This window comes from Rana temporaria, chromosome 4 (genome assembly GCF_905171775.1).
Source record: "Rana temporaria chromosome 4, aRanTem1.1, whole genome shotgun sequence".
Classification (NCBI taxonomy): Eukaryota; Metazoa; Chordata; class Amphibia; order Anura; family Ranidae; genus Rana; species Rana temporaria.
The window spans coordinates 414518182-414761974 of record NC_053492.1 but is presented as its reverse complement, the minus strand read 5'-3'; the positions used below and the strand labels follow the sequence as shown (position 1 = coordinate 414761974).

The 243793-nt window shown below is 44.3% G+C and overlaps 2 protein-coding genes across 5 annotated transcripts; one reads left to right on the top strand and one right to left on the bottom strand.

Moving 5' to 3' along the window:
• Positions 1–410: 410 nt before the first annotated feature.
• ESF1 (ESF1 nucleolar pre-rRNA processing protein homolog) lies at positions 411–88657 on the bottom strand. 2 transcript variants are annotated; one of them, XM_040351280.1, is made up of 14 exons: positions 88554–88657; positions 83384–83973; positions 81425–81789; positions 76648–76761; positions 70179–70279; positions 65460–65612; positions 58591–58705; positions 57150–57291; positions 47084–47236; positions 31254–31375; positions 22380–22491; positions 17617–17693; positions 11333–11479; positions 813–1106 (listed from the first exon to the last, which is right to left on the bottom strand). In XM_040351280.1, the coding sequence occupies exons 2-14, from the start codon at positions 83916–83918 to the stop codon at positions 813–815; spliced, it is 2430 nt and encodes an 809-aa protein (XP_040207214.1). In that variant the 5' UTR covers positions 83919–83973; positions 88554–88657. The 2 variants fall into 2 exon arrangements, with proteins under 2 accessions (XP_040207215.1, XP_040207214.1); XM_040351281.1 differs by lacking the exon at positions 88554–88657 and having other exon boundaries at positions 411–1106; positions 83384–83918.
• Positions 88645–137670, top strand: NDUFAF5 (NADH:ubiquinone oxidoreductase complex assembly factor 5). Of its 3 annotated transcripts, none has more exons than XM_040351283.1 (12): positions 88645–88682; positions 91442–91847; positions 94844–94884; positions 104940–105003; positions 120533–120580; positions 120681–120784; positions 123962–124001; positions 126465–126662; positions 131259–131319; positions 132591–132674; positions 135252–135334; positions 137488–137670. In XM_040351283.1, the coding sequence occupies exons 2-12, from the start codon at positions 91581–91583 to the stop codon at positions 137581–137583; spliced, it is 1086 nt and encodes a 361-aa protein (XP_040207217.1). In that variant the 5' UTR covers positions 88645–88682; positions 91442–91580; the 3' UTR covers positions 137584–137670. The 3 variants fall into 3 exon arrangements, with proteins under 3 accessions (XP_040207217.1, XP_040207218.1, XP_040207216.1); XM_040351284.1 differs by lacking the exon at positions 88645–88682 and adding an exon at positions 88689–88779 and having other exon boundaries at positions 91442–91515; XM_040351282.1 differs by lacking the exon at positions 88645–88682 and adding an exon at positions 88754–88779.
• Positions 137671–243793: the final 106123 nt, after the last annotated feature.

The window sequence follows — 243793 nt, the reverse complement described above, 5'->3', positions numbered from 1 at the left end:
CCTCTTAAGGGGGCGAGCAGGAGTGTCAGGACGCCCACTAACACACAGCTCCTTTCTCTATCTGCAAAGTAGAGTGTCCTGACCCTCCTCTCCCCCCTCAAGAGGCTTTCTCCACACCAGGGAGAAAGCCTCGCATTACTGTGTGGAGTTACAGACAGAAGAACAGGAAGTGAGGATTTTGCAGAAGAAATAAGAACATTTAAAAGCAAAATTGAAGGATGAGGTAAGTGAAGGAGGACTGCACTAAGGTAAAGGAAGCTATTTAGAGAAAAAAAAATTTTCCTTTACAACCCCTTAAGGGCATTTATGCACGCTCACTTCTGTGTCCTATTTTCAGAATGTACAGAATCAAAGTATGTTTGAATGAAAAACAGCCAATTTATAGTATAAATAGACTCAATAAACTAACAAAGCATCAGACGCATACGTTTTAGTAAACATTGTATATTTCATGTTTTAACAGTCTGTGGGGGAGATTTACAAATCACGCATAACACTTCTTTCATGATGTTTCTCTTCTATGTTCCTTAGCGATTATGAAAAATATACAGTTGCATTTGTACCTCAGATGCATATCATTTACATAAACAACTGCATAATTAAGCAGGTTGAACATATTTTGTGTTGGCATTCCATATGCAACCCACTGCAAATCTCTGAGGTGGCTCTTCCGTTATCGCTGTAATACTCTCTTTAATAAAAAAAGATTTATTTATGTGCTGCTATATACACAGGGAGGCCTGTTTGGACTGTCAGTCTAATCTGCAGCCCCACGCTGTTTGCAGACGCTGAGTGTTATGTATATTGCACAGCTATTTTGTTTTTTGCTTTTTTGAAGCCTGGAATTGCTGGGTTTTGCTCTTGACAGACTTCAGCAGTAAGGAAAGGGATGGGTCCTTTTTCGCAGCAGATGTTCCCGTTTTCTGTCCTGTCCATTGTGTCTTTACTGTCTCCGTGTGGTCTTTCTGCTCTTGCTCTCTTCTTCTAGCTTTTTCTTCCAAAACTCTTTCCGTTGCTTTTGTCTTCTTGAAGTTGGAATCTGAAGGATCCAAGTTGTATAGATGAGAGGTGTACATGGCGTTGAATCTTGAATCGTCAACATTGATCTGAAAAAAGAAAAGACAAAATGTTATCAAATGACCCTGTATAGGGTAGTGCAGTTTCACAAGGTAAAAAAAAAAAAAAAAATCATCCTTTTCAGTGAGGAGGCAATAGGCTCTGCAGGGGAATTCAAGACTTTTTTCACCAAATATTTCCACCGGAAATTCCAGGTATGAAGAACATACATATACGGGGGCCAGATTCAGATAGGTTAGCGGATCTTTAGATTTTTCTGATTTACGTTACGCCGCCGTAACGTAACGTTTTTGTGGCAAGTGCTTTATTCAGAAAGCACTTGCCTGTAAAGTTGCGGCGGCGTAGCGTAAATCCCCCGGCCGAATTCAAATTCGGCGGGTAGGGGGCGTGTAATATTTAAATCAGGCGCGCCCCCACGCCGAACGAACTGCGCACGCGCAGTCCGCAAAATTTCCCAGCGTGCATTGCTCCAAATGACGTCGCAAGGACGTCACTGGTTTCGACGTTAACGTAAATTACGTCCGGCCGTATTCGTGAACGACTTACGCAAACTTTGTAAAAATCGGCACGGGAACGACGGCCATACTTAACATAGGATACGCCGCACATACCCCTCATATAGCAGGGGTAACTTTCCGCCGGAAAAAGCAGAACGCAAACGACGTAAAAAAAATGCGCCGGGCGGTCGTTCGTTTCTGAATCGGCGTAACTCCTCATTTGCATATTCGACGCGTAAAAGATACGGAAGCTCCACCTAGCGGCTGGCCTGGAATTGCAGCCTAAGATCTGACGGTGTGACACAGTTGCACCTGTCGGATCTTAGGGATATCTATGCGTAACTGATTCTCTGAATCAGTCGCATTGATACGACCGGCCGGCCTTAGAGATACGACGGCGTATCAGGAGATACGCTGTCGTATCTTCTATCTGAATCTGGCCCACTAACTGTATATACTGCTGAACTGTGTTTGTGTTGGCCACAGAGCCTCAGCAAAGTTTTATGTGCGAAGAATGCCCAATTCAAATTAGTGACCTACATTTTATTAGCGGCAAAATTACCGTATTTATTGGCGTATACCGCGCACTTTTTTGCCCTTAAAATCAGGGCAAAATCGTGGGTGCGCGATATATGCCGATACCCGCATCCCGCGCCGTGTTTGAACCACTGCGCCGACTACTGCCAAAGTCTGGAAGCCTGGAAGTTCATGAGCAGATCGACAGGTTCTTAATCAATGAGAAACTGGCCAGCATCCTGCTGGACATGAAAAATAAATTCTCCCAGATATGGACCCTGTGGATACAATATGCCCATCCATCACTGTCCATAGAAAGCTAGAACTCATTATAGTAGTCCAGATTTGATTCTGGATCTCTCCTGGTGTGCTCTTCCACATAGCAGCTTATTGGGCACATGTAGGACGCAAAGTTTTATTCCCACTGCCGTATACATCCCGGTTTCCTGGTGCCAGACTTACTTTGCGGTTTTCAGATTTGTTTTGGGCATTCCCGACGCTCACTCCCCTACCCACCTCTCTTTCCCACCTTCCTACTGTGGACATCCTTCCTTCTTTCTTATTTCCTTCTTGAAGATCATGTTTATTCAGACTTGATGTCTTGATCTGCTTATTGTTCCGTGGCCTGTGACAAATTTACCTGGCTCATTGAAACCTACTCTAACTTGCAGGCTACAAATTTTGCTTAATTACATGCCATTTATGCTGTCGGATGTTTTTTCTCGGCAGCTACTTTCCAGCTGTCAAACATCTTCCTGGCAATTTCAAAAAGTTTTTACGCTATGTTTTGTACTTTCATTTTTATCAACAAAAACTTATTGAAAGTGAAAGTATCCCAGACAGCAGACTAGGGCCGAAACAACTAATCGATTATGAAATTAATCGATTACAATTTTCATAATTGATTAATCGGCCAGTAACATAATGGGGTTAAAAAAAAAAAATGAGCCCTTTATAGTACAAAAAAGCAAATTGCTACTGTAAATATTACTTTCACTGTCCCACAGTAAAAAAAATTAACCCCTTACAGTAGCAATTATTTGCTCTTTTTGTACTTATTTTGTTTTTTTTTAACCCCATTATGTTACTTAACATCTCAGGATGGGGTCACACCTTTTTTTTTTATGCTTTTTGCAGAAACACACTACAGTTCAGTTACATGTTTTCCTATGGGACACATTCACATCCATGATTTTTTTTTTCTGCTGCTGCGTATTTGCAAAGGGCAAGGACTTTTTAAACGCAAAACGATGCTATTTTTTTTTTTTTGTTCAATATACTTCAATGGAGAAGCTGCAGAAAAGCATGTAATGTGTTTTTGTGGCAATTTGTGTTTTGTAATCTGCCCAACAACAAATTGGCCCAAAAAAAATGTAAAAATGCATTTTTTTTTTTTTTTTAAGGCTATTATCCGATTAATCGAAACAATCGGCCAACTAATCGATTATGAAAATAATTGTTAGTTGCAGCCCTAACATTTTGCATGCAGAACAGATGCCCACACTGTGCAAGTCTTCTACATAGTCATGACAGGAGAGAGGCAAAACCACAGACAGCTATATTTAACCAAAAGGCACGAGGTGATCGTTTTCAGCCAGATCAGTCTTAGATCTGCCCTCTGTTGGAGAAATAGTCTATTGAGTACTACTGTTCCCACTTTGTAAATCACAGTGAAGAAAGGATAACACAGAAAGGGTCACACAGAGCGGATCCGTATTGATCCGCCCCGTGTGTGTCCGTCGGCTCAGCGGGGATCATCCGTAAATCCCCGCTGAGCTGTCGGCGGACAGGGCGCTCCCCGCACACTGTGCAGAGACCGCCCTGTCTCTCCTCCGCTCGCCCCTACAGGGAATCGGATGAATACGGACCGTGTGTCCATATTCACCCGATCCGTTCCGCCAGACGGAAGAAAAATAGGGTTTTCTTCCGTCTGAAAAAGCGGATCTTTGCGGAGGCGGATGTTTGCGGACGTTAGCAGATGCTCAATCCACTAACGTCTGCAATGCCATAGGGCTTCATTACAAGTCCGTTTACGGACTTGTAAAAAACGGACCGTTTGTCCGCCCGTGTGAAAGGGCCCATAGTCCAACTTTCAAAAAACAAAACAAAACAAACAAACAAAACAAATAATCATCTAGAGCAAGGATATGCAATTAGTGGACCTCCATCGAAACAATCGGCCAACTAATCGATTATGAAAATAATTGTTAGTTGCAGCCCTAACGATTATGAAAATAATTGTTAGTTGCAGCCCAAAAAACGGACCGTTTGTCCGCCCGTGTGAAAGGGCCCATAGTCCAACTTTCAAAAAACAAAACAAAACAAACAAACAAAACAAATAATCATCTAGAGCAAGGATATGCAATTAGTGGACCTCCAGCTGTTGCAAAACTATAAGTCCCATCATGCCTCTGGGTGTCATGCTTGTGGCTGTCAGAGTCTTGCTATGCCTCATAGGACTTGTAGTTCTGCAACAGCTGGAGGTCCACTAATTGCATATCCCTGATCTAGGGGGTTATTTACGAAAGGCAAATCCACTTTGCACTATAAGTGCAAAGTGCACTTGAAATTGCACTGAACGTGCAACTTGGAAGTGCAGTCGCTGTAAATATGAGGGGAAGCTCTGCTGCTTTTATTATCCAATCATATGCAAGCTAAAATGCTGTTTTTTATTGTCCTTGCATGTCCCCCTCGGATCTACAGCGACTGCACTTCCAGTACACTTTGTTTGCACCTGTAGTGCAAAGTGGATTTGCCTTTTGTAAATAACCCCCTAGTGATCACTAGCATATTGATTTCCTGACAAGCTCCTTTTGAAGGCCTTTGTGGACTGCTTTTTGTTTACATCAGAACTGCCTCTCTCCCCATACAAGTCTATATGAATGCAAAATGTATTTTAAAGCAGGTAAAATGCAGGGGTGAAGGAGTTTAACTGCAGATCAAATGCACCTGAGATTGCCAGTGTTTAAGAGCTAAGACAGTCAAAGAGCCTAAGATTTCTATAATAACCGATTACAAATAAGTAACAATTGGCTAGGTAAAATGATGCCGTCTGTCCCAAACTCCTGGCCTATATTTGGCCCATCAAGAACAAAAGTTGGCCTGACCTATTCTAGACTACATCTATGCTATAAAACCGGATCTGGATGGCGCACTTGTCGACCGGAGCATAAAGGAATGATTTACATGGATCTGCCTACTATCTTTATGATAACAAATCTTATCATAAAAGAATGACATTCTTTTTTAGAAAGGTAATGCTATACCTTGCCTTATATTGGATCAGAGTACTGGATGTGATTGGCTCACCTCGCCATACCCTAACCGATCATACTTTCATGAAGTGTCCTCTAAAAGGAGGCCTATTTTAGTGTTTTTCCTCGGACTGATGTTTGATGAGAGGAGTCCCCTAGTCATGAATAGCATCATGCTGACATTGTTTAACAACATCTTAAAAACAAATAAGTCCGTGGAATCTACTGGCTCAGGATCATACAGATTTTATTTTGAGAATAACGGGTTAGAGATGGAGAACTCTATTACTGGATAGGAGCAGACACAAACTGTGTTGGCACAATGTTTTATAGCGTACACAAGCGCCATTAACATTGTAAACCTCCCATAAATACATCTTTTAGGAACTGAACATAGTGATCTCATGTATTCTAATCAAAGACATACCCATTGAGTTCCATGTTCTGAATAAAATGCCTGGAGCCTTACTATGGTCTTGGGACACACTAGTGTTCCATTAACCGCTTAAGGACCGTCCCATGTAGATATACGTCGGCAGAATGACACGGACAGGCATTATCACGTACCTGTACGTGGCACTTTAAATGCCTGCCGTGTGGTCGCAAGTGCGCCGCCGGCGGAACGCTCGCGACCCTGCCGCCTTCCCCGTGAGTCAGACCGCGGGACCCGCGGACTCGATCGCCGCGTGGATCCCCGTGATCGTGTCACGGAGGTATAGAGCGTAAACAAGCATCTCCTTGCTCTGCCTAGTGGGAATGACACTAATCTCAGCTCAGTGTACTCGGAGCGGAGATCAGTGTCATCTGACATAGAGCCCATCCCCCCCTACAGTTAGAAAAAAAGGCAGGGAACATTTAACCCCTACAGCGCCACCTAGTGGTTAACCCATTCACTGCCAGTGTCATTTTCACAGTAATCAGTGCATTTTTATAGCACTGATCGCTGTATAAATGCCAATGGTCCCAAAAAAGTGTCAAAAGTCTCCGATGTGTCCGCCATAGTGTCGCAGTCACGAAAAAAAAAAATCACTCATCGCCGCCATTACTAAAAAAAAAAAAAAAAAACATTAACAAAAATGCCATAAAACTATCCCCTATTTTGGAAAAGCTATAACTTTTGCGCAAACCAATCAAACGCTTATTGCGATTTTTTTTTACCAAAAATATGTAGAAGAATACATATCGGCCTAAACTGAGGAAAAAATGTTTTTTTATATATTTTTGGGGGATATTTATTATTGCAAAAAGTAAAAAATATTGCATTTTTTTTTTAATTGTTGCTCTATTTTTGTTTATAGCGCAAAAAATAAAAAAACACAGAGGTGATCAAATATCACCAAAAGAAAGCTCTATTTGTGGGGAAAAAAAATACATCAATTTTGTTTGGGAGCCACGTCACACAGCCACGCAATTGTCAGTTAAATTGACGCAGTGCCGAATCGCAAAAAGTGGCCTGGTCTTTGACCGCCCAAATGGTCCGGGGCTGAAGTGGTTAATTAAGGTTATCGGAGAGCTAGTCTTTTGTCCCTCAGATTTATATTTTATTATATAAATGGTCAGTTGGTGCTAAAGTCATCCATCCAATTGTAAGATATCAAACTAAATCCCAGCTCTCAATCTGCAGTAGAAACTATCACTATCCCTACTGGGAATTTCATGCATTTAGCAATATGAAAGCCAAAGAAAGGGTAGCATGTGGCGCTTGAGAGGAGAGTATTTAGGCCTCTTTCACACGTGTGGACCAATCATTTTATCAGTTCAGTCAAAGAAAGAACAGATGAAGTTTACATCGGTTTGAATCAGTTGCTCATCAGCTGCTCATCAGTTTCTACATTTGTTTTTTTACATCCACTGCCAATGCAAAAATAGACCGTTTGTCAGTTTACATCCGTTTTTCGTCCATTAAATTTATTTATTTTTTAACAGAAAAAAACAAGAGCTTTGATCCGTTTAAAAAAACAGATGTTGACGGATGTAAACTGATGTAAATGGATACTAAGTTTACATCCGTTTTTCCATAGAGATGGATTGATGTCCGTTTTTCATCCTTCAACAGGATAGATGAAAAATGGACAAACGGTCAGCATGTGTGAAAGGAGCCTAAAACAAACCTGTTCAGCTCTGCATGGATAAAGCTCAAGTTTGATTTACAATTTCCCCCCCCTTTACATTAATTTTTACATACAAGGCCCCTTTCACACCTGTGGACAGTATGTCCATATTTCATCCATCCGTTTTTGGATGAAATACGGACATGCATGTATCCCTATGGGATAGCGGGTGTCAGCAGATATGAACATCCCCTGACACCCGATCTCATCGGTCCCAGCTATGGTCCGATTCTGCAGACGGAGAAAAATCCTATTTTCCACCCGTCTACGGATCGGGTGAACACGGACAGACGGTCCGTATTAATCCTGTCCCCCCATAGAGGAGAGCGGAGATCTGACAGGACGGTCCCTGCCCTGTCATCTGCAGGCATCAACGGAGCGATCCCTGCTGAGCAAGTGGATTTAAGAAACGGATTCTCACGGGATCCGATAGTGTTAAAGGGCCCTGTAACGGAATGACCCGTGACACCCAAAGTCTTTGTGAGGATGGAGGATACTCCTGTGTCAGCGTCACTGATAACTCTTGGGTCTGAGTCCACTCTGTGCCCTTTGGGCATGGAGTGGCAAGTGAATCATAATTCATGTATTACATGAGATTTGACATCACTGATAGTTCGTATTGCAGGATTTTGAGACACTGCAAGATGTTGGTTAATTGTGACCCCAACCAGTCAATAGTGACTCATCTCTCTCTGAAGACTGTTAATATGTTAAATAAGGCTAGCTTTTGAAAGGCCTTTAATTGTGTGATAACACTGTCTAAAACCTATTGATGCTCAGTGGTGTGAATATGTGTCAAGCTGCATGCGGAGACGAAACGTCTGCCTAGGAAACTCAGTGTGTGATGGGGTTGTTATGCTGTTTAAGGAATGTGCAGTGATTAGACATGATAATTATAGGCCGGTGCCGACCGGTCTAGAATGTTTAAGTAATTAGCCTTAGTGTGTGATTAGGGGGGTGGAGATCTCATTGTTGCTTTAATGCCTTGTACTGTATAAAAAGCTGAGAAGAAACCATTAAATTGTCATTACATTTGGAACAAGCACAGAGCTGTGTCTCGTCTTGATTCTGGGCAAATGAAATGGGATCGGGTCCTGTCGGTTGGAGTGTCGATAAGCTGTCTTGGATGTGATGGAAGGTCGTAAACGGTGGTGACCGTTACAGGCCCTTACACTTTTTTCCCCCTTGCATACATTTTTACATATAATGGCCCCTTTCACACTTGTGCAACTTCGGACATCAGAGCCGCATGAAAAATTGTACCCCTTGATTCTCAATGATAACCATTCATATCTGTGCGACTTCAAAGTAGTCCCTGTACTACTTTGGTCCAACTTTGATGCGAGTTGAGGTCCACAGACCTCAAGTTTACACAGACATTCCATGAAATCGCAGGCCACAAAATCGCGTGACTTTCAAGACGCGGCAGTGTGAAAGAGGCCCAAATCTGCAACAAAGTAGAATTGCAATACATGAAAAACATTGTTTTACATGGACTAGCTCTTGAACGGGAAAAAAATTGAAGCCATCTGGGCAAGAAAAGCACTAATACAATCTTAGAAGAAAAGAGATCAAAACATAATTATTACATTTCTATAGAAATAATGACAATGATGTCTGTAAGCGGTATTTTGTGGGCAGAGGAGAACAGAACTAAACTAGACAACAATAGCTGGGTTGTATTCTCTCTATTGAGGAACACCATCATAAAAACTTGTGTTGGAAGGATTTTCCCTAAACCTCAACATTGGAGACATGGATTCCATTACCACTTAGATTGAATGTGCTTTTTCGTTTTAAAGCCAAGGTAAAATGAAAGCAGCGAATAAAATAAGATCCCCTTAACTTTGACGCTTTTAATGTTCAGAAATATAAAGTTGCATATCTAGAAAACGATACATTAAAGAAGATTTCCAATAAAACAGTGGCCTGGATTCAAGAAGCAATTGCGCCTGTGTAACCATAGGTTACACAGCGCAATTGCTTACTTGCCCCGGCGTAACGAATGCTCCTGATTCAGGAACCTCGTTACGCCGACTGCAGCCTAAGATCTGCACGGCATAAGGCTCTTATGCCCGCATATCTTAGGCTGCCTTCTTGCGATGGCCGCTAGTAGGCGTTCCCGTTGTGCTCAGCGTATAGTATGCAAATTGCATACTAACGCCGATTCACAGCGTTGCGCGAGCCCTGCGTACGCAATTTACGTTGTTTACGTACGGCGTTTTTTTGCGTAAGGCTGCCCCTGCTATTAGCAGGGGCAGCCAATGTTGCGTGTTCCCGCGTCGCGAAATTAGAATTTTTTTTACGTATTTTGCGTAAGTGAATCGTGAATGGCGCTGGACACCATTCACGTTCACTTTGAAGCAAATGACGTCCTTGCGACGTCATTTGCCGCAATGCACGTCGGGAAAGTTTCCCGACGGAGCCTGCGCTCTACGATCGGCGTGGGAACGCGCCTAATTTAAATGATTCCCGCCCCCTACGGGATCATTTAAATTGCGAGCGCTTGCGCCGGGCATTTTGCCGACGCGTCCACGCAATTTACGGAGCTACTGCTCCGTGAATCAAGGGCAGCGCAGCAAATTTGCGGGGGCGCAGGGCAAAAACTTTGCCCTGCGCCTCCGTAAATAATGCGCAATTCTACCTGAATCCAGCCCAGTGTCTCTTATTATGATTTCTCTGCACAGTTATTAGTCCTCCCAGAGCACCTGAATGGTCCCAATTAGGCCCATTCAGAATCGCTTCTTCCAGGACAGCAAGGAATTTGTATAGATAAGGCCCATTTCACACTGCCGCCACTTAAAAGTTGGGCGATTTTGCAGCCGGATTTTGATGCGATTTCAAGGAATGTGTAAACTTGAGGTCTTTGGAACGCAACTCGCATCAAAGTTGGACCAAAGTAGTACAGGGACTACTTTGAAGTTGATGCGACTTGAAGTCGCACAGATATGAATGGTTATCATTGGGAAACATGAGGTACGACTTGTCATGTGACTCTGATGCCCAAAGTCGCACAAGTGTGAAAGGGGCCTTAAATGCAATACGCGATTTTGCTAGCCAGGGAGCAGTGAAATACATGTCTTGTAAAACAGAGGAGTGGTGGGTGGAGAGCTCCCTTATTTCACATTTGTGTAAACAGCAAAAGAGATTTCTAATTTAATTAACAGTTAGGCCCCTTTTACACTTGTGCGACTTTGGACATCAGAGTCGCATGACAAGTCGTACCCCATGATTCCCAAAGACAACTATTCATATCTGTGTGACTTCAAGTCACGCCAACTTCAAAGTAGTCCCTGTCCGACTGATGCAAGCTGAGGCCCATAGACCTCAAGTCATCAATCAAATGAAAAAAATAAATAAAAAAAATAGGCCTCCTTTTAGGAAGACACGTAATGAAAGTATGATCGGTTAGGGTATGGCGAGGTGAGCCAATCACACCCAGTACTCTGATCCAATATAAGGCAAAGTATAGCATTGCCTTTCTAAAAAAGAATGCGATTTCTTCTCATCATAAAAGTCGCTTTCCCCGGCTTGTTCATTCCCCGACTTAGTTGGGGTAGGCGGTACACTTTGGTGGGGGTGGGTCAGCAACACCCCGTGACCTTTGACCTCTGGGAACCCGCCTTCTAACCTTTGACCTCTGGGGGAGGTCCCTGTTCCAATTCCTTCAATGGGAAGAATAACCCTAACCCATGCAAATTATTCCTTTATGCTCTGGTCGGCAAGTGTACAATCCAGGGCCGGTTTTATAGCATAGATGTAGTCGAGAATAGACGGTAGTCGGTAGTTTACCACATTGCTCTAGAAAAAGAATTTTAGCAGAGCACCATAAACGTGTACTCGTATACACCATCACTACATGAAGAGGACAATATACCTGGAAGTTGTCTTCTACCAAGTCTTCCTTCTTCTTCAGCCTTTTCTTCTTGCTGCGGCTCAGATTCTGCTGCTCCACAATCTTATCATAGTTGAAATGCTTCCGATCATCTTCTACATCGTCCATCATGAGTAGTGCCATCTCTGCCTGCAATACACACAGAAATCATATCTCCATATCAGAACTGCACTATGAAAGCATCACAAACTCTCTGTAAAAGTAACTTGAGGTGTTACTGTATGTATACCAGTAGAATATGCACAGAATTAACTCTACACAATCCAAACTCCCTTTCAGGGTTGCCAACTTTTTTTACAGTTTGTAAAATCAATAATTGTTGCGTATGTCCATGAATGTCAGTTATGGACGTGCAGCCTACACGACCATATTGGAAATTCAAGGACAGACGCAAAAAGTACAGATTTTACAAACTGTTCGTAAATTTACTGAAAGTTGGCAACCCTGCTCCCTTTCATTATTGTTTATATGAAAGAGATTATTATTACATTACATTATTGATTATTCTTTAAAGTGGTTGTAAACCCACTTTTTTTACTTTTACCTACAGGTAAGCCTATAATAAGGCTTACCTGTAGGTATAAAGAATATCTCCTAAACCTGCACGGTTTAGGAGATATTCCCCTCGCAATGCGCCGCTGATTGCAGCGGCGCATGCGCAGGGGGGATCCTCGGCTAAAGGACCGGCAGCTGCCGGACCTTGCCGAATTTAAATCTCCCGCGTGCACGTGACGTCATCGCCGCTCCAGCCAATCACAGCGCTGGAGCGGCGATACCTGGAAGACACGCCGAGTCAAGATGATTTCTCGCTCGGCGTGAACCAGGTAAGTTCTACACACCTCGTTCCGAGGTAAGTATTTCATAATGAGCCAATATGCGGTGCTTATTAGCTCATTATGACTTTTGCCTTGCAGGAGAAATTTTTTTTAAAATTTTGATGCAGGTTTACAACCGCTTTAAGAGATTTTGGAGATAGGCATGCAGCGGGCTGTAAAGATGCTTCCATTGCGTTTAAACCCTACTAGGGTAGAGATCAAGCAAAACAAGGACGCTGGAATGCTCTGGAGCAAATGGTGGTACTTCAAAACAACCAATAAAAAAACCGAGTAAACCCTATTGGTCCGGGGAGCTAGTCTCTGCAGCACAGTACTTCCTAAAGGAGACCGGTAATAAAAGTATATGGAGGTACAGACTACTGACCGCGTTCTGAAAACACTGGTTGCCTGGCTTTCAAGCAATCAGTGTTTTGTCTCTGGCTAAAATATTTTATGAGTGATTTACCTAAAACTAGTAAGCAGATGAAACATTCAGACTTTGCTAAAAAAAAAAATGTACCCAGTCAGCAAAAAATATGAACCCAGAGTGTCAGAATGATAGCCATGGAATAAGCATTCCCAGTGAAAGGTCATAATGGCAGCCTCGGCATTTGCCATAAAAAAAAAAAAAATCCCTTTAATTCTAAGCTGTCAGTATGCAAACCTATAAATGACTACACTCTGCCCTCCAAATTAGAGTCTAGTTAGGTCAACGTGCTCCCTAACCTGACCACCAAAGACCCTTTTCAGCAGACACTTCCAATTTGTGGTTGAAATTACCACCTTTTATTTCAATATCTGTTAGTTGTCCAAAAAGAGAAAATGGCTATTTAAACTGATGTTAGACACCAATGGAGCTTGTTACTCATTATAAACTTTTTTATCTGTAGGCTCCAAACGGAAACATATAAAACTTGGGAACAGCAGTATGCCGGCGTTCCTCCTGAGCTAGAACGAAATGTCTCTCACACCTGCCCTGTGCTTTAGTTAAAGATGGTCTACAGCTAACGGCCATCTGAAACATACCTCTGCAAACACTAGCCAAGAGCTCAGTTTATGAGTGTTATGGCCCGTACACACGATCCGAAAATTGGACAAAAAATACAGCTTTCGACACGATCGTATGATATAGAGAGAAGATAGTCACCGCTCCAATAGGGTATGTGGATGAATCCGTATCCTCTCAGAGAAATCCAGGTGCCGGCAATGCACGAAGCAATAGTAGAAAGAAATGTTTGGACAGCCGCACTCTGGAAAAACCTTCTTGGTTGCCTTTTATTGATAAAAGTTTTCAAACGCCACACATCACAGCAAAGACAGGGGCATACAGCTGTATGCCCCTGTCTTTGCTGTGATGTGTGGTGTTTGAAAACTTTTATCAATAAAAGGCAACCAAGAAGGTTTTTCCAGAGTGCGGCTGTCCAAACATTTCTTTCTACTATTACGATCGTATGATAATCGGATCGTTCGTACAGAGCTTTTGAGAGCCGATCATGACAATTCATCTGATATTATTTGATCGGACAAGCACACAAATTTTCCTCATACGATACTAGATCGTACGATTTTTGTTTAGCCAGTAGTTGTCATCCGAAAAATACAATACAAATACACTACAACACATGACATCACTTCCGATATTTTTTTTCTGTCGTATGAGAAATTTTGTGACCTTAATAATCTATTTAATTTCTACTTGCGACTAGTAAACTAAAAAAGTCGAGCAATCTGTCGTCTGGTGTACAGGCCATAATAAGCTTTGCAAATTCTGCCTTTGCTACTCTTTCTAAAGGCAACTTTAATCAGAACCTGCCATGTATGAGCATTTATAGGAATCAAAATCTCTACCCATTCATTTTGTTATAACAGTATGCTTATCTCTTGGGGATTTGTATGTGTAAGCTGTTTCTTTTGTTGTATTCTTTCCTTTTCAGGGCAGAAACCTCATCTCAATGTAATGGCTGACCTTTCACCTGCCTGAGCTCAGGTTTGATAATTAATAGTTTGTCAGGACTACCAAGAAGAGAAGGTTTTCTTACAAATTATCAAGACATACTTCTGAGGGACCGTTATCCAGACCAGTCCAAGAAAGGGGAAGATTCATTCTATTAAAAATGTCTGGTTCTTTTTAAAGTGAATTTGCACTTAAAAACTAAAAATTTGCTATGTTATATGGAAATGTTTTAAATATTATATAAACCCAAGCAGTGCCCTGCAAACCCTTTTGCCCAGTACAAGCGATTGGTTTTCCTGGCGGTCAAAAGGCCACCGGGAAAACCAGACAACCGGCTAGGTCCCTTGTCCCCTGTGCACACGGCCGGATTTCCCAACAGGAAAACTGCCAGGAGAACTTTGGTCGGGAAAACTGGCCGTGTGTATGCTCCCTTGCAGGGAAAAAAACACTGCGATTTGCGGTGTTCTAATTTTTTAAACCATAGTTTTTCTGTCAGGAAAACTGCTAAGGAGCATACACAAGGCTGGTTTTCCTGGCCAAATGAAAAACACGTCAGTTTTCCCGACGGGAAAAACGATCGTGTGTACTAGACATAAGTTTGGATTTCCTCCTAAAAAAAAACGCAGTTCACATCCTAGTATGTGAGAAGGCCTAGGCTCTTCAATACCCCCAGCCTCATAGCTGTATGGTGTGCAGTGTAATATCTAAGGCACTGCTGTCTCTGATTGCTAGCCTTGGAAAATTTGAAGAAAGATTTGGTGATGTCACTACTGTGTGTCTGTGTGGAGGTGGCCATCTTGGTGGAGGCAGGGCTTTACTTCCTCATGTAAGAGCCTCCAGGAAGAGCAACAGTGTTCTCCCTGAAAGGCTCTAATATGAGGAAGTAAAGCCCCGTCCCTACCAAGATGGCCACCTCCACACAGAGCTATAGTGCAGAACAAGGCACTGTAAGTAACAGGGAAGGATCAGCTGCAGAGAGATCACAGGTAACATGGGTGGCTAGTCCTTCGCTCTCTACCTATTGTTTTTGGTATGGTCTGCAGAGTTCAGTCTGCTTCATCTAACCAAGTATTATATTAAAATACTTAGTAGAATAATTCAATATAATCCCCAAACAGACACGAATGGTGAGCATACACAATCCTGAAACTTCAATCTTTTACTACGTCTGGCAGGGTGTTTCTGCATCCTTCCACCCAAAGTGTCTTTGCAGTGAATTATTATGCATGTATTTTCTGACCCTCTATGGATAATAAAAGCTGACCCATGTATATGTCCACAACAAAACGTGTCCCTTTAACCAATGCAAGCAGAATGATCCACTAAGCTGTAAGCCTATCACATCTAGGGTGCTTAATTCAGCACTAACACACCATGGCTGATCACTGTCAAGAACAGGAGCACTTCTTCCAACCCAGTAATGTAATTAGCATTCAGTGTAAACGCTCCATGGCGAATGGGGAGACAAAAAAACGCAACCAGCACAGACACAAAAGGTGTCCGACAGAACAGAGAGAGAACATAGAAACCCTGAGTCACGTGTTAACCCGGATGAAATAAACCATGAAATGTATCATTACACACTGCGGTGGTTTTGTGATCCGCCTGCCAGTCCACAGGCATTTCACTTAACAATCTGAGGAAAAAGAACTTTCGTTTTTCTTTCCAGCATTACACAGCGGGGTGGTTTTTCCCCTTAACTAGCCATAAAATCCAACACAGTCCACTATTTCCAGTCTAGGTTTCACACCATTATACCCAAACAAAGAGCGGCACATTCAGAACACAAGTAATTCTGTAACTGGCGAGGTTCTGACCGAAGAAGATTGGAGCAAAGAAAATGGAAACCGTCACCTACAATAGTAAATGCGCCTAGGCCATGAAGGATGAAATCTTATTTGTTCCTATGGACTCCAGATTTGCTCTGGTTGTCTTTGATTTATAGATCTGCCCTGTTGTTGTAGATCGGATGGTACAAAGGTAGAAATCCCAAATTACAAATAATGAATAATTAGCATCGAAAACCGGGTGTCTACTAATTTATAAGAATCTTTGCCTATTCAGGGGGCAAGTGTCTCTTATGTCACCCAATCATACTCCCTTCCTATGCTTTGTCACTGCTCTGTCTGCCTGTCATAGGCCTAAATCTAATCCTTGTGTCCGTTAGTGATGGAGATTAAAGGGATTGTAAAGCTACTTTTTTTTTTAAAATAACAAACATGTCACACTTGCCTCCACTGTGCAGCTCATTTTGCACAGAGGGGCGGGCTATGCGGTTGCCGATTCGTTGGCGCCGCCCATGTGACGGCGCCGACCAATTAGAATGCTCCAAAACGTCCCTCCTGACGAAGGACGCTTTGGACATTCAGCTCAGGGGATTTCTGAGGTGATTATTTTGATAATAATCGGCAGCGGCTTTGGCAAGCATCGCGCTGAGTGTGTGAAACTTACGAGAGCGAGAGAGAGAGGGAGAGAGAGAGAGAGAGAGAGAGAGAGAAACTGAGCTTGATGTCGGGGGTGGGCGGGACCCAGCAGCCATCAAACACCAGCCAATGGGATGGTATCTGGGCGGGCAGCTACGTGTATGTGGCCCCGTCGCCTTTCTTAAGCAGCCCAATCATTGGCTGGTGTAATATATCTGCTGGGTCTTGGGTCTGCTGAGCTCAAGTCTGACAGCACTCTCTCTCTCTCTCTCCTCTCTGTTACTTGTCAGTTTCACACACAGTTACACTCGGCTCAGTGTGAAACCTGCCAGTGCCACCGCCAATCAATGCCACCAGCCAGTGCCAATCAGTGCCATATGTCAGTGCAAACCAGTGCCACCAGCCAGTGCCATCTATCAGTACCACCCGCCAGTGCCAGCCAGTGTCACCCGCCACTGTCAGCCAGTGCCACCCGCCACTGCCAACCAGTGCCACCTGCTAGTGCCCACTGTTGGTTCCAAATCAGTGCCACCTTCTAGTGCCAATCAGTGTCATCTGTCAGTGCCAACTGCCAGTGCCAATAAAGCCATCTGACAGTTCCAAACCAATGCCACCTGCCAATGCCAATCAGTACCACCTGCCAGTGCCAACTGTCATCTCCAAACCAGTGCCACCTGTACTGAGGACATCTAGTATGTGCTAGAGTGACAGTAGCAAGCAGAAAAGAGTGGAGTGTGTCAGTTTTCCCAATTTTTATATTGTGAAAGATATGGTTACGCTGAGTAAATCGATACCCAACATGTCACGTTTTTGTGCGCGAGCTTGGCGGGACGGGCGTGTTTTCTGGCTCCTAACTTTTTTAGCTGGCTCCTAGATTCCAAGCAAATTTGTCAAACCCTGGTTTGGATCCACTTTAAAATACAACGCAACACTTTGTTTAAAAAAAAAATTGAACATAGTGGGTTAAAGATTAGAACCTGGGTCTAGTCAGAAAATCTTGCCCCTACTTTCCTGAAAGTTCTACGCTAAATCTCTCTACTTTCATAGGAGAAAACGCTAAACCATTATACTCACTTTCCGCTTTTCTTTTTCTTCCTCATCATCAGAAGATGCCTGTTCATTCTTTCCAGCTGTAAATTTCTTCTTCATACCTATGATAGATTCCAAAATCAAACGTGTTGACATTTGTAGTTTTGTGCCATTTTTAATCCCCAAAACATCAGTTTATTAAAATGTAAAACATAAATCTCAATAAATTCACATGATTGACAAAGAAGTGGAGACTTAAAGTGGATGTAAATCCTCCATACACCCAGTGAAGTGAACAGCCCCAGATGATACACAGAGATGAACCAAATCTCCCTACATAAGTTTTACATCCATATATGCTGCCTTTACATTTATATACCGTTTAGAAAGTTCGGATCCTGTTAGGAAATGTTCTATTCCTGGATAATACAGTGTATATGTCTGGGCATACAGCCAAGATAGCTAAAATTGCTGATTGGAGGAAAGACACACACCCATTCTCTTCATAGGCAGAGACGTTTTGTAATAGGGCCAGCTCCCTGCTAATCTATTTTAGCAACCTCCCCTGACAGAAATTTCAGGCTGCTTTTATCTGATGTGTCCGAGAATTTGTCAGGAGTTATCAGGCTGATAACAGAGGAACGGGTCAGGAGACAGCTATGGGACTTTGCTCTTTAAAGAGGGATAACAAAATACTGCAGATACATGTCCTCAGCTCAAATTTCATGAATTGGGTTTACATCCACTTTAAACGGAGATCCAAAGTGGAACTTCCGCTCATCGAATCCCCCCCCTCTCCGGTGGCACCTTTGGGGGGGGGGGGGTGGATGACAGGTATCCTTTCCCACTTCCGGAAGTCCGGCCACGATGTCACCGCGGGGCTCCCTCCTCCTCCTCCCCTGGCCGCCGGGCTAATAGGAGAGGGGCCTCGTGCATACGCAGTAGGGTTCCCGGCGTGAAGCTGAAAGGCTACACTGCCGAGTTCCCTTACCCGCAATTGCAGCACCCGACAGCTGATGGAAACATCAGCTGTGGGTGCCGACATCGAGGGACAGCAGGACAGGTAAGTGTCCATTTATTAAAAGTCAGCAGCTGCAGTATGTGTAGCTGCTGGCTTTTAATTTTTTTTTACCCCGGACCTCCACTTTAATATGTAGTTGGTTTATATCATATCTGGCTTTAGAGGGCGCACTAAAATGAATATGTAGGTTTTTGGTCACATAACTGGCATTAGAAGGAATACTGAATGCATAGGTAGGCTTTTGTCAAAAGATTGGAATTGAAGGGAGCTTGGAGCAAAGCTTTCTCCATTAAAGTAGAAATAAAAGCAAAACATTTTTTTTTTTTGGATAGAGTAACGGAAGGTTGTAACCCATATCCATTTTTTTTGCCATTTGTGTCCTATTGGGGAGATTCCCTTTCACTTCCTGTCCCATAGTCAAAACAGGACAAGAGGAACCCCCCATGAAAGTGAGGGAATCATTGGTTGTCACTAGAACTAGTGTCCCCCTTGGAGAATTTTCCCTTTATTCCTGTTCTGGTGACAACTCAATTTCACATTCTCGCTTAGTGATAACAATACACAGAACAAATAGAAAAGGGTGATTTTCCCTAATGGGACACACTCTGCAAAAAAAGGCAGATGTTCTAACCCATCTCCACGCCATCCAAAACAAAGTTTTGCCTTTAGTTGTACCTTAAGTTTTATATTTCAGGTCTTCTGGCAAGTCATTTAAAAAAAATCCTCCCAGGAAGACTTTTAATATAGTGCTTTCCTCCAGACTATGAGTGTTGTGACGTCAGTATGCCCCTCAGTACGTCAAAACGCTCTTAGTCCGCAGGAAAGTGACTATACACAGATCACCGAGCTGTTACAGTGTCACGGATACAGGCGGGATTTATGAAATTATGGTGAAAATGTGGTGTGCTGCAAGCACCAATCCCATGTGAGTAGTTTTATTGGCGCGTAAATGAAGCTTTTTATAAACATATAAGCACTATTGTTGGCGATTTCTTCTTTTTCCCTTGGGCTATGCAGGAGCAATAAGGAAGGAGGAGGAGGACCCTGAGAATTCCATCTACAAGTCCTGGAAGGACAAAAAGCGTTTTTGCCCTCACTTAGTAGCAAGGTGAGAGCACATCTGATGTAGAGCTGCACCATTCTGGCTAAAATGAGAATCACGATTTATTTGCTTAGAATAAAGATCACGATTCTCACGGTGTAACATCTTCTTTCACATTATACGAAAAAAATTGGGCTAACTTTGCTGTTTATCTATTTTTTTCATTCATTAAAGTGTATTTTTTTTTTACCGAGTTTGAAAAACCGCTGCGCAAACACGGTTTTGACATAAAATAATGCAACAACCACCATTTTATTCTCTAGGGTCTCTGCAAAAAAAAAAAAAAAAAAAAAAATTATATATATATATATATATATATATATATATATATATATATATATATATATATATATATCTATCATGTTTGGGTGTTCCAAATAAATTTCTAGCAGAAAATAATGATTTTTTACTTGTAAGCAACAAATGTCAGAAAAGGTTTGGTCTTTAAATGGTTAAACTTCCTTCATTTACACGCCGAGTTCTTTCCTTTGATAAAAGAATGAAAAGATACTTTGTTTCCACTTATTCCTATTAAAACTTGGCAAGCTGCCTGGATTTTTTTTCCAGCTGTGAGAACTCTCTGCACTTGTTAGAAAGATTGTGACATGTTTTTTTGAAGATCGGGAAGGGGAAAAGATCGCAAATTTCGATTCTTCACGATGAATCGTGCTGCTCTAATCTGATGGTGAGGGAGCACGAGTGAAATTGCATATTAGCACTGCAAGAGGACACATACAAGGAAAAGTATTGCATGAAGAGAAATCACCATTTCAAAGACTGTTCTGCTATTTGTTTGGATCACAACTTGTATTGCACTAGATTGTTGAGGACTTTATTTTGGCATTGTACCATTCTGTTTAGAATTATATTCACCTTTTTGTGGCACAATAAAGGATGTTTTTTAGAATTATATTCACCTTTTTGTGGCACAATAAAGGATGTTTTAGTTTAAGTATGCCATGATAGTAATAGCGGTTATTTTTGCACAGGAGTTGTATACAGTGGAACCTCGGATTACAAACATATTCTGTTCCAGGAGAATGCTCGTAATCCAAAGCACTCGCATATCAAAGCGTGTTTCCCCATAGAAGTCAATGGAAACGTAAACAATTTGTTCCGCATTGACCTCAATGGCATGCAATACCACATGCGGCCGGTAAAACAAAGCTTGTTTAGCAAAACGCTTGTTAACAGCGTTACTCGCAACTCAAGGTTTCACTGTATTTAACACATGTGGAATTATACATAACAAAAAAGTGTGAAACAACTGAAAATATATTTCATATTCTAGGTTCTTCAAAGTAGCCACCTTTTGCAGCAGACACATCTCTAGAACTGGTAAGAGGAGACTGTGTGAATCAGGCCTTCATGGTAGAATATCTGCTAGGAAACCACTGCTAAAGAAAGGCAACAAGCAGAAGAGACTTGTTTGGGATAAAGAACACAAGGAATGGATATTAGACCAGTGGAAATCTGTGCTTTGGTCTGATGAGTCCAAACTTGAGATCTTTGGTTCCAACCCCCGTGTCTTTGTGCGACGCAGAAAAGGTGAACGGATGGACTCTACATGCCTGGTTCCCACTGTGAAGCATGGAGGAGGAGGTGTGATGGTGTGGGGGGGCTTTGCTGGTGACACTGGATTTATTCAAAATTGAAGGTATACTGAACCAGCATGGCTACCACAGCATCTTGCAGCGGCATGCTATTCCATCCGGTTTGCGTTTAGTTGGACCATCATTTATTTTTCAACAGGACAATGACCCCAAACACACCTCCAGGCTGTGTAAGGGCTATTTGACCAAGAAGGAGAGTGATGGGGTGCTGCGCCAGGTGACTACCTCTTGAAGCTCATCAAGAGAATGCCAAGAGTGTGCCAAGCAGTAATCAAAGCAAAAGGTGGCTACTTTGAAGAACCTAGAACATGAAATATATTTTATTTATTTTTATATTTATTTTTGATGCCTTCAGTGTGAATCTACAATTTTCATAGTCATGAAAATAAAGAAAACTCTTTGAATGAGAAGGTGTGTCAAAACTTTTGGTCTGTACTATATATATATATATATATATATATATATATATATATATATATATATATATATATATTTGTTGCTTGCAAGGCTTTGCTCATAAATGCAGAGAATAAGGTAAAATAAACTTCGATTTGAAAACCCTTTGCAATACTCCATAAATGCTGACCTCATACTAGTCATACTAGTTAGCCGTTTGCCTCTAATTTCTAAACTTTCTGAAACGAACATGCAGCAAGAAAGGCAAAATTCCTAATCGGTCACAGACAGATGGTATTGAAGACTTAGAAGTTGTCATGAAAGTCAAAACTTTTGAGAAAGGTGAGCGATTGCAGCTTTTCTCAGCAAACGTGTCCTTTAAGGCTCAGTTCACATATGAGCCGCATGTGGCTCACAGCAGGGGTCCGGTGCGTCCTGGTTCACCGTTTCAGGGCAGATTTCAGTCTGAATTTTGGGCTGAATTCAAACCTGAAATGGAAGAAAAGACGCACATCGTTTTTGTGTAAAACACATGGCACTCGCTGCGGAGATATGTGAACCGGCTCCACAGACTCCGTCAAAATCTTCTGCTATTGCGAATTGGATGCATTCGCAATGGTGTGAACCAAGCCTAAGACAATGCAGGACTTACGGATTGTTCTAATGCTCCGATTACCTGGTTTGTTCAATTCCTCAGAAAAGAAAGGATCACTGAAATCAACATCAGATGGTATCTCATCTTCTTTCTCATCATCATCATCATCTTCTTCTTTTTCTTCTATGCTCCCCTGCAAAACATATGATGGTAGACACGCTGCATGAGCACAGAGGAAGCTACAGGCTGGCTTTATTAAGAGGTGTAGAAGAAAAACTACAAAACTAAAACAGCATCTCAAGCACTCATGAAAGCTTTCATATATAATGAAGGAATTTGGAAAAATTGAAATATGAGCTACCTTTTTAAAATAATCAAATAACCAATGAACCTTCTTGCAATGAGAGATAACCTGAGATAATTCTGTCCCCCAAGTTAAATATGCTGTAAAGGAGCAAAGCTTGCCTACAGAACAGAAAACGTACTAAGGCATTGTGGAAGACAAGCTCTTCTTTGCCCCAATGCAGACATGCCAAGTTGTGCAGAGGACACACAAATCTAGTGCGATACAGGTACTAAATCATCAACCTGACCTGTGTAGATCCCGTGTGACTCATGTTTACATCCTCCCCACTGTACTTACCTCTAGGGCTGCCAAGCTGCCAGTGGTATAGGGGATTTGAAACCCCCGCTCCCTGCTCTTCCTCTTTTCTGTCATCACTTACAGAACAGACCAGACAGATTCTGATTCCAGGACCAAGTAGATGGATTCTGATTGGTCAGTGCTGTCACATTAATGTTGCTGACCAATCAGAAGCCCTCTGGTTCTTCGGGATAGCGCTGACAAAGAAAAGTGGGGAGTTCACTGAAAAGGGTGTGGGGGGTGCTGACAGCTTGGAAACCCCCGGAGATAAATACAGAGGGAGACCGGGGGGCTGAGGATAGTGTCCGGTGTTAGGTCACCCTTACATTTTTTTCTGTAAAGATGAACACATACACACACACACACACACGAGAAGTATTTGATTTTTTCTTTTTTATCTTACTTAACTAGGCATCTGTGCCCTGCTGGCTCTAAGGCTGAGAACTGAGTGATCAAACACTGCTGATCGTTCAATTCTCCCTGCCACTCTAAACAGAGAGCAATGAAGTTTCACCCCCAGTATTTGTAAAAATTTGTTGACTTTTAAAAAAAAAATTGTGGGTGCTTGGAGCTCCTTTTTTATAGCGAGGTTCCACCTGCGATTTTTTTTTTAAGTCAGCAGCTACAAACACTGTAGCTGCTGACTTTTAATGAGGACACTTAGCTGTCTAGGTGCCCGCGATGTCGCCCCCCCCCCCCGGAGGCCAATCCTTTCATCGTTGCAGGTCCCGGCGCCACCATGCTCACTAAGGGAAACAGGCAGTGGAGCCTTGCAGCTTCACGGCTCGTTTCCTACTGCACATACGCAAGTCTCGCGAGCTCTGTATGACTGGGCGTCTGCTCTCTGGGATACACACAGTTCCCAGAAGGCAACGCGCACCATTCCCCAGAAGACAATGCAAGGATGAAGACCAGCCGCGGACTAGGAAGAGGAAGATTAGGAAGATCCACATAGCAACCGCAATTTCTGGGAAGTAAAACTTTTTTTTTGTAGAATTTTGGTGACATTTTATTTTTTTAGGGTGGACCTCCACTTTAAGGCCAGGCCTGATTATAACATGCAGGTTGTGTAGGTTGATCAGTAAAACATCAATTATCATTTATTACATTTTCTGTTCTGTGGTAGCTGCGGTACTTAGTAAATACAGCACTTTTGCAAAGTTATTTTAGAGTCGGTTCACACTGGGGCGACACGACTTCCAGCGCGACTTTCAGAGGCGACTCCGACACGACTTGAGCATGAACCACAGGGCGATCTGGGGCGATTTACAACACGACTTGAAGTCGTCTCCAGGACAGGAGACTTTCCAGTGGCCAATCAAACAACAATCAGCTCCCCTAGGGGAGGGAGGGAGAGGTTTGCCTGAGAAATGTATGTTATCTTCCTGGAAAGTCGCTTCAGTTAAGACAGTGATCAGACTTGGAGGCGACTTCCATTGAAATCAATGGGTACAAATCGCCTACAAGTCGGATTGAAGTAGTACAGGAACTTCTTTTGAAGTCGGAGCAACTTGAGTCGTGTGTATTAAAAGCGCTCCCATTCACTTGCATTGTTTTTCTCGACAGCGCGACTTGGGACGATTTGAGGCGACTTCAAGTCGGATCCCAAGTCGCCCCAGTGTGAACCGGCTCTTAAGCGTGAACAGCAGCACGACTTACAACGCGACTCAAGTCACCTCCAGGACAGGCGACAAAGCCAGTGGCCAATTAAATAATAATCTGCTCTGTGGGAGGGATTTGCCCTTAAAAACTATTTTCACTTCCTGGAAAGTCGCTTCAGTCAAGACAGTGATCCGACTTCTATTGAAATCAATGGATACAAGTCGCCTAGAAGTCGGATTGAAGTAGTACAAGAAACCTTTTCTGAAGTCGGGGCGACTTCAGTAGTGCACATTAAGACGGCTCCCATTGAATTTCTAATGTTGGGCAACTTCAAGTCGGATCCCAAGTCGCCCCTGTGTGAACCGGCTCTTACTACTTGCCTGAATTAACAATTAGCTAATTAATAATGTACAGTAATTTGTAAAACAAAGTATTTTGTTTTTTTATAGCCGGAGGGAAGACATCTTAAAAAATTAAATAAAAATATAGTCACATTTCCAAATGTGGAATGCTGAAAAACTAACAGCATCTGTGATTCTCAAATTTATTTCTAAAAGTAAAAATAATTTTCTCAGGGGAATTTTTTTATCATGCACAATCTGTACTTTTTTTCCTACACGGCCAGGTAAACAGCAAACAAAACGACAGAGTTTTAATAAAGCGTTCAAGATGTCTAGTTTCTTGGTCTGCAGGTTATATAAAATGCTCTCCTATTTGATCAACAAAAGATTTATTTTTCTATATAGGGACCGGTTACATCTTATCTGCTGTACCACCCACAATCTAAGAGCTGAATAACTGAGCCATTTGAAAATATTACACAGCAAAGATAGAAGTATGTAGAAGGTAAATACTGTGAGACTTGGTGGGGATTGATACCATAACTGCTATCATGTTTGATATTTCTGGGAAAAGTAAAATAAATGATGAGGTCATTCAAAGTGATTGTGCAGGTCTTGTTGCGCAGTGCGTTCCTCAGAATGCCTCCGTGCGACGACGTTCTGAGATCTTTCGATATGTTCGCCGGCACGAATGAGCTTTCTGAGGCCTCTCCAACATTCCAAAACACAACGAAAACAAAGATCAAAGCCCATGCACAGCTACAGCAGTAACAAGCTTATTTTTCTCTCTGTCACACATGTTTGTGATTGATGTGCAAGGCGAGCGCCAGGCCGACATTAAAACACGTGGCAGGCGGTAGAAATATACACAGCTTCAGCAATATGGGTTATATCTCATGCTGGATGAGACTGGGACCTGGCAATACATAGTAACCTTTCCCAAACAGAGCCAAGTGTAAAAGAAAAAAAAACATCCCAATGGATTCTCACAAATGGACCACTTTTGTTGCATCCCAGAAGTAAAATATTTGCTAGTAAAATTGAAAGAGAAGTTCATATTTCTTAAAAAAATAATATGTGTGTGTATATATATGTGTATAAATAAATATATATATACATACACACATACTAAAACCTTGGTTTGAGAGTAACTTGGTTTGAGAGCATTTTGCAAGACAACCAACATTTTTAATAAGTTTTGACTTAATAAGTAGCGTTCAGTCACAACTGAGTATAAAGGTAGAAGAGAGACGCCTCAAAGTGTAGCAATATGGTTACATTTAATGAAGGTAAAACATTTGGAAACTCGCATGGTTGATGATTAAAACAGGCACATCTTAGGCTGCATTCACACCTGAGCGTTTTGTCGCCTGAAGCGCGACACTCAAAAAACGCTAGAGGGGAAAAAATACATTACTGTCTATGAAGATGATTCACATCTCCACTCCAAAACGCCTGAAGCCGAACGCCTGAAGCTCGTTTTGGGCGTATTTGAGCGTTTCTATTTCCCATAGAAAGTAATGAAAACGCTCGATTCAAGCGACTAGCGCGACAACGAGCATTTGCTACGGGCGTTTTGTCGCTTTAATCAATAGAACATTTCACCCAGGCAGAAGATAAAAAAAATCTACCAACATAGCAACAAGTGATGAAAAGATGATCATTTTTCCTATTGGCTAAAATAAAAAATGTCAAAGTACAAAAACGTCGGACGACGCTGTATGCAAACGCGCAAATACACATGAATACGCGCAACAAAACGCCGGAAAAAAACGTGGGAAAAAAATGACCGAACGATCTACGCTCAGGTGTGAATGCAGCCTAAGTATGCCGGCATGTCCATATAGACCGTCCTCCGCACTGCCGTTGATGTCATTCCTTCCACGAGCAGTTCAAGCCTCGCTTTCAGATCGCTCTACTGCAGGCTAGTTTTCCCGGTCACGATTGCAGCCCGACAGCGGAAAGAGCCGGCAGTGAGGACGACAGTCTATGTGAATGGCTTTACCCTGTATCCCTGCATACTTAGATGTGCCTCTTATAATTATCAACCATGTGAGTTGCTAGATGTTGTACCTTCATTAAATGTAACCATATTATTACACTTAGAGGCGCCTCTCTTTTTATATGAACTATAAACTGAAGGACCTATCAATAAATGGTTGTGGAATGAATTATTTGAGTTTTCGTTATTTCTTATGGGAAAATTTGCTTTGATATACAAGTGCTTTGGATTACAAGCATGCTTCTGGATCGAATTATGCTCGCAATCCAAGGTTTTACTAATATATATCTATCTATCTCTCACACACACACACACACACACACACACACACACACACATATATATATATATATATATATGAGATACTGTATGTTCCTTGCTAAAGAACATTATTTTTTTTATCATGTTGGGAAAGTAGCTCACACTTTTATCGAAAACTAAGGTTTATTCATCATTTTAGGGTACAGACTTACATGACCCCACCACACTATCTTAACAAGAGGAATAAACCCCTTAGATTTTGGATTTGTGAATGAAGGGAGGCCTGCAGATACCTTTTAGAAGACTTGACTATGAGTATAATAATAATAATAAAAAAAAAGTTTTAGAAAAAAACTATTTTGCAGGGAGGGTACAGAGTGGCAATACTACCACTGTACACAATATTTATACATTATAATAAAATAGAGAATAAGCAAAGGTTTTTTGACTTTGATGAAAGTCAGATACAAGTTCCAATGAACATTTTTTAATGGTTAAATAATGTCCTATCAGCAGTTTTGTGACCTTCACGTCATTCATGTTTGGCAACTCACAGGACTTTCCACCATCAACCATACCTGTTGCATCTCTACCGTCACACATGGGTGAAAAAGTAATGAGCTGAATCGTAAGGTAGCAGCTAATGGCTTGGTAATTTATCAGTTGCAAACTGATTTATATTAAAGAACTTCAAAGGCATTGAAATATTGAAATGTTTTACGATATCACTTAAAAGTGAAAACAATCCATACATGATATTGCTTGATGAATAGATAGATAGATCAGTTACAAAGCTGAATAAACTGCCACTGATAACTGAACTTTAATCTAGAGAGCTCAAAATACACAACCCATTGCAATGCAAAGGTGAAATGGACCTTGAAGCGATGCAGCCATGCTCATATTCCTTATAGTGCAGTTACAAATAGGACATCAGAAAAAACAAAACTTATAGGAAGGATCTCCTAAATGATTCCTATACCTCTTCAGATTAGCCTTCTGTTAGTTTGTTTGCAGTGTAAAGGAGGACAGCTAATCTGCCTACATCAATGCTGTTCTCTTAGTAACATAATGAGCTGTTCTGAGCACACTTAATAGCTTGGCTCTCATGTTTGTTAAAGAACAGCCTCATAAGCAAAATGGACACCCCCCTCAATTCCAGCTTTCTACGGAATTTTCAGCATAGATGTAAGCCTGCAGGGTTCATGTGAACCGATTGCGGAGAGTATGATAAGTTAACGACACGCCAAAATCTGTTTTCAAAATGCAGTGCGATTTGCAGAATCGGATTGCATGGGTGTGAATAGGATAGGATTTTAGTGCAGAAAAAAAAAAAAAAAAGGGTCCTGCATGAGTTTGGTGCGAATGCGGTGTGATTTGGGCCAGACAAATCAAGGACACTCTAAAGACACTGCATGTGATTTGCATAGGGATGTGCTGCAATTTCTGTGTGAATTACATGCAGTGCCCTGCACCGCATCAGTGTAAACCCAGGCTTAAGCATCCTTAAAGCGTTTGTAAGCCGCCGATGTTCAAAACAAAAAAAACCTGCAAGCCAATGGCATAATGTGCTAGTATGCATGGCATACATATGAAATACTCATCTTGGAACAAAGCCCTCCAGTGCTTTGTCTTCCGGATTCACAAGATCCAGCTATGTGATTGGCCATAGCCGTGATGACGTCAGCCCCAAGCGTTTCCGGCACTGGGTCTAAAGCAGTTGTCATCAACCCTGTCCTCACTCAGGGCCCACTAGCAGGCCAGATTTTATGTATTACATTGGGGAGATGCAGACTAGAATACTGCAATCACTGAGCAGCAAATTATATCACCTGTGATGTATTTCAGTTATCTTGCAAACCTGGCCTGTTAGTGGGCCCTGGGGACAGGGTTAATGACCACTGGTCTAAAGGTCCAGCACTGTAAGCCAGACCTGTGCAAGTTTAGGAAATATTCAAAGTACCTACAGCTTAGCATCAATATAGGCTTAGCTTTAGGTACAAGTGGTAGTACCGAGTTTACTACCATTTTAAAGTTGACCTTCACTCATAAAATGGACTTCCTCTCATCTGCTTCTCCCTTCCTCTTAAACAATAGTAAACCTTTTAATCTAATGTGGGCCATTACTTCCTTCTTCCCCTGAGTAGGGCTGACATAACAGGGAGCCCCCAAAACCTCCTGAAATACCCACATCTCACACCCCAGGAGGCAGTGCTTAACTCAGAAATGATGTATGGTGGTACCTGGTAGACCTCCATGTCTGTGAATGCACATAATCTTGCACATGCCAGGTCTGGTATGGTGCATGTCAGATCTGCTAAGTCCCAAGTACATGAAAGAGACCACGCATGTGCAGACACACAGCATGGCAGGTCATGACAGGTCCCAAACACATGTTCTCAGTGCTGCACCATGTCTCCAATAGATGCATGACCAGCTTTTCAATAGATGGCCAATTCACAGCTCATCTAGTTGTTCACAGATTCCCCTATTAAATAGGAACTTCAGTTTTTTGCTACAAACACTGTAACTGCTGACTAAAAAAATCAGATACACGCCAGTGCCTGGAGTCCAGCTCTTCTTTCTGCAGCTAGTTCTTGTTACTGTTGTGGGTCCCTCGCACCGTCACCTCGCATACTACTGCCAGTTGTGGCTTCCTGAGGAACCATAGCAGGGTCCCCACTGCACAAGTCGAATTGTGAATGGTCCTGCAGCCTCCTGAAACATGTGAACTGTCCCGGGAGGAGGTGAGGCACATCATCTTCGCCTAGAAGAGGATTGCGGAAGTGGGAGCAGTAATCACCCCCCCCCCCCCCATCCCCTAAAATTGTCTTTACCTCAGTTACAGGCTGGGGCGCTCCGCTTTAAAGGCAAAATATCTTGCTTTACTTCTATGTTAAAATGGGTTTATTTTCAGAATCCCCAGTTATGCGTTTTTATACATGTAGCACTACCCCTGCAGGAGCTGCTGAGTATTTCGGGCGGCATGTTACCTCTATTTTCTCGCTGTCCAGGGTAGTAGAAGAGAGTTGAAAAAGTTCAATGTCCACACTTTACACTTCTTTTTCTTAGATTCATTTGCAGGACTTGGTTAGAAAAGAAGAAATTGGTGGAGGGGTGGAAGGGTAAATAGGTAGGTTCAGGTGCACAATTTCAATTAGGAAACACTCCTGTTTCCAGCAAACAGTTATCATCGCCACTCTAGCCAAAGTGGGTATTGCTCATCCGGATAGGTCCCTCTCACTGGCCTAGCACCCGGAATGGCGGAATAAAGTACAGTCTCTGCCACAGACCTTCCCTTATGAGGAGACACTTTGGTCCAGAATCCTCTGACACAGAATTCAGCACCCGGATCTCTCCAAACTAACTTCTGTAGAACTCAGATCTGACAGCCGATCACCATCAAGCCTCTCAGTGTATGGTGCATCCTTTGATGAAGTTTCCAGACCTTCTCCCAAGATACCAGCCCCTTGCATGGACCTCTCCAAGACAGGTCCCCCCCTGGCTTCCTTCATCAAGTGGCTTCCTCCCGCAGGACAGACAGCACAGGATCACCTTGAAAGGGCAGACCCACTCCAACTACTGGGCCTGCTTTAGATGAACCACAACCCTGAACCAACGCGGACCCGGAGCCAGGATTCAGGAGCATGCACCCCCGGCCAGGTGGGCCATGAGGCGCTTGGGACAACAGACCAACAACCCCGGTCCAATGGCGTCTGTTCCTTAAGTACCCCTCCACAGCATGCACAGCAGGACGATCACACCCACTGATTGGCTGCCGAGGGGGACACCCAATACACCCTGACTCTGCTGCTGCCACCCTTGGCCTGGGATGGTAATAACACCCCCTGGCGAACAATGGTGGTTACTCCCAGCACAGCCATGGCTGGAACAGAGGCTAAATTGCCAATAATTACATCTGTTAATTAACACTCAGACCCCCTCTAAATTTAAAGCAGCGCCTTCCCAACAGGAGCAGGCACTACATACATTATAGGGCAAAACGCCAAGGAAGCGTGACACCATGATATGGCTTGTAATGGACGTGGCAGAACTGGGAATACTGGTAGAGACATCCCACCACCGATACAACAGCACATAATTACCTTTTTCCTCTTCTTTATTTTCCTTTTCTCTTTCTGTTTCTGCAAGTATTTTTCCCATGGCGTTAGCTGATCAGTGCCCTCTAGTTTGTTTTTAACCATCTGTTCAGCACTTTCCTTGAGGCCTAGGAAAAAAAATAAAAAATAATAATAATAAATCGGAAACCAAAATGTTAGCTTAGAGCTCAATAAAATGTCAGTTCCTTCACTAACAAACACTGTCACCTACCGCCTGTATCTCTTTCTGCAAATCAATTATGTCACTGAGGAGTTAATGTAGTCAAGTGTCAAATAAGAGGTCGCACTTAAAGGTCAACTCTAGACAGCCAGCTACACATATAGGAAAGCTACTTTACATGGCAAGCATTTGTCTTTCTATTCATCCAGTTCTGACACTTAAACAGCTCTGCAACAAAGCGCAGCCCTGTCTGGAAGGGAAGGAGGTTTTTATTCTGCTGCAGTAAAGCAATAAAAATAGGCAATATTCCTCCCCAAGCCTGTGACTAGACAAAGAAAAAGAATCATTAGCTCAACTCTTTCACACAGCAGCACACCCGACTGGCTGCTTTGCCCAGGCTAAGCTCTGCAATAGTCAAGACTGCAGAAGGCTAGTGAGTTAAAGGGATTGTAAAGTCTTGGTTTGTTTTCTATAAAAATAACAAACATGTTATACTTGCCTGCTATGTGTAGTGGTTTTGCACAGAGAAGCCCAGATTCTCCTCTTCTCGGGTCCCTCTTCGGTGTTCCTAGCCCCTCCTCTCTTGTTGAGTGCCCCCACAGCAATCAGCTTGCTATTGGGGCACCCGAGCTGAACTGCAACTCTGTGTATCCATTCAGACACAGAGCTGCAGTTTGGACCCACCCCCTCTCTCTCCTGATTAGCTAACTGACTCTGATTGACAGCAGCAGAAGCAAATGGCGCTGCTGCTGTGTCTCAGCCAATCATGAGGGAGAGTCTCAGATGAGAAACCAGGGAGAAAGCCTTGCATTACTGCGTGTAGTTACAGACAGAAGAACAGGAAGTGAGGATTTCTCAGAAGAACATTTAAAAGCAAAATGGAAGGATGAGGTAAGTGAAGGAGGACTGCACTAAGGTAAAGGAAGCTATTTAGGGGGAAGTTTTTTTTCCTTTACAACCCCTTTAATTTGTGTCCCCATTGGAAGATTCCCCCTCTATTACTTTTCTGGGGACAGCCCCAAATTTGGGGTTTTCTTTTACTTTCACTTTCAATGATAATGGTAAACAGAACAAAACAGAGAAGGTGAATCTCTTTAACGGGGGCACAGACCGCAATAAAACAGGGGTTCTAATCACTCTCCACGCTATCCAAAACCAACAAAAAAAATGTTGCCTTTATACATTAACCTCTTGCCGACCGAGGACGTCCCTGGGACGTCCTCGGTTTGTGCGGTGATATCGGAATGATACCGGCTACAGGCATCATTCAGATATCGCCGTCTTCAGCCGCCGATTCTGTTCACAATAAGAATGAATGATCAAAGCAGCGATCCCGCCGCTTAATCATTCTTATAGGCAGCGAGAGGGGACGTCCCCCCCCTCCCGCCGCCATCCGGTGCTTCTCCGGGCTCTCCCGTGCCATCGGGGGCCCGGAGAGCGAATCGGTCGGCGGTGCTGGAAAGCATAGAGATGACTGGTGACCAGATGGTCACCAGTCATCTCTATGACCGTCGGAGGCCCGAGCGCGACGTTATGACGTCACGCCCGGTACCCGGAAGTAAACAAAGCCGCAATCGCGGCTGTCGGCATGTGATCAGTGATTTTTTATTCACCGATTTCATGCTTGTAAGCCCGGAGGAGAGATGTGGGGTCTTATTGACCCCACATCTCTCCATAAAGAGGACCTGTCACACTGATTCCTATTACAAGGGATGTTTACATTCCTTTTAATAGGAATAAAAGTGATCAAAAATTTTTTTTTAAAAAAAGTGTAAAAATAAAAAGAATTAAGTAAAATAAAAAAAATATAGATCTCGCGCCCAGAAGCGAACACGCATGCAAGTCCCGCCCACATGTGTAAACGCCGGTCAAACCCCACATGTGAGGTATCGTGCGTTAGAGCGAGAGCAACAATTCTAGCACTAGACCTCCTCTGTAACTCGAAAATAGTAACCTGTAAAAAATGTTAAAGCATCACCTATGGAGATTTTTAAAGTACCGAAGTTTGGCGCCATTCCATAAGTGTGCGCAATTTTAAAGCGTGACATGTTAGGTATCTATTTACTCTGCGTAACATCATCTTTCACATTATACAAACAAATTGGGCTAACTTTACTGTTTTGTTATTTTTTAATTCATGAAACAGTTTTTTCCCCAAAAAAAGGCGTTTGAAAAATGATTGCGCAAATACCGTGCGAGGAAAAAAAGTTGCAATGACCGCCATTTTATTCCCTAGGGTGTCTGTTAAAAAAAAATATATATATATATATATATATATATATATATATATATATATATATATATATATATAAATGTTTGGGGGTTCTGATTAATTTTCTAGCAAAAAAAAATTGATTTTTACATGAAGGAGAGAGGTGCCAAAATTGGCCCGGTGGTAAATAGGTTAAAACCCCAGAGCAAACGGAAAATGCAACTAAATGGATTTGTAGGACAGAACTGAAAACTAAACCATATCACCAATTGGCTGCCCTGGGAAAGATCTACAAATTTCTCCATACATTTATTTTCCTACAAGACCCTAAACGAACTTCAGCAAGAACAGAAAGTTCCACCAACATCACAATAATACCATCATCAGCTTTACTATGACTGGGGGTTACCATGATTTATTATTGTAACTTGGAATGGTTTATGGGTCATTGAATAGGAATACACATCTCCTTTGCATCTGGTATCTTAAAAGAAACAATAAAAAAATCACCAGAACATAAATCAGAATTATTTATGCTATGTTGCAATATCATCTTAAATAGCCTTTGAAAAAAAGACGCTGATCATGTATTTAATTGCATGATCTTTCGCAATGCCTCATTTAGCATCAGAGCTGGGAACATGTAGCACCAGGCAAGGGAAATAAATTCTACTCTGATTACCTGCTTCAGACAGGGGAACTGGATGGAGCCAAGTGCTAGATTTAGTGTTAATGAACCAATTCTTGTAACTAACTATGGCAAAACAAGGAAAGGGGTCTGGCGAGTAACCTTTATGTACTGGATTATTATAATGACTGCTACTTAACTCAGCAATTCAAACTGAGCAAATGATGAGCGCACACAGTCTACCTTCATTGACAATTCCAAAACTAACAGAAGATGCATTCATCTGCTATTCTGTAAATTCCTAACCAGGCCCCATCTCCCTTCATCTTTTGAACCTCCATACTGACCCTTTAAAATTGATGGAAACCCAACTGAGCTATACCTGCATGTGTGTTGAAGTGGCCATTAGTCTAAACTGGACACCAAGACAGGCTGATTAATGACGGACGACAACTGGGAGACAGGCACAAAATGTTGTCACCCTATAACAAGAGAGGCTCAGGGCTGACATCAGGGGGGTACAGGCAGTACACCTGTAAGGGGCCCGGAGGTCCCCGAATGGCAACCCCCCTTTTTTTTTTTTATAAAAAAAAGTTGCTTAATTTTTTTTTACATTTTTTTAATTTTATTTAAAGGGCCTGGAGGTCCCCAGGGCCCCGGGTGGCAACCCCCCCCCTTTTTTAAGGGGCCCAGTGGTCCCCAGTGCAACTCCCCCTTTTTTTTTGTTTGTCAGCACCAAAAGCCCCCTGACCTCAATTCGCGGTGGAAGCACCCTTCTGCTTCTCAATTAGATGTGGGACCCCCCTGATCCTCTGCTCCAGGGGGCCAATGCCTGAAGCTGTGTAAGGGGCCCCATAATTCCTAATGGTGGCCCTGGAGAGGCTGCACAAGAAATCTCATGAGATATTCACCAGGTATTAGGTGATGCCCCCCAATCCTATTGTTGATTGCTGGGACGCTTGCACCAGGGCCACACAGCGTGACTGGCTGCAAGGAGGTCAGCTGGCACAGCATCATTAGTTGTTATGTTGCAGGTGGCCCCCGTCAAACCTAGGAGCTAAACATATGCAGGACTCAACATGCACAATTCTTTTTTTTTTCTGTACAGCCAACAGATTTTTCCATCCATACAACGGAGATAGATGGCGGCATCCCACCCGCCAGGACATTTTATCCTATTGACCTGGCCAAATTAGGGTCAGAGTATGGCCAACTTCAGGCCCCAGAGCCTTGCCATACTGTGCCTGCATGAGCGTTTCCCTAAAGTGGTAGTAAAAAATGTTCTTTTTTTTTGCTTTTAAAAAAATAAAAATAATCCTGCAAGGTAAAGCCATAATGTGTTAGTATGCATCGCATACTAGCACATTATGTGGAAACGTACCTTCTACCGAATCAAACGTACCTTCTACCGAATCCCTCCAGTGATGTGCTATTACCGCTGAAGACGCTTCCATCTTCACCCGGTCCTCCTTCCGGGTTTGCAGACTCCGACTGTGCGAGCGGTCGAAAGCCACAATGACGCCACTCCTGTGCATGTGTGCTGGAGCCGCCCTTTACGGCACAGGACTCTGAAGGAACGGTCGAGTATGCTGTCCTTCAGAGTGCATAGTGACGTCATCAGCTGCATCAAAAGTAAATATCTTCTAAACTGCACACGTTTAGGAGATATTTACTGTACCGGTGGGTAAGCCTTACTATAGGCTTACTTATAAGTAAAAGTCATGCACTGGAGTTTACACCCACATTAAAAGTGGTTTTAAACCAATACATATACCAATTGAAGGGACTAGCTTCAGGTGATGCACATAAATAAAATAAAAATCCACCTACATAAGTTGTACCTGTAAATCTATAGGGAACCCCCCCCCCCCCCCACCCCCTTACACAGTCCACAGGAACAGAGCTGAGGCTGTCAATCTGCTGGAGCTCCCTCCCCTTTTACCATTTTTTCTCTTGTGTGGTGTCTGGAAAACTTGTCAGAAGCCACTCATACCGATAGCAGAGGAACGAAGCAGCAGACAGAAAAGACACTTAGTGTTCTGGATAGCGACACACTATAGAGGGATATGCTTTCTTCATATTTCATATCCTAGGTTCACAACCAATTTAAATGGCCGCCTCAATTTTCCTTGTGGGCAGCACAGCCCTGATGGGGGTGATCTCATGACTGTTCAGGAGGAGCTAGAAAGTTTTGACTTAATGCATTTAGCATTAATGTACACTTATTCTTTAAAGAAGAAGTACGATTGATGTTTTAGTTTTTTATACTTACCTAGGTGGATGCAGCATCGGTTCGATGTGGCATATGGTTCCCCGATGCCTCTACACTGAGAACCGAGTAATCGAACACCGCTGATCACTCGGTTCTCACAGCTCCATGTGCAGAGAGCTGCTGACTGTCAGTCACTGCTCTCTGCTCCTTCCTCACTCACTGAAGCGCTGAGCTGTGGAGGGGGGGTTTGCTAAGAGGCTGAGCCGGGTGTCGGTACAGGGATCTGGTGAATCTCAACTCCGTGGTCGTGATGACGCGGAGCCTGGACCGACTTTTGTGACGTCAGTAGAGAGCGGACTTCAGCTAAAAACGGGTCACAGGATTGCAAATCTAATTGCACTCCTGTGATCCATAGGAGGAGTACGCCCAAACGGGCTTTGGCTGTACTTCTCCTTTAAGTGTTTTTCCACCATCTAAAATTGAATAGGGCTGTGTTACCTTATGGACATAATGTAAATACTGCCAATAGCAGATCTTCAGCGGCTTTTATGATGGGCTGACTATAATAAGGATGCTGTTATGGTCTTGTGACTGACTAGCCTTCTGCATGAGTACATCACAAATATGCTAGCAGCAATCCAGAAAATATGCAACAAGATCAAAGGACACACTTTCACTTTGTCTCTACAACCACCAATTAAAAAATAACTTCTATTGTAGTAATTTAATCCAGAGCCAGCTTTGCAAAGGGGAAGTGGTCTGTTTTTGTACACAAGATGATTAAAATCAGGCAACGTGTATTCTCTCTTTAGAAAGATGCACTTCTGTCGAATTTCACTTGGCTGCTCTCACATTGCAATGAAGTGCCCAAAAATATAAGCTTTGAGAAGAACCTGGATCTACTCAATTTAGTAGGTCAGTCAGTCTCTCTCAAATGGGGTTCCTCCAGACATTTGTGGGGGTTTCTTAAACAATGGAAATTTGTGGACTTGGATAATTTAGCACAATTTTTTTTATATTTTTAGCAATCTATAAGGAGGGCATCCTTCTCACTGGTCTCCAATGTTAAGGGGCATTCTTCCCACTAATCTCCAATGCTGGGGCTTCTTCACCACTGATCACTAGGGTAAGGGGGCAATTTTCCCACTGACCACCAGTGTAAGAGACCATCAATGTAAAAGGGGTGCCTTTAAATGACCGACAGTGTAAGGGCCCTTTCACATGGGGCGGATCAGTAATGATCCGCCCCGTGAACCTCCACTTGCTCAGTGGGGATCGCTCCGTTGATCCCCGCTGAGCCGACGGATGACAGGGCGGTCCCCGCACACTGTGCAGGGACCGCCCTGTCTGTTCTCCGCTCTCCCCTATGGGGGGGGATCGGATGAACACGGACCGTCTGTCCGTGTTCACCCGATCCGATAGACGGATAGAAAAGTAGGTTTTTCCTCCGTCACACTTTGGCGGATCGGAGCGGGTCCATAGAGGAGCACGGTTCAGGTTCAGGTTCAGGTTCAGGTCCGCCAAAAAAACTGGCAGGCGGACCTGAACGGGCCGCCAGTGTGAAAGAGCCCTAAGGAGGCACTTATCCACTAATCAATGTAAGCAATCACTCTGACCACCAGGGAACTTCACACTCGTCCTTTCTTTTCTGGCCATTATAGAATTCTTCCTAGACACTCCTCTGTTAAAAGGGAGCCGTTATTTGGATTGATCTACTAAAACCGTAAAGTGCTAAAAAAAATTGCAGCTGTGCATGGTAGTCAATCAGCTTCTAACTTCAGCTTGTTCAATTAAATTGTTGCTAAACCCACAAAAGTAAAATCAGTCTGTATATGCAATAAAACTGCTGAACCTAAGGGGTTAACCCTGTACATTGTGTAAAAGGGTTTGATCCTGACTTCTCCGATTCCCCCTTTCTTCCACTGTCCCCACTCCATCTGCTGATAGTACAGAGAACTACGAGGTGCTCTGCACATTCTCAGTTTGGTGTGTATTGCTAGAGAGGTGTTTTTTTTTATTTTGGAGGGTGCATGTGATCAGCACAGGGCCAATCAGCACTGTCCAGAGGGTCAAGGGTCATGCAGCCTCATAGGACAGTCAGAGGAGAATAAAAATAAAATCCTACAAGCTTGAACCAGTCCTGGCCTGACAATAATAGAAGTCATAAGATTGTTATTATATTTACTATAATAATTGTATTTCCATGTTCTGTGTACTGTGGGTGACGACATATAGTGAATTGCAGGGTCTGGGTTTAAAGCGGAGGTCCACCTGAATTTATTTTATTTTTTTTAAACACCAGCAGCTACAAATACTGCAGCTGCTGACTTTAAAAAAAAATGGACACTTACCCGTCCAGCGTGCCCGTGATGTCGGCAGCCAAGGCCGAGCAATCGCTCCTCTCTCGGCTGCCCCCGCCACCATCCTCAGTGAGGGAATCAGAAAGTGTAGCGTTGCGGCTTCACTGCCCGGTTCCCTAGTGCGCATGCGTGAGTAGTGCTGCGTGCCCTCACTGGTCCCTGCTCTCTCTTGGGACCAGTGTGTTTTCCAGGAGACGGCGGGGGGGAAGTGCGGGGCTCCCATGGGAGTCTATTCCCGGAAGTGGGTGCAAATACCTGTCTTAGACAGGTATCTGCACCCCCTCCCCCTGAAAGGTGCCAAATATGACACCGGAGGGGGGAAAGTTATGAAAAGCGTAAGTTCCATTTTTGGGTGGTACTCCACTTTAATAACAATTTAAGCTTTGTCAAAAACAAAACTGGAAGCCGATTGGTTTCTATGCAGAGCTGCACCAGATTTTGTACAGTTTTAGTAAATCAAACTCAATGTATGAGTATAAGACAAGCGCTTCTCTGCTCTTTATCTGTGTGTTGTAATCCTTTATGTAGGAAAGCTTGCATTTACTGGGCAATGTACCATCATGTTTTTGTATTACAAGCCATGCCAATATGAAGGTATCAAGGGCTGAGCGTGATGTTAAGTTTAAGGAAATGTAAAATATAACAATAGGGGAACTGCCTCTGTAACTGAAAATCCAGAACCTCCTATGTGCCTTGTCCCCAGGATTCATCTTTCAACAGACGGACAACACTTCAGCCAAATGGATCCCACCCATTACTTCAAATCAAGGGAGACTTAATAGCATGTTTGCAGAATATGTAAACTGAACAGTTTTCAACGTATTTGCTCAATCTTATCATATTACTTGGATTTTTTCATTTTACATTTAGCAGCGATGCACAGTGACAGATCAAAGTACTCAAGGGGACCTTTCATCCCCCCCACTGGGAGGTATAATTACCAGACCATGACTTAAACCTCCGTCCTTTTATCTGTGCACTAGGAAAAAAGTGATTAAATTAGCATTTCCTGCACTGTCAACAGTGGGGAAAGGTTTGATCGCGGGCAAGACGCAATGCAAAGAACAAAATAATACAGTTTTGCTTCTCTTGTAGATTTTCACAAAACACAACTCTCCAGGGACAATAAAGCAACCGAGGAGTCTACTAATAGATTTTAAATACGTATCGCATGTTAAAATAACTAGCTGGATGATCTACACATTCTGTTCAGGGAAATCAGAGAGAACCATTGTAAAGCTAAAACAACTTGTACCAAAGAAGTTCAATTCTCAGTATACATGGGATCCCTCCATGTGGGGACAAACGTTTCCCTGTACCATAGGTTTCTGGGCTTCATCAGAAGAGGCAACTAAAGATTTTACTTCTGCTGGTCACAACTGACACTGTATTTTGTCAGGCCTCATTCTAGAAGTAATTTAGTCAATGAAGGGTTACATTTTTGTTCAAAATCCACCTTAACACGGAGTTCCACCCAAAGTGGAACTTCCAGTCATTTGTCTCCTCCCCCCTCCGGACGAGAGGACATCCGTGATAGGCAGAACACTGAACAGAGGCCCTCACGGAACAGTCTGAAGAGGAAGCGCGGCTTTTGAATAATGGATGCCCGCAGCCTGAAACCCAAAATCTGAAAACAAAATAAGGTAGGGAGATTGTCTTGGCTGGCACAGTGAGGTCGGCAATGGCACAGTGGAGGCATGTGATGGTACAGTGGAGGCATGTGATGGCACAGTGGAGGCATGTGATGTAATATAATGGCACAGTGAGATTTGAAAAAAGCCTGTTTCTGTTAGCGGTTGTTCCCGTCAGCTGTTGTTCTGGCTACCCCTCAGCTTCCAGACAGACTAGTAAAAAGGGGGTGGTCTTATACGGCGAGTATATCCCAAAACCAACATTTTTCCTGGAGAAATAGGGGGTCGTCTTATACGCCGGCAAATACGGTAGTACAATTACCAACCTACAACTAGTATATTAATCTAAGGTTGGACCTTTGGTATTTGCTGAGCGATTCTTGAACCCAGCAGCTAGTAATCAGTGTTTCCCCTGCCTAAGTACCTGCTCGGGTCTATATGTTTTCAGACTCCAACCACTCCTGTATGCAAGAACGAGCGGCCTGTTGTTGGTGTCTGGGGTCACACATAAACCCCCCTATATGAAGGCATGTGCATTAAACCCTTTAATCAGGGCATGCAACAGAGTCAGGTTACTGGGAATTCAACAGTGTGAACATGCTTCGTTCAACTATAAGTACCCTTTCACACTGGGGCGCGATGTGCGGTAGAGGTATAGCGCCGCTGTTTTTAGCAGCGCTATACGGACACTAGCGTTGCAGTATAAACCCCTGCTACCGGCCATAAAAGGGTTAGGAGGCGCATTGCCGGCGGGATTATCACACCGTCCCATTGTTTTAAATGGGAAGGAGCGGTAAACACACGCTCCTCTCACCACTCCAAAGATGCTGCTGGCAGGAGATTTTTTGTCCTCCCGCCAGTGCATCGCCTCAGTGTGAAAGCCCTCGAGCTTTCACATTGAGACTGCAGGGCAGGAGTTTTTCAGGTGGTATTTAGGCGCTATTTTTAGCGCTAAACTGCCTGAAAAACTCCTTAGTGTGAAAGGGGCCTAAAACTAACTAATACAAGTTTAAAAAAATAAAAAAAGTTAAATTTACTAAAACTGGAGAGTGCAAAATCTGGTGCAGCTCTTCATAGAAACCAATCAGCTTCCACGTTTTATTGTCAAAGCTTAATTGAACAAGCTGAAGTTAGAAGCTGATTGGCTACTATGCACAGCTGCACCAGATTCAGCACTCTCCAGTTTTAGTAAATCAACCCCCTTGTCACTGTCATGCAATAAGCCATAGTATACAATGAGGTTGGTTAGCTTTCTGATGAAAGTGCCCTTATCATTTGGAATCATCCATGTAGATGTTTCTACATACTGTATGTTGTGAGTTTAAAATATTTGGCTTCCATTTGCCATTAAGATAAATGTATCATTTGGTTTTATACTATTAATCATTTTAGGTTATATAATTTTAACCAGATGGTGCCTTAAGATAATCATTAAAAGGGGATTACTGGACAGAAATCAGGTGTGTGTATGAAAATTTCTCCCTGTGCTATTTTTTAAATGATCTTCAATATTGATAATCTCTTAATACCATCATTAAGCCTTTACTTTTATTTAACTATGTGCACATGAAATATTTTTTTCAATTTACACTATTTAACAGTCAAGAATATCCAGAGGGTTTCAGGACAACTTCCTGTGTAATGCAACAGCGCCTCTCAGTGGTCATTCATTGTATTAGCGCTTTCAAAATAAATAAATCACATCATCTTTTAAACTCCTTATGAAAGGTAATGCCCTCTGTTCTGGCCTTTTGACCTCATCAGCATGATGGCTAGTTCTGGCCAGAACATATAGGAGGTACTAAAGTGCCAAGAAGGCCCAAGAGGTAGGAACATTACAATTAGCAGGTCAGTATTGCGGTTCAGCAAGGGTCAAGTGATGGTTTAAAAACTCCTTGGGTAGGAGGGCTTTCCCCTAGCAACACAGAAAATTGTCTTACTCCAAAATTTACATAGCTGTTAAGGTTGAAAAAAAAGAAACCGGTGTATGTGTGACTACTACTTTCTATATCCTTGTATACTGTGCCCGCTTTGTGAATATTGATGCCACCTTAGCCATTTGCCAATCAGCCTGTACCATTCTGGTCGGAAGCTGTCCTTAAAGTGGCGTTCCACCCAAAAGTGGAACTCCCGCTTTATTCACACCTCGCCCTTTGGCATGCAATCGTTTTTTTTTGGGGGGGGGGGGGGGGGTGTCCCTAATTGATAGGTACTTCCTGTCCCACTCTTCCTTCTTCCGTTGCCTCGCCTCCTAGGCGACTCCTCCTCACCGCCTCCCTCTCTGAAATCTTCTGTGACATACCACAGGTCCCAGAAGGTTGCCTGGCCACTAAGAGCGCAGTGCGAGTAGCGCATGTGCAGTGCGCCCCCCACTCTTAAACCACAAGCTGCCATAGCCGGGTGCCCACAGTTGCAATGATGGCACTGTGGAGAGGAGCGAGACTTCGGGCGGCCGCATCGCTGGACCGTGGGACAGGGGAGAGTCTGTTTATTAAAAATCCATCAGCTACACTTTTTGTAGCTGACTTTTCATAAAACGTACAAACGAGTGGAACTCCGCTTTAAGGATTTAAAATATCGGTCTGCCTATAACATGGCTACGTTTTTTGAGAACTCTCAGGTGTAAGCCATCTGGTCTTTAATTTCAATTTATTTCCTTTACATTTTTCTTCTTTGAACACTGGTTTCCAACAAGCACAAGGATACATTACACAGCTATTACATTACTGTCTTGTTTATTATGCCCCAACTTTTTCTTTGTATAAAGAGAGTAAAAAAAAATTAATACAGTTGCTTTCTCCCCGTCGCTTCCCAACTTCCCCTGATCATCTTTTACGGGGCCGATATGTTCTGACCTCAACTTTTTACTATTATTATAGAAAAAGCAAGTCATTTTTGTTTCTAATAAACATAAAACATATGGTTAACCACCAGTGAGAGGTGCCTGAAATTTCAGATATTCATTATGAAATTGGCTCGCAGTCTCTGCTCCAATTCATCCCAGAGGTGTTCTATTAGGTTGGAGGTCAGGACCCTGTGCAGGCCAGTCAAATTCCTCCACCTCAAACTCGCTCATCTATGTGTTTATGGACCTTGCTTTGTGCACTGGTGCGCAGTCATGTTGGAACAGGAAGGGGCCACCCACAAACTATTCCCATAAAGTTGAGAGCATGAAATTGTCCACAATGTCCTGGTATGCTGATGGCTTAAGAGCTCTCTTTACTGGAATTAAGGGGCCAAGCCCAACCCCTGAAAAACCAACCACACACCATAATCCCCCCTTCATCAAATGATTTGGACCAGTGCACACAGCAAGGTTCATAAAGACATGGATGAGTGAGTTTGGGGTGGAGAAACTTGACTGGCCTGCAAAGAGTCCTGACCTCAACCCCACAGAACGCCTTTGGGATGAATTAGAATGAAGACTGCGAGCCAGGCCTTCTCCTCCACATCAGTGTCCAACCTCACAAATGCGCTTCTAGAAGAATGGTCAAACATTCCCATAATAAGACTTATGTAAACCTTGTGGACAGCCTTCCCAGAAGAGTTGAAGTGGTTATGGATGCAAAGGGTGGGCCAACTCAACACCTACAGATAAAGACTGGGATGCCATTAACTACTTTAAGACCGCCCACCGCATACATACTGCCGCAGGGCGACTATTGCGGGAAAAGACTTACCTGTACATCGTTTCATGTAATGGATACAGGGAGCCGGCCACCTGCGACCGCTCCTCATAGAGGCAGAACGGTGATCTGTCTATGTAAACAAGGCGGATCCCTGTTCTGAAAGGGGAGGGGAGAGAGGGATCAGCTGTTCCTAGTGATCAGGAACAGCGATCTCTCTCTACTCCCAGTCAGGCCATCCCCCTGACAGTTAGAAAGCACCTCCCTAGGGAACACTTAAAGGGGAGTTCCAGCCATTTGTATGTTTATTAAAAGTCAGCAGCAACAAAAAGTGTAGCTGCTGGCTTTTAATAAACAGGCACTTACCTGCTCCAGCGCTCCAGCGACGCGCCGGCCGGGGCTCCGCTCCTCTCCCCCCCTCCCCGGCCGGCGTCTTCATCTTCAGTGTGGGCACCCGGCCGTGACAGCTTTCGGCTTCACGGCCGGGCACCCACTGCGCATGCGCGAGCGCGAGCTGCGTGGCACTGCGCATGCGCGAGCGGCACGGCGCCGCGCCCTGTAATTGGCCAGGAGATCGCCTAGGACCTGTGACGTGTCCTAGGCGATCGCCTACAGCAGCCACTTCCTGAAGGCGACTAAGCTTAGTCGCCTACAGGAAGGAGGAAGTGGGACAGGAAGTCCCACTCGTGCTGAAGCCCCCACTCCCCCCCCAAAAAAATTACATGCCAAATGTGGCATGTAAGGGGGAGAGGAGTGGGTTAAGAGGAAGTTCCAAATTTGGGTGGAACTCCTCTTTAACCCATTCCCTGCCAGTGCTATTTATACAGTGATCAGTGCATTTTTATAGCACTGATCACTGTATTGGTGTAAAAAAAAACTTCACTTCGGGTCAGATTTGTCCGCCACAATGTCACAGTCCCACTAAAAATCGCTGATCCCAGCCATTACTAGTAAAAAACAATAATAGAAAAAAAAAGTCCCTAAATCTTTTTTCTATTTTGTAGACGCCAACTTATGCGCAAACCAATCAATATACGCTTATTGGGATTTTTTTTTTACCAAAAAATATGTAGAATACATATTGGCTGATGAAGAAATGTTTTTTTTTATTGAATATGCATTATAGCAAAAAGTATTGTTTTTATTTTTCAAAATTGTCGCTAAAAACTGCAGAGGTAATCAAATGCCACCAAAAGAAAGCTCCATTCGTGAAAAAAAAACAAAAAACAACAGGGACATCAATTTTATTTGGGTACAGCGTCGCCCATCAGCGCAATTGACAGTTAAACTAATTTAGTGCCGTATTACAAAAATGGCCTGGTCATTAAGGGGGTAAATCCCTTTGGGGCTAAAGTTCATGTGCGTGTAAAGGCAGGTGTCCCAATACTTTTGACAATGTAGTGTATATACATGATTCTGCAACGGCCACCCTGTAGCAGTAAATCTGCTATGGGGCAGTCAGCAAGTGGTTAAGGTTTATGAAAACAATAGATGGCAGTGAAGATTCCTCCATCCATGCTGTTAGCATGAATGGGAAAATCAAGCCGTATATGGTGGCCTGCCACCTGTCCATTCATCTTAAAATAATAGTGCCTCCTGGTCACTCCACCCAGAAAAATATACTCACCCATCCCTAATCCCTTCTTGCTTCTCCGCTCCATTGGTGCACCCGCTCTATTACTATTACCAAGCAGGGCTTCCAGATGCAGAGGAGCACGTGACAGTGCTCAAGCCTGAGTGGCCGATCATCAGTCATACACCTGGGTAATCTTCAACACTATCTGATTGCAGCTTGCCAGGGTTTAATGTGAGGGAGCGGGTAGGGAAATGCACCTTGCTGAGGAGTGGACCATCAGGAGGCATTGTCACTGTGTCTTGAATGGGCAGAAAATTACAGTATGTCTCTTTAGCCGGATTTAAAACTAGGTTGTCACAAAGTAAAGTAAAGTCCCCTTTCTTGTACTATGTACTGCAGCGAAAAGATTGTTAAAATGGTTCTCAAGCCTCAAGGGTTTTTTTTTACATTAAAGTGATAGTAAAGTCTGTTTCTTCTCCTTTTGTAAAGTCCGTTTCTTCTCCTTTAAAAATAATAAACATGTTATACTTACCTGCTCTGTGAAGTGGTTTTTCCCAGATCCTCCTCTTCTGTGCTCCTGGATCCTCCCTCCTGCCGAGTGCCCCCTGCAGCAAGCAGCTTGCTATGGGGCACCCGAGCTGAGCTGCTGCTCTGTGTGTCCATTCAGACACAGAGCACTGGTTCGGCGCCACCCCCCTCTCTCTCCTTGTTGGCACACCGACGTGGACTGACAGCAGCGGGAGCCCATGGCACCACGCTGCTGTCTCAGCCAATGAGGAGGGAGAGTCCCGGGCAGCCGAGACTCTCCTGCACCATCGCTGGATCGAGATGGGCTCAAGTAAGTATTAAGGGGGCTGCTGCACAGTTTTTTTTTTATCTTAATGCATAGAATACATTAAGACAAAAAAAACTAACTTTACAACCTCTTTAAATGTATTTTATGCATTAAGGTAAAAAACCTTCAGTGCTGCAGGATCCCTCCCAGCCCCCATATACTTACCGGAGCCTGATCTCAATCCAGCGTTGTGCATGAGAGCACTGGCTTGCTCCCTCCTCACTGGGCAGATTGATAGCAGTGGGAGCCATTAACTGCTGTCAATCAAATCCTGTGAGGAGGGAGAGGGGGGGCAGGGCCGAGCTATCCAGTCTGTGTCTATAGACTCAGGTTGGTGTGGCTTAGGAGCAAGCCCGCATGAGTGCCCCCACTAGAAAGCAGCTTTCTATGGAGGCACTTACTGAAGAGGAGGAGCCAGAAGCGTGGGTGAGGGACCCCAGAGGAAGGCGGTAGGGGCTGCTCTGTGCAATAATTGCACAAAGCAAGCAAGGATAACATGCTTAGATTAAAAAAAAAAAAAACTCTAATATCTCATTAACTTTTTTGTTGGTAAAAGTGAAAACTTAAATAATTACCTGGGACCCATTTAACTTCCATTTCCACATCCTTGTCCTCCTGCTTCTTCTCTTTTTCCTGGATGTCCTTAAGCAGCTCCCTGTAACGAGCAATCTGGTCTTCATCATCCTTTGGCCCTTTTTTAGACTTCCCATCTTCTATCTCCACATTTTCTACAAAAGGTAAAACCAGATTTGCAATACAGTGTAAGAATAATACATTCAGATTTCTTGTGGAAAAAAAATAATAATAATACATTCATCGGTACCAAACGCAATACATTTTTCCTAAATGAAAAGCAAATATTAATGTTTATCTCTATATGGTTTAAAATGTAGTTGTGTTGGATGGCGCTTGCTACAGATAAAAGCAACACTGAAGACTTAAAACGGTATTAAAACCAAAACCAAAAATGTAATATCTTGCAGCTCAATCATTAAAATGTGGTGGTTGCATTTGTTTTCTTTTTTTTTTTTAGGATTGTTTCCCCTCTCAATTTTCACCTGGTGATCCTGCCAGTAACACACCTCCTGTATAAGGCCACTTTTACACTGTAGGCGCTTTACAGGCATTCTAGCGCTAAAAATAGCGCCTCCTCTGTCACTCCAGTGTGAGAGCCCGAGTGCTTTCACACTGGAGCGGTGCGCTTGCGGGAACGCACTGCCCATTGAAAGCAAAGGGAAGCTCTGCCGAAGCGCCTGCAAAGCGTTTCGGCAGCGTCGCTTTGCGGGTGCTATTTATTTACCCCTTCTTCGGCTGCTAGCGGGGGGTTAAAAGCGCCCTGCTAGCAGGCAAGAAGTGCAGCTAAAAAGATTGTAAAGCACTGCTAAAACTAAAACGGCGCTTTACCGTCGATGCTCTCACCGCCCCAGTGTAAAAGTGCCCTTAGCGTGCCTCCACTTTGAATGAATAAGCAACAGGGACACCTTTAGACAGCAGCACTGTCAGTCGCATTGTCAGTCTGGGGGGATGGGAGGGTTACATGCACAAGCAGATTTAGATAGACTAACAAACTGAAGCCAAACTCCAGCTAACACTTTATAAGCAATCACAGCAACAGTGTTTTTTCTTTTGGCTAAAGTTTTTAAAGAAATAAAAATGGATCATTGTAATCACCAATATTTTAAGGCTCCATGCACACTGGAAGCTAAAAAAAGCTATAAAAAAATGGCAGTAGCTTTGCAGGGAGCCTTTCAGCGTTTTTGCAATAGCTTTGATTAGCGTTTTTCAGTGTAGCTTGTTTTTTTTGTTTTTTTTCTCAATGGATAAAAAACGCTGACAAGCTACGTTTTTTAGCGTTTTTGAGCATTTATTAGCGCTTTTCCCCGCCGAAAAACAACAATTTGAACGCAAATTTCTGGCGTTCAGAAAAAAGCCCGTAAACTCCACTGCTCATTAACACTAAAAAACTTCCATGTGTGCATGGACACATACCGCTAGGCTAACAGAGTGCAGTTTATGGGCTTAAAAAAAAAAGCCAAAATGCCAATAAACTGCAGTTTATCAGATTCAGTGTGCATGGGGCCTAACAATTGAATGCATTCAATTGCTAAAATATTGGTATATGACTTGAAACTGATACATTGCAATGAAATGACAAAAATAGGAGGAGAAATGTTGTATCCGTACCAGCTATAGCACATTGCGACCAACAAGCATCCTCAATGGGTTTATTTTAGTAACTGAAGATGATCTAATGGGCTAGTAACTGTATCTGCCCGAGATATAAATCATAAACTTCAATAATATAAAAGCTTTGGTCTCTAAAATCTCAACAAACATGGCAGCGTGGCCAATTAAACAGTTATGTAGCAGACTTTGGTCTAAAAAATCTCATCAAAAATGGCCACTGTTATAACATTGCAGTTATTGCGGACTTCGGTCTCCAAATCACACCCAAAATGGCCGCCGTAATCATGTTGGTCACGATGTAAAAAGGAAGTGAAGCGGACGCTATGCATGCTCCAGATGACGTCAGTGTGACTAAACCAGTAGGGCGGAGTCAGCACACGTTCATGCATCACTTCCGGTCGGCATTATATGCTTTTTACGTTTTTTCGAATGCGAGTATCATTTCACAGTTTTAAATAATAAATAGTTTTTAAAACCATAATACACTATTGGGCTTCCCTTTCTCCTTCATATGGGATACAATTGAAGCATCATCACCTTCGCAGTGGGAACCGGCGAATCTCCAGGGTGCCACACAGTAGCAAACACTGAATGCCTCATACCCCAAGTGGTGAAGGAATATCTGGTGAGTGCAGCCATAATAAGAGCATTAATAAGCCACAATTGCTGTGATCACTCATTGGAATAGACCAACATTTTTACACTTGGCACGCAAAACAAATTTGAGATAAAGGAAAATACTTTATCATATATTTATTTATGCATTTTATTGCCCATTTTTTCACGATGGACTATTAAGGATTTTCAAAAGATTATTTTTATATTGGTTTATTGATTTGAAGCACATCTTGCTAAATTTGCACATATATTTAATTTAATGCCTATCTTGCATGCCGGGATTCTAAGGATTTGTATTTAAGGCCAAAGTTATTATTGAATTGTCTATTTAAAGCACTTTCACTGCTTATTTTGCACACACAGAGGCCTGGATTCACATACATCGGCGCATATTTATGCGGGCGTAGCGTATCTAATATACGCTACGGCGATGCAGCGCACAGATGCAAGCACTGGATTCACAAAGCACTCGCTCTTAACCACTTCCATACTGGGCACTTAAACACCCCTCCTGCCCAGAGTAATTTTCAGCTTTCAGCGCTGTCACACTTTGAATGACAATTACTCAGTCATGCAACACTGTACCCAAATTATTTTTTTGTCCTTTTTTTCCCACAAATAGAGCTTTCTTTTGGTGGTATTTGATCACCTCTGGGTTTTTTATTTTTTGCGCTATTAATGAAAAAATACCGAAAATTTGGAAAAAAAATGATTTTTTCTTAGTTTCTGTGATAACATTTTGCAAATTATTAATATTTCTTCATAAATTTTGGCCACAATTTATACTGCTACATGTCTTTGATAAAAATAACCCAAAATTTTTGGAAATTATTTGGTCTGTGTGAAAGTTTTAGAGTCTACAAGCTATAGTGCAAATCATAAAAAATTGTCACATCTGATCACACCTGATGTACTGAAGGCCTATCTCATTTCTTGGGACCCTAACAAGCCAGGAAAGTACAAATGCCCCCAAAATAACCCCTTTTTGGAAAGTAGACATTCCAAGGTATTTATTAAGAGGCATGGTGAGTTATTTGAAGTTGTGTTTTTTTCCCACAATTCTTTGCAAAATTAAGATTTTTATTTTTCATTTAAAAAATTTCTCAAAATTGTCATTGTAATAGCTTATTTCTCTCACATGGCATGTGCATACCACAAATGACACCCCAAAATACATTCTGCTACTCCTCCTGAGTAAAACGATACCCCATGTGTGAGACTTTTTCACTGCCTGGCCACATACGGAGGCCCAACATGCAGGAAGCGCCATCAGGGGTTTTAGGAGCATAAATTGCACATCTAACTAGTTGACTACCTATTACACTTTTGAAGGCCCTGGAACACCAGGACAATGGAATTACCCACAAAGTGACCCCATTTTGGAAAGCTAATACCCCAACGTATAATCTATGAGGCATAATGAGTCTTTTGAACGGTTTATTTTTTTCCAGCAGTTTTTGGAAAATGTGGAAAAAAAATGAAAACGCATTTTTTTTACACAAAGTTGTCCATTGATAAGATATTTCCAACACATAGCATGTACATACCACAAATGACACCCCAAAATACATTCTGCTACTCCTCCTGAGTAAAACGATACCCCATGTGTGAGACTTTTTCACTGCCTGGCCACATACGGAGGCCCAACATGCAGGAAGCGCCATCAGGGGTTTTAGGAGCATAAATTGCACATCTAACTAGTTGACTACCTATTACACTTTTGAAGGCCCTGGAACACCAGGACAATGGAATTACCCACAAAGTGACCCCATTTTGGAAAGCTAATACCCCAACGTATAATCTATGAGGCATAATGAGTCTTTTGAACGGTTTATTTTTTTCCAGCAGTTTTTGGAAAATGTGGAAAAAAAATGAAAACGCATTTTTTTTACACAAAGTTGTCCATTGATAAAATATTTCCAACACATAGCATGTACATACCACAAATGACACCCCAAAATACATTCTGCTACTCCTCCTGAGTAAAACGATACCCCATGTGTGAGACTTTTTCACTGCCTGGCCACATACGGAGGCCCAACATGCAGGAAGCGCCATCAGGGGTTTTAGGAGCATAAATTGCACATCTAACTAGTTGACTACCTATTACACTTTTGAAGGCCCTGGAACACCAGGACAATGGAATTACCCACAAAGTGACCCCATTTTGGAAAGCTAATACCCCAACGTATAATCTATGAGGCATAATGAGTCTTTTGAACGGTTTATTTTTTTCCAGCAGTTTTTGGAAAATGTGGAAAAAAAATGAAAACGGATTTTTTTTACACAAAGTTGTCCATTGATAAGATATTTCCAACACATAGCAAAAATTACACCCCAAAATACATTCTGCTACTCCTCCTGAGTAAAATGATACCCCATGTGTGAGACTTTTTCACTGCCTGGCCACATACGGAGGCCCAACATGCAGGAAGCGCCATCAGGGGTTTTAGGAGCATACATTGCACATCTAACTAGTTGACTACCTATTACACTTTTGAAGGCCCTGGAACACCAGGACAATGGAATTACCCACAAAATGACCCCATTTTGGAAAGCGAACACCCCAACGTATAATCTATGAGGCATAAGGAGTCTTTTGAATGGTTCATTTTTTTCCAGAAGTTTTTGGAACATGTGGAAGAAAAATGAAAACGCATTTTTTTTTACACAAAGTTGTATGTTTCTAAGATATTTCCAACACATAGCATTCAGATAGCAAAAATTACACCCCAAAATACATTCTGCTACTCCTCCTGAGTACAACAATACCACATGTGTGAGACTTCTACATAGCCTGACCACATACAGAGATCCAACATGCAAGGAACACCGTCAGGTGTTCCAGAGACACATAGTATGCACATACCAAGAATTACACCTCAAAATACATTATGCTGAGCAAAGCGTAAACAAAAGATTACCTGTGGTAATAGTAGCGCAGTTCTACAGCAGGATAGCACTGGTCCAGGCAGCAGGCAGGGACTTGGTCAGCAACGTCCAGGCAGGGATACTGTCCCGTCAGGGTTAGTGCAGGTGGTCAGTTCATGCAACAGGCAGAGGCATGATGGCATAGGTCCTACAGGCAGCAGGCAGAAGTAGGGCCTCGTTCAGGACAGAATGGGGACAGGGGTAGAGGCTTCTCCCACCCAAATCTCTTTGAAGCCTCCGGGCAACCAGACCCTAATCTAGGATGAGAAAACAAAAAAGTTTTCTTCATCCAGAAAAACTTTTCTGGCGCCCCTCACATATGTGAGACCCCTGTGTTCCCACTAGTTCTGTAGCAGGGTACAAGATCAGTCCATGAGGCAGGCAAAAACATGGTCAAACAGTCCGAGGTCAGTTCCAGATCAGGCAGAGGTAGTACAGAATCGTTAGGCAGAAGAATGGTCGAAAAAACAGTCCAGGGTCAATTCCAAATCGGGCAGAGGCATTACAAAATCGTTAGGCAGAATCGTGGTCAAAAAACAAGCCGGGGTCAGTTCCATATCGGGCAGAGGTATTACAAAATCATTAGGCAGAATCGTGGTCAAAAAACAAGCCGGGGTCAGTTACAGAGCAGGCGGTGGCATAAGGGGTGTGAAGGTGTGTGAAGGCAAAAACGGAGGATTAATACTTTAGTTTGGTGTGGTAACGGCGAAAACAGTTAATTATACAGAGGCCTGGTTGGGAAGGACAATCCACACAATGGAAAGATGTGTCTCGTCTGACTCCATCACTGGCGCATACCTTGCATTTTTTTTGACGTCGGCCTGTTTCTGTGGGAGGGATTTTATCGGGAAAATGACGTTCGGCGAGACGACTTAAAACATCAGATCGGATGGTTTGGGGTGGGCCGTTCGGGAAAATAAGGGCAGTGATAAGGTCCTCTTGGTAGCCAAGGAACTGTTTGGGGTTTTGGGTGGAGTTGCTGTAAATCACATAAGAATTGTATATGGCCAATTGAAAAAAATAAATGGCAACTTTTTTGTACCAATGGTACGTTCTTCTTGTAGCAAGATAGGGTTCAAGCATCTGGTCGTTGAAGTCGACCCCCCCCATAAACAAATTATAGTCCTGGATGCAAGTGGGCTTTCGGATGGTGGTGCCACGCCTTCTGCGGGTTTCAACGACGGTATCATTATGGATGGAAGATAGCATGTACACGTCTCTTCTGTCCTTCCACTTCACCGCCAGAACCGCATTGTTACGCAGACTTGCTGATTCTCCTCTTTTCAGCGTTGTGTTCACCAGGCTTTGAGGAAAGCCTTTCCTATTGTTTCTGACGGTGCCACATGCTGGCGTCTGCTTCCGGTGCAGGTTGTGGAACAGGGGAAGAGAGGTGTAGAAATTATCTACGTATAGATGATAGCCTTTTTCCAATAGGGGGTTAATGAGTTCCCAAACAATTTTGCCACTTGATCCCAAGTAGTCTGGGCAATTAGGGGGATTGAGCTGGGTGTCCTTGCCTTCGTATACTCTGTAGGCATACAGGTATCCTGTGACTCGGTCACACAATTTGTAGACCTTCACGCCATAGCGGGCTCTTTTGCTGGGGATGAATTGCTTTATTTGTAGTCTGCCACTAAATTTAACAAGCGATTCATCCACACAGATGTGTTGGTCCGGGGTATATAATTGGGGGAATTTTTCTGAAAAATAATTCAGTAAGGGCCGAATTTTGAAAAGTCTGTCATGTTCTGGATGATTTCGGGGATGGCTCTGGGTATTGTCGTTGAAATGTAGGAATCTCATTATGGCAAAGTATCGGGATCTGGGCATTACGCTGGAGAAGATGGGCATGTGGTAGATCGGGTTTTTGGACCAAAAGGCACGGTAAGTGTTTTTTGGGTTGAGTCCCATACAAAATGTTAGGCCTAAAAAAAATTTAAACTCCTCCACCGTAAGGTCTCTCCACTGGAAGGGACGGGCATGGTATGACGTGGGATTATTTTCAATAAATTGCTGTGCAAATCGGTTGCACTGGGCCACAATTTCGGATAGCATGTCCTCTGTAAACATGAGGTTAAAATAATTGATTGGTGAAAAATTCTCTGTGTCCACTTGGATTCCTGGCTGGGCCGTGAAAGGGGGAATGTTGGCTTCTCCTGAATTAGGAGGAAGCCACAAGGGGTTCTGAAGGGCATAGGGAAGGCTGGCATGGGTCCTGGAAGTTTGTTGCCGAGGCACTGCGGTGCTGGCGGATGGCCCTGCAGTGCTGGCGGATGGCCCTGCAGTGCTGGCGGATGGCCCTGCAGTGCTGGCGGATGGCCCTGCGGTGCTGGTGGATGGCACTGCCTCCTCACTAGAACGCCTTCGTTTAGCCGGCCGGCTATCTTCCTCCTCTGAGTCACTCAGTGTTCCGCTACTGAGGGCGGGCTCATAATTGACGTCCAACTCAGAATTTGAATTTGAAAGGGACTCTGAAAGAGAGAGCTCCCCGTTGCTCTCGTCGGGGGCAGAAATGATTTGGAATGCCTCCTGAAGGGAATAGGACCTTTTGGACATGGTTGCTGATGCAACTGCACAGGTGTGTGCTAAGCCTTCACTGATGGGCACTGATGAGGTGGAGAAGATCGGCACTGATGAGGTGGAGCAGATGGGCACTGATTGGCGGAGCAGATGGGCACTGATGAGACGGCACAGATGTGCACTGATAATGCTGCACAGATGTGCACTTATAATGCTACACAGATGGGCACTGAGGTGGCACTGATGTGGCGGCACAGGTGGGCACTGATGTGGCGGCACAGGTGGGCACTGATGTGGCGGAACAGGTGGGCACTGATTGGCAGCACAGGTAGGCACTGATAATGCTGCACAGATGTGCACTAATAATGCTGAACAAATGTGCACTGATAATGCTGCACAAATGGGCACTGATTGGCACAGGTGGGCACTGATGTGGCGGCACAGGTGGGCACTGATGTGGCGGCACAGGTGGGCACTGATGTGGCGGCACAGGTGGGCACTGATGTGGCGGCACAGGTGGGCACTGATGTGGCGGCACAGGTGGGCACTGATGTGGCGGCACAGATGTGCACTAATTGGCGGCACAGATGTGCACTGATTGGCGGCACAGGTAGGAACTGATTTGGCGGCACAGGTGGGCACTGATGTGACGGCACAGGTGGGCACTGATGTGGCGGCACAGGTGGGCACTGATGTGGCGGCACAGGTGGGCACTGATGTGGCGGCACAGGTGGGCACTGATGTGGCGGCACAGGTGGGCACTGATTGGCGGCACAGGTAGGAACTGATTGGCGGCACAGGTAGAAACTGATTGGCGGCACAGGTGGGCACTGATGTGGCGGCACAAGTGGGCACTGTTGTGGCGGCACAGGTGGGCACTGATGTGGCGGCACAGGTGGGCACTGATGTGGCGGCACAGGTGGGCACTGATGTGGCGGCACAGGTAGGAACTGATGTGGCGGCACAGGTGGGCACTGATGTGGCGGCACAGGTGGGCACTGATGTGGCGGCACAGATGGGAACTGATTGGCGGCACAGGTGGGAACTGATTGGCGGCACAGGTAGCAACTGATTGGCGGCACAGGTAGCAACTGATTGGCGGCACAGGTGGGCACTGATGAGGTGGCAAAGGGATGGCACTGTATGTTCAACACGGATGGCACTGGGATGGCACTGGGATGGCACAGGGATGGGCACTGGGATGGGCACTGTAAACGGGCACTTTTCACAGTAATCACAGTAATCAGACCTTCTCTCTCCTCACACGCGCTGTCTGTGTGAGGAGGGAGAGGCGGCAATGAGAGATGATCTCATATGTTTACATTTGAGATCATCTCTCATTGGCCACACAGATCGCATCGCAAACGGCCACTCTGATTGGCCGTTTGCGGCGATCTGTAATTGGCTGTGTCCAGGGGACACGGCCAACACAGAATTTCCCCGCAGCGCGCTCGGGAGCGCGCGCGGGGAACGAACAAACAGGAGGATGTCAAATGACGTCCTCTTGGATTTTGAGGTCCGCGCTGAAGCCGTCATTCGGCTATAGCGCGGGCCGGAAGAGGTTAAAGATATGCTGGGTTTCCTCGGCGTAAGCCAGCGTAGGTGGAAGTGGGCGTGAGCCATGCTAATGAGGCATGACCCCATACAAATGACGGATTGAGCGTCATAAAGATACGAATAACGTACGGCGCATGCGCCGACCCGTGGACGCATCCCAGTGCGCATGCGCAGAGTCACGTTGGAACTACTCCATAAGATACGACGGATCACTGCCTACAACGTGAACGTAACCTACGCCCAGCCCTACTCACGTACTACGTAAACGACGGGTCTGTTCCCTGGTCCATACCTTTGCATGAGTTGCGCCTCCTATATGTGGAATAACTTTATGCCGGACGTAAGTCTTACAGAAACCGCGTATATTATGCGCCGGGCGCAAGTACGTTCGTGAATCGGCGTATCTCCCTCATTTGCATAGAAAATCAATGGGAGCGGCAAATGCGCCCAGCGTAAATATGCGCCCACGATACGCCGGCGTAGGAAAGTTACGTCGGTCGGATGAAGCCTATTTTCAGGCGTATCTCAGTTTATGGGCACGGCGCATAGATACGACGGCGCATACTTATGCGGCGTATCTCGAGATACGTCGGTGTAAGTGCTTTGTGAATCTGGACCATAATCTGCACTTTATATAGGCCACAGGCACTTAGGATGGTTATACATAAATATAGGAATATGGATACATGCCACAGCCAGGAAAATAAAAATTTTAGTAACCTACTGTATTTTCTCAGTACAGGTTTGATCAAGGCCACAGACAAAGGCATTGGCTACACCTCTGCATGAGGTCTTTTATCATAAGAATTGTGTATTCAATTAACCAACCTGCTGAGAGTTCCTCTTCTTCTTCTTCACTAGAAGATGCCAAATATGCCTCAAAATCCATGTCAAGCATCTCATTCTTATTGAACGGTCTGTTTAAAGCCGTAACCCTTTCCTGATCAGTCTCGTCCCAAGTCAGGTCTACCTAAAATAAAAATAGGAGTTAAACAAACGTGACCCAAAACACTGAAAATTGTGCATACTTGTAAAAAGAATATAAATTAAAGCGATATTAAAACCCAATTTTTTTTTTTATATACTGCGTATAAGACGACTCGGCATATAAGACGACCCCCTAATAGTCTGCTGAAAACGGTTGTTTTATGGTCTACTCACCATCATAGACGACCCCCTTGTGCGGTTTTAATGCCTTTTAAAATAAACGAAGAGGCCGCAGCCGGGTGTTTTGTAAGGCTGTATGTAGTCTGTATATGCACCGATCAGCCAATCCCGATGCACTGTGTTGATGACAGAGCATGCCAAGTCTGCTTGGATTGGAGTAACAACCTCTGCCAATCCGAGCAGGCTACATAATGTAGCCTGCTTTGGATTGGCAGAGGTTATTACTCCAATCCGAGCAAACTTAGCATGCTCTGTCATCAACAGAGTGCATTGGCATTGGCTGAGCGGCGCAGAATACAGAATACATACAGCCTTACAGAGCACCCGGCGGGCTGATATCGATAGAGCAGCTTCTTCACCCGGCGTATAAAAGACGATACCCGTTTTTTGGCTGTGTAATTCCGGTGTAAAAGGTCGTCCTATACGCCGGAAAATAAGGTAATTGTATTATATTTGACCGTTTATTAATATCATAAAAATAACATTTGTCGGCACCTTTTGAAGCGGGTGTTAAAAACTCTTGCTGCATTTTTGGTCAGTTAAAAAACACACACACACACCAAAAAACGCACCTCCCCATTAAAATGTATTGAAAACGCAGCAAGAACGCATGATCTTAAAAAACACACCACGAGCACGGGCAAAATCACGGGCGTTTTCGGCAGCCACTATCGGCACCTTTTTTTCTTTCGGCAGATAATTTTCAGTGACCGAAATTTCGGTGCATCACTTGTTTTCACTCTGGCCAGTAACACACCTCCTGTATTAAAGTTCCCCTACTCTGGATGAAGGAGCAACAGAGACACCTTTGGAAAGCATTATTGTTAAATTGGGGGGAGCGGAGTATTAGATATGCTAGCAGATTTAGATACACTAACAGACTAAAGCCAAACTCCAGATTTACACTTTATAAGCAGTTACAACAGTTTTTTTTTTTTTTTTTTTTATCATTTTAGCATTAAGATTTTACATAAAGCACCCCTGTCAGTTGTGAATGTTTTTTCTCATCAATGTAACTGCTTCATCTGCAGGACAGCTTGTTCTTTTGAAAAAAAAGTGCCTGGCCAGATCATCCAGTGAAAAAAGGGGAAAGAAGGCATACCTTGGATGTTACATTGGCTACAGAGGTAAATAACTTGGGTTTGTAAGCAGAGAGATCCACATCTACAGCCGAGTCCTTGGGCTCATCATCAAATTGTACATCATCAGGAATAAACCTGTCAAGTGAAGCAGAGTCCAAAGAGACACATTTAATTATGCTGTATAAATATAAATTACGATGTGCACAGTAGTCAGACCTGTTAAGAGATCATTTCCGATAGGATGCTATGAGCTCCAGTTTGCAGTAAGCCTTGTGCACAGGAGGAGAATATCAGACTAACCACCATCAGTATTTTTTGCTATAATATCCCCAGAAAAAAAAAAATGTTGTTATATATATATATATATATATATATATATATATATCTCCTCTACAAAATAGGGGATAGTTTTATGGCATTTTTATTAATAATTTTTTACTGGCAATAGCAGCGATCAACGATTTTTATCATGACTGCGACATTATGGCGGACACTTTTGACGCCATTTTGGGACCATTCTCATTTATACAGCGGATGGGTGCTATAAAAATGCACCGATAAGTGTAAAAAGGACACTGGCAGTGAAGGGGTTAACCAGTAGGGAGCTCTGAAGGGATCAAGTGTGTCCTAGTGAGTGGTTCTAGCTGTAGGGGGGATAGGCTATGTGTGACACGACACTGATCACTGCTCCCGATTACAGGGAGCAGTGATCAGTGTCCTGTCACTAGGAAGAATGGGTAAATGCTCGTTTACATCAGCATTTGCCCGTTCTTCCTCTCCACGAGACTATCGCGGGGAGGGATCCCAGCGGATATCGAGTCCGCGGGTCCCGCAGTCGGACTCACGGAGCTTGCGGCGGGCGACAACAATGCTGCATCTTAAAAGGGGACGTACAGGTAAGTCCATCTGCCCACAGGAGCCATTGTGTCTCCGTATATAGTCATGCACTGGTCCTTAAGTAGTTAAAGTGGTTGTAAAGTCTAAACCTTTTTTACCTTCATGCATTCCTTGCATTAGGGTAAAAAAAATATTTAGGTGTCAGCATCCCCCCCCCCTCACCCCCTCTTTTACTTACCTGAGCCTTCATTCGATCCGGCGCTGTGCACACACACCTGCCGATCTTTTCTCCCCTCACTTCCAGGTTTCGCTGGCTTTGCTGGGGCACAAGGGGGCCATGGGCTCCCAGTGATGTCAATCAAAGTCAGTGATGAGCAAGTGGGGGACGGGGGAGCAGGTGCGGACAAGCACGAGTGCCCCAATGGGAGGTGGCTTCCCATGGGGGCCCTGGACAGAGGGGAGGGGCCAGGAGCGCAGAAAGGGGACACAAAAAGAGGAGGTTCCCGGACGCTCTGCGATTCCATTGCACAGAGTAAGTATAGACAAGTTTTTTTTTTAAAATAACAAAGTACCTTTACAATCACTTTAAGCCTGCAAATGGAAGAGTACTATACACAAAGGAGTTAACAGAACGTTGTCATGCAAAGAGTGTAGTACATAAGCACTTGTCTGCGATTTATCACTAGACCGCTTTAATTCAGGAGAATGGTTTTCATAGGCAATATTTACAGATAATAGCTGAACATTATATATAACTCCAGCACCAAACCCTAGGGCCCAATTCAAGCATGATAAATACTTTTGTTCACACCTCAGTTACCTTTTTTTACAAGAAAGGGTTTAGAAGACAAATACAATAATCTTATTTGTTCTGTGCTTTATACCCCCAAGGGCCTGTAACATTTACCTAGCAATATGACGGTGCAACTGCTCTGGAAGTGAAGCATATAATAAATACAATCCAAATAAAGGCTTGGCTCAGGAAGTATGCCGTGTAGAAAAGCTGCAAGCCATTTTCAGAGTACAGGATGGCTGCTATTACCTTTAAAAACCCTCCTTGGTGCATCTGTCTATTTGGCTTCCCTTGCTACTGGGGACCGGACTCCAGACTAAGCCTTGCCTATCTGTTATTCTCCTTTTTGACCTTCAGTGTTTATTTCTGCCCAATAAAGATAGCGCCGGATACGAAATTCAGGAGGCGATGTTGCCGTCTCTCGCATACCCTGCGGTTGGAGTCATGCTTTACCTGCCTCCAATCCCTACCTCCTTTAGCTGCTGAGGCAGCAGCCAAAAGGTTTTCACATGCTGCAGCAGGAATAAAGCCCCATGTTGCTTTTGGTGAGTGCTACCGCCTGCCAAGTATGTAAATGGGGCCACTCTGCAAGTGCCCTGCAACTACATGCTTCTGCAGGGTCCAAGGGGTTAAATCAGGTGGTGAAAAAGCAACAAAATGCTGCCCGCTTTAACCCCTTGTTCGCTGTACTGCACAAGGTTGCAGGGCACTTGCAGAGGGGCCTCATTGAATTAAATGGGTCACGTTTGGCAAGTGCTACATCCACCAACCATGACAGGGCATATAACTCATGATGCAGCTGCAACAAGTCACCGCTCCAGGTGGATCTTTAGCAGACAATTGGAGGAACCTCCCAGGAGTCCAAGGTGCTGGCAATGCACTAGGCAAACATGGAAATCGATGGACAGCCGCACTCCGGATAAACTTGAGAAAGTTGTCTTTATTGATAAAAGTAAGACATGTACATCCAAAGATACAGTCCCCTTATGTGATTGTATCTTTGGATGAACATGTCTTACTTTTATCACTAAAGACAACTTTCTCAAGTTTATACGGAGTGCGGCTGTCCATCGATTTCCATGTTTTCCATGTCTGCAGCTGCAACACATGTGCACTCCTGCACACTGCAGCTAAAAGGGTGTGTGGTTGGGACAGGGATCATAAAAAACCCCCCCCCAAACTGCAAACGTATAAGGCCTTCTTTCACACTGATGTGCTGAGGTTTACCTACACCGTGGGTGCAGCACAGTGCATCTACACTTTATCATATACTTCTATCATATTCTGCAGGTGTGTATCAGAAAGTGCACCAAATCCACAGGATATAACAGAAGTCTATGGCTGAGCACAGGAAAGCTGCAGGTACACTGCACCACCACGGGGTAGATACACCACAGCGCATCAGGGTGAAAGCAGTCTCATACTATTATACCCAGTGTATTGCTTCACAAAAACCCGAAAAAATCTCTTCTTTCCTGCTGCTGGCACCACCCTGTAGACCGCTAGCTGGAATAAGAGGTGGAGTGCAGTTGGTATTACTCCACATGGGACAGAAGCCAGCACTATAAAGGAGGCATCGGCTCATGTGGCTCTTGCACCATACTACAGCTCTAATTTTACAAGCAGTCCCTATGCATTGCACTCAGCTTGATGTTCTGGAATGGCGGGTCAGCAAGACTAGACCGCGATCTACCAGTTACCTGTTCACGATCTACTGATGGAGCATGATCTACAGGTTGCAGACCCCAGTTATACAGGCAGTTGGAAGTAAACAGACCGGCTGGCCATTTCCCTTTTTTGTTTGTTTTTGCCGGATCGGATTAGATCGGAGGTAGCCGGTTGTAAACAGACAATTTCATATACATTCGACTGCCTATAGAGGAAAATGGAGTGTCTGATCGGGTCAGCCTGAAAAACGGACAGGTGGACCAGATCAGACCCCTCGTGTGAAGGGGCCTTAAATACTGCAACAATGATGTTGTTTGATGGGCGATACTTGTAGTTTACATTTCTGGCAACATCAACAGGTACACTGTAAATGTGAGAATAGAGGAGCGAATATAAGAAGCCTACTGCATGCAATATGGCACTACTAGGATTTAACCTGCAAAGTTAGGAAACTCCCTGTATTCTCAAAGGAAAAAAATACTGCAGGCTGCCTCGAAGGAGAGAGGCAAAGGAAAGAGTGACATTCCAGTTGTTGGTGGAGCTGCTCATCTGTACTGGGTGAAATAGGACGTTTTCTATTTTTAGAGAGAATTAAATGGACCCCGGAAAAAAAAGTTTTCACCTTGTATAGAGAAAATTGATAATTAAGTGGATGCTTGTTTGAAGCTGGGACTTTGTTTCTTGGTTTACACTTTCTTGTACGTTGCACTGTGATTTCTCAAGTTGTTACAAGATAGTGATTTGTTCACACGCTGCATCATTGGTATATAAAGCATTTTTTGTTTGTCACCAGGGATTAATGTGGGGATGTATCAGGTCCTTTTGCAGTATACAATTCTCTCTTTTGGGGTATTTAGTGTAGATAGGGGATACAGATTACTTATTTGGATTTTAATAGTAATTTTAGGTTCGTTCACACCTTGGTGTTCCGGATCTCAGGCGGAAACAGTGCAATTCTACCCGCGATTCGAAACAGCAGCAAATTGCAGGATGCCCGTGCAATCCCTGTCACTTCCAATGGCATCCCGATGGCTGTGAGATTTTTCCACGACAAATTGGGCAACAGGCGCCCCCCGCGATTCTGTTTGTGAGATTTTACCGCGATTGTCGCCCAACAAATCACAGTAAAATCGTGTCACGATCGGGGTGCCATTGAAAGTGACAGGGATCACTTGGACAGGCCCACGTTTTGCTGCGATTCGAAATCGCTGGCAGAATCACTAATATTCCGCCTGAGATCCGGAAAACGCCAAGATGTGAACGGAACTTTAGACATAAGAGATCACAGAGAAGTACGTGGGACTGAAGCCCCCAATGTTCAAAATTAAAGTGGTTATAAAGTCAGAAGGTTATTTTATCTTATTGCATTAAGATAAAAAAAGCCTTCTGTGTGCAGCAGCCCCCCCCCCCCCTCACCCCCCCTAATACTTGCCAGAGGTCCCTCTAAATCCAGTGATGTTGAAGGAGTGTCACGGCTGCCTGGGACTTCCCTCCTCATTGGCTGAGACAGCAGCGTCAGTCAGCCAATGGAGGAGAGAAAGGGGGCAGAACAAGGCCACGACTGTGTCTGAATGGACACAGGGAGCTGTGGCTTGGCTCGGGTTCCCCCATAGCAAGCTGCTTGCTGTGGGGGCACTCAACAGAAGGGAGGGACCAGGAGAGCCGAAGAGGGACCGGAGAAGAGGAAGATCTGGGCTACTCTGTGCAAAACAACTACACAGAGCAGGCAAGTAGAACAGTTTTTTTTTTGGTAAAAATAACAAACAAGACTTTACAATCACTTTAACTAATCACTACATCTTGACAGCAAGCAGAAGATTCTGCCTGACACAAACATGGCCACCCCTGGTAATATAGTAATGAGGGAAGTGTGGTGCAGAGAGGTAAACACGCCCTGCCTGTTCTGTGATGCAGCAGTTCTGCCTGGAAAGGCAAAGGTTAGCCTTTAGGCTTCATTTCCATGGACGTTTTTACAGTCACTTTTCTGAGTGTTTTTTGCAGCTTAAAAACGTCTCTCCATGTTAGTCTATGGCCTCATGCCCACCATGACGTTTTTGAGCTGTAGATGGCTGAGCCGTTTTTAAGCTGCAAAAAAACAAAAAAAACAGGACCAGTGCGTTCTGAAGCTCCAGCGTTAGAGCTGTAAGCCTAGTCCTGCGTTTCTTTCTATTTTCAAAATCAATAGTTCCCTATGGGAGCCCATTGATTTGAATAGAGGTCGCACCAGAAGTCGGATCAAGATGATCTGACATTTGCGGGGCGACTGGTGTGCAGAGAATCTTGAAGGGGAACCCAGCGCAAATATAAAAAAAAAAAAAAAAAAAAAAAAAAAAATTGCGTGAGGTCCCCCCCCCCAGGATGATACCAGACCCTTCGGTCTGGTATGGATTTTAAGGGGAACACCTACGCCGAAACAAATCGGCGTGGGGGTTCCCCCAAAATTCATACCAGGCCCTTATCCGAGCATGCCGCCCGGCCGGTCAGGAATGGGAGTGGGGACGAGCGAGCGGGCCCCCCCCCCCTCCTGAGCCGTACCAGGCCGCATGCGCTCAACATGGGGGGGTGGGTGCGCCCCCCACCCCAAAGCACCTTGTCCATGTTGATGGGGACAAGGGTCTCTTCCCGACAACCCTGACCGTTGGTTGTCCGGTTCTGCGGGCGGGGGGCTCATCGGAATCTGGGAGCCCCTTTTAATGTCGTCACCACCCGGAGCATGCTGGGACTGTGACGTCATAAGAGGCCTATATAAATCATCATCGCGCACCGCACACCCGGCATTAAAGCGGGAGGGAGTGACGTGGCAACATCAGAAGAAGAAGGAAGAAGGCAACGAGGAATAGCGGGCTGGCCGCTGCTAGTAAAAGAGCTGCAAGAAGATAGCAGCGGCAAGCCCCAAAGATGGCACCGGAGAAGAACCCCGAAGGCAGAAGAAGACCCCGGAGAGCGGAGAACACCCCCGGAGCTGGCTAATAAATTATTTTAAAAACCGGTGTTGTGTTTTTATTTGACACTTTTCCTCCCGGTGAATGAGTAGGGCGCTCGCTCGTATCCACCCCCATTCCTGACCAGTCGGGCGGCATGCTCGGATAAGGGTCGTAGGTGTTCCCCTTAAAAGCCATACCAGACCGAAGGGTCTGGTATCGTCCTGGGGGGGGGGGGGGAAACCTCACGCAATTTTTTTTTAATTTGAGCGGAGTTCCCCTTCAAGATTCTCTGCACACCAGTCGCCCCGCAAGTCGGATCATCTTGATCCGACTTCTGATGCGACCTCTATTCAAATCAATGGGCTCCCTAAGGGAACAATTGATTTTGAATAGAAACAGAAAAACGCGGATAAAAACTAGCGCAGCAAAACGTGCATTGAATTCAATGCAAAACGTGGGAAAAATCGCAGTAAAAAGGCAGCTTTTTTCCCTGGCGTCTGTGCTAGCTTTACAGCCCGTTTTTTAAAACGTCCATGAAAATGAAGCCTTAAAGTTCAGCTTTGAGAGTGATAGCATGACACAATTAAAATATTAACAAGAAGTCCCTGGTTATGCAAGGACTCTAATAAGCAGCTACTGAAGCCGAGCCATTTTATCACCGTTTTACCTGAGATCCACAAAAGAGCAGCTACTTTCGAACTCCAAGCCATCGCAATCCGCGTAGATTTTATTGGCCGTCTCTGGGGAGTCACAGTCTACAACGGCATAGAAGTACTTCAGTCGATTGAATTGATATTCACGTAACTTCTCCTTATAAATGCTGAAATAAACAAAACAAAAACCATCAACCTACCAAAGATTGTGTAAATTCTGAATACAGAAACAAACAACTTTATTTATAATGCAACTGAAAATGACATAGGTCCATTAAAAAAAAAATACAGCCCTCCCCATTTCTGTCAGGTATATTCTTACAAAGGTGGAGGTAAAAGAAACCTCTATTGAGAGAGGTTGAGGAATTGCTATTACTAACCTAAAAATACTAGTTGTGACCTCGGAAATTCTGATCTGTGTGCCTGAACTGGGTCACCGGCTCAGAAAGTGCTAAAGCAAACTAGGGCTGCAACGAACGATTATTTCCATAATCGATTAGTTGGTTGATGATTGTTATGATTAATCGGTTAATAATGTTAAAAAAAAAAAGTAATTTTGCTGTGATTTGCATTTTTTTTTTTTGGCCAATTTGTTGTTGGACAGATTAAAGAACACAAATTGCCGCAAAAACACATTACATGCTTTTCTGCAGCTTCTCCATTGAAGTATATTGAACCAAAAAAACAAAATAGCACCGTTACCTCCTCCCTTCCTGGCAAATAATCACAAAAGAGAGCTGTGCATAATGTTATAAGCCTAGGCTTTTTACCAGACAAGAAACAGGAAGTGGCAATAAAAGAAAAATGTTTTACTATTAGATGAAAAGTAAAAAAAATAAAAATAACTGAAGTTCCGCTTTAACCACTTAAGGACCGCCTCCTGCACATATACATCGGCAGAATGGCACAGCTGGGCACATCCACGTACAGGTACGTCCTGTACTAGTACCCAGCCGTGGGTCACGGGCGCGCTCCCGCGACCCAGTCCGAAGCTCCGGGACTCGCGGACCCGATCGCCGCTGGAGTCCTGCAATCGGTCCCCGGAGCTGAAGAACGGGGAGAGCCATGTGTAAACACGGCTTCACTGTGGCAGCGTCATCAATCGTGTGATCCCTTTTATAGGGGGACACAATCGATGACGTCACACCTACAGCCACACCCCCCTACAGTTGTAAACACACTTCAGGTCACACATAACCCCATCAGCGCCCCCTTGTGGTTAACTCCCAAACTGCAACTGTCATTTTCACAATAAACAATGCATTTTAAATGCATGTTTTGCTGTGAAAATGCCAATGGTCCCAAAAATGTGTCAAAATTGTCCGAAGTGTCCGCCATAATGTCGCAGTCAGGAAAAAAAGAAAATCGCTGATCGCCGCCATTAGTAGTAAAAAAAAAAAAAAAATGTATAAAAATGCAATAAAACTAACCCCTATTTTGTAAACGCTATAAATTTTGCGCAAACCAACCGATAAACGCTTATTGCAATTTTTTTTTATATATTTTTGGTTGATATTTATTATAGCAACAAGTAAAAAATATTGAATTTTTTTCAAAATTGACGCTCTATTTTTGTTTATAGCGCAAAAAATAAAAAAAACGCAGAGGTGATCAAATACCACAAAAAGAAAGCTCTATTTGTGGGAAAAAAAGGACGGCAATTTTGTTTGGGAGGCAATTGTCAGTTAAAGCGACGCAGTGCCGAATCGCAAAAAGGGGCCTGGTCTTTTACCTGCATTTTGGTCCGGGTCTTAAGTGCTTAAGAACTTCTACAAAAGCAAGTTATGATTTAGTTCAGAACCTCAAGGGTTACTGGCTACCATTGCTCTCTTCCATACTATGCGGATGACTGAGCATTAAACTGGTTTTGGAGGCGGATGGTCAGCATCATTAAAAAGATGATTAATAGCTGGCTAGACAAATAGTACATAAAACGTGTTCATAAAACTTCATGTAATTTACAAGTCTTACAAAATACAGCAACATTAAGCTTCATATTTGTGTCGACAGCACCCCACTGTGTTAATTACCGGGGTACAGCTGCTTTCTATTACAGGCAGAATGTTTCCTCTGCATGCAGCTTGTACCTAAATGGCAAACAAATGCTATAAAGAAGGAGGCAGAGCAGCTATGGATCAGAATTGTTCTTTGCAGGACCAATGTTTTAGTCTTACCTATAGGCCCCTGTGTACTTGTCCTGTATGGCTCCATCTCCCTTACTATCATGGCAAAGCAACAAGATGTAAAAGTGTCGGCAAGTGTCTGAAGTGGCTGCAAGACACCAGCAACGGGTATAATGGCGAGGGGGAAGAAAACACTCGCTTTTTGCCATGGCATTGTTCCCTCACTGGCTGGACCAACAAAACTTTGCTCATGGTGACAGAAATTCTGAAGTTTCAGTCAGAAGCTGGTCAAGTCAAACGAGAATGCTGAAAGACCACCATCCGATCAGCCAATGGCTGCCAGCGCAGAGGAGTGTGTTCTGGTAGGGGGGGAGGGGACAGCACTGACATGACTTAGTACAGCAACCTCTCCTCTTTTTTTTTTTTCCCACTCTGTTAAACAAGAAAATAAAAAATTCCTGTGGATAACTAGCTTTTTTTTTTCATTTTGGATAGAGCAATAGAGGGTTATAACCGCTGTTGGATTTTTTTTCTTCGCTATCTGTGCCCCATTAACTAGTTGCAGACCGCGCACCGTCATTATTCGGCGGCAGGTCGGCTCTCCTGGGCGAGAGCCCGTAGCTATACGTCGGCTCTCTTTGCGGCCACTAGGGGCGCCTCCGGGGGCGCGCACGCGCCCCCGCTCGTCCGTGACTCCCGTACGGGTGCCCGGCGGGCGCGATCGCCGCCGGGCACTCGCGATTGTTCGTTACAGAGCGGGGACACACAGCTCCCGGTCCTGTCAGGGGGGGAAATGCTGATCCTCTGTTCATACAATGTATGAACAGAAGATCAGTGTTTCCCCTAGTGAGTCCACCCCCCCACAGTAAGAAAACACCCAGGGACATACTTAACCCCTTACCTGCCCACTAGTGTTAACCCCTTCACTGCCAGTGGCATTTTTATAGTAATCCAATGCATTTTTATAGCACTGATCGCTATAAAAATGCCAATGGTCCCAAAAATTTGTCAAAAGTGTCCGCCTAAAAAATGGTTAGCGTAAAGTCCTGTTTATTATAACCTGCTTTTGCTTTTCTTCAGCTTTACTTCAAAAATTATACCCCATGTAGCTTAAGTGGTGCAGAATCTTCAAAGCCTCCATAGAAATCTATGGCAAAGCTCGCTTGAAGCCCCCAGGGAAGCCTCACCGAAGCTCCACCAAAGCCCTACCTAAGCCTCATCGAAGCACCAAGCAAAAGCAGGTGTAAACAGGACTATAAGCGAACCATTTTATTTAGTGACAGGACCTTGGAATGGTGTTCAGAGAGCTTTAAGAAAGCCTGTCCGAAGCCATGTTTTGAAGCAAGTGTCAACTAGCCCTAAAAAAGTCAGCAATGGCAGCTCCCATATGCCTATCCTGACAAGTTTCTTTGAAAAGAAGATATCTGAACAAAGAGTTAGGCCGCGTACACACGATCGGTTAAACCGATGAGAGAGGTCTGATGGACCGTTTTCATCGGTCCAAACCGATCGTGTGTGGACGCCATCGGTTATTTATCCATCGGTTAAAAAAAAGCCAACTTGTTTTAAATTTAACCTATGGATTCCTAACCGATAGAAAAAAACGATCAGTTAAAAATCAACGCATGCTCAGAATCAAGTCGACGCATGCTTGGAAGCATTGGGCCTGATCCACAAAAACCCGGCGGAACGTAATTTTTCCTATTTAAGTTACACCGCCGCAAAATCTCTACCTGATCCACAAAGCACTTACCTAGAAATTTTGAGCGGTGTAACTTAAATCCGTCCGGCGTTCCTAATTTAATGGGGCGAGTCCCATTTAAATTAGGCGCGCTCCCGCGCCGGACGTACTGCGCATGCTCCCGACGTCATTTTCCCGATGTGCTTTGCGCAGTTTTACGTTGTGCCGTGTTTTGAGAATCGCGACGGGCGTAAAAAAAAAAAAAAAAAAAAACGAGTTGCGGCGAAAAAAAAAAAAAAAAAGACAGCGACGCGGGGTAGAAGGGTCTACTTTTACAAGGTGTAAACAGTTTAGGCCTTGTAAAAGCAGCCCTAATTTTGCGACAGCAAACTAATACTTACGGAGAAAAAACGAAGCGTAAAAGCTTTGTGGATCTCCGTAAGTGCTAATTTGCATACCCAAAGGGGCATTTCGACGAGAAATGCCCCCAGCGGCGACTGCGGTACTGCATCCTAAGATCCGACAGTGTAAGTCCCTTACACGTCGGATCTTCTGCCTATCTATGTGAAACTGATTCTGTGGATCAGTTCCATAGTTAGAAACAGGGATACGACGGCGTATCAGTAGATACGCCGGCGTATCCCTTTTGAGGATCAGGCCCATTGAACTTAATTTTTCTCAGCACGTCGTTGTGTTTTACGTCACCGCGTTGGACACAATCGTTTTTTTAACTGATGGTGTGTAGGCAAGACTGATGAAAGTCAGCTTCATCGGATATCTGATGAAAAAATTCATCAGACCGTTTTCATCGGATGAACCGATCGTGTGTACAGGGCATAAGTGTATTGTCTACTTTCCCTGGCCACTTTCTTTGTAGCATTTTGCTTTCCTTAGCTCTACAGGTGCCCTTTAAGAAGTAGATCACATACCCCTGATTTTCTGCAACGTCCTCTGAAACATTCTTCAATTCCGAGGGTCCGTGAAGTTCTTCTTCCTTCAGTTTTTTCTTTCCAAACTCTGAAGGATAAATCTGAGGGATTCAACAAACTGGTTACTGAAAATTGAAGTTCACTTTTTCATGTTATGCATGCGCATGTACAACATCAGTGCTATTTGTATGGCCAAAACCTTTTTTTCCCCAGTTCGGGGTAAAGCAAGTAACTATTACAAGCCTTGTTTTTTTTATTGCCGTCTGTATTCCCAATTAGAAGACATGACACCCTCTCTTTAGTGTGGTGATCCAAAATGTAACAGCTGGCAATGGAACAAAAGAATGAGGGGAAATCTTTCAATTAGGATACTTCTTCTGCATAGTACAGCTCACAGCAACCAAAGCAGCACACATAAAAAATCCTGACTAACAAAAAATTTCTATGTAGCGAAAATATATTATACCTGTACATTTTAGAATGTTCGCAAAGTAAAAAAAAAAAAAAAAAAAAAACCCTGGGAGACTACAACCCTCCAAATCAGGCAGAAATATTAAAAAAGAAAAAAAAAAAAAAGAAAAAAATAATATCACACACTGTGCCTGGCCAGGGTTGAATTATCAGTGAGGCAAATATGTAGGTGCCAAGGTAATCTTGCATTGTGAAACACTAGCAGCAAGACCACATGAATCGAAATGTTCCCAGCCCTGCCCATTTGAAGGACCTTACCATCCCTCATATAGAAACAATGAAAATACCTTAAAAACGGACCTACTGGTTAGATATTTTATTCCTAAACGTCCTATTGAAGGCAAAGGTCTCACTACAATGAATGTTTACTTTTCCCTGAATCTCTCCACTAGGGATTGTATGAATGAAATGACACTGCTTGCTTTGGAATTGACTCGGATTGAACGTTTGAGATAGTAGGCAAACCCAACGCCTGTCTCGTAGAATCTAATGGGATTGTGGAGATGGAAAAACCCCACAGCATCCTTTTCTCTGATTATTTTTATCACCTGGAAGATCACCTCTCCACCAACCCTAGCGGAGTGGAAACCGATATAGATCTCCCTCTTTATCAACTTATATACACTATTAGGGGGTCTCCAAAAAGCTTTGAAAAAAACAAATAAATAAATAAATAAATGTGAGGACCCCGGACAAATTCTCCTCTTACTATTTAAAGGGGTTGTAAAGTTAAATGTTTTTTCACCTTAATGCACCCTATGCATTAAGGTGAAAAAACATCCAACGGTACCAGCCCCCCCCGAACCCCCGTTTTACTTGCCTCACCCCTCGAAAGTGCCGTGCGCGTCCACGTGATCCTCTTCGGTTCCCAGCCTGGTCGTTGATTGGCTAGGCTGGACGGATTGATAGCAGCGCAGCCATCGGCTGGTGCTGCTGTCAATCACAGCGGATGATGCAGCGCGCCGGGGGGCGGGGCCGAGTGATACAGTCGGCGGCTTTGCCCGCCGCTGTATCACGGGAGCGCGCTCGTAAAAGCTTTCCACCATGCAAGCTTGCTCGCATGAAGGTGGAAAGCTTTTGCGAGGAGAAGCCGCTGAGGGACCCCAGAAGACAGTATTCGGGGACACTCTGTGCAAAACGAACTGCACAGTGGAGGTAAGTATAACAGGTTTGTTATTTTAAAAAAAAAAAAAAAATAATATTTTTTTAAATACTTTTTATTTCCTAAATCTGCATTTACAAAACATTAACAATATCACATTTCATCATTATCAATTCATTTGTTTCTTTCATATTTATAAATGCACACCATAAAAGAAAGAGAATAAGCCACCATACGTTTAATTTCACCCTGAAAAACAACACCACATTTTTTTTTTTTTATGAGAATGGAGACTGGAGGGAACAAAAGGAAAGAAAATAAGAAAAAACTTCCTCCTCCCCCTTCCCTCCATTCCCCCCTCAAGGAACAAGAGTTAAGAGTTACCCTTTCTGCAGCCTCCACTACCTCCGATTTTCCTAGGTTCCGTAAATCAAGGAAACCCATCTATGCCCCTCTAATGCCTCGTACACACTATCAGAATTTCCGATGGAAAAAGTCAGACGGACTTTTTCCATTGGAAATTCAGACCGTGTGTATGCCCATCAAAGTTTTTCGGATATTCCGATGAATTCCATCGGAGTTTAAATTAGAGAACATGTTCTCTTTTCCTCCGTCGGAATTCCGATGTGAATTTGGTCGGACAAATGTCCGATCGTGTGTACAGGGCTTTATACATTATTCATTACCGCTAAGAGTTAATAATGAGTTTAACCATCCATCCCAGATTCTATGATGTTTCCGAGGTGTTCCTCTATGCTCGTACATCAATTTCTCATATGGGAGTATTTGATTTATCGCTTTAAGCCATTGATCCTTTGAGGGGGTATTTGTTGCATCCCCCCCAAGGACGATTTGCTTGCGTGCCATAAATAACGTTTCTTGTAGACAGGTCTTGGCATATCCAGTCACCCTCTGGCTCTCCATCAGTCCCAGCAGGCAGACCACTGGAGTAAATGGGATACATTCTGACTTTATATTGTGTAACTGGGCTTTTTATGTGATGGATGTGCACTTTGAGCTACTCAAACCTAGTAAACTCAATAACAAAAAAAAACACATGACAGGCTTATGTGACAGATGATGTGGTCTGGTCCAAAACTCCAGCATAGCAAAACCGAAGACTTCTCTGCCTAGCATTAGTGCTCATTAGTTTTATGGACAACAGCTTTACAGGTTAAATCTAAGCTAAACAAATGTTGTTTAACCACTTCCCTACCGCGTCATTGTGAAATGACGGCGGCAGGAACCCCTCCTCGATCCAGGAGGACGTCATGTGACGTCCTGGGCTTTGCGGGTGGATATCTGAATGATGCCTGCAGCTAGAGACATCATTCAGATATCCTTCTCTTGTGCCGGCGATTCTGCACAACGTAAGAATGATCATAGCGGCGATTCCGCCGCTAGATCGTTCTTACAGGTGGCGGGAGGGGACATCCCCCCCCCCTCCCGCCGCCATCCGGTGCTTCTCCGGGCTCTCCCGTGCCATCGGGGGCCCGGAGAACGAATCGTCCGGCGCTGGCAGGAAGCATAGAGATGACTGGTGACCAGATGGTCACCAGTCATCTCTATGACCGTCGGAGGACCCGGGCGCGATGTGATGACGTCACGCCCGGGTCCCCGTACGTAAACAAAGCCGCAATTGCGGCTGCTAAGCAACAGCAAGCATGAGATCGGTAAAAAAAAATTTCAGCGATTTCATGCTTTCCAGCCTGGAGGAGAGATGTGGGGTCTTATTGACCCTGCATCTCTCCATAAAGAGTACCTGTCACACACATTCCTATTAGAAGGGATGTTTACATTCCTTGTAATAGGAATAAAATTGATAATAAAAAAAATAAAATAAAAAAAAAAAAGTGTAAAAAAAGAAATAAATATGTAAAAAAAAAAAGAAATAAAAAATATTTTTTTTAACGCCCCTGTCCCCAGTAGCTCACGCGCAGAAGCGAACGCACACGCAAGTCCCGCCGACATATGTAAACGCTGTTTAAACCACATATGTGAGGTATTGCCACGTGCGTTAGAGTGCCAGCAACAATTCTAGCACTAGATCTCCTCTGTAAATCTAAACTGGTAACCTGTAAAAAATTTCAAAGCGTTGCCTATGGAGATTTTTAAGTACCGAAGTTTGGCGCAATTCCATGAGTGTGCGCAATTTTAAAGCGTGACATGTTAGGTATCTATTTACTCGGTGTAACCTAATCTTTCATATTTTACAAAAAAATTGGGCTAACTTTACTGTTTTGTTATTTTTTTAATTCATGAAACAATTTTTTTCCAAAAAAAAGGCGTTTGAAAAATTATTGCGCAAATAGCGTGCAAGATAAAACGTTTCAATGACCGTCGTTTTATTCCCTAGGGTGTCTGCTAAAAAAACATATATAATGTTTGGGGGTTCTGCGTAATTTTCTAGCAAAAAAATTATGATTTGTACATGTAGGAGAGAAGTGCCAGAATAGGCCTGGTATGGATGTGTGTATAACTGCCCTGTATGGAAGAGGTTAAGTGCAAGGGGTCATATGTATTGGTATTTGAATATTGGTTTCCTTTGTGCATTTGTTTTAGATCACTGCAGCATTCCAGTTTTGTCAGCTTTAACAAACAATTCCATGCAGCAAGTGAAACCAATTAGTGCATTATTTATATATTGAACCATTATCCAGCATAAACAGTGTTAAAATCAAAAAGTTTGCTCAATTTACCCAGGCATTGTTGTGGTTCCCAGTTTGCCCAAGTTCTGTCAGTAATCTGGTGATCTGAAAACCCCTGCCCATTATGGTGGAGAGTTATTCTGACACACCCACATCTAAAGCATGGACTCTGTCATCCATCTTCAAATCCTATAAAATGTCATGCAGTTGAATCTTGAATTTGACACTAAGCCCTGGTTCACACTGGTGCGTTTTGACATGCGATTTGGCATGTCAAAACGGCGGTATTTGCCGCAAATTGCCGGCAATGGCACCGTCCTAATCGGTGCGACGCCGCATCTGCGGCGCTGCACCGGTTTCAAAAAGTAGTTTCTGTACTACTTTTTGCGATTTCGGCCCGCAATTTACATTGACATCTGTGCAGAAACCTGCACAGATGTCTCTATAATTGTGGCTGAAATCGGGACTGCCAGCGGGAGTAAAATCGTGCGAGTTCATCTGAACTCGCACCGCTTCACTCCCGCAGCCCAGTGTGAACCTGGGCTAAATGGAATAATTAACCAAGACAGATATATAAGCATCCATTTCGGACTTCCACATATGAAAATTACATATAAAACGGTGCCCTTTGTACTTCTTTTGAGGCTGGGTTCACACTGATACTACAGGACAGTAGTATGACTTTCATCCTACTTTGCTCTGCGACATCGGTCCTACATTGGTCCTACATTGGTCCTACATTGATCCTACATCCATCCGACTTTCATAAACAGGAACAGGATACTAATTTGATCCGACTTTGTGAGAGTCTGACTTGTTCTTTGACCAATCAAAACAATCCCAGTGCGAGAAATTCTTTTTACTGCTGCTGTAATCACATGTCGGATGTCAAAAGTCGGATGGTAAGGACAAGGGTCCTACTTTGATCCGACTTCAATGATATTCAATGGGCTGAAGTATGATCAAAGTCGGGCCAAAGTAGTACAGGGAGCATTTTCAAAGTCGGACCGATTTGTGTCGGACCAGTTAAGACAGCTCCCATAGGGAAACATTGATTTTCACACGTCATGTGACATGAGCTTCCAGTGTCGGAGCGTTTGTCGCACCAGTGTGAACCCAGGCTAATGTAGGTATTCCTAAATAGTTTGAAGCCTTTGCCAGTCTAGTAATCACAAAACCTAATTTGTTAAAGGGTACGTAAATCCCCAACAATGAACTTCTTTTATTTGCTCACTTTAGAAAAGTTGCTTTTAAACCTGACAGAAATCCAGTGAGCTGATGACTTTTGGCGCTGTCTGCCTGTGCTGCGCTCTTACATTTACATAGTAAGAGTTAAAAAAAAAAAGTCCATTGAGTTCAACCAATAATCGAAAACCTCAGTAAACAGATCCAAATACCCAAAGCCGTTCCAGGGGAAGTGTCAGGTAGATCCTGCCAGTAACAGGCGTTCTGGACTTGCTGGTGTGAGACCGCCAATGCGCATGCGCGGGAGTGCACCCACTAACACCAGGCGGGCTATTTAAACTGACTGACACACTGGGACTTTAATGTCTGCTCTACAGCGTTACGCATGTTCCCGATATCTGAAATCTGTTCCTGTACCTTACCCAGCTTGCCTCTGACCATCCTTGCCATATGCCTGCATCCGACCTCGTCCTGTCCGACTTCTCTTCTGCCTGCTCCTTTGGTCCCTCTACTGCCCGCCTGATAACTTACCCGGCTTGCCTGACCTTCCCGAGTTCTTGTCCAGTTCCAGTCTGCTGATCCAGCCTGTTCCAAGTTCCAGTCTACTGCACCTGTCTGCTGATCCAGCCCACTCCAGGTTCCAGTCTGCTGTTCTGGGTTCCAGTCTAATACCCAGTTGCAGCCTGCTGTCTCCCTGCACAGAGCCTCCAGACCTTCCTGTGCCTGTTGATCCTGCCAGGCACTCGTGCCACTCCTGACTCCTGTTCACTCTACCAGGGGCCTCGAGTCGGAGCCATAAGAAAGGCCCTTCCCTGCAGATCGGGCTCGCCCACTAGGTAAGTGACAGGAAGGAAAGAAAAGGAGAAGTGCTGAGGAGCATGTTCTGTAGTGCTAACACACCTCCTGTCTTAAGGTTGACGACACTGCTACTTAATAGAAACAGTACAGTGAGTGAACATTGTCACCCTAGAACACAAAGGGTGTTGCTGGCAGAATCAACAGCTGAAAACAAAAGGGTTTAGATGCACTGTAACCATAAACTATAAGATTCTTAATGCCTTACCTTTACAGAGAAAACAATTCCTCCTTTGGGCTTAAAGGAGTTAAAGAGTGCAAGTAGGTCTTTAGCCTTCAGCCTGTCCCAGTCCATATTGCACACAGCCAGCCTTCTGGTTACCTATTACATTGAATACAAATATGGATATTAATGATCAAGAGGGAATAAACAGTTAATACAAGATGTCAACTAACAGATCAAATGTAACACTGCCAGGCGCTCCTGAAAACACAAGAAACATTACTGTACACCATGACAATTAACCAGGGATATGGTGGATAATACTTCCTCTTCCCATGGGCTAGCATTTTAACTTCAGTGCTTTTCCAAAAGAGCAACAATCCATTCACATCTCCAAAGGAGCTTACCATCTGATGTCCCTGCCATCACTGTACATAGGAGCACATACTTGGAATAATTGGTGTGGAAGCCTATTAAAGTATTTGTATGTTTTTGGATTAGAAAAAAAAAGGAATTCATAGAAAAACTACACAAGTATAAAAAAAATTATTATATAATAATAATCATAATAATCAAGCTCCAAGCAAATAGGGTCCTTGGTGGGAACAGAACCTAGGACACAGTGCAACAAGCTAAGAGTGCCAAACGCTTAAAGCGGTAGTTCACCCTCACTGGCTTGATTTTACCATCGAGACAGGCATTGTAGCGCGAGCTACAGTATGCCTGTCCCAATTTTTTTAACCCCGGACTCACCTTGTAATCGGACATCGTAGATTTCGGCTCCCGCGGGGAATGGGCGTGCCTATGGAGAGGGAGGATGATTGACGGCCGGCCCTGGCACGTCACTCTCCCCGAAGACAGCCGGAGTAGGTCTCGGCTCTTCACGGCGCCTGCGCACAGGCTATGCGCAGGCGTCGTGAAGAGCCAAGCCTATTTCGGCTATTTCCGGAGAAGCGTGACGCGCCAGAGCCGGCCGTCAATCATCCTCCGTCTCCATAGGCACGCCCATTCCCCGGTATCTTCGATCTACGCGTACAAGGTGAGTACGGGGGTAAAAAATTCGGGACAGGCATACTGTAGCTCGCGCTACAATGCCTGATTTTATGGTAAAAGAAATTTTTTTTTTTTTTTTTTCGTTGATAGGGTGAACCCCCGCTTTAAAGCTGAACTCCAACTCTCTCTTCCATAGAACTGAATGGAATGGACAATCCCAGCATAGATCATACCTCTGTACCATATTTCTCTGTAGATCCCCTGATATTCTGGATTTAGTTGTGGCTCGGTACTTTGTGACACTCTGTATATCCTGCTGATAGACTCCCTGTTGATGGAGTCCCTTCCACAGCCACTTTCTGCAGCAGCTAGCACCTAAAACACACCACACTGTGTAGACTTTCAGATTCTGCAAATTATGCCATTTCTCTCACAGCTCTGATGGTGGGTGGGATTAAGTACATCCTAATTAGAATTCCGTCCCACCCAGTCACACCTACAAGAAGAGTTCAAAGCTCCCAAGTCCCACCTCACAGCATTATTCAAGATGGAAACTCCTTCATACACAGCCTGTTCTGAAAAACAGCTGTGCTACTGCTGGACAGGGTTGAATGGATCACAATTTTGGGCTAGTCAACATGGTTAAAAAAGTGAGTGCTGGTTTACTCCAGACCTTCCAAATTTTCGGTGTTTAACCACTTCCCGCCCGGCCTATGGCCGATTTACGTCCGGGAAGTGGTTACACAATCCTGACAGGACGTCCATGGACGTCCTGCAGGATTTCATGCCGCGCGCGCCCGTGGGGGCGCGCAGCGCGGCGATCGGTGATGCGGGGTGTCAATCTGACACCCTGCATCTCCGATCTCGGTAAAGAGTTTCCGGCGGAGACTCTTTACCACGTGATCAGCCGTGTCCAATCACGGCTGATCACGATGTAAACAGGAAGAGCCGTTGATGGCTCTTCCTCACTCGCGTCTGACAGACGCGAGTAAAGGAGAGCCGATCGGCGGCTCTCCTGACAGGGGGGTTCGCGCTGATTGTTTATCAGCGCAGCCCCCCCTCGGATCGCCACATGGACCACCAGGGTGGGCTAAAAAACAAAAACAAAAAAGCATGTAAGAAAAAAAAAAAAAAAAGCTTTTAAAAAAAAAAAAAAAAAAAGATGCCAATCAGTGCCCACAAATGGGCACTGACTGGCAACATGGGTAGATCTGTGCTGCCCCACAATGTCCATCAGTGCCACCCCAAGTGTCCATCAGTGCCACCCCACAGTGTCCATCAGTGCCACCCCACAGTGCCCATCCATGCCCAGTGCCCACCTATCAGTGCCCATCTGTGCCACCCATAAGTATCCATCAGTGCCGCCCATGAGGGCCCATCTGTGCCGCCTATGAGTGCCCAGTGCCGCCCATGAGTGCCCATCAGTGCCGCCCATGAGTGCCCATCAGTGCCGCCCATGAGTGCCCATCAGTGCCGCCCATGAGTGCCCATCAGTGCCGCCTATGTGTGCCCATCAGTGCCGCCTATGTGTGCCCATCAGTGCCGCATACCAGCGCCGCCAATTAGTGCCACCTCATCTGTGCCCGTCAGTACTACCTCATCGATGTCCATCAGTGGCATCTCATCGGTGCCCATTAGTGCCGCCATATCAGTGCCCGTAATTGAAAGAGAAAACGTACTTGTTTACAAAAATATTAACAGAAAAAAATAAAAACGTAATTTTTTTTCAAAATTTTCAGTCTTTTTTTAGTTGTTGCGCAAAAAAAAAAAAAAAAAAAAAAAAAAAAAAAAACCGCAGAGGTGATCAAATACCACCAAAAGAAAGCTCTATTTGTGGGGAAAAAAGGACGCCAATTTTGTTTGGGAGCCACGTCGCAGGACCGCGCAATTGTCATTCAAAGTGCGACAGTGCTGAAAGCTGAAAATTGGCTTGGGCGGGAAGGTGCGCAAGTGCCTGGTATGGAAGTGGTTAACCACCTGCTGACCAGCTGCTGTCATTATACTGCGGCAGGTCGGCACGATCACGTGAACCGTTGCAGCTGTATGTCGGTCCCTTTACGCGGAATAGCAGGTGCGCCACTGTCGGGGTGCAGATGCGCGTGGCTGAGATGATCGCCGGCCACGTGCGATCGCGGGCACAAGAGCCAGAACAGGGACGTGTGCGTAAACACACAAATCCCTGTTCTGTGAAAAGAGGAGAGAGAGATCACGAGTTCCTACTAGCTAGGAGCAACGATCTGTCATTTCCTCCAGTCGCTCCTACCCCCCTACAGTTAGAACACACACTAGGGAACACAGCTAGCCCTCTAGTGTTAACCCTTCCCTGCCAGTGACATTTATAGCACTGATCACTGTAGAATTATCAATGGTCCCAAAAAAATAATAACAATAAAAATGCCATGAATCTTTCCCCTATTTTGTAGACGCTATAAATTTTGCCCAAACCAATCAATGTACGCATATTGTGATTTTTATTACCAAAAATATATAGAAGAATACATATCGGCCTAAATTGAGGAAAAAAAATTGCGCTCCCCCTTTCTTTTTTTTTTTAATTGGGGATATTTATTATAGCAAACAGTACAAAATATCGTATTTTCAAAATTGTCTGTCTTTTTTGGTTTATAGCGCAAAAAAATAAAAACCGCAGAGATGATCAAAAGACCACCAAAAAAAAAGCTGTGAAAAAAAAAAAAAGGACGTCAATTTTGTTTAGGTACAACGTCGCACGACCGCACAATTGTCAGTTAAAGCGACGCAGTGCCGTATCGCAAAAAATGGCCTGGTCACTGAGCAGCCAAATCTTCCAGGGCTGAAGTGGTTAGGTGGACAATTTCTGTTATCAGAGATAATCTCATACATGATTATTTGGTTGACTGATGATATCCACTGGACCAGAGTAGGAGCAACTGACTGCATCCAACAGAATGCCAAAGAGACATATTTCTAGGGTACAGGGTTTTTAAAGTATAACTAAAGGCAAAACCCTTTTCTTTAGTTGTGGATGGAGTGGAGAGGGATTAGAACACCTGTTAGTTTTTTCGCTGCCTGTGAAAGTAGAAGAAAATATCCCATTTTGGGTTGTCCCCAGAAAAGTAATAAAGAGGAAATCTTCCAATGGGGACACTAGTTCTGGTGACCCCCAAGGGATTCCCTTAATTTTCAGGCTTTTCCTCACTTCTCTGTTTTGGCAATGGGACAGAAAGTGAAGTTAAAACTCCCCAATGGAGCAGAGATAGCAAAAAATAAACCAACAGCTTAGGCCGGCCATATACTAAGTAAATTTCTTTCCTGCAACCACAGGTTGCAGAAAAGAAATTAGCTTGCCCCCCCCCCCCCCCATCAACACACAGTGTTCCATGATTTGTTTAGTGTGCCTCTCAGGCTCGATCACTATGGGGAATAGTGTGAATAATGCCCCCATGACTAAGCTCTGAGGGGCGGAGTGAAATGAATTGGGGGAGTGGCCTGGTGGGAGCCCAGGCTGAGGTTGTCTCCCTCATACCACCATAGGACTCCGAGGATGTGCGGCACCAGGGATCTTTCCTCTCTTCCTTCCAATGAACACAGACAGTGCTGATGAGGGAATCCCTGCTGCCAGGCAATCGCCTTCTTCCAGCGGGGGAAGACAGTGATTATCACTAGCGGCTATAGCAGCCGACATCGATAATCGCAAGAGAACCCAGCAGACTGGTTGTACCCAAAGTGAGCGATCAACTTGGTACATTCAGCCTGCATATTAACGGTTCAAATCCCGGCCGGTTTAGCAGGAAAATACAGGATTAGACAAATAAGGTAATCTTTTAACAGCACGTCATGTGTCTTATACCTGGTCTCCCCGAGGTGCGTCTTTATCCATTTCTCTCCAGTCATGTTCAATTTCTGTATCCTTATTTGCTGTGTCAGCCATATCGACATCATCATCATCGTCATCCTCATCTTCAGAACTTGTTTCAATGTTCCCTTTCCCTCTGGCCAAATCTGGACCACTATCACTATCCTCTTCCTCGCCTGAGATAGCATCATCCTCTTTCTCCTCTTCAGAGTCGTCACCTTGTGAATCATCCTCCTCGTCATCATCTTCACTCTCCTCCTCATCTTCCTCATCTTTTAGGCCAACGTCACTTATTTCAGAATCCTCTTCACCAGAATGAATTTCAATTTTGTTGTCCTCATCACTCTCAACGTCAAGTCCTGCAAAACAAGGATTTTTTTTAAAACACGGGTAATAACAGACCAAGACACACAGACTCATATGATCATTAAACAGTATGTGAACCCAACATTTGACATTTCCCATATGTGCCTGCTGTACAATGTACTTGTATGAAATTGTATCCTGTTATTTTTGTATTGCTTCCTTTGTGTGTTCCTACCAGTCCCTCTGCGTTCCTATTAAAAACTGACCACATTAGGCAGGAGAACACACCATGGTCAGTTCCCTAGCTGTGCTGGGAACTCGGCCTGCCTACCTCCAACATTCAGACTAAAGCCTCGTACACATGATCAGATTTTCCGAGGGAAATTGTGTGTTGACAGCCTGTTGGCAGAAAATTCCACAGTTTGTATGCTCCATGGGACAATTGTCGGATTTTCCGCAAACAAATGTCAGATGGCAGGATTTTCTGATCGTGTGTACACAAGTCCGGACGACAAAAGTCCAAAGTACAAACACGCATGCTCGGAGGCAATGCCCAAACACTAACACTAACATTAGCAGAAGATGCCCAAAGGGTGGTGCTAAAGAGCTGAAAAAACACGTAGTACGCAACTACGTTTGTGTTTGTTGGTCGACAATTGTGTGCCGTTTGTATGCAAGACAAGTTCCTGGCCAATGCCCTTAGGACAAAAGTCCTATGCTTTGTCTGAGGAAAATCCAATCGGGTGTACAAGGCTTTATACTGACCACCCCCCCCCCCCCCCACCCACACATACAGCCTTTCACTGGCAGATCAGTGTGCTGCTGTTTCTCCCCCCTAGCTCAGTGTGCTGCTGTTTCTCCCCCCTAGCTCAGTGTGCTGCTGTTTCTCCCCCATAGCTCTTATGCAGCCGAGAACAGAGAGTATGAGATCACTTATAAAGAAACATTATAAATGTGTTTATCTCTCTCTATAGACCCAAGTTTTGCCTTTTTCTATTTTCAACTAAAAGTATATATAAACCCGAATCACTAAAATATCAAAATGTGTTATCATGTTGATGCCCAACTCAAAACTGAAGCACTGGGGTGCCAGACCAGTCTAGAGCGGGAAGGATTGGCGAATCATGCAAGCATATTTCTGCTTTCCTCAATGCTAGAATAAAATGAGCAGTTAACTCATGCAGTGTGGGCCCAATGCATATGAAGGGGGGGGGGGGGGATTCCCTGGGTTCAGCTTTATTGTAATCAGAGAATTCATTTTTAATATTTAAACCTGACATTTTCTGTTATAGGGTGACAACATCCCCTTCCACATGTTCTCCAAATGGAGACTACAAATGGTCACGTGGACACTGCACAGGCATGGCCCACTTTTGTCCCCATCAGAAAATCGTCCCTGAGAAATGCAATGCAGCAGTCACTGGAGTGCATTTAGACACTGTATGCAAAAAGACAGCAGGAGATCAACAGCGTTGATATACAAAGAATAACAAGAAGTGAAAACAGCATAGAAAATTGCAAAGAACTATCCCCCTAATCTATTCTAGACTGATGATCTTTCCCATTATATTAACAGTTTTAGTAAATCCAACCCCCCCCCCCCCGCAGTGAAACAAAGCTGCTGTCATTACAGATGTATAAATATACCTGATTCTTCAGATTCCTCCTGTTCCATCTCTTTAACAGATTTCTTGGCCGCTGCAATCTTCGTTGTGGTTTTCTTTTCGGTCTCAAGGCATTCAGGTTTTTTCTTGTTTTTTCCTTGGCATAACTTATTCTCTTTGACCATTTTACTGGCAGCACTGTTACCTGGCTCACTGCTTGCCTTAACCTTTTTCTTTTCTTTCTGGCCTTTTCCAGACGTCTTGCTGGGTTCTGCACTGGGTTTCTGTTTTAGCTTAGCCTTTTGTTTCCCTTTCTTGGTCTCGGCTTCTTCTTCAGAAAGTTCTTCATCACTCGAGAGATCATAGAAGCGCCTTAGGTCGTCTTTGGTATTGTGGTTTATAGGCCGTCCTCGTTTATCCACCGTATAGTTTACACTGAACCTTTTGTCGTGGAACATCGATTGAAAGCGCTTGTCGATTTTTATTTTCTTCTCCTTTTCGGGCATCTCCCAAAATCTGGGATCCTTGGTGACCCGGCTGAACCGCTGGTCCGTTGGGAGCTCTTTCTTTGATGACATTTTGACAAATATTAGAACAGACGACTAAGCTAATAAATGTCTTCTTCCCACAGACCTTCAAATGATAAAAACACAAAACAAAAATACAAATAGCATTAATAAATAAGACATTCTAGTACAGAAAAATACCTGCTTGCCAACCGCATCACTTAGGGCCCTTTCACACGGAGCGGATCAGTAATGATCCGCTCCGTGTGTCCGCAAAGCTCAGCGGGGATCATCCGTAAAATCCCCGCTGAGCTGGCAGCTGACAGGGCGGTCTCCGCACACTGTGCAGGGACCGCCCTGTCTTTCCTCCGCTCTCCCCTATGGGGGATCGGACGAACACGGACCGTGTGTCCGTGTTCATCCGATCCGGTCCGGCAGACGGAAGGAAAAATAGGGTTTTCTTCCGTCTGCAAATGCGGATCTTTGCGGAAACGGACAAATTACGGGTGTCAGCGGATGTTCATCCGCTGACACCCGTAATCACATAGGGACCCATGTATGTCCCGTTTTCATCCGCAAATGGGCGGATGAAAATGCGGACATACGGTCCGTAGTGTGAAAGGGCCCTAAGATGTACGGTGGCAGAGCGGCTCTTCTGTGACAGATCACGTACATAATACGTGATCTGGCACTTCTGGGTAGGGGGCACGTGCCACCAGTGAAACAGCACAAGTCGATCAGCTGGTGCCAGCCAATGGATGTCCACTGGCACCCGCTGATCAGTGAGGAGAGAGACAGGACAGGGCTCTGCCTATGTAAATGAGGCAGAGCTCTGTTGTAAGTGATGGATTTTGATTCCCTGCAAAGCATGGAATAAAATCCATCACATGCCTTAGTAAAACCACAACATAGTTGTTACACAGGTAACCCTTTGATCACCCAGATTAGTACAGTGAATGTGTATTATTATGTGTAATATAGTATTTATAGTTATAGTGTTATAGTATGATGTGTAATATTTTTTTTAGCACTGATCACTGATAGAATGCATTAAGATAAAAAACCTTCTGCCTTTACAACCACTTTAACATTTAGGAGAAATCAAGGGGTTAACTGTGTGCCTAATAATATATAATGTGTGCTGCTTTTGCTATACTATCTGGCTGCTATTTCTTCCTGCTTTTCGGGGAGAAGGAAAAGCAAGATGCTTCTAAACACACAGAACTATGTGTGCAATTGGACAATCAGCTAATTTCAGCCAAAATCATTGGCTAAAATCTCCTGCCAAACTATGTCTAGTCACAGCGTGAGTCAGCAGGGGGCGCACACACAGAACCCGTAAGAAAGGCCAGGACATAAAAGTACGGGATTGTGCCTCCAACTGCCTCCTCCGATGTATTTAGCTTTTGGACTACTTCCCCATGAAATGCCAACCTGGGTGGGCAGCACTTGGGGGAGGTCACTGAAATGGTGAAATGCCAATGCATTTAAGTATACCCTAAAGGAGATGTATGGTCACAGCATACACTTTCATTTTATAACATCAGCATTGTACTAACAATACAAACAATCGTTATATTTGACAATCCGATAATGAGAAAAAGATCATTTGTCCTCTGCTTGCCATTTTGGTCACAGTGTCTATAGGACAGGTCCTCTTTAAAGCCACTGTTCACTGTAGGCATTCGCAAGATGCAGCATACTGGAGCTTCAATAGGAGTTTAGTTGTAATAAAAGCACAACCCACCTTTCTGACCATGTTACACCCATATTTAGGGTGGTCAGGAATACCATAAGTAGGGCTGGGAAAAACATTGATTTTATTTTAAAATCGAGTTGGTAGGTCAAATCGATTCATATTTAAAAAAAAAAAAAAAAATTCCCCCAGGACCGGTGCCAAGAATCCTATTTCCGGGTGCAGACCCTCACAAACGACCCTCCTGTCTTGATAGCCTCTCCGGCGTGTGCAGGGGAGAAGTCAGCAAGCCGTGATCCCGGGAAAGGGCCGCGAGGCTGGTCGTCACAGACCAGGCCAAAGCCGCGGCCTCGCCTAAAAAATCCTGCCCGCAGCTCCTCAGGACCAGCTACCAGGTGCGGGCCCTCACAACTGACCCTCCTGCCTTGGTGGCCTCTCTGGGGTGTGCAGGGGGAAAAGCCAATCCTGGTAAAAGGCTGCAAGGCCGCATTCCGCGGACTAGGCCAAAGCCGCGGCCTCGCCTAAAAACTCCTGCCCCCAGCTCGATTCAAAACGTAAATCATAGAGTTTGTTGTAAAAAAATAAAAAAAGGAAAAAGTAAATCGCAGATTTTTTTAGGAAAAAATAAATAAAAATCGCCCAGCTCTAACCATGAGTTCAGTCTAATTAGGAGCCTGCCACCTCATAGGCCCCGTACACACGACCAGATCTGTCCGTTGGGATTTATCCGCGGATCAGTTCCAGCAGACAAATCCGGTCGTGTGTACGGCCTAGCGGACATTTTTCGGCGGACATTTGTCCAGCCGACCGGTTTTCAAGGGGATAAAAATTTCTGTACAGACTCACCAGATAAGTCCAAGCGATCACCATCCCTCGCATGCGTCGAAGTGATGCGACGCATGCGTGGAAGTATTTACCTTCCAGGGTCGCGATCGTGGCGGCCACGTCACTGTGTATGTTTTCCGCTGGGATTTTGATCTGATGGTGTGTACAGCCCATCAGATCAAAATCCGGAGCAGAAATGTCCGCTGGAAACGGTCCGGCAGACCGTTTTCAGCGGATATCCGCTCGTGTGTACAGGGCCATAGACTTTTTTTGTATTATTCACATCTGACAGGTTTACTGCGCTCCAGGAAGAAAACTTTTGGTGCTCCAATGCTGCTCACCGTGGTCTTAGTTCCTTCAAGAGCAGAGTCACTGGAACTGCCTTCTGCCCATTCACAGAAGCCTTTGTATTATGTGAACTCATTCACATAATACAAAGGCTTCTGTGGTTGGGCAGCATATAGGAGGGGCGGGCACAGCTGCTCTATGTGCTTTTCTCCTCTCACAGCCAAAGTATTTCCTCCAGGGGTGCATTTATTAAAGCTGAATTCTAGGAATTGATCTACTTTGTATAAACCATACTATGAGTTCAGTCTAACAAAAAGCCTGTTGCCTGTAGACCTATCTGTATTATTTCAAATCTGACAGGTTTACTGCGCTCCCGATAACGTCTAGAGCTCCAACGCTGCCCACTGTTGTCTCAGATCCTTCAAGAGCAGAGTTGCTGTAACTGCTATGCCCAGTTAACAAAAGCCTATTATGAAAACTCAAAAAAAAAAAAAAAAAAAAGTCATCTATTATGAAAACTTATTCACAAAATACAAAGGCTTCTGTAAATGGGCAGCAGAGGGGGAGGGGTGGGCATAGCTGCTCTATGTGCGTCTCTCCTCGAGTATATCCTCCAGGAGTGCAAAAACCTGTCACATATAAGTAACAAAGATATATCCTGGAGGTGACATGCACCCAATTGGACCCATCTCATGGTGCGTGTGCAAAGTTACTGAATTCCTAGACTCCAGCTTTAAAATGAAAAAAAAAAAAAGCCTATGTCTAAATATTTTTAAAAAAGGTTTCCTTCCTCCACCTCCTACTTATCCTGCCTAACCAATAAAACGAATAGACCAATGTAATAACCTAATAATAATCTGCTCAGCTCCAGTCACATCGTCTCGCAGCTCAGGGAATGCTTGATGACAGCCGGGAATTCTGGCAGCAGTAATGACACCCATAGGGCCACATAGCACAGTTGTTGTCAGTGCTCCCTCTTCTCCACTGCAGCAGCCACTCAGTGAGACAATGTTGCAAGATCATGTGACCAGATCAGACTGAAAATAGGTAGGCACCGTTTTTTTTTCTTACCTAAGAAGAAAGGGGGGGGGGCATTGTTAAGAACAGTTTTGGGGCTCATTCACACGGGGTGATTACATCCACGGAGAGCTGTGTCTAACTGGCACAGGAGCACAGTGTACAGCCCTACAAGGGGCACAGATGCAATTGTCTCGTGTGATCAAGGCTTTAGGGGTTTCTTCCAAAGAAAGGGTGGATTATGCCTTCAAAATCAAATGGCCTAATAGTGTCATTCAGACCCAGGAAAATGGACACCCAGCATCATCTAACCCTCTTGATGTGAAGTTAGGGGGAGAGGTCATTGTCCTGACCAGGCTTTGCAGTACCGCTGTCCCTACCTGGGCCCAGATTTTATGACCACCCAATAGGAGGACAGAAAACGAGGGCCCCACTTATCACATGACAGGGGAAAATACCTAAATTACACATATGATGATGAGACTCAGGAAGGAGAGGAGCTCAGTCACCCAGAGAAGGAGGAACTCTATAATGACCACCAATCAGGGTTGCCAGATCGTCCCTTTAATCCAAGGCACACATTCATTACACAGGTTCTGTGGCTGATTAAGGTGGTAATTACACTCACTACATGTGTCCTGGATTAAAGGGATGATGTGGCAACCCCACTACCAATAACACCTCAGGACAGGTCCTCTTGTTACACACACAGGCCCCACACACCTCCTCGATCAGGCACTGAGAGACATGAAGGAATACGAGCACACTCCTAATACATCCACACCCGGCTATAAAGGACTACAAGTCCCAGAATTCCCTGCACCAGCGTGTATGTATGTGTGTTCTAGCGCACTTTATATATAAGAAGTTCGGAATCTCACCTCTCACAGCACCGCTCCCTGCAATACCTAGTTATAGGCAACACCGACCATGTGTTTATCTCCCACAATGCTCCGCTCTGACCTCTCACCCCGGCTACGGCGGCCGCCTGTGACCACACCCCCTCCACTGTGAGTGTCTTTCTGACTGTGTCCTTGTCTGCGGGGAGAGATGTCCTCATTCATCATCATATCACTCTGAGATTCAACACCGGCCACCGACCGACCTGTGTGTACTTCTCTCTACATACTATATACATACATGACGTGTCACCGATCTCTGTACATACGTGTGTCACTGATCTCTATACATACATGTGTCACTGATCTCTATACATACATGTGTCACTGATCTCTGTACATACATGTGTCACTGGTCTCTATACATACATGTGTCACTGATCTCTGTACATACATGTGTCACTCACTGATCTCTATACATACATGTGTCACTGGTCTCTATACATACACGTGTCACTGATCTCTGTACATACGTGTGTCACTGATCTCTATACATACATGTGTCACTGATCTCTATACATACATGTGTCACTGATCTCTGTACATACATGTGTCACTGGTCTCTATACATACATGTGTCACTGATCTCTGTACATACATGTGTCACTCACTGATCTCTATACATACATGTGTCACTGGTCTCTATACATACACGTGTCACTGATCTCTATACATACATGTGTCACTCACTGATCTCTGTACATACATGTGCCACTGATCTCTATACATACATGTGTCACTGATCTCTATACATACATGTGTCACTGATCTCTATACATACATGTGCCACTGATCTTTATACATACATGTGTCACTGATCTCTATACATACATGTGCCACTGATCTCTATACATACATGTGTCACTGATCTCTATACATACATGTGTCACTGATCTCTGTACATACATGTGCCACTGATCTCTATACATACATGTGTCACTGATCTCTATACATACATGTGTCACTGATCTCTGTACATACATGTGCCACTGATCTATATACATACATGTGTCACTGATCTCTATACATACATGTACCACTCACTGATCTCTATACATACATGTGCCACTAATCTCTATATACACATGTACCACTCACTGATCTCTATATATGCATGTGTCACTGATCTTTATACATACATGTGTCACTGATCTTTATACATACATGTGTCACTGATCTTTATACATACACGTGTCACTGATCTTTATACATACACGTGTCACTGATCTTTATACATACATGTGTCACTGATCTTTATACATACATGTCACTGATCTCTATACATACATGTATCGCTGATCTCCTCTCTATACATACATGTGTCCCTGATCCCCTCTCTATACATACATTATGTGTCACCGATCTAATCTCTATACATACATGTGTCACTCACTGATCTCTATACATAAATGTGTCACTGATCTCCTCTATACACACACATGTGTCACTGATCTCCTCTATACATACATGTGTCACTGATCTCTATACATACATGTATCACTGATCTCTATACATACATGTGTCACTGATCTCTATACATACATGTATCACTGATATCCTCTCTATACATGTGTCCATCACTGATCTCTATACATACATGTGTCACTGATCTCTATACATACATGTGTCACTGATCTCTATACAGACATGTGTCACTGATCTCTATACATACATGTATCACTGATATCCTCTCTATACATGTGTCCATCACTGATCTCTATACATACATGTGTCACTGATCTCTATACATACATGTGTCACTGATCTCTATACATACTTGTGTCACTGATCTCTATACATACATGTGTCACTGATCTCTATACAGACATGTGTCACTGATCTCTATACATACATGTGTCACTGATCTCTATACAGACATGTGTCACTGATCTCTACATACATGTGTCACTGATCTCTATACATACATGTATCACTGATATCCTCTCTATACATGTGTCCATCACTGATCTCTATACATACATGTGTCACTGATCTCTATACATACATGTGTCACTGATCTCTATACATACTTGTGTCACTGATCTCTATACATACATGTGTCACTGATCTCTATACAGACATGTGTCACTGATCTCTATACATACATGTGTCACTGATCTCTATACAGACATGTGTCACTGATCTCTACATACATGTGTCACTGATCTCTATACATACATGTATCACTGATATCCTCTCTATACATGTGTCCATCACTGATCTCTATACATACATGTGTCACTGATCTCTATACATACATGTGTCACTGATCTCTATACATACATGTGTCACTGATCTCTATACAGACATGTGTCACTGATCTCTATACATACATGTGTCACTGATCTCTGTACATACATGTGTCACTGATCTTTATACATACATGTGTCACTGATCTCTATAAATACATGTGTCACTGATCTTTATACATACATGTGTCACTGATCTCTATACATACATGTGTCACTGATCTTTATACATGCATACATACATGTGTCACTGATCTCTATACATACATGTGTCACTGATCTCTATACATACATACATACATGTGTCACTGATCTCTATACATACATGTGTCACTGATCTCTATACATACATGTGTCACTGATCTCCTTTAAATATTCTACATACATGTATGGCTGAGCTTTTCCTTTAGCTCCACAGATCACACAGCTCTTCGCTTTCCATGCTTTATGGACACGATAATAACTCTTTCCTACACAAACATGTATCAGCTCTTTACATACACACACACATTACTAAGTTATGTTCTAGACTGGACATGGTTGTATTGCTGAGCAGTTCCTCTCTGTGTGTGTCTATCTATATATATATATTGTAAATATGCATATATTTTTTTTCCATAGGGCATTTTGGAGGGTGGATTATCCGGAATCCCTGTGTGGCGGCACATAGTCATACAAGCAGTACAGTATGCAGGGTGGGTACATTGTATGATTATTTGTGACAGAAGAGGAGGAAGCCAGCTTTGCCACTCGATTTATCATGGCCCCGGGCACAGTGGCGGGACTCCTACTCTGCAAGCGCTGCTCCCTTCTGCTTTCCAGAGGCGCCCATAGAGGGTTTGGTGCCAGCAGATGGCACGTCGCTAATCCTAACTTAGTACAGAGTCATTATATGACTGTGAGAGCGGCGACAACCTCCAGGACAGAGAGCGTCTTCAATGTGTTTGACAGAAGTATGAAAAGGAAGCAGAAGAATTGGGCAGCATCGCGAGACAACGCTCAGGAATACGACTACCTCAAGGAAGAAGTAAGTACCCCCTTTCTGACCCGTCTGCAGCTCTCTCTTCTAAAAATAGAGATGTTGGCAATTGTTGATCATCTACAACAGTGGTCTCCAAACTGCAGCCTGGCTAGATGTGGCCCTTTGCTTGCTTTTATCTGGCTCTTGAGGCACTATTTTGTCTACTGATTGCAATTATATGGCATAATTCCCTCCACTGACACGGGTGATGGGGCACAATTCCTCCCACTGACACGGGTGATGGGGCACAATTCCTCCCACTGACACGGGTGATGGGGCACAATTCCTCCCACTGACACGGGTGATGGGGCACAATTCAAACCCACTGACACGGGTGATGGGGCACAATTCCAACCCACTGACACGGGTGATGGGGCACAATTCCTCCCCCTGACACCGGGGGATGGGGCACAATTCCTCCCACTGACACGGGGGATGGGGCACAATTCCTCCCACTGACACGGGGGATGGGGCACAATTCCTCCCACTAACACCAGGGGATGGGGCACAATTCCTCCCACTGACACCAGGGGATGGGGCACAATTCCTCCCACTGACACCAGGGGATGGGGCACAATTCCTCCCACTGACACCAGGGGATGGGGCACAATTCCTCCCACTGACACCAGTGATGGGGTCGCAATTGCAACCCGGCCCCATGCATCAGGGGGCTCATGTGGCTCCGCAGTCATATTCGGTTTACACACCTGGACAGAAGGGGTGGCATATAGAAGCATACATACCCTCCACTTTCCTCCTGCAGCCGCTGAAAGCCAGCTTCTCCTCTCCCACCCGTCAGCATTCAGCGGCTGCAGGAGGAAAATGGAAGGCATCGGTATCTCTATATGCCTCCCCTCTTAAGCAGGTTATTTGTTTTCTGCTGCTCCCGGGCCCCTGTGTGCTTCCCTGGCCCCCCGTGTGCTTCCCTGGCTCCCCCCATCAGCTGCTGCGAGGGATGCTTTCAGAATGGGGAGCCCTTACTAAGGTACAGGCACAAAGCTTGAGGGAGAGTTTGCAGGAGCCTGATATTGCACCTGCATCAATACTTTGCAGGCTCCTTTTTTTTTTCTGCAAAAATACACTATATTATCAAAAGTATTGGGACACCTGCCTTTACACACATACGGACATTAATCGTATCCCAGTCTTAGTCTGTAGGGTTCAATATTGAGATGGCATCAGTGCCTGACCTCACAAATGCGCTTCTGGAAGAATGGTCAAACATTCCCATAGACACACTCCTAAACCTTGTGGACAGCCTTCCCAGAAGAGTTGAAGCTGTTATAGCTGCAAAGGGTGGGCCAACTCAATATTGAACCCTGCGGACTAAGACTGGGATGCCATTAAAGAGTGTGTGTGTGTGTGTATATATATATATATAAATAAATAGGCAGGCGTACCAATACTTTTGACAATTTAGTGTATGTGCAGGCAAACTTCTTTTAAAAGAAAAAAACATGAAAATTAAAGTGGTTGTAAACCCACTATTTGGACTTTTACCTACAGGTAAGCCTATAACAAGGCTTACCTGTAGGTAAGGAGAATATCTCCTAAACCTGCACGGTTTAGGAGATATTCCCCCCGCAATGCGGGCGGCGCATGCGCAGGGGGGAATCCACGGCTGAAGGACCGGCATCCCCTGGACCCTGCCGATTTTAAATCTCCCGCGCGCACGTGACGTCATCGCCGCTCCAGCCAATCACAGCGCTGGAGCGGCGATACCCGGAAGACACGCCGGAGCAAGATGACATCCTGCTCGGCGTGGACCAGGTAAGTGGTACACACCTCGTTCCGAGGTAAGTATTTCATAATAGGCTAGTATGCGGTGCATACTAGCCTATTATGCCTTTTGCATTGCAGGTTTGGGGAAAAAAAAAAAAAGTTTATGCGGTTTACAACCACTTTAAAAGTGTTAATTTTTTTTTTTTTAAAAGAATAAAAAATAAAATATATAGTCGGGGGTTTAAGTAATTTTCAAGCAAAAAAAAATGCAGATGTTAATGTGTGTGATTTTTTTTTTTTTTTTTTTTTTTAATTGTCTTGGACTTCAAGTGGTTACTAAGGATGAGCTCCGGCGTGTTCGCATAGAACACGTGCAGAGCCCGCCAGGAAGTCGGCACCCGCGCTGCGCTAATCACAGCCAGGCAGACATTGTCCGATGCTCGGCTGCAGAGATCGGGAAATGTCTGCCTGGATGTGATTAGCGCAGCGCGGATGCCGACTTCCTGGCGGGCTCTGCACGTGTTCTATGCGAACACGCCGGAGCTCATCCTTAGTGGTTACATAATGGATGTTAAATTCAGGACCCCAACAAAGAAAAGCCACAGTGTTTATCCAATATCCATGGATTGTTACAAATAAACACGTTCTTAACATGTTTTCCATCTAATAGCTGCTCTCTGTCCTTTTCTACTATTGTTTTGTTCAGTGGGTCTCTGTGGTCTGAAAAGTCGGGTGTTGCTATAGACCAAGGGTGTCAAACTCAATTTTTTATCGTGGGCCGCATCAGCATTATGATTGTCCTTAAAAGGGCCGGTTGTATCTGTAAGATTAGATGTCCAGCGCATCCCGCTCCCCCTACATTAGATGCCAAGAGCCACCCCGTCATCAGAAGTTGAGTCCCCCACTCTCCCTTACATCACAGTGCACCCCCCTTTCCTTATGCTGCTGCTGGGAAGAAGCTGGATGCATTGCTTGAAAGCAGAAAGTAAGGGTGTGGATGGAGGAGGACCAGCGGAGGGCTGGAGCTGCAGTTGCAGGAGAGGTGCGAGGGCCACATGAAATGGCCTGGAGGGCCGGATGCGGCCCCTGGGCCTTGTGCTATAGACAATTCCTCTGACAACAGAGTGGAATAAGCAAAGCATGTGACATTAAAATGTGACAACATGATGACCACATAAAATAATGCACCTTCAATTTCCATGTTGAATATTTTCTGGGTTTGGAGCGATTTATTGACATTTCTCTGTGTCTCTTATTGACTTTCATTTTACTTGTTCTAGGTGGGAGCTCGAATTGCTGACCGTGTCTTTGATGTAGCAAGGTGAGAATTAAATTAGTACTATAACATCTCATTATAAAATATGTGCTGCACCATTTATGAATTACTGGTATTCTCTTAGTCCTCATTGATTACTGTAGATCCTGCCAGTGAAGTCCACCTAGTGCAGCTTCCTGTGATGGTGTAACAAAAAATGCTGCACTAATCCTGAATTTAGAGCCGAGTTGTCTCTCATGTAGGCCGTGCCTGCACTACAGTGAGATGGGAAGATTCTGTAGGGTGCAGGATGAGTATTGTCACTGCTGTCTGTAGCTGAATCCCTCCCCCTGTAAGCTGCAGTGTCTGGGAGGGGGGGCATTTGAAGAACAAAGAAAGAAGGATTTGGCTCAGTCAAGGAGATGAAGACCATTTTTTGTTTACGTTTTGAGGCTCGTGCATCACATATTAACTGGATTGGGTACTGATTTAGATTGTCACACAGAAGCCTATAGCCAATAAAACACATCCAGCACCTGTCCTCCCTCTCCAGGAGATTACGCTTGCCCACCCCTGTAGTTCCATGCAGTCATTATTATTGAGCACCGTTCTCCCTGAATACCTAGCCAGTGTCCCCCTTTTTTTTGTAACTTACATTGTGCATTTGGCAGAGTGTGCAGGAGCTGAGCGATCACATAACAGCCTATGTGGAGCAAAAAGGGATTTTTAATACAGCTTACCTGTAAAATCCTTTTCTTGGAGTACATCACGGGACACAGAGCAGCATATTCATTACTATGTGGGTTATATGGAGTACCTTCAGGTGTTGACACTGGCAATCTCAAACAGGAAATGCCCCTCCCTATATAACCCCCTCCCATAGGAGGAGTACCTCAGTTTTGTAGCAAGCAGTATGCCTCCCAAAATGGTCCCCAAAAAGAGGGGTGGGAGCTCTGTGTCCCGTGATGTACTCCAAGAAAAGGATTTTACAGGTAAGCTGTATTAAAAATCCCTTTTTCTTTATCGTACATCACGGGACACAGAGCAGCATATTCATTACTATGTGGGATGTCCCAAAGCAATGCTCACAATGAGGGGAGGGAGAACATCTCCAAGACAAAAGGATTTAATTTAGAGAAATACTCAAATCATAATAAATCCAACTTAGTTGAGAAAAATAATCTTAAATTTTAAATTTAACTCAAAAAAGAGGAGCCCCCGGAATCCGAGGGTCTCAAACTGCAGCCTGCAGCACTGCCTGCCCAAAGGCTGTATCAGTATTCCTTCTTACGTCCAACTGGTAGAATTTTGTAAACGTGTGGACAGAAGACCAGGTTGCCGCCTTGCAAACTTGAGCCATAGAGATCTGGTGATGCGCTGCCCAGGAGGCGCCCATGGCCCTAGTAGAATGAGCCTTTAATGATACTGGAGGAGGCAACCCTTTCAAGCCGTAGGCCTGAGTGATTAATTGCTTAATCCACCTAGAAATGGTGGACTTTGCAGCTGCCTGCCCCTTCTTGGGCCCATCCGGTAATATGAACAGCACATCTGTTTTCCGGATCTTCTTTGTAGCTTTAAGATAGGCCTTCATGGCCCTGACGATATCCAAGGTATGCAGCAACCCTTCCTTTCTGGAAGTAGGTTTAGGGAAGAAGGATGGTAATACCAAATCCTGGTTCAAATGAAAACTGGATATAACCTTCGGTAGGAAGGAAGGATGAGGGCGGAGAACGACCCTGTCCTTGTGAAAAATAAGATATGGTTCCTTACAGGATAAGGCCGCCAGTTCCGATACTCTTCTTGCGGAAACTATGGCGACCAAAAATACTAACTTCCTTGTCAGTAAAACCAAAGGAATTTCAGCCAACGGCTCAAACGGTTGTTTCTGTAAACTTGACAGAACAAGGTTTAAATCCCACGGACAAAGCGGGGATTTAACTGGAGGTCTAATACGTAAGACCCCTTGAAGGAAGGTCTTAACCAGCGAGTGGGTGGCCAGCGGCCGCTGAAACCACACTGACAGAGCAGAAATCTGTCCTTTGATTGTGCTTAATGCCAATCCTTTATCCACTCCTAGCTGGAGAAAACTTAAAACTCTATCAATGGTGAATTTGCGAGAAAGCCATCGCTTGGACTCACACCAGCCTACATAGGCCTTCCAGACCCTGTAATAAATCACCCTAGAGACCGGTTTCCTGGCTCTGATTAGGGTAGAGATTACTTTCTGAGACAGACCTCTACCCCTGAGAATCAGGGATTCAGCTTCCAGGCCGTCAAATTTAGATGCCGTAAGGCAGGGTGGAGGATCGGACCTTGCGATAGCAGGTCTGGCCGTAGAGGAAGAGTCCAAGGGTCTCCCACTACCATCCTTAAGATTAGTGAGTACCATGCCCTTCTGGGCCATGCTGGAGCTACCAGGATGACTGGTATGTGCTCCACCCGGATCCTGCGCAGCAGGCGGGGTAGTAACTGGAGCGGGGGAAACGCATAAAGAAGTTTGAACTGATGCCAAGGGCAAACCAGAGCATCGGTTCCGCAGGCCATCGGATCCCTTGAGCGGGGCATGAACCTGTCTAGCTTCTTGTTGAGTCTCGATGCCATGATATCCACGTCCGGCACTCCCCATTTTTGGCAGAGTGCTTGAAAGGTTTGTGGATGCAGAGACCATTCCCCCGGCAATAGAGTCTGGCGGCTTAAGAAGTCCGCCTGAAAGTTGTCCACTCCGGGAATGAATATTGCCGATATGCAGGGCACATGAGCCTCTGCCCCTAGGAGAATCAAGCTCACTTCTCTCTGAGCGGCCTGACTCCTGGTTCCCCCTTGGTGATTTATGTATGCCACTGCCGTGGCATTGTCTGATTGAACTCTCACCGGGAACCCCTGCAATTTCGACGTCCAAGCCCTGAGGGCTAGTCGAACCGCTCTGAGCTCCAAGATGTTGATGGGTAAAAGCTTCTCTGGCCTTGCCCAAATACCTTGGCGAGTGGAACCATCCACAATCGCTCCCCAGCCCGTCAGGCTGGCGTCTGTGGTCACTATCTTCCAAGCCACTGGGTTGAAAGACTTTCCCTTCAGTAGATTCTGAGGGTCTAACCACCAACACAGACTTTGCCGGACTCTTGATGAGAGTGGCAACGGGATATCCAAGGCCTGTGGCCTTCTGCTCCATGCTGACAGGATGGCTGCCTGCAGGATGCGAGTGTGGCTCTGGGCGTATGGCACCGCCTCGAATGTAGCCCCCATCTTGCCTAGTAGTCTCATACATAGGCGAATAGTCGGTTCCTTCTTGCTTAGAACCAGTAGGATTAATTCCTTGATGGCTTTGACCTTCCTCAGAGGTAGGAACACCCTTTGTTGTTCTGTGTCTAATCTCATGCCGAGATATTCCAACTGCCTTGTGGGCTGGAATGCTGACTTTTCTCGATTTAGGACCCAGCCGAACCTCTCGAGGTATTGGACCGTGAGGGCCACTGCTCGCTCCAAGCCGGGAGACGAGTGGTCTATGACTAGGAGGTCGTCCAGGTATGCTAGGATCGTGACCCCTTGGATCCTTAGCTTGGCTAGGATTGGAGCTAGAACCTTCGTGAACACCCGGGGGGCCGTAGCCTCCATTAGGTTGGAGTAGAAACCCAGCCCCTGTTCCAGGACTGGTACTTCTACTATTACTCCCTGGGAAAGTAGATGATCTAGAGCCGATCTTAACGCGGCTCCTTTCTCCAGATCGTTTGGAATCCTCGACTCCTGGAAATGAGGAGGAGGAAACCTTAGGAACTCTAGCTTTTAGCCTGTGGCCACGGAAGACCGTACCCACTCGTCGGGAATGCTGGCTTCCCAAATCTCCGAAAAGAGTCGCAGCCTTCCCCCCACCTTCGTGGGTGGGGGCGCCCCTTCATGAGGTAGACTTGGGGGCTGGTTTTGCTGGCTTGCGAAACCACTGCCTCTTGCCTCTAACAGCCTGTCCTTCTGATCTGCTGTTGAAGCCGAAGTTTGCTCTTGCAGGAGGCCGTCGATACTGCTTGGCATTAGAGGGCCCCTGCCCAGGGGAGGACTGTCGTTTAAACGCAGGCCCCTGAACCTTCTTCTTAGTTGGCAAGAGTGTACTCTTGCCGCTTGAAATGGTCTGAATGTATTTATCTAGGTCCTCTCCGAAGAGCCGTCCTCCATGGAAGGGGAACCCTACCAGGAGCTTCTTGCATGGGGGCTCAGCCTCCCAGCTTTTCAACCATAAGAGTCTTCTCATATGGATAAGGGATAACGATAAACGTGACGCTTGCTGGATGGAATCCTTGATTGCGTCTACCGTAAAACATATGGCCTTAGGGACATCAGAAAACTCTTCTGCCTGCTCGGCAGGAATAAGTTCAAGCATTTGCTTAAATTGATCTGATAAAGCTTGAGCGACTCCAATCGCAGCCACGGCTGGCTGTACTACTGCCCCTGCAGAAGTGAAGGAGTTCTTAAGTAGTGCTTCCAAGCGCTTATCAACTGGATCTTTGAAAACCTGTACGTTCTCTACAGGACATGTTAACGATTTGTTAACACATGAGATGGCTGCGTCTACTGCAGGAGAAGCCCATCTCTTGGAAAACTTTTCTTCCATAGGATATAAGACAGAAAATTTCTTAGGTGGTAAGAACACCTTGTCTGGTTTGTTCCACTCTTGGAACAAGACTCCCTCCAATAGAGGATGGATCGGAAACACAGCACTGCTTTGAGGCGCCCTCAGTGAGCCCAAAGCTGAAATCGTCGATACCTGGAGATCTGGTACAGGCAGGTTGAATGCCTTATGGACCAAGTCCGTCAAGCCTTGAATCCACCAGCTCTCCCTCAGGGAGACTGCCCCAGACTCCTCTGTATCCGGATCTTCGATCCCTGAACCTACTTGGTCTTTGTCCAAGAGGTCGTCCAATTCCCCAGAGGAAAGGACCTCCTCTTCCGAGGGTCCGCGCACGGGTGACGGAGATCTATTCCGCTTACTACCCCGCATAGCTGCGGCTATCATTTCTCCCATGCTTCTCCGCATCTCATTTAAAGAGGTGAGCAACACCTCCTCCGTGACCATCTTAGGGTTGGGTTGACTCGCGTCAGCTCCAGCCCCAGATCCCGATGGCCCAAAGGCTCCCTGTGGGGAAAGCAGCGGCATAGCTCTGTCCGAGACCTCAGACTCTGTGGGGGAATCCCCACCTTTTGTACCCTCTGGCTTGTTCTTTGATGCCATGGTACAATACCGAGGCACACCTGCTACTTATTGGTACCTGGGACTTATAAATAGTTAAATGCCCAAACACCTGTTTGGGGAATAAAAAATGTTTCCTCTACCCCAGATGACACTTTTTTTTTTTTTTTTTTTTTCAAAAGAAAAAAACTTTTCTTCCTTTTTTTTTTTTTTTTTTTTTTTCAATCTAGGCAAGAAAAAACATTCTATCCCCCTGAGTAGTATTGCCAAAGAAAAGACTATGAGATGGAAAAGAAAAAACAGCCTATTCCTAGGCTAAACCACAATCTTCTGAAGACTGTAGTATTCTTTCTGGCCACTGTGTGTCCTCAGCGCCCCGTGCTTCACTCCAGTCCTTCCTCCCTCAAGCCAAAGTATTGAATGAGCTGTGGCACTAAGGAAGGGCCGCCCCTTCCTTAAACCACTGACCCGCCCTTCCCCCTCAGCTAAAACAGCGCCAAATGCGCCTATAACACGTGCACGCGCACCGCGCGCGCGCCCGCCGACGGGGGGGGGGTTGGGAGGAAGGGCCTCTCTGTTCCTGCAGCCGCAGGCCTGGAACACACGAGGAGGTCAGCGTTTTTTGCCTGCCTTGCAGGCATGAGGAAGAGGACTGGATAGAGCATCGCCTGGAGGCTTGCAGGTAAGCATAGCTCTCTGACACAACACATACATTTGTACACAAAAGGCCCCACTCACAGCTTTTCCAACACTACCAGGGAGGTCACTTTTTATGGGGAATGATAACATATAGAGCCATCCTATCTTCATGATATGTGACTGGTTTGCCAGATGCAATGCATAACCTTAGGCATGTCCCCTGTGACCTCCCAGAAAAAACTTGCTAAGAGCCAAGTTCCGCAAGTTTTTCCCCTTACTTACCTGCTCCATGCCGCAGGACTTTGCCAAGCAAGAGGCCCAATCTTCCCCCATCTCCGTGGGGATGTCTAGACCTTCAGGCCCTGGGAACCTTCTTCTTCCATGAAGGATCCACTGTCCTGGACCCATACAGCACCCTGGCAAACAGAAAACATTAGGCGCCCAAAGGTTTTCTAAGTTCTGGGCCCAGGGTCCAGCTCTCTTAAAAAGAAAGCATTATGGGCTATACCCCAAGGGTTTGGGGTCCGGTTACTGACCACTTTAGCGCTCAGGCTTTTTTGGACAGAACCGGTAGCTCACCTAATCCCAAGGATGCGGAGGCAAGCTAAACCATGACTAACACCTAAGACACTGGCGTAAAAACTGAGGTACTCCTCCTATGGGAGGGGGTTATATAGGGAGGGGCATTTCCTGTTTGAGATTGCCAGTGTCAACACCTGAAGGTACTCCATATAACCCACATAGTAATGAATATGCTGCTCTGTGTCCCGTGATGTACGATAAAGAAAGCTGTAGTATTGAAAACAGAAAAAGTGTGTCCTTGAAAGTCTGTAATGCTCACCATGCACTATACCAGTGTTTCTCAACATTATTTCAGTCAAGGCACCCTTTAGAATTCTGCACAATCTTGAGGTGCCCCTTTCTAAAATGTAAAAAAAACAACTAAACTGATAGTTTTACATAATGCAGAAACATCCACACATGTAGGACACCCAACATTACAGGTGATTTATTCCTCCTAAGCAAATATAGTAAAACCTTGGAATGCGAGCATAATTTGTTCCAGAATAATGCTTGTAATCCAAAGCATTTGTATATCAAAGCATTTTTTTTACAGAGTATAAAAGAGAAGAGAGACGCCTCTAAGTGTAGCAATACGTTGCTACATGTTGTACCTTCATTCAATGTAACCATATTGCTACATTTAGGGTCTCCTCTTTTCTTTTTTATGCTCAGTTGTGACATGACGCTACTCTTATATCAAGACATCGCTTGTATACCAAGGCAAAATTTATTAAAACATTTTGCTTGTCTTGCAAAATACTCTCAAACCAAGTTACTCTTAAACCAAGGTTTTACTGCATAGCTTTGTACACTGGTACTGACTATTCCAATGTTCCTCTTCTCTCCCAATTTCTCTCCCACACTCAGCTAATGTGACGCCAATGCTAATGGAGAGGGGCAGGGGAGGGCCAAAAAAGGATCCTGTGCAGGCGCCCAATGTCCCCCTCATCAACTGGTGACATTTTTCATACCTCCCAACTTTTCGAGATGCAAAAGAGGGACACTTATTAGCAAAAGTATGTAGGCATAGGACACACACCCTGCCACGCCCCCTCTTAAAGGAGAATAATACAGATTTTTTTTTTGTTAAACCCACAAGTGCTTTCTTTATCATTACTATTCCTTTATACTGTGAAATGGAAGTATAGGGCGCTATCTAGTCAGCCAAAATGTGTGCAATTAATAACCATATTAATATGGTTTCGCATTTTGCGTTCACTTCCTGATGGCGCGTGCTGGAAGGTGAAATGCATAAAAGCGAGGCCTGACACGCATACACCGTCGCTTCCGCCGGCAGTTGCAAACACACAACGCACGCCGCTAGTCAAACAGCGGTAGAGGACGGACTTCCACAACACTGGGCTGTTCCTTGTGTGCCGATGCACCCCCTTGCTGGACTATGTAAGTGACTTTCTAAACAATAAATAACAAATATTATACTATATTTGCCTTTCCGTGGCTCTTTTATGGTGGAGCTCACTTCATAGAATCCTGTAATGAGAATTGGATATCCAAGTAGAAGATACATACCATTGGAGCCAGTTTTTAGATTTTATTCATTTGACCAAAGTATTAACATACATATGAAAGATTGGTTGGAAGGAGCTCTTTGAAGGTGTTTTGTCCATTGAATGAGGAGTCTCTAATCTTTATGCTTTATGGTCACCGGCTGGCCGGAGCCATCTGATGAGCGCGTTTTGTTGTCACTTTTGGGTAAAAAGTCACTATTTGGCATTTGGAGCACTTCCATTATATCAAGCAAGGTGTTGGAGTGAAAATATCAAACTGAAGGAATTGATTCCTTAATTTGTATTTTTATTTATGAGTTTTCGCTGTTTTTATAGATATTGTGTGTGTATATTTTTTAATTTTTATATATATATATATATATATATATATATATATATATATATATATATATATATATATATATATATATATATTTAGGGCTGGGGAAAAAAATCTATTTGAATCGAGTTGAGAGGTCAAATCGATTCAGATTTTAAGCAAATCGATTTTTTTAGACTTATTTATTCATTTATTTTATCACCCGGACCGGCGCTGGCACCGCGCCGGTCCTGAGGAGCTGCGGGAAGGAGTTTTTAGGCAAGGCCGCAGCTTCGGCCTAGTCCGCGAGGCCGGACGCCATGGACTTAGCCAAAGCCTTGGCCTCACCTAAAAACTCCTGCCTGCAGCTCCTCAGGACCTGCGCAGTGTCCATTAAAAAAAAAACTTGATTCGAATCGTGGATCGAGTATTTTTAAAAAAAAATGCAGATTTTTTTTTTTTTGGAGAAAATCGCCCGGCTTTATATATATAAAATTAAGTGATCACTACTACACTTTTATTGCACATATTAATATAGCGCCCTATACTTCCATTTAATTTTTTTTATTAGTTTAGCACTAATTAAAGGTGCAGCACTAGCATTTTCAGCTTATTCATATTATTATTTTTTTTCCCTTTATACTGGCTGTTGAAATTTAGAAAAGTAACAATTTTTTGAAATTAGATGAAAGGTTTGGCACTGTGAAACACTGTTTGAAAGAGAAATAGTACATATTGGCCCGGATTCACAAAGCACTTGCGCCGACGTATCTCCAGATACGCTGCGTAAGTGCAAATATGCGCCGTCGTAAGATACGCCTAAAAACAGGCTTCATCCCACCAACGTAACTTGCCGGCGAGTGGGCCGAGTGAGCGCATATTTACGCTGGACGCATGTGGCGCTCCCATTGATTTTCTATTCAAATATGCAAATGAGGGAGATACGGCGATTCACGGACGTACATGCGCCTGACGCAGTGCGCGTAAAGTCATACGTCTGGCGTCCAGTTATGCCCCATAAAGGAGGTGTAACTCCTTCAAAGGGCTGCACCAGGGAACACAAGCTGGCGTATTTTACATAGTTTACGTTGCACGTGTATCTGACTGGGCGTAGGTTACGTTTACGCCGTAGGCAGTGATCCGACGTATCTTAGGCAGTTGTTTCGACGTGATTCTGAGCATGCGCACGGGGATGCGTCCACGGGACGGCGCATGCTGCGTTCGTTATAAGTATCTGTCTGACACTCAGCCCATCATTTGCATGGGGTCACGCCTCATTTGCATGGCCCACGTCCACTTCCACCTACGCCGGCTTACGCCTGAGAAACCCAGCGCAGTTTTGGGAGCAATGGCTTTGTGAATTCCATGCTGGCCTCTCTGCGCTGCTTCGGCGTAGCGTATATTATTTGTGCTACGGCGGCGTAATGTACGCCCGCTCTCTGTGAATCCGGGCCTTTATATCCAACTATATAGATCAGACCAAAATAAGGGACAAATGAGGAGGAAAGAGGGACAGAGAGACTTTGTTCCAAATCAGGGACAGTTAGGAGCTATGCAATATTGTTTTTTAGCACACCAGTGGCTGAAAGGTGGTAATAGTGCACAATGAAAACGTGGCTTTGTGTAGCTAGGCAGGTTCATCCACCCCCCGGCTGGTATACAATTTTTGGGCAATTTTAAGGCATTTTGCCAAGGCCCCCATCGAGAAAACCTGAAAGAACTCTGGTTGAAAAAGGCAGCACTATACAATGTGATTGTACAATCGTCTTTAGATCTACCATCAACTACTGCACTACCAAAATGAGGAGAAAAGAAACGCAAATGGGCCTCCCTAAAAAAGTACAAAAACATGCGTTCAGGGGCCTCTAGATATGAATGGGGCCTCATAACTAATTTTTTATTCTTTCTTTTGCAGAACATTTCCTTTTGCTTTAGATCTGGGCAGTGGAAGAGGTTATATATCACATAATTTAACAACGGTACGTGTCTTCATTTCATCAAAAGCTTTATATTATTTCTAAAAAAATTAAAAAATAATAGAACAATGGAAAAATTAGCCATCCAACCTACCCCACCCTACCTACCCACGGTAAGACAGTTGGATCTAATAGTTAACCATACATAAGAACTGTATGTCAAATTAACATTTTGGCTGGAGTTGGGCATTAAAATACTGCAGCTGTTGACTTTTAATATTGGAACACTTGCTTGTCCCGGGCTCCCACGATGTCGGCCCCCGAAGCCGATCTGTCCCTCGGCTCTCGGGTGTTGCCGCCTCCATATTCGGTAAGGGAATCGGGAAGTGAAGCCTTGCAGTTTCACTTCATGGTTCCCTCCTGCAGATGTGCGAGTTGCGCTGCGTGTTGTGAGTGGTCCCTGCTGTTTTCTGGGACCTGAGTGTCTCACAGAAGACAGTGAGGGGGGGGGGCGGAGGAGGGGCCGGACATAGATAGTGTAGATAGCCGTGGATACTGCGGCGATCTATGCCCGGAAGTGGGAGTAAATATCTGTATTAGATAGTTATCTGCTCCCCCCTGAAAGGTGCCAAATGTGACACCGGAAGGGGGGGGATTATGAAAAGTGGAAGTTTCATTTTTGGGTGGAACTCCGCTTTAAGAGAGGACAATGCAGTACAAGGAAATATCAAATGACCAGGTATGGTTTCTGCGCCTAGCAAACGTATGGTATGATCATAGTCACTGAACAAATGATCAGATTGCACTGAAACCAATTAGCCAGATTCAGGTAGAGTTACGACGGCGTATCAGCAGATACGACGGCGTAACTCCAAAACTGCGCCGTCCTACATTTAAGCATATTCTCAAACTGAGATACGCTTAAATGTTGCTAAGATACGAACGGCGTAAGTCTCCTACGCCGTCGTATCTTAACTGCATATTTACGCTGGCCGCTAGGGGCGTGTACGCTGATTTACGCCTAGAATATGTAAATCAGCTAGATACGCCTATTAACGAATGTACGCCCGGCCGTCGCATTAAAGATACGCCGTTTACGTAAGGCGTTTTGCCGCATAAAGATAAACCACCAAAAAGATGGCGCAGCCAATGTTAAGTATGGACGTCGGAGCTGCGTCAAATTGTTCACGTTTTACGTCGTTTGCGTAAGTCGTCCGTGAATGGGACAGGGCGTCAGTTACGTTCACGTCGAAACCAATGAGTCTTTGCGGCGTAATTTGGAGCATGCGCACTGGGATACGTACACGGACGGCACATGCGCCGTTCGTTAGAAACGTCAAATACGTGGGGTCACTAGTATAGAACACGCCCCCAACCAGCCTCTTTTGAATTAGGCGGGCTTACGTCAGCCCAGTTACACTACGCCGCCGTAACTTAGAGCGCAACTTCTTTGTGAATACTGTACTTGCCGCTCTAACTTACGGCGGCGTAGTGTATCTGAGATACGCTACGCCCGCCTATAGATAGGCACAACTACGTGAATCTAGCTAAATGCATCTTTCACCAGTTAAAGGGGACCTGTAGGGTTTTTTGCCACAGTCCAGCCGTTGCTTCAATGCTAGAGGCTAATGCTGCATTATTACATGGCAGCCTCCAGTGCTAAAAGGGAGTCTTGACAAACCTACGAGGTTCACTTTAAACTAGAACTATAGTCAAAACTTTTTTCACTTTGGATAAAGTAAGGGAGGGTTACAACCCCTGTGAGTTTTGTTTTGCAACCTGTGTCCCATTGGAGAGATTTTCCTGCACTTCCTGCCCCATAGCCAAACGGGAAGTGAGAGGAAATCCATGCAAATTAAGGGAATCCATTGGGGTCACCAGAATTCAGAATTAGTGTCCCCATTGGAAGATTTTCCCTCTATTGCTGTTCTGGGGACAACCCAAAATGTGTGATTTTATTATTTATTTATTATTTTTTTTACTTTCACTGTCAATGATGATGGTAAACAGGACACATAGAGAGGGTGAATCTCTCTAATTTGGACACAGACAGCAATACAAACTGACAGGGGTTCTAATCCATCTGCACTCTTTACAAAAAAAATAAAATGTTTTTACAATTTGGTGGTGGCGGTAATGGTATTAGCCTGGTATGTGGTGATAATCCACCTGTTTGCATGCTTTCTATGCTCATGTTCAGCTTATATTGTTCCAGGGTAAACAGATGGGAAAGCTTAGTGTTTTTATTGAACTCTAGTTTTGCAGTGAATACATATATTGATCTGAGCTCCAAACTAGAACAATGAGTCATGCGTTACCACTGGCAGAGCCAGCAGGTGTCGCTGTTGCTGTATGGAAAGTATTTTGGAACGTTCTGCTGTTATAAGGAGCACATAAAAAGCCGTCTCTAAAAGTGGCCACACACAAATTATGTGATCATTCAATCGATCATTGAACTAAAATAAACCAAATGCTAAAGCACACACCCTCCATTTAAATGATTTAGTAAGATTTCGATCTATTTCGGTACTGACAAGTTGCTTTGTTCAGCATTTTAATCGATGATAAATTGCTTGTTTAAGATCATAAGTTGATATGTTGATATGTGTACGGTCACCATAAGAAGGTTTTGCTAGGTTTCGTCACTTCTTTTTTTTTTTTTATCCATAGTTAATGCAAATCAATCAGATTTAACCACTTTAATACCGGGCATTTCACCCCCCCCCCTTCCTGCCCAGGCAAATTTTCAGTTTTCAGCAATGTAACATTTTGAATGACAATTGTGTGGGCCTTCAACACTGTACCCAAATTAATTTTTATAAAAATAAATCCCCACAAATAGATCTTTATTTTGGTGGCATTTGATCACCTCTGCGGTTTTTATTTTTTTGCGCTATAAACAAAAAAAGAGTGACAAGTTTGAAAAAAACACAATATTTTTTACTTTTTAAAATAAAAAAAATGAAAAAACTCAAAGAAAGGGAAAGTGGCGCTGTTCTCCAAGACTCCAGTCTGATAGTAATATGTAAATAATAAAAGAAATACCGTATATACTCGAGTATAAGCCAAGTTTTTCAGCCCATTTTTTAGGCTGAAAAACTACCCCCCTCGGCTTATACTCGAGTCAGCAGTAAAACAGCGTGTGTCTCCCGCTGTGTAATCCAGTCTGTTTGGCCGTCCATTGTAAGACAGCCCCGCCTCCTCCTCGTCTGTGATGGGCGGAAGGAACACTGATACAGTTTCCCAGCATCGTATTAGGCCCCATACACACAAGAGGATTTATCCGCGGATACGGTCCAGCGGACCGTTTCCACGGATAAATCCTCTCGAGGATTCGCGCGGATTTTGATGCGATGGAGTGTACTCACCATCGAATCGAAATCCGCGCCGAAATCCTCTGGCGATGACGTGTCGCGCCGTCGCCGCGATGATGACGCGGCGACGTGCGCGACGCAGTCATATAAGGAATTCCACGCATGCATCGAATCATTACGACGCATGCGGGGGATCCCTTTGGACGGATTGATCCGGTGAGTCTGTACAGACCAGCGGATCAATCCGTTGGGATGGATTCCAGCGGATAGATTTGAAGACATGTCTTCAAATATTTATCTGCTGGAAATCCATCGCATGGGAGAAAAATCCGCGGAAACAGATCCGCTGGATTGTACACACCATAGGATCTATCCGCTGAAACCCATTCGCTGGGATTTTTCAGCGGATGGATTCTATCGTGTGTATGGGGCCTTAGTGTTCCTCTATTACGGCCGAGGAGGAGGCGGGGCTTTCTTACAATGGACGGTCGAACAGACTGGATTGTACAGTGAAAGGTACGGCTGCATAGGGGCACAGTGAGAGACTGCATAGGGGCACAGTGAGAGACTGCATAGGGGCACAGTGAGAGACTGCATAGGGGCACAGTGAGAGACTGCATAGGGGCAGAGTGAGAGACTGCACGTGGGGCAGAGTGAGAGACTGCACGTGGGGCAGAGTGAGAGACTGCACGTGGGGCAGAGTGAGAGACTGCACGTGGGGCAGAGTGAGAGACTGCACGTGGGGCACAGTGAGAGACTGCACGTGGGGCAGAGTGAGAGACTGCACGTGGGGCAGAGTGAGAGACTGCACGTGGGGCAGAGTGAGAGACTGCACGTGGGGCACAGTGAGAGACTGCACGTGGGGCACAGTGAGAGACTGCACGTGGGGCACAGTGAGAGGCTGCACGTGTGGCAGAGTGAGAGGCTGCACGTGGGGCAGAGTGAGAGACTGCACGTGGGGCACAGTGAGAGGCTGCACGTGGGGCAGAGTGAGAGGCTGCACGTGGGGCAGAGTGAGAGGCTGCACGTGGGGCAGAGTGAGAGGCTGCACGTGGGGCAGAGTGAGAGGCTGCACGTGGGGCAGATTGAGAGGCTGCACGTGGGGCAGAGTGAGAGACTGCACGTGGGGCAGAGTGAGAGACTGCACGTGGGGCACAGTGAGAGACTGCACGTGGGGCACAGTGAGAGACTGCACATGGGGCACAGTGAGAGACTGCATATAAACGCAGTCCTGCATATGGGCACAGTCCAGCATACAGATAATAAAGTGAATTAGTCCAAAAGTGACAAGTGCAAACTCAAAGCGATTTTCTTCGTGACAGTCTGAGGAAATTCCAGTGACAAAAATATTGTGTGACTTTGCAGTGCTCCCCTCTCGTGAATACACTCACCAGAGCGCCTAACCCCTGCGAGGGTAAAAGGCTTGTAAGGAATTGTTCTCTATCCCTGCTGTCCTACGAACCGGAATCCACTTCTCCTCCACTGCCTGGTTACGATGATTGGATAACCGTCTTGGAGTTTAATCCCTCCTGGGATATGTAGTAGGCTTGTGTTCCAGCTGCTCCTCCTCTACCACTCAGAATATCCCAATTCAGTCCGCTGTCTGCTGAAAACAGGTCACATGAGTGCAAAACAAACTGGACTCCTGTGATCCACAGAAGTACAACCAAACAAGCTTTGGCTGTGCGTCTCCTTTAATTTTCTGACTAAAGTTCCACTTCAAATAAAGAGAAAAAGATACAGTGGAACCTCGGATTGCGAGTAACGCGGTTAACAAGCTTTTCGCAATACGAGCACTGTATTTAAAAAAAATCGTGACTTGGTTTGCGAGTGTTGGCCGTGTGGTTTCCATTGACTTCAATGGGAAAACTGGCTTTGATATGCGAGTACTTTGGATTACGAGCATACTCCTGGAACGGGTTATGCTCGTAATCCGAGGTTCCACTGTACATTGTTTCCCTTTCTCCTTCCTAGAGGACAAGATTTTAAACCAAAAAAGTTGTAAATCATGTAAATGAAATAAATATAAAATAGCTTGATCAGGGTTTGAGCCAGGTCAAGGTTAGGGCCAAAGGTCACAGTTTGTTTTAGGTAGGATAAAAAAATCTAAATAAATACACATTGTTGTTTGTGAGCCCCACTACGGGTATAAACAACAAATAACACACACATGTAGTATTGCTGCGATCTTCAGGGGTAGGACAATTTGTTATTAAAGAACATTTGGAGGTGGGTCATGGTAATGGCAAGAAATACCCCAGTTGAAGTCTTTGTAGACGAAACGCGTCGGGTTTGAGTCTTTTTTTATGCCATTGCGCCTTTTTGAATTTTATGCTTTTGTGATCACAGAGGAGATTTTTTACTTGATGCAATACATCTTGGAATCTATGTAAAGCCTTTTTATTCCAAATAAACCCGTAACCATACGGGTTTTCACTATGTGGAGGCTTTCTGTTGTTTTTTTTGTTTTATGGATGCTGTTAACCATAAACCTACCAAACAGTTCTGTGGTGGAAGGAGGTTTCTACCATCTGAGACATTGCCATCCTGATCCATATTCTTACATGCTGGGTCCAGGTTGCCCGAGGTGGCTCAGCTGAGGAGGAGGAATTGCACCACTCGCTGACCAGAGCTTTGATATCACAAGCCTGATTGATGCTACCTTCTGGTAAGCGTATTTATTCTTCTCCCCTGACTGGTGGATGCACAAGCTGAAGTGACTCCTTTAGTCCTACACTCCTGGATTCCTTTCCATCAATATATACTAATGGATTAATGTTTTAATCGCCAATGGGACTATACTACCAATGTGGATTTACAATTTGCACAGTGCACTTTATTTAGAGACACTATCAATCAGATGATGGTGTTAAAGCTTTTTGCATATGCTAATCACAATTTATTTTGTATATCCCAGTATGTTGATATGCTAGGGTTGTCCCGATACCACTTTTTTGAGACCGAGTACAAGTACCGATACTTTTTTTCAAGTACTCGCCGATACCGAATACCGATACTTTTTTTTTAATGTCATGTGACAGTAGTTTTCTTTTACTTTTTTTTTTACAGTGATTTTTTTTTAGGGGGGGGGTAGTGGATTGTCAGTGTGTGTTTTTTTTTCTATTATTATTATCATTATTTACATTTTATTTTTTAAATTATTTATTGCATTTTTTTTCTTTTTCTTTAATTAGCCCTATTGGGGGGGCTTTGGTGAGATATCAGGGGTCTTAACAGACCTCTGACATCCCCCCTTTAAGACAGAGAAAGGGACTAGGGACACATATTCCCCAGTCCCTTTCTCAGCTGCACTGGAAATGAATGGACAGGAGACGGAGGCTAAAACTGAAGCATCGTAAACACAGTTTACAATGCTCAGTCATATGAATGGACAGAGTCAGTGATCACTGACTCTGTTCATTCAGAAAAGGTAGGAGCCGGGTTTAGCGGCTCCTACCGCCGCTCTCCATCCTGACAGAGGGGGGAAGCAGCGGCACGGAGGGGGAGAGCAAAACAGAGGACGGCAGCGGCACGGAGGGGGAGAACAGAGGACGGCAGCGGCGCGGAGGGGGAGAACAGAGGACAGCAGCGGCACGGAGGGGGGGAACAGAGGAGGATGGCAGCGGCACGGAGGGGGAGAGCAGAACGGCAGCGGCACGGAGGGGGGTACACAGGAGCATGGAAGGAGAGTCGGGTATCGGTAAAGTATCGGAGCATTTTCCCCGAGTACAAGTACTCGGGGAAATGCTTGGTATCGGTCCCGATACCGATACTAGTATCGGTATCGGGACAACCCTAATGTTAATACTCAACATTTGATTTCTAGCAACACTTCATTCACACAATTTTAGTTAAGATTGTAGTTCTGGCTGCTATTGTTTATTTATGTGTATAGCGTAGTATTTTTATATTAATGCTGTAAGATTGGGGTGGTCAGACTCCAGCGGTAGGTGGGTTTTTAGTGAGTACGCCAGTCCAGAACTGAATTTTTAAGGGCCTGGTAGCTCACTTTTATTTAAAAGCACAAAAAAGTTCACAAATACATCAGTAGCCCTCACAGGGGGGGTTCCACCATTACTGAATCTTGCATACTCAATACTTTAGCCTCCTGGCTTTCATTCTTGCCATCTGGCTGTTTCAGGCCTTTAGCCTAGGCCTTAGGTCTGCTCCTCAGAACAAACAGAGTTTCCTAGAGTTAAGCACTTTCCTAGCTTACTCCTGGCCAGCGCCTTGCTGCTCTATCACCAATGACATCTGCCTCCTGCAGACATACTTGCTCTGGCTGCGCCCATGCAGCCTCTGACTCCTCTCAGAGGGATGGGGGTCCACCTGACTCCGATGCACAGACTTCCTGTCTGTTGGGTGGGGTCCTGAGCCATAGTCAGGTCAGAACTAAATAGCCCAACACACAGCTGTGCAATCAGCGTGTCTTTCTCTACAAAATCTGGCGTAAACCAGCAATTTTTGAGGTCGCACAGGGTCCCACTGTCACAATGCTAAAAGGGGTTGTAAAGGAATTTTTTTTTTTCATAATAAGTATCCTTTACCTGCAGACATTCCTCTTTTCACTTCCTCATTGTTCGTTTTTGCTCAGAAGTTTCTCTATTTCTTCTCTGTTCTGTTCACTTCCTGCTTGTCTGGTTTTACTGACCACCGTGATTGGGAGGGTTTACTGCGGTGGTCAGTAACGTGCTCGCCCCCTCCTGGGAACTACATCTGTGTGGCAGGACGCTCTCTACGTGTTAGAGACTTCTGGGTGTGCCGCAATTCATACTGGGAAATGTAGTTCTTACATGAACGAACGATGCAAACCAGGAAGTGAATGAGAAAACAGAAACTAGAATGCCTGAGGATGAAGGAATTTAATAGATATTTACTTGTTTTTTAACAGAATTATTACACTATTCTGTCTGTCTACCTTGCAGACATTAATTTTAGGCAAAACATTTTTTTCCTTTAATGTCAAGAAATATACAGCTAAATAAAAAAAATATATATTTTGTTTAACCACTTGCCGGCCGCCACATGTAAATATAAGTCGGCAGAATGGCACTGCTGCACAAAGGGACGTACCAGTACTGTGCTTATTGAGTATGCCCACGGGTCCCGCTGACTCAGTGTTTGCGGTCATGGAGCTGCAGAACGGAGACATGCCTTAGTAAACAAGGCATTTTCCTGTTCTGCCTAGTGACAGGACAGTGATCTACTGCTCCCTGTCATCGAGAACAGTGATCACTGTCATTTCACTGGTAGCCCAGCCCCCTAACAGTTAGAATCACTCCCTAGGACACACTTAACCCTTCATCGCCCCCTAGTGTTTAACCCCTTATCTACCAGTGTCATTTACACAGTAATCAGTGCATTTTTATAGCACTGATCGCTGTATAAATGACAATGGTCCCAAAATAGCGTCAAATGTGTCCGCCATAATGTCGCAGTCACGATAAAAATTGCAGATCGCCGCCATTACTGATAAAAAAAAAAGCCATAAATCTATCCTCTATTTTGTAGACGCTCTAACTTTTGCGCAAACCGATCAATATACGCTAATTGCAATATTTTTTTTTTTTTACCAGTAATATGTAGAATACATATCAGCCTAAACTGAGAAAGTTTTTTCTTTTTATATATATACAGTGAGGAAAATAAGTATTTGAACACCCTGATATTTTGCAAGTTCTCCCACTTGGAAATCATGGAGGGGTCTGAAATTGTTATCGTAGGTGCATGTCCACTGTGAGAGACATAATCAAAAAAAAAAAATTCCAGAAATCACAATTTATGATTTTTTAACTATTTATTTGTATGATACAGCTGCAAATAAGTATTTGAACACCTGTCTATCAGCTAGAATTCTGACCCTCAAAGACCTGTTAGTCTGCCTTTAAAAAAACCTGAGAAAATCAATGTTAATATTTGGTACAGTAGCCTTTGTTTGCAATTACAGAGGTCAAACGTTTCTTGTAGTTTTTCACCAGGTTTGCACACACTGGAGGAGGGATTTTGGCCCACTCCTCCACACAGATCTTCTCTAGATCAGTCAGGTTTCTGGGCTCTCGCTGAGAAACACGGAGTTTGAGCTCCCTCCAAAGATTCTCTATTGGGTTTAGGTCTGGAGACTGGCTAGGCCACGCCAGAACCTTGATATGCTTCTTACAGAGCCACTCCTTGGTTATCCTGGCTGTGTGCTTCGGGTCATTGTCATGTTGGAAGACCCAGCCTCGACCCATCTTCAAAGCTCTAACTGAGGGAAGGAGGTTGTTGCCCAAAATCTCGCAATACATGGCTCCGGTCATCCTCTCCTTAATACAGTGCAGTCGCCCTGTCCCATGTGCAGAAAAACACCCCCAAAGCATGATGCTACCACCCCCATGCTTCACAGTAGGGATGGTGTTCTTGGGATGGTACTCATCATTCTTCTTCCTCCAAACACAGTTAGTGGAATTATGACCAAAAAGTTCTATTTTGGTCTCATCTGACCACATGACTTTCTCCCATGACTCCTCTGGATCATCCAAATGGTCATTGGCAAACTTAAGACGGGCCTTGACATGTGCTGGTTTAAGCAGGGGAACCTTCCGTGCCATGCATGATTTCAAACCATGACGTCTTAGTGTATTACCAACAGTAACCTTGGAAACGGTGGTCCCAGCTCTTTTCAGGTCATTGACCAGCTCCTCCCGTGTAGTCCTGGGCTGATTTCTCACCTTTCTTAGGATCATTGAGACCCCACGAGGTGAGATTTTGCATGGAGCCCCAGTCCGAGGGAGATTGACAGTCATGTTTAGCTTCTTCCATTTTCTAATGATTGCTCCAACAGTGGACCTTTGTTCACCAAGCTGCTTGGCAATTTCCCTGTAGCCCTTTCCAGCCTTGTGGAGGTGTACAATTTTGTCTCTAGTGTCTTTGGACAGCTCTTTGGTCTTGGCCATGTTAGTAGTTGGATTCTTACTGATTGTATGGGGTGGACAGGTGTCTTTATGCAGCTAATGACCTCAAACAGGTGCATCTAATTTAGGATAATAAATGGAGTGGAGGTGGACATTTTAAAGGCAGACTAACAGGTCTTTGAGGGTCAGAATTCTAGCTGATAGACAGGTGTTCAAATACTTATTTGCAGCTGTATCATACAAATAAATAGTTAAAAAATCATAAATTGTGATTTCTGGAATTTTTTTTTTTGATTATGTCTCTCACAGTGGACATGCACCTACGGTGACAATTTCAGACCCCTCCATGATTTCCAAGTGGGAGAACTTGCAAAATAGCAGGGTGTTCAAATACTTATTTTCCTCACTGTATATATATATATATATATTGGGGATATGTATTATAGCAAACAGTAAACAAAAATGCATTTTTTTTCAAAATTGTCACTTTTTTTTAGCGCAAAAAATAAAAACCGCAGAGGTGATCAAATACCACCAATAGAAAGCTATATTTGTGGGAAAAAAAGGACATCAATTTTGTTTTGGGTGCAACGTCGCACGACCGCGCAATTGTCGGTTAAAGCGGTGCAGTGCCGTATCGCAAAAAATGGCCTGATCTTTGGGCAGCCAATTCTTCCGAGGCTGAAGTGGTTAATATTTTGGGCCAGTTTTCCCATCATAACTTAAAACAATCTGAAGATTTGATTACCATGTACCATCAAATGAAGGCCCAATGTGTCGTTAAAAAAACAAGGTATATTTCACCTAGATATAGTTAGGTAGATTCAGAAAGAGTTAGGCCGGCTTATCAGTAGATAAGCCGACCTAACTCAGAATCTACGCCGACCTATGTTTAAGTGTATGCTCAAACAGAGATACGCTTAAACATATCTAAGATGCGCCGTCCGTAGATTGCAATATTTTGGATGGCCGCTAGGTGGCGCTTCCATTGCGGTCGGCATAGAATATGTAAATGAGGAGATTCGCCAAATCACGAACGTACGCCCGGCCGACGCAGTACTTTTACGCCGTTTACGTAAGAGATAGGCCGCGTAAAGTTAGAGCTAGGCTCTAGTGGAATAGTAATGTCAAGTATGGCCGCCGTTCTCGCGTCGAAATTCAAATTTTTTACGTCGTTTGCGTAAGTCGTCCGTGAATCGGGATTTACGTCGTTTACGTCCACGTCAAAATCAATAGGCCCGTGCGGCGTAATTAGCCGCAATGCACACTGGGAAATGTAGGCGCCCGGCGCATGCGCAGTAATGAAAAACGTAAAAAACGTGAGGTCAAGCGCCATTGACATAAAACACGCCCCCCTCAAACACATTTGAATTAGGCGCCCTTACGCCCGCCGATTCAGGCTACGCCGACGTAACTTAGCAGGCAAGTACATAGTGAATCATGTACTTGCCTCGCTAACTTACGGCGGCGTAGCTTAAATTCCTTAAGCTACGCGTCCGTACCTGAATCTACCTAACTAAGTAGTTGTATCTAGGTGAACTATGATTTACCCAAGTGCCTTGAGGCAATTTCGTTTGCATTTGTAGCGCTATATAAGTAATTCACTCACTCACAAACACATATCAAAGTTGTAAAAGTGGTTTCTGGTGTTTAGATTTGTCTCCCCTTCGTCATGAAAGGGTTAAGAATGTGTAAACAGGACAGGCTTAGGAGGCCGAATGTTCCCCTACCTGCCATTTCTAATCTATATCTCTGCCAGGAAGTAGCTGCGGATCCTGTCACAGATGTCGAATGAATATACACCCACTCGCTGGCTGCTGTGGATGGTCTAATCCATCCCTAAATGCTGGAGACAAGCTGTTCTCAGAAACCCTTGACGTTTTTACTGGTGTTATAAACGAGAGGGATTGCATTTGGCGTGTAGGAGACACTGTAGTCACCCGCAGAGTTCAGAGCAGATTCATGACATGACTGGCAAATTTCACCTGAAAACAAGGAGAATGATATCACCTTGCTATTCACGCAATAGAGTTCCACATTTATTTATGGAAACCATTTTGCCGTAGCAGTTCGGTGCAGACGCCAAGTCATCCCTGTCACGGATGCTAAACCGCTCCACCGCTGAGCTTCAATTTCACTGTGTTGACACAGCAGTTATGCGGCATAGTAATATTTTTGTGTTTTAGGTGCTGACATAATTTACTGCGTAAATTCAGGCCTGGCACGTACTTTATAAACATGCCATTTCTTGTTTTACATTTAGATTTTATTTTTCCTTGGGTGCCCCCCTCCCTCCCCCGATTTTTACTTTTGGAATCATTTTTTGCGTTGCCTCAGAGCTCCAGCGGCCCATAGTAATACTGGTGTGCATAGCTTTGCATTAATGTCTGTTGCATATCATTTACCATCTGCTGGCCTTCTTTCCATACATCAAATTGTTGTTGTAGTTTAGCGGTGAATAAACAGCACTGTTTAATGTCTGCACGCCAGCTAGCTATTCTGAAATAACAGGACTGAGCGGCAAGGCAAAAATATGCTTCCTGTCATTTTCATATTTTAATACAGCATTTTTCTTTGTAATACATTTTATGTAGAAAAATCAAGTGTCAGGAGGCAATTGAGGGCTTTGAAAAGCAGTTTGGGCTTTGATTTGCTGGGAGCGCGACGATGCGTTCTATATTAACCGCTTGCTTGCCAGACCAATTCTGATATTTCTCTCATACAAGTAAAAAAATGCAATTTTTTGGGCTAAAACATTTGTTAGAACCCCAAAACATTAGGCCCCTTTCACACTGGGGCGGTTTGCAGGCGCTATTGCGTTAAAAATAGCGCCTGTAAACTGACCCTAAACAGCGGATGCTGTTTGCTTTCACACTGGAGCGGTGCGCCAGCAGGACCGCTCCAAAAGTCCTGCTAGCAGCATCTTTGGAGCGGTGCGGGGAGCAGTGTTTTTACCGTTCCTCCACCACTCATTCCCATTGAAAGCAATGGGAAACCGCGGCTATACCGCTGGCAATACGCCTATACGCAATATGCGGGCAGTATTAACCCTTTTTCGGCCGCTAGCGGGGGTTAAATCCGCACCGGTAGCGACCGAATACCGGCGCAATTCCGACGGTATAATTTCCCGCTAAGAATAGCCGTGCTATACCGCCACCGCACCTCCTGCCCCAGTGAGAAAGGGGCCTGTAATGGTCACCACCGTTTACGATATGCCATTCCATCAACCACGACAGCTTATCCGCCAATCCAGCCGACAGGACCCATTGGATTTTCCCCAGAAATAACGAGACAGAGCTCTGTTACTGGTTTCAAAAAATGTAAGAATGAACACTTTTAATGGTATCTTAGCTTTCTTATATACAGTACAAGCATGTTACAGTTAATCACAGGGACAAAGACACACTCCACCCACACATCACACAATGGGGGGGGGGCTTCAATACACCTTCTCTTAGACAATGACATTCAGTTGAGTTAATTATTAGTCATTATCCAGACAGCCTGTCTCCGCATACAGCTTGACAAGTCACATTCCACATCTTATACTTTTTACACAAAACAGTGTTATTAGCATACATAATGTAAGGTCTTAGGAGCAGACCTAATTAGCACAATGGACACAAAACAGTATTGGCATCACACAATGGAATGTCTAGGAGCAGACGCAATTAACTCCTCAAAAGCATGTGTCCCCCCCCATTGAATGAAAACACTCCATTTGGAGTCAGACTTTAACAACTTGTAATATTCCAAGATATCCTGCAAAACATTCATTATCATTTATCAGTCACCCTATGCCCAAAAGGGGCACAGGGTGACCCTAGACCCAAGAGTCATTAGTGACACTGGCACAGGAGTACCCCCCATCCTTCAAAAGTCTCTGGGTTTCACGGGTCATTCCGTTACAGGGCCTTATATATTTTCTGAAAGCAACGGCCCTGGAGAATAAAAAGGAGGTTGCTGCAATTTTTTTTTTTTATGTCGCACGATATTTGTGCAGCAGTTTATTAAACGGAAATTGTTAGGAAAAAATATACGTCAAGAATTTCAATACACCATGGCTCCAATGATCTGCATTCTGTATTTCGATCCTGGTATCACCAATGAGGAGTTTTGGTATCTCACAAAAGTGAGTACACCCCTCACAAAAATGGGGCTGTACTCATTTTTGTTAGATATGGTATATGTACATACAGTGGTTCCAGTGAAGGCAACTCTTAAGGCGTCAGCATAACAAGACATTTTGGACAATTTCGTGCTCCCAACTTTGTGGGAACAGTTTGGGTTGGCCCCTTCCTGTTCCAAAGTGACTTTTTTTTATATCTATACACAAATATTTTGCCTTTAAGCTGAATGGGTTATTTTATACATTTTTACATATACTTTAAATTCTTTGCTGAAAAAGCCTGTTTACAATTCTTATGCCACATACACACCATCACTTTATGTGATGAAAAAAAACAACATTTTTAAAAACGTCACTTTAATTGACCGTGTGTGGGGGAAAACGTCGTTTTATGTCTTGTGAAAAACGACAAAAAAAAATTGACGCATGCTTCAATTTTATGTGTCGTTTTTCAAAACGTCGTTTTTTGTTTCACAAAAATTGACCGTGTGTAGCAAAAAACGACGTTTAAAAAGACGTTTTTTAGGGTTGTCCAGATACCGATACTAGTATCGGTATCGGGACCGATACCGAGTATTTGCGGGAGTACTCGTACTCGCGCAAATGCTCCCGATACCTAAATAGAATACTTTTTTTGTATTTATCAACATGTTCTATGAAAATTCTTTGAGTTTTTTACTACTGCGTGACAAGCAAATAAAACATTTTTACTCATTTTTATTCTTTTATAATGTCTTGAGTTAGAGTTCTTCATAATTCTAAAGAAAATATCCTTAGTCTGTATTGTGGTTGGAAAACTGTCACATGACATTTAAAAAAAGTATCGGTATTCGGTATCGGCGACTACATGAAAAAAAGTATCGGTACTTGTACTCGGTCCTAAAAAAGTGGTATCGGGACAACCCTAACGTTTTTAAACTCGCGCATGCCCAGAAGCTAGTTATGAAGCGAGCTTCAATGGAAAAAAGTGGTGAACGTAACCTCGCTTTGCTAGAGCATTGTGAAAAAACGATGGTGTGTAGGCAACGTCGTTTTTGAAAATGAAGTTTCAAAAACGTTGTTTTTTACTTCACAGAAAGTTTTTTTTTTTTCCATCACATAAAGTGATGGTGTGTACGCGGCATTATAGTTGCTCTGTATGTTACTGCTCATGCACAGGAGTTTGCAGTGGTTTTCTAAGTAAGCTTGTATATTGTTAGCGCTGTGATATCTCATCAAATCTTCCCAAAAGATTTACTTGTACAGTTTTTATTGTCTAGGAAACGGTGGAAAGATTTGTTCAAGCAGACGTGAGCGAGGTGGCTCTGGTAAGATGTATATCTAGTCTGTGCTGGGGTACATTTACCACACGGGTTACCTTTATATGTAATAAACCGTTATGTGTGCGGTTCTTCTCTTTATCTCTAGAAAGGATCTGCAGTTCCTGAAATTCCAACAGTCAAAGTTGTTGCAGATGAGGAATTTCTGCCATTTCAAGATAACACATTTGACCTTGTTGTCAGCAGTTTAAGGTTTGATGTCTCTTCACATCTCTTGTCCTCAAATCTGAACATCAGTAAAAGTGAAAATGTTCCCTTGCAGTGGTGCTGCACCCAAAGTGCAAGAGTTTACCGTTTGTTTATCTGTTAAGGACTTAGCAAAGCACTTTTACTTGGACCCCTTTCACACTGGAGCGGTTTGCAGGCGCTATTGCGCTAAAAATAGCGCGTGCAAACTGACCCTAAACAGCCGCTGCTGTGTCTCCAGTGTGAAAGCCCAAGGGCTTTCACACTGGAGCGGTGCGCTAGCAGGACGGGAAAAAAAGTCCTGCTAGCCGCATCTTGTGAAGGGGCGGTGTGTATATCGCTCCTTTACCGCTCCCACCCATTGAAATCAACCACCAGCAAGGTGCCTCTGCAGAGGTGCATTGCGGGCGGTTTTAACGTTTTCTCTGCCACTATTAGGGGGGTAAAACCGCCACGCTATCGGCCGAATAGCGCTGCGAAATTAGCGGTAAAAATAGCGGCGCTTTACCGCCACCGCACCTCCCACTCCAGTGTGAAAGGGGCCGTATCCAAATCGCTCCACCAGGCTCCTTTGTTCTGCTTAATTGGCTTTGACAGCCACTTCTCTCCTGCACCCCAACGATTCTTCAAGACCAATTCAGGGACCATAGCCTTGGATTGGACAATGGAGGAACAGTCCATTTGCCTGTCAGGGGAGCAGAGAACTGAGTAATGCAGGCCATACGCAAAGCAAATTTCTTTCCCTGAACCACAGGGAATCCCTCCAGCTGAGCCATTATTCTACTTTCGGTGGGGGGTCCCTGCCAGGAGAAGACAGTGATTACTGCTAGCGTCTATACCAGCCACTAGCGATAATCGTGTGTAAAACTTGTCAGGCTGGTTGTACCCAAGTTGATCAATCGATCAAATTGGTGCATTTAGCCTGCCCATACATGGTTCGAATCTCAGCCAGTTCCTGCTGAACTGTCTACGGCTGGCATAAGGGCTCATTCAATTGTGTGGCAGCAACTCCTCTGAAAAGCAATCTGTAGTAACCTCCTTACTGACTGATTTAACCCTGGAAATGCCACAACACCCTGCTGCAGTCACATGCATTGCACGCGGTTAATGAGGAAGTAAACCCTGATGGGTTTTACTTCCTCTTTGTTTCCCTGTAAAGGTAAAGCATAATGGGCTAGTATGCATCGCATACTAGCTCATTATGTGACACTTACCTGCAAGAGAAGCCTGAAATGTGCCGTCTTCCTCCATTGCAGCGACTGTCCATTCTTCACCCCTCTTCCTTCCGGGGCAGCGTACTCCGGCTCTGTGATTGGCCAGAGTCGCGTGACGTTGTGTATGCACACGGGAGCCGCCACTTATGGCATGACCAGAGCTAGAAACAGCACATCATTCTGCCCTTTCTAACTCTGGTGCATGCGCAGAAGAAATCACCGTACAGCGATTTGTAAATATCTCCTAAACTGTGTCGGTTTAGGAGATATTTCCAGCACCTACAGGTAAAGCCCTGTACACACGATCGGATATCTGATGGAATCTAATCCGATGGATTTTTTCGTCGGATATCCGATGAAGCCGACTTTTATTAGTCTTGCCTACACACCATCAGTCAAAAATCCGACCGTGACAAAACGCGGTGACGTAAAACACTACAACGTGCTGAGTAAAATGAAGTTCAATGCTTCCGAGCATGCGTCGACTTGATTCTGAGAATGCGTTGATTTTTGACCGATGGACTTCCCCACAGACGATCGTTTTTTTCTATCGTTTTTTTATCCATAGGAAAAATTTAAAACATGTTCTATTTTTTTTCACCGCTGGAAAACAAACCGATGGGGCCCACACATGATCGGTTTGTCCGATGAAAACAGTCCATCGGTCCATTCTCATCGGACAAACCGATCGTGTGTACAGGGCTTTAGTCTTAATCTAGGCTTACCTGTAGGTGAAAGTGGTATGTAAGGGTTTACAAACACTTTATGAAGTGGTTGTGGAACGGTCCCATAGACTTGCATGGGATGCGTTCAGCTGCAATAATGCCCATCAAGCGTGATATGCCGTTTCATTTCTGCGGCGTGGTTGCATGTCTGTGGGTGGTGGGCATAAAACTGCCCCCTGGTGGCACAAACCCTAACCCCCCAAAAAAACAATCAAGCATTTAATCCTAGCAGTGTGGACCCAGCCCAAGTGCCCCATTGCAGGGGGGGGGGGGGGTGTTTTACTTTCCCCAGAGTTGGGTTTTAAGATACAAGGTGCCTCATTTTTCAAAAACTGAAACCGCATTTGATTCTGTTGTCTGTAGCAACCGGATTTATTTATTTTTCATTTGTGTCCCAGTACTGCACTAGGAGAATGTAAGATAAAGATAGAGGCCCAGATTCACAGAGGAGTTGTGCCGTCGTATCTATGCGCCTGATTCATAGAATTAGTTACGCATAGATTTCTATTAGATCCGACCGGCGTAAGTCTCTTACGCCGTCGGATCGTAACTGCATATTTACGCTGGCCGCTAGGGGCGTGTACGCTGATTTACGCCTAGAAATATGTAAATCAGCTAGATACGCAAATTCACGAACGTATGCCCGGCCGACGCAGTACAGATACGCCGTTTACGTTAGGCTTTTCCCGGCGTAAAGTTACCCCTGCTATATGGTGGCGTACATGCGGCGTACCAATGTTAAGTATGGACGTCGTTCCCGTGTCGAATTTTTTATATTTTACGTTGTTTGCGTAAGTCGTCCGTGAATGGGGCTGGGCGTAATTTACGTTCACGTCAAAACCAATACGTCCTTGCGGCGTATTTGGAGCAATGCACACTGGGATATGTCCACGGACGCCAATTGCGCCGTTCGTGAAAAACGTCAATCACGTCGGGTCATGGATATTTTACATAAAACATGCCCCCCTGTTCCAAATTTGAATTAGGCGGGCTTACGCCGGCCAATTTACGCTACGCCGCCGCAACTTACAGAGCAAGTGCTTTGAGAATACAGCACTTGCCCGTCTAAGTTGCGGAGGCGTAACGTAAATCGGATACGTTACGCCCGTGCAAAGATACGCGGATGTACGAGAATCTGGCCCATAGAATCTGCTTTCTGTGGACATCACAGTCAGTTCATCTTTCAGGAAATTTGATAAATCATTTCTGGAGCATTGTATAATCATCACTCTTCTGTCTTACAGCTTGCACTGGGTGAATGATTTACCGAGAGCTTTTCATGAGGTAAGAAATATCGTCTGCTATTCAGAGTCACATAAAATAGACATTTTACTATTGAAGATATCTTCCAAATGTGCACTTGGTTGAACTCAAGCCAGAACTTTTTAATTGAAGTTTTACAGAGGGCGAGGAAGGCTCAGAACCTCTGTTTTTACTGCTTTCTGAATCCTCATTGGTTAGATTTCCCCTCACTTCCTGTGGCAGTGACCCCTCATGTGTGGGACAGAAATTAGTGGTTGTAAACCCTTCCATATACAGTACTGAGTGAAGTGACTGGCCTCAAGTGATGCACAGAGATCAAACAAGTCCTCCTACAAAGGTTGAATCTGTTTACCTGCAGTCTTCTCTTCTCTACAGCTGTTTAAAGTCCAGAATTTATAAAGCTTGTCTGAGCACTCAAAAAACAGGGGGCGGAGAGCTAAAGTTACACGCTGCAGAGCTCAGTGAGGAGAGCTCTGAGAGTGGATTGGAGGGAAGAGACACACCCATTCACACAGCTCACAGGAACAGAGCTGAGGCTGTCAATCAGCTGGAGATCCCTCCCCTGTCACCTTTTTCCTCTTGGTGTCAGGAAAAAAACTTGTCAGAAGTGACTCATGCTGATAACAGAAGAATGAAGCAGCAGACAGAAATTACACTTAGTGCTCTTAATTGAGACAAGTACACACTATAGAGGGATATGGTTTGTTCATATTTCATGTCTGAGGTTTACAACTACTTTAAGGGGAAATCTCCCCTTTGAAGGCATAGAAAAAACCGGACAGTTTTAACTGGTTCCTGCTGTAATAATCCATTGATTTTGGTTTTTCTTCTCCCTGAAAATAAAAAAATTACGCTTCTAACCACTTTAAAAAAAAATGCTTATGCATAAAATGAATTGTTTGCAAAACCTTTTTTGGCTATTAGAAATAGATTGAATGAAGTCTCTGCCCCCCTTCCCCCTGGCTCACACTGCTGCCTTATACACACAATGTTCCATCTCTCTGCCCCCCTCCCCCTAAATCACACTGCTGCCTTATACACACACACACACACAATGCTCCGTCTCTCTGCTCCCCTCCCTCAGATCACACTGCTGCCTTATACACATAATTCTATGGCTCTCTGCTCCCTCCCCCTTGATCACACTGCTGCCTTATACACACAATGCTCTGCCTCTCTGCTTCCCTCCCCTTGGATCACACTGCTGCATTATACACACAATGCTCTGCCTCCCTGCTTCCCTCCCCTTGGATCACATTGCTGCATTATACACACAATGCTCTGCCTCTCTGCTTCCCTCCCCTTGGATCACACTGCTGCCTTATACACACACACACACACACACACACAATGCTCCGTCTCTCTGCTCCCCCCCCCTTGATCACACTGCTGCCTTATGCACATAATCCTATGGCTCTATGCCCCCTCCCCCTGCATCACACTGCTGCCTTATACACACAATGCTCTGCCTCTCTGCTTCCCTCCCCTTGGATCACACTGCTGCCTTATACACACAATGCCCTGCCTCTCTGCTTCCCTCCCATTGGATCACACTGCTGCCTTATACACACAATGCTCTGCCTCTCTGCTTCCCTCCCCTTGGATCACACTGCTGCCTTATACACACAATGCTCTGCCTCTCTGCTTCCCTCCCCCTGCATCACACTGCTGCCTTATACACACAATGCTCTGCCTCTCTGCTTCCCTCCCCTTGGATCACACTGCTGCCTTATACACACAATGCCCTGCCTCTCTGCTTCCCTCCCATTGGATCACACTGCTGCCTTATACACACAATGCTCTGCCTCTCTGCTTCCCTCCCCGTGGATCACACTGCTGCCTTATACACACAATGCTCTGCCTCTCTGCTTCCCTCCCCTTGGATCACACTGCTGCCTTATACACACAATGCTCCGCCTCTCTGCTTCCCTCCCCTTGGATCACACTGCTGTCTTATACACACACAATGCTCTGGCTCTTTGCCCCCTCCCCCTGGATCACACTGCTGCCTTATACACACAATGCTTCATCTCTCTGCGCCCCCCGCAATCTGCATCACATTGCTGCCTTACTCATCATTGGATCTCACCTCATTATCCAGCCACGTGCTTAAAGCTCCATGCTCCCTCCCACAGTGATCAGCTCTGCCATTGGAAGTCCCCTGCTTCACCCCCCACTATGTTTACTGCTCCTGACACCTCCCTCTGAGTTCACAGGACACAAAACTACAGGGTAGTATCAATGCGTGCTGACAGTATTGTCTGTCAGCATGCATTGAGAACAACACTAGAAACAACATTGGGTATACATCTGCCACAATGTTTATTTGCGACCCCCAAAATTTCTCGTGGTCCACAGACCACTGGTTGGCAATCTCTGACCCACGCATTTCCCTCTTTAAAAACAGAAGGGTAGTCCTCATTTGTAATGTAGAAAACCTGTTATTATATAGTGTGGAATATTTAATGAACTCCTTGTCCTTAGATCCATCGGGTACTTAAAGAAGATGGAGCGTTCATTGGCGCCATGTTTGGTGGAGAAACACTTTATGAACTCCGCTGCTCCTTACAGCTGGCTGAGTTGGAGAGGGAAGGAGGCTTTTCACCGCACGTGTCTCCATTTACTGCTGTTAATGACCTAGGCAATCTGCTGGGAAGAGCTGGTTTTAACATGCTGACTGTGGTAAGTTAAAGTGAGATTAAAGTTATTTTATTTTAAATAACAAACATGTTATACTTACCTGCTCTGTGTAATGGTTTTGCACAGAGCAACCCCGATCCTCCTCCTTAGTGCCACCGTAGCAAGTTGCTTTCTCCTGAGCTCCACTCTGTGCGCTTCTAAGACACAAAGAACAGGGCTTAACACCCCCCCCCCCCCCCGGTAGTTAGTTTGCGCCTCCCAAAAATGTTGAGCACCAGCTAGAGCTGCATGATTAATCGCGGAGAGAATCGCGATCTCGGTTCTCCCCGTGGGATGACCCGCGATTCTTCCGTGTTCACCGCTGGTTCCACATAACCAGCGTGGAACGCAAATGCCGCCGATTTTGAAACCGACGTCAGCAGCCTGCGCCGCTGGATAGATGTCTGAGCTTCTCTCACAACAGTAGTTTGTATCCATGCGCCACCCAGTGGTTGCCGGCGGTACTGCTCCTGATGTATTAAACCTTCTCACAGTTCTGTACAACTGTGTGTATCCATGCGCCACCCAATGGTTGCTGGCAGTACTGCTTCTGATCTATAAAAAAAGAGACCAGTGATATATCTATAATGTTAAAGACCATATAACTCCTATGAAAAAATCAGAATCAAAGTTTTATTCTGCTTTTTTCATAGGAGTTATATGATCTTTAAAATTATAGACATATCACTGGTCTCTTTTTTTATATATTCATATTTTCAGATAAATCACAGGTTTATTAATTAATTAATTTTTTTTTTGGGGGGGGGGGGGTTCTGGCATTACATTTTTGAGAATCGTGATCTTTTGTTTAAGCAAAAGAATCGTGATTCTCATTTTGACCAGAATCGTGCAGCCCTAGCACCAGCTGCAACTCATACTAAGGCCAATTAACATACCAGCATGTCTTTGGAGTGTGGGAGGAAACCAGAGTACCTGGAGGAAAACCACACAGGCACAGGGAGAACATCTTCTTTACATATTTATAACAGAATTGTCATTCTTTGGCATTTTTGAATTGTGTACGATTGGTTGCTAAACACCTTATAACTGTCCACAAAAAAACATATAAGCAAATAAAAAGGATATGAATGCCTTTCACTAGAATTCCTCTTGTCTAGAAAGCATAACACCCTTCCCCCCCGCAGTGATAAAAGAATTAAGAGGAGCTGATGGTTGTTACCCCATCAGGTCCTTTCATTGAATAACCTCCCTCACATAACATCATGTTTGTAATATAGATTTTATTTTAAGATGCATTAAAGCAGAATTTTCCTGAGCATGGCGCTGCCCATCACTTGCACTTCCACACATGACAGACAGGTGGTGCTGTCTGCTTGCAGTAGGAATATGACGACTTGGATGTTTTCAACCTTTGCCGGGTTTCACATTTTTCACCAGTTATTGTAATTGTCTGCTTGCTGGGAATATGGATAAAATGCAGGAATTTTACAATTCATTTGTCAACAGCTGCAACTTTAATTTACCCTGGAAACAAGGCATATGACTTTAGAGGATGAAGCTAATCCAATCAGCAGAAAGCCTGGTAGAAGGGTGTTTCTCAGATCCCATGGAAAGCTGGATGTAGAAATAACCGGGAGGTTTTGAAAGACATAAGGAACTTATCCAGGCTCCCACTTAGACATGTTCTCTTTGGGCCCATTTAGATGCAAAAACATATTTAAAGCGGGGGTTCACCCGCACATGACACTTTTTCCCCTTAGCTTCCTGCTCGTTTTGTCTAGGGGAATCGGCTAGTTGTTTTAAAATATGACCTGTACTTACCGTTTACGAGATGCATCTTCTCCGTCGCTTCCGGGTATGGGCTGCGGGACTGGGCGTTCCTATTTTGATTGACAGTCTTCCGAGAGGCTTCCGACGGTCGCATCCATCGCGTCACTATTTTCCGAAAGAAGCCGAACGTCGGTGCGCAGGCGCAGTATAGAGTCGCACCGACGTTCGGCTTCTTTCGGCTACTAGTGACGCGATGGATGCGACCGTCGGAAGCCTCTCGGAAGACTGTCAATCAAGAAGGAACGCCCGCTCCCGAAGACCCATACCCGGAAGCGACGGAGAAGATGCATCTCGAAAACGGTAAGTATGGCTCATATTTTAAAACAACTAGCCGATTCCCCTAGACAAAACGAGCATGAAGCTAAGGGGAAAAGATAAAAAAAAACATCATTTAGCGGTACTAAACCCAAAAATGTATTATTTTCTAGCTCTCCAATCATTAGATGTGGTGGCTGCAATCGTTTTCTTTTTTTTTAGGCTTTCTTTTCACCTGGTGATCTGGCCAGTAACGCACCTCCTGTATTAGTGTGCCTCCACTCTGGGTAAAGAGGCAACAGAGACACCATTTAACAACAGCATTGGGCTAGATTCATCAAGCCCGCCGTAAGTTTGTGCGGGCGTAGCGTATCTGAGCCCATATAATGAAGGGCTGGGGAGAGCAGAAGTGAGGAAGGTGGAGTTGGAGCAGTGGCTGCTAGTAAGAGTCGCTGTGTGCATTAAGAAGTTCAAAGCTGTGTGTGTTGAAGGGCTTCAAGCTGTGTGCGTCCAAGATTGTGAGACTGGAAGATCTGGTGGTTTAAGGTACCATCTATGGCAGCAGTGCTGTCGAAGAGTAGCCAGGTGGGCTAGTATTTTCAGTTATTTCTGAACATCATTTAAACCCCTGCGTGGGATTCCTAAATGGACTTTTGTTTTGTTTCTTCTTTATTTAACCACTTGCTTACTGGGCACATATACCCCCCTCCTGCCCAGGTGAAATTTCAGCTTCCGGCACTGCGTCGCTTTAACTGACAATTGCGACGTGGCTCCCAAACAAAATTGACGTCCTTTTTTCCCCACAAGTAGAGCTTTCTTTTGGTGGTATTTGATCACCTCTGCGGTTTTTATTTCTTGCACGATAAACAAAAAAAGCGACAATTTTGAAAAAAATAAATCAATATTTTTTACTTGTTGCTATAATAAATAGCCCAATTTTTTTAAAAAAACATATTTTTTTCCTCAGTCTAGGCCGATACGTATTCTACATATTTTTGGTAAAAAAAAAAAAAAAATCGCAATAAGTGACTGGTTTGCGCAAAAGTTATAGCGCCTACAAAATAGGGGACAGAATTATTATTATATTTTATTATTCTTTTTTTACTAGTAATGGCGGCGATCTGCGATTTTTATTGGGACTGCGACATTATGGCGGACACATCGGACACTTTTGACACCATTCACATTTATACTGCGATCAGTGCTATAAATATGCACTAGTTACTGTATAAATGTGACTGGCAGGGAAGGGGTTAACACTAGGGGGTGAGGAAGGGGTTAAATGTGTACCCTGCATAGTGTTTCTAACTGTGGGGGAAGGGGACTGACTGGGGGAGGTGACCGATCTGTGTCCCTATGTACAAGGGACACAGATCGGTCTCCTCTCTCCCTGACAGGGCGTGAATCTGTGTGTTTATACACAGATCCACGTCTTTGTCTGTGTAAGCGCCGATCGCAGGTGCCTGGCGAACATCGCGGCCGCCAGGCACGCGCATCGCCATCTCAGTGATGCGGCGGGCACGCGCCGCCATCGGCGGCGCTCGCTCACCCCCCCAGTGTCTGGAGGCCGTATATAGACTGCCTCCCGGCAATTGGCATCCACACTGCGGCTGTATATAGTCGTACGGCCGCCAGGAAGTGGTTAATAAACGAGGGCTACCAGGCCCTTTAACGATATATGCCTGTTTGGTGTGGACTCACTACACAAAAACGCATCTACCACGAGAGCTAACAACTCCCTATGTCACAACACAAATCCCTGTGCTGTCAGAGGAGTTGAGCCATATTGTTTGTTCCTACCTAGTCACTCCCATCCCCACACAGTTAGAACACAGTAAGGGAACACACAATTAACACATTGATCGCCACCTAGTGTTAACCCCTTCTTTGCCAGTGACATTTACACAGTAATCGGTGCAGTTTTAGAGCACTGATCGCTGTTTTTTTGGTCCCAAAAAAGTGTCAAAAGTCTTCGCTCTGACCGTCGTAGTACCACTAAAAATCACAGATCACCGCCATTACTAGTAAAAACAAAAATTATACCACCAAAATAAAGCTCTACTTGTAGGAAAAAAAGCATGCAAATTTTGTTTGGGTACAGTGTCGCATGACCGCGCAATTGTTAGTTAAAGCGACGCAGTGCCAAATTGTAAAAAGTGCTCTGGTCAAGAAGGGGGTAAAATCTTCCGGGGCTGAAGCGGTTACTTAGGGGGATCCCAAAAAAACACTATAAATTTATTTCAGTGGACTTCAGCTTTAAGTATTCTTTTTAGTGAGAAATTCCTTTGAAAGCTGGAATTTAATATTTCTTTTTAACTTCTCTTTGCTTTTTGCTTTTTATGGGGTCAAAATGATTTTGATGGCACATCTATACATTTTTATAGCTGCCCATCTCTTATCACCTGCAATCTGCAAAAGCCAGAATGTAATTCCTAAGGACAGAGCAGCAGGAAATTGTTTTCCACTTACTGCTATGATGTGACATGGAATAAAATAGAGGCGCATATTCAGGTTGTAGTGATGTAATCCTCCCTTGTTTTCTTCTTTCTGTAGGATTCGGATGAAATTCAGGTTCACTATCCTGGAATGTTGGAACTAATGAAAGATTTGCAAGGCAAGTATACATTTTTATGGTAAATGGCTGCTTCCCTTTTTGTGTAAATGACGCGGTACATGTGGGGGGGTAAAATTAGATGAGTGCAGTGAATGTCTGGCTGCCCTGGCATACCAGGGTTTGCCCGCGGATGAGTGACCTGCATGCAGCACCTCTCAAGTCTGGAGACATTTATCCTGACAATAGAGCAGATTGAAGGCCAGATGCTACAGAGTCTGCTGCCCAAAACTTTGGGCCAGATTCACAAAAGAGATACGACGGCGTTTCTCCTGATACGCCGTCGTATCTCTGTTTCTATCTATGCGACTGATTCATAGAATCAGTTACGCATAGATAGCCAGAAGATCCGACATGTGTAATTGTTTTACACTGTCGGATCTTAGGATGCAATACCGCGGCCGCCGCTGGGGGGAGTTTGCGTCGTAAACCAGCGTCGGGTATGCAAATTAGGAGTTACGGCGATTCCCGACGGATTTTCGCGTTCGCTACGTCGCCGCTAGTCTAGTTTCCCGTCGCAAAGTTAGTCGGTTTTTTTGGTGCCTTAACTTTACACAGCAATCGTATTGCTGTATAAAGTATGGCCGTCGTTCCCGCGTCGAAATTTAAAAAATAACGTTGTTTGCGTAAGCCGTCCGGGAATACGGAATTACGATACGCGCGTCGCCGTTCAAAAAAATTACGTCACGGCGCGCAAAGCACGGCGGGAGTTCGGAAACGGAGCATGCGCGGTAGGTCCGGCGCGGGAGCGCGCCTAATTTAAATGGCACACGCCCATTTAAATTGGCCCGCCTTGCGCCGGAGGCCGCCGGCTTAAGTTTTCATCGCAAGTGCTTGGTGAAGCAGGCACTTGAAAAATTGCTACGATACGTTACACCGCCGCTGCCCTACGTGAATCTGGCCCTTTGTCTCTTATATACAAGTAAGAGAAATTCCGCACTAGTATTTGAAAGTGAATGCATTGTGCTTCCATTTGAATTTTTATATTTGGTTCAGTGGTAAAAAATAAAAAAACACATCTTTGTATGTAAGTTAGGCCTCATTTAGAAATGTGGTTGGGGAGTGGTAGAAATGCGCGGTTGAGCCGTGTTTTTGCCACCCCGTTTAAGTTGCAATAGGCAGCAGACCAGGGTGTTTATATGCTGTGATCGCAATGCTTCACGCCATGCCCATGGCAAAATCTGCCCGACATATAGCAATCTGCGTGCGGCATGCCGTATATCCAAATGCACCCTTACAGTTATGGTGATCTGTACCGTATTTGTGTGTTTTAGGTATGGGGGAGAGTAATTGTGCTTTGAACAGAAGAAGCTTGCTACACAGGGATTCAATGACGGCAGCTGCAGCCATATACCAAGGTAACATGATATTCTTGTATAACCGTTTTCCTTTTACTGTTTTCTTCTTCCCGTCACACTGATGGCACTACCCTTATGACATCATTGGTAAAACTAAGCAGTGCATGGCTTGTGAATCAATCAGATCCTGAATGAACATGCTGGTAAACATTAAAGGATGCACCAGTAGAAGGAGCACCCCACCAATCTGCAGCCCACGGGCCGGATGTGGTCCTTTTTCCCTTAGGTCATTATTCCTCCCACTGACACCATTGATGGGGCACTATTCCTCCCCCTGACACCATCTATGGGACACTATTCCTTCCACCGACACCATCTATGGGGCACTATTCCTCCCACTGACACCATCTATGGGACACTATTCCTCCCACCGACACCATCTATGGGACACTATTCCTTCCACCGACACCATCTATGGGGCACTATTCCTCCCACTGACACCATCTATGGGACACTATTCCTCCCATTGACACCATCTATGGGGCACTATTCCTCCCACTGACACCATCTATGGGACACTATTCCTCCCACTGACACCATCTATGGGACACTATTCCTCCCACCGACACCATCTATGGGGCACTATTCCTCCCACCGACACCATCTATGGGACACTATTCCTCCCACCGACACCATCTATGGGACACTATTCCTCCCACTGACACCATCTATGGGACACTATTCCTCCCACTGACACCATCTATGGGACACTATTCCTCCCACCGACACCATCTATGGGGCACTATTCCTCCCACCGACACCATCTATGGGACACTATTCCTCCCACTGACACCATCTATGGGACACTATTCCTCCCACTGACACCATCTATGGGACACTATTCCTCCCACCGACACCATCTATGGGGCACTATTCCTCCCACTGACACCATCTATGGGACACTATTCCTCCCATTGACACCATCTATGGGACACTATTCCTCCCACCGACACCATCTATGGGACACTATTCCTTCCACCGACACCATCTATGGGGCACTATTCCTCCCACTGACACCATCTATGGGACACTATTCCTCCCATTGACACCATCTATGGGGCACTATTCCTCCCACTGACACCATCTATGGGACACTATTCCTCCCACCGACACCATCTATGGGGCACTATTCCTCCCACTGACACCATCTATGGGACACTATTCCTCCCACTGACACCATCTATGGGACACTATTCCTCCCACCGACACCATCTATGGGGCACTATTCCTCCCACCGACACCATCTATGGGACACTATTCCTCCCACCGACACCATCTATGGGACACTATTCCTCCCACTGACACCATCTATGGGACACTATTCCTCCCACTGACACCATCTATGGGACACTATTCCTCCCACCGACACCATCTATGGGGCACTATTCCTCCCACCGACACCATCTATGGGACACTATTCCTCCCACCGACACCATCTATGGGACACTATTCCTCCCACTGACACCATCTATGGGACACTATTCCTCCCACTGACACCATCTATGGGACACTATTCCTCCCACCGACACCATCTATGGGGCACTATTCCTCCCACCGACACCATCTATGGGACACTATTCCTCCCACCGACACCATCTATGGGACACTATTCCTCCCACTGACACCATCTATGGGGCACTATTTCTCCCACAGGCACCATTGATGGGGCACTGTTCCTCCCACTGACACCATCTATGGGGCACTATTTCTCCCACTGGCACCATTGATGGGGCACTGTTCCTCCCACTGACACCAATGATGAGGCACTACTCATCCCACTGACACCAATGATGAGGCACTATTCATCCCACTGATACCAATGATGGGGCACTATTCATCCCACTGATACCAATGATAGGGAACTGTTCCTTCCACTAACGCCTTTGATAGGGCACCATTTCTCCCACTGACGCCATTGAAAGGGAACTATTCCTCCCACTGACACCATTGCTAGGGCACTATTCCTCCCACTGACACCATTGCTAGGGCACTATTCCTTCCTCCAACACCATTTCTGGGGCACTATTCTTTCCACTGATGCCATTTCTGGGGCACTATTCCTTCCTCCAACACCATTTCTGGGGCACTATTCTTTCCACTGACACCATTGCTGGGGCACTATTCTTTCCACTGATGCCATTGCTGGGGCACTATTCCTTCCACTGACACCAATGATGGGGGCAGTTTTTTTCTCACTGAGTTTTTAATATGATGCTCAGTTTCAACTTCAGCAAGTCGTCTTCACCACGTCTAGATGCCTAAATGCATTGAGTTGCTGCTATGTGATTAGCTGATTAACAATTTGTGTTACCAAGCAATAAACAGGTGTACCTAATAAATAGGTTGGTGAGTGTAGAATATAACCACATTCTGAAAATGTAAACCATGGAATGAAAATGACTCTGATTGATTAGAGACCGTGGCTGGAGTGACCATCTTTGTGTCTCCCTGCAGAACCAGCTTAATCATATATGCCTCAGCCCAGATGTCTTGACTTTTACAGCAGCTGATCAGTTAGTTTTGTCGTCTGGAATCCTGCGCCCATCAGTCCCTAAAACACATTTCATCTTTCCATAGAGATGTACGGGGAGGAGGACGGCTCCATACCGGCCACGTTCCAGATATACTATATGATCGGGTGGAAACCTCATGAATCGCAGGTAATCACTGGGGCTTCTTGTGCAGAGCCTCCCTGACGTCTTGTACTGAACAGCTGCTCATGAAAACCCAATAAATATTCAATGACAATAGAATGGAGGAGGCCATTTGATTTTTTTTAAAGTGTTGTTACAGTAAAACTTTAGTCAGAAAATGAAATCCTGCTAGATCATTTCAGACTGATCCCTTTTGCAGATTTAGCTATGGAAAACATTAACGACAAGTACCTATACCATTCCAAATCCAGTAATACACTGTCTCACCCTGCTCTGCACATGCTCGGTTACTCTGTATCTTTAGGCACTGCCGAGTTTGTAGAGGCTGATCTGCTGACAGCCTTAAAGTGGAATTAAACCCTTCTATCCTTTACAGCCAAGGATGCTGCTTCTGTTTGATCTGCAACTGCCATGGTGCTGCAGGTAATCAGTTATGACACCAGCAATTTGATGCTTTGACAGTTTGGTTGAGCACACAAGCAAATGTGACAGTTAGCAACCGATTGGTTTAGTTCCACCTTATGATTTACTGCTGTTCAGGGGCTCTGGGCTATAGCAAAATTGCAGCCCCCAATAAGAAGAAACTGGAGCAATGCTGGAAGCAATTTACAGCACACATTAATTTTGGTAGCATAATTAACCACTTCCCGCCCAGTCAATAGACAATTGACGTCCGGGAAGTGGTTGTGTAATCCTGACTGATCGTCCAGCAGGATAACATGCCGGCGCGTGCCCGTGGGGGCCCGCGGCGATCGGTGATGCTGGGTGTCAGTCTGAAAGAGCCCCCCGGCGGAGGCTCTTTACCACGTGATCAGCCATGTCCAATCACCGCTGATCACAATGTAAACAGGAAGAGCCGTTGATCGGCTCTTCCTCACTCGCGTCTGATAGACGCGAGTAGAGGAGAGCCGATCGGCGGCTCTCCTAACAGGGGGGGGTTTGCGCTGATTGTTTATCAGCACAGCCCCCCCTCGGATGCCCACACTAGACAACCAGTGAAGGGGGCAACGTGTGTATGGCCAGATACATGCCCCATGGCCATCCACATGTAAAAAAATAGGCACAAGAGATGCCAATCAGTGCCCACAAATGTGCACTGACTGGCAACATGGGCACTGATTGGCAAAATAGTAAACAAGTGCCACCCCTCAGTGCCCATCCATGCCCATCAGTGCCACCCATAAGTGACCATCAGTGCTGCCTATGAGTGCCGCATACCAGTGCCGCCTATCATTGCCCATCAGTGCCGCCTCATCGGTGCCCGTAATTGAAAAAGAAAACATACTTATTTTCAAAACAATTTACAGAAAAAAATAAAAACTATATTTTTTTCAAAATTTACGGTCTTTTTTTTGTTGTTGCGCAAAAAATAAATCGCAGAGATGATCAAATACCACCAAAAGAAAGCTCTATTTGTGGGTACAAAATGATAAAAAAATAGTTTGGGTACAGTGTAGCATGACCGCGCAATTGTCATTCAAAGTGCGACAGCGCTGAAAATTGGCTTGGGCAGGAAGGTGCGTATGTGCCTGGTATGGAAGTGGAGTCGAGGCAAGCCTCTCCGCGGCTGCATGGAGATAGGCAGGATCTAGGAGAGGAGTTCTGTCCTCCTCTCTGTTGCCGCCTGCTGAGACACCAGATAGGGGCGGGGAGGAGTGGGGTTCCACAGCTGCGGGAGCGTAGATAGAGCCACAAGAAATGGCCTGGTGGGCTGATTCGGCTCACGGGCTTTGTGTTTGTCACATCCCCTAGAAAATTACTTGCCAAAATATTGAGTGACATTTTGATACCCATTCACTTCCTTCCATAAAACTAAATGCTGTATATTTGCTCCAGATGAATAATAGTTCTCTGTGTTGACAGTAAGAACCTGCAATGTATCATGTAGTAAATTATCACCAACTACTCCTTCAAGTAATACATGAGTGTTGGGTCAGGCTAGGCTTGCTTTTATGCTCACCAGTATTAAACAAGCCAAACATTTACTGTACTTTATGTTTAAATGAATTCATTGGGTTTCATTACATAAAGGCGCATCAGATCCAATACACGTAGCGGCTAGAATGGCATTGCGTAGTCATTCAATTTCGCTTTAGAGCTGCACTAGAAAATTGCAAACAGACCTGAAATATTTTCTGTCTCTCATTTTGTACTTTCAGGCAAAGCCAGCCAAGAGAGGTTCTGCAACGGCGTCATTTGGAGATCTTGGACAAGTAAATGAAATTGTATCAAAGTCTAAGAAAGATGAAAGCTAAACAGACCGCTTTTCACAATATCATTTCTGAGCTGGATAATAGAAAAGACTTTTACAATAAATGTTTTGTGAAATTCACTCTCCTAAATATTTGAGTTTTATTGTTGCATCGTGCTAGGATTTCTTCTTAAAGGACAGCTAAGCCCAAGAACAAAAATGGTAATATATTGCAGCTTACCGCTCCTTGGTTGTGGTGGCTGCAGTCATTTTCATTTTCCATGCTAAGAACAATTTCAGCAAGTACAGAAAATACTGGTAGGTCTTTCTTGGAATGATGTTTTCTTGCATATGAAACCTATGCCGGGTACACACGACCGTTATTCACATCATTGAAAAAAACAAAGTTTTTCTCAACGCGATTCCTCTCAAGCCTGCCGATTGTGGAAAAAAATGCTTGCGCAAAGCGCAGTGACCGACAACACGTACAACGGCACTATAAGGCTCCATGTACACTGAAGCTGATAAACTGCAGTTTATTGGTGTTTTGGGCTTTTTTTAACCACTTCCTTACTGGGCACATATACCCCTTCCTGACCAGGTGAAATTTCAGCTTGTGGCACTGCGTCATTTTAACTGACAATTGCGCGGTCGTGCGACGTGGCTCCCAAACAAAATTGACGTCCTTTTTTCCCCACAAATAGAGCTTTCTTTTGGTGGTATTTGATCGCCTCTGCGGTTTTTATTTTTTGCGCTATAAACAAAAATAGAGCGACAATTTTGAAAAAAAAAACTATTTTTTACTTGTTGCTATAATAAATAGCCCATTTAAAAAATAAAAAAAAAATAAAACATTTTCTCAGTCTAGGCGATACGTATTCTTCTACATGTTTTTGGTAAAAAAATAAAAATAAAAAAAATCGCAAGCGTCTGGTTTGCGCAAAAGTTATTGCGCTTACAAAATAGGGGACAGAATTATTATTTTTTGTTATTTTTTTTTACTACTAATGGCGACGATCAGCATTTTTTTTGTGACTGCGACATTATGGCGGACACATCGGACACTTTTGACACATTTTTGGCGCCATTCACATTTATACAGCGATCAGTGCTATAAATATGCACCAATTACTGTATAAATGTGACTGGTATTGAAGGGGTTAACACTAGGGGGTGAGGAAGGGGTTAAATGTGTACCCTGAATTGTGTTCTAACTGTGTGTGGAGGGGGGGTGACTGGGGGAGGTGAGCGATCTGTGTCCCTATGTACAAGGGACACAGATCGGTCTCCTCTCTCCCCTGTGAGGACATGGATCTCTGTGTTTACACACAGAGCTCCACGTCTTGTCCCTGTAGCCGCCGATCCCGAGTGTCTGGCGGACATCACGGCCGCCAGGCACTCGCATCGGCATCTCAGCGATGCGGCGAGCGCAGGCCGTAAAAACACGGCGAGTTAGAGAATTAGAACCACCCTGCGGCCGTATAAAGTCGTACGGCCGTCGGGTAGTGGTTAAACTGAACTCTGTTAGCCTATGTGCCCATGCACACATGGGCGTTTTTAGTGTTAATGAGCTTTGTTTATTGTCTTTTTTCTGAACGCCCAAAATTTGCGTTCAAAGTGCCATTTTTCGGCAGGAAAAAAAACAAAGCGCTCAAAAATGCTGGCGCCAGCGTTTTTTTTGCGTTTTTTTTATCCATTGAGAAAAAAAAAAGCTAAAAGCCGCTACACTGAAAAACGCTAATAAACGATATTGCAAAAACGCTAACAAACATTGAAAGGCTCCCTGCAAAGCTACTGGTGTTTTTTATAGCTTATTTTAGCTTCAGTGTGCATGGAGCCTAAAGGGGAAATTCCATTCGAATGGCGCCACCCTTTGGGCTGCTTTTGCTGATTTCGTGTTACCGCATGTTAGTAAAAGTTTGGTAAGAGACGATTTGCGCTTTTCAGTGTTCGTGCTTTTCGGTCTGTCACAGCGTGACGAATGTGCTATCTCCATTACGAACGCTAGTTTTACCAGAGTTTTACTTGTTTCCGAGCATGCGTCAGAATTTTACGCGTCGGAATTGCTACAGACAATCGGAATTTCCGATTGCAGTTTTTTCCGTCTGAAAATTTGAGAACCAGCTCTCACATTTTTGGCGGAGCCTACATGCGGTTAGAATTTACAACCAAAAGCTTACATCAGACTTTTCTTGTCGGAAATTCTGACCGTGTGTACGGGGCATAAGGCTTTTAAGATGAAACTTATTATGGTTTTGGTTTTAAAAAAAGTAAGGAGAAAAGCGCCACTGAGTAAACTGTATTTTAATATAATGTATAAAATAATCCAGCACTTACATCATAATAACTATGCTGCAGTCAGGGAAGCTGGCACAAGTCTGACGATTAGTGGACCACGTATCCAGATGGAATGCAGCTGATAGGACCCGGGGGGAGCCGGCTATGTCCGTGGTAGATGTCTCACTGCTAGCTGGGAGTTTGTCTGTTGGAGCGTAGCGTCAGCTTGGACGGGGGCCGAGGAGGACCACAATGCGTTTCAGAGCATGCGCAAAGGAACCGACCTGTGCGCTCCTTTTTCAAGTGTGATGGGGTAGGGGAAGAGGCATGTATTATAACACGGTCCGTGTTCATCTGATCCCCCCATAGGGGAGAGCGGAGAAAAGACAGGGCGGTCCCTGCACAGTATGCGGGGACCGCCCTGTCATCCGCCGGCTCAGCGGGGATCAACGGAGCGATCCCCGCTGAGCAAGCGGAGGTTCACGGGGCGGATCATTACTGATCCGCCCCATGTGAAAGGGGCCTAAGGCGATCTCTCAGCTCTTCTTGGCCTGGTGATGAGATACGTATGACACATGATAAAGTAATGTCACCTTCAGGTTTTTTGAAGAAAATGCAGAGAACTGTCCTTTTGCAGCCAGCCAGGTAGTATAGATAGTGATGCACACTCAGCTACATCATGACCGAGGACCTTCGGAACCCTGTCAAACCCCCACGTGTTGGTATGCCTGAAAAAAAATTGCTAGATCCAATAAGAAAAAGTTACTTTCTTGTTTTGCCTCCATAGAATTCACTCTCTGTATGTTTTTTTTGTTTTATTTTTTTAGCCTCATAAATGTTTCCAACTAAACGTATATTATTTATAAGCCTCCGTTTACACTGAATGCAATGTTGAAATCATGCTACTTCACGATTTAAAAGCCGCAGGACAATGCAATTCCATCTGCGGATTTCATGCACAGGTATCAAAGCAAGTCTTACATGAAATTGCAAAAAACAGTGCAGGAACTACTTGAAATCGCATCTATTAAGATGGTGCCATAGAAAGACATTAGATGTGATTTGTAAATGTTGCCATAGAGCGACTTCAGGTGTGATTTGTAAATCGCATGTCGCACCGGCGTGAACAGGGGCTTAAAATAGACTGATTAAAAGTAATACATAGCATTTATAAGATGCATTATAAGACAATTTATGCATCACATACAACTCAATTTTATGGTGATCCTTATGAATTGTAGATGCTACAAGAATAAAATGATGCATTTTACTGCAACTAGGCAGTTTTATCTTTTATATTCATTGAATAGCACATGCGTTGCCCAATGACAAATGACCCTTGACCATCAAAATATTAGTAAATTGAGTCATAGAAAAAGTTCTTTTACAACCGTGTTACCAAACCGCTTTCCAGAGTTTTAGGCCCTTAAAATTTACGGCTTTGCTACAACACAGCAGGAGGTGACCGTTGGCTCACATAAATTCTGATGAAAGGCTGTTGGTTTTTGTTATATATGTCATTGAGTGCCTTCACTCTTTTTTTATGGCCCAACGGACTAAAACTACTGCACAAATTGGCTTATTTGAAGGATATCAAATCCCCTCTTGAACCTAAAATACATTGTCCTCTTTATTCCCTTCGTGTTGGCTTAGGGTAGGCATATTGGGATCTATCTGCAATAGAGGAGAAGACGTGTGAAATTTTGAAAGTTATATTAAAGGCAATTTTTTATTTATTTTTTAAATAACAAATATGTTCTACTTACCTGCTCTATGCAGTGGTTTTGCACAGAGCAGCCCTGATCCTCCTCTTCTTGGGTCCCCCGCCAGCTCTCCTGGCCCCTCCCTCCTGCTGAGTGCCCCCAGGGCAAGCGGCTTGCAATGGGGACACCCAAGCAGGGTTGCTCCCGAGCCACTGCTCTGCATGTCCTTTCACAAACAGAACCGCATTTCAGCCCTGCCCCCTCTCTCTCTCCTTATTGGCTCACTGGCTGTGATTGACAGCAGAGGGAGCCAATGGCTCCCAGTGCTGTCTCAGCCAATGGAGAAGGAGAGTTTCTGGGAGCTGAGGCTCTTTTGCACATCTGTGGATTGCAATGGGGCTCAGGTACGTATTAGGGGGGCTGCTGCACAGGGAAGGTGCATAGAATTCTTGCATAGAATGCATGAAGGTAAAAAACCTGCAGCCTTTACAACTACTTTAAAACCTGACCAAAGCTGGCTGTCATTATTTGTCTTAAGAATTATGACAGATGCAGAACATGTTGCTTTTGTCAGGTAGGCTTCTCATTTCTTGAGATAGAATCGGATGCAGAGATTGGTGTTCAAGCAGTCTCCTGCACCTAACAAGGGGCGTATCATCACTTTGAGGTTGAGTGTTGTGTAGGCCTTTGGCAGAGCAAATGTTTGCCTGCTGTATTGCAATGGCTCCCTTACGCCTGGACTCTGCCATAGATACGTGTAAGGGTATTCCATTGTGGTGTACTCACAAGGTAGGGTTTGGAATACAGAGCAAGTGCTTCCTTGCTGCAAAAGGGCAGGAGAAAACACCTGAGTACCATATACAGTATCTCACAAAACTGAGTACACCCTTCATATTTTTGTAAATATTTTATTAAATCTTTTCACGTGACAACACTGAAGAAATTACACTTTGCTACAATGTAAAGTTGTGAGTGTACAGCTTGTATAACAGTGTAAATTTGCTGTCCCCTCAAAATAACTCAACACACAGCCATTAATGTCTAAACCGCTGGCAACAAAAGTGAGTATACCCCTAAGTGAAAATGTCCAAATTGGGTCCAATTGGCCATTTTCCCTCCCAGGTGTCATGTGACTCGTTAGTGTTACAAGGTCTCAGGTGTGAATGGGGAGCAGATGTTTTAGCTCTCACTCTCTCATACTGGTCACTAAAAATTCAACATGGCACCTCATGGCAAAGAACTCTCTAAAGCCCTGTACACACGATCGGTTTGTCTGATGAAAACGGACCGATGGACCATTTTCATCGGACAAAACGATCGTGTGTGGGGCCCATCGGTTTGTTTTCCATTGCTTACTTGTGTCCTGCTCCATGCTGTCGGCGGCCATGTTTGGTGTGTCCATGCTGCATTTCTTTACTTGCACAATGTATAGCGCTCATGACCATGACTTGGGTATCTGCGGACCAAGATCGCCCAGATAGTGAGGACGACCTCGGACCAGGTCAGCACGCGATAGGGCTCTAGTAAGTGACTTTATCACCGCAGTGCGAGATACTCAAAAAATAGAGGAGTCTGCAGAAGCAGATGCGCCGGTCCCTTTTGGGTTCCGTAAGGCAACCCGCACTGCTAAAGTGTCTCCTTGTGTGTCTTATATTAGACAACTTTTATACAAGGAGTGGGATAAACCACAGAAGGTTTTTTTCAGTCCCTAAAAATCTAGCTGTGCGTTACCCTCTTGAAGGGAGTTTCTTGAAAAAATGGACCTCGCCCCTGATAGTGGACCCTCCTGTGTCCAGATTAAACAAGCTAACCACCATACCGGTGGAGGGGGCTCCCGCCTTCAAAGACCCTGCGGACGAGAAGGCTGAGGCGATCACCCGCAACCTGTACACGGTAGTGGGTTCAGCGGTACGCCCAACCATAGTTGTGGCCCTGGTGTCTCGGACACTCACGGAATGGGCAAAGATGCTGCTCAATGGGTTACAAGCACGTCAGGCTTCCTCGAACGAGGTAGTCCTAGCTGACTACTAGTACAAGGCCAAAAATTCATTTGTGAATCAGCCTTGGACACTATTCCTCTGCTGGCCAGAGCTTCAGTTCAGGCGGTGATGTTACGCTGTCCACTTTGGTTAAAGAATTGGTCGGCGGAGCCATCTTCCAAAAAAGCCCTGATGGACCTGCCCCTTAAGGGCAACAGACTCTTTGGAGCTTCCCTGGATGACATTATTAAAGATGCCACAGGAGGTAAGAGCACACTGCTCCCACAGTCCAAAAAGGGGAAGGAGCCACGCCGTAGGCCCTTCTTTACTGCACACAAGCGTTTTTTTCGTCCACCCAGTACGGCGGGTAAAAGACCACAGGCCGATAAAGCGCCTGCTCAGGGACAGAGACGTCCCTGGTTTTGCAAACCCAACAAACCTGCAGACAAAGCTACGTCCGCATTAAGGTTTCATCTCTCGGGTGGGGGGACGAATTTGCGACCCGGTGGACATCTCAGGTCCCCGACCGGTGGGTTTGCGAAGTAGTTTCTTCAGGGTACAAGATAGAATTCTATCTTGCCCACCAAACAGATTTTTTTCCTCCAACCTCCAGCTACAACCGACTCGTCGGGAAGCCCTATTTGGGTCAGTTTTAGGCCTGCTAAAATGCGGGGTGGTTATTCCTGTCCCAGTTCTGGAACGGTTTTAGGGGTTTTACTCCAATCTGTTCATAGTACCAAGAAGGAGGGCGTTCGCCCAATTTTGGACCTTGGGTCCCTCAATTGCTTCGGGAAGGTACAAAGATTCCGGATGGAATCGGTTCGGTCTGTCGTCACTGCCGGAGGACTTTCTGGCATCCTTGGACATCAGGGATGCCTATTTACATGTCCCCATATGCACAAAGCATCAGAGATATCTGCGTTTTGCGGTCGGGGAAGACTATCAATTGTGGTTCTCCCCTTTGGCCGGGCTCAGCACCAAGGGTGTTCACCAAGGTGCTTGCCCCAATTCTCGCCCTACTAAGACAACGTGGCATCGCTATCGTGTGCTACTTGGGCGACCTGCGTCTGAGGGCCACTTCGGCCTCAGAATTAGAGGTGAGCGTGTCTATAACCTGTCAGACCCTCAGACACTTTGGGTGGCTACTGAACATTCAAAAGTCAGTAATGGTACCGTCTCAACGCCTAGTATATCTGGGATTGATTCTGGACTCCTCAGAGGCAAAGGTTTTCTTCCCTGTGGAAAAGTTGCAGACCCTTTCGGGCTGCCGTGCGGCAGTTGACATCCCAGAAATGGTCGTCACTCCGCTTTTGCATGCGAGTCCTTGGCCTCATGGTGGCCTCCTTCGAGGCGGTACCATATGCGCAATCTCACACGCGAGTGCTACAGAAAAAAAATTCTGTCCAGATGGGACAAGTGCCCATCATCCCTGGATTATCAAATCCGGGTGAGCCACCTGGTCAGGGCCTCCCTAGTTTGGTGGCTGACCTCACCGGCACTTCTGTCCGGGAAGCCGTTCCTTCCTTATCACTGGACAGTCATCACGACAGATGCCAGCCTTACCGGTTGGGGGGGGGGGGATTCTGGGGGGTTAAGTCGACCCAGTGTCGCTGGTCTCCAGAGGATTCCCATTTGCCGATCAATGTCTTGGAACTTCGGGCGATCAGGCTGCGCCTCTCCACATGGTCTCAGAGGCTATGAGGGCGTCCAGTCAGGATCCAGTCGGACAACGCCACGGCGGTGGCATATGTCAACCATCAAGGAGGAACAAGAAGCTTGGCTGCAGCGTCAGAAGTCGCTCACATACTAAGGTGGGCAGAAAGGAGCATACCGGCCCTGTCGGCCATATACATATATATATATATATATATATGGGTGTGGAAAACTGGCAGGCGGACTACCTGAGTCGCCAGATGCTGGACCAAGCAGAATGGTCTCTGCACCCGGAGGTGTTTCAGCTCCTTTGCCCAAGATGGGGAACACCAGACGTAGATCTCCGGGCGTCTACTCAATCGGAAGGTATTGAGGTTTGTGGCCAGGTCAAGAGACCAATGGGCGGACGTGACAGATGCGTTAGTGGCGCTGTGGAGTCAGTACCGGATAATCTATGCCTTCCCTCCTCTAAAGCTCCTGCCTCTTCTGCTTCGCAGAGTGGAGGCAGAGGGGATTCCTATGATCCCAATTGCTCTGGATTGGCCTTGGTGTCCTTGGTACGCCGATCTAGTGCGGCTAGTAGCAGACGTCCCTTGGCGTCTACCGATGAGAGAGGACCTGCTGTCATAAGGTCCCATACTGCATCCTGCTTTACAGTGACTGGCTTAACGACATGGCTATTGAAAGCCAGGTACTAAGAGACCGGGGCTTATCGGATTCTGTGATTCCTAGGAGGATTTTTTTTTTTTATCAAATAACAGTTTTTTATTTTTGTAAAAGGTCAGTACAAAATATAGCTACATAGCAAGTGTAAGGCAATAAAAAAGAGGTATAGAATTCTAGCTTAAAGTGCTTACACAATGGTTTCATAATTATTCATACGCTCAATAGGCTTTAGAACAACTGGAGATCATAGAATAAGGAAAGGAGGAAAGGAGGAGGAGGGAGAGAGGAAAGCGAGAAAGAGAAAAAAGAGAGAGGGAAAAAAAAAAGGAAAGAGGGGGGGGGGAGGCAGACTAGAAAGGCGGGGATGGCGATGTACCTCGGTAGCTAGGAGGATTTATTATCGCACTGGGAGAGCTTACTTAGCCCTTTGCGAGGAAATTAAGTGGAATCCAAGGACTTATATAGTGTCCAGAGTCCTGTTGTTCTTACAGGGTGGGGTGGACCAAAAAGCTTGCTTTAAGCACGATTTAGGGGCAGATATCTGCCCTGGCTGTTTTCTTTCAGCTACCCCTGGCGGCTCACTCTCTATTGAGAACATGTGTACAGGGGGTTCGGCATGTGGCCCCTCCGGTCCGTCCTCCACTACCTCCGTGGGTATTTGAATAGCAGACGCACCTTGGTGTCTACCGCTACGAAAGGACCTCCTGTCGCAAGGTCCCATGGGTCATTCTGCTTCACAGTCAATGACTTTAACAGCATGACCTCTAGGTGCCTCAGAAACCACTGTTTGAGAACATTGGGGAAGTTCCCTTGTTGACACTTTCTCAGAAAGTGGTCCTTTTGGTGGCTGTTAGGTCAGTTAAGATCATGAAAGGCTCCCTATCTGATCTTCCACAAGGATAAAGTGGTGCTGCGGCCGCAGCCTTCTTTTCATCCTTGTGTCCTCATCAGTCGAATCCTAAGGAGACGATGTGGCATTCCTTGGACGTTGTCCGAGCTCCGAGAGTATACTTGTCTGTTACTGCTCCGTTCCGGAGTTCAGACTCACTGTTTGTTTCGGTGGCTGGTCCCAAGAATGGTCCAGCAGTCTCATCGGCCGCCATTTCGAGGTGGATCCGACAGATCCTGATTAGGCTTACACCATAAAGGGTCGGGTGCCTCCCTGTCACGATGCATTTGACCAGGGCAATGGTGCCTCTTGGGCTTTTTGACATCAAGCGTCTGTTTCCCAGGTGTGTAAGGCAGCAACCTGGTCGCCCGGTCACACTTTCACTAAACTTTACAAGTTGATGTGAGTGCATCTTCGGATGCTTCTTCGGCCGCAAAGTTTTGCAGGCGGCTGTTTACAACGCCTCAGTTGAGGAGCTCTGTTTTGTTTTGGGGTAAAGTTTAATTTTATGCTGTTCCCACCCCTCATTCTGACACTGCTTTGGGACGTCCCACTATGTCAAGAATAAGGCTGTGTCTGTCCATGAACGAAAGAGAAAATAGGATTTTATACTCACCGTAAAATCCTTTTCTCTGAGTGCATGGACGGACACAGCACCCACCCCTCTTTTTTTAAAGTTTGTACTGCTTGCTACGAACTGAACTGCTTGGTGCAGGCTGAAGGGATATAGCCAGTAGGACCGCCCCCTGGGCGGGGCTGTTCAGCTTTGAAGTTAACACTTTCTGCCTAGTCACTCCTAAAGGAAGGCCATTTCCCACTATGTCAAGATTAAGGCTGTGTCCGTACATGAACTCAGAGAAAAGGATTTTACGTGGAGTATAAAATCCTATTTTTCTGGCACAAGCACCTAACCCTTGCCGTACAGGGGGAGCCCCAGACCAGGAGTAATAGTTTTTGTTTCCCAGATTGATCCAATCTCTTATAGGTAGATTCACAAAGAGTTAGGCCGGCTTATCAGTAGATAAGCCGACCTAACTCTGAATCTACGCCGGCGTTTGGTTAAGCGTATGCTCAAACAGAGATGCGCTTAAACAAAGCTAAGATAGGCCGGCTTGCGCCGTTCTATCTTAGCTTGCAATGTTTCAGATGGCCGCTAGATGGCGCTTCCATTGCGGCCGGCGTAGATTATATAAATGAGGGGATACGCCGATTCACGAACGTACGCCAGGCCTACGCCGTCGAATTACGTTGTTTCCGTAAGGCCTTAGGCGGCCTAAAGTTATTCCACCTATGAGGTGAAATAACAATGTTAAAGTATGGCCGCCGTTCCCGCCGCGAGGTTTGGGAGTTACGTCGTTTACGTCCACGTCGAAATCAATAGGCCTGTACGGCGTACTTAGCCACAATGCGCACTGGGAAATGTAGTCGCCCGGCGCATGCGCAGTGTCAAAAAACGTGAGGTCAAGCCTCATTTCCATACAACACGCCCCCCTCCAAGCAATTTGAATTAGGCGCCCTTACGCCCTCTCGTTTTAGGCTACGCCGCCGTAGATTAGCAGGTAAGTAGATTGTGAATCACTACTAGCCTAACTAATTTACGGCGGTGTAGCCTAAACAGGCTAGGCTAGGCCGCCCTAAAGTTAGGCCAATGTGTGTGAATCTACCTATTAGTCTCTTAGCTAGGGTGCAAGTATTTTCAAATGGAGAAGTAACAGCAGCAGCCTCCAGTTAAGAGTGATTTGTCCATTAAGGAAAAGAGGTCCATCACCTTGAGACACTAGCACAAAGCTGAGGATTGATGGACTGGGTTGGGGTTATACGAAAGGCTCCCAGAGGGCATGTCCATGAAAGCTTGCCAGTGTCCAATCACCTGAAGGTACGAGCCTATAATCCAAGGTCTATGAATACTTTGAATGCTTCCTCTACTGTATGATTAAGATAGTCTTTTTTTTTTTCTGGTACGAGTACCTAACCCTTGCAGTAAAGAGGGAGCCCCAGAGCAAGAGTAAATGTTTGTTTTCCAGATTAATTTAGTCAATCTCTTAGTCCCTTAGCAAGGGTGCGAAAATGGAGAAGTTAACAACATCAGCCTCCATACTTCCTCTTTACAATTTTCTTTAAGGAATAAGAGTGGAAGATGTGATTTTACTGTGTTCCATCGGACTGCTAAAGGCATTAATGCAACATACTGAGTCCTTCATACTAGTAAACACTTGAGAAGAACTAATTATGAAAATTATCGGTATAAATAAGAAAATACTGGTGCTAAGTGTCATTATTACCTTAAAATATATTCTTTATGAAATTATTATGCAGGCAAATTGAGCGGATGTGTGAGATTTGTTTACTGCATAAAATATACATTACCAGCTTGTATATTATAGAGACAGTTTCCTCATGTTTATGCTAAAATAATTGCATAATTACTATCAATCATAACGTGTATAAAATTAGTTGAATGTGTATTATTACCTTGTTATGGTAATATCACAATACTTTACTTGGACTGTATTTATGTCAAGCATTATACAAGCATAACTTATAACTTATGTTAAAACAATTGGAATAGAGTGCTAAATACTTATTGCATTTTATGTTTTCTTGGAATGTCAAAGGCATAGAAAAGCAAAAACAATTCTGATGCTAGTTAGCGCAGTTATTTACGTTATTTATTATTTAAGTTCCAGACAGAGGACAGTGAATTTGGATGCTGCAGCTCTTAGCCCAAGAACTGATGATCACATATCCTCTAAACCAGTGGTTCTCAACCTTCTAGTGCGTGACCCATTGATAAAATTGTCCAAGTTGTGGGGACCCCTAACAGTAAAATTATTTTCATAGCGTGGGTTGAAAGCACCCAAGGCAACACCTTGTAGTAATTTCCCCCCCCCCTAACCCATGGACATTTAGCGCTCCCACTCGTACAGTATTAAAACCCCTTATAGCAGGGCTCAAAATTTCAAGCCCTGAGCTTCTAGCCAGGCCTCAAGTGTTACTCGCCACCAGTTGCCTCACCTAACCCATACACTGCCCCGCCCCTAATTCCGCCCCTAAAAACGCCCTTGTAGATTATCCCTTGGAATGTTTTATGCCGAATCAAGTTACACAATTAAATATTACCAACAACAACTTTAACAAAATGGGACAGGGCACTGAGGCAGACCAGAGGGACAGGGCACTGGGGCAAACCAGACGGACAGGGCACTGGGGCAAACCAGAGGGACATGGCACTGGGGCAAACCAGAGGGACATGGCACTGGGGCAAACCAGAGGGACATGGCACTGGGGCAAACCAGAGGGACATGGACTTTTTTACTTCTGCAAATATTGCTCTCCCTCTTCTTATGTACAAGACTCCCTCCTCCTCCTCTGCCTTCTCCAGGTCTTTTCCCCCATTCTCTTGCTGTCTCCTCTGCAACCCCCATCCATCCTCTTCTCCCTCTTCTATTCTACCCACTCTCATAATCAGGAGCCCCTGTGTGCGGCTCCACACTTGCATGTCCCCACTTCCCCCTTTCATTGTTGGGCAGTGAGGAGAGGAGCTGCAGCACAGCGGGAGGGAGTACAATCCAGCACCGAGATTCACACACCTGCATAGCCATTCACACCACAACACAGCGCACACTGACACCGCACAACGTACTGCCGCTCTCTTGTCAGGGTAACTCTTGGTGAGCGCTGTGCTGCACTGCCTACCTGGGACACCCAGAGTGGTGATAATCGCAGTCCTCCAGCTCACTTGTTCCTTCCTGCTCTCTGCCCTCCAGCTACATTGGTCAGGTTGGGAAGCCAGGCTCAGAGAGGTCATACTATCAGGTCCCATGGCTTAACGAGAATTGTAAGGAGAGCACCTGTGTACTGCTCTGCATGTGTGCGGCTCACCCGACTACTTTTCCTGGGCACGCACCTTTCCTCTTCGGCCGCCAATCGCAGCGTGGCTCTAAGTGTAGGCACAAATTGGACTGTTGGTCATGCAGAACTGTTATCACTCGCCCCCAGCTTAAATCCACTCGCCAAATGCTAGCAGGCGAGTGGAAATTTTGCCAATTGTGCAGAGAGATGACCTTATCAGCCTGTTGCTACTCCTTAAAATGTTACTAAATCCACAACAGTAAAATCAGTCTGTTTATGCAGTAAAGCATGCTTGTTATGGCTTCTTAAATATTCTAAGTAACTCACCATGCTATGTCACTAATGTCAGATTTAAGGAGATAGACTCAATCCTCACCACTTTTATATGGAGGGGAGGGACAGTTCGGATTGCTAGAAATACCCTGCAGCTACCGGTTGTGGAGGGAGGTCTAGCTTTACCGTGCTTACAGACCTATTACATTGCTCCACAATTGGCACATGCACATTGGTGGTTCTACCCTGAAGCCAAAAAAGCCGCCACTGCTCTAGAGGCAGCAATCCTTACCTCCTTTGAGTCCCTCCAGAACCTGATACACAGAATGTGCCTACGGGGGAGAGAACTAGCAGCCTAGCGATGACCCTACAGATTTTTAGGCTCTCTAGGATGCTACCGTTCACTGTGCCTAATACATATTCACCGAACACACCACTATGGGGGAACCCAAATCTATGTGAATTTTTCCATAGAACTGATGGGGGATTCTGGTCCAATAGGGGAGTTAAAATGATTATGCGTCTATTTTCAGACAACGTGTTCCGCTCTTTCGTTGAATTCCGTAGAGTTTATAACCTCCCACACATAGCCTGTTTCTTATACTTGCAGATTCGACACACCGCTGCAACGCAGTTTGGTCTCCGTAACATAGTGGTTCAGGTGTCTCCGCTAGGATGACTATTGACTGATCCTTCTCATTCCAAGCTTGTTTCTACTTACTATAGGACTCTCCTGCACTCCACAACAAATAGGCTTAGCAACACGGCCAACAGATGGCGTGCTGACATACCTGAAGAGGATATTTGGCAGGAAGTTCTTCCTCTCCAGGTTCCCGCTGTCATCTCCTCACGCGACAAGGTTATCCAGACTAAATTGTTATATAGATCCTACTTCACCCCATGCGTGCTATACAGATTAGGTAGATTGCCTTCTGTAGTGTGCACTCGATGCGGCGCGGCTGATGATACCTTTTTTCATCTAATGTGGGAATGTACTCCGATTAGAAAGTTCTGGTCGGAGATCACGGCCTTTATCAGCTCTGTAGCTCAGATACCTAAAAATTTGCAACCCCTGCGATGCTTGTTGGGGCATATCGATGATGAAGGAGTATCCAAAAATGTACAAACCTTTATACGTATTGTGCTTTTCTATGCAAAAGCAATAACTATGCACTGGAAATCTCAATCCTCGCCCACTATTGCTTTCTGGCTCACCCTTATTAATCACGTCATACCATTATACAAGTTGAAATATGAAGCCAGAGGATGCCCAAAAAGTTCTCTAAGATTTGGGATTCTTGGGTCAAGTCTGATCACCTGCTCCCTGATATCTTGACTGAAAATATATTCCTTGATACAGATTGTACAGAAATATGCCCCTAAACTCTCATTGATATCACTTATTAGGAATGGAATAATGACTTCCATGTTGCTCTGTTTATATTGAATGTATACCAGACCTATGTATTCTGTTCAGGATTGTGCGCTGTTTGCTCCACATGTGTATTTGTATGTTTTTGTTTTCCGTTTGTTTTTACCTGTTATATGTGAAAAAAAAAAAATTACCCTTAAAAAAAAAAAAAAAAAAATCAGAGCGCATGCTTTTCATCATCAGTGTCTCCGAAGCCATTGTTTACCTTGTTCACCATTCTTGTCTATTAGTGGCTTGAGACCTGACAGTTCTGCCACAAACTGACATGTAAAAGAAGCAGGGAGGGAAGTGCATTTTAGAAAATGAACAATGCAGACTAACAGAGACGCAAGTCACCCAAGGACAACCAATAATAGGAACTAAGGAGCAGAATACTCCACTCTTTGTTCACTGAATACTTGATGTTCTTAAGGTGTACATCAGTACAATGCACTATAATAAAGGCCTATAAAAGGATTTTCTCTTATTGTCAATTCTGAATGCTTCAAACTCCAGGCATTAGAATGATATTGGATGTCAGATAACGCCACACTTCAGCTGTCTCTTTGTTGTGCGTGAGAAATAAAATTTACAGATAATTTTGTCCGGCCAAACACCTACTTTTACCTTACCGGAGCTTTATATTCAAAGAGTAACTAAAGTCCAAATAGGAAATTCTATTTATAAGAAGCCATTGTCGACCTGTAAAATATTTTTCAGTGCAGCCAGGTTAGTTCTGTCAGTGCAATGCAATGTACTCCCCTTTTTCTTGGGAAAAACACCCCAACACACTGAACAGTGGCTGACATTGGACTGCAATGCTTTTGGGGGGTATATGCAAGTTATTTGGTCCATTGAAGTATGTTGGCAGCCAGTTCATAATAAATGGGCTGCCTTAAAGCAGAGTTCTAGTGGGTTTTGTGTTTATTAAAAGTGTAGTGGCTTGTGGCTTCACAGCCGAATATGCACTACTCATGCACGAGTTGCGCTGCGCCTCTTCTGAGATGTGTCCCAGAAGATTGCAGGGAAGGAGGGGGAGAGGAAAACTTCTGCTCGAGTTGCCTCGGTGGCCCGTGCAAAAATGGAAGCAGGGTACCTGTCAAAACTAGACACCTGCCCCCCCCCCAAAAAATGACATGCCTAACGTGGCATAGAAGGGGTTGAGGAGTGCTTAAAGCTGAACGTCCACTTTTGAGTGGATCTCCGCTTTAACTCATAATACACATTTATGCATGTGTATACCTACCATTTAGGTATGAATTGATGGACCCTTAGGCTGTTTTCTCACATATGCGTAAACTTACAGTTTGAAAAATCCAGACAGGGTCACCTTTGACCATTGTTGTAAAAAACGGGGTTATGTTTGGAATGAAATGGAAACTTGAAGCCAAGACTCAACCACTCAGACCTACTCTATAGAATAAGTGGATGACCAGGTATTGCATCACACCACAGGTCACACCTGCCTACCTGACAAAGGCAGATCGCCATCTTGCCATGAGTCTTTGGATACAAAAAGACCTGCTAAATCTAAAAAGACATTCCATTGTATAAAGACTGGTTCAATCCAGAAAAGTTTTTCACTACTCCAAAACGTATTGCTGAGCTCTATCCAGTGGAAGAAGAATTCACTAAAAAGTGGTTTGTTTCTGGTGGTTGATCCTTCCTCAGAACCCAGACAGGTAAGGAATCAATAACCTCAAATAATACAACATTAGTACCAAAATATACAAAATGGGTGATAAACCACACAATACATATGTGTTTTTTTCATATACGTGTGGATCTGCATATTCCTACAGGTACAGGTACAGGTACATTTATGCAGGCTTGGCTGGCAGCCAGGCCTGTCTGTGTTTTGTCCTGGATTGGGCAGAAATCCAGGGTGAGCTGGATTACTCACAGGCAGCATCTCTGAGACCTTTACCCCTACTTCTCGAATGTTGTGGTGCCTTCTAGAGGAATGGGAGGGGAGGAGAGGTGGAGTTGCCTTGAGTATTTTGAGCGCCCTGACCAATCCCCAACTTGGATTGGCAGGGGGCAGGCCTCCTCAAATACTCAGGTCAGCCCAGCTAGGGGGGAGTTGTTCAGGTGAAAGCTGGAGTGTTAGGCTGTCATGGCCTTTAAAGGGAGCTTCCCAGTCTGGGGGGGGGGGGGTGACCTTGGGCCTGGGCTCCTGTGTGGATGGGGCCTTCCTAAAACCATGGAAGCGGGAGAACACTGCCAGGCAAGTCTCTAGGAGGAACAAGGAACAGCGAAAAGGGCTGGTGAGTGACACACAGTCAGGAGGACTGAGAGGCATGCCTGAGAGGACTGGAATGGAGTAGTCTGGGATAGGTGCAGAGCCAGTCAGAAGGACCATGGTGGCGGAGGCAGTGGAAAGAGGCAGCCAGGAGGGCAAGCAGGGCCTGAAGAGGTGGCACTTGGATCAGTAGCCAAATGTGGGACAGCTGGAACTAAGACTACCATATTTTGCTACACAATAGGGGCCTGCGGTCCCTGCCTGCAAAGGGCATTTGCTTTGTACAAGGACTGATTCTTGACTGACATGTGTCGGGAAATTCATGTGCCTGGCTGCTACAACAATTGCAGCTCATGCCTTCGTTGCTGCCCTTTTGGGTTCATGCCATAGATGACACTGCTCACTGCATATGCGCAGAATTTTGTGGTTATGACCCCTTTCACACTGAGGGCGTATTGCAGGCGCTATAGCGTTAAAAATATCGCCTGCAATACGCCCTAAAAGTGCTGCTCCATTGTCTCCAGTGTGAAAGCCCGAGGGGTGAAGGAGCGGTGTGTTTAACGCTCCTCCACCGCTACTACCCATTGAAATCAATTGGACAGGGCAGTTTTAACCCTTTCTCGGCCGCTAGTGCCCCGCTAGTGGGCGAAATGCGCCGCAGATCCGCCCATAGTGTAGGCGGTGAAAATGGCAGCGTTTTACCGCGACGCTATGGGCAGCTCAGTGTGAAAGGGGTCTTAAGGCTTGGTCAGCTGACACTGCTTGCCAAAGGTTTCTTTTACGCATGCCTTTTGATGGTGAATGCCTGTTTGGGGAATTCCTTGGTGAATTTATCAAGAAAGTTCTGGAGGGCAAAGGTACTTCTACCTAACAAAAAACAGCCTAAGCCTACTACTATCATGGCTATTACCTTTTTTCATTGAATGGAGTCTTTTACCTCCACCCAGGCACCCTCCTGTATGTCAAATGCATGTCTATTCTTTCATCGCAATCTATAGACCCCAAGACCCTCCAAGCCTACCAAAAACCCTGTTCTCAATGAAGGGGTTTCCACTCTCCCCTTAGTGGGGGGGGGGGGGGGGGCTCACTTGGTATTTGTGCCAGCATGGATCAGAGATGTTCCATACCTCTGGGTTCAACCTGTCACTTCCAAAACCTATAAAATGTTATTTCTGTCCCTGTCCCCTCCTTGATTCCTATCCTCCAAATTGCCATTGTTGCCTCAAAGACAGGCTGATTTGTGAAAGGCCTGAGTCAGCTTCACAGTAGTAATCCCAGATCCTGCAGGGAAAGGTTCAAAGGGGTTTACTCGGTTATTCACAGTTCTAAAACTCAGTGGACGCATTCACCTCCATTTTGGACCTAAAATCCTTAAAAAGATATCTGCTTGTCCCAGTATTCTGCAAAATCTGTAATTTCTCCTCTTAGATCACAAAACAATTTTTAGTTACAGTAAAACCTTGGTTTGAGAGTAACTTGGTCTGAGAGCGTTTTGCAAGACAAGCAAAAATGTTTTGATACATTTTGACTTGCTATACAAGCGATGTCTTGATATAAGAGTAGCGTCATGTCACAACTGAGTATAAAAGAGAAGAGAGGCACCTCTAAGTGTAGCAATATGGTTACATTTAATGAAGGTACAACATTTAGCAACTCCAATGGTTGATGATTAAAAGAGGCACATCTAAGTATGCAGGCATCCGGGGTAAAGCTGTCCACATAGACCATTCTCCAAGCTTTGCTTTCAGATCGCTCTACTGCAGGGTAGTCTTCCCGGTCATGATAGCAGACAGCATGAGGAGGACGGTCAATGTGGATCGCTTTACCCCAGATGCCTGCATACTTAGATTTGCCTCTTTTAGTTATTAAACATGTAATTTGCTAAATGTTGTACCTTCATTAAATATAACCATATTGCTACACTTGGAGGCGCCTCTCTTCTCTTTTATACTCTGTAGCTCCTGCTGGATTTTGCTTCTAATCCCCTTGTGGAGGCTTCCAATTGTGGATCACATTGCTATAATCTTTTTATATGGACTATAAACTGAAGGACTTATGAATGAATGGCTGTGGAAGGAATCATCTGAGTTTCCATTATTTCTTATAGGAAAATTTGCTTTGATATACAAGTGCTTTGGATTACAAGCATGCTTCCGGAACAAATTATGCTCACGATCCAAGGTTTTACTCTACTAGTAAATTCCAAATCTTGGAGTACAGTACAGAACAGGACACAGGCCCCTCCCTCGGGGCCAGAAAAAGGGGTACGCAGGAGGGGCGGCTGCCCTGGGCACTGTGGTATCATGTGAGGTGAGGCACGCCTCAAGGTGTCTGGGGAGAGGGATGTCATTGCGGCTCCGGCCACTCACACAGCCAGAGTCCGCAAACCCAGATGGAAGACCGGGGAAAGATGTAAGCCCTCTCAGCAGTGACAGTGTGCCACTAGAAGGCTTTGTTTTAAGGTAAGCATACTAGCACATTATGTTATTATTTTGCCGGGGAAAGTTTTTTTTATTGCAGCGGTTTACTAATGCTTTAAAGACCAATAACTGCTGTTTCCCTCTGGGACTAATCTCACCCCCCCCCCCCCATATTTATCTGCAGGCATCCTATTGCGAGTGGGTCCACTGAGTCCTTCCCACAGCTCTGTTCCCAGCACAGCGATTATGTCACTGTTAAATCTGCATGGTCATACCTGGGTTTTTAAAGGCATTTGGTGCACACAAAGTAGAATTAAACCCACTGTGGTTGTTGAGGAATACATTTAAATGATAGGTTTCATACTCTGAATTCAACTTTAATGTGTAACTCCACTTTTGTTGAGAAAAAAACATTCCCCTATATGATCTATTTACATTGCAAGGATTATAACCTTTGTTGCAGATTCTTACCTTTTTGTTATTCTAAAAAAATCCCTGTTTTTTTCTGTGGGGGTCTAATGGGAGTGGTTTTATAATTATCAGTCAGCTGCTGGGCACCAATGAGAAAATCTGCTGGGCCTGCATCCCTTTAGATGGATTCCTATTGGAAATATCTCACCAAAAATTCAATTTTTGTTGCAGGGATGCCTGAAATCTGACTTGCATCTTAGGCAGACTTCTAGAAAAATTGATGAGCCAATAAAACAAGCAGGAAATTATGGGTCAGATTCAGGTACAAATACGTTACGCTGCGGCGGCGTAACGTATCCCATTTACGTTACACCGCCGCAGGTTTACAGCGTAAGTGCCTGATTCACAAAGCTCTTACCTGTAAACTTGCGGCGGTGTAACGTAAATCCGCTCGGCGCATGCCCGCCTAATTCAAATGGGGCGGGCACCATTTAAATTAGGCGCGTTCCCCGCACCGAACGTACTGCGCATGCTCCGTCTCTCAAATTACCCGACGTGCATTGCGCTAAATGACGTCGCAAGGACGTTATTGGTTTCGACGTTAACGTAAATGGCGTCCAGCGCCATTCACGGACAACTTACGCAAACGACGTGAATTTAAAAATTTCGACGCGGGAACGACGGCCATACTTAACATTGGCTAGACCACCTAGAGGGCAGCCTTAGTTTTACACGGCTTATCTCGACGGAAACTACGCAAATTTAGAGCGACGGGTAAAGCGTACGTTCGTGAATCGCCGTAACTAGTCATTTGCATATTCTACGCCGACCGCAATGGAATCGCCACCTAGCGGCCATCCTAGAATTGCATCCTAAGATCCGACGGTGTAAGTCAATTACACCTGTCGGATCTTAGGGCTATCTATGCGTAACTGATTCTATGAATCAGCCGCATAGTTACAACGGGCGGATCACATAGATACGACGGCGTATCAGGAGATACGCCGTCGTATCTCTTTTGTGAATCTGGCCCTATGTTTCTGGGGAGTGGTCAGTACAACTCCACGTTGCTTTGCATTTATAGAACATTACAGCAGCTGCAGATTGAAAAGGAAAGGTCATTTTTAATAACGTTCAATTAAAATATGACTTGTATCCCAATTTTATATGCTATATTATTTTTTCTTTATTTGCTATTTATTTTTTTCCCCACAAAAGTGGAGTTACCCTTTAAGAGTTGCTTGTACTGCAAACATTTAGCTGCATTTTTCTTCCTCGTCACCAGGTGGCACTGTGAGAGTGATAACATTTTATGTGTACTTTCGAAATAATAGCAATTCTCTCCAGTGTCTAGAAATGTTAAGTTTCTCTCTTCCAACTAAATGTTCAGATTCACACATGCAGAAAACCCTTTCTAAACATATTAGCCAATGCTTGCTTGTTTTCTTAAGATGTCTATCCATTGAGAACTCTTATTACTATATTATAAATGCTTTTATGGCTTAGAAAGAAATACTGTAAAGCCCTAATAGCAAGGTTCCGGGCGCAGATGACTTTACAGAAGAATTTTACAATTTATTCTCCAGCGAATTAAAAGTGCCAGGGAGTAGGATCTTACACATAAAATGTTTCTTATTGTTATTAGACGTATACACCACAACATTCGTAAGAGAAAAAATCCTCTGGCACAAATTAATGAAGCAGTTGCATTGATAATCCATGTGTTATATATCCTATAATAAACCTGTGGATCTTTAGAGCTTATGCACGCAAGCATAATTTATATACTTATATCTATCCTGGATCTTGCTGTTGGAAGCTGGAAGAAACATTGGGGTAGATTCACAAAGGAGATACGACGGCGTATCTCTGAGTCTGGGCGGTCGTATCTATGCGCCTGATTTATAGAATCAGTTACGCATAGATTTCTATTAAATTCGACCGGCGTAAGTCTCTTACGCCGTCGATTCTTAACTGCATATTTACGCTGGCCGCTAGGGGCGTGTACGCTGATTTACGCCTAGAAATATGTAAATCGGCTAGATACGCAAATTCATGAACGTACGACCGGCCGACGCAGTACAGATACGCCGTTTACGTTAGGCTTTTCCCGGCGTAAAGTTACCCTTGCTATATGGTGGCGTACATGCGGCGTACCAATGTTAAGTATGGCCGTCGTTCCCGCACCGAAATTTGAACGTTTTACGTCGTTTGCGTAAGTCGTCTGTGAATGGGGCTGGACGTCATTTACGTTCACGTCGAAACCAATACGTCCTTGCGGCGTACTTTGGAGCAATGCACACTATGATATTCCACGGACGGCGCATGCGCCGTTCGTGAAAAACGTCAATCACGTCGGGTCATGGTTCATTTAAATAACACACGCCCACCTCTTCACAATTTGAATTAGGCGGGCTTACGCCGGCCTATTTACGCTACGAGAATACGGCACTTGCCTGTAAAAGTTGCGGAGGCGTAACGTAAATAGGATACGTTACGCCCGCACAAAGTTACGTGCATCTACGTGACTCTACCCCATTCTGTGTAAAAAAAAAACAGCATGTAATGTTGTGTAAAGTACTTGGGTTTGTGCACGTCCATACAGCATTTAAAATTCTTCATTCATTCCACTTCTTCCACTAGAATACATTTACATGCAGAAACCTGTATAGGCATAAATCCACCATCTCAAATGCAGGATTGGGCCTTTCTTTTTTTTTTTTTTTTTTTACGTTGCTACACTAAAATATGGAGCTAAATGCTGCTACGTGCCTTAACATTTTTTACGCTTTTGTGCATTGAAAGTAAAACCTGTTTAATTTAGGAAACAGACAATGAAAAGTCTACATGTTCATTCACAGAGTAAATCTGGAGCCCTGAGACCTGGGACATTCTATATTACAGTACATATTTCTACCATCTCATGTGGCCACCCCATCATGCATTTTGCACCTCATTGTTAGTCCATAACTGTGATGGGTGGCCTCGTGGACCCTTACTGAGGGTAGTTCAAGGAAGGGGAGCATTATTATTGGCAGTCATAAAATATGAACTCTTAACCAATTAAGCCGCATACACACGGTCGGACTTTTGGCCAACCAACTTCAAAATCTTCAACTTTTCTAATTTGTCTGACTGTGTGTACGCTCCATCGGACCAACTTTTTCGGGTTTCATCCGACAAAAAGTTGGGTCTGCAAACGGACCAACTTTTCGGCAACAAAAGTCTGATGGTGCCTTGTCTGACCGTGTGTACAGCAAGCCAACCAACTTTTGGACAAAGTGCAAATACGCATGCTCAGAACCAATGTTAAAAGCAACAAACAATAGCAGAAGTTAACCAAAGGGTAAAGAGCAGAAAAGAGCAAAAAAAACACGTGATGTTAGGAAAGTTTTAGAAAAGTTTGCAGAAAAGTCTGACTGTGTGTATGCTATGGGTGTGGCCGGAAAAATCAATTGGGACAAAAATCCAAGGGAAATTTTGTTGGATGTCTGACCGTGTGTATGAGCCTTTAGAATCAAAATGGATTTTTCTTATGGATACCCCGACACCCAATGGGTTGAATGTGGAGTTTGTTTTAAATTGCTTTATTAATGATTTTTAACTTCATCTGTTTAGTTCTATCTTTGGAGTGGAGATCCATTTATGATCCCTTATCTATCTTTTTTATTATCGTTATAAGTTAAACATCATTAATCAAAGAGATAGGCCTATAGCTGGAACATAGTGATGAATCTTTATCTTCCTTCCCTATCAGGGTAATATGGGCTCCTAGTGCTTCCTCACAAATTGGTTTACCCCCCCCCCCCCTATAGAGTTCATATATCCCTGGAAGAATGGTATAAGGGTTTCCCCATATCTCTTATAGTAAAGGGAGGTATACCCATCTGGGCCCGGACTCTTTCCCATTTTGATATGTAGCGCCCCCCTACTTTCAGTACGGGCGCTACACTAAAATTAGTGGGGAATGGGAGGCTTAATCACTCCCATTCACGAATTATGGAAATTTAGGCTGCTGCCAATTCCAGAATCTGTCCTGTAGGTCAGTCTGCGCGCCAGGGGTGCCAGTTGGCGCTAGAGGGGTTCTGTGGGATCCACCTCCTTTCAGCAGCCAATCAGGGTTTTTTTTCCCTCGTTGGGCATGCTGCGAGGGGGATATATCTGTGGCGGCCGCTTTTGGCAGGTTTTTCTTGTGGAGCCCGAGTTCCAGGTGCGGTACCCACCTTCAGGGTACGCGCATCCATGGGCCCCGCCACCGCGTCCTGCCATGCCGAGGTCGTGCATCATGCACCTTGATTAGAGAGGGACCCCAGCGGCTTGCTGGGTCCCAAACTGTTGCTGAAAGGATCCCAAGCTAGAAGCTGTGCGGTGGGAATTGGCTTGGGAGAACCTGGAACCAGAGGTTGTGCGGAAGGCCTAGACGAACCACCGGGGATCCAGTCACCGCACCGTATGACCGGTATGCTCAGGCTGTCAGTGGGTGACATTGATTGAACTAACTGGGAGGATTTACTCAAACTGACTTTTCTAAATCCTAAATTGTCCAGCCTGTGGCAGAGGCCCAGAGGCAGGCCTGTGGCAGAGACCTGTATCCTCCCAGTGATTTTTTGCAAGTGACGCTCCGGTTGCCAGGCCGGAGATAACTGACTTTACGGGGGCACTTTACCCACCCTGATTGGGTGGCGACAAATTGATTTGCATCATTGCTGAGAGCAGGCTTGCTCTCTTCTAACATCCAGAGCCCTTATACTAAAGTTCCTCTACGCTCATCAGCCTTTTTCCTGTCGTGTGCCCTGTTGATGTTGGCCAGTTTGGGCCTTGGAATAAAGCTTTGAAACTGAATTTGTGTCTGGACACTTGCTCTTTATTCACACTCACAGAAGTCACCCCTAGACCAAGTCAAAAAGATAACCTAGAAAGCCGATCCTGAATCAAACAGCAGCTCCTACGGGGGTAGCGCTACAGATATTTTTAATTACTTGACTTATTTCCTCTCTCGATATCTCTTTTTCCAGGTTACTGATTACTTCTTCTGCCAGTTCTGGAGTTTTAGCTCTATCTAAGTACTGCCTAATTTTCTTTCTCCTGCTCTGAATTTCCATGGGCCTTGTTCTTTGTTAACTTTTGCATACATTTTGATAATACTCTTGGAAGATTTTAATTATATCTTTAGTGGACTGCTTGATGTCTCCGTTGTTATCTTTTATTTTTGGAATAAAGTTCTGCGTGCTTCTTGGTTTTATGGTCCTTGCTAGGAGTTTTCCAGGTTTATTCCCCACAGCATAGAATTTCTTATTCATATTATCAAATACCCATCTAGTCTCCTGTTCCATTAGATCCCAGAGTTTTTCTCTTATACTAGTTAGTAATATCATAATTTGCTCTTCCTGTATTTCCTTATGTTTCTGTTCTAGGGCCTGGATTTCTTCCAATAAGAGATGTCTTTGGGCTTGCCTAATTTTTTTTTCTCTTGGCCTTTTCCGCTATCATCCTGCCTCTCATATAAACCTTATGTGTTTCCCACAAAATTGATGGGACCACATCTTCTATATCATTTTCTTTAAAGACGAGGCACATATCCTTTTCCAGGTCGTCGGCTGTCTTGGTGTCATATAAGAGGGATTCATCCATTCTCCATGCTCCCTGGCCCCCCAGTATCCCCCCTATGTCCAAAAACATTTCCACTGGGGCATGGTCAGAGAGCGTTATTGTTTTTATTTCTATGCTTCTCAGTCCCTCCAAGAGCCGATGATCCAGCAAGACATGGTCTATTCTGGAATATGACCTATAGACAGATGAATAATATGTAAAATCCTTATCCCTAGGATGGAGAATTCTCCAGGCCTCCACCAAATGCATTTGATACAATTTGTGTTTAATTGCCCTCAAATATTTACCCTCTGACCTCAATGATACAGGCTGGGTATCCATTATAGGGTCAAGAACAAAATTAAAGTCACCTGCCATTATAACCTTTCCTTCTCTAAAACCCTCTAGCTTTGTCATAACTCTTTTCAAAACATTTACTAATGTATATTTGACATTAGATAGGGAGCCTCTGACAAATAGATATCTTCCCTCCGGATCTGTTTCCATAGTTTCCTCACATCATAGAGTTCACTTGATAGGCACATCTTAGAGGGTAATAAGATGTCCCTCTATTATCCTTTATTTTTTGTCATACTTTGGCACTGATAATCATTTTTTTTCCCTCTCTTCTTCCTTTTTCACACATTATAGAGCTCTCTTGATAGGGTTTTTTTTCTCCCTTTTTTCTCACATGATAGAGTTCACTTGATAGGCACTTTTTAGAGGGTAATAAGATGTCCTTCTATCATCCTTTATTTTCTGTCATACTTTGGCACTGATAATAAGTGTACTTCTTTTTTTTTCTTCATACATTATAAAGTTCATTGGATAGGTACATATTAGAGGGTAATATGGTGTCCCCATATCTTCCTTTATTTTTTGTTTTGTATTTTGACACTGATAATGGGGAAAATTTTCTCTTCTTCCTTTTCCACACATTATAGAGCTCACTTGATAGGGTTTTTTTCCTTTTTTTTTTTTCGGTCTCGGACGAGAGGACATCCGTGATAGGCGGAACACTGAACAGAGGCTCTGCTGGGAAAATTAGTGTTCCGCCTATCACTGAACAGCCTGAGGAGGAGGCGCTGCTTTTGAATAATGGATGCCCGCAGCCTGAGAAACTCTGCAAACAGGAGAAGGTAGGGAGGGAGATCGTCGAGCCAGGCATACTGGCACAGTGAGGCAGGCATAATGGCACAGTGAGGCAGGCATAATGGCACAGTGAGGCAGGCATACTGGCACAGTGAGGCAGGCATAATGGCACAGTGAGGAAGGCATACTGGCACAGTGAGGCATGTATAATGGCACAGTGAGGTAGGCACAGTGAGGCATGTAATGTAATGGCACAGTGAGATTTGAAAAAAGCCTGTTTCTGTCAGCGTTTTTTCCTGTCAGCGGTTGTTCCGGATACCCCTCAGCGTCTAGACAGACTAGTCGGAGGGGGGTCGTCTTATATGGTGAGTATATCCCAAAACCAAAATTTTAGCTGGAAAATTAGGGGGTCGTCTTATACACCCAGTCATCTTATACGCCAGCAAATATGGTATATATATATGTAATTTTTTTTCCTATTAAGGGGGAAAAAAAATGTGAGTGACACTTATATACCCAGTACTGATTTTCACCTACTGATTTGACCAGGTACAGTAGTTCTTTGTCTATTATGGACAATATTTTGTGGCTTGGATGCCAGAGGATAATTAGACCGATACATTCATTCCCAATGTGTGATCGAAAATCTGATATCCCATTTATCTCTTCTAAGCAGACTTTCCCTTTTAAAGCCCAGTGCTCAGTAAACCATAGTATCGCCGATATTGGCTCTTGCACAGCTGCCTATAAATCATTTTCACAATCTCTCAGTATTAAATTAGAACTGTGATCGCCTGAAAAGATTTTATGGATCAAGAAACTCTAGAAGGTAGACTGTTCAGACTTCTTTAAAAACCTTCATCACCTTTCACATGTTGGGTAGAAATATATTTGAATATTTAATGTGTTTCAAATATTTACTTATATATTAGCCTATGGAGCGTGGGAGCTGCCACTGTTGACTTTTCAGAAAAGCAAGCTCCAGGGCTTTTATCCTTGCTCCACTACCTGGTGATTTTATTACTGGAACCTGGAAGCATACAGGTCAAGAGTTCTAACTTTAATGGTTAAAAACTGTTGATAGGAGTTCCCTAAAGAGGCGCTGTCACCAAACCATTGATCTCAACAAAAATATTCCCTTAAGATTATATGTACACTATATTACCAAAAGTATTGGGACGCCTGCCTTTACACAAACTTTATAGGCACCCCAGTCTTAGTCCGTAGGGTTCAATATTGAGTTGGCCCACCCTTTGCAGCTATAACAGCTTAAACTCTTCTGAGAAGGCTATCCACAAGGTTTAGGAGCAGAAAAGTTGGGCCACCACAGAAAGTGATTACATGCTCCCAAAAGAAGTAAGGTCTATGACATGCAAGGAGGGAGTGTATGCGATTGTAATGATTTTTTTTTTTTTTTTTTGTGGTTGAACTGGATAGACTTGTGTCTTTTTTCAACCTGACTAACTATGTAACTATGTAAGTGTACTAGGGTAATGCCTAGTCAAATTTTTGAGCAAGTTCAAAGGCACATTGCAATCTGATAAAAAAGTTTATAAAATAGAAAAAACACTACAAGTAAATATGTAAAATACATGTTTTGCTGCAACCTCTTAAGTTAGTGATGGGTTCACTTTAGTAAAACTATGCCTTGCCCATGCAGGGCAAAGCAACATGTTCAATTTAAAGTCTGGTCCCCCCTGCCTATACTATACTCTTTGATTTCCCGCTAATCTGACCACTACCAGGTGTGCAGAGAACTACCCAGTAGGTGTTGTAGGTACAGTGACACATACTACTCACCTCCTTCTCCCCACTCAACAGTGCTGGTGCTAGGCATTTGGCCACTAAGGCACCAGCACAATCACAAGAAGAGAGTTATTAGCCCTGGATAAGCCAAATCTAACCCAAAGACTTGTATCCCTACACCTGACCCATAGACTTGTATCCCTACACCTGACCCATAGACTTGTAACCCTACACCTGACCCATAGACTTGTAACCCTAGACTTGACCCATAGATTTGTAACCCCAGACTTGACCCACAGACCTGTATTCCTAGAGCTGACCTACAGTCTTGTATTCCCGCACCCGACCCATAGATTTGTATCCCCAGACTTGACCCACAGACTCGTATCCCCAGACCTCACACACAGACTTGTATCCCCAGACTTGACCCACAGACTCGTATCCCCAGACCTCACACACAGACTTGTATCCCCAGAGCTTACCCACAGACTCGTATCCCCATACCTGACCCACAGATTTGTATATTCAGACCTGACCCACATATTTGTGTGCCCACACCCAACTCTTAGACTGGTATCCCCAGACCTAACCCACATACTTGCATCCCTACACCTGGCCCACAGACTTGTATTCCCAGGCTTGACCCATAGACTTGTATTCCCAGACCTAACCCACAGACTTGCATTAATACACCTGACTTACAGACTTGCATACCAAGATCTGACCCCCAGATTTTCACCCCCACACCTGACTATAGACTTAATTCCCTTCAACAGATGCACAAACTTGAGGCCCTACTTGTGACCTGCAGATGTGTATCACCAAGACCTAACCCACAGACTTGTATCCCTAGACCTGACCTACATACTTCTACCCTTAGACCTGACCCACAAGCTTGCGTCACTTCATCTCATACTCAAGCTCTGCAAGGATGGAAAACAAAAATACCTATCCTCTGTATGAATTTGTTTGCTGTATTTTCACACTGGACTGGAGTCCTTAAACTATTATAGTGCTGTTCACAAAATAGTTGTCACTTTGACGCAAATGCACAGTTACACCATACAGTAAACACACAGTGGCTGAAAAAATGATGTATTATGCAATACTTTTAGAATGCCTAGGAGAAATAAAAATATTTAAATTGTTTTAGTTATTTCTGAAACGCATTATGGGAGAAATCTTCTGGCCATTTCTGTCAGGCAGATATCTATTCATCGGCTACTGGAGTGGTGTAGTCATGTCACCATGCCATGCAGATAAATACTTTGTAATTAAGATTTTCCGTTCTACACAAAGCAAATGAATCTAACCATTCAGAAGGGCCTTTTAAGTTAACAAGTCCACTTTAATTTTCAAATAGATTTTCATTTTCAGATGAGCAGTGTAATCAGAAGGGAATAGGTTAGACAAGTGATGGTAATAAGATTGCTTTTAAGCTTGCACCTAAATCATTGCCATCTAATCGCACGGTAATCATCTAGCCGAGCAATTGAGCTTTCTTGGACAAGTTGTCTAATTTAAAATGCAATAAACTGGAATTTTATCAAGTTTGCTGAAATGCCTCCATTAATTGTCTGTCAATAACTATTAATCACAGCTGATTGTTAAGGCTGTAACCTGTAGGGAGTGAAAAATGAATTAGGCCGCTAGTTTATTTCAGTGATGTATCTGAGCCTTTCCGCATGAACAAGCGGAATCTAATGATGAGATTTGAAATGCTTAAATGTTTGCCATTGTTTTTCTTGAACAAGGCTGTCATTTTATTTTTATTTTTTTATTTTTTTCGTTTTTTGTTTTATCCAAACAAAATTATTTAATGTAAGCTCTGTTCTAACAAAGTCAAAATAGAGTTTGTGACACAAAGAACAGTGATACAGTGCCTTGAAAAAGTATCTATACCCCTTTAAATTTTCTGAATTTTGTAGTGTTACAACCAAAAACATAATTTCCTGCTTGTGTGATTGGCTCACTGATTTTCCCAGAAGTCTACACTAAGGCCCCTTTAACCCTAGTGTCCGAAAAGCTGCGCAAAGCGATGCATAAACTGCGGTAAAGTGCTGCTAATACGAGCAACGCTTTAGCGCTAACACGGCCGTGGCCCCAGTGTGAAAGGGGTCTAAGATACAAGTCAGATTTCAAGCATCCCCTGCAACAAAAAAAAGTTTTTTGTCATTTTCACAGCGAAAAGTGCTATAAAAATGCACTGATTACTGTGAAAATGACAATTGCAGTTTAGGAGTTAACCACTAGGGGGCACTGTAGGGGTTAAGTGTGACCTCATATGTGTTTCTAACTGTAGGGGGGCGGGGCTGGACGTGTGACGTCAGTGATCGTCTTTCCCTATATCAGGGAACAGACGATCACGGACATTGCCACAATGAAGAACGGGGAAGGTGTGTTTACACACGCACCTCTCCCCATTCTTCAGCTCTGGTGACCGATCGCGGGACACCGGCGGCGATCGGGGTCCCACGGCTGGGCACTTAAAGAGGACGTACAGGTACGTGCTTGTGCCCAGCAGTGCCATTCTGCTGACGTATATCGTCGTGAAGGGGTCCTTAAGTGGTTAATGTGGTGGCTGCATTCATTTAAAATTTTTATGGGTTTTTCCCCCTTTCATTTCAATTGTTGATCTGGCCGGTTGAATGGCCTAGTGAATTTAGATGGATTTATATGACGGATTAACAAATTAGAGTCTAATGCTGGCCAAACTTTACGATAAATCAGCCAAAATTCGGTCATTTAGACAGTTTGGGCCAGATTCTCCAAGATCCCGCGTTGGCGTAGTGTAAGCCATTTACACTACGCCACCGCAACTTACTGGAGCAAGTGCCGTATTCTCCAAGCACTTGCCCTGTAATTTGCGGCGGCGTAGTGTAAATGGCCCGGCGTATGGCCGCGTAATTCAAAGGGGGCGGCTTGTATTCAAATTAAGCGCGCCTCCACGCCGATTGAACTGCGCATGCGCCGGGCTGAAAAATAGCCCAGTGCGCATGCTCCAGCTCATGACGGAAAACGTCAATGCCGCTGACGTGAGCGTCATTGACGTAAAGTCGTATTCAAGAACGACTTAGGAAAACGACGTAACCGACGGAAAAAGACGACGCGGACCCGACGCCATACTTAACATGGCATACGGCGGACTGGCGTAAGGTTACCCCTCATATAGCAGGGGTAACCTTACGCTGACGTAAACGACGAGTACGCGACGCAAATTCGTTCGGGAATCGGCGTATCAGGCTCATTTGCATAGTCAAATGAGACCTGAACGTAAACGCCACCTAGCGGTCAGCGTTGTATTGCATTTAGGATCCGACGGTGTAAGTGATTTACACCAGTCGGATCCTAGCCTAATTCCGGCGTATCTTGTTTTGCGAATACAAAACAATGATACGCCGGCGGGAATTTCGAATTACGCCGGTGTATCAGTAGATACACCGGCGTAACTCTTTTGAGAATCTGGCCCTTAGTTAATTTTTTGGCCAGTTAATGGGCACAAAATTATCGATTGCTGCCACCGCACCTCCTGCCCCAGTGTGAAAGGGGCCTAACTGACACTTTTGTTGCATGGCTTGGTCTGGTAAAGGAAGTTACAGAGGTGACTCAGAAAAATGACTGATTGGTTAATTTTAGTGACAAACTGCATCATATATGTAACTTTAGATTTTGCCTTTAGTAACATTTTTAACCATCACAATTACACCAGACTAGCCAAATCTGCCCTATCTCCACCTTTACAGCAAGTGTATGTGTGCGTCAATTGTAGCTGTTGGCCTTCTGACAGCTGAAATCTGTCTGGATGCTATGGGCAAAACAAACCCTATAAAATACAAGTTTGAAATGTACAACTCTATGTGACAGCTACATTAAAATTTAACTATGAGTTTTTCTCAACATGCATTATTTTTGTTGTTTTTCATTATTCAGAGATTTTTTTTTTCCTAGGACAAACTGTTGCAAACAAACCTGCCTGTTTTCACTTTATGGATTGCTTTCTTTTATAATAGGACTGTGCCGCTGCTCAGCATGCCCTTAATCCTGCTGAGTGATCCATGGGAACATTGTCAATTCGTAGCCTGAAAAGCCTCTCGCTGCTTGGGGATCCTATGGATTTTATAGTGCTGTGATATGCTGTTCCTTCTGCAGATGCTTGGCACATTGCCAAAAAACAACTTTCTTTTTAGCTGGTAAATAGGAAAAACGCTGTTCACATATTTAAAAAAAAGCAGGATTTTTACAAAACAAATTGGCAATATATATTTCTGTGTAGCACTGTGGTGTGTCAGGTTATCATTTCACTTACATATATTGTGGGGTACAAAGGAAAGCTGAGCACCAATCATTTTAGTCTTTTTAAGATTTTAGGGTTTATTTTGCTCAATAAGCTCTGGAGAGAGGGAGTTGGGGTGTTCTGTCAATATCTCCAACCCATCAGAAACTCCAACCACGTCACTTCCGGTTTATTTAAACCCTTAGGCCCCGTACACACGGTCGGTTTGGTCCGATGAGAATGAACCGAAGTTCATTTTCATCGGACCAAACCGACCGTGTGTATAGGCTATCGGCAGGCCCGGATTTACTCCCTTTGCCACCCCAAGGCCGGGTCCTTCAATGCCGCCCCTGCAGTACATTATCCGCTGGGGGACTTTTTTGGCAAGACACTGAGAAGCGGGGGGGGGGGGGGTGATGACATTGAGAGGTGGGGGGGTTCTGCTGCTGAAAATTGCATTGAGAAACAGGGGGGGGGGGTTCTCATCTCCACTCACCATCCGTGCATGGCATGACATGACAGGGGGGAGCTCCCGAAATGAAAGTGTCCTCTCCTCTCAGCCACAGTGCCGCCCCGGCATCCACTGCCCCCCGAGGCCTGGCCTTGTTGGCCTTGTCTGGAATCCGGCCCTGGCTATCGGTCTGTTTTCCTTCGGTCCAAAATTTTAAAACATGCTTCAAAACCGAACCGATGGACAGCTGTCCCATCGGACCAAACCGATGGTTAGTACAGAAAAGCATCGGTTCAAAACCCGCGCATGCTCAGAATCAAGTCGACGCATGCTTGGAAGCATTGAACTTCGTTTTATTCAGCACGTTGTGTGTTTTACGTCACCGCGTTCTGACCCGATCGGATTTTGAACTGATGGTGTGTACACACATCAAGCCGTATGGCCACTTCAGAGATGAACCGATGAAAACGGTCCGTTGGACCATTCTCATTGGTTTTGTCCGACCGTGTGTACGGGGCCTTAGTAATCTGAGATTTTGATGAATTGGTGGTTGGACACAGCACCAACAACCGAATAAAGTCCAGGACAGGAAGACTGAGCACAGCGGCTAACGAGGACAAAGTTGTCCCGCCTTCGGAGGCGGCCATTTTGTTGGCTAGTATCGAAGCAGAGTAAGAATCTCCGTTCATAATATCCTGCACTGGACTCTATTCGGTTGCCAGTGTTTGTGTCCAACCACCAATTCGTCAACAACTACAATTACTGCCGATTTTAAATAAACTGGAAGTTAAGCGATTGGAGTTTGACGGTTTAGAGAACTTGACAGAACAAGGGCACAGGATTCCAACATTTTTGGAAAATAGCTTAGTCTCTTTGTAGCAGTTAAAGTAGTTGATTCTTTAAGAGCAGCCAAGGAAATCAAACACTCTAGAGCAGTCAGCGTCTGCAGTTAAAGGTCAATTTGAATCTTGATTTTTCTCAAAGTAAATTCTAGACCCCTGACCATATGCGAGCATTCACAAGTACCTCAGCTGATCAGAAGTATGAACATCTTTCAATGTCCACTGGCAGCAGCTTATACCCGGGCTCTCCAAGACCCTCTTCAGCATGGAAGCCTTCCCCTAAGATGCCCCACACAGTCAGCTGTCTTTTTGCTCTGTTCCTTCTGCTTCAGGAAGGCAACTTAGATTTTCTAGAAGAAAATGGGATTTACCCTGGGTTTAATGAAAACCAGACAGGTTTTTGCTCTTCTTCACACTATTGCGGTTCATGTTACTCTTAAGCCTTGTACACACGATCAGACTTTCATTGAACAAATGCGTAAATTTTTGTCTGAAGGGCGTTGGCCATGAACTTGTTCTTCATTAAGACGGCAGAACTTTTTCAGCCAACATACACAAAACTATGTTGTTTTTTCAGCCAACTTCTGCTAATGTTGTCTGATGGTTAGCATTGGTTCGGAGCATGCGAGTTTGTACTTTGGATTTTAGTCCAACGGATTTGTGTACACACGATCGGATAATATTTATATATTTAGTCCGACGGAACACATTTGTTGACGGACAATTTGAGAGCATGGCCATCCAACATTTGTTGTCGGAAATTCCAACAACAATTGTCCGATGGAGCGTACGGGCCTTAAGATTTCCATTCACTTTTTTAAACTTTCAGCACATTAATGGGATCTGAACTTCCTGTTATTCCTCTCCAAGGTGTATCTTACATATTTTCTTATGGCAGACTTAACCCCTTCAAGCCGCCTTCAGGTGGCCCTTTAAATGGGCATTAATGCAGGGAGGCAGAGCGACTTCTCGATCACATGACTACTGTGATTTGCTCTCACAGCGGTCACATCAATAGGGAGCCTGTCCTCCAGGGGTCAAGTCCTGGGGAAAAAAGTGTGGGAACTCCCACCCAAGATCCACTCCGCCACAAAAAAAAAAATTATACGCTCATATGCATAATAAATAAACCGCAAGTTCTTTCTAAATCCCGCGATAACTCGCGGCAGACCTCCACAATGTCTCCTGGGAACAATGACAAAAGCTCCCAGGAGACATTGCAACATCGAGGAAGTGACGCAATACCCGCACACTACCCGATGTATATATACATTAAGCGGCCAGTAACATAAAGGATTACTATGGTTCGCCTGCCCCAGACAGTGACTCGAGCTGGGCATCGCCGCTTAGTGAAGGATTTGCTCGGGCGGCTCGGCTGCTCTCGGCTGCTCTAGTGGGAACTGCGTTCCTGCTGTGAAAAAAAGTGCAGGAACTCCGTTCCCATGCGTTCCCGCAGGACTTGAGCCCTGCTGTCCTCCCAATCAGTGTGCCGGGAGTGCACAGGGAGCATGCTCTCAGTACATAACCTCAGAGCGCTGTGGACGCATATGTGCAGAAGCTGGACATTGAGACCCACTCTACCTGCCTCAACATATATGTTTTTTATAGTCAGAAAGACGTTAAGAGACAATTATCATAGAGCTCCTGACACATTTTATAAAAATCTATTTTACATTTTCACCTATTATCCCATTTACTGTACATGCTGAGTTCCTATAGCTACAGCTAAATTCTCATTTTCAGCTATTGATACGCTACATACATGTTAGCTAACTCCACGACTCGCAACATTCTAATCTTCTAGTAAGTCAATGCGCCATCACAGTTTCATGGAAACTAAAGCCTCGTACACACTATCGGATTTTTCGACAACAAATGTGTGATGGCAGAGTATGTACGCTCCATCGGACATTTGTTGGCGGTATTTCCGACAACAAATGTTTTATAGCATGTTCTCAAATTTTCCGACAACAAATGTTTGCCGTCGGATTATCCCATCGTCTATATACAATTCCGTTGAAATAATATCCAAAGTACAAACACGTATGCTCCGAACCAATGCTAACCATTAGCACAACATTAGCAGAAGTTGCCCAAAGGGTGGCGCTAAAGAGCTGAAAAAACACATATTTTTGTGTATGTTGGCTGAAAAAGTTCTGCCTTCTGTATGCTTACCAAGTTTACGGCCAACGCCCTTCGCATAAAATTCCACGGATTTGTCCAATCTAAATCCGATCGTGTGCACAAGGCTTTACATTTATCTACCATAATATATATATATATATATATATATATATATATATATATATATATATATATATATATATATATATATATATACCGTATACTATATTGTCAAAAGTATTGGGATGCCTTCCTTTATACGCACATGAACTTAACTGGCATCCCAGTCTTAGTCCATAGAGTCCTGACCTTAACCCGACAGAACACCTTTGGGATGAATTAGGGCAGAGACTGCAAGCCAGGCCTTCTCATCCAACATCAGTGCCTGACCTCACAAATGCACTTTTGGAAGAATGGTCAAACATTCCCATAGACACATGCCTAAACCTTGTGGATGGCCTTCCCAGAAGCTTTTATAGCTGCAAAAGGTTGAACTGTACATACTAAGACTGGGATGCCAATAACGTTCATATGCGTGTGTGTGTGTATATAATATATATATATATATATATATATATATATATATATATATATATATATATTACACAAACACACACATACATACACACACACGAATATATATAATAGTAATTGAATGTGCTGAGAAATTATGTACAAATGATTGTACGAACATTCGTTTAAAAATCTTGAAGCGTAAAACCAGATTATTTCATATGCACATACTCCCCGAATAGTAAAGCAATAATAAGAATAACAACCTTAAGGGTCTGCACATTGTTAAACAAAAAGTAAAAAATGGAGGTTCCAATGCTTCGCTTTCATTTTTTTGGAAAGAAAACTTCAATTGCACCTGGTACTTCCTGTGGCAGAGTGAAAGATTTGGCCAGGCTGTCTTGGATGCATGGGGGGTTCCTCAAAACACAAGGAACCTAAGCAAAAAAAAAAAAAAAGGGAGCAGAATAATTTACTATGTTGGGAAGCTGTAAGAGTTTTCGTTTTGAAGTATTAAAGGCTATGGGCTGCAGACTTTAATGTTCAGGCTGAAAGTTTTCTGTGCTTAAAGCTCCCAGCACAGTAGCGGCAAGAGGGGGTTGAAAAGTCTGTTACCTTTTTTTTTCAGTCTTCCTTTTTGTCCTGGGCACGCTCCCTAACTTTCACTGGTGCGCCACACAGCTACTATTGTAGAGCAAGCAGTGCTGTTATTTCAGGTCACATGCTCCCTTTTATGAGTACTACAATTCCCATAGAGCTGAGGGTGTCTGCCTGTAAATGTGTAGCCTCAGGGGAAGCAGGAAACATAGCACCCCTAGAACAGGAAGCTTTCCTTCCTCATCAGGAACCTTTCCTTGCCACTAGTTCTATCCCTAACAGACATGCTACCTGTCCCTATTCTACCCACTTGCAAATGCATGCCAAGCCTGTGAGACAGCTCCCTAAATAGGCTCTGTCTCACCCAAGATGGCTGCTAGAGTCACATGGGATAGCAGCATCCAATCAGACAGCTTTCCCAGTGACCCAGAAAACCATAAAATAACCATGTTCCTCTTGACTTTCTCTCCAACTGCAATGCCGCTGCTGACAGGTGGCAACTACAGTGGAGAAAGTAGACTGCATCTGCCTACACGCCCCCCCCCCCCTTCTTTAACAGATGCTCTCTTTGGCATCGCAGCATCATGGGAAAAAAATAACAATAGTGATAAAAGCATGATCAAAGGAAAGTTAAGATGGAACAGTAAAAGATTTCCAACAAAATAGTCGGAATATCTTGCACAGAGCTGCCCTGGCTTTGATTGGAAAGGGCACCAGCTCTCTTAAATCTCTGTAGAGTCACTTGCCAAAAGTTCATCTGCAGATGGTGACTCAAGTGGTAAGTGGTAAGGGACCAGACGTGATAAATTAGTACAGACTGTGGTACTGGATGGGACTTCTGGGGTCTTGACACCAAAGTCATCAGTCTCTGATTTAGGAAAGGTCAGACTGTTGCCCCGTTGCAGTGCTCAGGGCAGCAATACCTTGGCTAATGCCCCTAGACCTCCTCTGCAATGGGACAAGCCATCACCCCTTTTATTTCAGGATACTATGATGCAGCCATCCCAGTAATACTCAAAATTTCACCTTGTCTTTTGGTTGAAAAAAAGTACTACCCTATAAAATTATATAGTCAGTGGCCAGCATAAGTAGTAAGTAGCGGCAATGAGCATTCTCCACTATTCATATAAAAGGGTTCTGCATATTGCAAGGCAATCGGTAACATGAATTGCCATCAAAGGGAAGGCAGAGGGGAATTTATGGGAGCTAATGGCAACTTTTATATTGGGAATAAAACACTAATACAGACGGTTATTTAGACTGGAACAGTAATTCAATATTGATATTATCCAATCATTCCTATCAACATAACCTGCATTTGCCAACTACAGTAATCCTATCAATCATGTTTGCTATATAAAAATGAGAAAGTATTCATTATAATTCAAGGGCATACTTTCACATGCACACAATCTCTTGCCTTCTAGCAATATTACATTTCTTCGTCTACATTTCATCTCACTTAGATTCTTGCTTTTCATTGTATGTGTATTGTAGTGCATCATTAGTTATATATTGAACAAACAAGGTAGGTCTAATAGTTTGGCATGCTGTAAAATCAACTGTTTGTTGTTTCTGCCTGTTAGCAGCCCCTGGGTTTCGAGGACCTCACAAATGTGCTTCTGGAAGAATGGTCAAACATTCCCATAGACACCCTCCTAAACCTTCTGGTCAGCCTTCCCAGAAGAGTTGAAGCTGTTATAGCTGCAAAGGGAGGGCCTACTCAATATTGAACCCTATGGACCAAGACTGGGATACCATTAAAGTTCATATGTGTGTAAAGGCAGGCATACCAATACTTTTGTTAATATAGTGTAGTTGTTAATAGAGATACCTCCAAATGAATGTTGCAGCAAAGTCAATTTGTGAGGGCCCTGAGATGATGTCTGTCTTTGTATTGGAGATTTGAAAACAAGATCTGCAGTCATTGGGAGATCCTCCAACTCTTGTCTAACCAGCCTGGATGGAGCTTCTCACCGACAGGAACTGTTGTATGGCACTGGAACTCAGAGTCAGCCTATCTATGCTGCGCTTTAGTCCCTCCCTAATACAGAGCCGGGCTGTGACCACCAAACTCAATTCACATGTAGCCGAGAGCGGGATCCGAACCCCTGGCTACAGAGGTGAATGGCTTGTCAGCGCAGTGCCAATCACGTTGAGCCACCGCAGCTCCCTCTCCCAAATACTTTCTAATAGGGATTGAGTCGAACAAACGAACATATGGTGCGCTCGCAGCAAATTTGCCCCGCCGCGGAGCACCTCATAATGCACTGCGACATTGCAGTGCATTGATGGCTGCTAATTGGCCAAAGAATGCACCGGACCTGCATGCTTTGGCAAATCACAGAGCAATGTGCTGTAAAAGCCATGATTGGCCAAAGGCAGGGTGCTATTGTCCAATCATGGCTCAGGGGCTAAGTTCACGCCCCACACTATATAAGGCTGCTGCTTACACAGCAGTCATATATAGTGAATGAATAGAGATTAGGCAGGTAGTTAGTGTATAGTGCAGTCAGTGTAGTATATATAATACAGTTCAGAATATATAGTGCAGTCAGTGTAGTATAAGTGTAGCACCCTCTACCTAGGGTAGGTGCTAGATAGAGTTTTTGTAGAGCAGGTACATTTAGGCAGGCCTAGCTAAAAGCTAGGCCTGTTTGTTTTGATCTGTGGGGCTGGGAGTGGCCTTGAGTAGGTTGGTGATTCTGAATTTTTCTGTTGCAAGAACATTTGGGTGAGGTTCTTTTCATTCTTTAACTATTTTAAGTAGCCTGTTTGACCAGGGAGGGGCGCCCCACCCACCAGGAACAACAGAAGAGAACTGTCCATGATGTATATAGGTTGTTTTTCCCTATTGTTTCTGTTAGGGTCCTTTCACACGTGCTGACACTTTTCCGTTTTTCATCCGTCCGTTAACGGATGAAAAACGGATCACAATGATTTCCTATGGGATAGCGGACGTTAGCGGATGTACATCCGCTAATGTCCGTTTACATCCGTCTCAGTCAAGGTCCGTTTTTCTGAACGGAAGAAACCCTATTTTTCTTCCGTTCAAAAAACGGAACGGACGAAAAACAGATGAAAAACGGACGATCCGTTTAACATCCGTTCCGCTCAGATCCGTTTTTTACAAAATATTGAAAAAATGTCAAAATTGAATAAACTTTAATAATATGCATGCTCTATGCATATATTACAATACCCTTTGACCCGGGAAGTGTTTCATGCAGCACATGTTGGCTAGTGCCTGGTCAGAATTTGTTGTGAAGAGCTTTGTAGTGAGTGAACAGCAAAATGGCAAAGGATGTTTCCCAGGAGCACCTCATCCAGCTAGTTCAGGATCGCTCTGCTTTGTGGGACAAGCGATGTGCTGAATACAGCAACAAGCATATCAGCAGTTTGCAATGGGAGGAGATTTATGAAATGGTGACACCAGACTGGAGCACACTGAGCACTAAGAGGCGCATGATACGTGGTAAGCAGTATGTGGGATGGGGGTGGGTTGGCATGATAAAACCTGTAGTTCATCCATATGTCAGCATCCATATGCCTGCCACAAGTTGTGTACTGTCCACTGGCCACGTCACCTGCCACGTCACCTGGCACGTCACCTGCCACGTCACCTGCCACAAGTTGTGTATTGTCCACTGGCCACGTCACCTGCCACGTCACCTGCCACAAGTTGTGTATTGTCCACTGGCCACGTCACCTGCCACGTCACCTGCCACAAGTTGTGTATTGGCCACTGGCCATGTCACCTGCCACGTCACCTGCCACGTCACCTGCCACAGGTTGTGTATTGGCCACTGGCCACGTCACCTGCCACATCACCTGCCACGTCACCTGCCACAAGTTGTGTATTGTCCACTGGCCACGTCAGCTGCCATGTCACCTGCCACGTCACCTGCCACAAGTTGTTTATTGGCCACTGGCCACGTCACCTGCCACGTCACCTGCCACAAGTTGTGTATTGGCCACTGGCCACGTCACCTGCCACGTCACCTGCCACGTCACCTGCCACAAGTTGTGTATTGTCCACTGGCCACGTCACCTGCCACGTCACCTGCCAGGATACTACTGTATTCCTAATATGTGTTTTAAAAAGTATACTTGTATTTTGGAGTACTATCAGTTCAATGTGTTTAATGTTCCTTTGCAGGAGACCAAATCACCACTCGATGGAGGTCTCTTCGGGACCGTTTTAGGCGGGACATAAGTGAGGACCAGAAATGCAGAAGCGGAGCTGGAGGAAGCAAAAAGAAGCATGGACCTTTTTATGAGATGCTCCTTTTTCTAAAAAATGTGATGGATGTAAGAAGGTAACTTAAATAATTGCTTATCCCATATATTAAATTAGTTGGCCTAGTAAATAGAGATGTACAGAACTGTTCGCCGGCGAATAAATCGCGGCGAATTTTGCGCGTTTGCCGATGCGCGCAAACATATGCGATGTTCGATCCGCCTCCTATTATTTTTCATTGAGCAAACTTTGACCCTAGACATGTGCACAGCAAAAATTTTCGTTTATTTCTGTTTCGTTTCTGTTCGTTTATCGTGATTCGTAACGAGTCGTAATTTCGTAAGACGTTAGTTATCGTATTCGTACTCTTTAGTATTTTCGTAACACTCTTTTTTCCGTTTCCGTTTTTTTTCTGTTAGTTTATTTTTCGTTGAATCGAGATTCGTATTTTCGTTATATTTTGTATTCTGCCGCGTTCGTATTTTTAAAATGATTTTTTCTTTCCTTCGTTTTTACGTTAGTTTAATTTTCGTTGTTTTGTTATTCGTATTTACATTATATTTTCCATCATGCCGCATTCGTATTTTCGTAAGAAATATATTTTCGTTGCTTTATGATCATTCGTATTTTCATGTCTAATTTCCTTTGATTGTAAAAACGTACTTTTGTAGATTTTATTGCATTCGGAATTCTGTTAGAATACATTTTACGTTTATTCGACACACTACTCGTCGTAATTTTGTAATTCGGATTTTACTGTGATTGACTTGACTGTCTTAGTTAGCACACACACCCTGTCTAGAATGAAGTCTGACGTAGAAGAAAACTAAAATATGTCAGATATTACAAATACAAATCTAGAAATTGGATGCACTGCAGTCTAACACAGAAAAAGACACAAGGAGCCAGGAGGTAATGAGAAAGAAGCTCATTGGGGGAAGGAACAAACCTCTTCAGAGGAAAGGGACAGCGCTCAGTGGCTATTGGTCAATGTCCAGAAATATTTCAGTACTAACCAAAGCTAATTTACATTATTTTGTATTTTCGTTGTTTTCATTTCAGTTTTCCGAAGATCCGTAATTTATTTTTCGTTAGTTTTGATTTTCGTTTTTTAGTCTTTGTTCGGCATTTCGTTTTCTTTTCGGTCTTCGAATATTAGTAAGTTTGCATTTTCGTTCATTTTGTTTTTCGTAATTATTTATATTTTTTGGGTTCGGTATTTTCGTTGTTTCTATGTTTTCGTTTCTTTCTTCTTTCGTATCTTCGTTGTTTTTCATATTCGTTTTTTTTGAAAATATCGTTATTCGTTATTAATTGCTCTAAACCATTCGTTCATTCGTATGTTAACGAATCAACTAAAATAACGAAAAATGACGGAAAACGTATTCGTAACTTAAAAAATTGCACATGCCTATTTGACCCTCAATGTCACAGTCAGCAGACACATTCCAGCCAATCAGCAGCATACCCTCCCTCCCTGACCCTCCCACCTCTAGGGCAGCATCCATTTTAGATTCATTCCGAACCTGCATTCTTAGTGAGAGGAGGGATAGTGCTGCTGCTGCTGCTGCTGAATTGATAGGGAAAGAATAGCTAGAGTAGTGTTTTCAGTGTCCTGAACGACTCATCTGATCTCTGCTGTAAGGACAGCACCCCAAAAAGCCCTTTTTAGGGCTGGTAACCCCAAAAAGCCCTTTTTAGGGCTGGTATACCAGTCTGCTTTTTTTTCTCTGTAATCTTATCTCATTGCAGTTGCCTGCTAGGAAGGCAGCCTGTGTGTGTCAGGATCACAGCGTACACTGTGCCCAGTGCCATCCACCACTCATCTATCTTGGTGGCTTTTTTTTTAGGGTTACAGATAGGGTTAGGGTTAAAGATAGGGTTAGGGTTAGGGTTACAGATAGGGTTAGGGTTACAGATAGGGTTAGGGTTAGGGTTAAAGATAGGGTTAGGGTTACAGATAGGGTTAGGGTTAAAGATAGGGTTAGGGTTACAGATAGGGTTAGGATTAGGGTTACAGATGGGTTATGGTTTCAGATAGGGTTAGGGTTAGGGTTACAGATAGGGTTAGGGCTACAGACAGGGTTAGGGTTACAGACAGGGTTAGGGTTAGGGTTACAGATAGGGTTAGGGTTAAAAATAGGGTTAGGGTTACAGATAGGGTTAGGGTTACAGATAGGGTTAGGGTTACAGATAGGGTTAGGGTTACAGACAGGGTTAGGGTTACAGATAGGGTTAGGGTTACAGATAGGGTTAGGGTTAAAGATAGGGTTAGGGTTACAGATAGGGTTAGGGTTAAAGATAGGGTTAGGGTTACAGATAGGGTTAGGGTTACAGATAGGGTTAGGGTTAAAGATAGGGTTAGGGTTACAGATAGGGTTAGGGTTACAGATAGGGTTAGGGTTAGGGTTACAGATAGGGTTAGGGTTAGGGTTACAGATAGGGTTAGGGTTACAGATAGGGTTAGGGTTACAGACAGGGTTAGGGTTACAGATAGGGTTAGGGTTACAGATAGGGTTAGGGTTAGGGTTACAGATAGTGTTAGGGTTAGGTTTAAAGATAGTGTTAGGGTTACAGATAGGGTTAGGGTTAAAGATAGGGTTAGGGTTACAGATAGGGTTAGGGTTAGGGTTACAGATAGGGTTAGGGTTACAGATAGGGTTAGGGTTACAGACAGGGTTAGGGTTACAGACAGGGTTAGGGTTAGGGTTACAGATAGGGTTAGGGTTAAAAATAGGGTTAGGGTTACAGATAGGGTTAGGGTTAAAGATAGGGTTAGGGTTACAGATAGGGTTAGGGTTACAGACAGGGTTAGGGTTACAGACAGGGTTAGGGTTACAGATAGGGTTAGGGTTACAGATAGGGTTAGGGTTAAAGATAGGGTTAGGGTTACAGATAGGGTTAGGGTTACAGATAGGGTTAGGGTTAGGGTTACAGATATGGTTAGGGTTACAGATAGGGTTAGGGTTACAGATAGGGTTAGGGTTACAGACAGGGTTAGGGTTACAGATAGGGTTAGGGTTACAGATAGGGTTAGGGTTAGGGTTACAGATAGTGTTAGGGTTAGGTTTAAAGATAGGGTTAGGGTTACAGATAGGGTTAGGGTTAAAGATAGGGTTAGGGTTACAGATAGGGTTAGGGTTAGGGTTACATATAGGGTTAGGGTTACAGATAGGGTTAGGGTTACAGACAGGGTTAGGGTTACAGACAGGGTTAGGGTTACAGATAGGGTTAGGGTTAAAAATAGGGTTAGGGTTACAGATAGGGTTAGGGTTAAAGATAGGGTTAGGGTTACAGATAGGGTTAGGGTTACAGACAGGGTTAGGGTTACAGACAGGGTTAGGGTTACAGATAGGGTTAGGGTTACAGATAGGGTTAGGGTTAAAGATAGGGTTAGGGTTACAGATAGGGTTAGGGTTAAAGATAGGGTTAGGGTTACAGCTAGGGTTAGGGTTACAGATAGGGTTAGGGTTAGGGTTACAGATACGGTTAGGGTTAAAGATAGGGATAGGGTTAGGGTTACAGATAGGGTTAGGGTTACAGATAGGGTTAGGGTTAGGGTTACAGATAGGGTTAGTGTTACAGATAGGGTCAGGGTTAGGGTTACAGATAGGGTTACAGACAGGGTTAGGGTTACAGATAGGGTTAGGGTTACAGATAGGGTTAGGGTTAGGGTTAAAGATAGGGTTAGGGTTACAGATAGGGTTAGGGTTAAAGATAGGGTTAGGGTTAGGGTTACAGATAGGGTTAGGGTTAGGGTTACAGATAGGGTTAGGGTTACAGATAATGTTAGGTTTAAGGTTATACGGCTATACGGTTATACGGTTATGCGGCTCTATACGGCACCTGCGCACCCGCGTGGGTTCTGTCGGCAACCTGTGACGCGCAGTATGCGCCTTTCGGAGGCCTGTCAATCACAGGCAGTGCTTGGGAACACCCACTCCCGCGGGATTGCCGTGAGGTGAAAATCGGGATTAAGAGGTATGTGCTGAGAAAAAAAAAAACCACCGGCATTCTGTCGGTAGGATGGCGCGACTCCGTGTGATGTCAGAATTTTTTTTAAAGGGTGAACCTCCACTTTAAGCTCTGTAAATTGTTCTAAATAGAAATTAATCGCTAGAATAGCCAGTTTATAAGGAATAGACGAATAGAGACTGCTGACATCCCAAGTAATCCACATATACTGTTCATCCCAATGTAAGTTGTTGGCAATTGTTAGGACATGGTTAGTGTCCTTTAAATAACTGGGAAGTCTGGTGACTAATGGTTGTAGTTTAGTTTTATATATATATATATATATATATATATATATATATAATATGTATATTTTGAAAAACGTTTTGTTTTTTCTTGTTACCTTTTTCCATTTTTTTCATCTTTATGGTGATTATGATTATTTTTCGTTGTTGAAGATGTTATTAAGAAATGTCTATTATTGTGATGGCGATGACCAGTTAGCTGATTAATTGCAGGTGCTAGCCCCGATGGGTGTGCACTTATATTGCAAGCTTTCAGACACCCCCATTGTAGTGAACAAGCACATTAAGTGTGAAACACATCTACCTGTATCCTGTTTACCTCTGGCATATCCTTGGCATATGTGAATAAAGGACTTTTCTTGTGGTGTGCTGCTGATTTTCTTCCATATTTGGCTTTTTTAGATGTCTTTTGGCAAAGTCTAATCTGGCTTTTCTATTCTTCAGGTTTACGAATGGTTTGCCCCCTGTGGTGAACCCTCTATATTTGCTCTCATGGAAAGGGAGGTATGGGGGGGGATTCAAATCCAATCCGGGGACAAAACTGGGGACAGACTTGGTCCTGGGACAGTGGCCTCAGTCCGGGAACTGTCCCTGGAAACGAGGGGTGTCTGGTCACCCTATCCTGCATCCACTTGTCGCTGTTGCCCACTGATGTTGGTGCTGACAGTCACTTGGGTTCCCCTGTTGCAAGATTAGTGTACATCCATCCAGGCCCGTTGGAACCCGACAGGCAAACCAAGCATTTGCCTGGGGCCCCGAGCTGGCCAGGGGCCCCAGCAGGGAGGGCCCTTACCGCACCGCTGCGTCCCCCTGCAGTCCGGTCGGCGGTGTACCATAACCGCGCGGTACAGGAGAATCAGGTTCCTGTTCCCGGCCGGACTGACAGGAAGTGCACACATTGAGTGTTCACTTCCTTTCAGTCCAGCCCCGGGAACAGCAAACTGAATTTCCTGTACCACGCTGATATGGTACACGGCCGACCGGACTACAACACATCTGGCGGCGTGTGCGTGTGAGGATAGAGGTAAGCCGCCAGCCCCCCCCCCGCTTCTCAACTGAAAGACTGAAATGTCACTTTTTTTTTTACCCGGGGCCCCCAAATGTCTTCAAACGGCCCTGCATCCATCTCCGGCACTTCTGGTTTATCTTCCGGTTTCCACGATTTTCACTTCCTGTTTGTCATGATTGGATAAGGGCAATCAGATGGTAGATCGACTGGGCATGGTTGGATAAACGGGAGTGTGTGGGGCTCTACAACAACGTGTTTCCCCACCTAGCACTTGGGTTTCATCTGGGTGGGGTGACACTAAATTCCCTCCCTCTTATAAAGGCTTAGAAATGACCCCCTCAGAGGATATCCTGTGACATCACTTCCTGCCCATTTTGCTTACAGTTTTAAACCTCACTGGAGTTCTGGCTGATGTCTTGGCTTGATAATTGTGCATACTGCCATCTTGTGGCCAATTTTAAGATCACTTTGGCACAATGAATTGCACATCAAATATCTACCATTGAACAAACATACAGCTTAACTATGTACATCTGGCTTGGTAATAGTGTATACTGCCATCTTGTGGCCAAATTTGAGATCACTTTGGCACAGTGAGTTACACATCAAATATCTACAATTGAACACACATACAGCTTGAATATATATACACATCTGGCTCAGAGTGTGTATACAGAGCAGCTAAATTTGCTTGATCACTGGAGAGGAACACTTTTGAGGGGAGTATGTAGTACTACAAAGAGAAGAAGAAGAAGATGATAAATAGTGGAGAGGGGTAAATACACCATTGTTCGTTACCCATAGGAATATGATGACCTAACAATGATATTGTGTGTCACATCTAGCACTATTCGCACCCTATCCATACTATCTAGGGGGTTAGGAAAACCTGTAAATTTTATTCTGTGTTTAACCCCTTCAAGCAAGACATCCTAAATGAAAAATCCACTCCTATTCTTTTTGGAGTAATAGAGTGTTGTAGTCCCCTCTTCTTCTCGATAATTTCAACGCATAGAAGTCTTTAACCTTTAATCCATCCGGGCACCTCTGATGATGTTTTTCAAAATGTTTGGTCAATGGGCTCTCCTCGTCTGAGGTTCTGTCACGTTTCCACGTACCTTATGGATGAGCCCGGTTATGCAGAAGAAGTCCTCCCTTATGTATCTGACTCACGGCCCCTGATAGACTAGACAGGGGACCTGAGAGTACAGAATGGTATGAGCGCCTGGCAGGTAGGTAGTCAGGGGAGTTGCTCTGAAGTCCTGATGCCACAGGAATGAGGACTGGTGGGATGATATATCAGCACAACAAGCCATAGAGGAGCTGGGTCAGCACAGGGGAACCATACAGGTGCAGCGGCAGAAGCAGGTCGGGTACAAGCTTGGTTGGCAATAAGCGGACAGTGAGGTAACAAGAGGTGCGAGCAGGATCAAAGTCAGGGACAAGCCGGGGGCATGTACAAGCAGCAGTCAGGAGTAGTCAAAGGGCAAGCCGGATCAGAACACAGGAACAGGATCTCAACAGCAAGTTACAGGTAGCAGGGTTCATGGGAAGCTGCAGATCATACAGCACTGGTCCTGTCTGCATATCCTGTTTAAATAGGCCGTTTGGCGCCAAGAATTGTGCACGCGCACACGCACCGGCTCACACAAGCGTGCACCAGCCCGGCAGCAATGTGTTTTCTCCTGGAAACTTCCTGATATTGCCCCCACCTAAAGGGCAGCCTCCAGTTGGCCCAGTTTTACAGTGTGGGTACTGTTAAACTCCAGCATGAGTCTCCTAGCATGGAAATTATTTTCAGGCTCCCATGAATTATCTTCTGGCCCGTAACCTTTCCATTTAATTAAATATTGAATTTCATTGTACCTTTTCCTGCAGTCCAGGATTGCTTCAACCTCAAACTCCTCTTCTCCGTTCATTATTATAGGTTCCAGAGGTCCAGTACTTCGTTCTGGAAAAAGATCAGGGACAACAGGTTTAAGCAAGGTGACATGAAAAACAGGGTGGATTTTGAATGAATCTGGAAACTCCAACTCGTAAGCTACAACATTGATTTTTCTCTTCACGGGGAAAGGCCCCACAAATCTTGGACCTAACTTCCTTGAGGGGCACACCAGCTTTAGATTTGCCGTGGATAGCCCCACTTGGTTGCCTGGTTCCAAGATTAGTTGTCCTTGTTTCCTTTTGTAAAATATTTTGTTGTACTCCTGCATCTTGGCCATGGTTTCCTGCAGTAATTTGTTGTTATCAGTGAAAAAGTTCATTGTTTCAGGGACTGCTGGAACTAAACACTCTGGAATGTTGCCTGGTAGAAGTGATGGATGGAAGTCGTAGTTGGCAAAGAAGGGAGTTTGTTTAGTAGCGGAATGAGAGGAGTTATAAGAAAACTCGGCCAAGGGAAGCAAGGAGACCCAGTCATCCTGGGAAAAGGATGAAAAGCAGCGCAGGTATTGTTTCAGAGTCTGGTTGGTTATCTCTGTCTGCCCGTTTGTCTGTGGGTGGTATGCCGAAAAGAAAGACAGCTTGATTTACAGGGATCCACATAAGGCTCTCCAGAACCTGTAGGTGAACTGCACCCCATGATCAGATACGATATTGACTGGGACTCCATGAAGCCTAATGATATCTTTAATGAAGATTTGTGCTGTCTCTGTAGCTAAAGGTGTCGCCTTCATTGGTATAAAATGGGCCATCTTTGACAATCTGTCTACCACCACAAAGATGGTAGTAAAGCCTTCTGTACCCTTTTTGAACCATTCTATATTGATGGCTGTGTTCTTAGGCAAAATTGTGAGTGAGCCCACTCCCTTGGCTATGAAGCAACCCCAAACATGAATGATCTCATGATGCTTTACTGTTGGCATGACACAAGACTGATGATAGTGCTCACCTTTTCTTCTCTGGACAAGGTTTTTTCCGGATGCCCCAAACAATCAGAAAGGGGATTCATGACTTTACCCCAGTCCCCAGCAGCCCAATTCCTGTACCTTTTGCAGAATATCAGTCTGTCCCTGATGTTTTTCCTGGAGATAAATTGCTTCTTTGCTTCCCTTCTTGAAACCAAGCCATCCTCCAAAAATCTTTTCCTCATTGTGTGTGCAGATGCACTCACACCTGCCTGCTGCCATTCCTAACAAGCTTTGCACTGGTGGTGCCCTATTCCCGCAGCTGAATCAACTGTAGGAGATAGTCCTGGTGCTTGCTGGACTTTCTTGGGCACCCTGAAGCCTTCTTCACAAATGCAGTAAAAATGTTTTTTATGGGATTGAGAGACTTTGCAATTAATTGCAATTCATCCGATCCCTCTTGAAAACGTTCTGGGGTATATACAAATCATAAAAACTGAGGCAGCAGACTTTGTGAAAATTAATATTTGTGTCATTCTCAAAACTTTTGGCCATGGATGTACAGGTAAACCTTATTATAAACTTACCTGTAGGTAGGTACAAGTGCCAAAAAAGAAGCCGGACTGCAAGTCGGCTCTATATGGCGCCTGCGCACCGACGTTCGGCTTCTTTAGGCAACTCGTGACGTGCTGTATGCGCCGGTCGGAAGCATGTCAATCAATTAGGAACGCCCAGTCCCGCAGATTATACCCGGAAGCCGCGGTGAACATATATATATAAAACGGTATGTATGGCAAGAATTTAAAAAAAAAAACAGCCGATTGTCATTCTAACAACTCGCCTGAATGTAATGTTAAAAAATTTTTTTTTGGGTAAACCCCCGCTTTAAGATGTCTGGAATAAAGGCAAGCACGCTTTTTAGTATGTGGGATATATTATTCTGGAAGCCAGAGGGGAGAGGAAAAAAAGGTCTTTCAATATCTTCAAAGCAAGAATTAAAAGCAATAGAAGTGTATTCACCCAAACTTTCTAGAGATCCTAATAATTCACTACAACTTTGAACTTCCTTTAAGTATTTAACTTTAGTTTCCAGAACAATAGATATCGATGTTGTTTTCCTTAACGTAGCAGTTTAAATAACACTCTAATCTTAAGCATTTAGATACAGAAGTATTATCTAATTGTGGTGTTTCTCCAAGTTCCCCCGGCAATGCATTGCATTCATACTGAGGACCATCGGATAAGATCTGCTATGGATTTCCAGCAAACCCTGAAAACTTCAATGAGATTTCTGTGAAAGAATGTTAATAATTTTGCCAAGAAGCTTGAACGCAGATCCAGGAAAATGATGTGAGCATGTTGATGGTCTTGCTCTTGGACAAGCAACAAAATCGTTATAGGTTGACAATGATAGATCAAATCTTTATCTATATTTGCAAGCTGTATGTGCCAGGAAAGAAGCCGAAAATTGCTTTGAACAAAATTAAATTTCTTACAAAACACTTGTACGAAGATTAAAGAACTTTATCTTTCAAAGGTCTCTAAATAATCAATGAAAAATACATTAGTGGTCAGAGTTTATCTGTCAAAGAAATCTCCCAAACAATACAAGAAAAATAAGCAAAAAAATATTATGCTGTGGAAACCAAAAGTAGATAGTAGTCATATTTAATCAAAAGCATAAATCAGATTCAATTTGAGCTGTTATTTACTAAAACATCACTTTAGAGCATCAGCAAGCACATACATACACATACAATACATAATAGATAATTACACACTTTACCACTTAAGGACCGGACCAATATGCTGCTAAATGACCCAAGGGGTCTTTACAATTCGGCACTGCATCGCTTTAACAGACAATTGCGCGGTCGTGCGACGTGGCTCCCAAACAGAATTGGTGTCCTTTTTTCCCCACAAATAGAGCTTTCTTTTGGTGGTTATTGATCACATCTGCGGTTTTTATTTTTTGTGCTATAAACAAAAATAGAGCGACAATTTTGAAAAAAATGCCATATTTTTTACTTTTTGCTATAATAAATATCCCCCAAAAACATATATATATAAAAAAAACAATTTTCCTCAGTTTAGGCCGATAAGTATTCTTCTACCTATTTTTGGTAAAAAAAAATCGCAATAATCGTTTATCAGTTGGTTTGCGCAAAATTTATAGCGTTTACAAAATAGGGGATAGTTTTATTGCATTTTTTTTTTTTACTACTAATGGCGGCGATCAGCGTGTTTTTTTCGTGACTGTGACATTATGGCGGACACTTCGGAAAATTTTGACACATTTTTGGGACAATTGTCATTTTCACAGCAAAAAATGCATTTAAATTGCATTGTTTATTGTGAAAATGACAGTTGCAGTTTGGGAGTTAACCACAGGTGGCGCTGTAGGAGTTAGTGTTCACCTAGTGTGTGTTTACAACTGTAGGGGGGTGTGGCTGTAGGACTGACATCATCGATCGAGTCTCCCTATAAAAGGGATCACTCGATCGATACGCTGCCACAGTGAAGCACGGGGAAGCCGTGTTTACACACGGCTCTCCCCGTTCTTCAGCTCCGAGGAGCGATCGCGACGGAGCGGCTATAAACGAAAAGCCGCGCCGTCGTCCCGGATCGCTCCCCGAGGGAATCCGACCGCCGCATGTAGAGGGGGGGTCCCGATCGGACCTCCGACCCGCGGAAAGGCAGGGACGTACAGGTACGCCAATGTGCCTGTACGTGCCATTCTGCCGACGTAAATCTACATGCGGTGGTCGGGAAGCGGATATTCAGGGCCTTATTAAAGGATACATATAGTTACTACTGTCCCATATGACTCTCCTCACCTCCCTCATCTAATGCCAAAACATAACACCAGACCTCATGTGGATGTAGCAATATGGACTACAACCGTAAAGTACAGAGATCCTCCAGTATTTCCATACATCACATGTCCCTCTAGTGTTATCAGGTGACATCATATTTGTGAGCCAAACAAAAGGGATTGTGGGTTGAGTAGTTCCTCAGACTGATAATTGCTTCACATGACTATGCGCCTGGACTACATATCCCAGAGATCTTTGCTACCATTAGGAAGATTGCTGGGAGTAGCTATTAATTTGTAGTTATGTATTGTTTATTTAGTAAAGGGTTTGGCTCCCTCTGGTGACCACTGAACGTTATTAGGATTTTTCCCTTTTTGGTTAAAAGATGAACAGTGATGCATTGTGGGATGTCACGTTTCATGAGAAAGTGACTCTTATTGTGTAAATCAGTTTGAGGACTAAAAGTCCACTATGCCAAGTCGTGAACCCACAATGCAAAGTGTCGCAGAACAGCCTGCTGGGTAGCCAGATAAAAGGACAAGTGTGACCTGTGTTCGGCCTCTCTGGATGGCATTGTCAGGGGTACCACTACACTATAAAATGTCAATGGTCCCAAAAATGTGTCAAAATTGTCCGATGTATCCGCCATAATGCCGCAGTCACGCAAAAAAAATGCTGATCACCGCCATTAGTAGTAAAAAAATAAAAATATTAATAAAAATGTAATAAAACTATCCCCTATTTGGTTTGCACAAATTTATAGCGTTTACAAATCGATAAACGCTTATTGCGATTTTTTTTACCAAAAATATGTACAATTATATCTTTTTTGGGGGTATTTGTTATAGCAAAAAGTAAAAAATATTCATTTTTTTTTTCAAAATTGTCGCTTTATTTTTGTTTATAGCGCAAAAAATAAAAACCGCAGAGGTGATCAAATACCATCAAAAGAAAGCTCTATTTATAGGAAAAAAAGGACGCCAATTTTGTTTGGGAGCCACATCGCACGACCGCGCAATTGTCAGTTAAAGCGACAAAGTGCCGAATAGCAAAAACTGGCCAGGTCCTTTACCTGCGTAATGGTCCGGGTCTTAAGTGGTTAACAGAACATAAACACACAGAGTTGTCTTATTTAGGATGTCGGAACCCAGAGTGTCAGGTGGGTTGAAATGTTCAACAGGTCATGGCAGTGCATATGAGCAAATAATTCCAAGCAGTCCCTTAGGGGGTCGTGCTGCATGAAGACAAGGGTTGAGTGACTAGGGTCGACAGTTTCTATTTTTGATCAAATTTTAATCAAAATAGGGATTTGATGATAGTGAAGTCTGTGTGGAGAGAATGGATAAGTCATACTGAACATAGCTATGCCACTCGAATGTTTTCTAAAATGTGCACATACTAACTAAAAAGGACAGATTAATTAAATAAGCAGCCATGCTTAAACCAGGCCAGCTAGGAAAGAATGCAAAGCTGTTAACCCTCCACTAGCAAGGTCTTCAAGACTTCTAATGAGGTTGCTGTCATAAAAAGTCTAAGAGAGAAGTGGAGCATTACACATCTGTGAGCTTGGTTTTTTACCTAAAACTTAACTAGCCAGATTCAGAGAGATCGGCATATCTTTTGGCCGGCGTAGCACATCCCATTTGCACTACGCCGATGTAACATAGTGAGGCAAGGCCAGTAATCACAAAGCATTTGCTCTGTAAGTTACGTTGGCGTAGCGAAAATGGGCCAGCGTAACCCCGCCTAATTCAAAGTAGGCAGGTAGTGGGCAGGCTACATTTAAATGAACCGTGACCCCATGTAAATAAAGGGCCGTTTGTACGGCGTATGCTCAGAATCACGTCGCAAATACTCCCTACGATATGACGGCTCAATGCATACGACGTGAACCTAACTTACGCCCAGCCCCATTCACGTACGACTTACGTAAACGACGTAAAATCCAAAGGCACTTCCGACGTCCATACCTTTGCATGGGCTGCGCCATCTTTTTGGTGGTTTATCTTTACGCCGGAAAAACGCCTTAAGTAAACGGCGTAACTTACTGCAACGGGCGTACGTACGTTCGTGAATCGGCGTATCTTGCTCATTTACATATTCGACGCATAAATCAATGTAAATGCCCCTAGCGGCCAGCGTAAATATGCACCCAAGATACGACGGCGTAGGAGACTTACGTCGATCGTATCTTGGCAACAGTGAGGCGTATCTCATTTTAAGAATGATCGCAATGATACGACGGCGCACATTCGGACTTACGATGGCGCATCTACTGATAAATCGGCGTAAGTCTCTCTGAATCTGGCCCAACATTCATATATCTCAATCTATCAGCTCTATTCCATATTCCATAACTCCTATGATAATAGATTTTACTTCCTGATGAAGTCACGTGATGTGACGTATCACGTAGAGCATGGCCGGAAGTAAGAAAAGGACCAGAAGCGATGTGAGAGGCGTCTAAGGCCCCATACACACGATAGAATCCATCCACTGAAAAATCACAGCGAATGGGTTTCAGCGGATAGATTCTATGGTGTGTACAATCCAGCGGATCTGTTTCCGCGGATTTTTCTCCCATGCGATGGATTTCCAGCAGATAAATATTTGAAGACATGTCTTCAAATCTATGCGCTGGAATCCATCCCAATGGATTGATCCGCTGGTCTGTACAGACTCACCGGATCAATCCGTCCAAAGGGATCCCCCGCATGCGTCGTAATGATTCGACGCATGCGTGGAATTCCTTATATGACTGCGTCGCGCACGTCGCCGCGTCATCATCTCGGCGACGGCGTGACACGTCATCGCCAGAGGATTTCGGCGCGGATTTCGATTCGATGGTGAGTACACTCCATCGCATCAAAATCCGCGCAAATCCTCGAGAGGATTTATCCGTGGAAACGGTCCGCTGGACCGTATCCGCGGATAAATCCTCCCGTGTGTACGGGGCCCAATGCTGCTGTTTTATTCACTTTTTTACCTTTTTAAATGTAAGCTTCCATTTGTCTTTCAAGAAATCTTTGATTGTTTAAATATACTACACTATGGGAGGCATTTATTTCATTCCCACATGTCATCTGGAATCCTGAGGGAAATATCAAGAGCTGATAGCCAGGAGTCTGGAAGTGGGGGGTCACCATCAGCAGGGATATCCTTAACGTTGATGTAAACTCGAAATTTTTATTTTTTTATATTGATGTCACAATGTAGAGAATAAGATTTCCTATCATCTGTGCCCAGTGTTGCCACACAGAGTTAATCCAGCTCTGAGCAATCCTCTTTTATTGTTCAGTGAAATAAAATGGACTTACAGAGAAAAACCTTAGTCCCTTCCACCCCCTTTCTGTGAGTGACAGGTTATTTACATATCTCATGCACTAACCTTCAGATAGGCATTATTTTTTAATTCCCTCCCCACTCCTTTTCTGAAGTCATGTGGTTACTTTTCTGGATTTTGACTGGATGTTAGTGATCATAGCAGAATTCAGTGTAAGAAATACATAGGAAAATGCATGTTGACAAGGGGAGTGTAGAGGTGGGGGGGGGTCTACTGACATCACAACTCCACCCACCGAGCTCCAGACAACAGATCCACCCACAGAATCTGCAGTTTTTCAGTTCTTATAACAGACAGAGGGGAGACATTTGACAGTTAAGGATACGTGCAGGAGGCATCTATATCCTTATAGAGCAGCACTATGGCAGTAGTTTAGAAAGGACGAGAGTGGGTTTACATCCACTTTAAGGCTGACTCATCATTTTATGGAGGTGAGAATTCTGTGAGCACTGAGCTGTTGTGTGAAGTTTGAGCATCACTAATTTTAAGGGGATAGTTTTTGAATAACTATTTATTTACTCACTCAATTTCAGATGATTTTTTTGGACTTTTTATTCTATTTACACCTTGCACTTTTTTTAGTGGAGATATAATTGAGCTTGTCACTTTTCTACATTGGATGTTTATATATACATATTCACTTGCTGTTTATGTTGAGAAATTGCTATGATCACTTTATACACATTTATTATTGTTTATTATTTGTGAAACATTCTAGATTTAGGCTGCATTCACACCTTTGCGTCGGCAATATGCGGCGTATTGTGGCGACATGAAATCGTTTTTCAGCCTTGTTTTTTGCTGGAGGGGTGATTTTACACTGTCAGCTATGCCCGAACGCCGAAGCTGCCCGAAAAAAAGGGTCCGGGACTTGTTTTGAGCTTCAGGCGTTTCGGCATTCGGCGTTCGGCGTGGAGATGTGAACCATCTCCATAGAGGGCAATGTAAAATCATCCCTCCAGCGTATCAGGGGCTGCTGCGGCGTCGCGCTTCAGGCGTATATACGCCTAGGTGTGAATGGAGCCTTAGCAGCAGTCTCATTTATCACATATGGTAGTTTTATTTATATTTATTTTCATTTTCTTTATTTTAATTCAATTAGTAGCGCGGGGGACCACACCACTTTCAGAAAGGATAACTTGCCACAAATTTGTGGATGTGTTGAACTGTAAGACTATTAACTTGCTGCAGGTTTTCACTGGCTGTGTTGTACACATGCTGAGCAATTTTGTAGCAAATTTACATGGCAAGTCTCTAGCAAGAGTAAAGTTGCAGTGGTGAGTCTACAACAAGCGCTCTGCAAGTCTACAGCATGAAAATTCAGCCACAGTGACCCCTGTGGTGGGATGACTATTGCACAATATAACTGAACCAGAACTTGCAGCAGACTTGCAGAATGTTTTCAAAGAAAGTTGATCTGGAGTCATGCAGTGTGGACTTGCAGCAATTGTGCAACAAACTTGTGCAGCCTGACAAGTCTAGCAATATAAACAAGGCCAAGCATAAATCCAAGGAAAAATTCCAAACCTACCTACCAACCAGCCCACAGACAACCAAATCAATCTGTCTAACAATATGCGTTAAAAACAGGGGTTTAGTCTGAACACATTTGCAAATACATGCGTAAGCTACAGGCCTCACCAAGACACCCTGGTATCTGTAGTTCCTTTCACTGACTGATGAGTGACTCCACAGTGGAAGCACATGCATTCTGATGAGTAGGTGAAGGGCAGGTGGACTGAAGGGAGCCCAACCCTTCTTAAAGGTACAGGTGCACACTGAGCACCCAGCAAATCGGACAATGGCTGCAAAGTTGTCAGTGCGCAGCCTGACCAATATAACATTGTTGCAAAAAAGGGATCCGCTACCCCCCGCCTATGACTGGCCATAATAGTAAGCAGAATTGGAGGGCAAATAGATATAAACAAGGCCAAGGATAAATCCAAGGAAAAATTCCAAGTCTACTTAACAACCAGTCCGCACGTATGTCACAATGGGAAGCAGACTCTTCAAATTTCTCCCTCTAGTTTCCCCATGCACCCATATAGCTGGATTCAGAAAGATTTACGCCGGCGTATCAGTAGATATGCCGACGTAACTCTGAATCTACGCCGTCCTAAATTTAAGCGTATTCTGGAAACCAGATACGCTTAAATTAGGCTAAGATACGAGTGGCGTAAGTCTCCTACGCCGTCGTATCTTAAAAGTGTAATTTTTAGGCTGGCAGCTAGGTGGCGCTTTCGTTGAGTTCAGCGTAGAATATGTAAATGACTAGATACGCCGATTCACGAACGTACGTGCGCCCGTCGCAGTAAAGATACGCCGTTTCCGTAAGAGATACATCGCGTAAAGATAAAGCTGCCCCCTAGGAGGCGTAGCCAATGTTAAGTATGGCCGTCGTTCCCGCGTCGTTTGAAAATGTTACGTCGTTTGCGTAAGTCGTCCGTGAATGGGGCTGGACGTAATTTACGTTCACGTCGAAACCAATACGTCCTTGCGGCGTAATTTGGAGCAATGCACACTGGGATATGTACAGGGACGGCGCATGCGCCGTTCGTAAAAAACGGCAATCACGTTGGGTCACGAGTAATTTACATAAAACACGCGTCCCTATCCTCATTTAAATTAGGCGCGCTTACGCCGGCCCCATTTACGCTACGCCCCCGTAAGTTAGGAGGCAAGTGCTTTGTGAATACAGTACTTGCCTCTCTGACTTAAGGCGGCGTAGCGTAAATACGATACGCTACGCCGCCTTAAAGATACGCGCCCCTACCTGAATCCGGCTAATAGATATAGAAAAAGAATTCATGATGTAGAAAGTTTCCAAGAACTCATAATAAAATTTGATACATTACTTGTACTATTTCTGCTTCTAAGGACAACAAATCTGGTCGACAAATCAACAAAATACAAGAAATTCAATACAGTAAGTTCAAAATTCTTATGGCACATGGACATAAAATAGAAAAAAATACAAGTTTGAGAGGTGTATAATTATACTGACTCTACTAAATGAATGTCTTGTCTGACCTTTAAGATCACAATGCTCAGTGTCAAGTTTCCTGCTCGGAAAAAAAATCAACCTTTTCTTCTGGGCGGCAGCTAAAACTGTATTTGTCGGCACAGAGGACAGTGACCCTTGTAAATGAAATATCTATTTGACTGTCTCTTTCTAGTTATGTCATTTTAGGCCATCTTAACTGTCTCCCTGAGGTAGAAAAACTCACTTTCAAAAGGGCAGCTCATTGACACATTAGGAATGAAACAATACTTTCTAAATTTGTTACCACCCTGTGGTGCTAAACCTTGCCCAGCAGATGGCTTTGTAGGCTAATGCCGCGTACACACGATCGGATTTTCCGCTCAAGCTTGGCTTGCATACACATGGTCACACAAAAGTTCTCTGAACTTTCGACCGTCAAGAACGTGGTAACGTACAACACTACGACAAGCCGGGAAAATTAAGTTCAATGATTCCGAGCATATGTTGAATTGTTTCCGAGCATGCGTTGGAATTTAGCACGTCGGCTTTGCTACAGATGATCTGATTTTCTGCTAGGAATTTTTTCTGTCAAAAAATTTTGAGAACCAGCTCTCAATCTTTTGTTGGCGGAAATTCCGACAGCAAAAGTCCGAAGGAGCATACACACGTCGGAATTTCCATTCAAAAGCTCACATCGGACTTTTGCTATCGGAATTTCCGATCGTGTGTATGGGGCATATGTGTGAAATGTAAAGGACCTTGCCTACCTACTCTCTTCTGTATCTAAAATGTTCCTATAATTACATAATAAAATCTTCAACCATTTCTATGAAAGAAACTTATTGTTAATGGTCTCTTCAGTTGACTGTGCCACAAAACATAATAAAATATTTTGTTCCTTGGTGTGACCAATCCACTCTTGCAAGATACGGTTTAATAGGTCTAAACCAGTAAAACTAAAAAGCATAGTTTCCAACATATTTTTGGGTTCTGTGCTGGAACTAGTATGATGTAGTGGGGGTAAAGGGATAGACACAATGAACTAAGCTTACTGCGCCATTATAATGCGGCAGGAAACTGTCCTAAGTGGTGTGCACTGGTTTTAAGTCTATCTGTGCCACCTGTGCCAAATTCTAGAAGTAGAAACTAATGCAGGTCTGCTCCTAATTAACAGACAGGACACTAAAAATGTCTACATTCCCTTCCCTCCAAATACCAAAAGACAGTAGATTTAGAACAGGAAAAAAAAAGGGTGGAACCTATTGATCAGGAAGTAGAATGGCAGCGTAGGTGTTGAGTCTTTACGTAGCCATGGTGACCATACTTTGTCAATTTTTCTTTGGCAGGCTACACTGATATTGGAAGGGTGTTCCATGTACCAGAGGAACCAACATCTTGTTTATTGGGGTTTCTGTGTGATCTCCCAGTGGGCGAAGTACCTAAACAGGCCATAGCTAGGGCTCTGTTTCAGGCAGGGATGGACTGGCCATTGGGACCACAGGGAGTTTTCCGGTGGGCCGAGGGCTCAGTGGGCTGGCTTCAGTGACAGCAGACTGCTGCCCCCTCTGCATTTCTGTCTCTCCCTCCCCGCAGCGCTCACCTGGGGGTAACAAATAAGCAGGGGGAGGACCAAAGAAGCAGGGGGATGACAGAGGAGCATGGGGGGAGGGGACAGACAGCTGACTCAACAGCTATGGCCTGGGAGTTTTTCACTTCTGCCTAATCTTGTACCATACGGGGGGCACCGAACTGATTTGGGTGAAATAATGTCTAGCTTCCCCACTGGTACTGCCTATAAGAGTACCAGTACCAGCCGTTCTACTCTAATAAAGTAGAACGGCTAGTGGCCAGTGGTGGGGAAGAGGGGGCTTGGGTGGCCGGGGGGGGGGGCTGCGGGAGTTGTCCGGCCGCCATGGGAGAGACCTGTCAAAGTGGGCCAGTCTGGATGGAGTCCAGGGCCAAATTTCTGTCCCAGTCCATCCCTGGTTTCAGGCCCCGCAAGTTGATACTTTAGCATTGGAATTCCACTGACCCCCCCACCCTGAAGCAATGTATTGCCCAAATGGGACATATCAGACATATCAGATCTGACTCCACACTATTTACCTAGACGCTGTCTCCGATCAGCCGACAAAGCCCTAATCATGGGCAACACCGACAGGCTAATCTCTATAGGAGGAAAACGGATTGGCTCCGCGGGGGCTACTCTCTGGAACCAAACCCCTCTTAACATTCATATCTCCCTAAGCCTTTTTATGTTTAGGAAGAAGCTGAAGACTTGGTTATTCTGCCAAGCATTTCAATCATAGGCCTATTTTTCTACGCTCATCCACTCACTGATCTCTGTCTCTTTCTCACTCCTCTTTTTCCTTTTTGCCTCCTCTCTTTTCTCCTTTATCTCACCTCCTGCTCCGCCGCAGTTTCTTTTATTTATACTACCCTCGCCAGAACATCTGGGCTATCTGTCACAAAGCGCTTTGGCACCACTGAATGGTGGTATATGTGCGCTTCACAAACAAATAGTAATAAATAAATAAATACCCTTCGGTTAGAAAAATTAATCCTTCATCGTAGGGGTAGTTTTAGCAAATTTGATAAGTTGTGGGCTCCCTGGTTGGATACACCAGGCCTTGCACCGACCAACTTTATTTTGAATCGTCTGATAATTGGCAGGGCATGATAATATCTCTGGTAAGAAAAAATCCAAGGGCAATGGAGTATATGTATTTGCTTTCCTATGTACCCGTTGTTTGTTTGTTTCTATTTTCTCTGTTCTGTGAGGGTTGATTATTACACTCTGCTATTTTGCTGTTGAGATGCATTGGTGATTCCAGAACAGTATGTTTAACTGTTCTATATGGTATGGATTATGTAATGCGGGCACAATCTAATTAACCATTTTTACTGGGCATTTAAAACCCCTCCTGCCCAGACCAATTTTCAGCTTTCAGCACTGATGCACTTTGAACGACAATTGCGCGGTCACACAACACTGTACCCAAATGACATTTTTATCATTTATCATTTTATCATCACAGATAGAGCTTTCTTTTGGTGATATTTGTTCACCTCTGCGGTTTAAATTTTTTGTTAAAAAAATAAAAAAAAAGACTGAATTAAAAAAAATATATATATTTTTTATATTTTGTTATAGAATTTTGCAATCAGGTAATTTTTCTCCTTCATTGATGTACGCTGATGAGGCACTAATAGCCTGCGCTGATGGGCTGCACTGATGGGCTACATTGATGGGCACCAATGGGCTGCATTGATGGGCACCGATAAGGCAGCAAGGGTGGGTACTGATAGGCGGCACTGGTGGGCACTGATAGGTGGCACTGGTGGGCAGTGAGAGGTGGCACTGAAGGGCATTGATAGGTGGCACTGAGAATTGGCACTAATAGATGGCACTGATAGGTGGCAGTGATGGGCACTGATAGGTGGCAGTGATGGGTGGCAATGATGGGCACTGATCAGCACTGATAGGTTACACTGATAGGTAGCACTGCTAGGTGGCACTGATGAGGCACTGATTGGCACCACTGGTGGGCATTGATAGCTGGCACACGTGGGCATTGATAGGTGGCACTGTGGGGCACTGTGGTCACTAGCATGTGGCACTGGCAGGCGGTAATTGTGGGCACATCTGCCTCCTTCCTCTTAGGCACCGATGTCCCTTGCACATAAGCCAGTGATCGGCGATTACCAAGCTTTTGTTTACCTCACGTGATCAGCTGTCATTAGCGGACAGCTGATCACGTGTTCAGGGGCCAGGACCAGGGCTGTCTTTTCCATTGGGCACACTGGGCACTTGCCCGGGGGCCCCACTTGCCTGGGGGGCCCCCCATCGGCTGCCCAGCAACCCCAGTAAAAAAAATGGTGGAGAGCAGCGGGTCAGAACTGTAGAACTGTATCGTGTCTACAGTCTCTCTGAGGAAGAGTCTGAAGAGGAGTCAAGAGTGGGAGGGCCTCCGGGATGGGGGTCACGGGAGAAGTCAGACATGAGGAGACAGTAGGATAAAACCAGAGCAGCCAAGCTGGAGCCATCTGACTGAGCCGTGCATGTTGCACCTGAGAGGAGATCATTGATAGCGCCGCCAGGGCAGTCTAAGGGGCAGGTGGTTACTGATGTAAGGGGGGAGTGAATACAAAAATATTAGTGACCCCCCCTTACCTTAGTGTATTTACTCTACGGAAGGTGGTCTCTGGTCACCAGAGTGCCCCACACATCAGAGTTCCTGGTGTTCCCCTTTACATCAGAGTCTGCAGGATTCCCCCTTACAGTGCAAGGACCCTGATGTAAGTGGGAACTCTGATGTAAAGAGAAAGCAGTGAACTCTGATATAAGGTAGTCTCTGGTCACCAGAGTCCCCCTCCACATCAGAGTTCCCCCTTACATCATGATCTGCAGCATTCCCATTTACATAAGAGTTCCCTTTCACTGTAAGGGGGAATCCTGCAGACTCTGATGTAAGAGGAAACTCTGAGAAAGCTGGGTTATAGTAACCTAACCTTCATGTCAATGAAGAAATTTGTAAAACTGTAATTTTAGGTACTTTTTTTTGCAGTGCCAGTAAAATAAATGTGGTTCTGCCAGTAAATTTCATGATTTTTGTCAGTAAATTCTCGTGCACGATTGTGTAGACAGGGCCCCAGTGCACTGTATTGCCCGGGGGCCTATAATTCTCTTAAGATGCCACTGGCCAGGACCGGCCCCTTACTCGGATCTGTGATCACCTGAGTCTCAGTGACTCGGGGTGATCATGGCACGTGCGGCGAGCGACAAAAGGGGAGGACGTCTATTGACGGCCTCCTGGATATTAAGGTCCGCGTTGTAGCCGTCATACGGCTATAGCGCGGACGCCAAGTGGTTGATAAAACTGTATTTGAGAAAAAAATATTTTTTTGGACATTGTCGGTTACAATAGGTGTCGTAGAGGGGAAGGGTGAAGTTGACCAATTGCTTCCAGAATGCCACATTGAGCTTTTTCCAGGCAAGTGTGATGGATTTTAGAGCATAAAATAAAAGCAGTCCCATCAAAGTCCATGCTGCTCTTGTAGGAGCCAGCTCTTCCAACAGACCCAGGGGGCAGACACGTGGAGAGGAGGGAACAACCACTCCAGAGACAGACTGAATGATCTGAAGAACTGACTCCCAAAATTGCACAATGGTAGGGCAGGACCAGAAGATATGGATGTAGGGCCAGATTCACGTACAATTGCGCCGGGGACACGTAAGCCATTTAAGTTACACCGCCGTAAGTTTTCAGGTTTAGTGCTCGATCCACAAAGCACTTACCTGGAAACTTGCGGCGGTGTATCGTAAATGCGTCTGGCGCAAGGCGGGCCAAATAGAATGGGGCGAGTACCATTTAAATTAGGCGCGCTCCCGCGCCGGACGTACTGCGCATGCTCCCGTCGCAAATTTCCCGACGTGCTTTGCGCAAAAATTATGACGCGCCGACGTTTTGTGAATCGCGACGTCAAAAAAGATTTACGCCGGGAAAAATAAAAGATTTGAAAAAAATTCAAAAGCGACGCGGGAAAGACAGGCATACTTTAACATGGTGGAGTACTTTTACACCATATTAAAGGTGCCCTATCTTTGCAACGGAAATCTAACACTCGCGACGACGTAACGATGGGAAAAATCTTCGTGGATCTCCGTAACTCCTAATTTGCATACCCAATGCTGGTTTACGACGCAAACTCCCCCCAGCGGCGGCCGCGGTACTGCATCCTAAGATCCGACAGTGTAAGTCCATTACACCTGTCGGATCTTCTGCCTATCTATGCGTAACTGATTCTATGAATCAGTCGCATAGTTAGAAACAGAGATACGACGGCGTATCAGGAGATACGCCGTCGTATCTCTTTTGTGAATCTGGCCCGTAATTCCTAGGTGAATGGGAGTAAATGGGAGTACCTCCAACAACATTGAGAAACCCTTGGGTCCATTTTGTGTATTCGGTAATGGGTGAAGTATGCCCTTAGATTATTTTAAATTGGATGAGCCTGTTGCAGAGAGAGAGGCCAATTGCTTAAAGGGAAAGTCCCAAACATCAGACCAGTCATCATTATCCAAATCTGAAATGCCAGAGAGAGGGTATATCTGTAAGGCCTAGTACACACGAGAGGATTTATCCGCGGATACGGTCCAGCGGAGCGTTTCCGCGGATAAATCCTCTCGAGGATTTCAGCGGATTTGGATCCGATGGAGTGTACTCACCATAGGATCGAAATCCGCGCCGAAATCCCCTCGCGATGACGTGTCGCGCCGTCGCCGCGATGATGACGCCGTCGCCGCGACGAGCGCGACGCTGTCATATAAGGAATTCCACGCATGCGTTGAATCATTACGACGCATGCGGGGGATCCCTTCGGACGGATTGATCCGGTGAGTCTGTACAGACCAGCGGATCAATCCGTTGGGATGGATTCAAGCGGATAGATTTGAAAGCATGTCTTCAAATTTTTATCCGCTTGAAATCCATCCCAGGGGATAAAAATCCGCGGATACAGATCCGCTGGATTGTACACACCAGGGGATCTATCCGCTGGAGCCGGTCCGCGGATCAATTCCAGCGGATGGATCCTCTCGTGTGTACGGGGCCTAAGAGTATTCATACCAGTGGCGGCTGGTGCTCAAAATTTTTGGGGGGGGCGCAAACAAACGAAAAAACAATTGCAGGCTCACTGTGCCCATCAAATGCAGCCACTGTGCACATCAAATGCAGCTACTGTTCCATGCCATCAATTGCCGCCACTGTGCCATCAATTGTCGCCACTGTGCCATGCCTTCAAATGCAGCCAATGTGCCATCATTTATCGCCACTGTGCCCATCAATTGTCACCACTGTGCCATGCCATCAAACTTAGCCACTGTGCCATCAATTGTCACCACTGTGCCCATTAATTGTCACCACTGTGCCATGCCATCAAACGCAGCCACTGTGCCATAAATTGTCGCCACTGTGCCATCAATTGTCGCCACTGTGCCATCAATTGTCGCCACTGTGCCATGCCAAACGCAGCCACTGTGCCATCAAACGCAGCCACTGTGCCATCAATTGTCACCACTGTGCCATCAATTGTCACCACTGTGCCCATTAATTGTCACCACTGTGCCCATCAATTGTCACCACTGTGCCCATCAATTGTCACCACTGCGCCATCAAATGCAGCCACTGTGCCATGCCATCAATTGTTACCACTGTGCCCACATCAATTGTTATCACTCTGCCCACATCAATTGTCGCCACTGTGCCCACATCAATTGTCACCACTGTGCCCACATCAATTGTTGCCATTGTGCCCTTTAATTGTCGCCACTGTGCCCTGTAAAATGCTGCCACCTTGCCCCCACGCCCGGCACTTACCTTTCTGGGGTCAGCTATCCTCCTTCCACGGTCCCCCAATGTCTTCTCCCGCCCTCGATGACACTTCAGCCAATCAGGTTACCGGTACCAGTGAACCTGATTGGCTGAGACGCCTGCCAGGGCGTCCCCTGGATAACTATTTGGAAGCCGATTACAGCCCATGGGCTGGCTCTGATAGGCACTTCCAAAGCCAACCAGCTGCCTTTATTCAGATGGCCGGCGCTCACCAGGAGGCCGGCCATCTGAATAGTGGGCGGCAGCAACAATACACAGATTCATGCGATGCATGAATCTGTGTATTGTATTCAGTGGCGGTGCGGGAGCGAGAGGGGGCGGCTCTCCTGCGCCCTCTATGGACGCACCGCCACTGATTCATTTATATATGGTTATAAAATACAGAGGTAGGCTTGGTTGAACAATCAGATATTTACAGTTTTACTAACATACGTCAAAGTTAAAAACTGGTATCAAGCGTTAAGAGTTGTTTTTTCTCTGTAATGAAGGAGTTAAACACAAAATCACCACTGTAATTATGCTAGGTGGGTATTACGTTATTTGTGTGATAAAGGGATGGCTTCCCTCAAACCTAATCTAGAACACATTCAGTGGAATAATGGGCAAGGAATAATTTCTAAAGTAAAGAAGTCAAATTACATGTAATTTGAATTTAATGTAGTGGGTGTTTAGTCTTCAAAAGGTACGATGCATATTAGTTGGCAGTCACAAAAGACACAATTATTTATAAATGATTACCTTTTACTTGTCCATTTAAAGCTTCAGCCGGTTCATGTGCTATGTATCTTGTTTACCAATCTCACCCCAACATCTCTCAGCTTTAGCCTAGGTTCACACTGCTGCGAATTCAAAATCGCGGTAAAATGATTTTACCGTGATTTCGCGGCTGCGATTTTGCCGCGATTTCGGCCGCAATTTAATGTAAATCGCGGCCCGAAATTGCAAAAAGTAGTACAGGAACTACTTTTTGAAATCGCAGATGCGGCGTCGCACTGATTAGGACAGTGCCATTGCCGACAATTGCCGCCGATTTGAGATGCGATTTGACATGTCAAATCGCATCTCAAATCGTACCCAGTGTGAACCAGGGCTAACTCTTTTCTATTCTGCTGAGGGTGAGCAACATCATAGATGATGGACTTTTCAGTAACTTTACAAGTTTTATTGTTAAAAGCAGCTATTGAGTTCAAGCCAAGTACAGTAAAGCCGCGTACACACGATCAGTCCATCCGATGAGAACGGTCTGATGGACCGTTTTCATCGGTTAACCGATGAAGCTGACTGATGGTCCGTCGCGCCTACACACCATCGGTTAAAAAAACGATCGTGTCAGAACGCGGTGATGTAAAACACGACGACGTGCTGAAAAAAACTAAGTTCAATGCTTCCAAGCATGCGTCGACTTGATTCTGAGCATGTGTGAATTTTCAACCGATGGTTGTGCCTACTAACGATCGGTTAGGCTGCGTACACACGATCGGTCAAAACCAATGAAAACGGACTGAAGGACCATCGGTCAGTTAACCTTCGGTCAAAAAAATGAGAACTTGCTTTAAAATTTAACCGTTGGACGCCTAACCAATAGGTCAAAACTGATCGTTAGTATGCAAAAGCTCAGAATCAAGTCGACGCATGCTTGGAAGCATTGAACTTCGTTTTTTTTAGGACGTTGTTGTGTTTTACGTCACCGCATTCTGACACGATCGCTTATTTAACCTATGGTGTGTAGGCACATCAGACTATCAGTCAGCTTCATCGGTTAACCGATGACAACTGTCTTTCGGACCATTCTCATCGGATGGACTGATCGTGTGTACGCGGCTTTAGGTATCCATCGGTTAAATTTAAAGCAAGTTGTCTTTTTTTTTAACCGATGGTTAAATAACCTATGGGGCCCACACACGATCGGTTTTGACCGATGAAAACGGTCCATCAGACCGTTGTCCTCTGTTTAACCTATCGTGTATACGAGGCCTTAGTCTCCCTAAATAATCAGACGGCAAAGTTCTAATTTTGAAGCATATCAAGTAAAAGGCTACAGCAGGGGCCCCAATTGTGTATCAGTCATTTTAAACATGCTAAAAAAGCTTGTTAAGGTATAGTTAAGAACATACTGGGGCCTGTGTAAGAGTTTATACTCCCGGAGAAGCCACTTGTTATGATGGGTCCCCAGGAACTCAATCTGGTCTGCATAGGCACAGTCTATCGGTTCTCTCTGTTGTAGGCATAAGTACCCTAGTGACAGTTCCCTCCAGTTTTTTCGTTCCAGCCCTCATGCAGGTCCTCAGTGGCTCTGGCCCAGCTCTACAAATTTCCTCTCTCTCTCTCTCTCTCTAGCCTCATACACACGGTCAGACTTCAAACAAACTTTTTAGTGGATTTTTGTTTGAAGGGCGTTGGCCGTGAACTTGGTATGCATGCACACGGCAGGACTTTTTCAGCAAACTTTCCCAAAATCACATAGTTTTTCAGCTCTTTTTTGCTCTTTACCGCCACCCTTTGGTCAACTTCTGCTTATGTTGGTAGATTTTAACATTCTGAGCAAACGTGTGTACTTTGGAAAAAAGTCCGATGGACTTCTGTACACACGATAGGACTTTGCACTGTAGGACTTTTGTTGCCGAAAAGTTTGTCGGCAGAGCGAACTTTTGTCCGATGAAAAACGAAAAAGTTTGTCCGATGGAGTGTACACACGGTCGGATTTTTTTGAAAACCTGCTCATTTTGAAGTTTGTTGTCAAAAAGTCTGACCATGTGTATGGGGCTTCTCTCTCTCTCTCTCTCTGTGGGGAGGGCAGAACCAGACAGGAACAGATCTGCACTTTCTCATTCCCTGCACTGCCCAGACCTCTGCACATTTGCCAGGGAAAAGTCGGTATCTTCTCCTCCTCTCCTGCAAGGTATCCTGGGAGTTAAAGTTTGCAGCCTGTACACTCCATTATACCGCACTCCTCCCTGGGACAATATCTTACATCATCCACTACGGCAGCATCATCCTGTAGGGAGGGGCTGCACTTCCTAGTCCTATTTTCCCTCACAGACTTCACCCCTGCTAACAGGAGGGAGGAAGGTGAGTGGGGGATCTCAGGCAGCCTGCAGCACAGTCCTTCTGTAACACAGGGGCAGAAGAAAAGGCAGAGAGGGCGCAGGAGTACACAGCCTGCTCCTCCAGCCATCAGAATGCCTTGCTAAACTTGTACAGCTGGCCATAGATCGATCGCATTGTTTTTGATAAGCTGGTTGGCTGATAAAAAAAAAATGGATTCCCCCATCCACACATTCTAACTGAATGAAGGAATCCTCCCCATAGGTGTGCGCACAGGGTGTGCCAGGTGTGCCCAGGCACACCCTAATCACCCTGTGCAGCACAGATTCCCCCTACTGCCCTGGCTACCATCTTCCCTCCCTGCAGCGCTGCCAGTTTCCCTCCTCTCCTATTGGCTGTTGCTGCTGGGATGTTTTAGGAGTGGGGGAAGGGGCTGGTAAATATGTTATTTACCTGCCCCTTCCCTTTCTGCATGAACATCGTGAGTGATCGGTAGTGCATGTTTGGGCTTTGGGGTGCACACCCTAATGCAATAGGCTGCGCACACCTATGATCCTCCCCATCATGCTATTGTATTATGATAGGTGATACCCTCCAGAAAACTTCCTATTAGTCAAACTTCCTTTGAGCCCTCAGCCATTCACATGCTGAGACCCAACAGCATCTCTTCTCGGTAACACACACTAACTGCTATGAAGAGTAACAGCTCAGGAGAATTTACCCCAATGAACAGGCCTCCCAAACACCCATTTTCTCCCCAGCCACCTTCAGGGTGCCCCCGCCTAGGTATTGACTGATGGCAGATAAATATTCATAACTTCCGTGGCTGGCCCTCCCACTGTATCTCTGGAAGCTTCTTCCAGAGGCAGACAGGAGCAATCAACCACCAAGCTTGAGGAAACTTGATCAGGCCTAGAAAAAAGATTACTACCAAGTATAGCAGAGCCAAAAACAAAATGTATCCTTACCAGGGCAAAGCACTGCATTCCGTTCGAGAGAAGACGACTGTTAGAATCTGAACTGGACAATTTTCGATCCTTCTATGGCCAGCTTAAGCACATTAAATAATAAAAGGGTGATCTTGCACAGTAATAAATGATGACAAACAATATATTTGTCGGGACATTTGGGGTTAAAAGAATACATATAAAGTCGCACATTGTATATTTTTCATAGTGTTCCTATTCATATATGTTATGAGCAGGAGGGCAGCCATATTCTCTTCAAAGGGTGAAATTAAGTTCATGAGCCCATGAATACACAAGGATTTTATGTCTTTACAAGAGACTATGGATGTCTGGCTGTGCCATCTCCCAGGTTATAACTCCAAAGATTTTAGACACTTGGTAAGATAAACAAGATGAAAGGCCTTGCACAGCATGACACAAAACATAGTATTGTCTTTGTATAATGATGTCATGGGGCTGATTCAATTCCTGTGGCATTGTCTATTTTAAATAATGTTCCTTTTAAATATATCTGCATGGTATATCTATGTACTAATTATATGTCCATAAATAAACCCATTTAATAAAAATACATTACTAGGGTCCCAAGTATAAGATCCTATAATAGCTTAAAAGAATTAGAGACTGCTTAGGTTAAATTCCGGTATCAGTTCAAAGGAACTTCTTAGACCATTTGTGTTGACCATAAACCTTATCTCAATCATAAATTGAGAAGTTGCCGAAGTGTCTGGGTTTGTTGTCATTTGTTTGACATATAAAACAAAATATGGCGTTTTATCAAGGGGGTCATAAATTATGATTAACCCTGGACGACCCTAAAATTAGGAATTATTCCTTATACACCACCACCCCTACAGGTTAATAGTGGCATTACTCAAAATAGCCCCATAGTTGGTTGCTAATGGCAGCCTACCTAACATAGCATCATATGACATCGTCAGTCACGTGATAGTAAAATACACACCCACTTTTTGGGGGAGACAAAAAGTGATTGCAGAGGACAGGACAGGATCTTGATCTGAATCTGGAAGCTCTGATGATCTTTGGGAGAGAACTTGGATGGATCTTTGAGGGTTGCTGATGGGAGAGCTCTCACTCTATCTCTGAAGGCTATCTCTCCATCTTTGGAAGGAGAGATTAAACGCAAAGATGTAGGAACTTGGCTTCTCAAACATAAAGAACTCTTAAATACTGGTAATGTATAATTTTGATTATTACCATTTTGGTAATGAAGGTTTTTACATACACATAACTAAAACCATTTAAATATACTTGGCAAAAACAATTTGGATTGTATTATTTTTAACTGCAGTATGAAATAATTATATTTCAAATATTAGAAAACATACACAAATTATGTTTGTCTTCAAAAAGCTAAATGGTGACATTTGTACCATGGTTTTAGGGCGATGTCTGTGAAAATAAATTCTCTCTAAATTTAAATACGCTTGTCTGCATTGCAGAGCTGGTGTACAATATTACATTTGTTCTGTACACATATATAAGGAGTATTAAGCAAGAGATCTGTTTGGTATTGAGAAGAGATAACATAATGTAGAGAAAAGCTGTTTACCTAGAGTCCGTGGAAATCACGGGAATATACCTTGTCATATAATATAAATATTATCTGAACATTTAACCATCATGAATCTCTGATTGTAGAAGTATATCAATTAATTGTTTTATCACGAGTACCTGATTTTAATTTTGCACTATATCTTTCGTTAATAAATATATATATTTTAAATATTTGTTTGTGTTACTTGTCCTCAAAATAGCATGGATAAAAGAATTTTGTATTTCTTGTATTGTAGGAAAAGTGTATATCTCCCAAAGCACAGATTTACATATTTTCATAAATACAATAATATTTTATATTTCAGTATAAACATTCTGACTGTATATGTAGGCTCTATGCTGAGATACGTCAATGGTTCTGACATATTTGTGCAGAAGTGGTGCACCAAATAAAACATAAAATCCACACAACTCTTCGTGATCTCTATAGGCTCCAGTTATAATAGGAATCAAATAGAATATATGCCCCTCATAGTGTAGTAAATTTGAATAAAGGGATACTTCATTGTAGACAAATGGATTCTTACATCAAACAAGCATTAAAAGTGCATTAGAATAAAAATCATGGCTTTTGAACGACTTCCGGTCCACGACTATCTCCAGCCACGCCCACATTGCTTAGCATGGTAGTGCCCACTGGGTCAGAGGGCACTTTCAGTTGCCTTGAAGAGTGCTATTACCTGATAGACCGTGAAAGAAATGGGAATGGGTAGAGTTGAGTCAGGACCCATATGGGAGAAATGTGGATATGTGCCCAGATGGAGAAGGAACTCACCTAGACAAGGATAATTTTTTTTTGGTATGCTGGGACCGCCTTACAGTAAGCGACAACATGAGTTGTCGCTGTAGCTAGGACAGACTTTGCTGGAAGACAGGTGCTGCAAAGACCACAAGCTCAAGATTGTCTGTGCAGGGCCAGGTGCTGGACTACTGCAGTGTGAACTGTGCTGCAGGGAAGGTAGAGGCCCTGTGGAATATGCATCTAGACCACATGGTTGATGTACTTCTGGGAATATTTGCTGTTCCAGAACATATTGTTCCAGAGTCCTATTGTCACTGTTTGCCAAAGGGTGCTGCCAGAAAGGGACAGTGCTGTTACTCACTGGATTACAAATCTTCCATTTTGGGGGGGGGGGCATTCCATTGTAAGCATATACAAGAGCCCCAATGCCAAGAGGACTGGCCAGTGGATCAAGAAGAACTTTGTAATGCCAGATAGATCATTGTTTATGCACAGTCTGATTTCCATTGTACTGCTGTCTGTGCTTGTCTATAACGATATTCTATATTTGCACTGATTTTCTTTTCTGGTCTTTTGCCTTTGTTAAAGCTCATTCAAAAAGTTCCAGGTGTGTTGGTGTCACCAGTGTTAATTTTGGCAGCAAATTTTTATTTAGTTTTAGTCTTATGCCGCGTACACACGATCATTTTTCGGCAATGAAAAAAACATCGTTTTAAAAAAATGTCATTTAAAATGATCGTGTGTGGGCTTCACATCATTTTTCGGGTTCTGAAAAACGACAATTTGTTTTTTCGAACATGCTGCATTTTTTAACAACGTTTAAAACTATGTAATTTTTCGGGTTGTAAAAAATGATCGTGTGTGGGCTAAAACGACGTTAAAAACCCGCGCATGCTCAGAAGCAAGTTAAGAGACGGGAGCGCTCGTTCTGGTAAAACTACCATTCGTAATGGAGTAAGCACATTCATCACGCCGTAACAGACAGAAAAGCGCAAATCGTCTTTTACTAACAGGAAACCAGCTAAAGCAGCCCCAAGGGTGGCGTCATCCGCATGGAACTTCCCCTTTATAGTGCCATCGGACGTGTTGTACGTCACCGCGTTTTGCTAGAGCATTTTTTAAAAACGATCGTGTGTGGGCAACGTCATTTTAATGATGAAGTTGGAGAAAACAACGTTTTTACTACATGCCGAAAAACTTCGTTTTTTTCATGCCGAAAAATGATCGTGTGTACGCGGCATGAGTCTTAGGACTAAAATGGCATTTTAGTTTTCTGCAATTGTTTTAGTTTTAGTCGTATTTAGTCTATTAAATCTCCAGTACATTTTAGTCGACTAAAACTCATTTTAGTCATCTAAAATATAATTGATGTAATTAAATTGTAATGCATTAGTTAACATTTCTCTACATTTTCCAAAATCATTATATACTGCTAGAGCGAAAAATCTAATATGTTATTATTTATGGTATTGAGGTATGAACATGCACTACAGACCAGTGTTCATTTTGAAGTCAAATTTCAATTTAGTTTTAGTCTTATGCCTCGTACACATGATCAGTTTTTCCAACGGGAAAACTGCCCCAAAACCGCCGGACAAAAAAATAGTTTCCTGACTGACTCCATGGCAGCCTACGTGTGGGTTAATCCCGCCTCCTCTCCAATGTGATAGGACCCCATACCCATAAAAGTTAACTCACCAATAGACTCAGTGTTCCTTTTTTTTCCTCCTCCATGGATCAGATTCATTTTCTTCAAGGAATGGAAAAGGGCACACTTTAAGCGGTGCAGCTCGGATCCCAGCCATGGGCGGGTGGAGAGCTTGCCCAGCATATCTTGTTATATGCTGTGGCGTGTGCTGAAGACCGGATTCGGCTGGCAAGGTCCATCTTTATCTTACTCCATGGCAGTCGCCTATTTGTTATTCTATGTTGTTTGTTTGTACATGTGTGGCGGCTGGAGCGCTTCTGCGTTCCAGCACGCCTGTGGCTTCCTGGTTCCCCATCGCCTGAGCACCGCGCATGCGCTGTACCCACTCCCGGAGCGAGGCTTGGTCGCGCATGCGCAGTCCGTCGGTTCCCGCGGCAGCCGCGCAGGCGCCGTGGGTTCGCGGTCCACTGCGCAGGCGCGTACGTGGAGGACGTGTGACGTCACCGGCGGGCCTTTTAAAATCAGCTGCTGGCCTGTGTACATTGGGGTTTTCCTACAGGCGAGCAGCTGATTGACCGTCTGTGCTACTCTGCTAAAGCTGTCAGGTCAGTGAGAAATCCTTTTGCTTCTGGCTAAATTGATTTTACCATTTCCTGCTGTGCACTTTCTACTTGTCTATTCCAATTAATTGTTTAATTATGTCCTAATACTAAATTAATTTATTTATATGCATTGACTTTATTTTGTTGGTTCTGTTCATTTATTTAAAAAAAAAAAAAAAAAAAAACACACACAGATGAGTTAAGAAATTTTCTTAAAGGGGCAGTATACTCATTTTATTTTTTGTATTATTCGGCACCATAGGTTCCTTTTTGGTTCCGAATCAGTGTCACCCTTTACACGCAGGTCCGGGAATTATGGACCAGTCACCGTCTACAGGCGGCCAGCCCTCACGCACAAGGTATGTGCGGGAAAGGGTTCGGGTTTGGGGCTGCTAGTCACATTTTCATGTGTGTTGACAGTTTCCTCCCTAAATGTTTTTTATTTAGCCCTTCCAATCCAGAACCGGAAGACCTTGCCAGTCCGCAACGCACTTCTTCTTCCTCAAAGTCGAGGTCCAAGCGTAGATCTCCATCTACTTCTTCCCACCGGAGGAGAAGATCACATTCCTCCTCAAGACACCGCTCCCACCGCCATGATAGTCGCTCTGATCGCAGAGCCTGCTGGGGATGTGACACTCGTGTCCCGGAGGGCAAGTCATTGTGCGACCGATGCTACGCCCATGCGGTCAGGGAAAAAGAGACTGAAGGTCATCGTATCGAGTCTCTGGTGGAACGTGTGGTTCAACGAACTCTAAGAGAGAACATGCCCCACACGCAGATTCAGACCAACACTGACGGGTCTGTTTCTCCAAACTTGGAGATCCTAGAGGATCCAGGTCCTTCCCGGCCTCAAGCCTCCACTCCGGCTTTTCCTGAGGGTGACCTAGAGAGTGATGAAGAAGGCTTAGAATTTGACTTCGCGCAGGTGACGCCACTCGTCAAAGCGATTAAGGAGGCTCTCTTATGGGAGGAACAACCTGCTTCTCCAGCCAAGCAGAAAAAATATTTTAAGCGCTTGGGAAAAGAACGCCCTACGTTCCCGTTTCTGTCTGAACTGAAGGGTATCTTTGAAGAGGAATGGAGCAAGGTGGACAAGAAATCTTCCATGGCTAACAAAGCCTCAAGGCTCTATCCCTTCAAACAGGAGGAGGTCAAACATTTGGAGAATGTTCCTCTAGTAGATGCGGCAGTAACAAGACTTGCTAAACACGTCACTTTACCTATTGCTGATTCCGTCTCTTTCAAAGATGGTCTGGACAGAAGAATGGACCAGGACCTCAGAAGAATTTATGGCCTAGCGGGCACAGCGTGCAAACCGGCTCTAGCTTTAGCGGCATTATCAAAGGCCATGGAAGCCTGGACGGAAAACGTTGATTCTTTCCTCAAAGGCGTCTCTGAAGAACTAGCCAAGAACTCAGCCACGGCAGAGCTAAAACTGGCGGTCGCATTCCTGGGTGAAGCCTCCGTTGACTTAATCCGCCTGTTAGCTAGGATTATGCTTTCTTCTGTGACCGCAAAACGGGCCCTCTGGCTACGCCCCTGGGTTGCTGACCCATCATCGAAGCAGAACTGGTGCAAGATTCCCTTCGAAGGGTCAACCCTGTTTGGTAACAAGCTGGATGATGCCATCTCCAAAGCCACGGGTGGCAAGTCTGGTTTCCTTCCTCAGGACAAGCGCCAAACAGGAAGAAAAACACCCCAATTTCGGCGATACAGCCCGGATCGCGCTAGGGAAGCTCGCGCTTACAGACCTGGCGGAAATTACAGAAGGAATTGGAGCAGAGGTAGAGGCTCCTACCGCAAACCTACTCCAACTACTCAAGCGTCAACTGGACGCGACAAAGGGAAATCTTTTTGAGACAACGCCCGCCCAAGCGGATCGTGTTGGAGCTCGTCTACTCCTTTATCGGCACGTCTGGGCGGCCTCAATCAAGGACTTTTGGGTCATCAAGACCGTGACCTCAGGACACACATGGTCCTTTTCCAGTCCTCCCTGTCCAAAGTTCATCTCCACTCTTCTTCCAGGGTCACTGGAACAGAGACAGGTCCTTCTAGATTACATTCACCTCCTGAAAATTCAAGGGGCAGTGGTACACGTCCCAAAAGACGAACAGTTTCTTGGGGTGTACTCCCCTCTCTTCTTAGTACAGAAGAAGAACGGTACCTGGCGTCCAGTCATAGACTTAACGTACCTGAACAAATTTATTACACACAAAAAGTTCAAGATGGAAACTTTATCAACCATCCAACAAGCAATACAACCGGGCGACTGGATGATTTCTGTGGACCTAAAGGATGCCTATTTTCACGTCCCAGTAGCAGCAGAGCTGCACAAGTTCCTCAGGTTCTATGTCAACCAGGAACATCTTCAGTTTGTATGTCTACCCTTTGGCCTAACAACATCCCCACGGGTCTTCACCAAAGTTCTTTTGGCACTGGTAGCCCTCATCAGGCTGAAGAAGATTCGTTTGTACCATTATCTGGACGATCTCCTGGTCTTGTCCCGAGACAAAACCCTTCTCCTGGCACAGAGAGATCAGGTCATCTCGACCTTGTCCGAATTCGGGTGGCTCCTGAACCTGGCAAAGCCACCTAGAGCCAACTCAGTGTCTAACCTATCTGGGAGCTCAATTCGACACGGTAAGGAAGACCATCTCCCTACCAGTAGAGAAGATTCCGGTAATTCAGGGGAGGATTTCCCGGGCCTTGAGTACTCGCCACCTAAGAGCTCATCAATGCTTGAAGATCATTGGGACAATGGTATCCACAACACCAATGGTGAAATGGGCGCTTTGGAGGCTACGTCCCTTCCAATCCGGCTTTCTCAGGCAGTGGAAATCAGGGAGCATGAGTCAACGGATCCACATTTCAACGTCAATGAGGGGCAGCCTCTTCTGGTGGCTTCAACCGAAGAATCTGCTGAATTGTCACTCCATCGCTCCAGTTTCGTGGGTCACAGTGACAACAGATGCCAGTGGCTCCGGTTGGGGGGCCTTATGCGGCACAAGCATGGCGCAAGGCAGGTGGGACGCTCGCCTCCACAATCCAGGCTCGAACACCCTGGAGCTTCGAGCGGCCTGGTGTGCCCTACAGTCCTTTTCACAACTGCTGAAGGGAAAGTCAGTAATTCTAAGGATGGACAACACCACAGCAGTATCATATGTCAAGAGACAAGGCGGGACTCGGAGCTCATCCCTTCTCCAGGAAGTAGAGCCCATTATGAAATGGGCCCAAGTGAACCTGGTCAACCTGACGGCTGTTTTCATTCCAGGCATTCAGAACTCCCAGGCGGATTTCCTGTCACGAACTCAGGTGGACGTCAACGAATGGTCTCTCCACGATCAGTCCTTCCGTTGGATATTATCCCTGGGAGTCAATCCCCAAGTGGATCTCTTTGCTTCCCCGAACAATGCCAAATTGAAGAAATTCTACACGAGGGGTTACTACAGCCAGGCAATCGGGACAGATGCCCTAACGGATTGGTGGCGGTTTCAGAGGGCGTATGCCTTTCCCCCGATCCCAATAATTCTAAAATTCCTGAAGAGACTTCTAGCGGAAGAAGTGGAAATCACAATGGTGGCTCCATACTGGCCGAACAGGCCATGGTTCCCTCTTCTGGTTCAGCTGAGTCTTCAGGACCCAATTCCAATACCATGCAGACCAGACCTTCTCTCCCAGGGGACACTCCTCCATCCCTGTCCGGCTCAAATGAAACTAGCGGTCTGGTTCTTGAAAGGGAAAGGCTAGAATCCCTTGGCTGCGCCTCTCGGGTGATCTCTACCCTTATGAGCTCAAGGAAAGGAAGCACAAATAAAGTGTACGGTAGAATATGGTCTAAGTTTGTGGAATTTTCTTTAACCGCGGGCAGTTCCTTCAAGAACCCAGAAATCCAAAACATCCTAAGCTTTCTTCAATCAGGGCTAGACCTACCCCTGTCTGTAAGCTCACTAAGGGTTCAAATCTCAGCACTTTCAGCCTTTTCTGGAATTCCTTGGGCAACCCATCCACTAATCAAACAGTTTTTTCGTGGAGCTTCAAGATTGAGACCTCTGAGGAAGCCAAGATTCCCCAAATGGGATCTCCCGTTAGTTCTTGACTTTTTGAATGGACTTAGTATGTCGGGGCCCTCCCCGTCCTCGTTGAAGAACTTTTCAGCCAAAGTAGCCTTTTTGGTAGCCATCACCTCGGCCAAGAGAGTGTCCGAGATCGGTTTTCTGGGTCACAAAGCCATTTCTCACCTTTTTTCCAGACAGAGTGGTTCTGATACCTATGCTGGGCTCCAAACCAAAGGTCTCGTCGGTTTTCCATGAGAATCAGGAAGTAGTTCTCCCTACCTTTAAAAACCCAGATTCTGATGAGACTCACCCTCTGGATATGGGCAAGATACTCACTGAATATCTTCAAGTTACATCTACATTCAGACGTTCTGATCACCTGTTCGTCCTGCATTCAGGCAAGAACAAAGGGAAAAAGGCATCTTCAAGAACAATCGCATCCTGGATCGTCCAGACGATACAACAGGCTTATTGTGCAAAGGGCTTGGCTCCTCCGCAGGCGGTAACAGCTCACTCCACGAGAGGGATGGCAGCTTCCTGGGCAGCAGCCCGTCATGTGGCGCCAGACGTTATTTGTAGAGCGGCCTCTTGGTCTTCTATAAACACCTTTATGTCCCATTACTGTGTTGAACCTGCAGCACTGTCTTCTGTAAATTTTGGTTTATCAGTCTTGTCGGCTGACGGGACAAATTAAATATATTTCTGTTCAGCATACCCACCCGTGTGTTGGCTAGTTATTTCCCACACGTAGGCTGCCATGGAGTCAGTCAGGAAAAAGGAAAATTTATTATCATACTTACCGTAATTTTCCTTTCCTGATGGACTCCATGGCAGACGGAGTTCCCACCCTGAAATTATGGAGTCGGGATAGTTACGGAACACTGAGTCTATTGGTGAGTTAACTTTTATGGGTATGGGGTCCTATCACATTGGAGAGGAGGCAGGATTAACCCACACGTAGGCTGCCATGGAGTCCATCAGGAAAGGAAAATTACGGTAAGTATGATAATAAATTTTCCTTTTTTTGGCAGTTTTCCTATGGGATTCCCGGCCAAAGCTCCATCGCAGTTTTCCTGTCAGGAAAACTGGCCGTGTGTAGGGGGAAAGACTGACCGAGCAGGTTCTTGGCTTTCCCCTCGGGATTTCCGATGGGAACTTTTTCCATCTGAAATCCTGCACGTGTGTACGGGGCATTAGTCTTTTGACCAAAAGGGCATTTTAGTTTTAGTCCCATTTTAGTCTTTTGACTAAAATGCCATTTTAGTCGTATTTTAGTCATCTCAATTGTTTTCGTTTTAGTGGTATTTTACTAAAATAGTATTCATTTAGTCAACTAAAATTTTTTAGTCGTTTTAGTCAACTAAATTAACACTGGGTGTCACTCGGTCCATGTACAGGACAGGTCATCAATGAAACATCAATGAAACATGGTAGAAATACCAAATCTAGTGGCTTACCTAGAAAAAATATAACCAGTGCTGGGATCGCTTGAAAGTTTCAAAGTCCACCTAGTTCAAACTCAGCTCAAGAGGACATGCTGCTTTCCAAGAAATACAAACGCAAACACAGCCCTTGAATTGCCATGTGTACTGCTCAATTAAAGTCAAGATAGCTAGATTCACGTAGGGCGGCGTATGTTTCAGCCGGCGTAGCTTATTGTATTTATGCTACGCCGCCGTAAGTTAGATAGGCAAGTGCTGTATTCACAAAGCACTTGCGTCCTAAGTTACGGCGGCGTAGCGTAAATGTGCCGGCCTAAGCGCGCCTAATTCAAATTGTGAAGAGGTGGGCGTGTTTTATGCAAATGAATCGTGACCCGACGTGATTGACGTTTTTTACGAACGGCGCATGCGCCGTTAATGGACATATCCCAGTGCGCATGCTCCAAATTACACCTGGTTTCGACGTGAACGTAAATTACGCCCAGCCCCATTCACAGACGACTTAGGCAAACGACGTAAAAATTAAAAAATTTGACGCGGGACCGACGTTCATACTTAACATTGGCTAGGCCAGCTTTTTGTTGGACTAACTTTACGCCTGAAAACGCCTTACGTAAACGGCGTATCTTTACTGCGACGGGCAAGCGTACGTTCGTGAATAGGCGTATCTCGCTGATTTATGCATTCTAGGCATAAATCAGCGTACACGCCCCTAGCGGCCGGGCTAAATAGTCAGCTATCTGCCGTCGTATCTTAGCTACATTTAAGTGTATCTCAATTTGAGAATACACTTAAATGTACGATGGCGCAGATTCAGAGTTACGACGGTGTATCTAGTGATACGCCGGCGTAAATCTCTCTGAATCTGGCTAAACAGAGTTTTTCTGACCTGCATTTGACATGCGATTCAAACACATGTCGATTACTGACGTCCTTTAATATGAACCCTGCTGGGAAACACAGAGATGTGAACACAGTCTTATGCCGCGTATACATGACCGTTATTAATGTCATTGAAAAAAACAACGTTTTTCTCGACGTGATTCCTCTCAAGCCTGCCTTGCATACACACGCTCGTTAAAAAAAAGCTGGAGCAAAACGCGGTGACGTACAACATGTACGACGGCACTATAAAGGGGAAGTTCCATTCTAATGGCGCCACCCTTAGGACGGCTTTTGTGGATTTCGTGTTACTGCGTGTTATTAAAAGTTTGGTGAGAGACGATTCGCGCTTTTCAGTCTTCGCGCTTTTCAGTCTGTTACAGCGTGACGAATGTGCTATCTCCATTACGAACGCTAGTTTTACCAGAACGAGCTCTCCCATCTCATAACTTGCTTCTGAGCATGCACTTTTTTTCCCCCCTTGTTAAAGCCTACACACGATCGTTTTTCACAACATGAAAAACGACGACGTTAAAAAAAAGAGAAAAAATAGAGCAGGTTCTAAATTCGAGAAAAATGCTCTGGAGCCTACACAGACCGTTTTTCATGACCAATTAAAAAAATTGCATTTTTCTTGTCATGAAAAACGGTCGCGTGTACGCGGGAAAAATGTGGATCCTTACACAGGATGCCGTGTTATGTTATTCTCAAATTTCACCCAAAGGAATAATATAGAAAAAGTAGTAATATGCAAAAAGTAGAGAGTCGCAGCATGGTGCATGATTATTTTCTGTATGAGTTTGATGCTAGCTGTAATAAGATGTTCTCATTTTGGAATTAGATTCTTATTAACATTGCATAATTTGTGTAAAGAGCAGAAATAAGTAGAGGTTTTTCAGACGTTACAAGCAGATTAAACATATTTGCTAACAACGGATTCTCTCAGAATTGTGTATGTCTGCTGTACTCAGCCAGTCATAGCCGTTGCCTTTAACAAAATTCCGAAAGTCACTTCATAAGCATGTTCTGACACACTGAATGCGCAACAATGGATAATCCCCCTTAGCTCATTATCAACTTAGGAAAAATCCTGCACTTTAGCTTCTAGATATTCTTGGTATTATTTTGAGCTGACACTTTTACAACAGTAATGGTAAAAAAGGCCAGTTACCTTAACCACTTAAGCCCCAGACCATTTTGTAGCTAAAGGACCAGGCCACTTTTTGCGATTCGGCACTGCGTCGCTTTAACTGACAATTGCGTGGTCGTGCGACTCCCAAACAAAATTGGTGTCCTTTTTTAGAGCTTTCTTTTGGTGATATTTGATCACCTCTGCTGTTTTTTTTTTTGCGCTATAAACAAAAATAGAGCAACAATTTTAAAATTTTTTTAATATTTTTTACTTTTTACTATAATAAATATCCCCCAAAAATATATATAAAAAAAAACGTTTTTCCTCAGTTTAGGCCGATACGTATTCTTTTACATATTTTTGGTAAAAAAATCGCAATAAGCGTTTATTGATCGACTTGCGCAAAAGTCTAAAAAATAGGGGATAGTTTTATGGCATTTTTATTAATGATTTTTGTTTACTAGTAATGGCGGCGATCAGCGATTTTTATCGTGACTGTGACATTATGGCGGACACATCGGACACTTTTGACACATTTTTGGGACCATTGTAATTTTCACAGCGATCAGTGCTATAAAAATGCACTGATTACTGTGAAAATTATACTGGCAGTGAAGGGGTTAACCACTAGGTGGCGCTGTAGGGGTTAAGTGTGCCCTAGTGTGTGATTCTTACTATAGCGGACGTGGCCTGGTGTGACACGTCACTGGTCGTCGTTCCCTATGACAGGGAACAGACGATCACTGCCACTGCCACTAGGAAGAACGGGGAAAGGTTTGTTTACACTTACCTCTCCCCATTCTTCAGCTCTGTGACCCGATAGCGGGACACCAGTGGCGATCGGGTCCGCCGGTCACATAGCTCAGGACCAGGTCGCGAACGCGATGTCGGCGGCGTGCTCACGACCCACGGCTGGGATCTTAAAGGGGACGTACCTGTACGCCCTTGTGCCCAGCCGTGCCATTCTGCCGACGTACATCGGAGTGCGGCGGTCCTTAAGGCCATATTAGGCACATTCCAGTTACAGTAAATATTGCCTTGTTCTTACTCACTGACTTGTTCAAATATTATTTTGCCTCACAATTATTATTATTTTAGGTACTTATATAACGCCGTCAATTTACACGGCGCTTTACATATATAATGTACATTCACATCAGTCCCTACCCTCAAGGAGCTTACCATCTCAGGTCCCAAACTCACATTCATATACTAGGGCCAATTTAGGCAGAAGCCAATTAACCTACCAGCATGTCTTTGGATGTGGAAGGAAACCCGAGTACCCGGAGGAAACCCACGCAGGCACAGGGAGAACATGCAAACTCCAGGCAGGTAGTGTCGTGGTCGGGATACGAACCAGCAACCCTTTTTTACTTCTAGGGGAGAGTGCTACTCACTACACCACTGTCTGATCAGTATAGATACACTTGTTGGTATTTCCACAGCTAAATATCACAGCGACAGCTTTGGAAGTGGCCTTGAAGCCCCTACTAACCCCATCTACAGGCAATCCCTTGCAAACATTGATGGAACCTCTATCCTAGCTGTATCCTTAAAATGTAAGTTAACCTCTCTTCCCCTTGTTCCCCCATACTTACCTCTGTGGGTGATGAGCTGTCTGTCCCAAAATACCAGTGTAGCGATCCAGCAATTTGAAATCCCCACTCCTCTCCCTCCTTCTTTCTGCAGGGTTTCTAGGACCGATCCAAGCTATTCTGATTGGTCAGATCCACCACAGAAAATTGTCATAGACATATGAGAGCAGCATAATTTGGTAGGCAAAATATGTTTTTTCATCCATAGTTTCTAGATTCTCCAATAGACAGGTTTTTATTTTGATACAGTTATTTCTGCACGAGATAAGCTTATTCAGCTTTGATACTTTCATAGGGCATATATATATATATATATATATATATATATATATATATATATATATATATATATATATATATATATATATATATATATATATATACACACACACACACACACACACACACACACGGTATATGACAATATAGTCTGCTAAGTAGAATGTTCATCTTTATGGACCCATCCTGGCACAGGGTGAATGAGAAAATATGTCTTGGGTTACTTAAAATGGGACAGTAATATTTATCCACAATATCTCCCAGGATATATGTAAAGACTATTCATAGTTTGTTTAATTCTGAACAATACATGATCATTGGAAGAATTGATCACATTGACCTCCGGAGTTGGACTGTCTGGTCACCTGGGCTGCCTTAAGTGCTATGTTAATTAACATGCTAGTTACATAGTTGTCTGCTAAGTTGTTGCTAGAGGGGAGGGGGGAGTATCCAGGAGCCAACCCTACCTCGTTAACTAACCCCTTGTGTTAAAAGTGTGTGTAGGGCCTGTGTACTTTTCAGTACAGGTGCTATGTTAAATTTAGTTGGGGGATGAGAGAGTTACCTTGCTCTCATCCGTGTTGATTTATTAAATTGGGCCGCTGGCAGCCCTGGGCTGTCCTGGGGTATCATTATGTGTTTCAAGGATATCTTCCCATCTTTGGAGGGCAGGTGGCGCCAGAGGGGTCCAGGCGGAGCGCCTTTCTCCAGCAGCCAATGAGAGGAGTGTTTCCCTCACGGGGCATGCTGGGGGAGGGTATTTCTGTGACAGACACCATTTTGTGGGGTCTTCGCCCGTTCCTGGTTCCAGGTGTGGCGCCCACCTTCAGGGTGTGCGCACATCACGGGCCCCGGCGAGATAGCCGACCAGGCCGGGGCGCACGTGCTACGCGGAGTTCCTGACTCTGGGCCCTCATGGCCCGGAGCGACTGATGCTGTCAAGGGGCCCCAGTGACTTACTGGGTCCCCCATCTCCTATTGAGAAGATCACAAGCGAGTTGTGCTGTTCGGTGGGGAGTCGGTCTGAGGAGAGTCCGGAGGCAGGTGATCCAATAGGGCTTAGACAATCCATCGGGGATCTGGGTGACCAGACACTGACAGGTTGTATGTTGCAAACTGTCAGTCGGTGATCCCAAGCTAACAAGTCTACCTGAGGAAGATTCAGCGAATTGTGTTCACTGGGAGGATCCGCTCTAATATCCAGCGGCTCCTCCGGGGGTAGCGCTACATGTATAAAAAGACTTGCATTCTGGTTCTAATAAACAGTACATGTTCAGCAATCAAGCAAGTATCATCTTGTTTGTGGTTGTCAGCGGTTGTAATATCTGATATCTATATTCAGACTGGGAGGAAGTGGTATATGACAAAAGCACTCAAGCGGTGTGTGGGACGTTTCGTTACAGTCTCCATATTCTGAATGGTTTAGTAAAATATAATCCATTAACCTCTTGCTGACCACCCCATGTACATATGCTGCAGGGCGGCAGCTCCTCTAAGCAAAATCACATACAGGTACGTAATTTTGTACTTCCAGGTCTGTGGCGCACATGCGTGCCACCAACGACCCACTTCTGCTGTGATTGGACACAGCGGGAGACAATCAGCCTGTCCCGATGTCCGCCGGGACCTGCTGATCGTTCCCAACAGAGGCAGAACAGCAGTCTGCCTATGTAAACAGGCAGATCGCCATTCTGTTGGTAGGGAAGACAGATAACTTGTGTTTCTGCTAAACAGGAACGTACCTCTGTCTTCCCACAGTTAAAGCACCCCCCACACAGTTACAATGCACTCCCTAAGAACACACATAACCCTTTGATCACCCTTGATGTTAACCCCTTCCCTGCCAGTGTCATTAGTACCGTTACAGTGCATATTTTTTTAGCACTGCTCACTGTATTGGTGTCACTGGTCTCCAAAAAAGTATCAAAAGTGTCACTTAGTGTCCGATTTGTCCGCCGTAATGTCGCAGCACTGCTATAAAGCCTCGTACACACGATAGCTTAACCAGAGGTCAACGGTCTAAAGGACCGTTGTCATAGGTTAACCGATGAAGCTGACTGATGGTTCGTCACGCCTTCACACCATAGGTTAAATAACCGATCGTGTCAGAGCACGGTGACGTAAAACACAACGACATGCTGAAAAAAACTAAGTTCAATGCTTCCAAGCATGTGTCGACTTGATTCTGAGCATGCGTGGGTTTTTAACCGATGGTTGTGCCTACTAACGATCGGTTTTGACCCATCGGTTACCAATCCATAGGTTAATTTTAAAGCAAGTTGGCTTTTTTTTAACCTATGGTTAAATAACCTATGGGGCCCACACACGATCGGTTTTGACCGATAAAAATGGTCCTTCAGACCGTTGTCCTCTGGTTAACCTATCGTGTGTATGAGGCCTTACTCTGATTGCCGCCATTACTAGTAAAAAAAAAAAAAATTCCATAAAAATATCTCATCGTTTCTAAACGCTATAACTTTTGTGCAAACTAATTTATATAGGCTTATATTTGATTTTTTTGCATGATTGGATATTTGTTATAGCAGAAAGTAAAAAATATTGTTTTTTTTTCAAAATTGTCTTTAAGTCTTTTTTTTTTTTTTTTTTTTATAGCGCAAAAAAATAATAACTGCAGAGGTGATCAAATACCAACAAAAGAAAGCTTTATTTGTGGGGAAAAAAGGACATCAATTTTATTGACGCCCGCATGACCGCACAATTGTCAAATTGTTATACAACGCAGTGCCCTATCGCAAAAAATGGCAAGATCATGAAGGGGGGTAAATCATCCAGAGCTGAAGCGGTTAAATTACTTTGGCTGGGAAGTATTTGCATGATTTGGGACTAAAGGTGACCCGACCTTACTGAAAAATCTAAAGAAGGCCTCGCTCTCATAATGAAGAACAGAGTCTGGTTCGGGAATTAGTGGCTGTTAGTTATGAATTGCGGATTTAAACATTCAGCATTCACACCTTCAATTAGTGTGTAACCAAGGTAATTATAAAGCCATACAGCCTATTCAGACTGAATCAGTTATTAGCAAACCTTGTTATTATTATGTCATTTTTGCTAGACTTATGACTTTCAGGGGAGGCTTTACTGGGCTTATTAGAGCACACTGAGAGTAGACTGGCAGATAAGCAGACACCTATTTGTATTATATCCATGTCACTGCATGAGCATTTCAAATGGCCAAAATGATTCTAACGGGTAAACCTTCACAAATAAAAGATTTTATGTTAAAAGTGGAAAAAACACTATCAATCGAATATTGTGCAATGCGGTGCTTAAAGGGGCGCTTCCGTATATTTACGCATTTAATATGCAAATGACCTAGATACGCCGATTCACAAGCGTATCTTTTTACGTAGTTTACGTAAGTCGTACGTGAATGGGGCTGGGCATAGGTTACGTTCACGTCGTTGCCATTGAGCCGTCGTATCTTAGGGCGTAAATTCAACGTGATTCTGAGCATGCGCGTGCATGCGCCGTTCGTACGGCGCTTCATTTACATGGGGTCGCGATTCATTATAATACAACACGCCCACTACCAGCCTACTTTGAATTACGCAGGCTTACGCCGGCCCATTTACGTTACGCCGGCGCACATATGGGAGCAAGTGCTTTGTGAATACAGTACTTGCCTCTCAATGTTACGACGGCGTAGCGCATATGAGATGTGCTACGCCTATCTAAAGATGCGCCGATCTCTCTGAATCTGGCCCTTTATTGCTGGCTGAGACTCTCACGCTTCCTCAAAATGTAGTCAAAAGGTCAGTCCTTCATCAATGAATATCTCAATCAGCGATCATTTATGCACAGGAAGAAAATTATCACTGCCTCAGGATTTTTACTAAATTCGCTCATAAACCATAGAAAGACGTTTGTCATAAGCAAATGTTCTAATTTCTTGCAGTTATTTATTAGGACCATTCTAATTTTATAAGCATGTTAAAGATAGCAAACTATTACTCAATCTTTGTGCTAATACTATGACTGGCCACAGATGTGTTTTTTTTTTTTTTACGAACTCCCCCATCCACACATGCAAGGATAATAATAATCCTTATAATCCTATAATAAATGTATAATCCTCACCACTGTGATATTATATTCTCACAGTGGGACTTCTCATCTGTCAGATCTCTCATCTACACTGATCAGCAATTGGCTGCAGCCCACTGATCGAGCAGTCCTATTTGACAGAAGTTGATGATTAGATTGATTTCTGTTGAGCAGGAATGGTCAAAGATAGATCGAAATTCCGCCAGTTCCTGAAAGAGTGGGTTACCGATAAAGTAGAACTTCACCCATAACAACTTGATAAAAAAATTATTAGCTGGATTCAGAGAGAGTTAGGCCGGCGTATCAGTAGATACGCCGGCCTAACTCTGAATCTGCACCGTCGCAAATTTAAGCGTATTCTGGAAACCAGATACGCTTAAATTAGGCTAAGATACGAGCGGCGTAAGTCTCCTACGCCGTCGTATCTTAGGGTGCAATTTTTCTGCTGGCCGCTAGGTAGCGCTTCCGTTGAGTTCTGCGTAGAATATGTAAATGACTAGATACGCCGATTCACGAACGTACGCTTGCCCGTCGCAGTAAAGATACGCTGTTTACCTAAGGCGTTTTCAGGCGTAAAGTTATTCCATCAAATAGCTGGACTAGTCAATGTATGGCCGTCGTTCCCGCGTCGAAATTTGAAAATTTTACATCGTTTGCGTAAGTCGTCCGTGAATGGGGCTGGACGTAATTTACGTTCATGTCGAAACCAATACGTCCTTGTGGCGTACTTTGGAGCAATGCACACTGGGATATGTACACGGACGGCGCAATCACGTCGGGTCACAAGTAATATACATAAAACACGCCCCCCACATGCTCATTTGAATTAGGCGCGCTTACGCCGGCCAATTTATGCTACGCCGCTGTAACTTAGGAGGCAAGTGCTTTGTGAATACAGCACTTGCCTCTCTGATTTACGGCGGCGTAGTGTAAATGCCATACGCTACGCCTGCCTAACGTTGCGCCCGCCTACCTGAATCCAGCTATATGTTCTTTCCCAAGGAACATACATTCCACATTAAAGTGGCTGTAAACCCGTAAAAAAATGTTTTTTTTTTAAATAAAAACCTGCAAGACAAAAGGCATAATGAGCTAGTATGCATAGCATACTAGCTCATTATGTATTACTTACCTTAGATCAAAGCCCTCACAGCCATCCTCGACCCCCCTTCGGCTGCAGACATCTCTCCCGGAGCTTGCTTCCGGGTATGGCGGCTCCGGCGCTGTGATTGGCCGGAGCCTTGATGACGTCACTACCGGAGCCGCCAGTTACGGCACAGCTAACTGAAGCAATGGCACGACGTGCCATTACTTCAGTGCGCATGTGCCGATCACTTCAGCACATGCAGACACAGGGGGATATCTCCTAAACCGTGCAGGTTTAGGAGATATCCAGGCTAGCTACAGGTAAGCCTTAATATAGGCTTACCTGTAGCAAAAAAAAATAAAAGGGTTTACAACCACTTTAAAGACACACAGCGTCTCCCCGCCGGGATTTAGTCCCAAGGGAGGGGGCGAGCACGCTGACTAACCCCCAGCCAGAACGGCTCGGATGATGGGGGCAAGCTTACTGAGGTGGAACAGGAAGTGTGACAAAGAAAAAACATTTAGAAGGGAAATGGAAGGAAAAGGTAAGTAAACCAACAATGCACTAGCTTAAAGGAACCTATTTAGAAAATAAAAACAAACCTTTACAACTAGGGTTGTCCCGATACCGATACTAGTATCGGTACTATGCAGAGCAGTACTGACTGCTCTATTTAATATCCAGGCCTGATACTGCAAGGTTCTTCCTCTCTCTCTATTCATCAACTTTGTCCTTCCCAATTGATGTTGATGTTGGCCGTGTTGGCCTGGAAAATAAAGCATTGGAAAAAAAACGTTATTCACTGTTTGGACCTTCGCTCACTGTTTGTCTCTACAATTACACCCCTAGACAACGCCAGGGTAACTTAATAGGCCGATCCCCAAATTCAACCAGTGGCTCCTTCGGGGGTAGCGCTACACGTGGGGGCTCGTCCGGGATTCGGCTGTTATCGTTGGCAACCAGAAAGTGGGTGATTATTTATTAAGGAGCGAAAAGTGTGTCCAGTGTTGTGTACTAAAACTGTCCGGCAACGAGGGGGTTAACCTCGCATCGCTAAGCTTGGGCGTACGTGCGGCCTAGCACGCGCCTGCAATGTGCCCGGACAAGTTTTTCCAAGTGGGTGGAGTCACCCTCCCCTGCGTGAGACATGCAGTTTGATTTTGCGCCAAATGGGGAGGAGCGACGCCTACTAGCGTGCCAAAATCAGCAGACCCACCTTTTCTTCGAACAAGACGGATCATTGCTAAAAGATGTCTGCCTTCCAACACCCGGGCGTTGCCGCCCCGAGGCTGAGGCCTCCAACTACTTCACCGAGGGTTTTCAGTGCATTTGCACCATCTAGAGTGCCTGTGACGGATACAGGCGTCCGCCTATCTACCCAAGGGCAGCTTGTCCTCCTGTCTAGTGGCGGAACGGAGATGTTGGGCCTAACCTGCCCCCGTTGCGGGGATCTATCTGTGAAGATCCAGCCCGATGCCAAGGATGCCGGGCCTACTTGTTCGTGGCCATTTACACCACACAGGCTCCAAAGGAGTATCGGGTGAATTTTATCACGCCACCCTTACCGTGGAGGAGGACGCAGTGTGGCCGGAACCTTCCCCGTTGGTGATAATCGTGGAACCAGAAGTCCGGGACCCCAACGTGATTTCAGTGTCGTCCACCCTGACCCTACCTTCGGCTACCTCGCCACCTTCCTCATTGGAGGAAAGCCTTGGGGAAAACCCGGACTTAGAAAGTGTTCTATCCAGTGTGACAAGCTTATCGGACATGACAAGCACTCAGGGTGAGACCACTTCGGAGACGACTGCAACTTCCACGGTGGTCTCCGTGTGGCGTACCCCTGATGGAGAGGGATCCACTCCAACCTCCCACAGCTGCGGTCGAGACCTACCTGCCCAGTGTCTCCCAGACTGGCCGGAGGGCCCTGTAACGGAAAAACCCTGTGGTACTCTATCAGCAGAGGAGTGTAAGACTCATAGTCTTCCCTTTATATCAGTGTCCACAGTACCCCTTTATATCACGGTACACCCCCCCCCTTAAAGCAGTTGTGCCATGTCCTCAGTTCCCCTTCACAGCCACCCTTTACATTGTATTGTACCTTTAGATTGAAGTCCCCTTCAAATCACAGTGCCCCTTTATATCACAGTGTCCTTCGCATCACAGTGCCCCTATATATCACATTGCCCATTCACATCACAGTGCCCCTTCACATCACATCACAGTGCCCCTTCACATCACATCACAGTGCCCCTTTATATCACATTGCCCATTCACATCACAGTGCCCCTACACATCACAGTTCTCTTTCCATCACAGTGCCTCTCACATCACAGTACCCCTTCACCTTACAGTGCCTCTTAACATTGCAGTCCCCTTCACATCACAGTGCCCCCTTACATTGTATTCCCCTTCACATCACAGCCCCCCTTTACGTTACAGTCACTTTCACATCACAGTGTCCCTTTACATCACAGTGCCATTCACAGCACAGTGCTTTGTTACATTGTAGTGCCCCTGCCCCTCACATCAAAGTGGCCCTTTATATCATAGTGGCCCTTTATATCACAGTGGTGCTTTACATCACAGTGCCCACCCCCCTTATATCACAATGCCCCTTTCAATGAAAGCCTTCCCTGCACAGTCCTATCTTCCACACGGCAGAGACCTGGGTATCCATTCCTGGGTCCCCTGTCTGGTAGCCGCTGTAATTTCCATCTCGACAGAGGGTGGGAGCTACCCATTCTATTATGTTAAGAGGGTAATTATCCGCTTGTTAATTTGAAAAGACTCCAGCTCTCTGTCCAGATCTGCAGCACCTCCCGCCCTCTGCCCTGCTGTGAGCATAGGAGCTTCTGGGTGGGAGACCCGGGAGAGGACAACCAGCTGCTAAATGGTCCGGACAGGACTGATCATTCGGTCAAGCTCTGGACCACGGTTCATCATTTAGTGATCCCTGCTGTCAGTAAAAAAGTGGACTAGAACATTTGCAGACCCCTTGGCCTCACAACAACCAGCTGTACCTCTTTTGGTTTGACTGGGACAGCTGTGAGATAGACTGGAGGAGATTAGGATCCCCATCCCCACAATTTTCTTCTTCTTCCTTCCAATCTGGCCCCCTCCCCCCAACCTACCGTTTTTTTTTTACTTACTAGTAACAAAATAAACCTAAAAACTATCTTGGAATCAGCCATTGCCCAAGGATTTTTTTTACAGCTGTGCAAGTCTGTAGTTCTTCTGAACTTTGTTTGTACTATTTTATTATGTCTCATTGCCGGGACTGTAATGTTGCTGTAAGGTTTTTATACAACATGCACAAAACTGTTAGCACAGGAAGATGTAGTGCTGGGGGTGAGGTAAGGCATAACAGAGACAGGTACTTGATAACAAATTTGTCTGGACACAAGATCAATACACAGAGATTCATCACACATGAATACAAATCTATTTGTGTACAGAGCCGGCATCATTGCAACAGAAAAAGCTTCCCAGTAGACTAAGGCGACAAGATTTTTTAAATTAAATCCGGGGACATATCTTTTTTTTACTAGTGGCGGCAATCAGCAACTCTCTACCCGCCGCTGCCGCCGCTTACCCCCAGTCTTTCAAGTCTTACTCTCCGGGCCCCGGCTACTACTGGGTGGGGAGCGGAGGAAGATCACTCAGCCAGGGAAGGCAAGGAGATAAGCAGGCAGGCGACTGGCTGGGACTTGAGCCAAGGCAGAAGAACATGCGAGCGGAGCTGAATGGGCACCCGAAACTGAAGAAATATTCCCTCCGCTCCGACCAGCACATAATCATCAGATAGGGGCACAGTTATTGGAAAAAAATACACCCCTCTAAGCTAGTAGGATAGGCAGGGCGAGGGGGGGGGTGTAATTAGGATTTTTTTAAATTCTGCACTGACTGTCTTTAAAAATTGCCCCAGCTCCTGTTCAAATCCAATCTGGGGACAAAACCAGGGACAGACTTGGTCCGGGGACAGTGTCCTCAATACGGGGACTGTTCCCAGAAACCTGGGATGTCTGGTCACCGTGCAGTAGAAGAGCATCCTGTCCAACACAGCTTCCTTCTGAGAAAGAGCAGTAGAGTGGGCAAGGGTAGAAATGCCCAAGAAGGGTGCAAGACACCAGAAAAAGGTGGGGGGAGGAATAGCCTTCTATATTCCATAATGGTTCGTGGTAGTGGCTATGGGGCCAATGACCTTTGGGGGGGGGGGTTGGGGTGGGGAAAGAGGGGAAAGTGAGGTTTCCTGCATGACCCAGTCAGCCGTGTAACCCTATCAGACTATACGAGCAGTCATATGGATAGCAAAGAGCAGCCCAGGCCCAATTGGGTGATTCTGTACTTTTGGATTAGTCTTCCACGATGACAACTAAACACTATGGCCCAGATTCTCGTAGGAGTTACGCCGGTGTATCTCCAGATACGCCGTCGTAACTCTGAGTTTGAGGCGTCGTATCTATGCGCCTGATTCTTAGAATCAGTTACGCATAGATTTGTCTTAGATCCGACCGGTGTAAGTCTCTTACGCCGTCGTATCTAAGTTGCATATTTACGCTGGCCGCTAGGTGGCGCTTCCGTCGATTTACACGTTGAATATGGTAATGAGCTAGATACGCCGATTCTCAAAACGTACGTGCGGCCGGCGCTTTTTTTTACGTCGTTAACGTTAGGCATTTTTGGGCGTAAAGTTACCCCTGCTCTATGAGGCGTAGATGAGGCGTACCAAAGATAGGCGATTCTACGAGAATCTGGGCCTATGTACTCCCTTGGTTTGTATTGCAATGATGGTTCTTGTAACTAAAGAATAAAAAAAATAAAAATGCTTCTTCATAAATCTAGCGATCTGTCCACCACCACCATACACATATTCTGAGCTTAGTGGCATATGTGAAATAAGGAATAAAGCCTAAACCATGCTGGGTTTGCAATCTTATTTTCATGCTGTTCAAGGGAGTGTTGAACAAATCTATAGATAAAGTGAAAAGCAAAATAATACATGGCAGTTTTATGCAGGCCAGCCGGCTTCACAAACCTTAGTATGACTCGTATGCCAGAGCTGGCACCATACATTTATCCTTCTGCAGTGAGTCATGTTGTTGTTATAAATATCACTGGTGTAATCTCTTTACTGTGCCAAGTGATTTATTCTAGACTCCACTAGTAATATAAAGGTTACTGTTATTGTCGTTTGAAAGGATTAATCACTTTATAAGGCAGTGCTTTTACATCAGATCACACATAGTCATAATCTCATAGAGGGCACCATCAGAAATTACAGCACATTCACAAATGTTTTGCTTGGCATAGCAGGTTAATTGGTAATTTTTTTTTCCTCATGACATTCTATTTGCCTGACAGGATGAATTAAAATCAACGAAGCCCAAAGAAATACTTGATTGGGCTGCCAAAAATCTATCCATCATGCCATCTATTTAGGTGTGCATATATTATGTCAAAATGTACTGTGATAAAGTTGTCACTCTTCAGCCCTTTTGGGTCCATGAACTGTATATTCTGGAAGTTGCTGTGTCTTTTGCCCCTCATTTTGGCCAACAGGACTTTAGTTCATTATAGGACAAAGTAGTGATGTGAAGGTCAGCAGGAGGAACCAGTGAGAGCTGTGGAGGATCTAAGAGATCCACGTTCCCGGAAGGGTTGGTTTGACTTCAGACTTGAGCAAAAGATTTCTCTGTATTAAAGCAGTTTTCCACAGTGATTGCAGCAGAAATGGTATTTACACTTCCGTTTACATTTAATTCTAGTGATCTAAAGATGAGAAACATTCAGCTTGACCAGATATCGTTCATGGGAGATGCGACCACACTAAAGCTGGCCTTGGATGGATATCATTTCAAATGAAAATTAGGGAAATTAGTATGAACATTTTCAGAATATTTGAATGTTGTTTGAAAGATTTTGTTGGCTTTTAAGACTTTACTGAATTAAAGCCACATACACTGTCAGAAAATTCACTCATTTCGAGAATTTTTTTCTATTCTGCTCTTTTAAATATTCTTGTCACTGTGGTCCAAAAGAAACTTTAATTTGACCCTCCAAAAATTTGAAATACAAACGTTCTTAGAATATTGGTTTTCTAATAATTTTTGTTCAAAATTCTACTCATCTATGGCCAACTTAACCAATACTTACTTGTAATGACCACATCAGATGGTGGTATGCAGAAACCAGATGGGAAGATATGAGATGCGCTACACCGGCAGAAATATGCGCCGATGTATCAGAATCCGGCCCATAGTCTTCATATTTTTCCAAACATATGTACAACCCCAATTCCAAAAAAGTTGGGACACTGTAAAAACTACATTTGCAAATCTCATAAACTCACATTTTATTCAGAATAGAAAATAGAAAACATATTAAGTGTTTAAATATATTATTGTGATTTGATAAAAGCAATAATTTGGTTATTTACGGCTTTAGAAAATCCCTATTTATTAGTTATCTGCTAACTTGGTACAACAGAATGATACAACAGAATGGTACAACAGATTAATTACTGGTTCTTCCTGAGTTCTTTTGAGGTGTCCAGACCCTTGACAAACTATTTACTCAAGGTTAAATGGCTATAGAGATACACTCTAAAAAATATTCCAGGCTGACTTATGATTTCGAACAACATGGACGCCCTGGGTTTTCTTCTCACACCAGTGTTTGGTGTACCCAATTTGCATTATCATCACATTAAGGACTTTGAATGTATGTGGATGCACACAAAAAGTTTTAATAGAAGGGATATATACATATATATTTTTAAAAGCACTACTATTAGATATATTATTTTGGTGCGACTTTATTAAGGATTTAATATTTAGTGACATTTTGGCACGGCACGGATTATACGGTTGCCAATATGCATACTTACATTGGTCCAAGATGCAATAAAAATCAATACCTGATCCACCCTCCCCGCACCAAGGACAGACATACACCACAAAAAGGATATTTTTATGATACTTTCAAACTTCTGAATGTCTAATTCTGTCTTTGGGATGTTTGAAGCTCTTGTACTCTTTTGGCTAATTCATAATGTTCTTGTAACATTTATTCTTTGAACTGCCCTGAGTATACTGTTAAAATGTAAAAGGGAAGGGTTAAAACCGCTCACATCTTTTTACTGCTGCATGCATTCCAATTTGAGTGATTTAACATCATTTGCAAAAACTAAAATATATATACATGTTAAAACAGTGCATATAAAATACCGACATACAAAGCGAAATTTCACATTACACATTTATTACAGTTTTGTGTTTTGTTTGACAGTCTGCTTTAAAAAAAACTGTAAGGTAGCAAAAGTTAACAATGCAGAAAACATTTCATTCCATATTACAAGGTTTTATAAAGTCTGAATATCATATCACGATGCAATTGTAAATTTCAACAAAGCTTTTATCACACCTGAATTTTATCTTATGATGAAAAAGTCTAACCCATTCAAGTAGAAATGAGAAAAATGTTTACACTGGCATTAAAAGCAGGCATTTAAGGGGCCTAAAATGCCCCTCAAGCACCTATTCAAATGATACAGTACAATGGACAGCACACAGTGCTGATCACATTATCAAAACATGAAGCTTTAGCATTAAGCTTAAAGCCCCATGTCGATTCAGGAGGCGTTTGAAGCCTTTCAACCACTCCCATTCAAGTCTATGGTAACGTGCCACAAACCGCACTGGCATACATATATATGCGCCGATGTATGTGAATCCGGGCCAATATCTTTATCTGTCCTGTGGGCTTGTATATGGAACTGGCCTGTTAAAATAAGAACACAATCAATTATTACATACAGTAGCACCAAAATAACGTTTTTTAAACCCATAGATACATTAACTCTCAGCTGCAGATAGTAACTGGAACCGCACAGGGGTATAAAACGCACCCTAACTTTAAGAGGGAAGTTTCAGGGAAAAAAACTTTCCATGGCTCTCTGCGTATAACACGCAGGCACAGTTTACCCTTTATTTTCAGGGTAAAAAAGTGAGTGTTATACGCCAATAAATACAGTAATTAAGACATTGTACGTCTTAAACAAGGTAAGAAGGGATGGGAACCTCATAATATCCTATATAAAGTCTTAGAATTCAGTTGGTTCATGCTTTACACTTTACTTTGAGATCTAGGTTAATTTAGCATTTTGTGATTGGGAGCCTGCATTTTCTATTTTTGAGGTGGTTCCACAGGTGGATTGTGTCCTCAGTCTATGGATATTAAATGCTGTCAGTAAAACAAAGGAAGACTTCCAGAGGAACCTAGAGAGATTCACATCCAGACTGAAACTTGGAGGCCAGCTGGTGCTGTTTGTGGTGCTGAACATGACCTTCTACAAGATGGGCAACCATTGCTACTTTTGCCTGACGTTGGACGAGACAGAATTAAACTCGTGATTAAAGCCGGCTTCGTCATTGAAAAATCATCTGTCCTTAAAGGTGTGGAGCCCAGTGATATTGTTGACTACACCCATATGAGTTTTGTCCTTGCTCGCAAAGTAAAATAAGCCTGAAAACCAAAGCCTAGAGATCCCCTCTCACGGTGAGGGGGAACCAAACTTACAACATTAATAAAATATATAATACAAAAAAAAAAGAAGACATCAACAGAATGTAAGATGGAAATGGTAGGCATTGCACACAATGTAGGAGGCAAATCTAGCCATTTATAGATCAACCTCAAAAATCACAATAGGGGAACCAGTGCTGGGGGAACCCTCTGCTCATCTCTCTGCTTTAATGTCAGGGATATAAGGCATGCCTAGACCAGAAAGGTATTATGTGAACTGAGACCTCTGTAGTGTGTAGTGATGGGCTCGGGCGTGTTTGGATTGAACCCGCCAGGAAGCCATCACTGCACACTGCCAATCATAGGCAGTGAACCATTTTCTAACCGGCAGCTACACATACACACGCTGCCTATGATTGGCGGTGTACAGTGCCGGTTTCCTGGCGGGTTCGATCCAAACACATCCGAGTCAATTCCTAGTAGTGCGTAATATGAGCCTGGTATAGACGATGACAAAAGTATTCACCTTTTCCTCTTTCCCATGAAAGGGATCTCTCTGTATATGAAGAGATGGAGTTTGATTGGTGTCAAAAAGATGACGTTTAGGCCGATTATTTGGGTGGTTAGTTGAATGTGAATGAATGGAGGAGTCTGTGTGGTTGGGCCTTGGTGACCCATGATTACGTGACAAGGGGTGTAATCTCGAACATCTACCTCCCACCTCAGCCGCTTCTAGATTGCAGGATAATTTTATGCATATATATTTTTCAATCCTTTCATGTTGTAAAAAAATATATAGATTTTTACTAACCCCCCCCTGTCTGTTTTGCAAGCAGTTGCCATGGCACTGTATCAACATCTGGCAAAATGGACTATAAAAACCACTGCAAGCATGGCCACAGCTATTGCCCGATGAAGGAGCACACATGCTCCGAACGCGCGCTCCTCCACACTCCCTCTCCATCCAGAAGTGATGTGTCCAGCCGCCCCTAAGCCGATTCTGAGAAGCAGGAAGCGTTGGGTGCCACCAGCTGCCTCTCCACCTGTGAGCCTACCGCCTTCCCCCAGGAGTGGATGAACCTCTTATACCTTCCTACATGTGCTGTGATCTCTACAATCTTGTGAGTTCCAAATTGTCTGTCCTATATTAAAAATGTTTTAACATTGCTGTACTTAGATGGCACTGCTTTTTTTGTATTTTACTGTCTACAGAACCCCTTCTAGCTTGTTATGAGCTGGCAGCCATCCACAGTCAGCTTATCTGTGACCACCAACATACCTTGTGTTGCATTTGACCTTTCATACATGGACTCCCTGCTATAGAGAGCTGTTGATTTGCCCATTCTTACTATCAAGCTGTAAGAACAGTACTTGAACATATGTATATAATATTCCTGTGATAGAATTCTAGACCAGATGGGACAGGTTAACTAGAATTTCAGGAACTACATATAAACTATATTGCAAAAAAAGGGTTCACCTAGCAATATACACATACAGTACCATGGACCTAGCCAGTGGCATAGCATGGGGGGTGCAGGGGGGCCGTGGCACCAGGCGCAACATTTAGGGGGGCGCCCGCCAGTATGTGTCACAGTGGCTGCCTCCTCCTAAATTTACTTTACTGTGTCCCCGTGCTCTGCCGCCATGTTCAGTCTCAGGCGCCCTGTGATTGGGCGTATGGGGTCATGTGTGGTGGTGGGGCTGGCCTGTCCACGATTGCGGTAGATCCTGGAGTCCCACCTCCGCCCATTTTCAGTCTCTGGCACCCTGTGATTGGTCAAAGGCGGGACTTCAGGAGCAACTGCAATCGTTAACAGGCCAGCCCCGCCCCCCATACGTCCAATCACAGGGTGCCGGAGTCTGAAAATGGCGAGGCGCGGGGGAAATAAGAAATTGTGAAAAGTCCACAAGTTAAAGGGCGCAAATTACTTGCCTTGCCCCGGGCGCTGCCAACCCACGCTACATTATTGGGCCTAGCTATCTGGCATATGGACACCTGTAAATGCCTGTTATCATGTCCAAAGGCCAGATTATAAATGACATTCCTCACTGGTTTGCTTTAAAGTGAATTTACACTTTAAGTACAGATGCACCGCAGAAAGTTTGAGTAGCTAAACTTACACAGTTTTATAAAATGATAGCAGTATACATTATTCAGTACTGCTCACTACATGGGAAGTTTAGTTCTCGCAAAGAGAAATACAACTTGTTCTTTTAAAGCATGGAATGCTCTCTATTTACCATTAAAAGACACCCTGTACTAATTAAAAAGGTTTGAAAAGCAAGAAAAAAAAAAAAAAGTAAGAAAAATATATCTTGTTGATGGCATCCTGCTTTCTTAATAACAGCAAAAAATAGTTCTATAAAGTTTTTAACTTTCTCAGCATTTTTTTAATTTAACACATTGAGCGCAATAAAAAAAAAAAAAAAGTTTCAGTAAGCAACTTCAGTACAACCAGCTTGCTCACAAATGGATCATTAAGTTGACTGACTGCTTATATCAAGAGATAAGATAACAAACTTGTAGATCTTAAGAACCAGCTTTAGACCTCACAACCCCACAAAGAAATGCTTCTCTAAATAATATTAGAGGGTCATCACATTACAGTGGACTTGAATTCCATCCAATCAATTTATTGAAAAACATATGATTGTGCCTTTTGGACCAGTCAGAGATTCCTCAATGACAGCAAACGGAGGGACCGAGTATAGGAATATCAGACAAGCGTATGCTTGGAGGAAGGCCTGGCTGGAAGAGTGGACCTGGGAACTGGACAGAGGGACCTTATGCCCTTGTAAGTCTAGCACAAGGAGGCAGACCTGAAAGAGACTTAGGCCCCTTTCACACGGTTGGACTGTTCAGGTCCGCCTGTCAGTTTTTTCAGCGGACCTGAACGGCCGCTCCATACATCTCTATAGCGTCGAATGTCAGCGGTGACATGTCTGCTGACATCCGACCCGATCCGCTAAAATCAGACGTATGGCAATACGTCACCATCCACCCATGGTGGATCGGATCGGTGTGATTTCTGATGAAAATGAGAGATCTCCCACTGAGCTGGCGGACCGCTGCAAGCAGATCCGTCCCCATGTGGAAGGGGCCTTAAGCCATTGTCCCACCCCCTGGGATCAGTAATATTTTATATACTTTTAATTAGGTAGCCAATTTGTGATGTTTTTACCTATTGTCTTGCGTTTTAAAGTTGTTTGTTCTGTGGTGCTATGTTTTTTTTTTAGTTGCCAGTATCAGGTCTCAGGTAAATCTTTGTCCTTGGTTTTACGTAGACATGTGCACTGCCGAAATAATTGTTAGTTTTTGTTTCATTTGTTTTTTAAATCTGTTTTGTAAATCTGAAAATTAGGAAATTTGAAAATCTGAAAATAAGGAAGGAAAATACAATAACTAACTAATAATAACTAACTATTAAATTATAGGTATTGGAATTTCCTTTAAAATGTGGCTGTTAGTGAACGTAACGAATACAAATTTATCTTAAGTTAGGAATTATCCAAAATAATGAATTATCCGAAATCCGAAAATTAAAAAATCCAAAAATAGGAAAGGAAAATCCGAAAATTCTAAATAATAACTAACTATTAAATTATAGGTATTGGAATTTTCTTTCAAATATGGCTGTTAGTGAATGTAATGAATACAAATTTATCTGAAGTTAGAAATTATCCGAAGTAACGAATGCCGCATCTAAACAAATGGAATGAAACAAAATAATAATTAATAATAATATTTTTTTTATTATTATTATTGATTATTTTGTTACATTCCATTCGTTTAGATATGCCATTCGTTATTATGGATAATTCGTAACTTCAGATAAATTTGTATTCTTTATGTTCACTAACAGCCAATTTTGAAAGGAAATTCCAATACCTATAATTGTATAGCTAGTAATAGTTAAGTTATTATTAGTTATTATTTCAGATTTTAGAATTTTTTGTTTTTTGAATTTTCGGATTTTCATTCTTATTTTTGGATTTTCGAATTTCCAAATTTTGGGATTCCGAATTTCCACATTTTCGAATTTCAGAAATTTTGAATTTCCGAAATACAAAAATTCAGAAATTCGGATATTTTGTCTAAAATTTAAAAAAAATTAATTCGTAACTAAATGAATTGCGCATGTCTAGATTTACGCCTCTAGAGCAGCTGTAAAAACTTTCTAAACAAGGGGCAGTTTATTGTCCTTCAGACTTTAGAATGACCAGACTGTGGCCAGTGGGAGTAGAAAATAGTGGCTCGTCCATAAGGGGCAAATGGGCGCCACCCCCTCTAATCTCTATGCACCCAGCCCCTAATCTCAATGCAGGGTGCCGGACTCAGAGTTCTACAGTTTTTTTTGTGAAGCATGTGATTCGAACCGGAGGCTCTAATTGGCTTCAAAAAGTGTGGGCTCACTGTGCCCTAAGCCCACCCACTTGTGACAATAGCAAATAAACATTTGCTATTGTCTTCCTGATCCTATCCTATTGTCAATCCGGATAGGAACTGGCCGGGAGGAGAAGCAACCAGATTGGCCAGCAGGAGAAGCCGGGAAAGCCACCCAGGACCTGGATGGGGTAAGTGCAGGGGCTGGCGGGCTTGTGAGTGGGGCTGGGGGGGATTGAGGGATTTGTGATGTGTGTTTTATTGCTGGCCTAGCCCTAACAAATGTTGAGAAGTAGGAGTGGATTATTAATCGCTCCTAATTTCTTAAATATGTTTTGCATGGAGCAGGAAAGCACTTTGGGGCATTGGCCTTGGTTCTAGAGGTCCATGTCCTAGATCTACATGCAGTACACAAACGAACATGCCAGCGGCGGTGATTCCATAGTGGGCGCAGGAGCGCTGCCCCCTCTCTCCGCTGCGTCGTCAGCTGTACAATACATAGAGATTTATGCAATGCATGAATCTCTAAATATTGTCGCTGCTGCCGCCCACTATTCAGATGGCCGGCCCCCTGGTGAGCGCCAGCCATCTGAATAACAGCAGTTTGTTGGTGTTTGAAAGTGCCTATCAGAGCCAATGGCTCTGATAGGCTTTCCGATTACAGCCTGTTGGCTCTAATCAGCTTCCAAATAGTTAACAAGGGGACGCAGGGGGTGTGCGTTCCCTGGTTAACACTGACATTCGTCTCAGCAAATCAGGTTTACTGGGTCTGGTTATCGGTAACCTGATTGGCTGAACATCGAGGGCAGGACTTGGGAGAAGACATTGAGGGAAATGTGGCTGACCTGAGAAAGGTAAATGCTGGGGGACGGGGAAGCAATCTGGCGGCAATTGCTGGGCACAGTGGTGACAATTGATGGGCACAGTGGCTGCATTTGATGGCACAGTGGCTGCGTTTGATGGCATGGCACGTTTGATGACACAGTGGCGACGTTTGATGGCACAGTGAAGCTGCAATTGATGTTTTTTTTTTTTTTTTTGATTGTTTGCGCCACCCTAAAAATTTTGAGCACCAGCCGCCACTGGAACATGCCTAGATTGTGCCGCCTGAGAAGGTATTTTCAGCTCACCTCTTGGTGGAAGCAGCTTGGTTCTCATGCTCCACGATACTCTAGGAGCACAAGTTATTTGTAAAAACTGAAATAAATCACATCACCATTGTAGAAATTGTTCCTTTTTGCATGCAAAGAATACTCATAGCCTTTTGACACTGCTCAAGTAGGCCCGATTAGCCAGTCTATCTGACACCGGCATTAAGTCTTCCATCTGAAGTTCTGTAATGATTTATGTGCACCGCTGAGTCCATGTGTTAAATGTTAATAATTTTTGTTAATTATTTTGCAGAATCAAAACTGCCTAAGAAGAGCTTTTATTTCCTCGACGCCTGCAGCAAGCAAAAGGTTACAAAAAGAAAAGCGTGCACCATAATGATTTTTACATCTTCTTTTTGTACTGGTAAGAAATTACTGTGTCACATGACGCTACTGTCTTTTATACCGATATTAAGATAAACTCTGGCTCTGTAAAGAATTCACTTTCCATTTGGAGGTTTACCCATGAAATACAATTTAGTGATTCTAGAATACCTCAAACCTTTATAAATATAATTTATTAGACACAATACCTTCTAGGATATATTGCACTTGCAAGTGTAATGTAATTTAGCTAATGCAGGCTTCTTGCTGCAAAGACATTATTAAAACTGACCACCACATATTCCATTCCCTGTTTGCTATCACTAGGAAGGCACCGATATCATTTTATTTACAACGAGTATGAGTACCTATACTTTTCTTTTAATACTTGCCGATACCAATTACCGATACCTACTGCAACTGTTTTGTTTTAACTTTAGCTGTCAGCAATGGTACAAAGCATTAAAAAGTTATTTACAAATTAAAATTGTGTGTTTTTTCAATGTGAAATGTGTAAATGTGTTAACCGGTTCCCGACCGACTCACGCAGATATACTGCGGCAGAATGGCTCTCCTGGGCGAAATACATATATATACGGATTCGCCCAGGAGAGCCACCAGAGATCACGCACCCCCTGCACGGCAGGGAACCCAATGCGCGTGCTCAGTGGGCGCGATCGCCGCCAGTCATGCTTGGTGGGCGCGATCGCGTGCACGAGCGGGAGCACGGGGGTTTGTGTGTGTAAACATACAAATTCCATGCTGTCTGTAGAAAGACACGCTCTGTCTGGTCTCCTCAAAGTAGAAAACACGATCTGTCAAATCTCCTAGTTAGTCCCATCCCCCCCCACAGTTATAACACACAATAGGGTACACATTTAACCCCTTGATCACCCCCTGCCAGTGACATTTACAAAATCAGTGCATATTTATAGCACTGATCGCTCTGTAAATGTCAATGTTCCCAAAAATGTGTCAAAAGTGTCTGACCTGTCCGCCACAACAGCACAATACCGCAAAAAAAACGCAGATCACCTCCATTACTAGTAAAAAGAAAAACATATCAATGCCATAAATCTTTCCCATAGTTTGTAGACGCTATAACTTTTGCGCAAACCAATCAATATACGCTTATTGCGATTTTTTTTACCAAAAATATGTAGAAGAATACATATGGGCCTAAGCTGAGAAAAAAATTATTAAAAATAAAAATAAAAAAATTGGGATTTTTATTATAGCAAAAAGTAAAAGATAGTGTTTTTTCAAAATTGACGCTCTTTTTTTGTTTATAGTGCAAAAAATAAAAACTGCAGAGGTGATCAAATATCACCAAAAGAAAGCCCTATTTGTGGGAAAAAAAGGACGTCAATTTTGTTTGGGTACAACATCGCACGACGTGCAATTGTCAGTTAAAGCGACGCATTGCCATTATGCAAAAAATGCCCAGTTAATTGGGCAGCCAAATCCTCCGGGGCTGAAGCGGTTAAGTGTGTAAAAATATTAACGAACAAAGCAAACAAAAAAACATTTTTTTTAATTGTTTATCGTTTATAAAATAGACGTGAACAGCAAAAAAAAAAAAAAAAAGAATAAATTAAGATATAAGGAGTTAAACAGAAGAACATTTAATAACACAAAAAAAAATACATTACATTTCAGCTGATAGCTCAAAGAGCCGAGCCTGAAAGTATTGGTGCATTTGAATGAGTACCGATACTTGTGCAAATACTTGGTATCGGCACCGATACCGATACTGGAATTGGTGCAACCCTAGTTATCGCAAATGGTTATTGAGGAGATATTTTTCGCGTCTATCCATTAATGAGTTTCTACTACTAGCAATGCTGAGAGTTCTGGATTAAAGTCCAACCTTGGGCTTCATTTGTCTCACTGGATGTTAAAAAAGAACAGCGCTGACTGCAATATCTACCTTCAGTTTGGAGCTGCCTCTTGCAGTGCATCTTCTTGGCCACAAGATGTCCTCAGTCTTTCAAGTTCAATGATACTCAGCATAGTTCAGCTCAGAAGACTATGGGCCAGATTCTGAAAGGACTTACGACGACGCAGCGCCATGTACGCCGTTGTAAGTCTGAATCCGACCCGTCGTATCTATGCGCCTGATTCTTAGAATCAGTTACGCATAGATATCCATTAGATCCGACAGGCGTAAGTCTCTTACGCCGTCGGATCTTAACTGCATTTTTTTTTGACTGCTAGCTGGCGCTTCCGTCGAATTCCACGTTGAGTATGCAAATTAGCTAGATACCCGAATTCCCGAACGTACGCGCGGCCGACGCAGGAAAGTTACGACGTTTACGTTAGGCTTTTCCCGGCGTATAGTTGCCCCTGCTATATGAGGCATAAGTGCGGCGTAACAATGTTAAGTATGGCCGTCGTTCCCGCGTCGAAATTTGAAAAAGTTACGTCGTTTGCGTAAGTCATCCGTGAATGGGGCTGGACGTCATTTACGTTCACGTCGACACCAATGACGTCCTTGCGGTGTACTTTGGAGCAATGCACACTGGGAAGTTCCACGGACGGCGCATGCGCCGTTCCGCAAAAACGTCAATCATGTCAAGTCACAGTAGTTTTACATAAAACACGCCCCCCTGATCCAATTTGAATTAGGCGGGCTTACGCCGGCCGATTTACGCTACGCCGCCGCAACTTACGGAGCAAGTGCTTTGAGAATACAGCACTTGCCCGTGTAAGTTGCGGAGGCGTAACGTAAATCAGATACGTTACGCCCGCACAATTTTACGCGGCTGTACGTGAATCCGGCCCTAGGTTCAAAATTCACATTAGTGCATGTCAGGAACATGCGCAAAATTGCACGCTTCATCGATACACAAAGAAATGCACTGCCATTAGCATTT

Bases quoted from the DNA above. Each gene is read 5' to 3' on its own strand.
- ESF1 (XM_040351280.1), bottom strand. From the start codon at position 83,918: ATGTCATCAAAGAAAGAGCTCCCAACGGACCAGCGGTTCAGCCGGGTC. The intron at 65,613-70,178 runs GTATGTGATCTA...TGTTTATTTCAG, and splicing joins GACGTTGCAGAAAATCAGGG to CATTTATAAGGAGAAGTTAC. The intron at 1,107-11,332 runs GTATATTGTCCT...TTCTTTTTTCAG, and splicing joins TGGTAGAAGACAACTTCCAG to ATCAATGTTGACGATTCAAG.
- NDUFAF5 (XM_040351283.1), top strand. From the start codon at position 91,581: ATGGCCCCGGGCACAGTGGCGGGACTCCTACTCTGCAAGCGCTGCTCC. The intron at 105,004-120,532 runs GTACGTGTCTTC...TTTATTGTCTAG, and splicing joins TATCACATAATTTAACAACG to GAAACGGTGGAAAGATTTGT. The intron at 124,002-126,464 runs GTAAGAAATATC...CCTTGTCCTTAG, and splicing joins TACCGAGAGCTTTTCATGAG to ATCCATCGGGTACTTAAAGA.